The sequence below is a fragment of the Homalodisca vitripennis genome, chromosome 1, assembly GCF_021130785.1.
Source record: "Homalodisca vitripennis isolate AUS2020 chromosome 1, UT_GWSS_2.1, whole genome shotgun sequence".
NCBI lineage: Eukaryota > Metazoa > Arthropoda > Insecta > Hemiptera > Cicadellidae > Homalodisca > Homalodisca vitripennis.
Window position 1 is genome coordinate 102,150,372 of NC_060207.1, and position 262,616 is coordinate 102,412,987.

Genomic DNA, 262,616 nt, shown 5'->3' on the forward strand with positions numbered 1-262,616 from the left:
TGTATTAGCTATTTACTGTATTAAAACATGTCCATAATTTGTAAGAAAATGTTATAAATAATTAACAGTAATTTAGTTGACCACTTTGAGATTTAGTTCTAGCCTATGTAGTAGCCAAGAAATCTATTAGAGGGCAGCACACGTCAGTTATGTAGTTACTGCTGTATCCGGTAGATGGCGTTTGCTGCCAGTTCAAGTCCAGTGATGCCGTGCGGCGTGTAATAGTTTCATTCGTGGTGCTGTGTATTCAAGGTGCTACTGCAGCACCTCCAATCCTCAATTCTCATCCTGACTTCGGTTTACTTGTCTTCTGTCTCGAGCCCAGTGTCTGTGTTGATGTTTATCCTTTCAGCTGTTAGTTTAATCAAAGTATTGTTTCTAGTGTCAGGCGGCAAAACGCGACTCGGTCACAAGAAATTCAATTCGAATTAAAATTTGAAAACTAGAGAAATCAACAACTTTTACTTAAGACTAATTATTGAATCGCAATATTCGTATTTTGACTAGTTTATAAGTTCTCAGGTTCTCAGCGATTAGATAACGCGTGTTCTCGCGGTAAGGTGGCACACTAGATAATGTGTTTGGCTTATCTTCAAGTATACCGCTTATCTACGATAAGATAAAAGTGTGCCGCTACAGCGTCGTCAGTACCAGGCCTGCCCATGCCGACTCAGCATGCCGCTCTTCAGCAGTAAGAAGTTGCTGAAGGATAACCTCAGTAACGGCGGGGTACATCAGCAGCACGACCTGCCGCCTCCCAAGTCCTCCCCTCAGCAAGTCAATGGGGTTGTGAGGAGTCCAGGGGACGTGGCCATGGCTACCGAACATAAGCCGAAACTTGTCTTCCACTGCCAACAGGCCCAAGGCAGCCCCACGGGCCTCATCTCGGGATTCTCGAACGTGAAGGAACTCTACCAAAAGATTTCCGAGTGTTATGATTTTCCCGCCGAAGAGGTGAGTTGATTCTTTTTGTAATATACTTGACTTCCCAATGTTAAAGCAAGAAAATAAAACTCCATTGTTAGAATAATTATGTTTTTCTTTGTTTTTAAACATTTATAAATTGATAATTTTAAAAAATGTTATTTTATTCTCATATTCGACGACAAACAATATTATTTCTTAGTCGGTACTTTTCTTATGTTACACCATTTTATTTATTCATTTACTTGTTATCCATAACATAAATTAATAAGTATTTAGACAATTTAGACATTGCAAAATACTTAAAATTTAAGGCTTTCAACAATTTTGTTACATTAAAAAATACGAAATCTTTACATAGGCTATCTTTTGTAGAGAAGGAAAATATGAAAACCAACCAAGAAAATAATTAATCAACGATTTTTATATTGAGACAGTAAAAGTAAAAAAGAACTCCCCATATATGCAAGTACTCTTTACAGAGGTTATTATTATATATCCTATAGAGACTTAGAATTAGTTACAGTGAGAGAGAGATCTGTCAAACGTGCAAAAACATGGTTCTATTATTCGAAGTAATTGCCTTAAAACATGGAAAATCGATATATATATATATATATATATATATATATATATATATATATATATATATATATTTATATTGTGCAACTCCCATCTTATTAGCGTCAATCAACATTATTCTTTACTGTGTTCTAAGTATACTTAAACTCCTATGTTTGTGTTTGAGCCCTCTCAGTAAATTAGCATTATAATTCAATATACCTTGTACGTTTAGTTTACTTTTGTATTTGTAATTGTATTGTTACAATAAAGATATTATTATTACTTTTTGAATACATTTTTGCCGTTTATTTTGTTTTATCAAGCATGTAAGATGTAATTTGTGGATATGTTATAAATATGAAGTAATGATATCATATAATTATTTATTTTCAAACGTTCACGATAAATGTTTTTATAAGATTAGTAGCCCACGTTATTCAAAAACCTTCTGAAATTCCCTTTTAAGTAAAAAAAAGACCCACACGGTTTCATCACTAGCCATGTAACATTTCACTACCGGTACTCATTTATAAACAATGCTGCAATTGCAATAGGCAGAATCGAGTGGAGGCTGAATTTCACAATAATCCTATTATATCCGTCACCGATAAGAGGTTGCGATATCAAGCCTGGATGTCCGCCGCGTTTCAATATGTGACAGTTACATATCAATCTGAGATTTAATTAGTTTACTGATTATCTATCCATCTTAGAATGGTGCAATCACTATTTGATTGGGTAAATTCTTGCATTAATGTTAGTCTTTTAAGATAGGGTACCTTCCCTGGAGAAAAGGAAGATATAAATAATGTTTTTGGTCATTCTACGATACGCATTTAAATTAATAACTGGAGCTGTCTTGAAGTTTAGTTCACAAAAACCGTTGAATATAGGTTATGAAGTATTAAATTTGAAATCAATGGCAAATCATTCAAAAGAAAACTGAAACAATGTTTGTTGTCCACAGTATTCTACAGAGTGGATTCACGGAACATAACATTACAAACATAATTCAATTCAAAATTTAACATTAATATTTTACAAATTTTAAACATTTCTATTTAAAATCATTTGGATACCTCCAATATATTTAATGGTATTTATTTGTAATATTAAGATATAAGTAGGAAACACCTGTAAATTAAAAAAAAACTGTTATTACAAAACTGATATTGGTGAACAACTTAATATAAAATGTTTTTTTTTTTTTTTTTTTTTTTTTTTTTTTTTTTTTTTTTTTTAAATAGTTCTTATTTGGAAGACGACAGAAGGGGAATAGTAATTAAAATAATTGTATTATTAATAAAAGGTGTAACCATCATAAAGAAAAGCTGAAGTTGATGAGTGAGGATATTATAACCAATCAGCTATTGACTTCATTAGTTGATTAAGAACTCAGTAGACAACAGCCCGAACGCTTACTTTGCCCGTTATTAAATTATCTCTTGTTTAACAGCTAATAATATAGGGAGTAGTGATGTACTTGAAATCAACTGTTCTTATTAATTTAGTTGAGTTAACTATAAGACATTATAAATATCATTGATGTCGTTTTTGTGGAATATATTACTGCGCAAACCGGAGTAAACGCGTGAAAATTATTTATACGTTACATTGGAATTACGTTGCGATTAAAAGTTTATAAACCGTACCTAAAGTGTTTTCCCGGTCCTATACCAAATTTCCACACTCGGCATTGCCTCGTACAGACAACACGATCGCGTACCGGAAAATACCACTTTCAGTACTAGCGATTAAATACAAGACTGTTCACGTCCTCCATTTCATCTTCCGGGCTCTACATGTGCAAGGTTAGCTAGGAGGATACTGAATTTTTCGCAGGACGTCTTGGCAGTGTTTTAAACAATATGCTGATGACAGTTGTTTCATTCACATAAACAGTGGAAACTGCAGTTGTAACCACACCTATGTCTATGTCACTTTGTACGAACCCCATTACTCACCAAGAAACATTACCATTATGGTTTTTAAAAGTCTGCATAGTACGTAAGATTTGAGGTATTAGATAAATTATCTTATTTCGATCTACGTAGGTTCTGCTTCTGTCGTAAGACTTTATCTTTTCTTAGAGAATTCGTAGAAAATCTTAGTAATTGTAGCGTTTTAAAAGATTGCGAAAACCTTCACACTTTGTTTTATCATATAGGCTAATCAATCTTCTTTGTGTGGATTTCAAATAATTTCAACAAATTCTATAGGCTTGATAATTTGACAAGTGGTTTATATGAATGATGATGTAGTTCTGAACCATTTATTTATGTAAGTGCCGACTTTGTAAAAGTCTGAGTCGATGGATTATACGAATATACAAAAATAAATGATGTCCATAAATAAAAAAAATACTAATAATACTGACAGACTACATGTTAGTTCCATTCTGTCACAAATACTATAACTATTCTTGATAAAGTTAATATGCACGCACTCATAACTAAAATGGAATTTTAAATATCTTGATACCATTTTTAGTAAGAATCCATTGCTTTAACAGTTACTTATTATGAACTGATTAAACGTTATTTTGCGTACAGTACATATTTCAACTATAGCTGGCTCAAGTAAATTGTTATGAAATAATAGGTTGCCAAATGTTTAAAATATTGTTATTAACCTAGTAATTGTACTGTTTCATATTCATATACTAGCAGTTAGCCTACCTGCGGCGTCGAACGCAATTCCGTAGGTTTTGCACCTGTAGCCTACAGCATTTCTGGTTTGAGTCAATTATATTTCCGATGACAGTGTGTGCATTCTTCTCACGACCAAGAAAATATGGTAAAAAGTGAATATTTATCAATGTAGTTTACTCCGATGTTAATATTTTTTGTTCCATAGTTGATTTTGCCAAGATTGATTATATAATCTTTTCTGGAGGACAAAAAATGCGAAGAGTTATTTTTACATTAGAAGTACGAACTTTGTAACTAGTCAAAATAACAAATGGCTGAGTTCTGATGAATGTGAATTTTTACAGTATGTAACATATGAATAATGAAGATAGTCCGAGACTTAACTTATTATTATTACAAGTCTGTGAGGCAAATAGACTGTTATTTGCATCAGTATAGAATATTAGTTTCTTGCAATAAAACTATTATAAAAATAACTAATTGCGATCTCTTTACATTATTAATCAATAATAAAGCCAAACTACCAAGTTTGCAATGATGTGTCTTGTACTATTCAACTAAACAATATTTTAAGATAGAATTTTGATTGCTTCCGATGGACTTCAGAGTTATGTTGTATTCTTAGAATGCCAGGAAGCCCCGAGGTTAAATAAAATGTCTACTGCCTGAAACATTTCGTCATTAACAACAGATCGAAAGTAAAGTGAAGCAAGAACGGACTCCTTGAACGGAACCGCTTGTCGGATCTGACCACTACCTGCTTGACGTTGATGGTTCATCGACCGCCGCCGCCGCTTGTTTCTGTCTGCTTTCACAGCCACTGCCTCCGCAATCGCGCGGGAAAGCGGCCGGGGCAGGACAGTGTCCACTGTGCCTGTAAGCAAGCAGTGGACTGACGACTAAGAGTGAAAGTACCCACAGAGTCCCCACTGGTCACGGGTCCTGTATGTTTGTTTTTTTTTTATTTGGTATAAGAAAATTAGTTTACTAATTCACCTGAATTTTAAACTAGCCTATATGTTTCTTCAATTGTTTATTATTGTTTTGGAGGTGGAAAAAGTGAATTCTAAAATGTTTATTAATATAGAGTTTTACTAATTTAAACTACAACGCCTAGTTCAGAGCTTTTTGTACGTGTTAATTATGGTTTAAAATGTAATAAATACTATTTATGGCATTAAATAGAAAGTTTAAAGTATTTACTAAAACGTTAAGATATAATCAGTGGCGTATTTAGGGGGGGGACTATAGGGGCTGTATCGCAGGGCGGCAACATTTCGGGGGTGGCGAAGGTTTTAATAATATATGGAAACAATTCAATTTAGAATATTTTAAAATTAAGGGCGTGTATGTCAAGGCCGATGTACTGCACTGTAGTATACAAAATATTAGAGTTAGACTGTCAACGTTAGCCTGTACTGTATAGGGTGGCAGAAGTAGTGTAGTTTCCGTTGATACGCGGATAAAGAAACACAACTTCAATCTAAAAAGTCTATCAAACACACGTTGGTCAGCGAGAGATGACGCTATCAATACATTGAATGAAGATTGGAAAGAAGTAATGGAGGCACTCAAAAATATTTCCAATGGCGAAACAGAAAAGGTAACAACTCGAATTGAAGCTGGTAGCTAGCTACCTTTGCAAACTTCAAAGATTGGAAACTGCATTTTTATCAATTATGTGGGGAGATCTACTCAACAGATTTAATATTACTTGTAAAAAGCTGTCATCATCTGAGATCGACAACAGTAGCACAAATGTAAGGATCACTATCAGAATATATAAGTAGTATATTTTCTTATATTTAGGAAAGTGGAGCTCTGCCAAAGTCGAAAATTTGTATATAATGAAGATGAAGTCAAGAAAAAGAGGCCTCGAAAGCTCCAACCTGATGAGACTGGAGAAATGAGACCGGAGAAAGTGAGATAACACTTCTAAGCAGAGAGAACTTTAAAATAAACACTTTTTATGCAATATTAGACACCTTATCTAAATAAAGTGAAAATATAAAAGCTGTATACGATGAGCTGAGCTTGATTTTTCAATTTCACATTTTTTTAAAAAAAGAGGAAAAGAAGAAACGGACAGAGAGATACTAACTGACCACTATAAAAATTAGTGAAGCAAGAATGTCCAAAAAGTATTTTTATTGTCTAGCCTATAAACTGTTACCTGTTACGGAGTTCAAGACGTATATGTCTATGTTGATATGAAATTGAAACTTTTTTAAGGATCCTTGCATCAAACTGTTCAGCGGATAGATCATTTTCGGACATTTTACTTGCCAACTTGCAGATTTACGACTCAAATACATTAGTTAGTTTATAATTGTAAAATGTTCTTATTTATTGAAAACTAATCATATTACAGTATTGGTAAACTAAAATATATTACTATCATTTATAAAATGTTAACAAAGATAACAAGATTAAATTGTTTCAACTTATTATGTTGTTTATACCTCTACGTTGTAGTACATGAAACAAACAAGGAGTGGCAGATAGCTGCTAGCCCATGGGCGGCAAAAATTGAAATACGCCACTGGACGTAATATTTCTTCTCTTAATAGTAGCTACAAAAACTTAAATACTGTATAGTAGAACAGTATGATTGTAACATTGCAACATGATGTCGCTAGATGTTTTCAGATCAGGTAGTAGCCATCTCGTAGAGCCGGAACGGGAAACGAGGACATATTGTGCGACTAACAACAATAGACTATATTCCACTGCCATGGTGATTTGATTATTGTTCACTCGCTTCGCTGTCACTCCTCTACACTGCCATTTGAATAAACTGTGCACGAAATCGAGCAATTATACAAAATTAAAAACGAAGCATTTATCTTCTGATTCCTAAGAGGCATTTAGGATTAGTTTGTTATACTCATATTAGTGCAATGGTAGGCACGTTGCGCACCATTAATTTCAGCTAGCCTATTTTAAATAGTTAGTAGAACAGAAGTGAGAAGTTAATACATTCAGCTCTCTCTGGTATAATATTCAAATTTAGGATGCATACGAGAGTCTCGATTAGTTGTTCTGGTAGATAGACTACATTATTAGAGTTCTTCGTGTAGAAACAATATGATTTTGGTCGTTTGTTTATGATGTCAGATTGACTTTTGACTGTAGTATTGTGGCTAATTATTTACGTGTTTAAGAATCCATGTGAAATCAGATAAATGATATATAACTGTGTGACAAACCCAGTTTCTATGTGATATATGAGTCACGAGTATAGTGTAATAAAATTAGTTTTCTCCATACGTTTGGGGCCGACCCACTCCGAAAAAAGCATTTGAGAAGTAGACAGACCTTTTGACAACAATATGTTTGTACTAATTAATATGAACATAATCACATGTTCTGTTGCACGAGATATTTAAAAAAACTAGCTAACTAGTGTGATAACCACATATTCGTACCCAAACATCATGTTCAAGTTCCCTACACATGTTCAAAAACAGACTAGTTATTAAAAACATCTCTTAAAAATGTTTGTCGTGGGTGCATTTTAGGACGATTTGATTATATGGTGCATTATGTACAAAAATGAACTTCCTTTCCCTTTAACTTCCGCATTGGCTCTTACTTTGACTTACTACTTCTGAATTTTACAAGACTCCATGTAAAGTTGGCCAGAACAGCTGTGGTTGGCGTGAGGATTGGATAGATATTGAAAACCGTTTTGAAACAGCCTACCAATATCGTCAAGATCAGAATCTCCGTGGTTAAGAATCCATGTAACACACAGTAGGACTACCTTAGTTGCCATTACTGAGTAGTAGTAACCGAGCTGTTAAGCAGTGAAACTGGATAAACTCCATCTTGCCTAGAAACAAGACTAGACTTCTCTCACCTGTTACATAGTTTGTATTCGTCTTAAAAGACTTACACGCCATTACAACAAAATTATTAGTTGAACTACTATACAGCGCAATTATACGACCAGTTCTAGTTCAAACTACCATTGACCTCAGTTAAATGTCTTATGTCTGTTTGTTTTTGAATACTGTATGTGTTTAAGTTAGAATTTGTGATAGTTTCTATTCAGGATTATGGGTTACATATTTGCGCAAAGTTCGCATCCACTTCTTTCATTGAGCGCACTACTATATACTGTAGTATTGACCGAAATAACGTGATGTTTCACAGTATAGAGAAAGCACGTGTGTTATACGCTGTTCTACAATTTTCTTAGTAGCACCACAACATGAGTTAGTTGCTGGTTATATCGTGCTGTTAGATACAACTATTAATTCCAGCTACACAGTTTACGAGTGAAGGGATTTATGTGTATAACGGGATAAATTATCATTGAGCGTACTACTATATACTGTAGTATTGTCCGAAATAACGTGATGTTTCACAGTATAGAGAAAGCACGTGTGTTATACGCTGTTCTACAATTTTCTTAGTAGCACCACAACATGAGTTAGTTGCTGGTTATATCGTGCTGTTAGATACAACTATTAATTCCAGCTACACAGTTTACGAGTGAAGGGATTTATGTGTATAACGGGATAAATTATCATTGAGCGTACTACTATATACTGTAGTATTGTCCGAAATAACGTGATGTTTCACAGTATAGAGAAAGCACGTGTGTTATACGCTGTTCTACAATTTTCTCAGTAGCACCACAACATGAGTTAGTTGCTAGTTATATCGTGCTGTTAGATACAACTATTAATTCCAGCTACACAGTTTACGAGTGAAGGGATTTATGTGTATAACGGGATAAATTATCATTGAGCGTACTACTATATACTGTAGTATTGTCCGAAATAACGTGATGTTTCACAGTATAGAGAAAGCACGTGTGTTATACGCTGTTCTACAATTTTCTCAGTAGCACCACAACATGAGTTAGTTGCTAGTTATATCGTGCTGTTAGATACAACTATTAATTCCAGCTACACAGTTTACGAGTGAAGGGATTTATGTGTATAACGGGATAAATTATCATTGAGCGTACTACTATATACTGTAGTATTGTCCGAAATAACGTGATGTTTCACAGTATAGAGAAAGCACGTGTGTTATACGCTGTTCTACAATTTTCTCAGTAGCACCACAACATGAGTTAGTTGCTAGTTATATCGTGCTGTTAGATACAACTATTAATTCCAGCTACACAGTTTACGAGTGAAGGGATTTTAATAAATTATCATTGAGCGTACTACTACTGTAGTATTGTCCGAAATAACGTGATGTTTCACAGTATAGAGAAAGCACGTGTGTTATACGCTGTTCTACAATTTTCTTAGTAGCACCACTACATGAGTTAGTTGCTGGTTATATCGTGCTGTTAGATACAACTATTAATTCCAGCTACACAGTTTACGAGTGAAGGGATTTATGTGTATAACGGGATAAATTATCATTGAGCGTACTACTATATACTGTAGTATTGTCCGAAATAACGTGATGTTTCACAGTATAGAGAAAGCACGTGTGTTATACGCTGTTCTACAATTTTCTTAGTAGCACCACAACATGAGTTAGTTGCTAGTTATATCGTGCTGTTAGATACAACTATTAATTCCAGCTACACAGTTTACGAGTGAAGGGATTTATGTGTATAACGGGATAAATTATCATTGAGCGTACTACTATATACTGTAGTATTGTCCGAAATAACGTGATGTTTCACAGTATAGAGAAAGCACGTGTGTTATACGCTGTTCTACAATTTTCTTAGTAGCACCACTACATCAGTTAGTTGCTGGTTATATCGTGCTGTTAGATACAACTATTAATTCCAGCTACACAGTTTACGAGTGAAGGGATTTATGTGTATAACGGGATAAATTATCATTGAGCGTACTACTATATACTGTAGTATTGTCCGAAATAACGTGATGTTTCACAGTATAGAGAAAGCACGTGTGTTATACGCTGTTCTACAATTTTCTTAGTAGCACCACAACATGAGTTAGTTGCTGGTTATATCGTGCTGTTAGATACAACTATTAATTCCAGCTACACAGTTTACGAGTGAAGGGATTTATGTGTATAACGGGATAAATTAGCATTGAGGAGATATTTCTGTAATGTATGCTAATATATGTTCCTTGACGCACAGCCATTTCTAAGCGAATGGTAGAAAACTTGCTAGTAGAGTCGCCGCTATTATTTGATTGTCATGTTGTTTACATGCCGGTTTTGTGGTATTCAAATAAAGTTATGTTATATTTTAATTTCGAAAGTATTATATTGGGAATACATCAATAAACAATACTCGTTATAACAACATCTAAACAACAAATTAATGCACACTTTATATTTAAATTCAAGCAGTGCCAATCGAAAAATGACAAATAAGAAAAAATGTTTGTTATGTCCACTATCTTATAGCCTGGGAATATTGCATTTATATCAGAAGACAGGGTAGTTATTCAGAGGTCCAAATTAAAATAGATGTTAAGGGTTTAAACAACATATGTTGGAGTATTTCACACTAACAAAGCATTACTAAAATTTTAATTACAAATGTTGAGAATATGTTATTCTTGTTCAAAATCAAATTACTCTCATACCTTAATATCCATGAAATAAGCGACGAAAGCTTAAAGCCTTGATTTTAAAATTATACTAGATTCCAGAACACAATCACTTTTGCGTAAATAAGGAGAAAACGTTGATGAGGGACAGTGTCAATGCTCGTACTGTAACAGTTGAACGATGGTACTGTCCCCCAACACAATGAGTCTGTTTGCATAAGGAAGAAGGCAATGTTGATGTGGGACAGTGTAAATAATCGTAAAGTAACATTTGAAATATGGTACTACTCCAGAACACAAGTTTGCATAAGAAAGGGGGCAGTGTTGATGTGGGACAGTGTAAATAAACGTAAAGTAACATTTGAAAGATGGTACTACTCCAGAACACAAGTTTGCATAAGAAAGGAGGCAGTGTTGATGTGGGACAGTGTAAATAATCGTAAAGTAACATTTGAAAGATGGTACTACTCCAGAACACAAGTTTGCATAAGAAAGGAGGCAATGTTGATGTGGGTTAATACTCGTACAGTGACAGTTGGACGATGGTAATGCTGCAGATCAGAAAGACTGATTGCATAAGGAAAGAGGCAATGTTCACGTGGAACTGTGTCAATACTTGTTCAGTAACAGTGAACGATCGTAATGCTCCAGAACACAATGACTCTGATTGTATAAGGAACGAGGCAATGTTGACGTGGAGCTGTGTAACAGTGAAATAATCAATACGTTGTTCAGTAACAGTGAACGATGGCAATGCTCCAGAACACAATGACTCTGATTGTATAAGGAACGAGGCAATGTTCACGTGGAACTGTGTCAATACTTGTTCAGTAACAGTGAACGATCGTAATGCTCCAGAAAAGAATGACTGATTGTATAAGGAACGAGGCAATGTTGACGTGGAGCTGTGTAACAGTGAAATAATCAATACGTTGTTCAGTAACAGTGAACGATGGTAATGCTCCAGAACACAATGACTCTGATTGTATAAGGAACGAGGCAATGTTGACGTGGAGCTGTGTAACAGTGAAATAATCAATACGTTGTTCAGTAACAGTGAACGATTGTAATGCTCCAGAACACAATGACTCTGATTGTATAAGGAACGAGGCAATGTTCACGTGAAACTGTGTCAATACTGTCTTGATCAGTAGCAGTGAACGATCGTAATGCTCCAGAACACAATGACTCTGATTGTATAAGGAACGAGGCAATGTTGACGTGGAGCTGTGTAACAGTGAAATAATCAATACGTTGTTCAGTAACAGTGAACGATTGTAATGCTCCAGAACACAATGACTCTGATTGTATAAGGAACGAGGCAATGTTCACGTGAAACTGTGTCAATACTGTCTTGATCAGTAGCAGTGAACGATCGTAATGCTCCAGAACACAATGGCTCTGATTGTATAAGGAACGAGGCAATGTTGACGTGGAGCTGTGTAACAGTGAAATAATCAATACATTGTTCAGTAACAGTGAACGATGGTAATGCTCCAGAACACCATGATTCTGTTTGTATAAAGAAAGAGGCAATGTTGACATGGAGCTGCGTCAATACTGTTCATTAATAGTGAATGATGGTAATGCTCCAGAACACCATGATTCTGTTTGTATAAAGAAAGAGGCAATGTTGACATGGAGCTGCGTCAATACTGTTCATTAATAGTGAATGATGGTAATGCTCCAGAACACCATGATTCTGTTTGTATAAAGAAAGAGGCAATGTTGACATGGAGCTGCGTCAATACTGTTCATTAATAGTGAACGATGGTAATGCTCCAGAAAAGAATGACTGATTGTATAAGGAACGAGGCAATGTTGACGTGGAGCTGTGTAACAGTGAAATAATCAATACGTTGTTCAGTAACAGTGAACGATGGCAATGCTCCAGAACACAATGACTCTGATTGTATAAGGAACGAGGCAATGTTCACGTGGAACTGTGTCAATACTTGTTCAGTAACAGTGAACGATCGTAATGCTCCAGAAAAGAATGACTGATTGTATAAGGAACGAGGCAATGTTGACGTGGAGCTGTGTAACAGTGAAATAATCAATACGTTGTTCAGTAACAGTGAACGATGGCAATGCTCCAGAACACAATGACTTTGATTGTATAAGGAACGAGGCAATGTTCACGTGGAACTGTGTCAATACTTGTTCAGTAACAGTGAACGATCGTAATGCTCCAGAAAAGAATGACTGATTGTATAAGGAACGAGGCAATGTTGACGTGGAGCTGTGTAACAGTGAAATAATCAATACGTTGTTCAGTAACAATGAACGATGGTAATGCTCCAGAACACAATGACTCTGATTGTATAAGGAACGAGGCAATGTTGACGTGGAGCTGTGTAACAGTGAAATAATCAATACGTTGTTCAGTAACAGTGAACGATTGTAATGCTCCTGAACACAATGACTCTGATTGTATAAGGAACGAGGCAATGTTCACGTGAAACTGTGTCAATACTGTCTTGATCAGTAGCAGTGAACGATCGTAATGCTCCAGAACACAATGGCTCTGATTGTATAAGGAACGAGGCAATGTTGACGTGGAGCTGTGTAACAGTGAAATAATCAATACATTGTTCAGTAACAGTGAACGATGGTAATGCTCCAGAACACAATGACTCTGATTGTATAAGGAACGAGGCAATGTTCACGTGGAACTGTGTCAATACTTGTTCAGTAACAGTGAACGATGGTAATGCTCCAGAACAGAATGACTCTGATTGTATAAGGAACGAGGCAATATTCACGTGGAACAGTGTCAATACTGTCTTGTTCAGTAGCAGTGAACGATCGTAATGCTCTAGAACACAATGACTCTGATTGTATAAGGAACGAGGCAATGTTCACGTGGAGCTGTGTAACAGTGAAATAATCAATACGTTGTTCAGTAACAGTGAACGATGGTAATGCTCCAGAACACAATGACTCTGATTGTATAAGGAACGAGGCAATGTTGACGTGGAGCTGTGTCAGTACTTGTTCAGTAATTGCGAACGATGGTATACTCCAGTACTGCTCCAGAACACAAGCACTCTGCATAAGGAAGGAGGCAATGTTGATGTGGGGCAGTGTAAATAATCGTAAATTAACATTTGAACGATGGTACTGCTCCAGAACACAATGACTTTTGTTTGCATAAGAAAGGAGGCTATGTTGACGTGGAGCTGTATCATTACTGTTCATTAATAGTGAACGATGGTAATGCTCCAGAACACCATGATTCTGTTTGTATAAAGAAAGAGGCAATGTTGACATGGAGCTGCGTCAATACTGTTCATTAATAGTGAATGATGGTAATGCTCCAGAACACCATGATTCTGTTTGTATAAAGAAAGAGGCAATGTTGACATGGAGCTGCGTCAATACTGTTCATTAATAGTGAATGATGGTAATGCTCCAGAACACCATGATTCTGTTTGTATAAAGAAAGAGGCAATGTTGACATGGAGCTGCGTCAATACTGTTCATTAATAGTGAACGATGGTAATGCTCCAGAACCCAGTCACGCTGGTAATAGCTGTTATCACTGTGACAAACACTGATACGTTATCGATGTTCCAAGCCTATATAAGTGCAATAGCTCCTCTGTTTGTTGTGGCTGTTTCTCTAGTAAATTGCGATAGAAATTAGAATATAATTATTACGAGTATATTGTTCTTAGTTGTCGTAGATACAGCTAAATACAGTTCATCCTAAAATCTTAACATTAACGTAATATTCGAACTATCTTTTTCAAGTTTGATTACAGTTTCCTCTTTTTTGTGGCCAGTTAGTTTGGAATATTTTTTATATTTATTACTACATCGAGCTTCTAAACATATTAATAGTTGCGATTCTTCAATTATCACCATTGCCAAATATTTCCCCACTCAATTAATATTTATGGTAGGCCTACTGAATTAAAGCTGGCATGGTTAGCAAGCCACATGTTTAATACTAAAGAATCCACAATATAATTTAAGTAGACCCCATGCACAGTTCTGTAAGCTTGGTGGGCAACTGACTACTGACCAAAGCTATTTCTTTTAACGCTTTCTATTGATATATTCAATATTGCCCATCATCGTTAAAACAAAGAATCGGTTCATATAAAAACCAGTTTTTTTTATTTTAAAAGTATATTTATCGTTTCTAGCCGACCTTGTCAAAACTTTCTGAGTTCTCCAATTTATTGTTGCGCTCTGCGGTTAATAAAACAACTTAATTGGGACTTTCCTCTGTTGCAGGAAGTCATCATCTTCAATTAAAAGTTGTATTTCCCAGTCTTCAGTGAAATTGTGGATCGAAACTAGTTTCAGTGCTAGAAAGTCCTCGTTTAATATTCTTGTGTGGTTCTTGTTCAAGAGAAACTAGAATAATTTAGTTGCCATAGACTTTAAAGCTTAGCCTGCCTATGTTTATTTCGAAAGTTTCATCTCCGTTAGTTTAGAACGAGAGTTCCCGTATTTCATGTATGCCGTGAAACCTAAGAGGGCGGTGCCCTGGTTGAGATCGATGAAATTGTCAAACTAACACACACACATACACACACACACACACACACACACACACACACACACACACACACACACACACACACACACACACACACACGCGCGCGCACGCGCACACACGCACGCGCACGCACGCACGCACGCACGCACGCACGCACACACACACACACACACATTATTGCGACTCCCGTATAATTGTTTTTACTATTAACAAATTAAAAAATGTTTCAAAATCGAACTCAAGAAACTGTGCCTCGCACCGCAGTGGGTTAGGTTTTGACTGGAGGTATTTGGTTACTGAATAGATTCTGAGTGTCAACACTCTGCTAAATTAAAAAAAAATATAATTACTTAAACGTTTCAATGCGTGAGCAATTTATGCAGCTAGCTCAAATCTGTTTCATTTAAATAACTAAACATTGTTTAGTTTATTTTAGTATAATTGTCAGAAGTTTTCTTAAAACGTTCGCATTGTTAGAGATGTAGCAACATTGAAACATATTTTTATTTGCCACCAATAGACTGATGACGAGTGGTGGCCTACGTGCACTACTTAAACGCGCGTTCATGCAATAAAACGGCCATACATTTATACTGTATTTAATGCTCGAACACTTGTAAGTGAATCAGTTGTACCAAATAAATCTACCTGTATCTTATGACATGAAAACCTAACGCCAAGTTCACACTGTAGGGTCATTGGGAAGTACCGTATTAAGCTGGTAGCGATATAATATAACTACACAATATATGCATATATTTTTTTAATTGTCTATATGTTTCGATATTTAATAAAGAGTTTTATTTTAATGCCACAAATGTGCTTAACAAATATTCTGACGATTTCGTTTTCTTGGTTTTATATTTAAGTTGTATTATTACAGAACATAACAGGTTCAACTACAATACGAGCCAAGTTCAGAAGAGTTAATAGATTTCCACGAACTTCACAATTAATGGAATAATATACATTTTGACTATAACTGCGTGACTAAACAACATCTGAGAGTTAACCGGCGTCAGGTGGAACAATGAGATACGACTGAGTTTGTGTTCTCTATTCTAACTCCTTGATTTGATAGTTTCCTCGAGTGCCTGACCAAGTTGATGTAGGTCTCATACAGATACAAGTCATACCAGGACAAGATATCCGTGATTCGCTCAATTTCGGTTTAGAACCAACAACTGAGGAATACGCCCATTTACAGACTTCATCAAATCAGAAATTCAGGCTTAGTCAGACATTATTAAATTCTTAAAATAATAGTCTTGCACCATTTCGTATGTCAAATTGCTGCTTCTAATTTCCTTCCAGCGTTTCAACCTCTTCTGTCTACTTTATTCCTAAAATTGCACCCACTCTAAACTTAAGTATAACTATTTGATTCATTTAATTTAATGACCACTCTTTACATCTTTATATTTAAAGTTTCAGAATTCATCTCAAGCTTTCGTATTTAAAATTACATTGCAACTGGTAAAACGTATTATTAAGTAAATAATTAAAATTTAATTCAATATCATCAGATGATGTAAGAAAATATTAAATCTATTGTTATAATTTCAATGAATTATCCAATTACATTTGTGTTGATGTACTGGCTGATTTTACCTCTCTGAGTAAAATCAGAGTAAAATCCAATAGACGCTGGATACAATAAAATTTTGTTGTTTAATATCTGGGCAATTGCTGGGGAAATTGGTAGGCCTGGTTATCCAAAGGTAGCAATATTTATTATGATCGCTGGCACATTTCCAACTCTTTCAGAATGGCTAGAGCAACACGATGATGTTTTCAGAAGAGCTTTGTGTAGTTGAGCAGAGACACAGTTCGTCTGGGGCTGCTGCCACTTTGAACTGGATACTGCTGCGGGACAGTCTGGCTGGTGATTTGAAGGAACATCATGACTAGGATATTTATAATGAAGGACTGACTGACTGGATACTCCTGTGAAGCCTAGTTAGCAGTGTTAGATGTGTTATGGTAGCCTACACAAAGCTCCTATCAAATTATCCAGCAATGAAATCACCAAGAGCTTCTTATCTCGTTATTGTGAGGGACATTATGCCAATTTACAAGATCATTACACGTTTTATACACGTTTTTACTGTTTAACTAGGTTCATTAATATACCTACAGGTGGAAATTTGAGATTAGATGAACATACTAACGACTTCTTGTTGACTGCCAGGCGGCAGACCTAGTCGGTGGAGTGGTAACATTAGTTTGTTGTTAGTGCACGTGGCATATACACTTGTTCCAATCCAACATTTCCCATCACAAATGTTCCCATCCACCCAAGTTTTAAACTGCTAGGACTAAATTTCCTATCCATGGCTGTATAACATTCTACAAGTGACAGTGTTCAATACCTTTACTGGACCTCTTATACCATCGATCTAACTTCTACATTAGCTGACCAATAGTTTATAATTCTGATTATTCTAATTTCGGTGACCTTTCTTTGACTTGAACGGGGTCAGAGCATTGTATCTCACAATAGAGACTTTGTAGTTATCTTGTGAGCAGAAGTTTCTACTGAATTGTAGCCTACCTACGCCTTGGCGTGTTTAATGCCCTACATCATGTATAGGGCAGCACATTATGAAAGCGGATGCGGTTGCGGCGTGAGGAAGAGATTTGTGCGAGTAATGAAAAATACCGCAATCCAATATGTGCAGAGTTAAGTGAAAATTCCTTTATTTATAAGGAGGCGGCATTAGCACGAATTATCTTTAATGTGAGAGGTTCATTTTACTATGATGTGGGACTATACTTGAATGTGGAAACGTGCTGTGTTTCGCGGGCAAAATGAGTATAATGAAATAATGTTGTTAGCAATCAAAGCATAATTCTAAATATTGGCTTGCAGGCTTTAATAAGTTATATCAATGGCGTCAGAATATTATATTTTACAATATGTATTTAAATGTTATCAAGTGATTGTTGACAAGACAACTATGCTATTAGTATAGCACAACGTAATAACGTATAGAATAACATTAGTTATTTTATATGGTATTCTAATCTTGTTTTTCTTTGTTTTAAAAAGGGTCGAAATACGATTTTGAAATTTTAAAACGTAATTGGTTTGTAATCAGATGGTGCCAAAATAATGTAGCACAAACTTTATACTTGCAGACATTAGGCCTATAATTTGCCGATTCCCTCACCACAAGAGTCCAGTAAGGTCGTTGTATTGAATTTAACAAACGAAATTTGTAGTTGTTTAAAAGTAAAACTGCGTATGCATTGTTGTTGGCATGATCGTGGTTTTTCACAATGGCAGTGATAATGGCTTCACCTGGAGAAGAATCCCCCAAAGAGAAGCTCTTGCACAAGATTAGAAAACTACTCAACGACAACGACACACGAACGTGACAGTAAAAAAATCAATTAAGAACTTATTGAATTAAAGTTTAAGCATATTTAAACCCCTCAAGGCTAACAAGTGTTGTTAGCTATTATGATAAGATAATTACTGTTAGATTAGTACCAACGTACAGAGTTGCAGTTAAATATTATAAGGAGTGAGAGTAGACAACTATATCTTCCAATCGACATACCCGTCGAGGCTCTTCAATATTGTTCACCGATTGCATTAAGAAAACCTAACGTTTCAGTTTAAGATATAAATATAGTGATTATTCTCAAGGTCGTGTTTTTTTAAGATTAAACAGATACAATAACGTAAGCACAGGTGAAGACACATACAAAGTAAAAATCTCAATAGAACAGTAGGAGACACATGACAGTAAAATATCAACGTCCTTCTCAGCCTGACTTGGAGCCATCAATATCATTCATTATTAGTATGATGACAAACTAAAATTACCATAAATTAACAACCCGTACAAACAAATAAAGAACACAAATTAGGTGAGTCGACCACAAGAAGAAGAAATACAGATAAAATAGAAAATAAAGCTCCATTGGAAACTGATGAATATGGTTAATAGGAAGGGAGGAGCAGTCACGATAATGAATTGTACGCTAATTGATTGAGATGTCCAGGAAGGAACAAGATTTGTTTCTCAGAGGACCTATGGATTATAGACCTTCGCCGAACCGACACAATCGCTATCGCAGCACTTACAAATACAATTTGCGCCTATGGTCAAAATTTTAATTAATGTAAGTTTATGGATGTCCAAACTTTATATATAGCAAAGTGCGCCGATAGCAAGTTTCTGTCATTACAATAGGCCGAGGACAATCCCAATCCCGCCTGTTCCGCCCCGGCCGGTGTGGCGCTTCGGGGTTGATGTACTAACAGCTCTGAGCAATTACGATTATTATAGCTGCTTAGACCACGCATCGATGCTGTATGTTTCAGCTTTAAATGAATGCCTTGCCCTGTACAGTTCAAGGACTTTAGCTGCGCGCATGACCTTGAGTGTGTGTTGATAGGCGGGAGGGGTGGCGGGGTAGCATTATGCGCTGCGTCCCGAAAACATTTCCTGTGACTCATGGGTAAAACCCTCCTTTCAGGAATCGAATTGGCGCAAATAACTCATCACACTCGCTAAAATCAGTCCGTTTTGTGACATTGCTGATTGTGGTGGAATTAAATAATAGGAGAATACCAAATAATAGCAATAATAGGACTTATCCTTCTTTTTCAGTTGCTATAGTGTTGTTTAACGTGTTTTTGAAAATAACGTATTTGTCAATACTGATCGGCAAATTGAAATCGTGAGTTTAGAGTCGTTAAAGAGATTTTTGCGCCTTCATCTCAGCGGCTAGCACGTAAACGCAACCCGCCACACAGATAGCGTTTATTTGTTGAAAGGGTAGTATTTGGGCCCTACGAGCACAGCTAAATTCCTCCAACTGTAAACGCTAGTAAGTAAACGCTGTACCTCGAAAGAAGATGTTCACAATACGAACAAAACTCAAATCATATAAATCTGTTTAGATTATTACTTACTATATGTATATAATTTTGCTGTTGTAAAAATATAACTTCCTATTTCTGTTGGAACTGTGCTATTCCAGTCTCACCACAATGATTATTTATTTGTAGTTATTGTAGAAATAATACAATTCTATTACATTTAAACACCCATAAATTTATTTTGCGGGTTCTCGTACAGCAATCAATCTTATTAAGCTCAATACAAATAACAATATGTGAAACCAACATGACAAATTTAACAATTATTTTAAATTAGAAAAAACACATACATTACAGAGCTAGTTGATCGATATTACATAGTTAATAGTTGGGTATGATATCAGTTTCCCGACCCATGTATTTCTCGGGAGAAGCCGTGTGCAAGTTTGCAATAAATAAAAAGCTCAGATCAGTATAGTTTGAAATATGTTTTGATGTAAGTCAGGATTAACAAACAAACTTGCGTTTAAATTTACATCTTTTCATACTACTTTTGTCAACCATATAACATAATATAGTGTTTGGATAGATTACTACTCAACAATTACGTAAACTTGTGTTAACAATATGATGGGTTTTTTTATAATTTTGCTATTATATATATCAAATTGCACAACTATTTATTTTTAATTTTTCTTTTAAATCAATTGTGTTGAATAAATACTATTAGCAATGCATTCAAACTTATTATTTTAAATAGCAGTGAGTGTAAAACCCCTTAGGTAAAACCTAATGGTCAAATAGGATTAAGACATGAATATTGAGAGAAAGTCCATTAGTCGAAACTGATGAGACAGATTATATTTGGGTCTTTACGGAAAGGTTTGGGGGTCACAGAAAGGCTGATGAATATAAAAGTAGCCGCCGGAGCGCGCAGATTGACTTGAAACATGAACATCAGCGCAATTTATATGTCATTAGGTAAGAGACACACACCTAATTACACCTAGTGTCGGACTACCCTGTCAGTCATCGGGTGTGTCATATGTAATTAGGTAAGAGGCACACCTAATTACACCTAGTGTCGGATTACCCTGTCAGTCATCGGGTGTGTTATATGTAATTAAGTAAGAGACACACCTAATTACACCTAGTGTCGGACTACCCTGACAGTCATCGGGTGTGTTATATGTAATTAGGTAACGGACTCTGACCATCGCCGCACATTGACTACTCCCTACTCACCGTCCTAGTGTCGGACTACTCTGTCAACCATCGGGTGTGTTATATGTAATTAGGTAACGGACTCTGACCATCGCCGCACATTGACTACTCCCTACTCACCGTCCTAGTGTCGGACTACTCTGTCAACCATCGGGTGTGTTATATGTAATTAGGTAACGGACTCTGACCATCGCCGCACATTGACTACTCCCTACTCACCGTCCTAGTGTCGGACTACTCTGTCAACCATCGGGTGTGTTATATGTAATTAGGTAACGGACTTTGACCATCGCCGCACATTGACTACTCCCTACTCACCGTCCTAGTGTCGGACTACTCTGTCAACCATCGGGTGTGTTATATGTAATTAGGTAACGGACTCTGACCATCGCCGCACATTGACTACTCCCTACTCACCGTCCTAGTATCGGACTACTCTGTCAACCATCGGGTGTGTTATATGTAATTAGGTAACGGACTTTGACCATCGCCGCACATTGACTACTCCCTACTCACCGTCCTAGTATCGGACTACTCTGTCAACCATCGGGTGTTTTATATGTAATTAGGTAACGGACTTTGACCACCGCCGCACATTGACTACTCCCTACTCACCGTCCTAGTGTCGGACTATTCTGTCAAACATGGAATGTGTTGTCGGTTCGTAATGGTCCGTTTTGATAATTATTAGGTATTTAATTTGGTTACTGTCATCTTATTTTATATAATTAATTTTATTACATATGTCATTATCATAACACAATTAAGGACATGTAACGAAATATTATGAACTTATAAAATAGTAAAAGGGACATTGTACTGAATTTAGCAATATTAAAATCACCATTCTGTTACATTGACATATGACATGTATACGTTATTTATACTCATTGTCTTTATTTTATTCAAAGAGACTAATATTTAACAACATTTAATGATATATATATATATATATATATATATATATATATATATATATATATATATACTAGCGGACCCGGCGCGCTTCGCTGCGCATTTCAATAAGTTTCCCGCGGCTTCGCACGCAATTCCCCGTTGAAAACAGTACACTATATTCACTTATTCATTTTCTATCACATTCTAAACATTGCTGAGATAATTGATAGTCGTTCCTTCGTGAGCTTCTTGGGCGCATTATGAAGGTATGTACCACATTCCTGATACTTCTGTCAAAAAAAAACAACTAAGGTTGATTTTATAACATTCTTTATATTTGTAGCCAACGTAAGATAGTAATTATGATATCTGCATTGCTCTTCTGATCAAGCATGAGCATGGTTTATATTAAATAAATATTGCAGTTAAAGGTGAATTTTTACGTCAAATTTGAATTGTATTATCTGGATAGTAAAGTCTATGTTTAACAGTGATTGCAGAAACAGTTTAAACAAAATTTGTCGTTTCTCTTAAGCTTACTCTATGCTTTAAATCTATAAGTGTAAATATATTTTTTGTCGCATTATATATGTTTACAAAGAACAGCTGATTAAAAATTTGAAAAGACTCTTTCACTTAATAACATATGTTTGCTGCAATGCATTTCTTACGGGTATTTCTGTAACCAGTGGGGCGGAATCCTGAATCGGGAAAGGGATAAAAAGTATCCTATAACCTTCTACAGATCAAGACGAACAAATTAAAAAAAAAATTAGGCGAATCCGTCCAGCCGTTTGTGAGTGATGCTGTTACACACGAACAGTTTCATTTTTATATAATAGAAGATAACAACAAAAGTATAAAGTGGTGGCAGTACACAGGTAGGTGATACGGAGACATCCGTGTGTAATAGTAACATTCTTTATTTCTCCAGCGGCCACAGCTCGCCGGGCGGAGTAAAGTGAAAAAGGAAAATGTCAAGGTCAGGGACGAAATCAACTTACGAACCTCGGATAAATACAAATAGAAAGTGTTGTACAAGGCTCGGTACTTCTGTCGTGAGGCAAGTGAAGCAGAATCCGTCGTCTTGGTTAGTTAAATACGCGTCCTTTTTATATAATTTATTTTGTTTTCTATCGTGTATTATTACTTAACATGATTTTAATTATCAGTCTTGTAAGTATTTAATTGTTGCTGTATTTGATATTCCATGAAATAAAAAGAAAAAGCACAACTTTAGAAAGAAGCGACGCTAGAACTATGAAGTCTTCTGTCCCACTTAACTGTTTACTTGGCATAACATATTTCTATTTCGATCTGGTTCTGGAAGTGCTGGTATAAACCTTATTATTATGTACTTACAGCTTGAATCAATTCACTACAGTTTAATTTAATGGTTTAAAGTCTAGTTTAATGTATTGCTTCAAGCTGTAAGTACATAAATTAAGATTGGCAGTATACGGTGAGTAAGGTTTTTGTGGCGATAGGGAAAATGCTAATTCGCTGTCAGCGTATTCCACTGCTGAATGGGACACATCCCCCCCCCAGTGCACCACTTACAGTAGGCGCATGTAAGAGTATACACAGTCAGGATGATATATCTAACTTCATACATTCTGTGTTAATGGTTAACCTCAAAATGCAGGTTATGTATATCTAGATTCGACGCGATATCGTACATAGTTAACTCATATTGCTGTTTTTTGTAAATTGTTAGTTTTGTCATATTATTATGTTAATAGAAATTTTGTGCTGTGAATTTCTTCAGAACAATGAGAAAAATCGGCGGGAAGTGCGAATGCGTATCGAACCTTCTGGGTTCCATAATCCAGGGTACGAGTGGACTGTAGATCCCATACAGTACTGTACAGTATCCGTGCTGTAGATTGACCACGTGATTGTGTGCTCGCAGATCTCCGAGACAGACGGTGATACTGGCCTGCGCGTGCGTGTATCGTAAATGCATAATTTTTGTCTTGGTTTCATTTGGAATTAGAATTGCGATTTCGCTATCCGTTAAAGTAGTTGTATTACAGTATTAAAAATCTAAGAAATGGACAACTGTATTAAAACTATCCACTGAATCAGGAGAAGAGACCTGGATGCAGACCTGGGCGGCCCCACAAAGTGTATATTTATTCCTTGTGAGATTTCGTGCAATCCGGGAAGTAGCTGTATCTTGTTCACAAACAACTTCAGGTTCCAGAATACTTTTCCAAATATTTCAATAATTTTGGAAATCATTTCGGAACCTTATATCTCCCCAAAATTAAAATGTTGAGAGAAACATACTGCTATAGCTATCTAATTTACTCCATCCATCCAAACACTGCGGTTTACATCGGTGAACTTCATAATATCATTACCTTTCAAACTAAGTGATAACGTACTGGCGGGAGCAGGACAAACTAAGCCATGGCCCGTGTCGAATTTCATGGGAAGAAGTTAAATCCTCATTTCCAGTCTTGCTTAAGGACAAAACGGGTTCGCTTTGTTAGTAAATTGGTCTCGGTTTCGCTTGAGTAATATCAATCCATCCAAAAACAGCGGAGCTGATGAAAAACCAACAGAAAAAGAGTTGACCTCTATTCTCGCCGAGACTTTATTTGCACCACTGTCTCGATAACTCATCCTTAATCGCTCGCTTCAAAACTTATAGAACATTTATGATTTTAGTCCAACTATAAACTATTACGAAGTCATAAAATCTGTTCATTCTTCTTTTGGTACAATTTGGTTAACTGGAGCACCATCCTGGAGGTATTAGGACGAACAGATTTGGGACAGGCATCAATACTTGTTCGTGTTTCCTGCTTGGAGAAATTAATTGAGTTGTCATATTTTCATTCCCGAGAATATAAACCAAGAGGGCTGTTATTCTGAAAATTGGCGAAATTCAAGTGGAATCACAATTTGTTTCTAATATGTGTAATTATGAGTGAACACGTTACCCAATTTCTAGTATACGCTCGTATATGAAATAAAAAGATCGAATTGTGTATACATGCAGTAACAATATCTGTTTAAACAGCACAATTATTGAGATACGTATGCCGTCATTATTTATGGAAAATATGGCTTAAGGCATATCGAGAATAAATGTAAAGCTGTTTGGATCAGCTTCTCGCTTGGAGTAGAGTGAGGAAGCGAAATATAGTGTACTAATCCAAATTTGGAGTAAAATACAATAGGACAGCTAAACGTCAGACGGACTTAATTTGTCCAAGACATCCTGGAAAGAGAAAGTTAGAAATGATGGACTAAAATAGTGAATGCAGACAACGGAATGAACATAAAACAAGACTGAAGAGAGCATAAGATTCTCTGCTATGGTAGGTCCGTTACACCAAACTGGAGGCTGCGGTAATATCTGGAGACAGGGAGAGAGGAAAGGTCCACGAATCACGGACAAGGCGAGGTGAAAGGTCCGTGTTCCCGCCAGGGACGTGTAGTGAAGCAACTGTAGACACATTCCTTCCATTTTCTTCTCTTTGGCGTTACCATCTTGTGTTATTGTAATATAATCAGAACATCTGCCAGACGTTTTTGTTTTACTCAGTAAAAATGTAAGACGACCTCATTCTATAACCATTCTATAATTTATGGATAGCTGCCTTTGTCCCCCATACGATATATATATATATATATATATATATATATATATATATATATATATATATATATATATATATATATATATATTCTATAACCAAACTAAAAGTAGAGATCATGGATTTAGAAAAATATATATTTTGTCCTGTTTGTTATTATTTTAGAACATATAGAATAACCCGCCGACATTGGGAACTGTACAATAGTTTAATAAGGTATTATAAGAATTTGAATCTTTTCACTGGCTGAGTTTCAAACTGTATAAAACTTCGCTGAATTTGAAGTTAAATGAAACATAGTTTATTTTAAAATTAATAGTTAGTGTTACATGGGTCCTCTCTTACTCTTAATCTGATCTTATAAACTAATATTTGCATTAAATAGACATTACTGTAGAATTAACTGCGCTTAAAAAGCATGTAACATGTTTATATTAGTACATAACAACTTTGCTTAGCCTAGTTACAAATTCTTACTCACATCTGTAATTGGCACTTTAAGACCACGAAAGACGAAATCATTGTTTCTGAACAACTCTCGATTACTTTTTAAAATAAGAAAGAAGGTTTGCCGTTAGCGGTCTACATTTAGACCTCACGCTAGGGACTTCAACCCTCTGTCTGTTTTCGTGATGTGGGGGGGGGGGGATTTCGAACAGACGCACATAGGTCCACTATTATTGGCTTACTATACTTGTCTATTGTAGGCGAAACTTCCAAGGCTACGCATATATAAACCAAAGAATGACGAAATATGTTCTTTGGTTTATTGCATTAATGTAGAGACGTTTATTTTCGTAATACGCTCTCCTCGCGGCCGTTGTGATTGACTATCACACTCTTCGATATTGATGTTGCAGACTGGCAGGATGGTACTCGTGCGGTCCCGGTGCTCGGTGACAGACCGGACCGGACGGAGTTCCGCTTCCCTTGCCAGCTGCCGGAAGTGAAGAGTTGGACAATCACAGCCACGGCCACCGAATTGAGTCGCTAATGCCGTAATGCTAAAGAACTTACTACTACAAAAACATCTCACACTCTTTCAGTTGTGTCAAATTTGGCATAGCAGAAGAAAATGTCTTAACTAGATAACTACTACGAGTATGTCTCTTACGAATACGATATAAAACAGGACAATATTCTTTTGATAATAAATGTGTTTTATTGTTGCTTAGTATAAACATGTTAAAGTGGCAAGGGTACTTCGGCATTATACTTGAGGCCCTACGTGTGTATTATAAACAGAAAAAGTTAAAGTTAACTTTTACGAGCGCTCACGTGATCTGAGCCTGAAGTTAATATCTCGAGGGATGCTTTTCTTTTTTCGCCAGAATTGCCGGAAGACGCCACCGAAGTCCGCTCTGACGTTGGGCGATCTGGCGTTGTGCATCAGTGCGACCTTCGGCGCACCACACTTCTGCCTGACAAAGAAAAACACCCTTCGTGGTAGAACCCAAATTCAAACTCAGATCACGTGAGCGATCGTAAAGGCTAATTTTAACTTTGGTACTACTAGTACAACCTAATTTGAATCGTGGTCAGTAACAAAAGTACGATGTTTACTGACATACAATTAAACTGACTGATTTAAAAATCACTAAACCTTTCAATTTTCCCCGTTGTCGTGTTGAACTGCTGGCAAGTTTCTCAACCGAAGCAATTCTGTTTATGTTTTAAATGTTGTTAAAAAATTTAAGTATTGCTAATTCAAATGTATACAGTATTCATTTTTAAACAATACGTTTGAACCAATGAATTTGTACGAGTTGTACAGTTATTGAGATGTTTAATTCCTGAAAAAAAGCACAAAATTATTTTCTAATGTCTATTCGAAGGAAAACTGTAATGGTCTTTTCCCTAATGTTTTTATCTCAATGGTTCATGCAATGTTCGACTTTTTTTATCATGCTATTTACTCATTAATTTGCTGTTTCTTTTATGAAATGCCATTCTTTATTATATAAACAATCCTGTCTGTGCTTAAATTCATGGATTTATATTAACTTTTTATAGAATATAAAAGGAGGGAAGATGTCAGTCATAACTTTGCCATAACGTAGATCCAGTTTGACCTATAACATTGATAGATACATCATTTGATGTACTGACTATTTTATCATTTTGTATCTGTTATCGTTCCAAAACTCAGCAGGGAGAGTCGAACTTTTATCCCCTTGTACATAAATACTCAAGTACGCAGTAAGAAGTAAAGTGAACTGAAACTTAACTTGAACAATTGTAGAGCGGCTGGGAACTAGCACACAGCACGTGTCTGCCATGTGTTTCCAGGTAATTGTCTCGTGTTCGTTGGTGCGTGAAGTGAGCGTGCGTGACAGAACACACCTGGAATTTTGAATGTGCGAGCGTGGAGAGGGGCACGCTTGTGTATGTGTTGTACTTGTAAAAACATCTGGTGCTGCGTTGTGCGTTCGCCATGGCTGACAAAACAAACATATCTCATTGATTATTCAATAGTAAAGGGGAACAATTTTATATCCTCTATGATAGCGGTCCCTTAAATGCCTTTTATTGGTTTCGTTCCACTGCCATCACTACCGTGTTTAGAGTTTACGCAGTTTTCTTTTTCATTTGCGTACATATATCCGAATTCTATTTTCAATAGGTATAGTAAAAATTTATTGAAGTGACTACTTCTCTTGGCGGGCTATGGATTTATGTTTGTATGGATGTATATACACTCGGAAAAACTGTATGTATGTCGCGTCACAGATTGTCACGTTACGCTTGTTCGCTCTGTAGCCACTAGGGGTGGGACTATCGGGACCATTTTGATGATACTGTTGCTCCTTGTTGAAGTGACTATTTCTTTTGGTGGGCTATGGATGTACGTTTTGCACGGAGAAAATGGAAAGACAGTAGCGGGACTGATAGACAGAAATGACTACTTCCCTTGATTATGAGTCCTTCTGAAGAAGGATCCATAATCGAGGCTACACCTTATAACGGGCTGTGAATAAAATGAAACACAGATAAAATATATGGTAAAATACTGGTTTGAATAAATCTAAGAACTATCAATTATATTTATGTATATTATGCAATATTTATGTATCAATGAATCCGACGTAAGATTGATTAACTTACTGCATTATTTAATAGCAGTATTTAAAGCTCATCGGATTATAAACTAAATTTTAGCACGGTGAATATTATTTCCTATTCCAGTTCACTACTTGTTTCGTCCTAACGAAATCTAAAAAAGGAATAAAAAATAAATTGATTCCATCTTTTCTAGTTAACAAAGCCGTAGTGTAATTTAATGCTGGGAGAAAAATTAGTCTCTGTCAATTATAATTATAACCTTTATTCAATTACATTGTGCCTTACCTTAAACTTTGCTAACAAAAAATTACGTAACAACAGATTTTAATATAAATTAATCTGAAGAAACGTTAAAACCATTAATTTACTTTTTAAAAGATAAATGAAACTTAAAAATATCAAAGGAGAAAAACATAAGTACAACGATACATAGAACAACAATAGTATATTTAACAAGATTTAATTCCAGAATTGTTATATCTTGTTTCAGTTATTTTAAGCTCATGATACAAACCAAATTATAAAAACTAATACAAACGATAATAATCAAAATGTATAAATATCTATTTTTTAATATTAAGAAGCCAGTGTACTATATGATATGTAAAAAATATTATAAAAATTTGTTTAAAATTAATAGAAAATATAGAAATATTTTATTTTCAAGAATTGAGTGTTCCATATTATATAAACAAAAAACATTTAATACTCGTAATTACCAAACGCCCTTTTTCAAGATATATATTTACAGCCAGTTATAAGAAGTAGTCAGGCATTTCTGTCGGTTAGTCCCGGGACTTCTTTTCTATGTTTTTCTAGAAACGAAATGCTCATAGCAATGTTCTGTCTTCTGTCCAACGTTAACAACTATAATAAATTATAATTTAAAATAATATATGCTAATTAATGTTCAAAACCAATAACAATTAATTAAAATGAGAAAAATACAACAGTATTAGTCTGCGTTCTTATATTTATTATTACGACAGTTTCTTGTACAATTCAGTGCATTTAAAACGTCAGTATTAAACTTGTAAATTGAATACTTTAGTATTGTTAAGATTAGGCTTATTCCTGACGTTTCCACCGCTCGCAACTTCTAACGCGACTTCCATCCCCAATCACGTGGTATCATTAGATAATGAGCTTTCATAGTAAAATCCTATCGAGTCAAGGATATGCAATTACAGTTTATTCATAATTCAGATTAGTGTTACGAGTATAACTTTTTATATCCAGCTAATATGTCGTATTTGTGTTTATAATAGAATTCCAATCCTTGCAGTATTTGATCGTACAACTGAGTGTAGTAGTGTCGTGGTACCGGAGTAATCAGTAATGGGGTAATTCACGACGTCTTACGTAAGCGGAGACACGGCGTGTGGCGTGGTAGAGCGGGGGGGGGGGATTCTTGCGCAGGTCTTGCAGATTTGTCCACAATAATTAAAACATTGTTGTGTGTCTGGCGGGATGCGGGAAACAGAAAGGGGGATGCTTCAGTTGTCCAAGGTCGCCCATATGACCTGAGGAATAGTCACCAGCCACCACCTGCAGGACAACACACGATAAGTTCTGTATAATATACCCACTGGATTGGAAGAAAGACTGCATTTTACTAGGGAGGATTCTACTATTATCGAGTAGTCCTGTAATATGTATAAATTATTGTTTATAGTCAGGAATGAAATCAGCTGAACTAAATTTTAAAAACCATATATGGATGGACACAGATCGGCTGAATCTTTGAATGTATGACATTTTGTAATTCAACTAACAAGTGTTTTTGTATCGCCGATGTCATGTCAATTTTGACAAATTTGATGCTTGAATGGTCTACAAAAGTGTATTGTATGCATTAACAATATTGTAATGCATAAAATTAATAACTGTAAAATTACACATGGACATTTCAATACACTAAGTTAATGAGGAGAAATAGAGTATAAACTGGCTAATAAAAACATCATTATTGCTATATCTTTATGTACCATCAAAAATGTATAGCTTTTACTACCCAAATAATAGTGCCATGACTTCTTTCTTCTTCTTCGACAATGAGCGCTAGTTGAGTACTACTACACCGTAAGCAACGCAAGTATAAAGCTGTCAAAATGTTGGCTGTGAGAAATAAATTAACACGATTGTCATTATATACGTTCTGGTTGTGATTTAAATTGCATTATAAGTCATTGTAGATAATCCAAAATCGATTATAATGACTAAAATAAAATAGTTTTTGTATCCTACCGTCAAATTACACAACACAACAAGTATAAGTGAGTCATATGAATTTAATTTAATGACAAAGCCTTCCACCACCATGGCTACTAAGGTCCGACGATGAAAGTTAACCTTCGAAACACGTCAACATAAGAACACATGAACTTGGATTGGCTTGACGGCAGGATACAAAATCTATCTTACTTTAGCAGTTAACATTTATATTTACGTAATTTATTGACACTGCCATAATTATTCATATATTCATCTACTGTATTATAAACTATGTGTTTGGTTACTGCACAATTAGTTTGCCTTAGTTCTCTTATCTTATTGATAGCCTACTATTCATAGTATGCATGTTGTAGGCATTAAGTGAAAGTGCAACAATAAACATTGACTGTTTCTACCAAAAACTCTATAAACCAAAGACATCAGAATAATAATAATAAACTATGTGTTTGTGATAAAACAAGTGTAAACTAAAATTGGCGCCTTGTGTTATGACAGAAATTAGGATTGCCCGTTCGGTGAGCTAGGGAGGGTACCACAACGTGGAAGTGCACGATAACATATTTTGGTACTAACTTTTTCCATGGAATTTTATATTTTTTTATTCAATAAGTTGTTGATCGAAGCCAAGAGTAGGACGTAAGGAGGTTCTGTCTTGCCCTGGCATGGGCACTGACACCGAAGCCAAATGATCTGATCCGTTGGGCAACCCGGCTCACTGCGGCGTGACTCGGTCTCCGTTCATGGATATCTTGGAAATATTAACACTTGGAAATGTTAACTGTCACCATTACTACCATTTGTGCCTAAGGAAGGATGGATGATGAAGAAGAACAAAGTTGATAATTTCTTTATCTTTACCTCACCATTGATGTAATAAGGCTAGAAATAAATTAACGGATTCCAAAGTTATGAAATTATTTATGAAATTTACTGCTGAATTGGTGTAAAAGAAGTGAAATGGCAGTTCGATACACTTTTATCCAACTGGAATTTATCTCTGTTTCATTGATTATTGATAATGGAACACAAGCAGTTTTGTTAGTTGCCACCTGAACAACGTTGGTGGAACGTTCACTAAGTAAAAAGTACTTTTGGGAGTAGGCTAATCTATGTTATAGTAATTACAATAGCGTGCGTAACAGCACGGTGGGAGGAGTTCCCCTAATAGGGACTTGATTGCTCTGTGTTGCCACTGTCATTAATGCTTCCTTCAATGGACAAGGAAGGCAGTGGCGCGTAGCGAGGCCAGATGATCAAGTAGGCCGTGGCCGTGGGTCTCCGTGTCATTGGTCAGTGGTCATCGACTTGTAACAGTCCACGGCACGATCCTCGTCGGCGTCAGATCCGCAACTGTACTGTGACTTCCGTGTCCGCCAACGTTGTGCGCCTCACCTGTTCTTCGGATTTAGCACGGAGCGGTAGGCTACGTTTCCCATCGCCCGTAGCACTTGAGATCTACTAGTCCGTATTTCAGAATCGAGTTCATAGGTTATATAGCGATGTATGGTGAGCTGTGAGGGAGGTGTCCAGTAGTGTGACTAGAGAGTTACTATGATTCCAGGGTAATGAAGTTCATCAAACTGGAAGGTTTAATGGCGTCTTGGGGGTATAGTTAAATCTTCTGGTGACCTTGTAGGAGATTCTGGCTATTAAGAACCACGTCTCGTCTGCATCCTGACACCTGATGCCATTAAATCTATGGTGGAATGCAGTTCAAGCATTCATTACAGTCGTTATATTAAATCTCATTCTTGGCTATGATGAAGCCTCTATAATCTTCCACACCTGATACCAGTTTATACTAGATTGACTGCAGTAAAATTATTATATGAAGGGCTAAACGGAAAGAACAGGCTAAGTCCATTTTTGAGTAATTTTACAGGAGAGCGTTTTTTAATGTTTAAATGTTAAATAAAACCTTACCAATGGGTAATAACTACAATAATATAATAATTATGCCTAGTAAATGTTGTTTTACATTGCTTTAAATTAACAAAAGCGTCATTTATTGTATTGTTTATTCCCAAAACTCGTACTTAAAAGTCATAAGTACAAAACAGAACGGCAAAAAACAAGTTCAGTCCCATGGGCTTACCCAGTTTTTTTACCAAACCTGGTAAAATAAAAGCCACATATAAATAGAAATTTATGTTTTTATTCAAATGAAATAAAGATACAAGGTAAACTCTACTTAGGCAATCTTAGTTTGAATGTCCAGATTATTCATGAGGCAAACTTCCATAGTATTCTTGAGCTTGTGGGCCACAGAATTTTTTCAAGGCTTTGCAAATCTTGGTACTTGGCCAATGGAATCGGTAGAAGACCTAGAACAACAAAAAACATGTATTTTATGTCATTAACCTAAAACTATAAGTTATAACTGAATAAGGGAGGTTACGTCAGTGGAGATTAGTAGCTACACCACCAGGTGCTAAATGAGTATTACTTTAATTGACATTCAAATGTATTGAAAGTATAATAAACTAAGTTATACAACCTTATATAATAGTTAAAATTGTGTCTAGTGGAAATAATATTGCTTTACCTTCATATGAAAAGTTTGGTAGGTTGAATTCTCCCCTCATTTTTTCCATGTGGTGGCAGATCCATTGTGGTAATGGATGCAAGTTCAAAAAGCACCATTAAAAACTTGTTTCTGAACTTAACTTCCTTCTTGAGATTATTTCAAATACAATTTCTCTGACAGGGCGGGTAGCAAAGGGACACTTTTTCTTGTAAAAACGGTGCTAAGTGTGCAGTCCATTGACGAAATGTATCAATCGTGGCTTCGTGCACGATAAAAGGGTGACGGATTTGTCCGAGCTGTTTCAAATACCTCGATCCAGTCATGTGGAAGCTCAGTACGAGTTTTTTTTGGTTGATTAACCCTAAATTTTTGTCAGTCTCAAGGTAACTATGTCCTCTCACTGGAAAACTTGCTGTTATTAAGTCAAAGCGTCGCTCAGTATGAACTAAATTGTGGAAAAAAAACGTACCAATGTATAATTTATGTTCTGTCCTGAACATCCATCACAGAACACTTCCAGTTTCCTTACTCTTTCGTCCAATTCATCGTAAACAAATTTGTGAAGCATTGAACATACGTCATCGCTTCCTTTTTTTTCCTGAACATTCTGGGTAGATGAAAAAGACGCTTTTTTCTACTTGCTAATATATGAACGTTGAAGTTGTAAACAGACAATTGCCTTTTTATAGTACACATCGTTAGTAGGGATGTTGGGCAAAGAACAGGTTTTTGCCAAAATCAAAAGCAATAGCTTCATAATCTGCATGAGTCTTACTAAACTCTTTTAGCATCTTTTTTCTTGTTATAGAATGCGCTTGCTTTTCTTTATGGACTTGGTTTTCAACATGTAAACGTTCGATTTCTTTATTAATTTTTGTCAAACAATTTTTGTCAGTTATGTGTTTTTTTTTTTTCATTTTCTAATACCTTAACTTTGGCTGAAAATTCATCACAAGTACTGCACGTGTCTGTGCGAGGATATCCGAAAGATATGTTGAATTCACTTGAAAAGATTTCTCTGTAACACTGGTAAGAAACTTTAACTGATGGGTATGCTTCTTTAAATAAATTAATATAAATTATACATCTTTGTTGTATTCAGCTCTTCAGAAAGATAAGTTTTCTTTGAGTCTTTTAATCCATAGTGACTGCCTCGTCTGGGAAAAGATGCAATGTGGGCCTTGATGGAATTTCTAGTTACGTCCTGAAAGCCTCCAAGGCCTATTAATCGTGTTTTACCCCCCCGTTTATCTAAAGGGGATTGACCACTTGACCTCAAACTAGACACTAAATACTCAAACTTTGCCTTTAGTTATGCCATGAAAAGCAATGAAAGCTTTGCGACAAATTACAGTATCCTCAACAGTTCCATTAATATTCACCCTTACTCTATATTTGTAGGAGGCATTGTTTTGTCGGGCATTTTCTGCAATTTCTAGGCCGTCTACGTTGAATGGGCAAGACTGAAATTAGGCCACACAAGTAACTATTTTGCATGTCAACAGAGTTTAGTAAATTAAATTCCTTTAAAATACTATTTCTAGTCGCCTCTGGGACTTTCTCAAAGCACTTCAAGGTACATTGGCAATCTTCACCCATAGTATGTGAAGATAGGTTAAGTTTCTTTCTTACCTCTGACATCCTACCATACCTTTTCCTTTTCTTCGAAGTTTCAAGCTTCATTGGAGAACCATCAGAGGGAATGTCACCTTCCATAGTTATTAAAAAATAGCACGTAATATTAATAATAATTAGATACTAAACTCACTAAGCATTGAAAACCACCACTCTATAACACCATTATTTCACATTAAATTCAGTATTCAAGTGTAAAGAAGTCAGGTGGTGCGCGTAGTGGGCAGACACAAGCACTATGGACTGAGCCTGTTCTTTCCAATACTGGATGGACTGAGCTTATTCTTTCCCTTTGGTGTTTTTTTTTAATTGTTGTTTTTTCTCGGGATTGAGCTTGATATTTCCCAAACTAAGCACATGCTACATATGCCGCAACAGGAGTACCAACATATAAGCCAAAAAAATCAAAATTGAGAAAAATGGACTTAGCCTGTTCTTTCCGTTAGCCCTTCATATGCAATAATAAACACAGTTAGATGATATGGACACAAGCAGAAAAGGTTGAGTTAGTCTCAAAGAATTCACTGAAAAAATATTGAACTAGCTACTTGCAAGGTTTTAATAAGGGACTTAAATCTTTGGTACGTTATTTTGTAGAGTGTTGAACAACTTAAGACAATATTTGGATCTATTCATACTTTCGTGTCAATCCTGCAAAATTGAATAGTTGTTTCTTGTACCATGTGTAAGTGCCTGCATGTGCGCGTACATTTGACGTAACTGGCGCTAAAGTGACGATACCTAATATCATCAAGTAGCTCTCAGACAGTTGAGTTTTCAGCCTTTTGGGATGTTAAACCAACTAAATAGGTGCTTATGTTGATGTATATGTAATCCACGTCAGCATCTCAGTTATTCCTTTACTAAATAACCAATCAATTCTAGGAAAATTGTATTTGCTAAACGGCCAGATTCCGCTCGGTCACAGTTGTCGATATCTCAATGTACGTCTTTAGTTCAGCATCATGTGGAGACAACCATAATCAACTCAAGTTTTAAGTCTTATCTTAGAAGCGCAATTGTAATTATATCACCGTTATTACCACCGACTTTGATTCTATCTTTGAAGGCGTCTTCAGACATCACGTACAACTTTACCATGTTTTAGATGAATTGGGAATTCTAAATGGGTTCTGAGAGTATTATACAGGAGTGGAGTCCGATGTTTAAACGTTTTGCAAGAGATCTCCATTTTTCGTGTAGAACATATCGTAAAACGATTTCTGTTCTGTTGTGGATGTTGCTGAAAGGGTTGTGTCAGGTAGATAGTAGCGAGTGGATACATTCTCTGTCTTTAACTAATAGTGTTATCTTATTTATTCAGATATAGTGGGATCCTTGCAGTTATGGTGGAAGCAAGATGTACCAGGTCATGGATATGAGTTTGCCTTCGATCTAGTTAAGTGTAGAGTTTTGTCTTTCTCCCCAACCATCAAGATTAAGAAGACCTAGTACAGTGCTACATATATACAGTGCTAGATATACAGATACAATAACGATATTTAGCTTGAGCGCCTCCCAGATATTTCGGCGTACCTTCCGTAAATTGTGTTACCTTCAATCGGGACCAAAGATGGATGGAGACATTAATTTTTATATACAATAAATAGTAATAACACTCTTTTAAAACTCCAGTACTTCAGAAATTCTTAAGCCTTTTCCAAATGCTCCTTTACCCTAGCTTTGTGCTAAAGTAATGTAGTAAAATGTTATGTTATTGGATCAGTATATTTCTATTTCGGTACTTATGGTATGTTGTTGTAGATGGTTGCGGCTTTCTAGTTAGGCCTACAGGCATTTACTTCGCTAACATGTGACGGGTGAACAAGGCTTCACATCTCTAAGTTTTACCATTAATAGTTTAATGTTTGAAAAGATATAAGTATCTGTAGAGAAATGGTAGCCCAGAACAGAACAGTTTTACAGACAGAATTTCTGACAGATCACAAATACACTAATAATTACCACTTCAACAACATGGAAAGACTGCTTTCTTTGGAATCCTGGGTTTGGGTAATTACTCGAACACAGATAAACTGAATTATCTGTGTTCGATCCATTTATATATCTCAAACAGTACTAAAGTTATTACAGAACACGTGTTGCTTGTATTGTATAAGCACCATAACATTATATGAGATATGGTAGCTGCTGTGACATGAAACTGGACTTGCTATACAGTACTGAGGGATACTGAGTGTCCGATACATTCTAATAAAGAAGCGATAGTATGCTTGTTATATGGATAATCAAGTGAAGTTTAATGGAGACCAGCATAAAAACGTCACGGAAGTGGCCATTATTCAGGATAACCATTTATTGAGACGAGTTCTGTATCAGAAATGCAGTTTTGAGGTTGATCATATCGGCTTTGTTTATAGTTTTTTTTGTTATAATTTCGTCGAACTCGTGATATGAATCTGTTCTTATCACGGTGAATAGTAATTGTTAATATTGGACCTGACTTCTCGGCTCACTCCGAGGCAGCCTTATGAGGCTATGTGGAGAATAGTTACAAAGGCTACATGAACTGTGAGGGATCGGTAATCTATAGATCCATTGTACGTGTAGGCAGTTGGTAAACTTTTAAAGGTCTGTAATTTTGATACAAACACTCTTCCCGTCCATTTAAATCTTTCATTCCTTGTCTATTTCCGTTTGGATAAGAGTAACCAAGATTGAGAATTGTGGGTTTTGGGGAGGGTGGTGGTTCCAGATTAACAGGGGAATGAAATACCAACGTGGAAAGAAGGGGTTTCGGGAGTGATTCCCCCGAAAACGTTAAAATATCTTAGCGCTTTCTAAACACCGTTTTAATGGTTTAAAGTGATTTGGTTTACTATATAATAAAATTAAATGTTAGCCTCCGTGATTGTCTCTGTGTTAAATTTTGATGTCTCTTGACATAGATTTTATTGACTTTCAACTTATTTAGTTTTGAAGAAATACAAATTACTGACTTCCTCGAAAATTTTGGATTTGTAAGTGCCTTACAACGTTGTATTAGGCAATTTTAAACTAATATGTATACGAGAAAATACAACTAACATTTTTGTGAATGTTGGCCCATAAAATTATACTTTTAGCAACTTATATACTGTATGGTCTGGGTAAACAAATGCAAATAATACGTAATGACTAAAAATAATAACGTTTTAGCAAATATAAGACTATGTGAGGCGTATAAAATAGTGTTTATAGGTTGTATTCTTACTCCCTAAATATATAAATACCGCATAAATAATAACTTCGCAATAAAGTTTGGAAAACACAGCATAAAATGTCTTTAAAAAACTATATAGTTTCTTATTATGAAAACACGTATATTTCAAAAATTACAATGGGGGTGGGTCTGAATTCCCTGCCCCACAGCTATGCATGTGGTCATTTGTATTAGGTAGTGAAAGTTTAATTTTAAAATACTCATATCAGTATTTCTTTACTTTAGCCTTTTGAATAAACTTTTCAGGTGACATGTCTTCTAGGCACCCAGTTAACTGGTTCGGTAAAGAAAGTTCTTTTCATTTTAGAGGACTAGTTCCTATTGCCAAAACCGAAGACCATGCTTTCAATTACACATAAAACTGTTGAACTTCCAATATTAGTTATTTTTAACAGTCCTTTTATAAAGTAACACTATTATGAACAAATATATTCTACTGGCAAGTCAATATAAATAAGTTTAAAAATAAAAGTTTTAGATTGTTCTGTTAATTTTAAAATTCTTTCTTATAGGTAATTCTTCCTTTAATACGCTAATTCATATATTACTTTTATATAATAATAAATACTTTTAATTAATATTGTTACTATGACAATTTATTATATTATGTAATTACTTAAAATTATTATGAATATTAAACTTCTTAAGATACGGGAAGTACCTCTGAATAGACTACACCTAGGAGTACTATATACTCTCAGAATGAAATGTTAGCTCTACAATCTACCAAGGTTTATATAATATACGACTTCTAGTATGATTTATTTATATTTAAGATTTCTTGAATTATGTAAGATCAGACTTGATACTTAAACTGGCTTGTTTATAGTTTGAAAGGCATTCTATAAACTACAGATTGAAGTGTTGTTTGAAGTGTTGCAGTATTGAAAAAAAGTGATGTAAAGGGGAATGTGTACTATGTTTATTCGTATGTTATTCTGTATCTGTACAATGGTGTAATACATTATTTTCTAGAAATAAATTACATTATTTAATAAGGAAAATAAAAGAGTATAGTGTGTAGACGAATTTGTCATGAAATGTATGTTAAGTGTTAATTTGTTTTATTAACATACAATTAATATTATTATTCAAATACGGATTATTATCCAACATTTTCGTATTAATTTACGGAAGAATGGGAACATATCTGAACCCTATTTTCTTTGTAGTGTTTGACCAGTCAGTGCCGCTGTAGTAGAAATGCAAAGGGGATACATAGTTTACTTTATACAGAAGGTAATGAGATTAGCACTTGTCAGTTTTCTTCTCACTTCGTGTTTCGACGCCATCCTGTCCTCTAAATGAAATGTAGGCTACGTTTTACTTTCACTCCACAATCTTGACTGAATACATATTACCTAAATGAAATATCTGACAATGTCAATTCCTACGTTTCAGAATTTCTTTTCTGTTTGGTACATTGAAATGTATTAAAGTGTATTACAAAATAATGTAACAAAATTAATGAATGACATAAAATTTTATTAATTCAATATTCCTGTTTATTTCTTTCAACTAAAAATAATTTATAATTCAACCACAAACATAAAAAAGAACTACTGAAATACTTGAAAGTACGTAAGTTTCTCAAACTAATCGAACATACTTACAAATATATTTTAAAACGTAAATATATAAGCTTTTGAACTATAGAAATACACATATAAACAACGTTTATACAGTTAAAATGCTTTTAAAACATTTAACACCTAATTGTTAAGGAAGAATATATTGTAAAAACAAAAATAATATCAAAAGTAATATTTTCTACTAATTGGAACAGGTGGATTTAAATTAGACTTGAAAGGTTCCAAGTTACGTTTGGGATGTAATTTGGCATTACAAATTGGGTTCAATAGAGTTCAATAACTTAGTTGAGACTGATTTGGATTCTATAGAAAACAAACGAATAGTGATGGAGACTTCAATGAATTAATGATGCTTTTAAGAAACTAATAATTTTAGCCAGTTAAACTCATAATTTATTCAATTTTTTACTATACATAAAAGTGCAGTTGATTAGATCTGTTTCCCAATTTGGTGAGCTATAAATAGGGAAATATTACAGTCAGTTTATTATGTTCTAGATCCTGTTCTGCACACTCAACACCCACAAGATAGACATGACTAAGCTGCTGGGCGGCCAGATAGGGTTAGATGACTTCATATTTGTACACAGGAAAGGTCAGTCGATCAGATACTTTCATTTTTTGGCAATATTTTATTCTTTGGTACATTGTTAATAACTTTGGCTCAACCATATGATATGTCTTGAACATAATTAGTTTTTTGTGTATTTTGTGTTATTGTTGTAATGAAAACTCTCCAATGTAAAACTAACAACTCTGTACAGGTCGGCCAAAAGAAATAGAGTTGAGGAAGACAGAGGAAGCTTTGGGTCTGACTATCACAGACAATGGAGCTGGCTATGCATTCATCAAAAGGATAAAGGAGAACAGTGTCATTGATGGAATTGAGTACATTCAGGTACATTTTAACCCTTACAGCAGAAGGCTATAAATACAGTTTATGTATTGTATTTATGGTCTCTGCTTCCAGGGTGAATATATATATATATATATATATATATATATATATATATATATATATATAATATATAATGAATTATTGAGAACTGTTACAGCTAATTACTACCATCACACATGACACTCAAAGAGTTATCTAAGAGAATAAAAGTAACAGATTTTCATCCTAACATTACTTTTTGCGTTTTTATATTCTTGGTGATAGGTATTAGCAGCCACAAAAAGCTACAAAAGAACTATTAGATTATATGTTTGTAATGAACTACAAGATCTTCAAAACTTTCAGAACCAAATTTTACCTAATTCAATCAAAATATAAAAGAAATATTACATAATGTGTAATGTTATCTTTCTTAGTTCTCCATTTGCCCTGTCTATATGTTTGTAATCACTATTATAAAAAGCGTACGTTATATTGTGGTACAATTTGGCAGATTTGGTAAACAAATAATATTATTTACAAAATGACAGCTGCCTTAAAGACAATAAATAAGAGGAAATACATTTTTACTGCTCTTGTGCAACACTTTTAAGGATAGTTTACATTTATTTCTAGAATAAAAATAAGTTTTCTCAGAGATTGTTGTGTACTAAATGAGGAACTAAAGTTTTATCATGAATTACTAAAGTTTTATGAATTACTTTGTTATGTCTCTCCATAACATTTCTCTTACATTGGTTCTGAAATGTTTTTATTTTTTTAATTAGTATTTTAACTTCAGCAGTAAGTAAGGTTAAGTTAAAATAACCCATACTACATTGTAACACCACAACTGTTATCATTTTAGAATTATGAATGAAGCTTTTCTGAATTATGAAAAAACTCATTGGCACACTGACATAAAACTATATTTAGGTTGCAATCATAGTGGAGGATCATACAAGTTTCAGTTTTGAATGCAAAGATAAAAAGCACATGTAGCACGTGTAGATTTGGTGTAGTTCATAAGAGATATGGACTACAGGCACTGAATCACCTCGACATAGCCTAGAAAGCCTCTTATTTAAGCATCACTTACACGTCTCTGGACTATGTCCAAACATCTATATGTCACTGATCCATACAGGCTACAGCCCACTTGCTTCTAGGACCACTTAAGTTTGTAGTTCTTTACTAGCAACCAGTCTTCAAGAACACTATTCATCCAGTCTCTGAGAATTACTAATCTAAATGTTTTCTGGTTTTTGGGCAAACAAGACTGAAATTTCTGGGTCTGGCTCCACCAGACTTCTGGACTTCTTTATAATCTCTGTCCTTTGGTCATCTAAACCTCTAGAAGTCTTTTTAACCATTTAGCATTACCTATATTCTGGGAAAAAATTATGGTTTATGACAATGTTTGTAAGAGCTTCCAGCTTCTGGACCGTCTGAAATTTGGGAGTCCCCTTAGCCATGTAGTCAATTCCGGTTTAAAGTTCAATTTTTCATAATCTTCAGTTATTGTAACCCCCTGGCCTTTGACCTTCCTCATCCCTAATACAATAACAAAAAAAATGTCTGATTTATGATACTGTCTGGCTAGAGCTGTCTCTATCTGCTTTGACCTGCCTTCTTTGATAACTGTTTGTTCTGGGACAGACTAACCTTTTAGAGTCCCAAGCCTCTGGCTTTTCCAAATTGGTCTTGGGTGAGTGAATTCACCACAAATCCTTCAAAATGGAATGTTTCATTCTTTTTAGCCTTTTATTTTTCAAACAATCTGGTGTCTGGGATCGCTGGGAACTCTCAGCTTCTGTAATTTTATTGTGTGAGGAGCTCCCCCGGCTAGTGGGGATTATGGTTTTGGCTAAATTGATAGACTGCTGAAATCCATATTCAAAAGTCACATTCCATTGCCTCTGCAGTTATGTACAAATAAAGACATTATTCATTCATTCCACCTCTTCATTGGATTGGACTGCTTTACAAGGGATCAAAAGGGCTATCAAATCAGTCAAAAAGTGTTATGTACAAAAAGAAAATGTTATTCCAATACAACTTAATCTGAAACCATTCTTATCTGAATTCTAAGTAGCTTTATTACAGTACGGTTCCTCAGTTTTAGTCAGAATAAGAAGATCCCAACATTTTATGTCGCTCAGGCTCCTTGCACATTACACGATTCTGCACGTACGGGAAAAAGCCGTAAGGTTCTAAATTGTGGTCTATTGATTTTCACACTGCATGGTTCCACCCAGACGAGGAAAAAGACAGTCGAACAAATTGAAAACAATAGTTCAGTTCTGTTGAATGTGCGATCTTGTTAATATGGTTGGTGAGCAAGTCATTGCATTATGGCTAATGTGTCGTCGGTGGAAAAGAAAAAGGTGCAATCGACTCTGGCTTCATCCAATTAATTATTGATGTGAGGAAGTCGGACCTTCTATGTAGCCTCTTCAGTTGCCTCTTTTTATTAATTGGATTTAAACTGAAGAAATTGTATACAACCTATTGAAATGTTCGCTATGACTTCATGAGGTAATTCTTGTTGCATTTCCATCTGTATAAATATGTAAAGCTTTGTCCCATAAGACTGATTCAATTAGTGATATCAAAATTTTAGCATAAATTCTATCCATGACTTTTAAATAAGTTACTGAAACACAAACTGAAGACACCACCAAAATGCAACCTAAAATCAAACTAAATCGAGCAAGGTACAGTGCTCGAACAACTACAATCGGCTAGTGTGAAAGTGTGTAATTGTTCACGTAGGTCACTGAGTCGGGAGGATGACATGGCTACTGTGTTGCTACAGTGGCACTGGACGGCTGCATCACGGGTACAGAACCATTTAATTGCAAGGGGCCTAAGTGAATCAGTTAGACCATTTAGCTATGGCTGTAATACAGCATCCACATACTAAAACCGGAAATGAAGGAACATTATTAGTTACTAAAATGATAATAATTATTACCTTGGAGGCCAGGTATGTAGAGTATTTGATTAGGATATTTTTACATTTTCTATATGGCATGTTTCCTAGCTTGATAATTGACTAGGGGTTATCAATTGGACCTTGTCCAGTCTGAGAACAGAGAGTTAGACAACAGCTTATTAGCTTCATCAGTCAACTAATACAATCAGATCAGTACCTATGTTTTTTAGAAATCCACATTAACACACGTGTCTTAGTTTTCCCAGACTCTAAACCATCAGTTAAGGATCTAGTTATCTTATGTAGTAACCAGACCATATAGGGCCTACACCCATTCTACGTATCATTCATCACATATTCTGATAACTTGGTGTCAGGCATCTTTTTATGGTGATTTCCATATTATTATTTCAGTGAACATAAGAACATTAACATCAATTTAAAGCCAGTAAATGATATCCATGTATACTGAAAAAATTGTGTTTACCTTACAATGCTTGTGGCAGGTGGGAGACCACATAGAGAGGATAAATTCAGAGAGCCTGGTCGGCAAGAGACACTTTGAGGTAGCCAAGATGCTCAAAGAGATCCCCAGAGACACTGTCTTCACCATTAGACTTGTTGAGCCTCTTAAGGCAGGCTTTTGTAAGTATGGAGGCTTAGGCTCTTACCATATCTATGTGAAGCAAGTCATTTATATATATATATATATATATATATATATATATATATATATATATATATATATTTAATTTGTTGAAAAAATTATATATATATATAAATGACACGTACAATTTATTGAAAAAAAAATATATATATATATATATATATATATATATAATTTCTTTTTCTAGAGATATTTGTTTTATTTAATAAAAGATGATAATTAACAAACTCAATAGTGGTTACTCTGTCAAAAATTCTATGGTACCCACTACGACTAATTATTTGTAAATAATTTATCTTATTTGGTGGTAATTTTAAAGTATTGCCAAGTGTAGCCGTCTTAAAAACTTTATAAACCTATAATTTACTGCAGATTTACCAAACTCAATAAATCAAATGAATTCATATATTCAAGTAGTTATATAGTACTAGCTGTTCCCCGTGGCTTCGCACGGTTTTTGTAAGCTTTGCTCGTGTATGAGCACTTCTGGTTCAAGTGAATTATATTGTCAACGCCGATGTAGAGTTTACCTTGTTGACACTATCAAGAAAATCTGCCTAAAGTGTATGTTTATAGCCATTGTACACGTACATGTACTTAATAATAAAGTGGTCTAACATTCAAGCTATAAGGCCAAACAGAAATTCATTTGAAAGACAAATATCCATAAAAACTTAGCGCCTTCACATAGTGTGTGGTTATTATACACAACTATCTCGTAATTGTAGTTTACAATGTGCAGGCGCTTTGATAACTTATATATTTTGCAGTGCCTCCTGGTGGTGAATTACATCAATGGGCATAGCATATAAACCTTCTATGTGGAAAAATACATCAAAATTTTCATAATGATCGGTCAAATAGTTTCTGAGTCTATAAAGGACAAACACACAAACATTCATTTATATATATATATATATATATATATATATATATATATATATATATATATATATATATATATATGAAAAAATGTTGTAGCATGTACAATGTATTTGAAAGATTTGTAGAAATATAAAAGTAAAAATAAGAAAGAATCAATGAAATTTAGTTCTTAAAGAAAGTAATAAACCTTTATTTTCTTATTTTTAAAAGCTTAATTAATATTATTTTATATTCCAACAAAACAAAATAATGTTTCTTTAGAAACAAGTTAGGAGTACGCCAGACCATCTATTATGTAATAGGCTTCACTAAGTTTTGAGGCTATGAGCATTATCTCAATGACATCCTGGTGGGATATAGTTCATTCCACAGTCCTAAAAACTGCCTTGACCTAAATACAACAGAAAAGTATTAAAAAGTACCTGTAATCATTCTAGAAGGAATGCTTCCCTCAAATCTCACACTGTCAGAAGTCAATGGGCATTTTCAGTTTCTCAATGATAGTCTTTCGTAATACTTACTTACTTGATACTTGGTGATATCCCACTAAAAGCACTTCTGTGCCATGGTCATCATATTGAAATGGACCTTTTCACGATTCTAAGTATTCTTCTACAGAGTAGTATGGCCGTTCCAGCAGATATTCTTTGAATTTAATCTTGAATTTTTCATAATTTTCAATTTTCTTGATTTCAGCTGGCACTTTGTTGTAAATTTTTTCCACTCATGAACCTAGGGCTCTCCTTTGCTAAGCTGGATTTAACTTGAGGAACATATATATTCTCTTTTTGTCTGGTAGCATATTTATGGATTTCTAAATTTTTTCGGAATATTTCAGGCTTCGGAATATTTTAATGCTCAGCCAATTAATAAAATACACAAAAGAAGCACAGTTGGGTATTCATAAAATAATGTCTAACAATATATTTGATAACAATTTTAATTGTTAAAATTTAATTGCTTTTGATTAAACTTTTGAATTAATTATAGCATCTGCTTTTAAATTATGTTCTCTTCACAGTTGTTTTGCCATAACTCTCTAACAAAAGAATATTAAAACATGGAAAAAAGTTTTTGATTGCCTAAACATATGTTTAACTGTTTATACCCCTAATTTTACAGTCAGAGGATTAAGATGTATATTTTTTTTATCATATATTTAGTTATTGTTGTTTCAGGAAATCTTGACTCACATAGCTACTGGTGCAAAGGCTAGAAAGCAGAGTGGGCTCAAACAAGGCAAATTTTGATTAAATGCGAATTGGATAGGCCATGTTCAACATTTAGTTCTTATCTTATTTCAGCAAATATTGATTCACGTGGCAACTCACGCAGAGGCAAGAAGCCAGGGTACGGCTCAGGCAAGGAGACTCTGCGGTTAAAGGCTGATGGGAAGGCCCATGTTCAACAAGTGGTAATTATTTATATTTTACTCTATGACAATGTATCTCTCCTGAAAATATTTGCATGGATGAGTGTACTTATCTATAACATGTTTACTACCAATGAGCATTGTATGGTGTGTGTAATTACTGATTGTGCATCACTTGATAGTCAGAGTATTAACATTGTATACAATAGCTATAGTAGTGTCCACATATAACACGTTCACTTCTATATTATGAGACACATCATTGCAAGCCTGGGAATTTTGCTTTATTATTTATTAATAATATAACACGTTCATGATCTTGTGTACACCATCGGGTACATGCGATCATTCACAACTATCATCGTGTATCCGATCGGGTACTGTAGTAACTAGGAAAGCTCATGTAGATGATTTGCAACATTTATTAATGGACTCTCATTAACATGGATAAAATGTGTGAGGTAGATCTGGGTACATGTAAAGTACATGTACCCAGATCTATAACTAAAAAAATTAATTTGCTAAAAGCTAAGATCTACTCCTTAACATGTTCACTGTGGACAGTAACATGTCCCTTGCCAAATGCAGAAAACTAACCGGACAGTTGTGCTACCAACGCTGCAGTGCTGTTATTTCACGTGTCAATTGTTCTATTGAAAGCATACTTACTGTTACCTCAGTTCGGCCTGCAAATACAGGACTACTGTCTAGTCAGTGTCAGTGAAAAACACACCCATACAGACTCTTACAAAGTTCATTGAAAGGGTGTATGTTATCTTTGTTATTAAAATTAATCTCACATCATTTGAAAAAAAAAAATACCACAATACTGTGGTGCTATGACTTTACACTATTATTTGCTATCTGCAGAACTACTGTCTGGGCAGTTATGTTAATTAGAAATAGAACCATGTGAAAATAAGTTCACCTGAAACATTCATGGTATAAAAAAAATGCTTTTGCCAAAAATTTGGGTTGTCTGAACGGCTCAAAGAAATTTCATAAACTTTAATAAAAGCTGATGGTACAAACAAGTATAACCGGATTTAATTCCAATGTGGATAGAAACAAGAACCTTTCTGTTTTTTAAACACTTTATAATTATAATGTGCAAGTTGAGGTTTGGACACTGTTGCAACACAAAATATAGGAGGAATCAACTGATCTGTATTTAATGAATGTATTGGGTATATTAAATAAACGTGAAAACAGGTTTAAAAAAATATTGAGTAAAAAATATTATAATTCTACGACATTTACTAATCCTTTTTCAAACACATCATATCATCATATTATCATATGTTCTCAATATCTTGAAATTTCTTAGTCACAGAAATAAAGATTTGTAATTACAAATATAAGATATTAGCAGTTTACCCGTGGCTTTGCACACAATTTACTTCTGAACAACTGAGACTCAAAGGAAATATCCTTTTTTTTAAATAACATACCAAACACTCAAGTTTAAAGACCAGTATTTTGAGGCCTGGGCAGTTTTTATAAATACCAATGAAGTAAGTCAAATTTCTCTGCAGTATTCCAATATTTGTGGTAGAATGGCTTCAATGATTTCAGTAAACTAGAAATATTTTAAGACTGATGTCCCTAGTCTTTTTATTGAAATTATGTATAGTTTTCATAGATTAGCTTATTTTTTAGTCATATTAGTTTTTTTTAAGTTATGAATAGCTGTAAACCTGATACAGTAGACTGTATGCCCTTGATTATGAATCTCTTTTTGCTAATTCCTTAATTGGTAGGCACTCTTCTAGATGAGTTACATGGATTGAGCTCAACCACAGCCAAAAACTTCTTGTGCCTTATCATACCTTACAGGCTTAGTGAGCTGTTTCCCTTTGTTGTGTTCCGGTTATACATTTCAAGTTTTTCATGGACACAACTAGCAAATTTTTGGAAAATCTTTCGCGAATGATGATAATAGTCCGTGTAACATGGAGCATACAGAACAACAGCAACTGTGTAGTTCTGTTAACATTACCAAACACCATCAACATTGAGAAAGTTTCCACATTATTGAATGGCATATTTGTCAGACAACAATAAATGTCTTCACTGACACGGCACAAAACTAACTAAAAGAAATAATACCTGATAAGACACGATTATTATCTCTTATCGTTTCTCCCTAACTTGTTCAAAAAGATACATTTTAGACGACACATGATGTGGAATTCTCCTACTTTGTATAAGATTAAAAAAAGTAAATATGTTGTTAGTTCACATTGTCCATGGTTGCATAGTAGAGAGTTTAAAACTTTCTCTTTGTAACACAATATTAAGTTGTGATGAACACATACATACAATGATTAAAAAAGCTGTTTTATTTCTATACAGTATCTTGGAAATACAATATCTTGGAAATACAATATCTTGGAAATACAATCTGTCTATTCATTGAAGTTTAGGTCCACGTTCTCTGAACATTCTACATATTTAATATATAATAATTTAAACAGTTAATAATCTTCCCCTTCTACATAAAATATGAAATAATTTGTTTAGTCTCAACTTAAATCGTGCTGTGTACCCGCATCTCCTGTCAACTCTCTCTCCATTATCCGTAAAAGATACTAGTACTAAAACTATGAGCAGCTGTCAGCAAGTTAGGATATGTGGTCATTACAGAGTGTGGATATTTATTACAAAAATGGTAAAATATATTCCAAAAATAACAAGTATGGAGGAATGATAAAAATAAAAGAGGTGTGATTGGGAGAACCGAAATCCGATATTGCACAAGTAAAGATTCTATCTTGTGCTGCCCCTGACTATCAGGTTTAGAAAACAGTATGTGAATTATGTTTAAATAGTGCCTTACTGTAAAACCTCTTGTAACACTTTAATACTATAAAATATGCTCACTATTTCTTAGAAACACCAGGTGTAAAAATGGGTTTTTAAACTTTTCTCTTAAGATGCATACTTTTCCAAATTTACTAATACAGTTTTAAAACATAAACACTGCTTGAATGTGATACAAATGAAAAACAAATCTTCAAATTTGTCAGCATTTATTGTGTTGCTGAAGGTGGAGGATTAAAACTGGAAATTCTTCCTGTCCTGACGTCATATACCGCTGCAAACCGTTATCGGCTTCATATATTTTGTGTCCAAATTGTACATTAATCCATCAATAATATACTAAAATTTGTAAAACATTTCAAAATCCCTTTGTTATAATTTTATTTTATATAGTTAACTTTTAAAGAATAATACACATGCCAAAACAAAAAATAATAAGAGTATTTTTGTTACTATTCCAGAGTACAGCCATGCAGCAAGGAATCGATAGTATCAACCAACTGCTTGAGGGCTTCATGGGCATTAACGACTCTGAATTAGGTATATCATAAAGTTTTTCAATGTATGTGTAACACATGTCTTGTATTACATTTTGAGTTACTGACATTTATATTATATTACAATACAAATATCTTAAATACTTTTTAAATAGGTCAATACAGAAAAGTGGAAATGATAATTTCCATACAAGATTTCTAAAACCAACTATAAATTTAGATCTTAATTTGAATCTGTTTAACACTTTCTAACACTGAAACTGGTTCACTAAAAAAATATTAATATTATTAAACTTTTATTAAATTTCTTCTGGTTCTCATTTCATTGATTAAATCATTCATTGTTAACGCAATTAATTTCTTCAAATTTTTCGGATTCACTATGGAAGCGATCTTATGAATAATATATTATTTCTTAGTGAAATATTTATGGAATTTATAGCTCACTGATGCCAGAGACCAATGATCATCAAATTAATTTCTTCAAATTTTTCGGATTCACTATGGAAGCGATCTTATGAATAATATATAATTTCTTAGTGAAATATTTATGGAATTTATAGCTCACTGATGCCAGAGACCAATGATCATCTGTTTAGTGTATTTATAGCATTGTAAAGTACAGACTAGTTTTTATGTATTGTATAGTTTTTCGTGGCAGATTATTTGTTAAGATGTGTATTGATGTTCTGGAACGTCATTACATGATTTGTTTATAAGAGTACGGATGTTGAATGCAAACACATCCAAAATAATGTGCAAAGCCTCAGGTATCCTAAGTGAGCTATCTGCACATTTAAGACATCAAGTTAGGATGTGGTCTAAGGTCTAAGACATGGGAGTTGCCCTTGGCGTTGCAGGTTCGATTCCTGTGTCTGACGTTATGGATTTTTGAGGTCTTGTATACACTTATGAGAGTCTGGGGTCTGTGGTAAAGCCGGTGGGAGGGTCCACCTTAAATTAAATGTGGTTGGAATGTGTGGAAGTTGACGGGATCAGTGATTTTCTTGTATAAGAGCACAAGACCTAAAACATCTGTTTAGAATTCTTTGTATTTACTATTAAAAAAAACCTTTCACTTGATTTATGAACAAGTTTCAGTGTTGGAGGGTGTTAAACAGATTCAAATTAAGATGTAAATTATGTTCTAAGAGGCATTTATTATTCAACCATGGCCATAATAATAAATTTTAAGAGTTAAAAAATAATTTAAACTACTATTGTAGTTATTATCTAAATTGTAATATGCGAAAGTCCGTACTCCTTAAAAGGTACTCCTAAAAGGTCCATACTCCTTAATAATGAATTACATAAATAAGTTACATAAAGTATAGGTATAATTATTTGTTGTAAGTAACTTTGTGGATTTTGTATTCACATGTTCAACTATACTTTAGCATGTTAGTCTGTAATTGTTAATGCTTGACGTTCAAATTATTTTTTATATGGCTTTAACTGTTTTCACAAGCATTAGCAGTTTTGTTATATATAATATTAGTTGGAAACAAATGAAATATATTATTAATTATAAACATGGGATGTCGGTTAACAATATTAGGTTTGTTAAAATGAAAAAGTCTCTTTTACTTCTAATAGAGTAATAGAGAAAAGTACTTTCAACAAAATGGTAAGTACAGTACAACCTCATTTATCTGAATTTTCGGTTTTTCTGGATAAGTTTTACACAGAGGTAAGAGTCAAATTTTTGAAGAATTAACACATTTTGTTGAATATCTGGTGTAATTTAACATATGTTTAGTGTTTAGAATAATGTGTACAATACAATAACAAATTAATATGTCCAAATCACTTTCTCTCCCTACTAATCTAGATAAACGAGGTTGTACTGTTATTTTAATGTTATTTATATTTTTCATATGGCAAGCTTTGAAGAATAATTTATTTGTGTTGAGAAAGATAAAATATATTTAATGAAATAAAATAATTTAGTAAAATAAAAGGTTTTACAAAATTTTTTGAGATTAAAAATATAGGATGTGGGCTGTACAAAAAACTGCCCTTCAATTATTTTTTAAAAAGAGAAAAAACCATGGATTTTTGAAAAAAAAAAAAAAAAAACTTAACACATAAGAAACTCAGGCAGTTGCAAATGTTTACCACAGAGGAGTAACATGAGTGATCTTTTAGGGAGCTTCATAAATCCTAGAATATTGCAGCAAAATAGTTTGTAAGATTGATATTGCAACTATACTCAAAAGTATCTTTCTCAATTTATGTTTTTAGAGTGTTTTAACTCAGCACCAATGTTTTATCAGAAAGCTTCATAAATCACGCCAGGCCCAGAATGCCTGAATATCTAAAAGAGGTGTTCCTGGACCATCTCATCTTGATGACAACCATCTCATGGTTGATGACAAGATGTGTCAAAACCTCACCAAGTTCAGTTTATAAACATTGGGAAAATAATACCTTTGCAATTGCCTTGATCACACCATTGGTAATCTAAAGCATGAAATTTCCTAAATTATTAATGAATAGATGTAGCGTGTCTTCCCTTCATGTACATGTTTTTTTTTCGTTTTTACGATAATATATAACTAAACAAGAGCCGCGATTATCCAGAATGCGATTATCCAAAGATCCGGCTTATACAAAATACATTACATAAGAATTAAACTAGTAAAGGCTGAAACAGAGAAAGCCTGCCCATCATCCCAAGTCACATGTAGAAGAGTGTCCACTATTGCTCATCATGGTGGCTGCTCCAAGAGATTTCTGAAAGAGGCAGCCCCAATCCACCATCCTGTCATTCTGAATATCCTATCACTCATGAAGCTGCTTAGATGTCTCAGAGGTTCTTCATAATATTATGGTGAACTTATATGACAATTCAAAATATAATATATATTTATGTATTCAATGTATTTTCTTGTGTCATAAATTAAGGAGGGCTGCTCTGCCATCATGATCACAGAGATATTACTAGTACAAGGTATATGTTTTAAAATATTTCATACCAAGAAACGCTTACAAGATTATTGAAAACATCTTAGAGCGACTGCTACTTTTAATGTAAGTTACATCAAGTGAATGTTTAAAATTGGAGCCAAGTGATAGGTTATGGCCAGAACACAGATGCTGCAAAATACAAAATCCCACTTTTACCTCAGGGTGCTGGATAAACAATGTTGATACAAACACCCTTAAATTCCACCTCATTCCAGTGTTCCTTGATTGTTCTCTTTATCACCATATTGAATTTGCTTTTCTAGCCATCAGTAACAAAACTAATATTCTCCAGTATTAACAACTTGACTGACAAAGACTTATGCATCTCCTGTTTATGTCTTAGCCACTCAGATCTGGGAATATGCTGAGAACAAGACCAACAGCTCAGATTTTGCTGATGCCATTGACAACTCAGACTTACAGGACTTTGGCTTCACAGACGACTTCATCATCGAGTTGTGGGGTGTCATCACAGACGCTCGCTCGGGCCGACTCAAGCCAGAGGTCTTCTGAGACCTTATGCATCATTGTTACCATTCTTGTTGTGAATAGACACTGCACATTATTCTTAAAATGGTTTACATCATACTATCGCTGTATGCTTATATATTTTCAGCCTTGTACATATTTTGTAAGTTTTTAACCATTTGAAAACCAGCCTTGCTGTGAAAATTGTGACATCTATTAAAGATTTTAAAGTTTGTTGTGTAATTTTTTTGTCAATTCTTAAATGCCTTCTTCTTCTGAATTGGTTCTATTGATTTTAATAGTGATGAAATGAGACCATGATACCAGTATTACACATAGAAAGTATATATATATATATATATATATATATATATATATATATATATATATATATATACCGGGTGTCCCAAAAGTCCCACCCTCCTTCTAACTTTTGAACGGAATTAAACAAATCAATATCCTTTGGGGGGTTGTTATATAATGACAAATGATGATTTTTGCGCTACATTTTTCTTAACTCATCTGTTCCAATTCCAATTTGACATTATATAACTACCCCCCAAAGGATATTGGTTTGTTTAATTCCGTTCAAAAGTTAGAAGGGGGGGGTGGGACTTTAGGGACACCCGATATATATGTATATATATATATATATATATGTTAAATAGTATAAATGGCAATAGCCTTATTTAATTTCAATAAACATTGAATCGCAAAAAGTACTTGCTCCGCCGGGAGTCGAACCCGGATCTCTCACTTGCCGGGTGAATGTGCTACCATTACACACATATATATATATATACAGTAATATATATATATATATATATATATATATATATATATATATATATATATATATATATATTACTGTATCATCATACATGTGTTATGTTAATAATAATGATATAACTCAGTACATGACAATTTAGTTAAGAGAAATAAAGTAAAATATAATACAATACACTATCAAACAGGATTAATAAATTATCAATTACGTTTCTAATCTATATATCAAAAGAATTTATCCAAATCTAATGGCAGTCTGTAGGGCAGTTCTATCAAACTGATTTTCTCCATTTTGGTTTTAAATGAAAGGTATTTGTTTACAGATCAGCCATCAAGTGTTAAAGTCACTTAGATTTTTTTATTCAGAAAACCTAGTGAAATGTGCGCTGTATTTTGAGCTACTGATCACTTAAATTGGTTGAGACTGAGGAGACTTAGACATGGACATTCGACCTAAATTTTAGTTTTTTTAAAAGGATTTTTTATGTTGTAAAGCCATTGTCAGCTGTACATTAGGCATCTCAATTCTCAATTCTTCTGCTGCATCAATTCTCTCAATTTTACAGATCTCACAGCTTAAACGAAAAACATCTATCCAGTCAAGAGATGAAGCAAGTAATAACTTCTCCATCCAAAATCAACTATGACATAATCGATCTAAAGTCTGGAAATATCTTACTGGGAAGAAACCCTGGCAAGCAATATGGCCATGGCTTTGATGGATCACGATTTGTTAAACTTGCATGTAAAAACTCAAAATATGTAGTTGATGCTAACATCAAACCAGCAAATGATATCTTGCTCGTCTCAGAGGAAATAGAGGTAATGAATCATCTATGACTCTACAACAGCGTCAAGGGTATCGGGAGCAGAGACACAGTGGGAACAAGGCTTAAGTTGGTCCAAGGAGTCCCCGGCTGCGGGAAAACTACCTTTATTATCAACAACCATAGGGAGGGTGACCTTGTAATGTTCCCAACACGAGATGCAGCAGTTGACTTCCGCAAGCAGCTAAAATTAAAACGAGAAGAAACATCTGCTATAGAGATAAAGGACTCCTGTCGAACAGTACATTCCTTCATCATAAACTCCACAGACCACCTGAAAAATGGAGGAAAATATAAGAGAGTAATTGTGGATGAAGCATTAATGCTACACGCAGGGGAAATTCTGTTTGCTTGCGCTCTTGCTGGAGTTTCAGAGGCTCTGCTGATTGGGGACAAAAACCAAATACCTTACATAAACAGAACCCCCCATGATCTAAAGTACTTTAACATCCTGGAAACAGCAGAATTGACTCAAGTGCTCAGTCACTCATACCGATGTACAAGTAGTGTTGCAGATCTTCTCTCAACTTTCTACGTACAAGGCATGACAACCAGCAACCCAGAAAGCAATGACTCAATGCAGATCTGCCCTAACGGGATTACCAACCTGCAGATAAATTCTGGTCAATACAAAATCCTGGTCTTCAAACAATCTGAAAAGCTTGAATTAAGCAAGATGGGGTATAACATTTCAACCATCCATGAATACCAAGGGAGACAGGCGGAGAACATCATAGTAATACGAACAGCCAAGTATAAAGATGAAATATATGACTCACTGCCCCACTGCTTAGTTGCCATAACCAGACATACAGGATCTTTTAAATACATTACACCAACAGCAGATGATCTCTTGAGCAAGTGGATAAGAAAAATAAATGGAAGGAACCAAGAAGTTCAGCAGTCTACTCCCGAAACTCACCAAATCTCTGCAATAGTTCACCCTAAGAAAATCTCACCACCAACAGGTTCAAATTTCAGCAGCAACCTTCAGTCTACTGTGTTCCCAGACATTCATCGCTATGAGGATGGCTCATATGTAGAACTACCTGCCTACCTCAAGAGACCAAGACCTATAATCTCAACCAAAAAACCTTATTCTGTTGAAGAAGAGAATGAGATAATAAGTATTGGTGAAACTGTAAGTACCTTAAACACAGACATTCTATCAATTGGAACCAAGATCAATGCTGAAAATCAGGGCAACAATACAGACCAGAAGAACAAAGTTGATCAGAGAGTAGATCTTGTACAAAAGGCACCAAACTCTTCACATTTTTTAGCACAGGCAAAAAGGAAAAAAGTGAAGCTCAAACAGACTCAGCTTTTCCCGACCAGAACATTCATAAACTCAAAATTAACAAAACGCAATCCAGACAAGATAAATTGATAAGTCCCACACTCCACCAACAACCAACAGATTTGTCTGCCCAAATTAGAAAAGCAGATGGAAAAAATTCACCTGAGAAAACCAAAATTCCTATGACATAGCTAGGCTTGATCTACCACCAACAAGAATCACCAACACATCCATCTCATCCATAGACGTTGTGTGCACTAATCTGAACAATACCATGATAGATGTAGATATTGTTGACACTGGCATATCCGACCATACAGGGCAGTTATGCACTATCAAGTTTCCTTGTAGATCTAAAAAGAACCCAACATCTTGCAACAGAACCTTCACCTCTCGTAACGTGGCACTTTTTAAAAACCTAGTGTCTAACCAATCTTGGGAGAAAATCTACAAGGCATCAGAAGCAGACATGGCATATGATAACTTTATCAACATTTTGACAACCGTGTTAGACATAACTTGTCCTTACAGAAATTCAAAACGTAATAGTCAACGATCTAAGCTAACCATCTCCAGCCCAGAAGCAGATAATCTAAGAAGATTATATATTGCTGCTAATAACAGGTACATTCTCACAGGTCAGGAAGAAGACAAAATAGCAGCCTCGAGAACAAAAAAGGAATATGACTTAAAATTAAGATCTATCAGGTGAAAGGCTAATTAAAAGTTGATTACTGACTCTGAAAATAAAAGTAGAATGATTTGGAGCATGATTAATTGTGAGAGGGCTTCGAGAATGAGTGCTGAACGAGAAAAATGGAAGCCAAGCATCGCAGGAGAGCAAACTGAGGAACCCTTAAAGATAGCAGAACATTTTAACAAGTTCTTTACAACAGTGGCAGAAAAGACTTTAAAAGCCAATAACCCCCCAAGAACTGTTGGTACAGGTGTTTTTAAGCACAACTCGAGGAGCAAACTTGTTGCTTTCAAACCTACAACGAGTGAAGAAGTTAGGATTATCATCCAAGGAATGAAATCTTCAATGTCAGCTGGTGTAGATGATATCTCCTCAAGACTTCTGAAGCTCTGCAAAGAAGAGTTGTGTGTTCCCTTGAAGGATATCATAAACAAATCGCTTTCACAAGGAGTCTTTCCAAATAAACTAAAAACTGCCAAAGTAATTCCTCTGCATAAACAAGGTCAAAGAGATGAAATAACCAATTTTAGACCCATATCACTTATCCCAACGGTATCTAGTCATCGAAAAAGTTGTGCTAATAAGACTAATTGAACATCTTGAGTTTAACAAGCTCCTACCAGAGAGACAACACGGCTTCATCTCTGGAAAATCCACTACAACTGGGCTAGTTGACCTAATTGAGTTTGTTATCGATAGCTTTGAGTCTGGAAACTCTGTTGTTAGTACCTTTCTAGACTTAAGCAAGGCTTTCGATTGTCTTGACCACAGCCTAATACTGAAGAAGCTTGATTCTCTGGGAATATGGGGAACACCTCTCAAATAGTTCACAAGCTATTTGTGTAACAGAAGACAGATTGTTGAAATCAAACATGTTATTGAAGGGTCAGTGAAGAGAGTGGCTTCAGAACCTAGGGGTGTATCACGGGGCGTGCCCCAGGGATCCGTCCTGGGACCCGTTCTATTCATGTTATTTGTTTCAGACTTGCCAAAGTACTTATAAGCTTACTGCTATCCCATCATGTATGCTGATGACACGGCCTTACTCACTACCAGCAGGTCTGCAGAAGAACTGGAAATAAATGCATACATATCTCTAAGTATGGCACAAGACTATTGTGAAAAGAACGACCTTGTGTTCAATGAAACAAAAACAAAGCAGATGAACCTGGGACGACTAAAAGATAGGGTATTAGGACCTCCTAATATAATAATGACTGACTCACTAAAACACCTGGGAATGATTCTGGATAGCTGTCTTTCATGGACTCTGCACGTTGACTACTTGTGTCAAAAACTAAGCACGGCAACATTTGTTCTGAAAAGGGTAGAGGCCACCAGTACAGATGAAGCTATGACCACCGCTTACCATGCTCTGTTTGAGAGTAACCTACGATATGGTGTGGTACTGTGGGGCAGTACATCTAGTACAAATATTCAAAAAGTTCTTGTCCTGCAAAAGCGTGCCCTAAGGACTATGGTGGGTCTATTGCCGCATGAAAGCTGCAGACAGGTGTTCAAGGATTGTGGAATCCTCACAGTAACGGCTATCTATATTCTGGAGGTAATTCTTCACGCCACAAAGAAAAACTTGAAGAAGCTTGGAGACTTTTGAGGGCTTGCAACTAGAAATGCACAAGATTACATCCTCCCACTACACAGGATGGAACTCTTTACGAAGAAACCATCATATGCTGGCGCAAAGCTCTTCAACTTGCTTCCTTTTGAAATCCAGAGATGAGACAACAACACTCTGAAAACACACTGCGAAACTGGCTGCTTGAAGAAACCATCTATACCCTTAATGAATTCATTGACCAGGAACTACACGACCACCTAGGAAGAACTGCACACAATTAATAAATAAACCAATTTTTTACTTATTGTTAAATCCTTTAACTTTATTTGTAAACATGATTGTAAATTCTGTGACTCTATTACATTTCTTGAAGAAATTGTTAATCAAGATTTTTGACTTGACTTGACTTGACGCAAGAGAGGTTTGATTACATTCAGTGTCAGCTGTAGGTTTGTTTACATTCGGATTATTTTTACCTGTTCATGTAAGTTTAATGTAGCTGTTGGTCTCGCCACTTTATACATTTCTTTAGTTGCTTTATAAGTTTTGTAAGTCTTATTACTTTTAATTATGGGTTTTGGAAGGAAAAGAAAAAGGCACTCGCAGGAATAGTAAAAAACGGAAATTGTAGAGTGAAGGAACTAATTTAATTACATGTGTTCCTTTAATCACAAGAAAAAGACAAGTCCCTGATGATGCTGATTTGACTACATCTTCCTCTCAAAGAAGAAGACTGGTACTTCCACCAGCTAATCCTAATTTAATGACGTGTGGTTATTCAACCATCAACAATTTTTAAGTGATTCCCATTAAGGGTGATGGTAACTGTTTATTTTTGGCAATCTCTCATTGTTTATTTGGAACTGAAAATAGACATCATGAGGTCTGTTTGACTGCTCTTGACCACATTGCTAAGAAATGGCGTGCATTTAAAAATTGTATTGTTGGGGATGAGTAAAGTGTTAAAAATGATAAACGTTTGCCAATGACCAGTATGCAGGACATGGTAAACTTCAGAGTGTGAGCAAGCTATTTCCAAATAGTTTCTTTAGAGTTTATCAGGAAAATGGTGACATAATTGCTAATTATGGTTCTGGAAGGACTATTCATGACTTGCTATTATATGGAAACTGAGATAATGGGCATTATAGTGTCTGAAGGATAGTTCTAGAACACAAGAGGGAAACACTTGATATAAGTTCTATAGTTGTTGATCAAGACATTAAGAGGACTAAAGGCAAGGCCACTCTGACTGGCCAGCTTGAGGCAAAGGCCAAAGCACAAAAAGAGCGAGAGAGCAGACTATTTAGGGGTAGATAGAAGTTTAAATTTACTTCAAGTTGGTCTTGAGGGAGTTTGTCAGTATTGCTCAGCATTGTATTTCAAACCTGAGAAGTATGCATCTGGTTTCACTCTCTGTTGCTATGATGGAAAAATTAAACTTCCTTGAACTTCTTACACTTGAAGAAATGAAAGAGTTGTTCTCTGGTAATAATGAGAAATCTAAAAATTTTTTAGACAATATTCGCCAATATAATAATGCAATGTCATTTGTTTCATTTGGTGTAAAAGTTGATCTACCACCTGACTGTGGTACTTATTCCTTTGGAAACCATGGCATGGTTTATCACAGAATTTCTCCACTATATCCTGATGATTCCCAAAGTACTTCATATGGTCAGTTATATGTTCTTGATTTTGCCAAAGCCTATAAAATGAGAATGTCACATGATGCTAATAGTAGGGGAGCCCGGGATGCTAAATTTGCAGTGACTAAAGCATCATGGGGGCCTATAGGATTGTGAAGATTAAGTCTTAAAAAGAAAAAAAGTTTATGTTAAGTTTTTTTTATTTCAGTGTGGACAAAAGCGTGGATAAATTTTCAAAAATGTAAAAAAAACATTCACATGGAAATACTTGAGCGCGTCAGACATTCATAATGTATACGCGCTATGTCTTTCTGATAACCGAGCGATATTAATCTGACAAGTAATTAGTGGATGGTGGTCATAAAGAGGGATAGAAAAAAGAAAAAAAAGTTATTTGAGCGTGTCAGATATTCAGAGGGATTGTTAAGTAAACTCAAAAAAGTATCCTATTTAAATGACTGACGATTTGGACGTGATCAAAAGTCATGACAGATTTGTGAAAATGTAAAAAAAAATGCGGTCTTGAAATACTCGAGCGCGTCAGATATTTATACAGGCGGTTCAATTCGATGTCCTGACCATCCTAAATGATAATCTGACAATAATGTGGAGGAATATTGTTCATCTGACCATTTGAAAAAAATTTTTTTTGTTTTTTTCACATGTTTCTTTTCCACAAAATACACATTTCACACTTATATCACTCTTTATTGTAATGTATATAAAACTTATTGCATTAAACAATCAAACAAATAAACAAAAACGTTGTACTTCTACAAAAACACGTTGTTATTGTGATCAGCTGAGATGGCATTATGGCGGCAGATGGTAGTGTGCGGATGGTGCGAGAGAGTGAAAGACAGAGAAAGAGTGAGAAGGAAAGAGAGGTGCGGAGTGGGAAATATACAGTTCTCAGCTTCTGTACGCTCCACCCTTTATTTATGGTTTTAGCTACCTCACCCCATGAAAATCGTCAGATTATATTTTATCCTTAATCCTTAAAAGATTTCCTTCGAAATAAAAAAAAAGTTCAATCGTGCTTGAACGTTATTTCGAGGTAACGTATTTTTTTACACCTTGGTGACTTGCCTATTTCCTTATACCACGCTTAAATCATCAGATTATTGAAATCTACACTGTTCTACATGTACTTAACTTACCTTGTATTTATCTGACGCGCACGAGTTTTTCTGAGGATCGATTTTTTTACTAGTCTGACGGTCTGCCCTCAACGCAGATCCCTATATTAAAGATTCATATGTGCTAGGGGTACATTACAGGGTACGACATTTCTCCCCATATAATTTTCTGACACGCTCTAGTAACGCGAAAAATCCGTTCTGTACGTTAGCGAAGTTAGCGTACAGTGCTAACTTCGAACCGTTCTGTACTTCGAAGTTAGCGAAGTGCCTTCAGGGAGCTCAACTTGCTAACTCTACCCAGCTTGTATATTTTAGAGACTTCATTTTACTGTCGATTTCAGTGTATATTGACGCAGGGCAGTGATATACACAAATACGAGACAAGAGCTCGGGGGCGCTTTCGAGCCCGACAGCATAGAACAGCAGCATTTGAACGCCTCCCTTCTCAAGCTGGGATCAAATTCATTAACAATCTCCCTGAAACACTAAATTTAGAAACAAATCCAAAAAAATTTAAAACCCAATTAAAACACTACCTGGTGTCTTGTGCTTTTTACTCAGTTGGCGAGTTTATGGAGCACACTTGGGATTGATATTCGCGGGCAGTGTTGCAATCCTGGGGGTTGATCCCACGAATTATGAATTTTGTTTTTTTGTATGTGTATGAATGTGTGCCTGCGTGCAACTGTATGGAAAGTCGAGTGAATGGATTTAGTTTTTAAGATAAATACCGTAAAAAATTGGTATTATTGACTATTGCAATACAATGTAATATATATTGTCAACGCAATAAAATATATTCTATTCTATTCTATTCTATCCCCGCTTGGGCTCCCCTACTATAACAAAGGTTTGGCCAAACAGACACCAACTTGAGTGATCTGTTTAGTAAATTCAATCCTTATGTCAGTTCATACAAAACCATGCATCAGACACTTGAAGAGGAAAGAGTCTTGCACTTAGAGAAAATCGTTCACCAATAAATTTTGTTATGTGATTCTACCTAGAACCATCTGCAGGTCAGCAGAGTTATAATAATCCTGATACTCATGAAATTGCTGCAGTGTTTGAAACAGCTGATGCAACACTTCCTTTTCATAGACATATAATTGTTTATGAAAGAGCAGGTACTTTACAGAAGATAGATTATGATAGTATGCATTGTGATCCTATGTGCTAAGCTTTGATTTAGCCATGGGGTGAAACTTGTTTGGCATATAGATATGCCAATTTAAGTTATGCATCAAACTAAAATACGAAAGACTGTTAGTACACGAGAAACTTTTTATATAGAATTGCAATACTATATAAAAATAGTCCTGCAGGTAACTTCAATCCAATAATAAATGCTGGAAAACTTACTCTGCAACTTTTTGTGGACTATTACTGCAGTATTGAAGCTTACATACATAGGCTTAACAGATGCTTTACATGTGAGGGCTGATCTTGAAAAGGTGAGAGTAGGTTGGATTGTAGTTCTGCCTTCATACTTTACTGGGAGTCCAAGAAATATGATGCAGAATTACCAAGATGCGAGGTAGATGCTGGGCATTAGTGAGAGTGTTTGGCAAGCCAGACATTTTCATAATATTTACTTGCAATCAAAGTCAAAGTCAAAGTCAAAGTGTTTATTTGTCAATTAACAATTAACATTGCATGACAATGGTCAATAATTTTACAATAATAATAAAAACAAAAGATAAAATAACTAAAACATCTTAATTTGTACATTAGATAATCTCTTACAGAGTAAAACTCTCCATCAATCAAAAAACACTTAAGTCTTTTTCTAAATTTGCTAACAACAGTTTTCTGCTTTTATTTCCAGTGGGAGACTATTAAATAATTTGATTGCTGAAAAAATATAACTGGTTTTCAAAAAATGAGGTACGGTGTTTTGGATACAGGTATACAGATGGAGTTTCTTAAGTTGTAATGAGTAGGAGAATCAGAGGTAAAAAATGTGCATATTTTTCTTAAAGAAGGTTTAAGGTTTTCGAGTATGTATAGGCTTGGGAATGTAAGAATTTGTTTGATCGGAAAAAACCCCTGCATGATTGACTTCTTGCCAGCCCTAATACAATCCTTAGAGATTTTCTTCTGCAAACGAAAGATGTATAGGGTCTTTGTGTTTTCAGAGCCCCATATTGGAAGTCCATAAGCAAGATGTGGGTAAATGCACCCATAATAGCCAGCCAGAAGAATTTCAGTACTAGAAAAACTGGAGAGTCTACGTAATAAAAATATGCCGCTGCATAATTTCCCACACACACCTTGTCCATGTGAAGGTGAAAGTTCAGGCCTTGAGTCCAAAATCACACCCAAGAAGTTTGTAAATTGTGACGAGTTAATAAACGGAATCGCCTAAAATAATGGATGAACTTCCACTATCACCATTCATGGGTGCTCTAATATTAAAAATCCAGGAATGTCGTCTTTGCAGTGTTCACAGTAAAGGTCATTTTCTTCCATCCATTGAAGAAGACAGCTGCCTTGTACAAAAATTATCATATTCCAGGTTTTCCCTATTTTTATGTGACATATTGAAAGACGTGTCGTCAGCAAATAAGCACAGATTTCCTCCGCCCACACTAGATGAGATGTCATTAACAAATAATAGGAATAAGACTGGGCCAAGGACAGAGCCTTGGGGTACCCCTGACTTCACTGTTTTCACAGAGGATACTCGATGACTCAAAGCAACCAGAGTGGTCAACAAAGGGAATTTCAACTACCTGGCTACGCCCCATCAAATATGAAGACACCCAGTCAAATGCGGTACCCCCTAATTCCAAGGTTTTGTAGTTTGCATAACAAGAGCCCATGATTGACAACATCGAACGCTTTTCGGAGATCCAAGAAAACACCAAACGAATGCTGACGTTCATCCAAGGCAATAGAAACATGATTGATGAAGTCAAAAACGGCATCAAGTGTCGAGAAGCCACGTCTGAAGCCAAATTGCTTTTCAAAAATGACATTATTATGCGATAAAAACGACAGTAAACGAACAAGATACAGCTTTTCCAAGACTTTTGAAAACGTTGATAGGATAGATATGGGCCTATAGTTTTCGTTGTCATATGGGCTTCCTTTTTCAGTAGTGGTTTAACTATTGCTTGCTTTAGAATACATGGAAATACACCACTTTCGAAGGTAGCATTCGCAATGTGGGCCAAAGGCCAAGCCAGCTGCTCAGCAACATCCTTCAGAAGGCTAGAAGACATCCCATCAGCCCCTGAGGTGTGGCCGGGCTTTTAAGGATTTTACTACTGCGATTACTTCCCGAACATCTGTTGGCCACAGGAAAAGTGAAGGTACAACTGTCCGCATCGCAATGACACACTCGTTGTGGGTCCGTCAACATTCCAAGAACCGCCTCCAAGGACGTTCGCGCCATCTGGGTGAAGAAAGAATTAAACTGACATGAGATAACAGTCGGATCGACCACTAAGGAACCACTTTCATTCTTAATGGAGTAACAGGTAAAATCCTTAGACTTTTTGTTGGGCTGAATGTCCTTAATGATGTTCCAAACGCCCTGTTTTTGTTCTTGGCCTTCGTGATGTGTTTATAAAACCAACCCCAGCCTTAGCAGAGCGAACTCTAGTCCGAAAACTGTTTCTTAAGATCACGGTAAGATTTTCGCAAGGGATGTCCAGAACCAAGGTGTTTCGTCAGAGAATACATAGTGATCACCTTCTCTTGGAGCTGAAGCAAATCTTTATTGAAAACCACCTTCGTAAAAGATTTGGTTTTCTGGTATTTTACCTTCTTTATAGGAGCAATTAAAATTAAAATAATATGAAAAAGTAGATAGGAAAAGTGAGAACTTGGAGTTCACATCTTGTGCACTAAGAACATTAGCCCACATTTCATTTGCCAACAAGTGTCCCTTAAAACATGGATGCTGTTATCTGAAATTTGACGTTTGAGTTTGAAACTTAGGAGTATTTATCATAGGAGACACATTAAACCTTGAGATCACCAACCTGAGCATGGTGGTCCGATACTACTGCCGTTATGACAACTTGAGTGACCAGCTCACTTGGATTGATGTTCGTAAAGATGTTGTCAATTAGTGACGTAGACCCATTAAACTCCCTGGTATACGATTTTACTGTATCTCTAAGCCCAAAAGAAGTAATGAGATGAGACAGTTGTCTGGCAGTTTTCATTATCAGAACACATGTCAATATTTAAAATCACCAGCAATAAGAACCCTTACGCCAGATTTCAAAATAGAACTAAGACAATCAGTTAAAGAATTAAAGAACAATTCAATGTTACTGAAATCTGAATGTGGAGGTCTGTAAACAGAGATAACTAAATATTGAGAACCGCTTAAATCCACTGAAACACTGGCCAGCTCACAAGAACCCTCCTTGCAAAATCTCGAAACGTCAACAGCATGACAATGCCTCAGACCCTCGTGAACCAAGATGCACACGCCACCTCGCCCCTTAACGGACCGACAATAACTGGACACGACCCTAAACCCAGACAAAACAAAAATATTCATCTCTGATTCTCTCAGAAAGTGTTCTGAGAAACATAGGATTTGAGGCGAGAGCAGATCCACCATAACCTCAATCTGGGCCAGTTTAGGCATAATACCCTGGACATTTTGATGTACCAGCCTAAGAGTGTCTAGGTGATCGCCTTCATCCCCCCGTACGACCCGTTTTCCCGAAGAAGAAGCTATTGAACGCACAGGAGAGGGCTCACGGGAAATCTCTGGTGAAGGATCACGGGGAAACCCAGTAGTAGTGGGCCCACAGGAAGGCACAAAAGGAATTTAGGAGCGACAGGGAAGGGCTGCAGGGCATTGCTAGAGAGGATGGGAGCCACCGAATCGGAAAGTGAGCGTTTAGAAGTAGATTTTAGTAACGTGGAGAGCATAATGTGGCCCAATTCAAAGTTTGCCACTCCTATTTAGGTGCCTTCCGTCTATTAGCAAGGTGGTGCCTACGAATACAATTGTACAGATCAATAAATTCAACATTAAAGTTGTTACACATCAAAAACAACTGCTCGTTAAGATAATCTAGAGCTATGTCATTGATATCCCGACGCCTTAAGATGCTATTTAAAATTATCTTAGCATTAGGAAAATTCAGTCTTACAAGTATACAGCAGCTCAGCCATCCTGTGCAAAAACCTCTTTCTTGCCACAACCACCATCATATCCAGCCCCACCATTATAACCCATAGCCCACATCATTTTGTGCCGACATGAATATAAATAACCGGTGGCTGGACTTGAACATAATCTTTAAGTTTTCTCTATTATGTTTAAAATTTTTGCACCAGGATTTACATCAACAGTAGCTCCCCTATATACACATTGTTTACTTGAAAATCTTAGTAACGAATCCCCAATAACCAGGCAACTTTTCAAGGTAGACGTATACATATTATTATTATTTACAACATTGGGACTACTCTTTTTATGTATAGAATCTCTATTACTATTTAAACTATTTACATTTTTTCTTAGCGCTAAGGTGGCTGTCCGTGAGTTCAGGGGTCCTTACTTGACTTACAATTACGACACCGTTGTCGTTTGCTACTATTAGATTCCCTAATGACAGACATCCGTTTCACGTCGCTCTCCACATTCCCTGACTTCTTACACCTCTTAGACTTAATACATTGAGTCATTGGCATCCTCTTGCTGGCTCGTCCTCCACACTCCAGAGACACTTTTTCACACGCCCCAGTGTCATGGACATCCTCCGACTCAAACGAACGCTAGTTCTCCGTATTTGTTCTTTGTCTCAACGATGGGGACGGCTGACACCCTGTTAAGTTTTATTTTTTTGCCTTCCTTGTCCGATTGTGTTTTACAATTGACCATTTATCGCTATCATCAATGGCTTGAGGAATTTCCTTAATGTTAGACTCGATCACAACCGGTTCAGTTGTTTCTTCTCCGATTGACAGATTACTTGTGTTCTCCGTAAACAGCTTGTACCACTCATGGAAACGAATGCCACCTGTCGTAGTTTTTTTGCAGAAGAAACCATCATTAATGAACTTTGTGTTTACTAGTACACTCAAGCCACACTCAAAAGAGTTATTTTGTTGACAGCAGTTCAACTCACACAAGTTACTCTCACTGAACCCAAGATTGCCTGTTACTAGTTTGCAATCCTACAGGGTCTGAAATAACTGATAGTATTTATTCTTGGAGACACAAAATAATAGACCAGATATTGTAGTATGAGTTTTTCATGCTAAAGTGGAAGGATTGATACGACTAATTTGTAAGGTACTTTGGAAATTTAAAAGCGTTTTTATACACTGTGAAATTCCAAAAACGTGGACTGCCCCACATTCACCTGCTTTTAACATTGGAAGATCATTTTAAGTGTAGGAATCCGGAGGACATAGAGAAAGTTGTATTTGCTGAATTTTCCAACCCTTCAAATAAAGAACTCTATGAATTAATAAAAACTCATATGGTACATGGACTCTGTGGTGATCACAATCCTTCCTGTGTTTGCATGCAAGAAGGAAAATGTAACAAATGTTTTCCAAAATCTTTCATTAAGAAAACAAAAGAAAATGTAAATGGCTATCCACTTTATAGGTGAAGAGTTGATGGCACAACCATAACTAAACGCATTAATGGAGAGTTTGTTGATGTTACTAATTAGTTCATTGTACCATGTAATCAATTTTTCTTGCTATATATTTCCGTGCTCATGTCAATGTGGAGATCTGATCGAGTGTTCATTCTATCAAGTATATCCACAAGTATGTCTTTATAGGTCATTATTGCTGTAACACAAAACACAAATATGGCTGTAGACAAAACACAAAATGGCTGACTGACTACAGTGAAAGTGAAATGGGTTGCCAGTTTGTGTTCTAAAGTGTGTATTTTTACAACAATTATTTACTCACTCATGCAGAAACTTACCTCGAGTTACTGTAAATCCATTCCACTGTAAAATATAGAAGAATATCTATTTATTTTATGAACTTGAGATCAAATGTCCAGTAGATATTTTGATCAATTTAAGATAGGAATCAAGAACAGTATATTTCATTGAATATAGTTTTATTACAACACAAAACTTTATTGTTACATAGTAAAGAGACTGAAACCAATATATTTTTCTACTTACTTACTCTTACTCCCAGGGCCATTTATATCGGAGGTGATATTTAGCCGCACCAACAAAGCTCCTCCATCTTGAACGGTCCTCTGCATCTTCCTCTGAAGCGCCCATCTTCTCCATATCAGCCTTCACCTGGTTCCACCATCTCACTTTTGGTCTCCCCCGGGGCCGTCTTCCTTCTGGGTTACCGTACATTACCCTCTTCAGTTTGCATTCCTCTTCTCTTCTCAAAACATGGCCTGCCCAACGGAGTCTTCTGTACTTTATTTCTCCTATTACATCCGTACTATTGTAAAGCTCCCTGATTTCTCTATTATGTTTTCTTCTCCATACCCCTTGTTCATATGATGGCCCATAAATTTTACGTAAAATTCTATTCTCGAAAACTAGAAGCTTTTTCTCATCCTTCTTATTTAGCCTCCACGTTTCGAGAGGCTAAATATTTTTCTACTACATGAACAAAAATGTTCCTTTAAGGACTAATTACTAAAAATTTCAAAATCTGGTGTGACATCATAGCCAACTCACTGCCATCAACTTCCAACACTTCACCAGGTGAATAACAGGTGGCAGACAAACGGCTAGAGCAGCTGTGTCAGGCAGCCGGGAGCACTAACCTACAGTGCTGAAAGTGCGTCTGCTGATAACTGATCTCAGACATCTGCTCAATATCCAGCTGCAGTGTTGTTTGTGACTGTGAATTTCCTTCCTCAACACAAATCCTTACTGTTAGAATGGACAAGTGCTTGTTACACTAACTATTTTCAAATTAAACTCTAAAATGTCCCCTAAGTATCCCTGTGGTACCTGCAATATTGGAGTAAAGTATTCAGGTGTAAAATGTACAGGCTTATGTGAACAATGGTACCATGCTGGATGCCAAAACATTACAAATAAGAGCTTGAACAAATTAACTTCTGGTATCCATGAATCTGAAAATTGGCGCTGTATAAAATGTACAGCAATAAACCAAACATGCCTAACTAACCAATAAATAGTTGACCATACAGCAGTTAACAGCTTAGACACAATTCAGGAACTTGAAAAGAGTATTATTAAAAATAATTTTCTAAAGAACCCCAACAGCCGAGAAGATGAACTATAAATTGTCGCCAAAACTGGATCAGCATTGGTGGTGGAGAATGAGCAATTGAAGATGGAGATTGAAGCTAAAACCACCAACTAATTAGCATGGTGGGGAAATTAGAAGAAATGGGTGTTGACAAAACTAAATACATGAGTAAGATAGAACATATATTGCAATTAAATGCAGACTTTTAAGCCCAACATAATAAAGGGAAGCACCTACGACTAGAAGCTCAGAGAACCTATGAGGTGCATGATCTAAAATTAGGCCAACTTGTACATGACTATGCAACAAGAATAAGAGAACTCGAGAAAACTATCTCAGGGCTGCAAAAGAAAATTAAAAGCCGGCAAAATTTAAAAAGACTCTGACTCACAGACTTGTTCCCCAGAGGAAGTTACCCCAGTAATTGAGAGAAATCACATCCTCTCCTACTGGGCATGTCTGAAATTAAAACAAAAGTAGATCACATAGGGTGCATTATTAAAACCTTAACTAATCAAAGACAAAGCAACGCCTTGACCATACCTATGACTGAACCAAACCAAACTACAATCCCAGGAGTCAGTCAAGCCTGCATTCAAAAACTGAACCATTCAATTACTACAACTTTAACAAAACAAAGCTCATCACTGACCTCAGGAAACAGATAAACCTGTAACAAAATACTGAACAACACCTCGACCATGCCAATGACAGTAATAGGCCAAACTATGACTTCAGAAGACAGTCAAACCTACATTAAAAAACTGAATCATAAATTGACAACTTTTATGGAGTTAAACTCTGTCTTGACATCAGAAACCAGACAACACTGCAACAAAAAACTGATCACACCTTCAGGGACAAAAAAAAACCAACCCCTAAAATTAATAAGCACTCTCTTCATTCTGATACATGCAAGAAGGCAAATAGAAATAAGTTCAGTGTCTCTCTTCAAGTTGTAAAAGCTATTAAAAATCAAATAACCCAGAACAACAACCTGCTAATGTAGCTAAAAACAGGGTAAAATTAATGCAAATACCTCCAATGAATACTAAAAAAAGAGCTGAGGATGAGGGTCTAAAAAAATTTTACAATACCACATACAGTTATATATTGAACACATGTCTAAAAACTATAGTAAACTCTTTCAACAGATAAATACAGGCTGTTGGATCTACCGGCAACAAATCAGTGCACCTCCAATAGCTAGTAAGTTGTAACATATACAGTACATAATGTAGCCTGTATTTATATAAATCGATATGTTGAATTAATTTATTACGTGTATATATATATTTTTTTTTTCATTTAATAATTAAGGGTATTATTAATTTCTATAATAAAGTATTAACTCTTTATTTAATCAGTTTTTGTTTTGTTTTATATTAAATATTGTTTATTTTGTTGTTTCTGGTTATAGAACTGAATATCTCATCAAATTTTATTTTTTATTTAATACTATTATAGTTCATATTGGCTATTTTTTTCTTTCTCAGAACATTTGCTTTTAATTTTATCATTAAAAGACATTTTGAATTGATTCTATTAACATTGTATTTATTAACTTTAAGGAGCCGAAATTGTCATGGCATGTGTTTAGTTAATGTATTAGGCCTACTGCGTAGAATTAGAGTATTGTATGTCTGTGCGCGTGTGTATAAGTCAGTCAGTGTCGTGGCCGCGGTCCGGAGCGGGCATGTCAAGGCACCATTGATTGTGGACCCGGGATAGTGGGTCCACTCACCACGCCGGTCGCCTCCCCGCCTTCACCAACTCCTCCTCGCCTCCATCCACAGCTGATGTCCTCTCTCTTTCCTTATCTCCCTATCCTAGACATTTGAAAGCCACTCATATCAATGAAAAATCGCTAAGGAGGCATGAGCTTAGAGAAATTTTTGGCCTTCAACAGTTTGATTTAATTGGAATTTCAGAATCCTGACTTAAGCCGAGTATTCAGTCAAGCGAAGTTTTTCTTCCTGGTTATGTTTTGCAACGGAACGATAGAACAGGAAAAAATGGTGGAGGTGTTGCAGTGTATATTAGGAAGGGCTTAAATTTTAAACCGCTTCTTTTTTCGCCTTCTGAGTACTCGGCTGGGCCAGAATTTATGTTTATTGAAATTGGCTTGTCTGGTTCAGATGTACTACTGGGAGTGTGTTATCGCCCACCCAGAGTTGGACATATGACAGATTTTGAAAATTCTCTCTTGCACCACATGCACAGAGCATTGTATATTGATCATGGGCGATTTCAACACTGATTTGATGAAAAATAATCAAGACTATAACTACAGACAGCTGACTTCCATGTTTGACTTGTGTAATCTGACAATACTGCCACTGGAGCCAACTCATCACACTGCCAAGTCTGACACACTTCTTGACCTCATGGTGGTTTCGGAACCACAAGATATCGTCCTTCATGGGTAGCTTCCAGTCCCTGCCATATCAAAGCATGACCTAATCTATTGTGTTTATTCAGTAAATATACCTAAGATTAAAGCTAGGTTTATCAAGTATAGAGACTTTTAAAACATGAATGAGGCTGAATTTATGTCCGATATTTTATTGATCCCATGGAATAACCTAGAGAATCTTGACTGTTGATGACATGGTGGATGGCTTTAATAAACAAATTTTATCTGTTTATGATAAACATGCTCCTTATATGACAAAACGAATAAATAAGAGGCACCCAGTGCCATGGATGAGAAAGGATATTCTTAGCCTGATGGCCCATCGTGATAGCTTATATCGAAGAGCGAGGCGCTCTAATGACCAGATACTTATGGATCAATACCGTTTAATTCGAAACAGGGTTAAACAACTTCTGCGTAATTCCAGGCTGAGATATACTCGAGGTCTTTTTGAGAATAGGAAACAGTTGTCATGCGACTTATGGCGTAATGTTAAAAGCCTTGAAATAAGAAAACAACATATTTCACAGCCAGCTCTTATACCTCTGAATGAGTTGAACCAATTTTTTACATCTTGTAGTCAAAGTTTCAGTCAGGACAAAGTGGAGGACTACTTAAAACATCTTCAAAACCTACCTCACCTTAGTTGTGGTTATTCTGAGTTTACTTTTAAACCTGTGATACAAGTTGACGTGTTGAAAGCTATACGCTGTATTCGCAGTAATGCTGTTGGGTACGATGGCATCCCAATACACCTCATAAAGAATATTCTATTTGCTGTCCTTCCAATAGTCACATTTATTTTCAACACGTCTCTTAGGAGTGGTATTTTTCCATCACAATGGAAGTCTGCTTTTGTCCGTCTTCTTAATAAGATTTTAGCACCAGCATCATGTTCAGATTATAGGCCGATAAATATTCTTCTTGCATTATCTAAAGGCCTAGAGAGAATTGTGTGCTGCCAACTCACTGAATATCTATCTTAAAGCAACATATTTAGTGACTATCAATCTGGTTTTTGGACTAACCACAGTACGGAAACTGCACTTTTAAAAGTGACGGATGACATTAGGCTTGCTATGGATCACAGACAGGGCACAATTCTCACTCTTTTCGATTTTTCAAAAGCTTTTGGCAGCGTAAACCATAAAGTATTGCTAGCTAAACTAAGGCTAATAGGGTTTTCTAGTCATGTATTAACTTGGCTGAGATCTTATCTGTCAGGGAGACGGCAGTGTGTAAAAGTGGATGACATGACTTCGGACTGGGAAATTGTTACTTGTGGGGTGCCACAGGGATCGATTCTTGGTCCTTTATTATTACTGTACATAAACGACATTCATTCTGTACTTAAACATAGCTCATATCACATGTATGCCGATGACCTGCAAATCTATTCACACTTTAAAATTGACTCCATTAATGAATGCATCACCAAAATCAATAGTGACATTAAATATATCGTTATGTGGTCCAAAAATCATGGCCTGAGGCCAAACCATACAAAAACGAAACCAATCATTATTTGTCACTCTCGTTTACAAAACTCAATAAACTTCAATACTATTGAAACGTTAACTGTAAATGGTAACACTCTGCCGTACTACGACAAGGTGAAGGATCTTGGTTTGACTATGAACTCGACTTTGACTTGGACTGATGCTGTTGCGGAGATTTGTAAATGGGTTTTCGCATCTATTCACTCACTCAAACGTTTACAACGATTTTTACCAGAACATATCAAGCTGCTCTTGACTAAATCACTCGTACTTCCACATTTCAATTACTGTAACTCCGTGATCAATGATATGACCAGTACTTAGTCAGAACCTGCAAAGAACTCAAAAATATTGTATACGTTATGTTTACGATGTGAGACGGGAGCAGCACATCACACCGTACTATATTCAGTCAAATATTCTAAAATTAAAAGATCAAAGATCAATCGAAAGTCTAAAACTTGTTCATTCAATATTGAAATGTGGTTTTCCAAGATATTTTTCTGAATATTTTAAATTTGTGTCTCATGTAGGTGTAAGAAGCACTCGCTCTAGCTCATACATTTTGAGAATACCTCAGCACAGGACTGCAATGTTTGATAAGTCATTCCATGTAATGGCTTGTAGGTTGTGGAATGCCCTTCCCCAAACAATTACTTCCATCGTTAGCCGTTCCCGGTTTGTGGCGAAACTGAAAGATATGAATCTTGAGCGATTAGCCGAGGCAGTTCCGGTCTGAGATGTTGTGGGCGTGACACTGGAAGAGATATTTTGCACTCCATAGATCCAGACATGTTATCGATTATTTTGTCACTCCAGCTCCATATGTAAAAGACTTTGTCAGGTATAGTTTGTGGATTCACTCAAAGAACATTATATCTGTGAAAATATTTGTTTTCGTTATATTCCTTAAGAAATTAAGAATTAAATGCTAATAAATCTTTTTGAAACATATGTAACGTAAAATTGTCTTGTCTTAATTTTCTATGTGTGTTAGTTATTAAAATTACACTAATTATATTTCAACTACTACTTTTTCTTTTATTTTGCCCTAAGATATTGCAAATATTTGAAATGGATCAAATGAACTTTAGAATTATGCAAACAAGCATAAGCTCTCCATAAACTACTCCTGCTTGATCCCTCCAAATGCTGAGCATCCATGAATGTTTTTCTTTACAGTTTATGTTGATAAATGGCCTGGTCTTCCCCATGGTTTTTGTTTTGTTTGGGATTATTGTAATGTATCCACTTTTCATCTCCAGTCAATATGTGATTCAAAAACCTTTCTTTCTTTGCCTTTGGAGCAGCTGTTCACAGGTGAAACTTGCCTTTCGACATCTCTTGGCTTCAACTTGAGTGGTACCCAATTTCCTAATTTCTGGATCATGCCCATGGCTTTTAGACATACCCTAATGATTTATTGCGTTACTTCCAATGCTGCAGCAAGTTCTTCTTGTTTTACAAGAATTACTTAAGAAATGTTCTCCAATTCTTCATCTTTAAAAGTTACTGGCCTTCCTTGACATTCTATATCCTCCATGTCAAAATTGCCATCCTTAAACCGTGTAAACCAAAACTTGCCCATACCACTCTTGTTTACCTCGCCCTTGTGTACCCAGCACGGGCCTGATCAGAAATACCATTGTTTAGAACCTGAACTCTTATGTTTTTTGTTATCAAGTTAGTACTTTCAATAGCACTTTTACTAGATGCTTCAGAAGAAATTAAGAAGTTAACATAAGCAGTCACTTTACTACCACTCCAAAGAAGCCTAGAGATGCCCATGTTGTACGAGTAACATTTTGGCATGAATCTCTGTTTAAAATGGTTTTAGAGTGTGTGCCCCTTGGGATGGAGAAGACAATGGGAGAGAAGGACACTCCAGAATGCCATTAATTATCTTGTGGAGAAACAAAAGGTTAAAATTGTTAATTATCAATGTGAGGTGTTGTAAATTGAACAAGTTCTTCACAGCAGTAACATAAGTTCCAAAGTATGTGAAACCATGTCTTGTGCTAAGGATTCTCACAAAACATGTCTGGACTCTATCTAGATGAGCAAAAGTTCAATTTAAAAAGGTGATCATATCACAGAGTTATACTCAAGTACGGGCTGTACAATGAATTTGTAAAGGATCATGAGTCAGTGAAGATGTGAAAGCCTCTGGTATATCTTATTATAAAACCCAGAAGTACATAGGCTTTTCCTGTTATGTAGTTGATGTGATCGTTAGTAGGAAGAGAAGAACTGACCATAATGCCAAGGTTCCAGATCTTATTTACTCTATTCAAAGTGATACCATTAATAAGTGATACCATAAAGTAGTCCAAATGTCTGTTGCTCTTCACACGAGAAAAGGTGATAACCTGTCACTAAGCAATATTCAATTCCATGGCATTCCTGATGCACCATTCACTGATGTTATCAAATGAAAGTTGGAGTGTAGTGTGATCTTGTTGATCCAAACATGGAGTGGACACTGGATGTCATCGACAAACGTACAATAATTGCAAATGATTTGTAAACTGATGTCATTGACAAAATGGTTGATGAGAAAAGGACCTAGAAAAGATCCCTGTGGTACTTCTGACAGAACTGGAAATGATGAGGATGAGCTACCATCATACTCGACAATGAATATTTTATTGGATATGTAGCTCCATAACCACGTTAACAAGGACCTGGAGGTGCCGTATCACTTGAATTTTGCAAGTAGAAGGTGGTGATTTACCATATAAAAGGATTTGGAGAAGTCGATAGGCATAATGAACTTAAGAGCATCAGTGAAAAAGTTAGTATTGTACTGGACATTTTGGTAGAGAATTCTGATCACCTCACTGTGTGTTGTATGTATTTTTTTGCTTCTTGTTTTTTTATATAGTTTTCATCTTGAACTTCTGTGTTGAGCCAGTTTCTAAAATTGAGATATTTATTTTTTTGCCATAGAAGGAAATTTCGTGCTTGGTAAAGATACTTTTAAGCACTGAGATGTTGTTTTTCATTTTTGTAATTGATTATTTTTTTAAAAACTTCATTGTCTGTAATTTCCAAGGTGTGTTCTTTGTGTCTTAACTGTTTTGACTATATTCATTCTCTTTTCAATCTCATTATGGCAGGTTTTGAAAATCTCTAGCTCATTAAATACAATTTGCAGTTTTATTTTAGTGTTTGCATGTACGTATTTCATTTTATTGTTGGTACTTTATAATTATTGGATACAGGCCCGTGCGCATGGGGGGGGGGGTTTTGGGGGTTCAAACCCCCCCCCTTGAAGATTGGGATATATCATATTGTTTCCATATATCAGTTTAATTGTGTGGATCACTAAAACATATGTGTAGATCACATATGTTTTTATTTGAAAAAGTTTTTACTTTGTTTAAAGAATGAGTTACAAATGTATTAAAAGTATGTAGTTTTACAATTTTATAATAAACTCATTTTCCATATGTATTAATTTTTAATCTATTACTTATTTAAGTTTCTTCTTTTTTATTTCATAAAATAAGTATAGACCCCCCCTAAATAAAATTCTGCGCACGGCCCTGATTGGATATATTTTGAGTGTTATTTATACCTTTGATATAGGTAATGTTTTTGTAATATATTTGTACATCCATTTTTAAGTTATCTAGGTCAATGAGTAGTGTATTTACTATATCCTCCAAACTCATATCTTCATAGTGTAACTTTTCAATATAATCCAACTAAACTTTTATCATCCTTAAACAAATGTATTATTTAAATTGATTGATTTTTCTGAAACTTGTCAATGTTACTCGCATCTTTCTTTCCACTTTAGAATTGTGTTTTTATTATGGGCTTACAAGTACTCAGTAATAAATAGTTGCTTTGAAAAGCTTTTCCCATTTGGATTCATTACTGAAATATTTGTAGGGAAAAATTATGTAATACCATCAACCCTTTCTACTTACTTCTTCCTGAATATCTGGATATCAGTGACTTTGGCAGACATTATTCAAGTTTCAGTGATTAATGTAACTTTGTACATATTATTGGTACATACATAATTCTTTGTTTAAATTTATTATAAATGATATATTATTGAAAAGGATACCAGATGTCGACAAAACAGTTGTTGTTATTGTAATGTTTTATGTATATCATTTGCCTTTCTTCTGACTTTAGTGCTGGATCCAAGGTATGTTTGTTTTGAAGTATGACTTTTTCATTTTCAACATGATTTTTGAATGTTCATCACCATGTTTTTTTATTTTTCTCTAAACTTTATCGGATGTTTAATCTTACGTTTTAGGGTTAAAACACAAGACACCTTAGAAAGAGAACATTAAATTGAAATATTTATACGTATTGAATATATGTGCATATATTGAATACGTATTTCAATACATATCAATGGCAAAAGCATTAATGCTGTTTTAAATACCTAATATTGTAGATTAAAACTTGCAAATAAATTTAGTAAGTAATAAAAACATTAAGCAAGTAATAAGTAATATAACATTTATTCAAAGCAATAAATGTAAGCATAATAAAGTAATAATAAGCATAATTTAAGCATTTATTTTAAGTAATATTTTAGTCTGTTATACTAAATACTGCTATCATGATAAAGTTAGATGATGTTGGTTTTTAATATTGATCAGAAATAACACCATACTAAATGACTTTGTGTATTTTTTGAGATTGTTTGAATTTAAATTCGCTAAAAGAGCCAAGTAGATAGTGGAAGTTCTGCAACACTTTAGAAGAGTTGAAAATATGAATTCTATTAATACTGTACTTTCACAAACTTTTAAGTTTCCTCGACCAATATTGAGCAATAAGATAAAGCCTCTGAGATTGAACAAACCTTTCCAAGGGTGTAAACCTATACTTTTTACAAGATCAAGAAACAAACAAATAGCTAATTATGTTGTGACACTGGTGGAAATTTTCCACGGAATCTATGGTTTGAACTTCAAGTTTCCTACACATAATGTAACTATGATGGAAAGTGTTGATTTAATGTGAATGCTGAGTTAAGCTACAGCTCATCTTCCTCTTGGTGTAGCGTCTGAAACCTGATGCTGTCAGAGACTTGACTCCTGGAAAATGGAGCCATGTTCATCTGAAGTAATAAAAAAAGTCTATAACAAAGAAGCTCAAAATGAACTCTATATAGTTTTGACATCAGAGATACCTAGAATAAAAATACAGTGTAATCTAGTGAAGAGTTATTCTCATTTTCTCATCAGGTGCACAACTCTACACACACTACACTAACAGCAAATTAACATGTTGACTGCGGCAGATGTCTTAAGGCACAAAGCCAGATTAAGAGTAGCTGGTCTCACTCAGTGCACACTAATAGTGAAAATGTAAATTACACGTAATATAGCTAGACAGTTATCGTATTATAGCTAGACAGTTATCGTAAAATAGTTAATTACGTTAACCGAGGCAGATGCTTATAGTGCACAGCCAGATTATGAGTAACCGGTTGCACTCAGTGAACACTAGTAGTGAAGGTGTTTATATATAAATTCTTCATCTCTGTCTTTTTGCAGCCTGTGACTTCTATCACCACCCATCAATTTTTATACTTTTTCTTCTTTGGCAAGGAACTCCTTTTTTGTATCAGAAGTCTTGGAAGCACTTAACAACAACATATTAAGAAGGGTGCTGGTCCCAACAATAAGACATCATCCTTCCTTCGACACTGTAGTGACATCCTGCCCAGCCTCTGACGACTCTTTTCAACTTATCCATTTTCTACATGGAATATTTCCTGAGATCCTCAAAATGGATTGTTTTGTTTCTATACTGAAGTATAACTCATTGAAGGTTGAGATCTACCACCCCATAACTATCCTCTCAATTGTGGAGAAGGTATGTGAAATGCTTGTACTGTATCAACATAGGTTTTTTTAAGCCTCTAGTTTTCTTAAGTTGACATGGTTTAAAAACCATGTCAGTTAACATTAAAATAACTGACATCAACATTCAAAACAACATTAAAAACTTACTGTTATTTGAAGAAATCAGTCTCCAGGGCAGGAAAAGGAAAATAGCTGGATATCGCCTTTGTTGACTTTGTCAAGGCCTTTGACAAAGTAGACCACTCCCTTCTTATACCTATGTAAACTGGAGACTTATGGGATCCAAAAGCCTATACTCTCTTATTGAATTAAACACCAATTTAAATTTGTTATTTATTAATAATAGAGTTATCAATTTTATATTTATGCATGAACGCAGCAGAAGTGCGAAAATACACTGAAATAAGATTAAGAAAATATAAACATTAAATTTTTATTTTATTTTTATTATAACTACAGTATTTTGTTAATTTTCTTTTTCATTAACATAATACGAGAAAACACTGTATTAGTGATTAATTTGTTTACTACTGATCAGCTACAGAATACACATATTCAAGTCAGTTGTTATCATAAAATAATACCATTTCCTTACTTTTGGTCACCTACCTACAGTTTTCATCAAGTATGTTAAGCTAATATGTTATGGAATAAATTTTAACCAATTATTAGGAAAATTATACCAAGATTATACAAGTGGTTAATAGATAAAAGCAAAGTAAGATCAGAAGTCTGCTGAGAACAAGGACGTAGCCAATGGAGGGGTTCAGGGGTCCGGACCCCCCAAATTTTCAAATTTTTCAATTACTTTTTTAGTAAACGATTAATACTTTAAAAAATTCAGTATTACTGACATGAACTGCTGAAAAATCGTTCTCAACAAAGAAATGGGTCAAGAACTTTTTAAGGAACAAAAGGGGCGTTACTCTCTGCCCACTGCGGAGAAATATCAGTTGTCTGGACCCTCCCAAATTTGTTTCCTGGCGTTCTTAGTCGAGAAGGGTTAATATACAATACTGAGTTTTTACTGTTTCATTTAAGAGACAAATAATTTTTACACAGTTCTACTTGCTTTCTACAGTTTTTTAAAAAACCTCAACAAAAGTGTCAATTATGTTCTTGATCTGTTGAATCCCTAACTTGTCAGATTGTTGAAAAGGACTATTACCGATGTAAAATGAAGAAAATGTTCAACAAATTTCACTGTGATCGATATAGTTGGAGTATGGTAGGTAGAGAAAGCAACATGTGACTAAAGAGGTTAAGAAAATACACAAAATGTACAATTTGAATATATACTAACTTTATTAGAAGACAAATAATGTGTAACGTTAGAAGAGTTTTATTTTCCCCTGAATGGTTTTAGTTTCTCTGAATTAATCACAAACTAAATAAGACTATTGGTTTTCTTATAATTTATCGACATTTTTATATATATGTTAAATTTTTATAATCCAAAGGTCATATAGCGGAAAAGCGTTTTGGGTTCGAGACAAGAACTACCTTGAATTGATCCTGTGAACCTTTGTTTTTGTATTGAATCGGAATGGCCGCCATCTTTAGGTTAGCTGTTCGTTTTGTTACCGATGTTATTATTTTTGTATTTAAGGCTAAATATAATTTCTCGGTTTTAAAAATCGTTGTTAAAAGTTAGGGAATTAGTAGACAGTAACAGTAATGATATAATATAGTTGGTGTTTCTATAGTGACATAAAATACAAATGTTGTTCCATTTGTTTGAAACCCCAGTTTCGTCTGCTGACATTTCCAGGTAAGAAAATTGTTTATTTACTAAAACTAGAATGTTTATTTTAAGAGTAAATGATTAATTTTCATATTGTTTGCGTGAAATTAATGGCTGCAGGTTACCTTAACAAGTATTATAATACTTTTATGAATTTGGCGCTTTTTTGTCTTAGCCTAAAAATTCCAGCCAAGACTGGTTGATTACCATTTTGAATTTGAATATATACAATATCTTTCTTTACCTTTGTCATTTGACATTTTCTTTATCGTTGACAATTGACTTTTCTTATTTTATACACTTTTTCAATTAATTAGTATGACATTACACGTCTTCATGTTTCTGCTAGATCTGTATACACCATTTTAAGGCTAAACAAAGGATGTCATCAACTTATACTTATTCATTAGGCACTTGAAAGTTAATCTTTATTACACCAAACATTGTGTTTCCAATAGGAATTGTAATAACATTTGTATGTTACATTTTGGCTTGGTTGTAACATACATTGTAATCAATATGCCTTCTATTTGATTCAAATTTTATTTCAGTTAGGCTAGTAGATATATTTCCTCACTGTGTAAGGCTTAGAGGATCAGATAGTCTAACTGTATTGTAGCAAGGTTCAGATAGTAGGAACAGTATTGAGAATTTGGTTCAGTGTGAATGTAAGGTGAGAGCTTTATATTTTAAACACTTCAAACTAAAGTTGTATACCGTATGGAGCAACTTGCTCTTACTGAAAATGGCCAAGTAAACTTTTTAAAATTACTCTGCAGTTCTGTATTGGGACACAAAAAAATAGTTTAGAATGTTTGACTTAAGTCCTACTAAAATAATACAGTGTATTCAAATAATAATAGTGTTAAATGTATTATTTACATTTAACACTATATTATTTGAATACATTGTATTATTTTAGTAGGACTTAAGTCAAACACTCTAAACTATATTTTTGTTTCTTTCTAAACTATATATATATATATATAAAACAGAAAGTACTGTTATTATCAGGAACACAAACTCCTTACAACTTTAAGAAATTGAACTTTGTTTTATAACTTTACTTCCTTTCTATAGAAATATTCAGCTAGTAGGTCTAGTCTGGGGGAGACTTTAATAAGCGACCTAACTCGTTGTTCGATTTGTGTTATCGAACAATTTGATATATTATCTAACTTTGATGTGTAAAACAACAAAATAACTTTGGGATATCAAAGAAACCTTACAATATTTATAACTTGCCCAGCGTGATATCAATGAGTAACAACTTTTATGATATGGAGGAAAGAATTCTTCCTATGTGTCCTACCAGGAGCCAAACCCACATGTTGCCACTTAAACAAATCTAGTCACTTGTGAGAAATATTCAACATTTTCCTTATATTCCTCATCATTTTAAAGTCTTATAATATTAGTTACTTCTTGTTGTTTATTGTTTACATTAAAATTACTATAACTAATAAGTTAAAATCATATGCTAAGTTAAATAAATTGTAATATTGAATTATTCCTTTGAATAAAAGCAATCAAACCATTTGATAATAACAAGTGTAGGCTGCTTATTAAAGTCTACCCCTAGTCTGTTAATTTAGAATAGAGTTTACTCCTTTCTGAGTGAAATAGTGGATTTATTTATTTTCTTGTCTCTAAAGATCACCTTTTTTCATCGTTTACACTTACCTTTAGCGTATGTCCTTCTTACATACATCGCAATTGGCCACTTTTGGAACCAAATCTTGCTCCTGGAACAAAAACATGTAGTTGAACTTTTAGAAAGATGTTCACCAGTAAATCATTTAATTAAGTTATTGTTTTCAACTTCAATTTTTAATAGTTTTGTTCGAGCTAAGTAAAAAGTAAACAAATGCAATATTGAATTTGGCTGCTTTGATATACAGTATGATCAAATTTTATGGTAGGCTATTTTATGTTTTAATTTTGATGGTAGATATGAAAATTTTTACTTTTATTTAATATTGTCAGACTGTTTTGGTGACCTGATACAGAACTGCAGCTATTTCCTTACTTGTAACCTGTATTGGACCACAAAAACAATCAAATAGAATGTCAAACCATAATTATTGATATATCAAACTTAAAATAGAATCAGCAAAACATCTAAATTGAATGTAAAACTAAAATTAATAATAGGCAAATATTAAACTAATGAAACAAGTAGAGTTGATCCATTTCATTCAGATCACCAATGTTACAGTTTATGGGTAGGGTACGATAAGCGGACCCGGTTTCTTATATTGTAATTGACAACCGATATTAGATATTACTTAATCATAACCATCGATATAATCAATCGATACTGGTTAATTATTTTGAACAATTAACTTAAATAATCTATATCAACAGCTGTAAACACTTTCAAATAATACACGTAAAGTAATATTTCAATTTTAGATAAGTAACATTTTTGATTATTAAAAATGGCAGTCAATTTAAGAAAACCACACAAAGTTGCTTTGAAAGATATACATGTGTTTCGTGGCTTCAACATGTTGGACTCGTACTGAAAACCCCATTATGTGAAATTTGTGGGAAGGAAACAACTGTAACTGTGAGAGGAGCAAATATGGTCGTCTTCAGTTTTCCTAACTTTGGTTATAATAATTTGTTCGATCACTGTAAATATTAAATTCATATTTTAATTTAAAACATATGATTGCTATTGAGGACCATATATACTTTTATATCGATTGAAAGTCTAGGATTTGAGTATGCGTATATTAGGTATCAATGATTACATTCTTCGATATAAATAACCGGGTCTGCTTATCGTACTCTACCCCAGTTTATAGTTATGGATCCATATCAAAGAATATGTTTATATTTATGTATTTGTAGTTTATGTATTAGTTATAGTTTCTGATAGATTTTGTTTACAAGAATTTAAAAGTATGGCATCTATAGTCATTATTAGAGGTTACTTGACCTTGAAGAAGTCTGTTAAAACCCCAATTTTTTACTTACCAAACCAAGTATTGGGCTACAGTGTATTGTAATAAGCATTGAACACACGAGTGATCGATGATATTGAATCATCAATTAGAACCATTTAAATGCTCTAAGAAATGTTTACCCTGTTATGTAACTGTAAGTACTATACTGCTCCAACATAGTATAAACAAAGTTGTATTATTTTCTATAATCTAAAAGGCATATATTTCTTTGACATATTAAAATATAGTTTCACTATAATACAATCTTAAAAGTCTCTATAATAATTCAGTTCAACATTATTGTTCCAAAGTAATTGAAACAAAGTTAAATCGTGTGAATGGTATTTGAGTAATTGCTGCTAGAGACTGGAAGTACTGTTGTTTGTCAAATTAAAATAACATGTTGAGGTAGTACTTCCAGTTACCTGTTACTGTGATAGCGTGTTAGTATATAAAAATTTAACTAACTCACTTCAATGTAATAGAGAATGATAAACTAATAAACGGGGTAATTCAAATTTAACTGTTCAGCACAATTAATGGATACTACGTAGTCCTTATCTACTATTTATTATAAGGTTATAAACTACATATGTACGTAATATAAATATAAAAAGTTAAAGATAACCTTAACAGGCTCACATGATCAGAGTTTGAATTTGTGTGCTATCTTTAGGGATGTTTTTCTTATTTCCCCAGAAGTGTGTGATGGTACCGAAGCCTGCTCTGATGTTTAGAGGCCTTTCTGATCAGTAATTTCCTGAACTCAGATCGTCAACCTCTCCAACGTCCGATCACGTTGTATGGTTGAGGTTACAATTGGGATCAAGTACCGATTGGAAATGCTTCTGGCCATCAGTGTGGGTTTTGGTGAAAGTCTTCACCCTGCAGTGCTGGAAAAAAAAATATCCCTTGAGATAGTACCCAAATTCAAGCTCAGATCACGTAAACACTTAGGTTATGTTTCTCTATGGTACTACTAGTAACATATTTACATATAATTACAATTACATATAACCTAGAAGCTAAACCTCCTTATATCATAATAACATTGCTTAATGTGATATTTCCATTCCTAACCTCAATGCTTGTACGAAATGGCCTCGGCTGCATATCTTTCAGCCCACCTGTTACAGAAATAACAGTTTCCTCATAATAGGTTACCACTGAATTACCTGTTACTGACACTAATGCTGCAGATCTGTAATGGGAGCAAGTGCAGTGGTTATGCACATGTTTTATTGTATTAGACACGTTTATCCTTAAAACAAGTAAAACATAAGTCAATGTTATACTATTTTTTGTTGTTGTTATATTTTATAGATACTTATATCCTATATTTTTTTCACTTTTTATACTGTAATTTGAAGTAGGCTCTTCAATATAATTAAAATATAATTTAATTTGGTTTAAGTAGTTGTGAGGTTACTTTACTTATGAATTATCTATGATTCGATAATATCGATCACTCAAAGAGTTGAACACTTACTGCAGTAAAGTATTGAAGTAAAACAGAAACGAAAATAATATGCATGAGACACAAAGAGTTTTATGTTCCTAACATGTTCAAGCTAAAATTGAATGATATAACTTCAAATATTTATTGGAGGTATGGATCAAGGCTGCATTATTGTAAGCTACTACCACCATAATAAAATCAGGGTACCAAACTATCGATTAGAAATACCTAAACTATTGGATATAAAATCATTATAATCATGTTTTTATACAGTTAGTTATTGCCAATAATATTTTACCAAATTAATTCAAACAAAGTACAATAATTTTATGGTAATGGCCGCGAGTACAATGACGATGTAAATTACAAGTGTTATTTGTGTTAAAAGCTATCAGACACATTTTCTTTCCTTTACAATAGCAAAAATGAAATGTTGCACATTTTGTTACACGATATAAATACACAAAAGTTCACCGTCTAGATAGTTTGTTAGTGTCATTAAATTATTAGCATTTTAGATATAAAAACAGTCAAACTATTGAAATAACTTAGCTATAATTAATATAATTCAGTTTGACATTTTGGTTTCTGTATTGTACATAATCATGAATATCGATAATTCAATTGTCGTGGTGGTCGCTTATTATTCTGCTGTCTGGATTAAAACTAAACCAAAGTTAAATTTTGAAATACATATTACCATTGTTTTATTTATATAATTTTAGACGTATTATATAGTTTTTATCATTAATAATAAAAACTGTTGATTTAAGTAAATTAGGCTTAATTTTATTACAACAAATTAAACAAATTGAAATTTCTATTGTTTTTGGGACACACACTTTAAATATAATACCCAAATAAATTGATTTCATCTGATAACTGTTCTATTATTCAGCTAGTTAGTCTGCCAATTTGGATATTACCTCTGTTTTGAGTGAAATTATAGTTTCTTTTTGTTTTTTTTTTTATACATCCTTAACCCTTAAATGAGCGCGCGGGGGCCTCAACGGACCCCACGAGTAGATATATCGCTCTATTTTTCGAAGTAGGTTAGCTAGACTGATGTGACGCTAGATACCTTCCGGGTAGACGATGAGTAATCGCGCCCTACAGTCAGTTTGGCTGTAACCGTCGCGGGTGAATCGTACAGTCCGTTCCAAACAAACATTACACGTTTGGGTCGTCTAGACCCCCGCGCGCGCACTCACGTTACCTACTAGTGTTGCAATTACGGGTCATTTTTACCCCCCCGCGCGAGTACTTGTGTTATTTGATATGTGCATTGAAAGTGAATATTTTTATATGTGATACAGAAGGAGAATTTTGTATGTATATACATTGCTAACGGATTTTGAATATAGATTGTGTCTAAATACTGTTTTAGTGTTGGACAATATTTATTTATTCCGAGAATGGGTTCTGAAGATTTCCAAGTGGCTAGAATTATTACTATAGATGAGCAATTGGTAGCCTGCAGAGGAAAATGTGGCTTCAAACAATTTATGAAAAGTAAACCAGTAAAGTAATGGTATTAAAATATTCACAGCATCTGATTCCAAAATGTTTTATGTACACAAGATGGAGATTTTACCCTGGTACCCAACCACAGAACAAGCCCATTTGAACATTCAAATAGACCTAAGGACGTTGTTTTAAGCCTTATAAGCAATCTTGAAAATTCCGGCAGGAACATCACAGCAGACAACTGGTTCTCAAGTGTGCCATTGGTGAGAGAACTAATAGAAAGAGGCATTACTTACGTAGGAACACTACGCAAGAACAAAAGAGAACTACCACCAGAACTTCTTTCTAAGAAACGAATTGCCCATTCGAGTATCTTTGCTTTTTCGTGATGACATGACTGTAGTTTCATACGCACCAAAAAGAAACCGCTGTGTTGTTCTCGTATCATCAATGCATTTTGATGCTGCTATCGACCCCTGACACACTAGACAAGTCTAAACCAGACATAATTACTTTCTACAACTCTACCAAGTCTGGGGTTGATGTTTGTAGATGAAAAAATGTGGTACTTTATTCCACTTCTAGGAGATGCCAAAGGTGGTCCCTTGTTTTATTGTACCGCTTCCTTAACATCGCCAGACATCAATGGGCAAGTTATTTTCTTGAGCAAACTGTCAAGAAGAAAAAGTAATGAAAAGAAGGAAGTTTCTGAGGGAAGTCGGGATTAGAGATGATAAAGCCTCATATAGCGAAAAGGGCAACTATTTCTTCGCTTCCAAAGACGCTGCGATCATCGATCCTCAAGGTTGCTAATGTGCAAGAGATTCCTCATAGAGAATCATCAGTCAATCGGCCAGCGGGTTGGAGAGTAAGATGTGTTGTTTGCCCCCGCACAAAGGACACTAAAACAACACAAAAATGTTGTAAGTGCCAACGACCTATGTGTTTATCGCACATGGAGACCTTCTGTAATCTCTGCCAAAACATGAATAACGGTGCAATTACTGATTCAGAGACTAAGTTTCTGTAGAAGACATTTTTTCACGTGTTTAATTGTGAGGTATATTTCACATATAATTGAGTTTTCTATACTGCATATCTACTGTCATCTGAGGTGTGTTCAATATTTAATAAATAATTTTTTCTTTATCAGTGATTTTTTCCCCCCGTTTACTAGTCCTACTTTTATCTCCCCAAAACAAAGTCTTGATAAGTTCAACAAACACTATATAGTATTTATATTTATATAATACTTTAAAAACAAAGATTACTTATTTTATAAAATAAAAATAAATAAAAAATATTGAATTGTATTTTTATTTTTAGTATTAAATTTTTACTACAAGATCGTGGAATTGCAGTTTTACATTTTATTTAAATCGAATAATTCAGTATGTATATAGTTATTCTTATAATAATAATTGTATATATCATAGTATAGTATAGCATAGTGGAGTATAGCATAGTATAGTGGAATTACAGTTTTACATTTTATTTAAATCGAATAATTCAGTATGTTATATAGTTATTCTTATAATAGTAATTGTATATCATAGTATAGTATAGCATATATATATATATATATATATATATATATATATATATATATATATATATATATATGGTGATCTATGCAATAACAATTTTTTTTCTTAAAACTATAATTTTATACTTTTAACGTAAAATGAATAAAAAATATTAAAATCATAATAAACTATAGTTATCTTTAATTAAATAGGTATTAGACATACGCAATAATGTAAGTAACTATAGTTAATAACACAAAGAAGGTAAGAATGCATTCATATTTATTATTTTCTTTAATGGGGGTCTAGAAGACCCCACGCGAGCACTCACGTAACTTAAGGGAGGCGCGCTCACTTAAGGGTTAACTCATATCTTTATCTCTTCCATACATATATTACTTTTGCTATTTTTAGGACCAAATCTTGGTCTGAAACAATGAAAATGTAATGGAAATTTTAGTCATATATTCACAACAAATAAAACATTACTCAAATAATTGTTTTCAATGTACATTTTCAATAGTCGATTGTATTAGACTTACAAATACAATATTAAAATCAACTGTATTGATATTAAGAGTATGATAACATTGATGTTACTTGTGTTTTAGTTTTGATGGTAGATATTGACAGGTCCAGATTTATTTCAGTTCAATGTTCTGTTCAATGTTATTGGTGGTTCAATATGGAACTGCAGCCCAACTGGTACTTACATTTAATAAATAATCATTATATTAATAAAAGCAATTTTTACTGTCATAATCCGTATTCAATACATAGTGTTTAAGAAAGGTTTTGTTTACAATTTTCAATGCTCAAATATATTTGGAAAGCTTGGAATAAACAATAACAGATTATTTTGTGTAATTTTCTTTGAACACTGCTAGATACCACATTTGGTTTTGTTATATTATAAGTAAAATTACATTAATTCACAAGTTAGTGTTCGGATAAGTAGTTTTAGACTGGGCTCTTTTAGCTTTGTTTGCTTTATAAACAGTAAATATTTACTTTAGTCCCTGGAAATATGAAAATTAAAAACAAATGCATCAGGATACATATACTCATTGGGAATTTCTAACAAATCAAGATTTATGATTAAATTATTTTTGTTAGGAAAAACACTAGAATTAAACTTAAAACTTTAAAAATAATTGGAAGATGCTTGATTATATATCTTGCATCACAATTTGGTTTGAAACTTCATCTAGTTAATCACAGTACATAAGGAAAAAATCATGATTTTATAAATCAAGTTTGACTTTAACCCTTTAACCCATTGCGGATCACTGATGAGCTGGGCTCGTCACGCAGCGCCTGGGCCTAACGGCACAATGACGAGCTCAGGTCGCAAAAGCGATCTGCTTTTAAGTTTCCCTCCAAATAGTTCTATTAGTGTCTGATAGATCGGGCAATCGTCTTCACTTGTCAACTAAGAGTGTTTAATAACGGTCTTCGTTTAGAGTTTTCAAAAGTTTTATAAATATCCTACAGATCGCAGTTGTGTGTCGAAGTTGAAAAATCATTCATATGAATTTACTTTCTGCTTTGTGGCCCTTCTGATTGAGTGTTTTCCTTAGTTGTTATTATAATACTTTTGAGGTTAGTGACACAACTAATCGATGCAGACGTACCTCGATGCTAGACAATGGCCGGGATGTTGTAATCGCTTCGCCCGAGTTGCTTTATTTAGACTATGATTCAGACATCATCCCTGCCACCCCGGAACCTTGCTCGCGTGTTATTGTTCCTACATCATGGGTACCCCAGCAGGCCCATGTTCCATCTGAACGAATATCTTCACAGCTGAATTTTCTAGTATACAATAGCGAGCGCTACGATGTGGCGCACCATTGCTGTTCGTGTGGCCGTTGTCGTAAATTAATTCGTACCCGCTGGTGCCGGCGCGCCAAAACACATTTACGTACTATCTCTGAGGGATATTTTGCTTTTGTTGCCAGAATAGAAGAGTGGCTCCACTGGTGGCCAGAGGTATATATGCTTATAAAAATTATCTTTAATTTTGGTACTACTATCATCTGACAATGTAGTAATCGAAGCCAGGAATCAATAATTATTACCAATAACACAACTACTGTTAGAATGTGAAAGTGGCAGATTGAGTCATACACAGCATCCACAGAAACTTAACGTTTGGGCAGGTATTATAGGAAATCAAATTATGGGCCCATTATTTATCAATGGTAATTTAAATGGTGACTCGTATTTAGCAATGCTCCAAAATGAGATAATTCCTACACTACAAGCTGCTCTTGGTCGACAATTTCAAAGAATTTATTTCCAACAAGATGGCGTGCTACCACACTTTGCTCTCCTTGTTAGAGAATACTTGGATACAATATTCCTTCACAGATGGATTGGAAGACGTGGTGCAGTAGAGTGGCCTGCTCGTTCCCCTGATTTATCTCCGCTGGATTTTTTTCTTTGGATATACCTCAAAGATAAAGTTTATCGTACTAAGCCTCGAGATTTGGCGCACCTAAGAAATGTCATAGTCCAAGAAGCTCAAGATATTCCTTGTGACTACCTTCAAAATGCAGTAGATGGCTTTTACAACCGCCTAGGACATTGCCAGACGATGGGAGGGGAACATTTTGAACACTTACTTTGATCACAGGTACTTAAAAATTGGTGTTTACTTGTAATACTTAATAATTTACATTGTTCAATTGTTTTAAAATTCAAATAGCTATAACTACTGAATGAATCCACCTTTTGAAGTCCGGTTTGCGGCATTGTACTCTGCTAAGTAAGACCTTTAATTTGATAACAAACTTGACCTATGCTGCTATTTAAGAATTTTGTCAGACTCCTTGTGGACCGTCCCCCAAAGGGATTATCCGGTCGGTAATTGGGCAGATATGTGCGTTACTATCACCAGTAAGCACGTGTGAACTTTGGTATTTCTTTCTATTGTGGTTCAAAAATTAAAAAAGGGGTTCCAGACTTAATTGTCACCCTGTATGTGATGGATCAATTATTTTTGAGAGTGTTTCATGTTATATTCGTGTGCTTCTTCTTCTTAATACTTCTTCCAGTGAAATGCAAAAATATAAATCAAAGAAATCTAATGTTTCCTATTTTCCAGTTTTATTTTTAAAGACACTTATCATTATCTATGGTTCAAGAGCTAGGTAAGTTCTTACAGCCCCTAGGTTTAGGCCATAATTAATTACATGAGACAAGGACTACCCCAAAGAGTTAGAAATAAAATGCATTTGCCATATAAGAGGTAGCCTATATTAATTATGATGTCTATATTGTATACTACTTGTATATAACATTTGTATACATTCATGTTCACAAAATGTTTAAATAAATTAATCAAACCTTTTTATACACATTAGTCAACTTGTTTATTAATGAGTTCTTATACATGTGGTTTATAAAACCAAATTATTGTACAGTTTTACTACGTACACACAACCTAATGTTGATGTTTAACCCTTTAAGTGCCAAGGATCTCGCTACGAGACTATGTAAAAACACGTTTGAGTGGCGAGAGTCTCGCTCCGAGACGAGATGTCCCTACACGAAGATTGCCGGAGTCTCGGAACAAGACGATTTCTATTTCATTTGTAGTACCTCTATTGTTTATCCAGTACTGGCTGATATCATACCAAAGGCCAATACATTAACTACACTAACATTTTCAACTATTATTTCAACATTTTAATGCTGTTAGGTGATGTAAAAAACGAACTAAAATACAACGCTTTCTCAGTTGGACCGCGTTTGTGAATGCGGTGTCGTGACGAGAGCAGAGCGTTTTTTAGGTTATATAATAAATTGTTCGTTTTTATTAATTTAAAATGTTTCTAAGTTATATTAGATATTAAAATTAATAAAAAAAGTGATGACAATCACTTCCGAGTGTCTATGGAGACAGCGTTGTAGAGTTTGTTTGAAAATTGCCTGAATAAGGTTATGTTTATGTTTTGAGTTTCGTTTTAGTAATTATTGTTATATTACACATGATTTTGCATTGTTTTAAATGGCTTTTATCATTTAAGTATTGAAATTCAGAAAGAATTAAAAAAGCTTTTTATGGTGAAAAATAAACTTCAACTGAGTTTCCATTGAAATGTTGCTGTTTAAAGAGATTTTTTAATTTTATAAATTATATAAAAATTTAAATGTCAAAAAATTTCTGATATGTAATTCATTTATCTTTAAAAATAAGTAAAAAGGATCTTTTTATGATCAAAAATAAATTTCATGTACATTTTTTCTAGAACCTTGCGTTTTTGTCCAAAATCCTCTGGCACTTTTCGCATAGTCACACAAAAAAATAACTCTGCACTTTTCAACATGGATTTGATTTTATCTCTGGCACTGAAAGGGTTAAAATCATATTCCACAATTAAGAATATTTAACTGAAGACAAATTAATAAATCTTTATTAACACAAACGTTTTATAATATAGCTCAGCTATTAAACAGATGATATTGTCACATATAAGCTACACTACTCTTCTACGGGTAAGTAACATATCCAAACAACCAAACATACACAAAACAACAATAAAACAGGGTAGCAATCGATTTATAGGAAAGTAATTACGTTGAAACTTTTAGACCTTAAAAATTAAAAAATCTACATTAACCAACAGTAATACCATACTTAAAATTTAAAAGAACTTCATTTCAAAACTCACATTAACCCTTTGAGTGCTGGAGCGTCGCTTTAACGATCCTGCATTATATGCAAGAAAAGCCAGAATCGCTATTTGCGACTTCTGCGGTAACGCTTATATTTGATGTAATATTTAACTAAATTGGCTCAATGACTATACATACGCATTCCAAAGGCTTCAACGTAACTTTTGATGAAGGTTTTGTTGCATTCTGGTTAGATTCTGATTTTTACAGCGGTTGTAAAGAGCTACCGCGCGTCAGTCGAGTTTAGAATTGACAGCTACACGGACAAGCTGTCACATGTTTTGTTTGCGCTGGTGTTTACTTCACAAATTATTATGAATATTGAATGTTTTTAAGTGTAAATGGGTTTTAGTGATAGTATATTCATATTATTTCGTTTGTGTATGTTGTTCTAGTCTGTGTGTAAGTAGAACAATGACTTGACCGTGAGTTACGGTGATCGTAAGCAGCTAAGACTTTACTAAATACATTTGTATAGTTTTTGTGTTTGTTCAGTTATATTTATAAACAATGAGTCATAAAAACATTGCTGACAATGAAGACCTAGTAATGTAGGCATTAGTTTTAAGCATTAGCAGTGTAGACAATACACAGAGTGTTAGGTTAGGTTAGAACATTTCTAGTTGTGTAGCGGTTCACATTATCATATTTATTTTCCAAACTTTATTCATAAGTATAAAAAACGTTTTTATATGTATTTTTATAAAGAATTAAATGGAGTATAAGATAGAATAACTGAAAGTGAAAAAATAAAATATTTCAATAATACTTAGTTGTGTTTAAATAAAAAACACAATGTTTTTGCTCATAAAGTTTTAGTTAATGTTTTTTTATTGGTATGAAAACGTAAAATAAGTAATCAATGTATTATATTTATAAAGAAAATATATTTAGGTACTTTGGGATTATACCGACCACACCCAGACATGAATCGTTATTTCACATTTCGTTTCTACTGATTACTAGATTAGCGTAGAACAATATTTCGTCAATATAAAACAGGAATTGTCTTATCGCAAACACCTCCCCATCCTCAGACAGAGGTCAAAGTTGAGCGTCTAGTAGATAACGTGATTGCAGAGTCTCGCCGCCCGTTCAGCTGGTGCATCGCTTTGTTGTACTTCCGTGTTTTACCTCTACATTTCTCCAAACACAAAAATTCAACAAAAACAAACATTTACCAAACTAAACTTTTTATTAAAAAAACACTCAAAACTTGTTTTTATTCTTGATCACATTCCGCCGCCCAAAATGCGAGTGCCTCCGGCCATCAGCGCGGGCTTCGACAGCACCTTCGGTGCTGCTGCCCCGCGCTGATGTCGACGAAAGAAAAACATCCCTCGAGATAGTACCTATCAGTAAAATATCAAATTCTAGAGGGGCTAATCAGAAATATAAATTGAATTGTAATGGAAAGGCAATGATGTACCGTGCAAATCACGTGATGCCGCGCGGCCTGCCGTAATCAGGATTCTCGAGAAAGATAAGATAACAGCGACAACAATACCGATCACAATACCTGGAAATGCTTGTAAGTTTGTAATTTTGTAATTGAAGAGTTGTTTTTTCGTTCTATCATGTTTGTTTCTATAAATTTCTATTTTTGTGTTCTTCATACTGGTGTGGTCGGTATAATCCCAAAGTACCTATATTTATCTACAAAACAATAAAAACCCAGGACATTATACGAATTAATAATTTTTTATGAATTTTTAACCAGACTCTTGCAATATCAGGCATTTTGTGCATACCATATAGCAAAACGCTGTGGCACTCAAAGGGTTAATATTATCTCTGAATGTACCTGAATACATTAATTCCTTAAAATTTAAAGGTTAAAAGTTTTTTTCCTATGTAGGATGGGGGTCTTTCCCACCTCTTTCGTATAATGTCAGGGATATTGAAAATTAGCTTTATACCTAGTATTATGATCGTGTTTATGGTTCTCATTATAGAGGTTCTCATAGACTGCATTGCTATTGGGGTTTTAAAAATTATTAGGCTTGGTACAGTAAATATTTTATGAAAAATATAGATGAAAATGTTATTATTCTTAACAATATCTTCTGAATTTTCAAAATTTTGTCTATATCTGTTGGAAAACTCCCATAACTCAATTCCGTGCTAAAAAATGTAATAAAATTAAACATAATATATGATTAAACAATGTCCCAAAATAAGCATTTGATGAAAGCAATGTAGAGTTTAAATTTTCTAAAAATACTTTCAATGCACTTAGTCCAATTTAAATTCTACTCTAGTTTTAGGCTCAAAAACTTATTGTTTTTACTAATAGAAAATCTCTTATATCCAAATTCTAATTCACTAAAATAATAATTTCTTGATTAAGGAGTAAACAGTTCTACAATTATTTTTTTCTTGGTTTGGTTTCAGTCCATTTTACAATTTATTAACAGCTGCAGTCGTATCATCTGCATAAGGTATTAGACTGTTTGATTTGTTTGAAGGGAGATCATTTATGTACAAAAGAAGTCCTATACTTGAATCTTGTGGAACCCCAACTATTTTGTTTAGATTTAACATATTTTCTTCATATGACTGTCCTTTGATAATGATTTGATAGATAAGATTTGATCCAAGGATATGGAACTCTTAGAAAATTTTCAAGCATTCAACTTTCAAACAGTATATGATGATCAACGATATAGTGAATGTAAATGAAGTAACAAAATTTTCTGGCAGTAAAAAGGGTTAAGGGAGAGGAAGAAATTGTAAAATTTTGAAGCTATACACTGAAAATTCTGCTGAATAAAATCTTATGGTGAATATTTTTAACTTTGATAAATCCTGTTACATAATTAGTAGAACAGATAGTTCAAAGAGCGGGTAAAATTTGAGCCACATTTAACTCTTAAAAAATTTTTAACAATAAAACAAATAATAAAGATGAAGAAATAGATAAGAACTCTAGCAATGGCAATACAAAACCTAATTGAGTACTTAGAATATTTTGTAGGAACTAAAATTTTGAAACAGACAACTTAAATGATGTTTTAATATTCACATTCAAAACATCTTTGACTAGTATGAAAATTAAAAAACCTCATTAAAACACTGAATAAAATTTTGTAATTTGAGATCAAAGTAATTTCCCTGAGGTTTACATTGTTTTAAGGCGGTTTTATCCCGGTAACTATTACATGTGAGGACCGAGGGCTTAGGAAACTTTCTTTAGTGAAAAATTGTTAAGGGTCAATAGAAACTAAAAATCTTACTTTGCATTCAATTGAACAGAATAAGCATGTACTCTATGTACAAAAGAATTTTAGTATAGAATTGACTACATAGGTAGCATTTATAGAAAAATTTGCTGAAGCAAAAGATAGGAAATAAAAATACCACTGGATGTTGTGTATAAATTAGAAAATGCCAAGCAACATAGTCTTATAAAACTTACTACACTAGAAAACTAGGCGATGGTCAGAGATTTGTGATTAATGGATAGTAGAACTTTTAAGTAGAGGTGCTTCCTTGGCTTATTCAGAAATACTTAAAAAAAATTACATTATAGCAAAATCTAAGACAATGTTGACTTACAAAAGTTGTTTATAAAACATGTGTAAAAAAAATTTAAATTGTAAAATTTATTTAAACTATATCTATAATTATGAAAGAATATGTAACGCTGTATGTTAGTTACAAAAACAGTTTTATAGCTTTCACAAAGTCACTGCAATTTTAACATAATATTAAATTGTATTATTATTCATAAAAATAACAAACTCCCGGTACATAAATTATAGGGTCAAATTAGTTTGTGACAGCTAACAATAATTAAACAAGTGTTTTTGCTAGTATTTGTAAACACATGTTGAGAATAAACAAAATACACTTGTTATTTATTTGACACAACAGTACCAAAAAATTTTACTTGGATTTAAAATCTAATTTGTTAAATGTTTTTACGCAGTAAGTTTATAGAAATGTTATATTTTGTTTTCATCACAGTTAAAAGTTTACATACAACAAGAAAATAGGTAATTTATTATTTTTACTTCATTTTTCACAACACATTGATTCAGAAGTAAATGATAGGTAAATGCACTCACTATTAGTTTTGTTTTCCAAGATTGTATTTTGTAGTCTTGTTGTTAAGATTGTATTGGCTGTTTTCCAATATTTCCTTTTAAACATTATTGTACAATATTAGTGGTTTGGATCAGAGGACTGTTGAAAAGTCAATGGCTTGTTTATAAAATCTGATTATCCATTATTCATAGTTTAACTCATTATTCAGTACAAGTCAATGGATACTCCTCACTTCCTGTTTTGGCAACATTCTCTTGATGGGCTACATGAATTTAGTTTCTTCAGTCTCTTCTTATTTTTAATGTTACATTTTTTACCCTGATAAAAATGTGTGCACCATTTCATTAAATTAATAAAATATCCTAAACGTTTTAAACATATCATCAAATGTTTTGTTTTATATACATTTTTACTCTCAATTTTATTAATATAACCACCTCGAATTATAAAATAATGTTTCTAAAATTCACAATTTTGTGTTTTGAAATATTATGACTTCTTAAAATTACTGGCTAAAACTTAGTTTGATATAAAAGCTCTTTTTCACTAATTATTTTTAATAATGTTACCTATGCATTGTAGAATGTAAGTAGCAATACTAGAACTCGCATTCTGATAAAGAGAATATCTCATGTTGCTTTATCAGTTAGCTCAATTAGTTGTTGTTTTTTCTTGGATTGTTTGGGATTGATATTTTATTCTGAACAACTTAAACTGATTTATAATTCATTCCTCTATTTTCTCTCGTTGTTATATACTCAGTATTAACAATTTCGAGACCAGTTAGAGTGTCTGAAATGTTGGATACTTCTGATGGCTCTGTAAGAACTTACTATGTGTACATATTGAGTTATTATGAGATTGCATTGTAATGAGTGGCCACCGCCACAATCGAATCATTGATATTGATGATTATCTAAAGTACCGGTAACGAAACCAAAATGTCAAAACCGAATTACATTAAAGGTATTTTAAATTACTGTATAGTTCAGCTGTTTTTATATTTTAAAAAGTGATAATTTAATGATGAATAAAAATTATTTAGGCTATATGTATTTATAAAATGTAAGAAGCAAAACAGTGTAACATTTAGTTACTTTTATTATTTTGAAGAATAAACATGTCTGACAGCTTGTGCAATTAACAGCATGCAATTAACACTTATACATCAGCATTGTACTTGTGGTTATTACTCAAATACCATACAAATGATTTTAGTTTGTTCGAATTAATTTGGAAAAATTTTGTTATTCAATACATTAAAAAGATCTGGCAGTAATTAATTGTGAATAATTATAATTAAAATGTTTTTGTATTCGATAGTTCAGATGTTTGTAATTGATAACTTTATACCCTGATTTGATTGTGGTGGTGGTCGTTTACTATACTGCAGCCATATTATAATACATTATGATCTTATACTTTCTTTATGGAATTAAATTAAATTTTTTAACATTTATTCATGTTTCAAATTAGAGACATTATTCATTGAAAGGCCAGTCTTTATTTGATTTATCATCCTCATTACTAAATTATACAATTTAAAAATAGATCTACAGCAGTATTTTCTTAATTGCTGGTCCTAAAAGTAAAAAAAAACACTAGTGTCCTTGCTCTTTAGTATGAAGTTTTTATAATCAGTATATATCTTTTCTAAAAGTCGCAGATTTTTCTATCGCAGCTGTCAAGTCAAGAAAAAAAGTAAAAGCCATAAATTGTGTAAGATTATATAATAATATTTTAAATAATAAGTGTTAACAAATTTGTCTTGATCCTTACATTACAACTTTATGTGCAAACAAAATAAAGCCATATATGGTGGCAGTGACTCTTGGTTGTTCGACAAATTATCTGGTTGCTTGTATATAATATTTACTGAGAAGTCACTAGTAAGTTTGCTGTTTCTATTTCCATCATCTTCCTGTTCATTATTGTTAATTAGGTACAATATTCATTATTAGAGAATATATTCTGTAATTATCTATTAGTTATTTTAAAATATAAAAACATTACATCTAAATTAAGTGATTCGTTTGAAATATGATAATTTAAGCACCAGTTTACTTTTGAGAAATATTAATCTGTAGTATAGTCTATTCTTCAATTTAACGGGAAGAAAACCATCTTTAAAGTTATATCTTTGTAATTAAATTATACTGTCGTTAATACACACAAACATGTTGTAAAACATACATTTGTGAGCAACTAAATAGACCTGAATATATTATAGTGTTAAGAATGTAATTGGAACATTGGAATGTAAGTAAACCAGGTAAATTGATGAAAAAAGTAAAACCTTTAAAACTGGATTTGATTAAACAACATTTGTCTGTCTCTTTATTTCTGGTAGATATTGACAAAATGACCTGCACAGGACCTACACACACACACACACTGTGAACACAAGTGGAGTTTATTGAACTTTGCATACTGTCTCTTGACCTTGTTTTATACTATTGATGTTATGCGGGGATATGGGAGGGGGAAGACTTACTCTAGGCACCAAATAGGCAAAAATATACAAATAAATAAAATAATGGTCAAAATATAAAACAAAGAAGGTTTATGAGTAATATACGATGGTAGGTTTACGATAAGTAATCTCATAAGACATCAAGCAAACTAGCTGGTCTATCACAGTCAATATTCTAAACTACTGTACAATAAATGTCTAGCTATAATACATGTAGGTAGAATTTTAACTGCTGGTATAAACTGAGTGATGTTCATCTGGTCTATCACAGTCAATATTCTAAACTACTGTACAATAAATGTCTAGCTATAATACATGTAGGTAGAATTTTAACTGCTGGTATAAACTGAGTGATGTTCATCTGGTCTATCACAGTCAATATTCTAAACTACTGTACAATAAATGTCTAGCTATAATACATGTAGGTAGAATTTTAACTGCTGGTATAAACTGAGTGATGTTCATCTGGTCTATCACAGTCAATATTCTAAACTACTGTACAATAAATGTCTAGCTATAATACAGGTAGGTAGAATTTTAACTGCTTGTATAAACTGAGTGATGTTCATCTGGTCTATCACAGTCAATATTCTAAACTACTGTACAATAAATGTCTAGCTATAATACATGTAGGTAGAATTTTAACTGCTTGTATAAACTGAGTGATGTTCATGAGACGTCAAGCACAGTCTATGAATATGTATTTGTCTTACCAAATGTTAGGAACAACCAATCCCCTCGACCATCAATACACTTTTTGAAGTTGGATTTTACAATCAACCATTCAATTTTTTTGAAATGGATACAAAATATTTAATCTCATAATCAGTTTTTGTTTCTGAAGAAAAAACAAGTATAATTCATGAGTTTAGTTATAATTCATTTGAAGGCTGTCAGTTTCCCTCTCTACTAAAAATTAGAAAAGTATACCCGAAACTGCAAGATTTCAAGAAGTAATGACCAATCAATCTCCCTTATCTCAACTTAATTTCAAATTAACAGAAAAATTGCTCTTGTTAGACTAATAAAACACAACAGCTTACTAATCTACAAGCAACGTGGCTTTCTGGAAAAAAAAAAAAAAAAAAAAAAAAAAAAAAAAAAAAAAAAAAAAAAATGGACTACCACATTATTTGACTTGATTAAATTCATCATTAATGAAATTCACAATGAGCTGTATTCCTTCACTATAAGAAAGCTTTTGAATGTCTGGAGCTTGAATTACTATGCAATAAACTAGAACATCTAAGAGTGAGATTTTGGCCAAAAACATTTGTTCAGAGCTACCTCAACGACCGCTCACAAATTGTCAAATTACAACAAACAACACAAGTTCATGTCTCTAACTATCAATCAAAACCACAACAGTAGTACAATATGAATATACCAAAACTCTGTCCTGGGACCAATACTCTTCATTTTAGTAACTAATTACCTCACCATAGTAATGCAAAACCAAAACACAATTACGGTTTACGTTCATGACACTACAGTTTTAATTCATAGCAACACATCAGAGGAGTAATTCTATCACATTAAAAAAAGCCTTAAACACATCAATACAATCGTGAAAAATGAAGGCCCAGCTAGTCATCCACCAAGACAACTCAAATCAACTTCTCTGCAAAAAAGACCAAGTCTCCAATATTACAGAAGGAAGTCAAACAAAACAGATTGTATATGCAAAAAATCAGTCTAAGCATATTTGTTGCAAAAAAAAAAAAAAATTGTAGGACTTGCAGCAACTAAAATAACATATTTTGCATTAGTAGCACATCTGTTATTCTCTACTAGTCTCGGGAGGAACCTCAGCACACAATGTCAATAGATTCTTCAAGAAGAAAACCTCTGTCACAGATCTTGCTTCCAACAAGGATTTCAAGACTCATAACAAGAGATCATAACAGTTGTATTTTTGTACATACAAGAAAATATTTTTGTTAAAAAAAAATTTAAGACATAAAAAAAACAGGAGTTTTCAGTTGTACAATACTCATTATTGCTCTACGTTATACTTGCCAGTCCATCCAGTTAATCGCACCACTCTTTCAGAGAATAAAACATCATCTTATGCTGGGTACAAGCTTTTTAAACTCTTCTAGGACTTCATTGCAGGAAAGCTTTGTACGCCTGTAAAAACTGATAAGAAGACTATACTACAGCCTAAGCGAATTCCTCAAAAACACAGAACTTATAGTCTAGGAGCTGAGAGCCAGTTTGCACTGTGTGAGTTGAGTCTGAGTGGTTGAAATAGGAAAGTATCCAAAAGCTTAAAAATGTAATGCAAATTCATACAATATACATAAATAATTTCTCTTTGCATATTTAGACTTCAAAAGCAAACCGTCAAACATCTAAGAACATTTTGTCAAACATCTAAGAACATTTTAATTCAGCTTCAACTACAGGCAATTATTATTATATTAAGGAAAAGCCAATCTCCTAAACAAAATAAAATAAGCACAGTATGTGTTTTGGATTTGTATGCTGATGCTGTTTAACTGCATAAAATATTGTTGTTACTATTTTACCATTGGATGTCATAGGCTGTTTGTACACTTCTTATTTTTCAAAAGCTATATTTTTATGTTTTTGATCCACAAGAACAACTATAACTCCTTGAAAATCCCCCTCCCCTCCTTTAAAAAGACCTTATTTTTTCCTAATTGAAAAATGAATGTGTAGAAAAAACTGTAGTTCATAGAAAAAAGAAAAAAGCATTAATTTTTTCATTTCTAAAAATTAGAAAGCAAGTTTAAAAATAAAATTGAATATGTGTATAAAATATTATTTGCAATATTTATATATTTGTATTGCAGGTTACATATAAAATATCTATTTTGTGATTTTAAAATGGGGTAGTCCTTCATCTCCAGTGGTTACTAAATTCCTATTATTCCCATAAACATTGTAAATTAATTCAATATTATTCACAAAACTCCAAACAGTAAACAATTCAATGTATAGTTGTTTAGTGCCTCCTTAAAGTAAATACTGTGTAATACTTGTACATAAAAACTAATTTATTTTAAAAAGATGTCTGACTATAATGGAAAAGTTAAGTGTGAGATATTATTAATCAGTTTTAGGATTACAGCTCACAGAGAAAGGTTATCAAAGGGGGAGGATAGAGTGCATAAAAACAAACAGTTTAGGGTCACAACTTGTCACTTTCTGATTTAACATTTAAAATTATTATTGTTTTGTTTCTGCTATTATAGATGTATATTTACATATTTTCAATATAAAACGTTTTCTCCATTGTAGAATTAAGTTTTAGGTTGGATAGTCAATACTGTGTCATATGTGAACAATTGATTAAAAAACTGTACACAAATCTCGCAATCTATCGTTTTTCAGAAGAAAGTGTTTTTATACACAAAGTCAGATTTATAAATGAACTGTTATGTGTGTTCATGTTATTATAGTTTAACCATTCCATCCTTTAAGATGTCAAAAAAGAGAAGTCTTTGAAAAGCTACGAAAGATATTCATTCATTCGGTATCGATTGTAGCGGTGTCCATCTTGAAGTGATATTGACCTCGCAACCCCCTCCCATCCTTGTGGGGATCGATAACATTACGTCACAAGGGGGTGGTAGGCTGCCGGCCCGGTTGCCGAGCAACGCCTTACAAGCCCCACTCGCTCTTCACACAGATTTGAGCGAGAAACATGGCGCCCGCATTGACACGGCTTGACTGTATTAAATGGGTCACACGATTTTGGAACGTGTATACAAAGGTAACTTGAAATTATACACTTTGGAAGATGACTTTCTCTTCTCTCTTGGTATTTACTGTACAGACATGCCTACAGTAGTTGGTCCATACAATCAATAAGTACGCAAAAAGTAAAATAATTTATGAAGTATATCTTACATCTTTTTAATAAGTTGGTAAGTAAGAAAGCGTTAAAAATGTATGTTACTGACATAAAACGAGAATTTAAGTGGCATCAATTGGCAGGAAGAGACTCCTCTCTGTTGTCTGATAGGACGAGTCCATTCGTCAGATTAGGCAGTCAGCGGGACCACATATAGTCGTTTTAAAGAAATATTGAGACACGTCGGTTTTTGGTACACTAATTGTGGAGAGTTCGACTTCTGTTCGCCAATGTAAAGGCCGCAATCGCATGTTACACTCCAAAATTATATTTCTTTTACTTCTACTCGAGTGCATGAACGTTTGCAATTATTTTGTATTACTTGGTGCACTGAACATTACTAGTTAATCACAGTTTTAGTGTAAAACTATTCCAATGTTCCTCGGTGTGGAGGTCAGGTATAAACGATCGGTCAGGAATGTACTTCAGTAGTGCAGTCAGTGTTATGTATTTCCTCGCCGCAGCTGTAAGTGTATAGTGGCCTTGGCAGCGTCGTCACGTCAAATTCCGGCTGTATTTCGCTCTATCGTTCTCTGGTTGGCACCACTGTCTTAACAGTTGCGGTAGTGGTACGCCTGCCGACCCGACCCGATGTGCCGCCTCTTCCCCACTGTTTCGACATTCCCAATGCGGGCAGTCTGCCAGTGTTTTTATTTACATCAGACGATCGTTCCTGTACTAATGTTATTATTTTTAACCGTGGGCTATGTTGTGTACAGACCAGCATGCCACGCGCCTATAGCGAACCTGTTTTTATATGTATGAAAATCTACATTTTTATGACAAAAGGTTCATAGCTTGTATGACTGCGCTAATTTTATCTTGACCGATTTTTTTCTAGTTAGCACAGTCTTCTGACAGTTAAGCATCCTGATCTCTCGATGGAAGTTATTTTGCTCAATTAAATCGAACTCAGTACAAAAATAATCCTAAATCAACCTAAGGTCCTATGTAAATCCTATATCAATCAAGTCCTATATATGCGTTTTGGAGTACGTCTTTTGATACAGTAATACATTTCAAGGAAACGTCAGAAAGAATGCGCCCCCAATTTCAGGGCCTCGCATCTATAAAAACATTGATGAGTCACTTACGACGGTTATAATTGCCAAACGACTGCTGCAGTGGCCTTAATATTGTTGCTTGTTCTTACTAGCTGGTTACCAGTTTTAATGAATTACCAGTCTTTTATTGTCATCGAAAAGTCGTTGGACGAGTACTTTCGCGACTTCTACTAGTTCGAGTGCATGACAAACATTGAAATGGATGCAAACACTCGCGACTCGTGTATAATGGCGAGGTCGAGCAGGGCAGAGCCGGTGGACTGCGTTCGCTCGCGATAATTGCAGCGCGGACATTAGTTTAACCTTCAGCGAGTTGTTGTGATGGAAGTGGTTGTAGTTTACTGTTAGAGACGATAGTCGCGCGTCACTCCTGCTGATTCTTTTCATTGATGGTTTCGTCGCATCAGATTTGTATATTTTGTGGTCACTTTAAAAAGAGTTAAGCTTTATTTTGTGACTACAAGAATTACTTTCAAAGGATTTTGTGTTTATTTCATTTCACCTATTGAGCTGTTGGTACTAATAAACAAAATAAAAATTATAAATATCGATTCTGCTAGGTTTACTACTTTAAGTGAAAGGTTGTAAAAAACGTGATAACTGAAAAATATGATCTATATAATACGAAATTAATAATTTAAATATTGGCTACCGGTATTTAAATTGTGTAAATGTGTTGTTAGATTGATGTAACAATGCACATTGTTTATTTGTTAGATTGATTAAAGTAGAACTCAATTCTCCTAAAAAGCTACTCTATTTAGTCACCTTCAAAGAAAGATTCATAATGTGTATTGCTTTTATTTAATAATAAAATTATATAAATCTTAGGAGGTATTGCGATAGAAAGGAAAGGAACACATTTTTAAATAGTGAATCTCATTTTATATTTTAGGTGGGACAAGACGAATCGTAGCTAATGCAGTAGTGTGGGAGTCAGATTCGGCAATTACAATGAAACTAACCTCACACGTCCAGGATAATGGAAAGGTTCCTATTTTAAATTAAATGTACTGTATTACATTTTTAGCATCAATAAATTCTGCACATACGAAAAGGGCAATTGTGGCAACTTTGGTTGTTCAGTGACACGAGCGAACAACGAACGATCCGCAGTACAGAACGGTAAACGGCACAGAAACTTCCTGTGAGTAGTTCCAACGGTGACCTAGTGTTTGTTGGGCGCTGCAGTCGCCGTCAACGCCATGTTGTTTTCGTCATGTTCGGTACCCTAATTGGCGGCCATATCTGTCCCAACCATTTTCTCCTCTGCTGGCAGGCCAACCCGATACAACTGATGTGCTCTGTTGCATCTTTTACTTTGTCGCGGGTTTTTTATGTTGTAAATTAAACATAAATATATTAAAATTGTTATCGAATGGCAGTGTACAATATTTTATTTTAATGATGTAATACTTGGTTTTATTGTCATTTGTTCATAATAAAGTTTTTCGAGTACGCTTATCATAATTTGATTCCTTGTAAAGTTGGCCCTAAAAAATTGTATACCACCTACAACAACAGTTTGTTTACACTTTTGTAGATGTGTAATTGTAGTTGTATTAATGCGGGAACGACTGGTGCGGCGGGGAAGTTAACCGCTCTCATGTTTACTCGGGCACTTTGTTTACCAGCGGCTAGACACCGCACATCACCACGCAACGGCTAGGCTATGCTAGGGCCCGATTGGCGATTACGGCTAGAATCGATGGTATAACTTGCCGGGACCCTAGTGCGCCTGCGCGTCCGCTACTCGCACCCACCGCGGCCCCTCGCTCTCACTACCGCCGTCCCACTTCCGCGGTATCATTGCCCTTCTGTCTGCAGATTTTTGTTGTCAAATTTTGATTAAAACTTTGCGAACTACTGAGTAGATTTTATATTTCGAGCTTTATGCAAAGTTAAAATATTACCACAGTTGGTAGAAAATAGCTTAAAATTTGACATACTAAAAAAATTGATTTAAGGCAAGAAATACATTTAAGTCATGCTTGTAAAGATACTTTTTATAGGACTACTTATTCTATACTAATTATATAATAATTAATAATGATTTAACTAAATTCAGTCTTATTCATATCCAAATTATAATATGGTAAATGGTTTAACATATCAGAACTAATGCAATAGAAAAATTTTGAGAATACCATCCTTCCAGTACTTTTTGAGTAGAGGAATGTTTTGAAGTTATTTCATAATGTAACACATGTCAAATAATTGTTTGTTAAATAAAGTTTACTTCTTTTACACAGGTTATGTGATATATCACCTTTATCTAGCTTTATTCTTCCCTCCTTCCTACATTAATCCTCCCGGGGCGGGATCAGATTATTACTAGAAAGCACTTAGCTATAAACACTATTTTGCTATATTGTCTAATGTTGCATACCACTTTGCCAATAGTACAGTGGCTCATACTAATCAATCTTACCCTCCACTGGTCTGTAACTTCTATTTGTTAATCAGTCTTATATGCTTCCGCCGTGACAAGCAAGTCTAATGGTAGAAGTCGTAAAAGAACTTAAAATGCAGATTTAGGGCTGCTTCTGAAAGTTCCTGTTATTAAAAAGCGAAGTTGTTAATAACAGCTTTAAAAGATGGTAAGCTTGTTTTGACCGTGTCTTTCTCTGCCAGTGTCGACCAACATGGTTTTTTCGGGTTCTATGAACGCACAATGTAGCTAACAAGTCACATGCTGTTTTATGCCCAATGTAATAAGGGCCCATCTAGCCTTGTGAAGGCAGTTGTTCCATCTCAGCTTGCAATCTATATTTGACCATCTCTGAGACAACAAGCTGGGTGATATTCAGCTTCAATCGGGGAAAATACTCAAGATTCTTTCTTATGGTGAAGGGAGCTAGTACTGTCTTTGCGGGATTGACTTCCAAATACCTCCATTAGCTACCACATGTATGCACAACAAAGACCAGTATTCATGAGGTTGACAACAACATTGCATTATTTTCCTTGCAAAGATCTGGGCCGCTTGTGTCAGGTCTTCTCAAGAGACCATCGACCACAAGATTTAATACAAACAAATATGAAATAGTTATTATTAAACTATATGTACTGTTATATTAAAACTCAAAATTCAGTGAATTTGTGTTGTTAAAAGTGCTGCAAGTATTAATTATTATTTTATAAACTAATTTTCCTTTTATCGTTGTTGGGAGTAGTTCAGTTTTAATTAATTGCTACACTTTCAGTGCAAGCATTTCATAAACGTTGCTATTGAATGAGGATCTGGTGACAATGTTGGCTTGTTACAATCATATTGGACAAAACACAGTTGTATTTGCTAAGTGCAATGCACAGCTGTTCCACTCAATATCTCATATCAGATGTTATGAATGATTTTACTGATTAACAACTGAGTGTATATAGCCTTCTGTGTGTATCAGTACTGTTAGAATTAAAATTACTTTCAATAGTAGTTTTAAATATTTCCTGAGATCTGTGTACCAGTGGTTCAATCTCTCAATAAAATGTTGGATTTTGTGGATGAAATTTATTTCCTACTGTTAAATCCTTTAGTTTAATCCTTCCTTAACTCTCCGACTGCCCTTAGTATTTTCCTTAAACACCAAGCCGTTTTTTTCCAGTTTTGAAAGCTTTCTTCTAAAATCTGTAAAAAATAGTTTTTTTTACTGCAAACCTAACTGTATTTAATATAATTTTGTCCACAAAAAACTGTATAATACAATAATAATAAGTAACTAGGATAAATATTTCCATTTGAATTTTTTACGGTGAGGGAAAAATTTGTTTTGTTTTATGCATGTAACAGTCAGAGGAGTGTGCCTGAAACATATTGTTAATATATAGTTTCAAATTACAAATATATAGGTAATATATAGGTTACAAATTTGGTCTAGTTTCAGAAAATGGTTAGTTTTGTTGAAGTCATTAGGTAAATAAATTAGTTTAAGCCTAAAAACTGAAAGTAGTACAAGAAACTTGGGTTTCGTGATCAAAAACACATAAATTTATAAAAATTTTAATAAATTGTTATAAACTGTAAAGTTAACTCTATTAGATATAGTTTTATTTACAATAAACTAGAGAATACTGTAATAATACATTCTGTGAAAAAACCTAAGGTTTTTTTATGGTTAGTAGAAACTAAAATTGTTATAATAAAAACAGTTGTTCTAATAATGTTTTAAGGTTTTGTAACATTTTTTAACAACCTAAAGGTCATAAATTAAGTATAGTTATATATTTATTCTGCAAAGACGAAAACAGAAACGTCATTCTAAAACTACTCTGTTGTCATAGAACAATAAAAATACCATTTCTGTGTTCTGCAACACTTTACCTTTCCAATGGTATGAATTGTTTACGTATTATAACAAAATAGATTAAGCAGGTGGGCGAAAATAACGGATATCCGTTGAATGGAATGCTGTTGTGCATAATTTTGATTTATGGAAAGCCAAAACAAAATTCAGGTTTTTGTGGCATGGGAATGAGTTGTCTAACAACTAAAGTTATATTTATGGTTAGGATATCACATAAATCAAGAGGTAATATGTCAAGGAAAGTATACATAATGAAGGAAAAGTCAACTTAGTATTGAGATTAGACAAGCCACATACTCATTAAAAATGTATAAAATTAAACAATTGAAGAGTGGGTAAGATAGGTTCAATATAAAGAAAATTAGTACAACAGTTATGTATAGTAGCCAAATAAATTAAAAAGCAAAATGCTGATCATTTGAATTTTTATTATTTTTTGTACAGTTATCAAGTAATTAAATTAAGAAATAAAATATTCACATTAAAATTTAGTTGTTAAACATAAGTGGGTAAATTATGTACCACCATGAATTGATAGCCATACTTTTACATCTCTTATTAATGGCTTGGTTTTATTATATTATTGTAAAATGCATTCTCGATGAAGTTTATTTTATGACATCTAACATTCTGATGTACTTTAAAGTTAATTATAAAATAAATAAAAATTAGAAAATAATACCTATTTTTACACAAAATTTATTATTGGTAAACAAGATTTTGTGTAAAACTTTGTAAAAAATGAATGGAATGAGATAAAAATTGACTGAAGGGTATGAATTAATGTGTATTCATAACATATAATTTGATATGCAATTTCTCATGCTCTGTGTGCATTAAAGGATTACAGTCTCATAAAGCATTAGATTAAAAAAAAAAATTATGGTTGCCTGTAAAGTCGGTTTTACGGGCGAAGATTTTACGTGACAACGTCTTTTTCTCGGTAGAATATTTATTGATATGAATATTATTAAATTGCACAATAGGAACAAGGAATTGAATGAAAATAAGAATTGCACAAATTTTAACTATAGAAATATATTTTGTTTACTAAAACATTGTACATAATTTGAAATTAATTAAAATTTGTTATTGTAAATGGTAAAGTTGAATAAAACATTTACTAAAATTGGAATTTGAAATTCTTGCTAAACACAGTTAAATTCTAACTCTGCGCGTGGTGATTGGTCGGTTTAGTTCGTTTGTTTGGTTGCACTGTTATGACAGGTTAGAGGTTATAATTTGTTATTTTAAATGTTTGACTAGCAATACGCGCTGTTTCTTCTCAATCGACTGAATTACGATTGATTGCAGAGTGATTTAAACTAATAATTTACTTAACACTATCAACATTTGTCAATAGTATGACATAACCTATAAACTCAGTTTCTCAACTTTTGTGTCAATCTAACAATTAATCAATCAATCATAGTTTACGATAATGAAATATCAGTGTACAATTATTTACCTTTATTGTTGTAGTTGTTGTAAATGACGAATCTAAGCACTCCACATTTTCACGAATAAACATAGTTATCTGCTTTATCCCGTGCGGCGCACCCACAGTTATCTGCTTTATCCCGTGCGGATCCCGTGCGGCGGACCCACTGGACGGGCATCGTAACGTTACCGGGCGTTACACTTTTTCATGAGTGACTCCGAGCCACAACCTAATTTAAGACGTTGTCACGTCAATAGATCATATTTGTCCATTGTAATCCACATTTATAGCATATACAATAAGCTATAAAATACTTATAAACTACTGTTGTAATAAACTACTGTTGTAGATAGCATCAAACTATAACAGGCATTTCATTTATTCTAGTTGTAGAGATTTGGATGTCTTCCAAATGTTACCTCCTGTTCAACGAACTCCATTGTTCAAACTCCTATTTAAAAAAAGCTATGGCAACATTTTAAATTCAAATGCTGCATATCTTTATCCCTGGTATTGTTCATTAGAAATTTTTAGTGTACACAAGTATTATACAATTTTTGCAGGATTTTTCTGTAAAATTCATGATTAGTGTTATTTATTTATGTGTGCATATTAAATCAATAAAACTGCATTGGTTTGAACCAAAAACAGTGTTTGTTTCATAGTAATTTCTGAAAATTTAACTTTAAAAATATGTAATTGTTAAATAAAACATTAAAAACAAATAACATGTTAAGATCAAAGTAACTTGCCCTTTGTGTCGTACTTTTAATTGAAAAGCACAATTTAACATTTAGTTGATGGATTTACTGTCAAATTAGAGGTGTCATATTTAACATATTTGGAAGTAATATAATGTGTTCCTTATAATTATAAGCATAGTTTACATATTTTGTGATAATACGAAAAACATTTATTTTAATGGTTAATAAACAAATAACTTATTTAATATAATGTAATGTACTGGATATAACGGCTAGTGGTGAGAGAATGGTGGAGAGGGCATGGCTCTGCAGCATCTAAGTAGGCTAAGTAGTCTGCTGCAAGTTGTCCAGCTACAAACTGGTTTCCTTCTCAGTCTTTCCCCCACCATTTGAGGAATGGCCTATAGTTTCGAGTCTGCAAACTATGCCCTGATTCTTATTTTGGCTCTAGCCCAGTGCTAAACACAGTTAGTTTTTCATTAAAAATTTCTTGTTTCTGTAATTTAATTTATTTATTAAATTATTTACTGTTTTTATTAGCATTTTTGTATCATTTGAGATATTTTTATTTTCATAGTACACTTTTCTTAATCTTAATTCTTAAAGAAAGGATAAGCTCAAATGACTTTCTGTACAAGTTTATTTTAAACAGCTAGATGGCACGACCTTCGTTTATTAGACACTCAAGTTGATCTACTTTCCATTTTAGGTATTTACATGTGTAGAAATTTTTTTATTTTAAACATAGTAATAAAAAAATACACTCATTCGTTTTTAAGCTTATTTAATGATATAAAACAAAAATAGACTTGGGGAACCAGAACTCATGATGCCTTAAAAATTGAATTTAAGATAAAACCAATAGACTTGACCTCTTATCTAAAAACACCTGAGGCATGTGTGTTTGTTGACAAACAAAGCTTGGTTGAATTAATGTTCCCCTAAGACCTATTCTGTGGCTTAAACTTTGCAAATTTATGGCTTTGTAGTAACAATATTGCTCCTTTGGGCACTGGACTGCATAAAGCTTTTTGAGGTGTTATTTTTAAATTGTTTTATATATATATATATATATATATATATATATATATACATACATATAATATATACACACACACACACACACACACACACACACATATATATATATATATATTATTCATCTGTCTTCTCTTGGAAATGTCTAGTATATAGAAGAAATATAGAGAATGTTGTTTCAGTATAAACAGTACTTCTGATTTTGTTTCTTGTTCTGATTTTGACATCGCGTTCAGGCCAGGCCTTAGGCATACGAGGTGTGTTCAAAAAGTATCGTGAATTTTGAATTTTCGCGGGTTACGTATATTCAAATTTCGATTTTTTGTGGCGTTATGTTGGTACATATGTCTCTCACTTATGTTGACAATTTCGGCCATTTTGAATGTTCAGTTAATTGTTGACAGCTGCTTTGCTTGCACGTGTTTTGGTTCGTCTTCAATTTTTAACTATTCAAAAAAATGGAACAAAGAACCTGTATCAAATTTTGTGTGAAAAACAAAATTAAGTGCGTGGATGCATTCCGAATATTGACTGTGGCATACGGAGAAGCTACTTTGGACATAAGCAACGTTTATCGGTGGTACAAAATGTTTTCAGAAGGCCGTGACGATGTGAATGACGAAGAGCGTGCCGGACGCCCGAGCACTTCAACAACAGACGAAAAAATTGATTAAGTGAAGAAAATGGTATTGGCCAATCGTCGAATCACCGTTAGAGAAATTGCTGAGGACCTAGGCATATTGATTGGCTCGTGCCATTCGATTTTAATCGATAATTTGGGCGTGAGACAGGTCGTCCCAAAATTCGTACCAAAATTGCTCAATTTCGATCAAAAACAGCATCGCATGAACATTGCTAATGAGATGTGGGAATCTGTCCGCGACGACCTGAATTTGCTCCAGAGGGTCATAACTGGTGACATATCGTGGGTTTATGGTAATGACGTGGAAACCAAAGCTCAATCATCGCAATGGAAGCTGCCGCACGAACCAAGACTGAAAAAAGCACGCCAAGTTTGGTTGAATGAGAAAGTTTTGCTAACAGTTTTCTTCGATTGCAGGGGCGTGGTGCATCATGAGTTCTTGCCACAAGGTAGAACGGTGAATAAGGAATATTACCTGCAAGTTATGCGCAATTTGCATGAAGCAATCCGCCAGAAACGCCCAAATTTGTGGAAAATTGGCTTTTGCACCACGATAATGCCCCTGCTCACACATCGCTGCTTGTATGTGACTTCTTGGCCAAATGTATCATGTGCATGGTGTCACCAAGGCGTTGCCAGGTCTAAATGTGTTAAATATTAAAAAATTTAAGTTTGGTTAGCTTTTATAATTACATTATCCTTTTCCCAATGGTGTTACACTAATATACTAGCCCTTGGTTTGTTCCATAACGGTTTACTTATTTACCTTTCAACTAGCTCTATTTCTCCTTATTGTTCGTTTTTCTGTGTTTTCCTCAGTAATGTTCCTTTTTTTTCCACGTCACAGATGAATCTATTTTCAGATCCTTAGATCCTCTTTCCGCTCCCTATGTTCCCAGCATTCCACTTCCTACCAACCACATTTTACTCATGTGGACATGGTGTTTCAGAGTGAACTGGCTGAGGACTGGTCCCTAGCTGGTGATTTAAGTTTGCTGTGTACACGTCACCACGTCGGTCCCATCAGTGATCAAGTTAGCAGGGGCGGGAGCAGGTGGTGGTGGGGGGGGCTCGGACGGCGGCCCCCCACACCAATCCTGCATGGTCCCCCCCTGCCTCAGGGCTTCTTCTGCCACTATCATTCCCTGTGGTGGAAACGCTCCCTCCAATCCGCTCTCTATTCCTGTCAGCAGTAATAAAACATCTGATGAAGGCATGAGCCTCATCGTTCAGCTAGGAACCACTAGTGTTGGGTAAGCGAATTCACTCGCTTTGCATGGAATGGTCTCTCTCTCTCTCTCTCTCTCTCTCTCTCTCTCTCGTCTTAAGTCTTTTGTACGTGTTCTTTATAAATATTCTTTTTATAAATACAAAATGTATAAGTGAAAATCTTTTATAAAATGCTTAAAACCTTTATCAAATATATGTAATTTTCACATTATAAGTTTGAATATTTTGTAAAGACAAAATATTAGGTAGAATAGCTTTTTTATTACATAATTAAGAGTTCTTTGTTTATTAGGCTTCAATAAACATTGTTTGTGCATTGAACTTTTAAATTTGTTACAAACTTCCAATTAAGTAGTCCTTTTTCTTCAGGTATACTCCGACATTGACTACAGCGGTGGTAAGCTCAGGACCTGCAAATCGCTCTGTTAACTACCGGCCGCAACCAACCACCGGGCAACCACCCACAGGTGTGGCCAAGCACAGATTGCCCATGCAGATTAATCGGCAGCCCCAGGCAAACAGGGCACTTCTCCAGCAACATGCGGCACTACCCGCTCGGAACATTGCAGCTCTCGCACGACCCATTGTACAGGCTATTGCATCCACAACTGTTTCCAAGCCTGTACCTGTACAGTGTGCGCCCTCCCCCACAATCGCTGGTCGTGTACTAGCCAGTCCAGTCAAGGATTCAATGTTAGACGATGATCTTCTTGAGGGAGTCGTTGAGAAGAGGCCAAAGTATCATAAACATTTACCTCTTAACTATCAGGTATGTGTATTTATTAAGAAATTGTACAGTCATAAGTAGTCATAAAATTAATCATTACTTAATCCTCTAATAGCTAACACCGGTATTCAGCCATAAAGGTCACATATCTACTTACACTAACAAATAGTGAGTGTAAAGCAGATAGAAAATTATGTTATTTATTTGTAAATTAAAATTATTAACAATGATCTAAATGTCGAATAACATGTATTTACTATCAGTTCTTTATTATGTTCCTCTTTATTAGCATATAAGAAACCAAAATCTTTTTCATGTTTGGGATTTCTTTAAAACCTTGACACCCTGTAATTGCTTTAAGGTTTTAGAAATAACAGACTCCCAACTTCAGGGGTTAAGTTTAGTTTAAAGTTTCATAACCCTAATTAATTTTTTCATTAGGTTTTTATTACTATTATTAAAGAAAATAAATAAGTAAATAAGTTATTTAATAAATTAAGACTGAGCATGTAGTTCTTAAAAGTATCTTTTTTATTCTGAAATAATCGTTTACTCTCTACTCTCGAGTTTGCATTGATTTTGAGTGAAAACACACGGCTTTTAATATAATATCTCATGAACTTATTTCTACTACATATATGTTTTGATTTTAGGTTCTTGTTTGGCATTATATTTAGCACTAGTTACAAGGTTAAAAACTACAAGTAAAAATGTGTATAAGTGTTTATTAAACGTAAACAAAAAATATTTTTTTTTAATATCAAACATGCAATTTTGAAAATGTTCAGCTGATTAATAAAAATTAATTGCAGAATGTGTTGCTAACCTTGAAAATGGCTGGCCCACTAATTCTTTTTGTAAAATATTCGTTGCAGTCTGAGTAAGGTTTATAAGAAGAGAAAGATATGAATACCTAAAATATTTGGAATTTTGAAAAAATGGTAATATTTATGTTTCATAATCCGAATTTAACTGACATTAAACAGCTGTTGACACTTTCTGATGAAGTTCAACTAGTAGGCTGAAACATTTGTTTACATTTAAATTTTATAAAATATGAAATGTCCAGTACTTAATCAACAGTGTAATGCAGATAGCAAATACAAAGTTAACCCTATGCACTCGAAGACAGTATTTATAATTTGTCCTTAAAAGCTCTACTGACCACTGCCATTTTGTTGGAAGCTATCAGCTAATCAGCAGTGAAACACAAACTATTTAACATTTTTTAACATGTGTCTACCTCAATTGATTAATAAATAAAGCTGTGAACATTTTCATTTATGGTACTTGAAACTGTTGGGCTTCCTTGACATTATAATATGGCATTTTAACAGTGGCTTAAAGAAAAATACAGAAATTAACACTGACATGCCTCAATGAACAATTCTTTCCCAGACTACAGTCCAAAAACCAAGACTTCACAATACAAAACCTTATAAACGGTTATTTTTCATGAACCTATACAAATTTCCCTCTTATACCAGAGAAGTAGATCAGATTATCCCCTAGACTGGAATAGGCTTACCTATGTATTTATAGTTTTTTTTTTTATGGGACAACAAGGTAAACTCAACTATGGCACTGGAACTACGTTAGATTTAAATTAGATTACAAGAGCCGGAAGTAGTTGCTCTTTGACCAAAATTGACTTCCGAGAGCTACATATGTATTAAGTTTTTTGTTTGAGGCAATAAAGCAAACTAAACTGTGGGACAATAAGGCAAACTCAACTGTGGGACAGTAAGTTATTTTATATGGTTGGAGGTAGACACCTTTTAACCTAAGTAGGCATCTCAGACCTATGTATGTACATATTTTTTTTTTTGTCGGGACAACACGGTAGAAAGTAGGTCCCAGAACAGTAAGTTCCTTATTTTAAAAAATAACTTGCTTTTAAAGAAAAAAATTCACTGTTGAAATACAAGTTTTTATGTTGTAGGCACTTATAATTTCATTAAATGACTAACAAGTGCATTAATCCAAAACAAAAATTGAGAAAACTTAATTCTGAGAAAATTGATGTTAATAAAGTCAATAGCAAACAAATTCTAAATTAATTAAGTGAAATTTAATGTAGCTTGTATTACTCTCCAAAAAAGTAATGATATTTTTGTCGTGCTCCATTGGCAAGCCTGTTCAGTCTTGAAAGAGTGACTCATCTACACAACGATATTCTTTATTTTCCTGCCACCAACCATCAGTTCAGCTATGGTTGTTGATGTGGAATGGTACTCTGACTACAATCTTGTACTGTTTGTGTTTTCCCCAATTTTTAACTACGGATTGTTAAGTGCTCTAGTGTGAGGTTGCATGTGCTACAATAGCAACTCAAGAACGTAAGTGTTTGTGTTTCTCTGCCATAAAAACCTGAAGTGTTGCAACAATTGGACCATGGTGAGTCTGTTATTAAGCAAGCTTCTGAGTTGGGTGTAGTGGTGACTACAGTAAAGAACTGGAAGAAAAGCCATATAGATCTGGAAGCTTACTCAACAACAGTCGAGACAGATGATGCATTAAAAAGCAGAAAAACACTGAAAAAACCAAAACTGGAACTTGTTGATGAATCCTTATTATGGATTTAGTTTTGTCAATGAAGCCTTATGGATTTAGTTTTGTCAGGAAAGGCACAAAGGAACACCACTGTCAAGCCTCATTGTAAAGGAAAAAGCCAAAAAATTGCACGACAAGTTGGGAGGTGATCTACATAGGTTTAGCACTAGTGTAGGGTGGCTATGTAAATAGAAATTATGACATAGCAATACAACATGTTATAAGAGCAGGGGGGAAACTCTAAGCTCTGGTTATAATGGTGCTAAAGAATTTATAGACAAATTTGAGAAGTTAGTCATTGAACAGAAACTTGTACCTGAACAAGTCAAAAAATGTAGATGAAACAGGCCTAAATTACAAAATGCCTCCAAAAACCACTTCTGCTGCTAAAAATTAACTGTGTTAGGAACAAAGCTTGCTAAAGACAGATTCACAATTACTACTTGTAACAATGCCGCAGGAATCCACAAAATGCCGTTGTTCGTCATAGGGAAATCTAAGAAGCCAAGAGCCTTTAAAAAGCTAAACATGGCAATACTTCCAGTTTTCTATTGTAATCAATCATCTGCTTGGATGGATAGTCATTTGTTTAAGGAGTAGTTTTTTTGTTGAGTTTGTCCTCTCAGTAAAAAAACATTTGAAGTCTAAAAACTTGCCTGCTCGTGCTGTTTTGCTATTAGATAATGCTCCCAGTCACCCCTCTGAATCTGAACTAAAAAAAGGAAATATCTAGGCTTCATTTTTACCATGCCACATTACAACTTTAATACAGCCTATGTGTCAGGGCGTCATTGAGTGGCTAAAGAGAAGATACAGAAGAAAATATGTCGGCTCTCTCATGGAAACAATAGAAGAACGATGTAACCTTTTTGAGGCAATTAAAAGTTTAAATATAACAGATGCCATTTATATCGTTGCTGCAGCTTAGGATGAAATTAAACAAACCAACCTTTCAGAAGGCTTGGAAAAAAGATTTGGCGAACATTGAAACAAGATGAACCTGAGACTGATCATGAGCTAACTTCGATAGAAGCAGATGTTGTGACAGACAAAACAGATACATTACAAAATTTACAAGTGTTTCAGCATGATCTCCAGATGACAGATGTAGAAGAGTTACTTGTTGAGGGTGATGTTTCAGAAGTTACAGCCAATGAAGATCTCATTGATGACCTAATCTTTACTATTGTGCAGAACGAAACCGAGGATGAAGAAATTGACTTGGATGAAGAGGAAACCACAAGTGACATCGTAATGAGTCATTCTGCTGCTAAAGACCCCTATGACATTGCACTGAAATACATTGAGCTACATCCAAATGATGTATTGCGGGCAAAAAAATGGAGGGGTTACTTCCACAAGCTCAAGATCATGGTGGCCTCCCAACCGTGGAAACCGGAAATAAGCTGGGAATTTAACGGACTGGGAATAAGCCGGGAATTTTTCTGAGAACCGGGAAAATTAAAAAAACAAATTTTTCGTCTCCAAGAACTTATAAAATCAAGACATAATTAGATAGCTTCTTGAATCAAGAATTTATTAATCTCGAAACATTGTATTATATGCATCTTCTGAGAGTTGCCTACACTAGTGTAGTGGAGTTTATCTTGATTAGTTCTACTCCTGTGCCGCGGTAATCCTCTTCCCTCCCCCCCCCCCCAAAAAAAAACCATGTAACAATGCATTGGACAGTTTAAAATCGACCGACCGTTCCGAACTTTGCCACTAAACAGCTATACGCATTAAGCGGTAAAGCGCAGAGGTAGTGACCGTGATACGAAAGGGTTTTATGTATTTATGTATTATTCAGTCGTCGAAGTGGGACTATTAACAGGCATAATAGTTCAGTTTGTTGAATAATATATGTTTGACATACTCGGTGTTTTATACACCAGAATTTCAGTTGGATTTTTACCAGGCCTGGTAAGACACTTTTTGGAGAAGAAAATAATGGGTAAGCAATAACAAATAATGCCAAGAAAGGCACGTTTGTGTGCAGCATGTTGCACAGCAATGACAATGAGCTGAGGGCTGAGCGGCAGGAGAAACACTTATTGTCCAGAATCTGCAGATAAACGGCATCGTGTGGTACCGCCCTGACTCTTAACGTTTGTCATCAGTGTTCCCCATATGTACAATACAAACATTAAATTTTATAAGTTGCCGCTCGAACCAGGGCTCACTGCCCACCGCTTACAACTCGTATCGCGGCCGAGACCTCGGTTGGTTTATGAATGATTGCTCCTCGCACACGATCTGATTAGTCATCAGATTATATAGGTTAAAACAAAGAAAGTGGTGTTATGTTTTGATATCACGGTCACATCTAAAACTCGATTGAACTGTGTTTACACTGGCAAAAAAATTAAGTATTGTGTCCGACTGTAAAAATTGTGTCTCAACAAGTGCAAGAGCTGTTGCGAGCACTGCTGCAACAAGTGTCGGACAGTTGTTTGCAATTACTGGAGATCAGTCTCGACTATTAAAATTTCAATTATAAAATTACCGAGACATCACTGCCATATGTTAACAGACTTTATATTGACTCCCGAAACAACCAGCGATACAACTGTAACAGTGAGTAAGTGAGTAAAATTGATTATCTTGTTTACATTATGCAACAGTAGTTGTGCAAATTCCCTCGTAACTTTACTTACCAGTGTAAACGCGGTTATGTTATCACCAGTCTACTGACCGCAGACAACCAGCCGACCGAATCAAACACGCACGTCAGTGTCGTCGTCAGAGCGGGATTGGTTGGACGACGGCTGGAAATTCCGTAAGTTTTCCGATTAACGATTTACCTGAACAACTTCCACGCACATGTGACGATCGGTTGGACGATCCGAACTGTTCAAATCAATAGTCCAACATGTATAAAGAGCCTTGTCATGTTCTTTCGTAGTCTATTACTATAATCTAACGAACATGAGACAAACCACAGCCTTTTGTGCGTTTATTTACTTTGTAGTTGTGTTGTCGTGATGGGGTGATTCTATTTTGCATTATATTGCAGGCTAACACAAAATGTCTAGGAGCCAGTAATTGATAACATGAATTGTGCTTGTACTCTGGGTGCAACGGTACTGTTCTGTAATGGTGTATATGTACTCATTCTACTGATCGCGAACTAACCGCACTTCGGTAACTTCCGTAGCAGATAATGTAGCGGTCCCAGTTTGCTCAGTCTAGGGGGTGGGAAGGGTAGGTGTGGTTTTCACAAGTTAACGGCGTAGTAGAGTTAACTGTTAACGGTATTATCCGAGGGCGCCACCTTGTTTCCAGTAGTAGTGTGGTAGGAGAACGGAGTCAGAACAAGGAAAAGACCCGTTACTGAATGATGTTGTAAAATTAATGACCTTATATTATAACCAACCAAAGTAAGAGTGAGTTAAATACAAGGTAAATTTAAGAAAAGGAAATACATGTAAGAAAGCTAAACTCATTCAATGTAATCATTAAGTTTAGAAAAATTCTAAGAGCCTTTTTTTTGCACAAGAAACATTTATCAAATGAAATATTTATTAAAATTATGTAATTTTACATTTCATATCAAGGAAAAAGGTTTGATTACCATTTCTGTATTTGGATCTCAACAGTCTGAGGGTACAGGTAACCCTTAGATTTATCAATACAATATACCCTAAAACACCAGTAATTATACACTAAACAACATTACCTTGGCCGGCCACTAGTACTCTGGTATTTTACCCATAGGTATCAATCAAACAATACTTACATAAACTAGACACATATTTACACAAAGCACATTAAACATCAATATGTATCCAATAAAGAAAGATATTTATAAGTAATTATTCAACTACGTAGATCACAACCATACGCCTCCGTAAGGGCTCACGGTCAGGGAGGGAGGTACAGTAGCAGGTATGGCACGGGCACTGGGTAGGTAGTGGTACGCAGACCTATGTGGAGGCACACAAACCGCTCCCGAACAAATCCCTTGGCAACAATCCAGTAATGGGCCAGGAAGGGAGCAATGTAGGTAAAGACAATATAGATAACCTCGTGGAGACTCAATTTCCAACTGAACAATCTTCAAACTATCGCCATGAGAGAGAGAGGATAAGCCTCGTGAAGCCTGACAGTCAGTAACAAAGTCCAACAGGAAGTAGGAGTCAATTGTTGTTTGGCCAGCTGGAGCTGCAGCTGTTTAATAGCCAGCTGATATGGATTTTCCAGGTTGATCAGGCCTGTCTGCCAAAGTTAATAAAATCTAACTCTTACTCTCTGTTGTAAAATTTAAGGTTCACAAAAAAAAATGTTACAATAAATTTCTGATGCATTCTTCATGTATTGGTCAGTGGGATATATATTTAGAGCCATGATACTTTCGCAGGACTCTAACCAGGGCAAGTGACAACGATGAGAATCTGGAAAAGCGTGCATTACGTTTGAATTTTGGATTCCGGGAAACATTCGTGAATTTTTATAGTGTCCCTGGAATTTTTTGTAGGGATGGATCGTTTCCGATACTTGATATCGGGGCTCTTTCTACTCAATTCCGATACCAACAGAAGTGCTTAAATACGCTTGAAAAATCACGATTTCACAGTATACTAGTTATATGGGGAAGTTGAATCTTTAATCCAAGAATTTCTATTCCCGGATGATTACTGATCGGCAGTACACAAATGACTGATTCTTTCTAAGTTCTTCCATCGCAGATCTCTGTTTTGGTATTTGTAATCTTTGTTTATTCCGTATTGGATATATGTATTTTCCTAACATCAGAAAGGAAAGTTATTAGGTATATACGATGACTCGGCGACACAGCAAGAGACACAAAGATAAAAACTATGGAGCTTGAAATAGGTAATAGCGATAAATCGTCACAGAATTTCTCGCATATCGTTAGCGACAAAATGCTAGAGCACGCAGCTTTGTGGCATTTCTTGCAAATACAGCTGGTGATGATTTAACACCACCGTTGAACTCGGCGTAAGGGTTAAATACAGTGTTACAGTTGTTTATTTGGTTTTAAAATAGACTAGAGAATCGGAAATTTTCAACCGGAAAAAAAAACTGAGATTTTGAAAAGAGGTTTTGAGTGGCCACCCTGAAAATTTACAAAATTGAAACAAAAATACATTACTGAATCCTTTTAATAAGGTACTGTACATAAGCTTACATTTTATTTACGTTTTCATTTAATTTAAAAACATGTAAATGTTTGAAATGTATTCAGCAACAAACAAATGTTGGTATTTACAAATATAATACAGTTGTTCACTTATTGTAGTACACCGCATACATGTTATCTTTTTTACCTGGGAAAAGTGTGTTTTATTCCTTCCGATATCCGATCTTTTGGCCGTTCTGAACATGGCTCTGTCCCGTCATGGTCGGATATGCGAAGTTCTACGCAATTAATGTATTTCTTGTATTAACTATCACTGTGTAAACTTCACTTTTCTTCCAACCCTATGTGCAATACTCCAATGGAGTTCAGGAGACCTTGGCAGCTAGTTAATAACTCCTCCAGCACCAATCAGTTTGCCAGCAATGTGTTCATTTTAAAATTCTTTTACTCTATGAGCTGTATGCGGAGGAGCACAATTATGTTGAAATACATATTTATTTGTGTTAAAAGGGGTGTTTTTTCCAGAGAAGTGAACGATTCATTACGTAACAATTCCATGTATGTTTCTGTTACAAGTCGGTTCTCGGTTCTCTAATATGAAAGGGCCAATTAATTCATCATCTAAAATATTACACCATACATTGACTGAAAATCTGCACTAAAACTTGTCTATTTTAGCATGAGGATTCTCATCTGACCACTGATGGGATTACTTGGTATTGTTTACACCATCACGAGTAAATGTGGCTTCTTCAGTAATAAGTATCCTTGAAACAACACCTCAAACTAAAAAACAAGTTTTTTTACATTACATTTTTTAAGCAAGTTATGTTACAAACTAATGGATTTACAGTTCTGGTACCTAGTTCATTCAATTTTTAAGGTCAAAATTATATAAAATGATCATTTTTCATTATTGCTGCTCTAATGATTTCTCCGGTTTCATTGAATCCTTGGAGGGGAAATCTGGTTGAAATCTTTTGATAGCCTTATCTTGCTAACAAAGCATGTGTTGTGTATATATATATATATATATATATATATATATATATATATATATATATATCTTGCTTCTAGACATATATTTATATGAACTTTTTGTCTGGTTTTTAGGACTACAATAATCTGTTAAAATGTTTTCCTTTCCTCTCGGACCACCCTGTATTGATTATTCTGAGATCTGATATAATTTTCAGTTAAAATACCCACCATAGTTCAGTGAAACAATAAATCAGTAACACTATGTTTCGAGTAGTAGGTTGTTGGCACTACATCAGTCGTAGGTTGTTGGCAGACGAATGCAGACGTATTATGACCTGTATTCTGCAGTTCAGTTTTAATGATTAGTGTTGTGTATAGTTTTTTGTTTAGTGCATGTTTTTAGAGTTAATGAAGTTGACAAACAACATGGTAGTTGTGACTCCTGACTTAAGCGTGCCACAACGCTTTGGTATGATTTGTTTATTTTAACCTAGTTTGTAATTATTATGTATTAGGTTAGTTATTACCTGAAGAAGAGATCAGATTGCAGATCTCGAAACGTAGTGTTACTGATTTATTGTTTCACTGAACGATTGCAAATGTCCGGAAAAATCCTCTTCCTTCACAATCCCTCCATCGTCAAAAATAACCTTCAAACAAAGGATCTGCCATAGCCTATCAAATAATAGTAGTGCCGGATTTATAAGTAGTACTATTTGGGTATTAAACCAAATTATAGAGAAAAAAATATAAAACCTTTATGAATGTTTTAAAAAATATGCAACTTTTCTCAGTCAGAAATAAGTATACATTCTTGCCTGTTTTTCAAATATCAAGGTTGAAACAGCTTTTGCAAAGTGACGACTTCAAATAAAAAGAATAAATATTATTTTATTGGAATTCAGTGTGCAAAAAAAATAAGTAAGCAAGTAATCTGGTTGTATGTTATAGTACGTACTACAAGATCACAACTATGGAGCGCCACCACCCCCCACGCCTGCCTCCCCTCCTAAGCCTCTGGTTAATGGTGTCTCAACTGCAAACGGCCTTGCTCGTGGTCAATCACCTGCCTCACAGCCACCCAACTATGGCAATAACACATTCGGAGCTAACCGTGTTTCCAAGAGTGTTCAGCCTCCCACAACCCCCACAATATTTAATAGTAGTGAGTATTATATCATATAGTAAATCTTAACATCTGTTTATTATGACAAATTTTAATTCTTAAATCTTGAATTTTGAATTCAAATTTAGTATCAGTTTTAAATATGGGCATTTCCAGTGTAAATTTTTTTCGATGTATATTCTGCTGGGATTTATCTATCCAAAGTTCCATTTTCTTTTATTTAGTTCTTTACTCTTTTTAATTATTTTATTAGAGATTTTATTAATTTTTACTAAAAAGCGAATGAGTTTTGTCAAGTGAATTATTAGTATTGTGTTTAATACCTAATAAAACATTAGTCTAACTAATAAATACAAACATACTTATTTTCTTAGTATTAAATTTTTATGCTCATGTTCTTGGTGATTTTGTTAACTACTTTAATGTTTTATGACCGTTTTCAGACACAACACTAATAGTTCACATGAAAATAACAATATTTCCTTTCCTTTATTGTGAGCAAAGTCATTTTTAACTTGTTCTTAATTTTAAAAATGGTGGCAACATTTTGACATTCTGAATTTGTATTTTTAATACACATTAAAGAATAGGTGATGTCCCCCAATTAAAACTTTCCTGCAAATTTTGTGTGTGTCTAAGTTAAGATGGATACCCTTTATATAAATAAATAAATAAATATATATATATATATATATATATATATATATATATATACACACACAAACTGGTTACTATGTTATACTACATTCTGCAAGGACTATGGAATTAATAACCAACTAATGGGTACACCCTCTCTTCCGATTTAGCATTGAATGATTGGAAGGATATGGGGACTAATTGAAGGTAATTGAGTAGGAAAACATAGTTGCAAAAAAACATTAGTTTTATAATGTTGTGAAAAAAATTTATAAGGTCATTTTTGTTTGGTTCTAGTATATTACACACAATATTTGATTGAATGCACTAAAACTCTTGTTAGTTAGTTTCATACTGTTATGTCTGTGACTGTTCCAGCAACGATGTCGAATGTGTTTGGTATCGGGACACGATTACAGACTACGGTGGCTCCAGCTGAGGAGAGCGATGTGGAGAGTTCTGACAATGAGCGGGAGCCAGATCCCCAGGGCGAGGAGACTGAAACGGCTAATGAGGGTGAGGAGAATGAGGATGACAGTATCACCAGGTGTATTTGGTAAATGTTTTCTTTAATTACTGTAGTACAACACTTTTTAAATTTAATCCTTTTCAGTCCTTTTTTATGTTGATTCCTAGTGTGTGCTTTGTACAATGTTATTGCTTATACAATCTAGTGGTAACTTTATTAGATATGCTAATAACAGTATAAGTGATTTTTCATAAATCGTTTGAGAAAAATAATTGAAACCATCTAAGATCTATCAGTATTATTTTTTGTCATTGCATAATTGATCAATGAAAAAATGTTTTTTTAACCCATTTGGAAAGACATACGAGTTGGTTATGTGCTGAATGGTCAGGGATGAATGCTGAGCTACGAGTTGGTTAATTAGTCTATGTTGTTATTCCTTACTAGTATGGGCTGTTCTGGTTCTGAAAATATCTGCTAGTTATCGTTGTTATAGTCTTTACTGGTTATTTTACTAAGAGGAAAATGGATTTTATTTTGTTTTGTTACTGGCAGCACTGAATTGATGACCTGTTTGTTCAAGTGCTTTGTCATTGTATTTGATTGTTAGCTTGAAATGGAATGTAAAAACTTGTGATTCTAAAGTTGTTTTATTATTAGACAGTGATTACAAATACAATTCTAATGTCAGTAATTTCAGCTCTCTAGCAATTGTTGACTCGTCTGAAAAAAACAATTTGAGTGTGCCAATTAGGATCTAGCTCATGAAACTCAATGATACGAGAATGAAATTCCACTCTCCTGTCCGGATCATCTTCAAGAAGATTATGGACTAGGTGACTTTTGTAAAATTTAATTTTGTTTTTCTTAATTATTCTCTGTACTGAAGACTTGTACCATTTTAAATTTAGGCAAGATATTCATACCCTCAATACAAGGAATAACTACTTACTTAATCAAGTTTCAGAAAGGTTGGAAAAATCAAAAATTAGCCACATCTTCATGAAGATTAAATTATTTAATAAACTACATCAGAGAGCGTTTAGTGTAGAAATGAATAGATTTAAGTTAGTGTTAAGTAAATGGTTAAAAATTAATGCTTTCTACTCTGTTGACAAATATTTAACATGTGATATTAATACCCTGATTTTTAAATTTTTAAATTATTTTTATTTATAATTTTTATTTACTATTTATAATTAGTTTGTATGTGTCATGTTTATTTATTAAGTTTTAGTTACGAATTTTAATGAATTATTTATTTATGCTTTTAAATATACTATTGTTTTAGGGTAAATGGTTAAATATTGCTGCTATGACTTTGTCTATTGCATGTAAATTGCTTAATGACAATAAAATATCTTGAATCTTGATTTTGGAACACCAGTTTCAAGTTCAATCTTCCTTAGTGATTTGGTTTACCTGGAGAGCGGATCATTGATGCTGTTGTTTTACTGTTTTAAAAATGTAGTTTTTCCAAATGCCACCATTTTGTTTCAACAATGGCTTGAGAGCTGAAATTTTCACAGAATATTTTTAAAACCTACTTTATTAATTGTGAAGAGTTTGAAAATGTTCGGTGCATAAATGGACAAGTAATATAAAATCAAATGTTTAATCCTCTTTGTGGGGCATTCTGTATATTAGAAAATACTAATTAGATCAATTGTGTCAATTTTTTTTTATTTCCTGTGAAAACAAGAGGAGGAGAAACATTATTGGTATCTGTCAAGAGATATTATTATCTTGATCTTCTGCATGCACTTTATCGATGACTAAAAGGACGTTCGGGTCAGTAGCTAAAGCAATGTTCTCAGCATTTTCAACACAGTCTGCTAGATACCTTAATCGTTTCTATTATGACTATTGCTGTCATTAAAGTTATCAGAATTTGGTTGGTATTCACTGGCTCCATCTGATGAAAAAAATGAACTCAAAGACTGTACATCATCATTGCTAGACCTGTCCAAATCCCATTCTATTTCACTATTTGTAAACCACTAGTCCATTGTTTATATCATCACCCACTTTTCTTTTTTTATTATTGTCCATTTTCAACCACTCACAGTAACGTTCAGTGTAAAATCACCACTCAAAAACTCAAAAAAATAAAGTTTCACTATAAAAGAAAGCACAACTTAACCTTTCCAACAATCCTCTAGCTCTGCTCTTTGACTAATGATGTTGTTTTGCCGCACAGTGTTGCAGTTGATGCGATGCTAACTGGGTGAAAAGCAAAGCAGGTTAGCCAACTGCACTAGGGAAGAAATTGTGAACATAATGAGGAACCAAGCGGCACAAATATATGTGCCAGATATGCTTGTAGACTGATTGATAGAATAGACTGACCTTTACCACAGCCTTTTATTTAATAAGACTACACTAGCACAAATATGAGCCCTCGGTTTATGAGAATGAATTTGCCGGCCAGTCCATATAATGAACTATTTTTTACATTTCGGTAGCGAATATATTAAATAAAAAATAAATAAAATAGAGTAAAAATACAATTTTTTTCACTGCTAGTTTACTAATAAGAATAAGAATATAATTTCACTGCCAGAAACAAAATATTTCAGTTTTTTTTTTACTTTATTCTATATAAGAGTAGAAATTTTGGAAAATAAAGATAAAAAACACAATTTCAAAAAATACACAACACAACACTTGTATGACAATACAACTGGGGTGATGTGATACGGCAGCTGTTTCACCATGTAAAAAAATGTAGATGACATACTACACGACCTCATAAATATTTGTAGAAAAATCAAAGTTTTGTTGGTTATAAGTTCAACTATAAAATAATTTAAACATTTTGGTTCACAAAAAGCGGTATACCTGGTTTTATATCTTTACTAACAGTTGTTTAAACATAAGTGTGCACTAAAAATCCTCTTATTTATATTAATTTTAAATATTTAATTTCTGTTACAGCGATTTTCAACATGACGATGGTTACATGATTTGCTGTGACAAGTGCTCGTAAGTTTGAAATCGTATTTAATGTATAAGTGCCATTCCTTTCCAACCTGATCAGGTTTGCAGAACTAGTCATGCTTAACATGTTTGCATCGATTGTGAGTCCTTACATTAGGTGACCCAGTTGGTGTCGATCACGAAACTTCCAAAGTGCAATTGGTACTGAAAGTGTTGATTCAGGGTCCCCACCCGACCGTGAAAACCGTGAAACCGGGAATAAGCCGTGAATTTCGTTCACCGTGAAAAAACCTTAAATAAGCCGTGAATTTTGTTTACATACCGTGAAAATCTCTACAACTTTTGAATAAATAAAATCAACACGGGTCGTCGTCAGACGATCATATGGGAAAGTTGACCTTCGCTATTGCAAAGTAAAAAGTAGCACGCAATGTAGGGGATAGACCACGAAGTTTGACAGGTGCTGCTATCTGAGCGATTGTACTGATAATATGGTTTATAAACAAATGAGGAAAAGGAAGGGCCGGTGGGAGATGACGCTTCCGGCTCAAATCACGTGAGGCCTGTCTTTGTCTGTCGCCAGATTCCGGGCCTTGGCTACGCTACGCGGCTGTAAACAAGGCATTCTCTGATTGAACGCGAGATTAATAACACAATTTAATTACTTGATAGATTGTCGTTTAATGTAAACACTTTTCGTATTGGAGTTTTATTGTATCAGATATAGTCTATTATTGTTTTCATAAAATAAAAAAAGTATACAAATCCTTAATCTAATGTAAGGAATTTAAATTACATTTTAACTTAATTTCATTCTATTAAATCCCTTATTTTATTTAAATATTAATGAGAAAAATGCTATTCAGTACGATATCTATATCGTTGTGTGTAATGACTGTTAACACAATGTAATAATTATAAAAAATTTTAATTTATGGTGGACAATAAATTGAATTAATTTAGGGTCTTGCGTAAATAAATAGTATAATAATGTGACGGAGCAGAACCTACACGACACATATCAATTAACGCAGCGAGACCATAACTTTATAGGCCTATATAACTGTTTTAATTACCAGTAAGGTCGTTTGAGAAAACAATTTTATTTTTCATCTCTTTAGATATTAAACGGTAGTGATATGCGTTTTCCTTATCAATAATATTTTTTATGATTCTTAAGCTGCATGGATATTACGAGTGTACACGGTTTAAATCTTTTATGGTGAATGTGTGTTTAAATTGTATAATGTATTAGTAAAATATTACAAATGAAACGTCATGTTATAAAAACGTTAGAAAAAAACCATTGCATTTTTTCTAACCAGGAAACAACAAACGTCAAGTAACTTTGTAGTGTTAAGCTTTATTACTACAAAACTACAAATCGAGGAAGTCGTCCAAGTATAATTTTGTCGGGTTCCATACGACTACGTTAACGCTATTAATCATTTCATGCAGATGAAAAATATATCGTACAAGGTTCATTTATTGTAATGTGGTGCAGCGATGTTATGGTAAAAATAACCTTTGTTGTCTACTGTCAATGAGAGTGGAAGGGGAGGGGTATATCGTGTACTCCACTCCCCCATCCTCGGACAACAGCTGTTTTCATGTCTCAACATGAAAGATTTGTTTCCCCAGCTCGACACTCCAATCTTATTCTTATTGTGAGAATTGATATAAAGATTTAAAGCTTTTCATTCAACTCATTCTGACACTTTCTTACGGAAATTCTTCTGTTGAAAGAGGCTTCTCTGTCAACAAACAGTGTATAGTTGAAAACTTGAAGGAGGAGAGTTTAGTCGCGTTGAGAAAAGTTTGTGACGGCGTATCAGCAGCAGGAGGATTGGAGGCAATGGAAATCACTAATGAATTAGTTCATGCTGCCAAAAATTCCCACGCCCACTACTCGGAGCACTTGGCAAAACAACGAGAAGAAATGAAAGACAAAATTAATTCTGAGAAAGAGAGGAAGCAAGCTGCAATAGAAAAAAAAGAATTGGAAGCACAAAAATTCCAGGTTTTGTCCGACGCCAGGAAAAGGGCAGCTGAGTTAGACGATAAGATACAGGAACTTAGCAAAAAGTGCAAATCGTAATTCACTTTTATTCTAGACATTTTTATCAATTTCTTTATTTATGTGTACAAATATAATTTTTTTTGTATAAACTGGTACCAAATAACTTTTCTTATAACAAGTTGTATATAATTTTTATACATTTAACGTTTATATGTTATTTTAATTTCAATAAAATTGCCTTTTCATATGTACTAATTAAAATGTGAACCTGTGATTATGTGAAAATTTTCCTGTGGAAGAAATTGATCGAAATAATAATAATAATGTGTTAAACAAGAAAATAATTTAATAATCACGCAAGTGTACTTCATGGACTCAAACGAGTTAGCCTTAGCCAACGTACGAATCCTGTCACCCTGCATCTTGTCTAACCTGTGTCAACAAAGTTCTCTTCAGATTTCAACAAACTTGTAAGTTAAAGAAAATTATGAGCTATGTGCATGCTAATTATATTGAAATTTGTCTTTGTCATTGCTTTGATGACTGTTATGATGATGTTTTGTAAAAATAATATGCCTTGTTATATTCATTATGTAGCAAATCGCACATAAAATCGGGCGCTCGCCGCTCATTGCTTGCGTCGTAACCGAAGCCTATTGTTATTTCGTTCTTTTAGACGTTTCCGTCAATTCCTGCACGACCAATGACATCGTTAGTCAAATGGGAAGAAGTTTTATATTGTATTTTACCGCTCTGCCGCGTCTGTAGTGTTTACGTCTCAACTTCACCCCTCTCCAACACGATTTTGTTTGTACCGGTAACGTTGTTTATGAAAACTTTCCGACCTTGAATTTTAATTTTTTTAACCGTGAAAACCGTGAATTAGCCGTGAATTTGAGTATTTAGATTGAGTGGGAACCCTGTGATTCCTATTTTTAGGTAAAAGCATTATTACCGGTCAAAGACCTCAAAATTATACATCAATCGAAAGCCCATGTGTTTTTTAATGTTTAGTGGCCTTTGATTGTATTTTATCCTGTTTCTAGCTAACAATCTTTGGGGTTTTCCCAGATGTGATTTTGTTGTTAATATCTGTGCAGTGGAGATTGTTGTTTGTAAACAAATAATGTTGCTCTTTGTTAGGAAGTTTTTATATTTGGGAGATATAAGAGAAATTTCCAATAAAAGCTTTAAAATGCTCTAAGTTCAAATTTTAAATTGTTCTCTTACGGCTAAAATCAAAATGGCCACCAATACAGCCAGCTCTTAACAATAAATGAATGAATTATTCCAGCAAAACAATACTTACTTTAAGCTGAGAACTGTTAGAACTGAGATGTTTTATTGCCTAAGTGTATGTGAAACCACCTACTCTGGAACTGAAAAAATTTCCTGTTGTCTCTCCACATAATATCTTGAGTACAAATTGAAATATGGATTTGAAATTTTGCATGAAGCTCATTTTATATTTGTATGATAGCATAAAGTTTTATGATTGTGCATATCCCTCAGTGAAATTGGGATAAGCGCTAGTGAAACTTAACTGCCACAGGATATTTTGAGAATAAATTGCTGTAAATTAAAAGCTTTGCATAGTTTAGACTCGGTAGACTGGCAAAATACTTCTGCCTGCCCGTCTTCTGCAGTGCATCTCGAGATAATTTTAGACCTTAGACTTTTTTGCATAGACTAGTTTTTCATGGAAATTAATTTCTAATTAGACAATATAGAGTTTAATAATTTTTCATGCACCTCCATGGGATAGGAGCCTTTTGTATGATATGTGGTTTGAGTATTCTTACTTTGAATAAAGATGTTATAAATAGAGAGAATGGAAATGTGTGGACATTAGTAATAGTCTGATCAGGTTGGCAGCTTTGTTAGTTAGTACATCTATAAGTCTTTAATACTGTTATTATTGTACTTTAACTTTAGTAATTGAATGATAAGTTAAGTAAGTAATGTAATTTTCTCAAGTTCCTGTTCCTCTCTGGTGAAATCCAAAAGCATTTTGTGGAATACATCAGTCTTTGTTAACCCTTTGATAAAAGATATAAAATCTTGATTGATCAGTCTTAAGTATGTCATTATTTGTGTGTCATGTAAAAATACTATAGTTAAATTTAAAAAAGAAATTCTTGTTTTAAGTTAAAACTCAATCAACACATTACTGTTATTGTATATAAATTATAATTATTATTTTGTTTTTCTGAATTATCACTACAATATGTTTATAGAGTTGAAAGGAATAGATAGCAAAAAAAAACAACTACCAACTTTAGACTCTGTGATGCTTTTGATGCAAATTGTATTGGGAAGAAGATTGACAGTTTAAAAGAAAAGGGTTAACCAGAAATGTAATAAATAATTAATCAAATTTATTTTGCTTCAATCAATTTGGCTTACTGGTACTTGTAATTTGCAATGTATTATCTGAAATTTGCTTCTTAACTGTAAAATATTTTCAAACCGTTTCAACTATTAAAAACATAACCTCTTTTAAAATTGCTTTTTATTGTTTTCTATGTGGTGAGATTGAAATGATTGGTCTGTATCTGTAGAGTATGGCAACATGTGGACTGTATGGGCATTGACCGTACTAACATCCCTGATGAGTATCAGTGTGAAAAGTGTCAGCCACGGCGCATCGACAAACAGAAGGCTATTGCACTGCAGATGCGCAAGAAGAAAGAGTTGTTGGACACCTCTGACTCTTCTAGCGACACTTCATCCAGCTCTGATACCAGTGAGTATTCTTCACTGAGAAATAAGGGATTATAGTTAACTTACCAAAATTAAAACAATTTTATTTTTGAAATTTGTCTAAAGTAAGCTTAAACAATATGAGAGCTTGAATTTAGAAGCTATTAAATCCCAATACTTACCTCTCCAAATCCTAATATGAAAGTTTTTCTAAATTGCCAAAAAGAAAGATGTTTCAGAAAATAAATGACAGACTGTTGTTTTTTTTAAACCTTTATAAATACAGTATATTACAAAGATCTTCAGAACTCTAATGAGCATGCATGCTTTATGATGTTTTGTCTATGAACTATATGAATATACTGAGCTATTCTCGGATCAGAAACAATAAATACACCCACAAACTAACCAGTAGAGCAACAAATAACGGAAATTATGTTAATATTTAGCTTGTTTCTTTCTGGTTTGGACACATAAAGAAATTAATTTACAAACAACAACTTCCAGTTGTCAATAACAATGAAAAAGGTGAAAAAGAGTACCAGTTTCAAACAAATGGCAAGTTTGAAAATTCATAACTCATAAACTTGTGATCTGATTAACGTGACCAATACCTTAGTAAAGTACATAAGTTAAGATAGTCATTTAGTAAAATATTTATTTAATATAATTCTAAAATTGTATACTGACACACTGTACATTTGTACCTATCTTATATAAATAGCTAGTCTTAATTGGATAACAAGTTTCCGAGTTATTTAATTTCCAATTTGAAATTTTATGGAAACATGCAAAACCATACAAATTATGTTTTGTATGTCTACATGCAGAAATAAACGAGTAAACTTTTAATTTAACTTATGTGTGGTAGTTCTGCTGGGATGGACTATGATTAACTTTCAAAATTGGGTCACATCTAAAATTTGTTATCTGAGAGTAGGTGCTTAGAGAAATTTACAATTATATAATACTAGCTGTTTCCCGCGGCTTCGCACGCGTCTCTTAAGCTTTGCCCGTATATTTCTTTGCCTTCAAATAGTGTGTGGCTATTTAATATACGTAACTGTGTCGTAATTGCAGTTTATAATGTGCAGGCGCTTTGATAACTTTTATATATTGCAGTACAGCCTGGTGGTGAGTTACATCAATGGGCATTGCATATAAACCTTCTACATAGAAAAATACAAATAAATACAAATTTTCATAGTGATCGGTCCAATAGTTTCTGAGTCTATAAGGACAAACACACAAACATTCATTTTTATATATACCCGCGGCTTCGCACGCAATCTTTAGAACCGAAGTCCTTATATTACTTAGTAAAAGCAATTGTGATGTAATATGATGGGAGTCCTATAACGATTTTAAAACGTACGTAGGCATACATCAGGTAGATATTAATTAAGTTCATAGTAAATAGTATCAGAGTTTAACTTAATTATTATATCATGTTTGGCACGTGTAGGAGCATTTCTGGTTCTAATTAATTATATACATAAAGTCACAGCTGAATCTTCCTTGTCATCCCGGCCTTTCAGGACCGAGATGCCTATGCCTACTTCGGTTAAAAAGTGCCTAGTTAAGACCGTTTCAAATTCACTTACCTACTATATCACAGTTTAGCTTGCCATATCGCCTCGATCAAAATACTATATACGTTCGATTATCTAGTTCTCGGAAGTCTATTTTGGTCAAAATCGTGTTGAAATAGTTGAGTTTGCCTTGTCCTGATGAAGAAAATTTACACACATAAGTAGGACCAAGAAGCCTATTACGGCATAGGGGGAAGTCCTTCCTACTTCCTATGTACTTTCGGTAAGAGGAAAATCCGCATTAAGGTTGTGCAACGTTCCAAAATAATCATTATTAAAGTTTTGTGTCACATAAGTCTTGTTTTTTTGACTGAGTTAGGAAAGAATGAATTATTGAGGCATGTTATTATTCATTTATCTATTTTTTCATAAGCCACTTTTAACCCTTTTAGGACGACAAAAATTTTGGTTATTTTTTAGGTACGCATTTTTTGACGTGACCATATTTCATAGCGAACATACCAAAGAAGACGACGGTGAAATTGGGCAAAATGTAGTAGTTTGATAAATATATTATAAGTCCATTATTTTAAATTGTCCTTACACCATTTTTTATCCACATGTACATAATTAAATTGTCTACAATATGGTAGCATTTATTACTATTTACAATAACCAGAAAAATTAAAAATTAAATAAAATTTTAGAATTTTTATTTTATTTTTTTATTTTATTAGTTTGGCTTCAGTTTACTATGATAAAAAAAAAATTTTTTTACTGTGGGAACTAATATTACTATGTTTCTTACATAGTTTTCAGTTTAAATACAAAATTTTATTAACATTGGTTGAGAAATAATTGTTTTACAACAAAAAAACTTACATTACTACAAAGTACCAAATTATATAAAACGGACTAAAATAAAAGTCAAACAATTAAAGTGGTTTTACTTACCATATAATGTGGTTAACAGGTCAAATTTATCCACAGGTATTGAAATATGTAGTATTGCTAAGAAACACTATAAAACACTCACAAAAATATATACACTATATACAACAATGGTCTAATTAGTTAGCACATGTATGTTTTGGAAAGCAAATCGGGTGACACCCTTCCTTGCAAATTGAACAAATATAGGAGGCTCGTTTCAATGTCAAAACACATTTCACTATAAATCTATAAACACTAAGTTTATAACTGATCTGAAACAATCAACTATAGTCAACGCGACCGCACTGTGACTGACTGAATGTAAACAAACTAGACGGAATTGGCGCGCTCCGCCGACTGGCACTACAATAGGCGCTCACGTGCAGCTGTTCTAAAAATAGACATATGTTGTATTGTTTGGCCAAGATAAGTTCCGAAATACTCCATTTCCTGTCTCAGGATGTGCCTCTACAAGGAAAACTAATTTTGTTCATCGTATTTTCGATATTACGTGAGTATTATGCAAACGTAAACCGGCGGGCACATAAAAGTCCGCTCGTCTTCTTCGGTAAAACTAGTGCGGACTATTGAAAGCCCGCATCGTCTTCTTCGGCAAAACTAGTGCGGACTATTAATAGTCCGCTCGTCCTAAAAGGGTTAAAATTCAACATCACAATGTCAAGGAAGCCCACCAGTTTAAAGTACCCTATGTGAAAACATTCATGACTTTGTTCATTAAAGTTGGTTACATAACAGTGTTTAAATAATATTTAAAATGCATTAGATGATTTAAATTCGTCACTGGAGCAATCTGGAGTAAAATTTATATTTTAATATTTTTATATACTATCTGCATTACACTACTGATCAAGCACTATTAAATTTACTTAATATTTGATCAAATTTAAATGTAAACATATGTTTCAGCCAATTTGTCGAAATAAAACTGAAGGTATGAACAGCTGTTTAGTCCCAGTTTAATTTGTGTTATGAAACGTAAAAACAACATTTATTCTGAATTTCAAAATGTTCCAGATAACTTTTCTTATATTTTGCTTCGTAAAAACCTTCCTCGGATTTCAATGAACATTTTACAAAAAGAATTAACCGAATCCGTCCACCCGTTATCGAGTTTAGCGCTTACCAACACATTTTGACATTCATTTTTATTTATAAGAAGATTACACTAAAGCACATAACAAAAATTGTAAACACAAACAAGCACCACTTTTGTGTAAGAATATGTCCCAAGGAGCATTGAAAATTCAGTCTACTAGACAAGAGAGATTGCGTCACACTTAGCTCACAAATTATCAAAGGCGAGATGGGATTGCTAGACTCCTACATACAATTAATGTGTTAAATGGTCTGCCACGTATGTGTTTGACTGCTGTACAATAACTGTCTAGCTAATACATATAGTTAACACTATATTTAGTGATCTCAGTTACTCTCATGAGCAAACATGCCGTCTGCTCCATTCATTGTACTAAACTACTGTACAATAACTGCCTTGCTAGTACATGTATTTAACACCTTCTCTGGGGCTCTTATATTTAGTGATCTCAATTACTCTACGAGCGAATGTGCTGTCTGCTCTATTTATTGTGTTAAGATACTGTACAATAACTGCCTTGCTATAGTACATGTATTTAACACCTTGTCTGAGGCTCTATATTTAGTGATCTAAGTTACTCTAATGAGTGAACATGCCGTGTGCTCCATAATTTTGTTTACTCTTTTTGGGACATGTTAAATGGGAAGTGTAAAACTCTGTATATAACAAATTGCTATAAAATGGACAACATCCACTTTTCTCCTCCATTTCCTATATACAATCAATAAATAGTAAGTACCGTACCTTGTTTGGTGTCTCTTCTAATCTTCACACGATTGTCAGATGTACCAGTACGTAAGCCAAATTTGCCAGTGAACAACAGAAGACGTAGTGAGCCTGCACAGCGTAAGAATAGCACTTCTGGCAATAAGCAAAGACGCGAGTCAGCCAAAGAAGTACATTCTTCTGCTCGCAACAACCGCCAGACTTTCAGAAAAAAACAGGCTGAGAAAAAGCCTCCTGTCAGAAGAAAGGTGAGTCATATATGTATGTATATATATATATATATATATATATATATATATATATATATATATCTTTTTGGCTGTATTCAAATAGTATGTTTTAGTATTGAAAGTTCTATGGTTTTTAAATTTAACTCCTTACTTTTAAAATGATTGTTATATAATTGTTGTTTTAATATATAAACAAGATGTAGATTGAATGATTACTACTAAAGTGTACAAAAATAGATAATAAACTAAATTTTAATGGGTGATTTTTGTAGGTACAGACATACACACATAGACTGTGACCTACATTTTGTAAAATATTTCTTGAACCAAATCTTTCCCTTCATGCTTCCTTCTAGACTTTAGCTTTTCATGGTTTGCTTTATTTTGTAAAAATGTCAGGAGATAGGCAAATGTATATGTTTTCTAGTTAATTTCTAACTCTGGAGTTACCTTTCATACAATAATTAAATTTGAATAGTTTTAATTTGGATACAGAATAATCTAAAATTGTACAAAGTTGTTATACATTCCAAGAATTTCCTTCCAAGAATTCTTAATTTTTCAAACAATTTCAGATATTATTATAAAAAAATGTAATAATTGATCAAATTTGACAAATATTAATTATTATTATATACAGGCAGTTAACCCGCTCGAGGCTTTGCATGTGATTATGGAGACATTATGGGTATACTTATGGCCATTGTAATTTACTCTAGTTTTATTATATTTCTTTTCCTACAGATGATTTTGCCTTGTTTCCCCGATCAAGACATATATATGTATACATATATATTACACATACATACATACATGCACAGGTCTGAGAGGTCTACTTCTGTCAAAAGACAACTAAGTTGAGTGTTATAACAGTCTAAATTTTAGTGAAAGTTAAATAGTAACATTGTCTGTAATATATTCACTCCTGTAACCGATGTAGATATTCTGAATATTATTAAATCTTTTAAAAATAAAAGTTCTTCGGGCTTTGATGAAGTACCTGTGAGTCTGATAAAAGAGACAAAAGATTATTTATTAAAACCATTAACACATATCATCAACTCATCTTTAATTTCCGGAATATTTCCAAATCAACTAAAAATTGCTAAAGTGGTTCCAATCTTTAAAAAGGGTAAAATGGAGGAAATAGGAAGCTACAGACCGGTATCTATATTACCAGTCTTCTCAAAAATATATGAAAAAGTGGTGCACAATCAGTTAGTTCATTATCTGGAGGAAAATATGCTGCTGGACAACCAGCAGCATGGTTTCAGAACAGGTAGGTCAACAGTGACGGCGGGAGTTAATTTCGTAGAAACAATTATCAATGCAATAGACAAAAAAGAAAATGTTATTGGCGTATTTCTGGATATATCTAAAGCCTTTGATAGTATTTCACATGAACGATTATTCAAAATTCTAACTAGACTTGGTATTGAAGGTAAAGAGTTAAAATGGTTCCAGTCATATTTACAAGACCGCTATCAGTATGTTGAAATAAACCATCAACACACAAACTACATTGAAAGCTATAGGTCATCACTAAACAAAATTATGTGTGGCGTCCCACAAGGTTCCATTTTGGGTCCTCTACTGTTTGTGTGTTATTTGACGGGTCTCCCTTCTATATGTGAGGAAAATGCCATTGGTATGATTCTCTATGCAGATGATGCTAATGTTATCTTTTCAGGAAGAAATAAACAGGATATTGAACACAAAGCAGAAACGGAAATGGCAAAAATAAAACAATTTTTAAATTCAGCTCATTTATTATTAAATACCAGTAAAACCAACTTTATTTCTTTTCACACCAAACAAAATAGACAAACAATAAATCCATTGATAACAATAGAAGATTATTCAGTAGAACAATTAACTAGTACAAAGTTTCTTGGCTTAGTTATAGATAATAATTTAAGTTGGGATGATCATGTAAGCTTTGTGTCAAAAAAGTTATCATCTACTATTTATGCATTAGGCAGAATGAAACAATACTGTAACCTCACTTCACTTAAAACTATATATTTTTCTTTGTTTGATTCCCATATGTCTTATGGACTAGCAATCTATGGCGGAACTTCAAAAAATAATTTAAATTACTTATTAATATTACAGAAAAAAGCAATTAGAATAATGTTAGGCTTGGCTGGTAAAGAGTCAGTAAAAATGCATTTCCGAGAACTAGGAATTTTAACGGTATTTGATAGGTATATTTTAGAAACAGTTAAATATTGTAAACAAATTAATATTCCCACTATATCACAAAGTCACACATATAATACAAGGCATCATTTTATTAGTGATAGACATAATTTGGAACTCTATAAAAAAAAAAAACAACTTTTGCAGGACTAAAATTTATGCAGTACTTACCTCAAAACATTACCAATGAACAGAATATGACAATATTTATCAGAAAACTAAAGACATTTCTTACCACCATATCTTGCTACTCTTTAGAAGAGTTTTATAATCATAGAAATAGTTAGTACTTGGGTCAACAAATTTATAAAATATCTACTGAAAAAGTGTATGTTAGTTAATCTTGATTAGGTCTAAGTTAGTTATCAAGGGTGATTGGCGTACTTTTATATCAATATTTTCATTGGCACAATAATATAAGTATTTATAATATTTACATAATAATTTGACACTATTCTGGTACTACATGTGTATACAAATGAATAAAGAATATTTTGAATTTGAATTTGAATCTGCATGGTACATTATGCTACCTAGCACTGTATAATTAATATTTGCTAAAACGTACAGTTAATAAAAGTATACTTTTCTAAAAACATAGTTTTCTTATTTGGTTAATAAACTCTTTGTTCTACAGCGATTCCAGAACAAATAGAAATAAGAAGTGTTGTTACTATCAAATGTACTCTTCGATCTTTGAAGACTAAAAATGTAAATAAATTTATAATATCAGTTAAATTAATTAACCATGTGGTTGTGCTGTCATAAAACAATGTTTACACAAAGCAGTGGATTACATTTAACAGGCTCTTTCAATTAATAACATTTGTTTGAGGGTATTTTTCACATTTTTAGAGACAAGTGAGACATAGCCTGAAGAGATGTTTAGAATATGAATAACAGGGTGTCCCACAAGTAACTGCAAAACTTCTCAGGTGGTTTCCTCTCATCAAAATATTGAAAAAAGTTCATATAAACATATGTCTGGAAACGCTTTGTTAACAAGCTATGGCTAGCGAAAGATTTCACCCGATTTTCTAGAAAAGGACGGAAATAAAGCGAAACTTGTTTTTATTGCGTAAAAATAGTTTTCAAATTTATTGGATTTTATGTAAAATGAACTGAAAAATTGAATAAAATACGTACCAGACCTCTAAGACCACCCATTTCTGAGATATCAGAGAAAATATGTAAAATTCAGTCTCAAAAACATGCTTTGTTTAGATTTCAAGTACATTAACTTCATTTAATGGGTAGTAAACACGCAAACTTTTTAATCAAAAGTTTAAGAGAATTTAAATTTTTAAGAGAATAATATAAAATGGGCTAATAATAAACACACACAAAGTTTACAGAATTAATGTTTAATTAAATAATCACATCCAAAAAATAAGACAGTAAATGCAATATCAAACAAAACATTAAATGCTTTTTTTTTATGAGTGAACTAAGTAGTTACAAAACATATCAGTATAAAACATTGTAGGTTGAAAATGAAGAGATGGCAACACTGCTACAACAATACCTGAATTCAAATTTTTATTGTACAGCTGTCTAACAATTCAGCTGTTGCAGTAACTCATGTATCATCTTTGGTTTGTGCTGTGTATGTGTATTATTTGTATTTTTTAATGATACGATGCCATTTACATTTTCAAATCTAGAGTATGCAAATATTGTTTTAGTCTATGGTTTTGCCAATGGAAATAGTCGTGCAGCTATCTGTGAATTTGAAAGACGATTTCCGAACAAAAGAACATCTACTCACGTAACATTTGCATCGGTTTTCAATAACTTACGAACAAATGGACTTTTCCAACCGTTGATTCTTCGAGAGAACGTCCTGTAATACAGTCTGTTTGCGAACAAGATAATTGACATGATACAACGCAGTACAAAATTATACTTTCTCTAAATCCAACAAAATCAGCTGGTTGGGATGAAATTTCTCCATTGTTATTTAAAAAATGTGTCAACACTTAAAACCTCTTACAGCTCTTACAAACTTATCTCTTAACGAAGGAATTTTTTCCAAACCTATTGTAGTGCTCCGTAGTCAATCCTATTCCTAAAAAGCCTAACAAAAACAGTTTATATAACTTTAGACCAGTATCTCTTTTACTAGCCTTTTCTAAAGTATTTGAGAGATCAGTGTGCTCTAGACTGTATGATTTCTTGGTAGAAAACATTATTTTAAGTTTTTGTCAGTTTGGTTTTCGCAAAGGAAGAAGTACCTGTGATGCGAATGTTTGAGTTCTTGGAGCATGTGTCGGGTGCAGTGGACGGGTCGCGATACACCATTGGTGTTTTTTGCGATTTGTCTAAGACGTTCGATTGTGTCAACCTTGATATTCTGGTTGGGTAGCTTAAGTGCTACGGCATTGGGGGAGTGGCCTTGAGGTGGTTTAAATCTTATCTTTTTAATCGCGAGTAGTGCGTAGTATTAAATTCTGAGACGAGAAGTGGGTTCTGGAAAGTGACTGCTGGTGTGCCACAAGGCTCGATACTTGGTCCACCTTCTTTTTAATCTATTGTAATGATCTGCCTGATGTTATCAAATAAAAATGGTCCTATACGCTGATGATACATCAGTAGTTGCCTCAAATAAAAACAAAGATCAATTGGTTGAGACATTGGTGGAGAACTTGAATTTAATGAATGGTTTTCAAAAAATGGGTTAAAGCTTAATCCAGAAAAACACAATTTTACCATTTCCATATTAACTACTGAAATTCTTCCCGTGGTGATTCCTCTTTTACCCCAACAGATTTCAACTTAGTACCAGCAACAAAATTTCTAGCAATAAAAATAGACTCATATCTAACGTGGGACCACCACATTAATGAGTTACTGACAAAACTTAGTGAAGCGTTCTTTGCCTTCCTCACTCTTTCACATGTTGTTGACAAACACACTCTCAAACAGGTTTATTATGCCTATTTATCTATGCTCATTTTCATCTATCATATGGAACGATCTTCTGGAGAAATTCCTCTACGTCTGAAAAAGTGTTTTTTATCCAAAAGAAAATGGTACGACTAATCAACTCGGCTCCTTTTCGTGACCCATGCAGGACGCACTTTAGAGATTTGCAAATACTTCCTCTACCTTTTCTTTTCATTCTTCAGAGTCTTCTTTACGTCAAAGCAAACCAAGAAAAGTTTTTTAATAACAATCAACATCACACTCATTTCACAAGAAACTCAATTGCTTGTATCCTATTCACAATACAAGCTTTCTGGAAAGGTCACCGCTTTATACATGTATAAAAATTTACAATCATATGCCACGTTCAATAAAGAAAGAAAAAAATTGCTTCCAAGATTCAAAATACTATCTACTTTTTCACTGTTTCTACAGTGTAGTGAGCTCTTTGCTTCTCTGTCAAGACTTTGAGGCATTCGACTTGCTATAAGAAAAAAAATAATTGTACAATTTGTTGTGTATTGGTGTACTAGAAGTTTAATTAGTTTAGTATACAATTTGTAATAATTGACGAGTTTTTGCCAAAGCATTGTGCTTGTAAGGCGTCTGTGACAATTGTGTAAATAATTAAATAAAAATAAATAGATGGATTGGTCGAGGTGGACCAATTAATTTGCCTCCTAGGTCCCTTGATTTAAATCCCTTGGATTACTACCTTTGGGGTAATTTAAAACAATGTTTATACACAGAACCAGTCAATTCCAAAGAAGAATTATTTAACCGAATTTTATACGCTTTTCAACTACTTAAGAACACTGAGATGCTATCAGTATAGCTGCACATGATTTTGTTAAATGCACTAGATTGTGCATAAATTATCAAGGAAATCATTTTTAACACCATTTGTAAGGTATAGAAATTGGAATAAAAGATTAGCAAAGATCAGCGATTAAAATGTTTTGTTTTTACGAAGAACGTTCATTTAATAAACAGATATTGCATTTTCTGTCTTATTTTTCGTATGTGTTGATTTAATTAAACATTAATTTTTTTAACTTCGTGTTTGTTTATTATTCGCCTATTTTACATTAATTCTCTTGAGAATTAAATTCTCTAAGAGTTTTGGTTAAAAAGTGTTCATGTGCGTGTTAATTACCCATTTAATGAAGTTAATGTACTTCAAATCTAAACAAAGCATGTTTTTCAAGACCAAATTTTGCATATTTGGTCTAATGTCTGGGACATATTGTATTACATTTTTCTGTTCATTTTACATAAAATCCAACAAATTTAACAACTGTCTTTACGCCATAAAAACACAAGTTTCACTTTTGTTTCCGTCCTTTGCTAAAAATCTGTTGAAATCTTTCGCTAGCCGTAGCTTGTTAACAAAGCATTTTGGGACATATGTTTATATGAACTTTTTTCATTATTTTGATGAGAGGAAACCACCTGAAAAGTGTCAGGGTTACTCGTGGACACCCTGACACCAGGGACCTTAGAATGTCCATGTAAAATGTTAGTACAATCGGTCCAATAGTTTTTATGTGATTGAGTAACACATCATATTTATTTACTAGAGTTTAAACTTGTTAATAATACTATTGGTTGTCAGAAGTTCTATAAGTTTATTGGAAAAATAGGTAATTGAGCTGAATGCATAATGATTAAAGGAATGAAAGTATTAGTCATGTATGGTTATGAATGATTTACATTAGTCAAATATAACACTAGGAATTTGTTAGGACCACTTTTAAAGTGTATGTTTTAAATCTTTATTTTTTATTGTCTTTTCTTAAATACATTATATTTGTTCTCTTAACCCCCTGAGTGCCGGGGCATTGCTATTTGCGATCCTGCATTATATGCAAGAAATGCCAGATTCGCTATTTGCAACTTCTGCAGTAACGCTTATATTTTATTTAGTATTTATCTAATTTGGCTCAATGACTATACATACGCATTCCAAAGGCATCAACGTAACTTTTGATGTAGGTTTTGTTGCATTTTGGATAGATTCTGATTTTTACGGCGGTTGTAAAGAGATCAAAATTTAGTTGAGTTTAGAATTGACAGCGACACGGACGAGCCGTCACATGTTTTGGTTGTGCTGGTGTTTATTTAAAAAAATTATTGTAAATATTGAAAGTTTTAAAGTGTAAATGGGTTTGTAGTGTTAGTATCTTCATATTATTTTGTTTGTGTATGTTGTTCTAGTTTGTGTGTAAGTAGAACAATGACTTGACCATGAGTTACGATGATGATAAGCAGATAATACTTTACTAAATACATTTGTATAGTTTTTGTGTTTGTTCAGTGATATTTGTAAACAATGAGTCGTAAAACATTGCTAACAATAAAGACCTAGTATTGCAGGCATTAGATTCAAGCATTAGCAGTGTAGACAAGACACAGAGTGTCAGGTTAGGTTAGAAACTTTCTAGTTTTGTAGCGGTTCATATTTTCATATTTATTTTCCAAACTTTATTTATAAGTATAAAATAAGTTTTTATATGTCTTTTTGTAAAGAATTAAATGGAGTATAAAATAGCATAACTGAAAATAAAAAAATAAATATTTCAATAACACTACGTTGTGTTAAATTAAAAAAAAACAAAATGTTTTTTCTCATGAAGTTTTTGTTAATGTTTTTTTTTTTATTAGTATAAAAACGTTAAATTACTAATGAATGTATTATGTTTATAAAGAAAATATATTTATCTACAAAACAAACAAAAACCTAGGACCTTATACTAATAAATAATTTTTTTATGAATTTTTAACCAAACCCTTGCTAAATCAGGCATTTTGGCTCGGCATTTCATGCATACCATGTAGCAAAACGCCACGGCACTCAAAGGGTTAAGTATGTTTTTTACAAAATATAGGTCTAAGTATTAGATTTTTAAATAACAAGACATTAAGATTCAAGATTAAGAATGTTTTGAACAAGGCACTAGTTTTATTTCTAAACAGTGCATTAGTTTTGTATTTTTTAAGTATGAGAAATAACAAATACTTAATTATAATAATTATAAAGATTCAGCATTATAGTCATAACAGCAGTTTTTATATATGTAAATATGTATTTAAACTGTCATATTTTGTTAACTAATTTCATTCAGTATAAAAATATTGCTTACTTCATTTGTATACAATTTATTAAAGAGAATAAAACTTAAAACTTTTAACTCTCTATCAAATTTTATAGTCTAATTGCTTGCTCTTTCTTCAAATTAGTAAATAGTTTCTTGTTATTGTCAAGTTTTAACAATATAGCACTGCCACATGTTACAACTTGTTAATTAGTTATATAAGACTGGAAAGTTTTGTGGCCACTTTGTTTGGATAATGAACTTTACCCCAGACCAAGACAGGCTTGGTTGTGTCACAGTGTTGTTCAGGGCATCTTGCAGCCTAGTATATGTTTATATAACAAATTTCTTCTAACATGTGGAAGGAAGTACACATACACTTTAACTGCACAAGTAATCAAGAATTTATTCAAGTAAGTCTAAAACAACCAGAATAAAATAAAATAATTTTCTCTGTATTAAATGATAATATAATTCTAAACAATGTGTTGCTAAACAGTAATCATTCTTAAACAAAATTCATTTGTTTGTTTTTGTAATATGGCAATACATTTTTCTTGTATAATTAATAAAAGTATATATTACCCATTATCGATAACCATACAAACAAAATTTTCTAGAAACAACAACTGGAGAAATATTAATTTTATATACCAATAAAATTGGCCTTTACTAAGGACCCCATTGGGTTAGAGTGATCAAATTGGAGAATTTATTTGAAGCCTGGCAGCCACTGGTAGACTATTAATGTTTTTGCAAAAATTTCTCCAGGTTCTTCTTTTATTTTTTCTAATTTCTTTTTTATATTCATTTAGGGCATGAAGATAAGAGATCCAGTCCTCTGTCCTTTTTGCCCATTTTAATAATTTCCGAGTTTTGTTTCTAAGTGTTTCTAACCTCCCAGTTCACCAAGACACATCTTTCTTTAGCCTGTTTTTTCTGAGAGGACAGTTTTTCTCGTAGGCCTTTATGATAGCTTGTTCAGCTAGTTGAGCAGACTTTTCTTAACGAAGTTCATTTTTCTGGTAGTTTTCTATTTTGCTCCAACTCTTCGGCTAGGGACACTTGGTATTCTCTCAAGTTGGTAGATTTAGGAACTCTGTGGCTCACGTTCAGCTCACCTTCCACCTCTATGTCGAACCTAATGGGGCAGTGGTCCGAAAGTGAGGCCTCCTGTGAAACGTTCCACCTTACTATGTTTATATTTTTGAGTCCTTTAGATAAGGTTATATCCAGAACTTCTTCTCTAGTTCTCGTAATAAAAGTGGGACTAGACCCTCTATTTTCTAGAACTAAATAATTACAGAATATAAACTGCAAGAGTTCCTCATGTCTTGGGTTTATATTTGTGCTTCCCCAAAAGGTGTCATAATCATTGCAGTCACAGCCAAGAATGAGGGCTACACCTCTCTCTGCAGTGCTGCAGAAGCCTTTCTACTTCCACTGGTGGGCAGTTTTTTGAAGGGTTGGGGAAGTAGGCTGAGGCTATAATTACCTCTTTTAGCTCCATGCTTTGAAGCTACTTTCATAGTCACCGCCACCATGTCCCTTGAGATCAAATCTATAACAGGAAAAGCTGTTGTATGTTTTGAAATTGAACACATGCTCTTGGATTTTCAATTGAACGATCATTTATATGACATTACCAACCTGAGTCGTCTGTAACCTCTGTTGACCCATGGACCCTCTTTTTCAAGTTTGCTTGCTGTGCAGTCGACTGCCAGGGTAAGCAGCACTGACTTTCCCTCGTCACTTCTACGCAGGACATTCCATTCACCAACCGATAGCTATTTATTTTGTGCCTTTAAGAACTTCATTATCTTATCAGTGAATTCATTAGTGCTAATTGGAAAATAGGCAATCGTGATGCTTGCACGAGGAATATCTCCCTCTGTTACAGTCTTTAGACTGCCCCCTTCCCAAGACTTACGGGAATCTTGCTTTCCTTTCAACCATTCTGCTGTGTTGTTATTTTCACAAGTGAAGATCAGAACTCCTTGTCTCCTGTTGATCCCGTATAAGCTTGGAGAGTTGGGACCCTCCTGTTCCTCCATGATCGCTTCCAGGATGAAGTTCTGGATATCTTCCATCTGTTTCGATGAGAGTAGAGTTTCGGGAAAATCAGAGTGTACATTCCCACCCTTATGCTCTCTGAAGCTTGTTTGTAAGAAGATTTTTGGGGAAGTCCAGATGGCTCCTTTTGTAACCCCTGTCTCGCTTCATTCTTTGTTTTCTTTCTCTGATGAACTTCCGGAGTGGAATAACAGACCAAAGTTAATTAGTTTTGTTTTTATGGAGCAAATAATTTTTCAGTACTTAAATGAATAATTTCCATGGTGTATATCTATGTCAAAAATTCGCTATGAAACACACTGTTATATTTTTCTGTTTGTTGTAAAAACTCATTTAGAGAAAAATATTTATTTGTAGTAAATTACCATTTTATACTAATATCATTGATAATGTTGTAAATGCAGTTTACAAACGTGGCAATAATCATATATGTGAGTTTAGAATTCTCCAAAGCACAATATCATTGTCCCTCTCCAATATAGTTTTGTTCAGTAAATAGATTATCATCATAATAAAATTTGTATCACTTGGTTTGAAGGGACAATACATGAATCATATGCTCCATGAAAATATTTTGGTCACATCGTACTGCAGTATACTGACCGATTTAGTTAGTAACAACAAAAATAGGCTTCTGCCAACCTTGTACAAAATAACTCACAATTGATGTTAAAACAGTGTTACCACCTCACAGATTGAATTTGTAATACAATAATAAACAAAATACCTAGCAACTTTCTGATTGCTATACTGTATTATGTTAGAGTGTTTCAATGTATATATTCTTACATACTTGTAAGTAGAAAATTGTTTAATGCTAGAGCTATTCGGAAAGTTGATTACGTTTTGCGCTGTGGCCGCTAGGGGCGTAACAACATTATCACTGAAGGTGGAGTGCGACAATGGATCATTAAGATTACAAATGGCCGAACAAATGTTCATGACGAAGAGCGAAGTGGAAGACCCAGCATAGTGACTGACGAACTTGTTGAGAAAGTTGACGCAAAGGTCCGAGAAAATCGACGGTTAACCATAACGGAACTCTCGCTTAGTTTCCCTCAAATTTCACTAACTTTGTTATACGAAATCGTCACTGATAAGCTTGGCTTCCACAAGTTTTGTGGAAGATGGGTACAGAAAATCCTGATCGATGTCCGATGTCCACAAAAATCAGCGCATGGCTGCAGACTTAACAATTTTGGATGCTTACGACAAAGAGGGTGGTTCACTACTCAATCGCATCGTAACTGGCGATGAAACATGGGTGAAACATGTTAACTGCGAGACCAAATTGTAGTCAATGGAGTGGGGACACACAAGTTCCCCTCACAAACCAAGAAAATTTTTGCAAACGATGTCGGCAAAAAAGGTTATGGCGACCGTTTTTTGGGACAAGAAAGGTTTAATTCTTGTTGATTTCTTGGAACGAGGCACTACAATCAACTCAGAGAGGTATTGCCAAACGTTAAACAACCTCAGAAGAGCGATCTAAAACAAGCGTAGGGGAAAGTTGAGCTCGAAAATTCTGTTGATTCACGATAACGCTCAACCTCACACAGTAAATTGCACACGTGAAGTTCTCGATCATTCCAGTGGGAGTTGTTTCCTCATCCACCATACAGCCCGGATCTTGCATCAAGTGACTACCACTTGTTCCCAACAATGAAGGAGTGGCTGGCAACGCAGCGCTTTGACGACGACGCAGAGCTGCAGCAAGAAGTGACAAACTGGTTGAAGACACAGGCGGCAGAAATTTATGAGGACGGCATTGTCAAGCTCATCCATCAATATGATAAGTGCCTAAATTTGAATGGCGACTATGTTGAAAAGTAGTATTTAAGTGTGGCTTTCAAATGTATATACAGTAGAACCTCGATAGTTTCGACACTTTGTGGACTAACGGGGTGTCGAACTATCAAGATGTCGAACTATAGGGAGTATATAGATTTTAACACAAGGAATATTAAAAAGGCGAGTTTTATGTTAAGATGGACTGTAATTTAATTAACAATGTACAACTAAACAAATATTAAACTGATGAAACAAAATGTATCAACTTACATTGTTTTACAGTGCTGTACTTCTTCCTCTTAAAATAGTTAATGATTAAATGAATAAATGTAAAAATAAACAAACTCAATTCATAATATAGGCTAGATAAAAAACAAAATGTATATACAAAAATAAATTAATATGGGACAACTATAACTTGTAACATGGTTACATCATGTTTTACTTTTTTACAACGCAAAATAGTTTGTGATTTTTAATTGTTTTTCACTTTGGTTTCTTCGCCGAGCCGCCTCGTCACGTAATCGTCGAAGAAACAAAATGGTCCATTCCAGTCGTCCCTTGTTCCTGTAAATACTGGATCGCTCCCTCGAAGAATTTTACACCTTCGCTGTGTGTCAGTTTTGATTTTTGAGTGGTTTATCTTCGTCGTCTTCTGACTCTTCTTCACTATCCTCTCTTGATTTTAATAGCATCAACTATTTCTTCCTCTGAAGTTGGTCCGCTTTCTTCATCTTGTTCACATCCACTCGAAAACATCTGTAGGTGAAGCTTCTTCACAACCTGGGATTTTTTCCATTAAAGTGGCTAGCTCGTCATCTTTAATTTCTTCGTTGAACTCATTTCCCTGGTGTCCAAGAGCTTCCTCCAAGAAACGCACGAGCGTTAGGGATTGAGTTCATCCCATGCCTGGGAAATCCAGCCAACAACATCCAGCATATCAAATTTTTTTTAACTTATCCACTAATTCGACTCCTTCATCTAGGCTTGAATGAGACATGAAAGGAGTTTCTTCCTATACAACTTCTTAAGCGTTACCAAAACTCCTTGGTCCATAGGCTGGCAAAGGGAGGTTACGTTAGGGGGCAAGAACATAGCTTTAATTTCTCCGTCTTGAATGACATCTACAGCCGGGTGCGTTGTTGCGTTGTCGAGGATCAAGAGTGCTTTCATTGGAAGGTTCTGGGACTTTAGATGCTTCTTAATTTCGGGCACAAACTGTTTGTGAAACCATTCGTTAAAAATGCTCTCTGACATCCAAGCATTTGATTGGTGTCTGTAAAAAAACGGGAGGTCAAAATGGTCACCATTCATTTTAATATTTTTGAAGGCTCTAGGTTTCCTGGCCTTTCCTATCAGAGCCAATTTTAATTTATGAGTTCCTGTTGCGTTACTGCAAGCCAACACAGTAACTCTGTCCTTACTTTTTTTATATCCTGCTGCAGCTTTCTCTTGTTTGAGAGCCAAACTTTATGTTGGGAGCATTCTAAAATTCAGACCAGTTTTCATCACAGTTATAGATTTGCTCTCCACTAAGGCCTAATTCTTCAATCAAAGCTTGAAATTTCATTTTAAAAAATCATGTGAACTATCGAGATTTGCTGACAGTTTTTTCTCCACAAATGCTCAATTGTTTAATACCATAACTCTCTTTCCATCTGTCCAGCCATCCAGAGCTTGCTGTGAATTCAGGCTCTCCCTCTTCTTTAAAGTTTTGATAAAATTTCAAGGCCTTTTCCTGTAAAATCGGTCCTGAGATCGGTGTCCCTTTCTCCCTCTGAATCCTAAACCACTGGAAAAGAGCTTCACTTACTTGTTTCATACTCAGACCTCTTCATACTCCTCCTCTTGTCTAACGATTCTGAACACACTCTTTTCACACACCAAGACTCAATTTCATTTCTAGACTTCCTCCATCCAATCACTGTTGACCGACCAACGTTCAAATCACTCGCCACTTTCTGTACACTTTTCCACCTTTGTCAATCCTTTTTAGAGCATCTAATTTCATTTCCATCGTAACAAAGCACCTTTTACGTTTTTTTATCTGACATTTTAAAAAACACACAAATTACAAAGCAGTTCAGTAACACCAACTACGTATGTCTAACGATCGTTAAAAACAGTAACGTATCACGAAAGGAACAAAAACGCGTCTTAACTCCGCAGCGTCACGAGCGAACTGAGTTGACGACTAAGAATAGCGGGTGAGTCAGAGGGGGAGGGGGAGGAGGATGCGCTATACAAAGGGCAGTGGCGCGCGTTCACGGCAACAATGGCGGGCCCGTCAAGGACACCACTTGTCCCTGCTGTCACGTTATGTTGGTCACGGCTTGGTGTCGAATGATACGGACTGTCGAACTATCGAGTGTCGAATTAACGAGGTTCTACTGTAATAAAATTTTTTTCCTACACTTTGTTAATTCAATTCAATTCAATTCAATTCAATTCAAAATATAAATTTTTAATTCCAAAACGTAATCTACTTTCCGAATAGCCCTCGTATACATATATTCTTTAAATATTTACATTAAGCTGCGTCCACACTGGCCGAACAATGTCCGCTGAACATTTTTTGTGTGGCGGCGAACGTTTGCTGTTTGGTTGGTGTGGACGCCTCGACAAACGTTCTTGGAGCGATGGTGGGGGTAGCGTGCCGCCATTTTTGTTCAGCGAACTTTTGTTTAGTCCGGAGCTAGAAATCTTGCGCATCGCAACCCTTGCAGCTAGTTTCTTGTGTTTTACTGTGTGTGTAGAGAATTGTGTCATGAGTTGTCAACAGTTGTGGGACCGTGAAAAGATTCTTACTTTGATAAAGCTATATGAACAGCACAGTTTACTGTGGAATCCTCGGGAAGAGAGCTACAAAACGAAAAACAAAAGAAACTATAGTCTAAAAGTAATTGCTACAGAAATTAAAGTTCGACATCCGAGTAAAGTTGGAGAAGAGGCAGCCATCTGTCAAGTCCGCTCTCAAGTCTTGACTGCTATATTCGTATCGTCTTCTCAATAACTGTCTCTGCCACCATCGACGCCGACGTTAATAGCTGATAATATAATATGCAGCAGATATAACAGAACATGCAAGTAAATGCCGACGGGTACGCGCATCCATCTTCACTGAGAGTATAACAATGAATTCAGAGCGAACATCAATTTTGTTCGACAGACTACTACAATAAATGTTCAGCGGACAAATCTTTCTAGTTCGATGAATAATATTTGTTCTGCGAACGTTCGACGAACATGTTCGTCTCGAACGTTTTCCTAGTGTGGACGCACCTTTACAATGGACAATGTAGTCCAACATGTGTGTGCATGCATGCATATGTATATATCCAATGCTCTGAAATGGTTACCGTATATATTGAGATTTAAAAATTTCAATACTAATTAAAATTTAAACAAATTTTTTTATGTGATCATAACTATTTTTTTTTATTTGAGATTTGATTTATATCAGTAATTTTTTTTAATCAGTTGCTGGGTTTAGTTATTTTCATTATTCCCTCCTCTTAAAAGAATAATAATCCTAAATGTAAGGAGTGTCTTATGAAATCATTGACTTTTCACATCATTTTATTTATATTAGGACAGGGAAATGACATTTTTTTAATAACTGTGCAACATGTTAATATGAAGTAGTCTAGACATTCATCTCTTGGGGTAATGGTGTTGCAGAGCACGCAGCCACCACCACTGAGCAGTCCCCCGCTAACATTAGAGAAGAGCTCTCCAGTGGACAAGAAGCCAGTGATGACTGGAGTGGAACAGTTGCGTCAATGGATAGACAGCTACGAGGAGGCAGTGACCAACCATTACAGTCCTGAGTTGCGTGCCCGCATTGCCAGCATCAAGGTGAACGGGATACATTCGGACTTGAAGTTGCCCTCCAATTTGTCTACAACACCCAAGGTTCGGGTCTCTCTGCTCCCATCTGGCGTCAAGGTATTTATGTTCAGCATAAGTTATGTTTAAAAATAAAAGCTATATCGATAATCATTGGAATTGAACAAAATAAAGTATATTTATCAAAATATCTTAGATTATTACGTGAGTTTTAAAATACGGTGTTAGAGTGCATTGATTTTAAATGTTAAAAGTTATTGTTTGACGTGAATACAAAGCCCTTCAAATTACATTTTTTTAGTATTATAAAATTGTTTATTCTGTTCACCTGGAAACTATTGTGACTAGTATGCATTTAAGTAAATAATAAAAATAGATTGGTTTGTAAAAAGGCTCTTTACTCTTAAAACAACATACGGAATACATTGAATTTGACAGAGCTATATAATTGTAAAATAATTGAAAACGTCCATTAAATGTCAATAGCAACACTTATAGAAAATGTTAAGTCTAGCATTAATTATTTACACCAAATGATATGTTGTATAGATTAATATTTACCTATATGATCAGCTGATTGTAAAACAAGCAAGCTTTAAAAAATTACAAATTTTCTCCTTTACAGGAAGGCCCTTTCATGCAATTTGTGTTGGTATGGCAAAGATTCTATCTTACCAGCTGTTTGTATAATGAAGAAGAGGGCATACTTTGGTATAGTTTGCCAAATAATCTGCCATGATAGACATTGTTGTGTTGCATGCTGCTTATATTCACTCCCAGGTAGAACATGCAGAGCATATATAAGCTAGGTGAAGTGAATCACAACGTAGTGTGCAATTTAATGAGAAATTGAAAATTACTTAGAAAATTTACTTGTTTCTATTGAGTGTTACTGAACATACAGAGTACATTAAAATGCACACAAAGATGAAAGTAGTGAGCCTACTGTGTTTGTCAAAACTCGTCAAGGGTTAACATTTTAAATTAATAACTTCAAATTTGGGTTAATTGTGAGTTTACTATCATTCTGATTTCATAAATTCTTTTTTAATACTTCCAGAGAACAATTTTAAGAGACGTGATTTTTGTTTTGAGGGTAAAAGTATTTTTTCTTGATTTTTCATTTTTAATATGGTATGAATGATTTTCAAACTATGGGAAGAATGAGTGTCTAAATATGGGAATGGCTCTTTCAGTGTTTATACTTTTAAAGTTACAACCATTCTCAATCCTATAATCACTGGCCATTGTTGCTACATTTTATGCTAACTTTAGGGTCTTTACAATATTTTTTAACAGTTAAAAACCGTGCTTAGTGTTTAGAGCAGGAATTAATGGTGTGTGATATAGTTCTTAAGTTGATTTTTTACAGATCCTGCTGGCAACAGTGTCCATGTCAAGCAACCAGCCGTTAGTGGAGCTGCGAGGCAAGTACATGTTGTGTGGATCAGGACCATCGAATAGGCCTCCACGTCCTGCAGTGCCTCCCCCTGGACCCTACATCTTCCACTATAAGCTTCCTCGTGACAACACAGAGGTCTGCGTGGATGCCAGGACCTATGGCAATGATGCCAGATTTGTCAGGCGTTCTTGCAAACCTAATGCTGAAGTGAGTCTTTGGAACACTATTCACAGTCTTTACAATACATTTTTTTATGTGATGTGGTCCGTGAAATTATGAATGGTGATCAAAATATTCTTTATTTGCGAGCCCCATTTGACACTGGTTGATCTAAAGTTGCATTAGTGTAGTGGAGTTTATCTAGGTTAGTTCAATCCTCTGTGTCACGGCAAGTCCCCAAACATGTAATTAAAGTCTGCCAATGATTGTCTCAGACCTTGGCCACTACACAAGCGGTGAAGTGGCAGAGCAGTAGTGGCTGTAATACAAGCGGTGTTTTTGTGTTTGTTTTATTCAGTCACCAAAATGGGGTCTCCAGACTAAGTTGTCCAACTCTTATCCCGGAGTGAAAATACATGTATTAGATTGTACAGGCCTAAAAAGTACAGTGCTCACACCCAATAAACAAGTTTAAAGTTTGTTCGGTGTATATTATCACCTGTTTGACGCTTTAATAAGAATTGCAACTTTATGTTTGTAATATATCAGAATGTCAGTTGCATTTTTACTAGACCAGATAAAAGACAAGTTTTGGAGAAGTAAATAGTGGATTTACAACAAAGGTGTATATGAGAAGATTTAAAAGAAACATTTAATGTATTATAATACATATAATAATGAGCATTGTTTATAATTAATAGTATATTTTGTTATTGACTTGGCAATATACTGAATTTTGACTTTGTTAAAGATTGTAAAATCTAAACAACAAATAAACATTTTACTATTATTTTAAACAGTGTTGAGAGTTGAATTCATGGTACTGTTTATAAAACCACAACAGCAAGAGGGGTAGTCTATTTGCGGAAAGTGGAGGACGTGATATTCTCACCATGGTGCACTTTTTACTAAATGATTCGGTTTATTTATATAGAGAACATGTTATAAGGGGAACTCAATTTATTGGTTATTGTCAATTGGATTAGCTTCTATAGATGAGCTAGTATTGGCAATATGTTATGCAGACAAACGCTAAGTGATTTGTAATTTTAATAATATTCAGCTTATAACTAAGCTTTATTTGATGTAATTTAACGTGTTGTAGATCTGAGGCATTAACCCATTGCGGATCACTGACGAGCTGGGCTCGTCACGCAGCGGCCGGGCCTAACGGCACGGTGACGAGCTCAGGTCGCAAAAGCGGTCTGCTTTTAAATTTCCCTCCAAATAGTTCTGTTAATGTCTGATAGATCAGGCGATCGTCTTCACTTGTCAAATAAGAGTGTTTAACAACGGTCTACGTTTAGAGTTTTCAAAAGTTTTATAAATATCGACATACAGATCGCAGTTGTATGTCGAAGTTGAAAAATCATTCATATGAGTTTACTCTCTGCTTTTTAGCGCCTCTGATTGGGTGTTTTCCTCAGTTGTTATTATAAAACTTTTGAGGTTAGTGACACAACTAAACGACGCAGACGTACATGTTGGTGGGTTTAGTCTAGACAATGGCCCGGATGTTGCAATCGATTCGCCCGAGCCGCTTTATTTAGACTATGATTCAGACATCATTCCTGCCACGCCGTAACCTTGCTCACGTGTGATAGTTCCTACATCACGGATATCCCAGCAGGCCCATGTTCCATCTGAATGAATACCTTCGCAGCTGAATTTTCTAGTATACAATAGTGAGCGATACGATGTGGCGCACCATTGCTGTTCGTGCGGCCGCTGACCGTGAATTAATTCGCGCCCGCTGGTGCCCGTGCGCCAAAACAATACGATCCGCAATGGGTTAAGCCAGAGAGCAGTAGCATATACATTGTACATAGAGGAGACGTTTTATAACATGGACTCGTTATTTTGGCTATAGTCAATTGGATTAGTTTCTTTAAATTTTCTTGATAAATACATGATACTAGTGTTAGCAGTATGTTATGCAGGTAACCACTAAATATAACCATGTTGGCACTAGAGATTGCATATCGTTTTGGCTCTCACTGGATAACATAATATGACATGCTTGTCTTCTAAAGAAAGCATCTAGTCTAGATATATACTATAGTTTTCTGATAGAGTGAAGAAATTGCTGTATAGTGTTAATCTATCTACAGTGTCCGTAAAACCGTGAATTTTGTCCATCCTTTAAAAAGCCATGGTTTAATTTATAAACTGTAAAAATCTCCACATTTTGCAAATAAATATATCAACATGCGTTGACGCTGCTTCTTTGTCTAACACAGTCATAGTTGTTGATCACACCCGGCTGCAGCGAGCAGATGCGACAATCGCAAACAACTGTCACCACTACTAGATGGCAGCTATCGGCTACGATCCCGGTGATATATTGTATGTGGGAGCATTTGTCAGTTCATTTGGCATAGAGTGTTAATTTCTTACACCCCAAGTACGAATTTTAGGACATTTTAGTAGATTCTTTAAATGGAAATATTAATCAGATTAATATTTACAGTACTTAATACAATCTTTTATTTATTTTTACATGTTAAGCACTGAATAAAGCAAGAAGGTTATATCAGTAATATGTTTTTTTTTTTACAGGAAATGGAAAAAAATGTATCTCTCTGAATTAGGTACTGAAATTTAAGCCTATGATTTGACAGACTGCCCTATAGTAAAATAACTAATTCATTATTAGCTCAAGTTTACAAAGAGGAAAATATCTGTAGAATCCGCTGTATTAAAGATAAAGAAGTGTAATTTGTGTCAAAAAATTTCATTTTTCATGGGCTATAAGACAGTATTATAACAGTAATCAATTTAGCAAATGTCTAAGGACTAGATCCTATATATTAGTATTTTACTAGTATACTTATACTTTTGACAGGCACTGTACTATAATTTTATTAATTATAATCTTACAGCATATTATGTGTTAAATATGCAACAAAATAAAATGATAAATTTAAAACTACCCTCTAGCCATGATAAAAATGTTAAGATATAAATATAATATATTTTATAGAGAAATATTTATATAACCACAATAATTACGAAGTAAATGAAAATCAACGATTGTCTGTTGATGTCCCATTGAGCAGCAGATGATGTCCGTTTATAGATGTAGCGCATGCGTGGCTTTGGACAAACATAAACATATAAAATACTATTGTAAAATATTGACTAAAGCACAATAATTTGTTAACTTAATTATTTGTTTACAATTTTTCATACACAAAACACAGCAAAACCCTGTTTTATTTATCAGTAATTTGTACTTGTGGTGATACATGTACATAAATACAGAAATGTAATCAAAATATTATTTTCAACACTAGGATAGATTAAATCCATAGATTCTATGTCAAATCCTTTTGGTGGATTGGTGATTAGGCTTTGACACATCACTAGATATACTACTCCGCCATGTGTAGGCTAGCAACAGCTTTTTAACATTAAAGGAATTTCCACCTATTTTAACATTTATCTTCCATGATAAACTAAATTTATCAACCAATCCATTTTATCTCAATGTCTCAACATTTGTTTTTATTGATGTGACACTCCTAAACATCCATTAGTTTGCCATATTTGTAAAACTTTGGTTATTTCGGCACCAAGTATAGGTTTAACTGGAAAGTATAAATGAACCCCCTAGGTGAACAGGTGGATAACTAACCTAACTAGAATATAGGTTAAAATAAACAAGGTAAAACTAGAGCTTTTTTTACACATAAGTAAAAAATCAATGGATGTGTTCTACATGTGTGTATGTTGTGACGTTATCTGACATTTGTATCATAACGTACTGGTACGATTTATTTTAACTAAGGAAGAGCTCAGATTGCAGATCTTGAAACGTAGTGTTACTGATTTTCTTATATGATAGTGTCAAACAACAATAATGATAAAATGTCTTTTTAACAAAGGAAATTGATAGTGACTTAATTTATAATATGGTATTGTTCCAGATGAGGCATTGTATTGAGAAAGGAGCTCTACATTTGTACCTGGTGACAACTAAAGCAATAGATAAAAATGGAGAGATCATGATAGGCCTGACTCCAGGTCTGGGTTGTGGGTTCTGCGGTGAGAAATGTAGTACTGTCTCCACACCAGTCTCCCCCTCTGACCTGACAAACCATAAGAGTGTCAACGGCCTCATTTCTCCCAACAGTACCAACAACAATAACAATAACAACAATACTCAGTAAGCTGCTATATATAGTCTAAGTAACCTTAGTTCATTAGTAGTATATGTAGATCAGTAGCAATAAACAACAAAATTTAAATACATATATTTTAATGTTTGGTAAAAATAGAACCTTACAGTACTGTAGAAAACAAAATTATGATGTTGGTCTATAAGCTATCAATAACAATAGATGAAGAGTGGAAATAAAACTGGACTTAGTGTCAAAGAAGGAAAATAAAATAAGGTTTAAATATTAGCCACAAGAAAGCAGAACCCTGCTAAGTGTTTATGTTCATGTGTTTAGAGATTATATGTTGTATTGCATTGTATTGTATGTTTTATGTAAAAAAAACTCAAAAATATTAACCACAAGTAATTTTCATTGTTTACACAAATACAGTTATTGTGCTACACACTAAGTATCTTTTCAATTTAAGTTTTCAGCAGAAGGATATTGACAGTAACAATACAAAAACATTGCACATCTTCACTTAGGCTAATGGTAGCAAACAAAACTCTTATACTGTTAAATCAAACTTCAATTCTTCTAGATTCAAAATATATTAGTTTGTCCTAAAAAATATATCTAATTAGTTTTTATTTGTCAAAACAAAAACAATTAGATTTGAGTCAATTACTATTAAAGTAAAACATGTTTGCAGTTTCGAGGCAAAGAATTCCTAAAGAAAAGTCTAAAGAAAACATACTGACTTTTAATAAAAAGAACATGTTTAGAAAAACACTGTCCCTCTCAGTGATGAAAGTTTTATTGTCAAAAAGAGTGAATTCCCTTCTGTATGATACTTAAAAATATGGGTATCCTTCTCGCAGCTTTGCGTCTGGTGCTAACTGTGTGACTACTTTGTAATTTGCTAAAGTCAAGTGATGAGTGTTTGTCGGAAATTCCTTTTAGGTCATTAGGAATATATAAATATAATTTTTGTGTGGGTTAAAGCCTTGTTTTATGGTTTAATACGTCATAGAAGCAGAGACAACACCTGAAAACGAGTCAGTGATCAGAAGAAAGGTTAAAGAGCTCTAACCAGTACCTTAAAATTATAAAGATACACTGAAGAAGCATTTTCCTTAACTAAACCAAAAAGAGGCATAAGTGGAACATGTGATTACTGAAATACTGAACGAATTTAGAAGAGGAGAACACAAAAAATCCCTTGATTTACACCACTGAAAGGCGGACAAGCTCGTTGTGAAATGAATTGAGACATGGAAAATTTCCAAAATCTAATTAGTAAAATGTGTACTATTTCAGTTGATATTTCAAAAGATTTTTTGTATCCAACATTAAGATACTTACAAACATACTATTTACACCAACTCTCATGTTGCAATTTGGGTTGCAATTGGTACCCTGCATGTTGGAGAGTACATGTTCGTATGACATTAAGGCTCGAGTGGGACAGGTGATGATGAGATTGCTACCTGTTTATTAAAACGATTATCATCTAGATTAACATCTAAGGAAATTCTTGTATTTGGGACAGATAACAGTTCAGGATAAAACAAAAATAAAAGCTGTGTAATCTGGAGTTTTTTGCATGAGTAATTTTGATGAGATAAACAAGTATTCTGTTAAGTAACAACTTGTGGCTAACATTAAATAAATATTATTTATTGCTCAATTTCTATGAAAGTTACATTTGTGTTGAATTATATGAAGATCTAGGCATTATATGAAGGAAGAAAAAATTAGATAAAAATAAAAACCTGTGTAAATGTTACATATGTAAAGTGTACTAATAAAACTTATGGTTCATATGAGTTCAATATATTTTGAATAGATTAAACATACTACATTTTTATTTTTAGGATCTCTGACAAGCGCCGTAGGGGACGAAGACGGACAATGTCTGAAAACTTATCTCCACCTAAGGCCTCCCCAAAACCTGCTCCAAAGCAACCTCCAAAGTCTCAAGCACCCATCAAGATCTCTCCTATTCCAAAACCAACTCCCAAGGTTGTTCCGTCTGTTAGAGTGCCTACCCCACCTCCCAGAGTGCCGACACCTCCCCCCCCGGAACCAGTAGTGGAGCGGGTCCCTACACCTCCACCACCACCCCCTCCACCAGCCCCACCGTCCCCTCCACCACCAGCCCCTACCACACGCAGTGCTGCATCTAATGCGGCTCGCAAGCCACCACCTACCCTGCCTAAAAAGGAATCATCACCTGAACATATTGCAAGTACCAGACAGCTGAAGAAGGAAGCTGCAGATAAAAAAAATAAAATGGTAAAAAAAGTTTACCTGGTTATTGAGTTAAGAATAGATATGTTAACAAAAATATGAGAATAATGCTGTACGTATTTATGTTTCTTTTGTTTTAAAATATCATGATTGTTCGTATGACTCATCAGTGATATTAATATTATTAGTTTCCTCCTCTATCCAACAAAATTTCCGTGTTTGGAAGAAAAATTCATTTTATATAAGCATATTTATCAAAAAATCTGTTTATTACATAAGGTTTATAAACATCAATTTGAGCATAATTGTCACTATACAAAATCAAAAAGTTGTTAGTTAGCTGGAGTCTTCCCTCAAATTGTATTTTTTGCGAGCCTTTTGGATATCTCTTCATTTTCAAGTGATTTAAAAATATATAGTTTGTAGGATAGGACCATTAAGTTGACCATTATCTTACAAGACCTCAATCTGACTTTGATTGTTTTACTTGTCTCTTCTGCATTGGAGATAGTTAGTAGCTAGAGATAGCAATGTTTCGTAAACAAGGCCCCTGTAGTGTTTTAAAATTCCAGATTTTATCTATATTCTATTTTATTAATTCTTTAAACATCCTCATTTTCGCTATAATTTTGATCTTGTAACTTAGTCTTGTTAATCTTGGTTGTTACAATATCTTGCATTACAAAGTTCTTATACATGTATGCCATGTCATAGAGCCCAAAGAAAAAAATCAATTATCTACCATCATTTAACAATCTGATTTAAAAAAAATCATACAGGTCAAAAATATCTTCACATATAACGGGATTTACTTTAAGTTTAGATCTCAGGTTTGTGCGTATGAATTAGCTCACTTGCATTAGTATAGCCAGGAAATGGTCAGATATTCTATCTTGGTTGATAAGTTTTGGGAATCCTGAAGCGTTTTTGGGAAATCCAGAGCCTTAAGATACATGTCCTTTCAGCTTCCATTTACAGTCAACAATTAATTCATTCCCACTGAGTTTATTTATGAATCGCTTTATTATTCTTCTTCTAACTGTATTTTGAGTAGATTTGGCAATTTCATGGCTGTCAATAAATCTGTTAAAATAACAAAAACAAACACACAACTTTCAACAGTGCAGCAGATCTTCTGTATGTTTGCATCTACAAATTTAATTGTTTCTCTCTTAGGACAAAAAACTGAAAAACCTTTTATAGATTAGAGGTGTAGCACCTACTCCCTACCTACCAAGGGGGTCTTCTTGTCAGGAGGTCAGTCATATCACCTTGGAAGAAAGGAGGCTGCTCTGTTCAAGTCTCTTCAGACAAAGTGGGTTGGGGACAGCACTCTATCATGTCCATTAGGAGGCTCAACCCACTTAAACAGTTATCTAGATATAACATATCAGTTTGTACTTGCTGTACCCAGTGTAGGTTCAGTTGGAAGGTATAAACAAGCCAGAAGCGAACCTTTCTCTTGGATTCAGGATTTTACCTGTATATTTTGCATTGCAGTAACTTCAAATCTCCATTAGTAGACTGTCATCAGAAATATGAAAAATCGTAACAATAAAATACTGCTTATGCTGGAGGATGTTAATGTAGATAATCAAGTTTAAAGAGGTGACAAAAATACAGAAAAGATAAGGATATTTCACAGTTTTGATTGAATTAATACCTAGTATATTGCACACACAATTACAAATGGCGAGGGAAAGTCATTACAAAGGAGTTTGCATAATTTTATGGTTAAGAGGTTTCATTTCTGGCTGGTTTATATATTTCAATTGAACCTATACTGTGTACAGCAAAATCCTTATTCACGTACATCTGAGATATTAGGTTAAAAGGGCTCATGACAGGTCTAATTAACTGTGGAGGAAATGTTAGAGTGGATGGATCATGCCTATGGAAGTTGTACAGTGTTCGAGCTTAAACATTAGGGAATACTGATCCTGACTCGAATGGGTGGGATCAGAGACAGCCTCTCCTTCCTCCAAGTTGACAAATGAGATATTAGTGCCTGTTATTCCTCCTCATAGGATATCAACAAGAGGTGGCTCCTACTCTTCACCTTACCCATCTTGTATCCTGTAGTGTACAACAAATTGTGGTCATTGTTCAAGATGTAACAACATTTGTCTTGCTAGACCATCTGGTAGTTGTTATTTTAAACACTTCTTGGGTCTGTTAGTCTTTCTTTGGTGGACATTTTTTTTCAACAAGAACATAATGTTGTTTGTTGTCTGAACTGATTGGTTTGTGGGTACCAAGTAATAAAGAGAAAATAATCTTTGACCAAACGTATAGTGCAGTCTTACACTCAATTTCTACTAAAACATTAAACCCCAAGAGTGATTCACATATTTGAAGCTTCCATACTCTGACCAATTTGTCTTAAAGCTATCCATGATCATTGATTTAATAATAGTCTTAGTTGTGGTAGCAGAGCTGAAAACCTTAACTTCTACTGGTTTTGTTCTCTCTTATACTTGTTCAAAAAAATGCAAGATTAATGTTATTTTTTCCTACTTACATCTTGAGTTAAACCTACTAGGATTGAAATGCTTAATTTAGGTTAACACAAATTCCATGCTATCTCCTAAGCTGTTGCTAATCCTCTATCTTTGATAGCCTTTAGTTCATTTTCAAACTGTACATTGGTGAGGAAGAGCAAATAAAAAACACTGTATCAGTGAGCAGATATTCCAGTTTGAAGAGAATTTTCCGTTATTAACAGCAGGAAACTCATAATCCGTTTCATCATTTTGTTTTTCTAGCTTTAATCTAATAGCTGTTTTGGTTATAATCATATTACACTTAGATTTGCAAGATCATAAATATTTCTTCATCAAATTAGGTTTCTACTCAGATTTTGGTTAGAGAGGATCTAAATTTGCTTTAGATTCACAATCTTGCTCTTCAGATATAGACAAAGGACTTTCTTCCATAGTCATAAGAATTATGCCGGGTGCACTCCAAAAAATAAACTGTAATTATTATTAAACTGGTTAATGAAAATAAATTTTGTTGGAGAGATTACATATTGTTTGTCAAAGACATAAAATACAAGAGGTTGTGTATTATTAAGAGGATTTTTTGTAGTTGTCGAAGTCTTTTTATCAGGAAAGGAGCAGTACTTTCATGGTGAGCTACTGATCATCTCATTTATAAGAAATGAAATCATCATAATTTATTACAGTTTTAGGTAATGCTAAAAAATTTAATTAGTTATGTTGATCTTTCGTTTCATTAAAAAGTGCTCAATAATAATAATACTCGTAATCTTGCCTTATGAGGGTGTATATAAAAGTAACGGTACTGACTTTTCAAATATGAGCACTCCGTTATTTTGGAGTTCTTGTAATTAAACTCTTGCTACGAATATCCAGTAACCATACAATTTACATTTATTTAATTAAATTTGTTTATTTAGATTTTTTATTATGTTTTCTTCTACTATAAAATTGAAATGACATTTTTTTAAGTTATAGAAGTGTCATATAACTGTTTAATTAGCATGTTTGACTTGAAAAAAATCTTATTTGAGTACAACTATTTTGATTTTCTAACATAAAATAAAGATCATATACTTTCATGCTATGGTTCTTCTCAATTCATCATAAAAACATAATTATGTACAACACTTCAACATTCTGTTGTATACATATTTATGAAAGGCATATATATATAAAAAATAAGTAACATTGTACCCTTTCATAGCTTAGTTTATATGTTATAGTAACAATATTTAGACACTTCTTTTGCAGTCTTCTTTTCCCTTTTATTGCAGTTCGATGTTAAGATAATGCTTACAATACAATTTGGTTTATGACTTTTGTCACCAAACTGAGCAAAAAAGTTTTACAGTAGTATTTTAGTAAGTATTTTAAATGAGAGTCTGTCCTCAAGAAGATTGCTCAGTTTTTATCCTCATGTGGCAGTTGATTTCTCTCAGTTAGCCAGGAGCCCATCTATAATTTTCTCTTAATTTCTCTTTCACAAGATCTTTTACTACTCTGGTCCTTCAACTACATCTCTGTTATATCCTTACCAGTGTGTAATTTGAATATCACCATAAATCCATTAGATGAATCACGAAGTGACCATACATTTATCCCTACTTTGTTGAGGGTTTGCTGAGAAGTTATTGTTTGAACAGAAGTCTACCTTTATATTTCTACATGCTCTTATCAATAGAAAGAGCTTCCTTGGGCTCATAGTTTTCAACATATTTTACCTTAATAAGGGGACTAACTTTAAATAAAGGGTCATAGTCTGGGTTACTTTTTGGTATTTGGTATTTCATTGTTGTCAAAATGTAAAGCTGTTTGGTAAGTTGGTACTTATCTGTAGGAAACATACCTGTAAAAACTGGCATTTTTGTCAAACAAAAACTGCCTTGAAAATTAAGACTTTTGTTCACAAGCCCCATTGTAATTTGTGTTGCAGTAATTCTTTTAAATCATTTTCAGTAATGTCTTGCCAGCTACAGGTATGTAGCCCAGACCTGTTTTGGGATATCTGTGGTAGTATTAAAGCTCTGTCATGTATATGAATTTGTTTGTTCTGCTACTAAAGTATCTCTGCAAGGAAAACTTTTCAAATGTTATAACTGGTGTAAGTATTATATCAAAGTTTACACATGGTTTGTTCTGATTTCTAAATTGTTGAATGTTTGTCAAATTTATTATTATTTCAGAGCTTCAAATAAATGTGAGTAAAATGTTTTGGTTTCTCTTTTTATTAGTTCAGATTTATTTTTGTAAGAAAAGTACAAGCAATTTATAAAAATATGTTTTAGAATAGCAATTAGTGCAATAAAGAACTGACGCGAGAAACATGTGTACGCGCGCGGATTGTCTGCTGCCGCCTCACTGTCCGCCACTGCAAATACCTCCGGTCAACAGGTGTCAAGCACCGAGATTTTTCGTCGCCCACAATGGGTTAAGTATTAGAAACTCAAACACTTGAGGTTTTATTTTATAACAGACAGGTAGTATATATGAAAAAATAATTTAATATCTGAAATACACTGGTATTGTAGTATGTCAAAAAAAATCAAGTCAGTAAGTTTAAAATTGCAAATTAGAGTTTTATATAATGACACCGTAGATAGCACATAACGTAGCTATATGGTAGGAAGAGTTGACTCAACTGAATCCTGAGTCCAGCTCCAGTTCACCTTCTTTTTATTGCGGCTTCTGGTATCTGAGAGGGTTTTTCATAAGAATTTGCCACAAATTCAGGAAATGTTAGTAAACATTAAAACAAGCAAGATGATTAATGAACATATCCTATCTCCCTGTGTTTATAGAATGTATAGTCAAATTTCAAAAACGGTTAATTGCAAATATTTTTGTACTTGCAGTTATGGTAAGCTAATCAAAGAGATATTAACAAAAAATAAAGTAAACATTATCACTTTCTGTATAAAAATTATATCATTCAAAAGTTGTCAAAATAATATCTTAAAACTGTTATTCCTACTGACTTTTGTAAGAATAATTTTTTGTTGAAAATTTAATAACAAACCCAACATTATCCTGTTTGTTTTAAATTGAGGGTATTTATTTTCCCTATTTCAGATTCATTAGAGGTGTTCAGATCCTTAGTCTGGCAGGTCTAACAATATTATATTCTTTATATCTGCCTCAATGCCTTTTTCATTCTTGAAATTAACATCAATTTTATAAAAAGATACCAATGTTATATCAGTTATAAATTAAACAGAAGAAACTGTATTCCATTGTTTAAAAGAAAATCTAATATTTTATTCAACAAGAAAATAATTGATCTCAGGATGAAAGAAATGTCCTGTGTTTTCTCTGTGATCAATGTTTTTGTTTGACCACACCAGTGGATACCCTGAATCATTACAGACTGCTGTTTATTATTAAATTACATTATATAACTGATTTTAATACACAGTGAAATAAGTGTTAAGCAATACTTATGATACTTTCAATAAAATATTTATTGCTAGATAATTTTTGCCTTCTTACAATTAATTAGCGTAACATTAAAACAATATATTAATTAAATTAATTTTAATTTGAAAACACAGCACGCAGCCTGATAGCTAAAACATTTATTTTCCATAAATATAGTGCAGCTCTTTATTTCAGTGGCGTGACCTTAAGTTAAAGGTATCAAAGGTTAAATATTTTGTATTTAATAACCAATTACGGGTAGAAAACAATGTAAGCAGAATGACGACTGAAATCAGATGAAACTAAATTGAAAGTAGAACAATACAACAAGTAGAGCATCTGTCTACCCAATATTTACAATTCACAAAAACAAAGTTTCATAAATACAAATCCTTATTGAGACCACCTAATAATTTTTTACTTAGTTTTTTTCTATCAAAAATTGTTTTAATATGGTAGAGAATAATAACGTTGTGTTAAGGTTATAAAGTCGGGAGTTGTGTATTTAAATGTTTTTATTGTTAGGTTTATAATTTATATTAGTTTTGTACATACAAGATTCACTATTTTTGCCGAGAAATAACATTTTTGACAAAGAATTTAAATAACATTGTCTTATGTTCAACCTAAAGGTTCATGTATGAGTAATATTGAATCTTAAAATAGTTTAAGAGTAATATAGTTTAATTTCAAATAAAACTAGACCAATAACAAAATTGACTTTGGATAACAAATTACAAATGGACTGGATTGATATCTATCCTCTAGGATCTCAGCACTATACTGTATTAGAGTAATGACTTTTTAGAACTATTTGAGTAGAAAATACGTGTTTTTTAGAACTATTTGATTTTTAAAAACTAAATCTAAATAATTGAAATGTAATATATTTTGATTGCTGTTAAAATACAATCGTGTGATAATTTAAATTAAAAAATGTCAAGCCTTCTAGAGAAATTAGTTGTATACTAGTAACATATTTTGATCATAATTATTTGTGCACTTGTTCTGGAATCAACTTATCTTATGGTGCAACAAGAATCAATACCAATCTACCTTACATTTCATATATGCCTCAGAGTATTCAGTTATAACTAGTATTTCAAATACGACTTTGGAATGACAAAAACTACTTAAGGATGTAATCTTTAGACAGTTAGGCCTATTATGCGTAAATTTTTAAATTGGAATCAAGACTAAAATGTTTAATTAAAAAAAGTTTATTTGTTTTATTTTATGAAATCAGTTAAAATATAATTTTATAATCTGTTAGAAGATTGAACTGCATGATTCTCAGAGAATCATTGATTTATACTATTTATGGTAATTGTTGATCTAAAACCTTTACAGACTCGGGAGGAGAGAAAGATGGAAGCTATAATGAAAGCCTTTGAACGAATGGAGAAGGACCAGGCCAGGAAGCAGGAGGCTCAAGCCCGGCAGACCCAGAGGAAGGACTCTACAGAAACTGACTCAAAATCAATTCCTGTTGAATCCAAGGAGAAAGAAAAAGATAAGGATAAAACCAGTGATAAAGAGGAATCCCCAATCAACAACAAAAATTCACAAAGAAAGAGAAAGTAAGTTATCACATAGGCTAACACAATTCATTCATTAAAGCTAGTTTTAATAGTAACACAGTGCCATCTATTCACTATTAGAATGAAACTTTATAATGTATATAAAAATAAATTAAAAGATCCATAAGAGAAAAAAATTTTCTAAAGAAAATACAAAAGAAAGTGGGATAGTCACTAAAATTAGTTACCTTGTGCATTATTAGGCTAGTTAGAAAGTTAGTAAATGCTGCATAATTAATGATAGTTCATAACCTTATGTATACAAGAACACTTAGACCTTTACATAAATGAAAGCACCTGAAGTCCATCAATAAAGTTTCTTGAGTGAAGAGAGCATAACAGTTTTTAACCCTAGAAGTGGCAATCAGAATTTCCCTGTGTGGCAGGCAAATGCTTGCCTTTGTGAAAGTGTTCATTAAATTGTTTATACATTGCACATGATATGCTAAAACCCTAGAGTTTTATGTATTTTTTAAATATGTATATTCATATATTTAGGATGAGGCAGTTTAGAAAACTTTATGATAGTTACTGTTAAAACCAAATAAATAACTAGATTTTCAAATATCAAAATCAGATGACCATAAAAACATTAATCAATCACACACACATACACACACACTTCTAATTAATTACAAAATAGATAACAGTTTTAAAAATGTATTTTTTCTGTACAATAGTTCTTTTTTTAATGCTCATATTTACTATATTAGTATTAATTATGAAATGTTACAAAATTACCAGAAATGTCACTTTTATTTTAACCCTGGAACTGGCAGTCACTTTCTTAATTAAGTCAGCTTATTGCCAGTGGCTACTTCTCCATTTAAGAAGTGGTCACTTATTGTAACAAAGTGGTTTCTTTAAAATTTAATTTAAATCTATATAAACCTAATTTTTTTCTAACTTAATATTCTTATTTTACTTCTCTACCCAAACTAAAACAACCATATGAGTACTATTGAATTAATAATAATCTCCTCATATGGCAAATCATTTTGGGGTATTGTGTACCCATACTTTAAAAATTTTGTACAAAATATGTTTTTACTATAAAACTACATTTGTAATTCATAATTTTTCAAGAGAATGTGGAGATGATTATGGTATAAAAATATCATGCATAAACCGTAAAGCAAATATGAATACACTAAAAAAACTCATTCTTTAAGTGGTGGGACTGTTCCTGGTAAATTGTGATAGTATAATAAATATTGGAATCTGAGATAGCCAATTTACTCTCCATTTTATGAAGTTTGAGAAAACATATATTATGTTTTTCAGGTTTTCTTGAAGAAATAATAAATATATTGTAAATACCACAAATAGTACAAGAAAGGCTAAATTTATAACAATGGTACTATTATGTTAAAAAGTTACCAAAACTATAATTATAACAATAAATGTTTCCAAAGTATACTAAAATTTAGAGAATAATATACACTAAAAAACTATAAATAAACAATGACCAATTTCTACATTGTGATTATTGGTGGGACATACCTAAATTTGGTAATATGGGTACAATTATTTTCGAAAATTAAAAAAGTTAATTTTTATATGGAAATATTTCATTGATTATATAAATCTTACAATAAATAAATATTAATTTCAAATTTTTTCGGAAATATTAATGTAGTTTGGGGTTCCAACAACATAAAGGGAAAGCTAGGTGTCACTGTCTAGGCAAATTAATGACGTCACCATGACATCATTGTTGCTATAACAAAACAAATTTCACCATTGAAATAAGCGATTTGAAATGGTATATGAATAGTGAATAGTGATTGTAGTATGTACAATATGAACTGTCAAAACGGGTGTGTGTAAGATCAATATTATGTTGTTGAATGCTACTCCTGAATTGATTCAGATTTATATTATAATGTAGATTGCCAGTTCCAGAATTAAACTTCTGTATAAAATCTAGAATATTATGTATATTGCTTACAAACAACTTATTTGTAAGTAGGAGATTAAGAGGACAACAAGTTAATATGATTGTTTGAATTGTTATAAATATTAATGTTGGTTATAAACATAAAAATAGTGTGTAAAGTCATATTGTGTTTTCAGCTCCAAAAAAAGCTAATAATAATAAATCTTCATTGAAACGAATATTTGTAATCATTGTCATATGTCACAATACAGCCATAAATAAAGTCAAAACATAACATTAATTTACATTTAAATTACATTCTTATCTTTTAATTATAATCTCCAAACTACAAAATTTGTTGCAAACTAAAATTATATAATTGCTCTAATTATCCGTTTAGATTTTTAGGCCTAAAACAATTTTTATGATTCATTTAGATTATTAATCAACTAAAAATAAAAACTAACAAAGTATTAGGCTATTTCACAATCGCTTTTAGTCTATAATTCATAAATAAATTTTATAATAAATTATATTAATAATAATAATAATATTATTAATAAATTATAAATTTTAGTCAATCCTGGTATAAATAATACCATAATCAATATTATATTTGTGGTAAAAGTAAATATCTATTGAACAATATAATTTCACACTCAAATTACACGTTATAATAAAAGAAAGTGATATATTATGCCAACATGCATGCTAAACAATAAAGAACTAGGACTGACTCAGTAATTCTTGTGTTGGGTAATGCAAACACCAACAAAATGGTTTATTTAGAGACAGCTGTGCCATAATGACTGCTGACCGACAACTATTATAAAGATAGTCAAACGAGAGTATAGATCAGAGGCTTTCATGTAGTATAAATAATATTAAACTGTTTTATATCGGATGTACAAATAAAATAATATTCGTCTATGTATCCGACTGATGAAACTTCACTATTTGTGGACGAATAAAGAAAGTACAATTATGTTTTGTATATAAAAGTAAAGGTTCAGAATCTTGTCTTTTCATTGATATTATATTATATGTTTATATTGAATGTAGTTATGAACATTAAATCATGAGTTCAAGGAGAAAGTACATAACCGTCAGAAAACCGATGGCTACTACGTCGCAAACTATAAAAAATAGTCAGAAATCTGATGAATGCGGTTAACAAGAGAGTTTCGATGGATCTGGTTGTTTTGCAATACCTTTTCAAGTTTTCCTCATCTTCTCAACCAAGAGACATTGACCTCCCTGAGCACTAGATATACATTTGTAATGTTCAATTGGCTTAAATAAATGTTATTAGCCTAAAACTTATTTCTGAAGTTTATAAAGGAATTAATAAATAACAAATGAACTTTTAAAGAAATCTATATATTTGTAAGAAAATTAAACATACAAGTTTGCCATAAAAAAAAACTAGGTGGCTGTGTAAATTCTCTGTAGTGGCAGTGTATTTAAGGCCAACTGTTCATGTATTTTTCTAAAGCAATTACAATGTCAACCAATGCTCCAAATGTAACATATTATTGTTTTAACTAATAAAAAACGGAAAATATGTTGTACATAAACAAAATTAAATTTTCTTTTATAAATCATAAGTTTATGACACACCAAGATCAATGGAAAACATTTTTCTAATAACATTTCATCCTCAGATTCTGTTGTGTACTTCAAGCGCACAAAGAAACAATTCTAATATATACATTTTATCTCAAATGTATTATTGATTACAGATATATATATTTACAAATATGTACAAACACACTTATTTTTAATTTATTGGGAATAGAGAAAAAAACACCATTACATACATGTTCACATATAATGTATTTAATGGCCTAAAACAATTTTTATGATTCATTTAGATTATTAATCAACTAAAAATAAAATATAAGCAGCAGTGGTGCAATATATCTATGTTTACAGTATATACAAGTGTTCACACAGGTTTATCAACTTGCAATTCTCTCAAGTCACTTTTTTTATATATAAGGTTTTCGCCCATTTTATTACAAATTATTAACGAAAACATGTTTTATAAACTGTAATGTGGCTAATGATTAATATCTAGCTGAAATAAACTCCAAACTATGCACTTGGAACAACACAAGAAAATAAACAAATTTACTAACGATGTCAGTCACAGCTGCATGGGCGGACCAGATGTCTGCTGCATAACTGTTCCCTTATATCCATATTGGAATCTAAAAATTGTATAAAAACTTAATAAAACATGTTATTAACCTTTGACCGCTGTAGATTGTGCAGCCGGCTGAGCCAGTTGCGCTGAGTTTTTCTTAGCTGAACTTGCTTAGATGGTGTGGTCCCAGTCGTGGTGCCACGATCATTTCATTTGTCTTTGGTAACCATATATGTTGTATAAAACTATTTTGTTGTTTTTTTTTTTTTTGTTAATTGACAGTAGCGATGATGGTAAGTGTTCTGCTTGTGAGTATACTCGTCTACAGCTGTCAAATGGTTAATGTGAAGTATGATTCTTCTCCTTTATAATTATGAGATTTATCACAATCAATAATGTGCCACAACATAATCAGGGCGGATGTCCAGAGCTACCACTTTTCAATGGCTCACCACACCATATATCTGGTGCCTGCCATTTGTATTTTTGTCAACTTACATAATGTAAACCATATTAAGAGTAACTTATAGCACACAATTTAACATAGTAATAGAGCTTGTTTGCGGACCTAAAAATTGCACTATATTCTCCTTGCACGGAAAGAAGCCGGTTTAGCATACTGCAAAAAATGGTGTTCGGTTGTTATGCAACAAGTTTTGGATCAATAACAGGAGGCCAAGAAAAATAGATAGAGAGCAGCTGTTGTCTGTCATTAGGGGTACACTCCAACACATTTGATCAGCAGTTTTACACATTGTAGTTCAATAATGAAAATGTTGACTATGATATTTTCATCATGTGTGTTGAGTCAGACCAGTGGTGAACTGGTCTTTTATAAACTAGCAGTTATCCGTGGCTTCGCATGCAATTTCATACCATTTGTACATGTATGAGCACTTCAGCTTCGAATTATTTATATTTTGACACAAATGTTTGCTTTCGAAAATGAGCAGCTCAATTGGAATGGCCTCGGCCTCTGCGAGTATGACTGGTTCGGTGATAGTTCGTTAACCACCTGCAATCCAGAGTGCCCCTTTTCTCTGTACGGCCACCATCTTTTGTCTGTAGCACTTCTTGACGTAGAGGTCAGCAAATATTTTTTATCAGTTGGTTCAAAGAGGCGGTATAACTGCCACAAAAGTTATATGTGGGGTTCAAAAGGTGTATTCCAGCCATCAGAATGTGGGAGTGTTTCCCCATTTCACAACAAACAGATCAATCGGTGCTGCCATCTCCAGAATGCAGCTACCTCTAGTGTATGTCACTTGCATTCCCCATTCAACTGTTTTTGAATTAAAATCACTGCGACAAATCAAGTTTCCACCAAGGGTGTGAAGTACATCTTCCAGATTGTCTAGCTTGTCCTGGAAATTAACCACACTTTCATTGGGTACGAAATAGCAGCTGACGATTGACCTTATCTCTAATCACCAAAACAAATTCCTGGCAGGTACATTCATTCATATTAGTAAATTTCAGATTACTTGTAGAACAGATCTGTGTACTTAATCTTTTTTTCTGAGATGATGGATTTATATAGTTACTACGATTAGAGAAAACCGAATTTTCAAGGAATTTTGCAAACTCTAAAAATCAGAAAATTAAAAACTTATTGGATTTTCTAAATTTTGTTGTTTTAATTTCATTTATTCCCTTTTTTGAAAATGCCAAGTTTAAATGTGGAAAATCTGTTAGAACACTATACAACGAAGCATCAAAGCGTGAATCTGGAATACTCTACTACACTTGGGATTGATCATCAGCGGCGAGACTCGGAGGGGCACTAATCGAAGAATAATATTATATTTTGAGTTTATGATTCCAACTATAAATTAGGAACCTTCTCTTTCTTACCAAACTAGTAACCCAGTATGGCTTCGCACACGTCCAGTAAAATTAAATTACATTTTTATATTCAATCATAAACTTTTACCTTCAAGATTCTGATATTGATCAGAATCTTCCCATAAAATCCCAAAGTAATAAAAATGTGATAATCTGGCTAGTAATAACCAATCACCTTATCAATCTTATAAAATTAGATCTATTTATCTAACATTAGAGTATTACTACTAATTACTACAAAATATCTTCATACATAATGTTTTCAGCCGTTTTTTGTCATTGGACAAAACAAATAATTTATTCTTGGAAGATACCTGTGAAAGGACAACATAGTAGTCCATGTGTGAAAGAGCAACATGTAGTTGTGCATGTGAAAAACACTGAACGCTTAAATCTAATCCTGCAACATTGTATGGTATGATGCCTGCTCGGCCAAATAGAGCACAGGCACTGTTTTTTAATCATAAGTCACGCAACCAAAACATGGGTGTAATTCCTATCTACCAAAATATTTGATCAAAATTATTTGCTTAAACAGTAATATGACCTAATGAATTGATATGGATATTTTATTGATCTATTTAGATTCGGAATTGCCAATAAAAATATAAACTTCAAAAGAGAAAATTCTTATTCTGGGTTATTCTTTGAAGATAAATATATGCCACCATGGACTTTTTTGTAGACCTTTTTTAGATGTACAATTCAATAGTACATTATTTTGTTATAAGCCATGAGGTGTCCATATTAACAATGAAAGTGCTCAAAATATCAATTTTTGAATTGTACAAATTATTCTCTACTTTCTATGATTAAAATTTTGATGTATCATACCTAGGAACCTGCCCTAGTTTGTAATGAAGCCGACAGTATTAACAGTGCTGTAGATGGAGCTTATATTGGTTACTGTTAACTTACATTAAAACATAAAACCAATATTTAATACTTTTATTTTTTTTGTGAGGCCTTTCGATAGCGAGGCTATCTTCTTCAGACATATCTTTTGTGATGTTTCTGAAGAAGATAGCCTCGCTATCAAAAGGCCTCGCAAAAAAAATAAAAGTATTAAATATTGGTTTTATGTTTTAATGTAAGTATTAACAGTATCAAAATCTGTTGAGTAGTTAAGAAAAAGTCGATGCACAAACAGACCAACACAAAAAGCGACTTTAATTTATACTATGTATTGAAGTAATAAATACTCAAAGGTGGTTAATACATAGGCAGTGTTGGTGTAGCAAGCCATTTGATTTGAACTATAGCAATGTCAGATGTTGTAGTCTGGACATTAGGATGTTGGTGGTGTGAAGGCCCGACTGGTATTAATTAACATACTATTATTTTTAAATACGGAATAAATTATTAAAAGTATTATTGGCTAACAGAAAGCAACGAACTACATCATTGTTTAATAAAAGTATGATTATGAAGATAGTTAAACTGACTTAAGTGTTTCTTCAGTCTTATGAGAAGTGACAAACCTGTATGCATAAAAACAGGTAAGTAATTATTTCTTACTCAATGCTTGTTGTGTTTAGTATTGATAATCAATACCAATATTTTTATTTAAAGATCCTTAATCCTTTTATTTATTAAATATCAAGTCTCAGATATTTACAGCAGATCCATTATTGTGCTGTCATTTGTCCTTCCCAACAGAGTCATGGCCCATTCAACTTGACCGGGTCATTCTAGTAAACAAGCAACCCGGATCACATTATTCTAAATTTCAGTTAATTTTTTTCACCATTTCCCACCAAATGAATTTATTAGCTACTTTTTTTTATAAAATGTTTAATAATTATAAGAAAATTATTAAAATTGAAACATTAGGCAACTAACATATTAAAATATGCTTCTTAAATGTGGCTTTAATTAATGAATTTTCTTTAATTTTTAATTGTCTGAGTTACTAGATAATTAATTGATCACTGACTGATCCGTTAATTTCGTTCACAGGGATTCAATTACCAATCCGGTCTTTTTGTCATTCACAGGAAAATATGGTGACTGATTCGCAACACACACACAAACGGGAGGTTAATTTTAATAACGGGTCATTTGAAAGGTTGTGGCAGCTAATGAGACCGACTGAATTGGATCATTCATGTGATCCTAACATTACATCACTATTCCCCACATTTGTGGATCCGTAAGGCCAAAACAACAGCTGGGAATGGTTGAGTGGAGGAAATATATTTGGTTATTTATTTCATTTTATTCCACAGTAGTATATTCAGTGATTATTATTAGTAATCAGTTGTGTTGTGATTATCAGTAAGAAAGAGAGTATGTATGTATAGAGAGTATGATAATAAGTGTTAATAATGAAACTACGGGATTGGTTTTCTTGTATCATTAGCCCACCATCTATTGTCTTTTTTATATAACCTAACTTAGCTGCCTAGAATATATGCGAAGAATGTGGATGGATTGTATTTATTTAGCAATTGTTTGGCAAATCAATACTTGAGACATGTATGTTAGGTATGAAATAAAGTAGAATTCCTAAGGGCTATTCATATAACGTATTCAAAATGTTTCAGCTAGAAGATCTGATATCATAACTGCTTTCCGATCCAAAAGATGTCCAAAACAATTGTGTGCAATACTTTGGTTGGAAAACATTGATGTTGCTAAAAGAGCAATTGAAATCTTGAAGTGTCTCAAAAACTATGTGGTCACATTGAATGAAAAAATAAGCAAGTCAGGAATTTTCAAAATAAGGAAATCTGTTTAGAGGATAAAATGCTAATTTAAAAACTGCTTTTTCAAAATAGTAGCTGCAGGTATCTAGTACTTCCTAAAACAGTTTGGACAATAAACCTATGGCTCCTTTCCTACATGTTGATTCAACAATCATTATGCAAAGTCTGGTGACAACATTTGTAAAAGAGGATGTATTGATGTTTATTTAAAAATTACATCCAAAATTGACTTGGAGAGGTTTGATAATCTGATTTGTGGTAAAAATATCTGATTTGACCTGGGCTTGGATACAAGATAAGAATGGAAATTCAAGAGGTAGCTGCAACTCAAATTTAGATTTTGCAAACCCGTGATAGCATTGAAAGTATTGCACAGTAAAAGTAAAAACATCATTGCTGGCTTTGAAATTGACAAGGAATTGATTATTCTGTGTGATCCCTCTGTCTTAACCTTTGGATATACCCAAAGCACGCACTTTTTTTGTCTAGAAAACTTTCTTTTCAACAAGTGGATAACTGGTATACAAGCAGATAAAGTAGAAAGAGAACAAGTATATTTGTGAAAATTCATGTGCAGTAAGAAAACTGAAGGATTATAGGAGAAGGGAAAGGTTAGACATCTTATGGAATCAGAGACTCAGCATGGAGAGAAGAGCATTTTAATGAAATAAAAAAAATCTTTTTGTATCGTCTCATCGAAGTGTAGCTGTGGAAAGAGGCTTCTCAATTAATAAGGAATGTCTGGTGGACAACCTTATCCAGCATTCTTGTTTCTTAAAGACACACGTTTGAAGGAATTCATGAAGAAGGTATGTCTAGTAATAAATTAGTTACTAAGATAACATGTCAATTATCTGTAAATAGTCTTAACTGTCACTTATTATCCTCACAAACTGTTTAAACTATAGCCTAATATTAGTTAATTTGGCTGTTTTAGTAACCAGCTGTTCATTAAGAAATATTGGTCATTTAGTAGATATCTAAGTAAATTATCAGTAAAGTACATTAGCTTTTTTATTTTAGTGCTGAAATTGACTAAAGGAGAAAGTATCAGAAATTTTTGTAAACCATTTTTCAGGAAAAATTATTGTTTTTTTTAATTAGTAGGCATAGTATGTCAATACAAAGTTTAATTATCAAGAAATTTACTCTAAAGTGTTAATATTTTTCAGTAGAAATTTAAAAACTGTATGATTCTATTATAAAGTTCCATATTTTTAAGGTGGAGTTCGAAGTGTCTATTCGGATCACACCACAGATGATTCAGTACACTAGAAATGCTCGAACCAAACACCACGAGGAATTGGACAAAAAGAAAATCAAGAAGGGGAAAAGGGGAGAGCTGTTAGAAGAGAGCTGCTGATAGACTTAATGAATTATCAGTCAAAAAGATTACTTTAGGAAACAAATTTAAAAGTTGAAAGCACTAGAGTAGGACATTAATAATTAACTAAATAATTTACTATTTTGTACTAGTGGCTTTGTTTTTTATTCCTAGTTTACAAACATTGAACATTGTGTCAAATAAATATATAATTTTACTATTTTTGTAAGTACCACTTATTTGGTTTCATGTTTTCAGACACCTAAATATTCTCCAAGCTGAAAAATAATATTAGGCAAATAAACAGGATTCACTGAAAAAGATCGACTAGAAGAACATTTCTGTTTAATAGGTTTTCAGTCAGCAGCAAGAGGAAAGGGAGAGGCAGATCTCAGAGTACACCTCAACCTGTGCTGAGGCCCCGCCGCACCTTGCGACGTAGTCAACCTACTCGTGAGCGAACCCCAGAATCTGGAGAGTCCTCAGACGAGTCACCAGTACGTTCGCCCACCCCGCCACCTCCTAGTGCTCCCTCTTTACATGACCCTGCTGCAGCTGGTCTCCTCGTCGAGTTCTCAAAGGTGTGTCCATCATTGCCAGTTTTCATAAAGGCAATTAACATTTTCTCTAATTTTTTGTAATTAAATAATAGAGCAAAAGTATTAGTGATTTTAAGTGATGAAGCACGTTACATTTCCTCCAGACACATGTGAGTTTGGAAGTTTTGAAGTACAACAGTCTAAGTACAGTCACTATTTATAATTTTTTATGACAATTCAATTTAAATTAATGGTATTGGTTGATATTTTGTTACCAGATACTGTCAAATAATAGTAATGACAGGAAGAAGAATTAGAAAAATAAAAGTAATCATTTTATATATACAGTTAAAAATAGTATCTTGTTAACTGTCAATATTGGGGAGAAGCAACAGTATAAGTAAATTATGTAAATTTTGGTTTATTTATAACATTACCAAATCATTGAAATAATTTCTAGATTCAATATACGTTAAGAACATTTCTTTTATATATTGAACATTAAACAATTAATTTAAGAAACATTAAAAACTGCTTATTTTGTAGAGCTACGAGAGTCCACCGCACAATCAGATCAACACTAGCTCTAGCAGTGGCGAGACACCGCCCACTCCTATGTCCAAGACAGCCTTGCTGGTGGCAGCAGCAGTCGGACCTCTCGCCCCTGGCTTCAAGTTTCCAAAAACTAAGAAGGTAATAACATGAGCGACTTCCTCATAATTTTCTGTTGATTCTTTATTAGTTCTCTAAAACTTCAGTAGCTGAAATAAAGGTCCAATTTATTCCAAGACCAGTAATTATAAAAAATTCTCAAGTTAACTTGTATATTCTAATAAATGATTTCATTTTGCATTTAGTAAGTTTAAAAGTTGTTTGTAGTCTTTGATTGGGAATTCAGATATAAGTGTAGACGGGGCCTTTCTTCTCGAGGACATATCTTTTATATCACAATCGAAGAAAAGCCTATGATATTTATATATTGTCTGCGTGGGATTAAACAAATAGAATAGCAATATGTTTTAACCCTGGAGCTGACATGAATCGTATATTGCGAGCTCCGTCACCAGTAATAAAGCAAATGCCTTGCTTAGCAAGGTAGCTGCTCTATATCATTGCTGATTCTCAGCCGGCGCTGGAGATGACAATATTCTACTGTGGTGGTTACTTTATGGAGGTTATAATAATTTATTATTTATTATGACTGATCTATGTTGAAGTGAAATTAGAGATATTTTGTAAGTGAAACATTGCTGAAAGTGATTTGAACTAAGGAAACATGCCGTTAGAACGTTTGCACATAATTTCGTTTTATTTTATATAACTTTTTTATCTTTAAATTTAGTGAACTTATGCATATTAAACATTTTGTTCCTAATGAAACAGTGAACATTTTATACATAAATGTTTATATATAAATATACAAATATTCTTAGAATGTATATTATATAAGATATATTTGTGCAACTTCACAAATTATGAGATAAATAAGAATTGGCACCATGAGTAATCACAACAGACTCATGGTGATGCATGATCATAAATATTAACTATGAGCAAAATATTATTTAAAAAAATTCTGTACTTTTTTATCCATTGACTGAATGTTTTTCTGTATCGAAATTAAGACACTAACAAGCTTTGGCCTGCATTCTGGCTGATCACCTGTGTCCATGAATATACTTATTTGAAGATCCGGTGGATTGGAGATTCAGCTTAGACACATCACTAGACAAGATATTGTGAGATCATGACTTTTTAAGTAATTTGGGTGCCGTTTTTTTTAGTTATTAAAAGCTGTGATATTGATTGATAATCAATACCACTAGGAATTGAGGTATTGAGTATTGGAATCAACCCATTTCTAGTAAAAAGAATTGTTGGTTTTCAAACAATAAATTTAATAAAGTTCAATTAATGCGTTTTAAATTTCAATTTTCAAATTAGTACTTTTAGCTGTAAAATCAACATTTTGTTGATAATATAATACGCTTATATATATATATATATATATATATATATATATATATAAGTTATAAAAGTTAGTCAATATAGATAAGTACAAAAATTGCAGCAGATCAAATATTATTTATTAAACTTGTGCGTAATATATCAAAATCAGTGTTTCTTCATTTATGCTGTCACATCATACTATTGTACAGTACTTTTTTCAGTAAAAGTTAAAAATAATGAGACTTATATACAAATATTCAGCATGTATTTGTTTTGTATCGATAATAAAATGTATTTCAATGTTTTTTTACTTAGTGTGTGTGTCAGTAATACTCACTTAAAAGTTTTAAAAAAATACTTGACACAAGCAAAGAGTTCAAAACATGTTTGTAATGTTTAGGGGTTAATCAACTCATGGCTCAAATCTCCAGAGAGCTCCCCTACTGCTCAGCCAGAGGAGATGATGTTGCGGGGACAAGGTTTTGGAGCTACCAAAAAGCGTTGGCTGCGGCAGGCTATCAGTGAGGAGTGCGACTCTCCCAACAGTCGGCCTGGTGAATACTTAATAACAAAAATTGTCTGAGCAGGCAGATACATTTTCTCTGCACTTACTTTGTGTCTGTTGCATTGCCCTTTAGTTCTTGTATCACGTTAATGTCATGCACTTTGCACTTGCTTGTTTCTCAAATTGGTGTCACAGACTTTATGGTTCATTGAGTCATGTTATTGGCCGATCTCCATTTTTGTTCCTTCAGCTACTGTAAATATGTCGTACCACAATATCAAAGAATCCAGTTTCAATTACTTTACTTGCACTCAAATTGTTTTTATTCAATTGGGTTTTACCACAATGTTTAATTTAATAATATCCAGAATAAACTAAATGAATTTAACACCATCTATAGTAAAAATTAGAAAATCTATTATTGCTGTTTGTACTAGTCTACTATCTTACAGAACACTTGAAATTTTTGTTTTTGGAATAACAGTAAATATTAACAATTTTTAATAAGTTTACAGTAAATTTTCTTGAAATTACATTTCAAAGTATGTTTGAGTGCTATTTCAAAATAAGAAGATGTCTACATTTATTCGTATATATGAAAGCAATGCACATACAAATTTCATCTAAATATTTTATACTAGGTTTTCTGTGATTTACTATCAAACTCTCTTAAACATCTTCTCAAACTTATCATATTATTTGTAATTGGCTGAGCACCAGTGAAGCCTATAGGCCATGTCACACTGCCGTGGCATCGCGTCCGTCCATCTGTGGATGGATTTTTAAAATAATCGCTAACCGTGTTGTCAAATATGACAAGTCACACTGACATAACCGACGTGGCGCAACGTTTGTCGCGTCGGCCACCGTCTGCTGCGCTATGAGGCTGGAGCGATCCTTGGCCGACGTCGGCGATGCTACGAAGGCTCGCGCATGCGCATAAAGCACCTCCCCAACCCCCTCACCGGGGCACCGCGCGCTCTTGCCACTGCCTACTCCTTTTATTTTATATTTTTAATAATTTGTTTAAAAAAAACCCTTGCGCGAAGCTCTAAAACAGCCCGACACTATAGGATGAAATGACCGCCAGTTCTAGGGTTAATGAATACTCTGGTGTCATGTTTATATGCAATCATTTTATTTGTTATTTTTCATATTATGTTTGATCTATAACAAAATTAAATAGGCCTTATTTTAAAAACATAAAGACTTATTACAAAACTGAAAACACCAACACAAAAATTACAAAATAATCCTTTCAAGTGCATCTTATATATAAAAACCAATAGTTTTAAAGAGGTATATCAAAGTATTGAATGCCCTAATTACCAAGTTCATAATAGAAATAGTATTGCATGTAATAATGAGAATATAATTTTGATAATAATAATTATATTAATGAATACGCTCCAGAACAATAAATTAATTTTGTAGAGCTATAACAAACTATTAATTCCACTATCAGTGTATAACTAAACAAATTCAAAGTAGTTGAAATGCTTAAGCAACTCCTAGAAAGACGTGGCGTTGGCCGCGGACGCGTGTCTGGTAGTTTGACGGGATTCGAGACCGTCGCGGCATACGCGAACGTTCATACTATGGATGGACAGACGCAACGCCACGGCAGTGTGACATGGCCTTATCACTTAAGGGGCTGGTAAAAATTTGTAGTCTGACTGTCCAAATATAGTGAAAACAAACTCATCTATAGACTTTTTGTATGAAGCTTCATTTCTATATAGGCACCATAGAGTCAATGATTGTGTGTCAGTCCATGGTATTTGGCTGTGCTTTAGTGAATATTTTTACATTAGTATTATAGAAAAGTAATATCATTGACAAAATTTTATTTCAGCACACTCTTGCATTCTAGTACTTTTCCTAGTTCTCTGGAACTTTGATTATTTAACCACTAACTTGAAACCTATCTTAATTAACAAAAATGTAAATGTATCAATAGCAAGATATTTCAAGAAAGATTACGTCTGTAAACTATTTTGCATTAAACTTCATTTCTATGTAACAAGAATAAGTTCTATGATGGTGTATGTTGTTCAACCATGGAATTTGGCTAAGTGTAATTAAAGCCTATAAATTAATAGGCAAACTTAATTTCTCATTTTTTATTCAGTTACATATACAAATGTCTTTACTGTATGATAGTATGTGTATCTGACTGCAGGACATTTCAAGAATAAAATGAATAAAATTCACTTCAAATTTTGCATACAACCTCAGAAAAGCCAGTTACGTGCCACATGATGTGTGGCGTACTCCTACCGTGTATTAATAGGGTAAAAATCATTATTCTCCAACTACATCTTTATATTGAAATAGGTTTGAATTAATAGGGCTAAAAGCCGAAGATTATTACTAGTTTATAAGAAAATCAGCAAAATCACCTTCTAGGTTCCACTGATTTAAAAGAACACATAAAATTACAGATATTTTACACATATTAGAAGTTTTTGTTTCGCTCCCTTCGATATTTCTCAACTAGTAGAGAGCACTCTAGTTGTCTGTCCACTTCGGGATGCAGAGTCAATGTGGGAAGCATGATTGCCAAGACTGTGACCCAGGTAAACTGTTGATAATGTATTGAGTACTGTATTACACATCTATTGGAACTTAAAGCTTGCTGAAGAGAGTGATAGTTCCCATCTCCTTGTCTGAGAGGGATTGCAGTCTTTTGGTATTGTGGATTTTAAAAAGTTATTAAAGTCTGTAATGTTGTGGTTTGCAACATTTTTATCTTTCCAATTATGTGTAAAATATCTGTACATTTATCCGTTCTTTGAAACCAGTGGACCATAGCAGGTAGTTTTGAAGGTAAGCCTGCTGACTAGTGCCATAATAATTTTTTTGAAAAGAGGTAGATCTAAAGAGGAGTAATGAAAAATAATTTTAAAAAATCACCATAGCACAGGATGCAAGTTCTGAGCACGAGAAATAAAGCTCACAATCACATATCACACCAGCACAGGTGAAAGTGGGATACTAACGCGAAAATCAATGTCTGTACTTTCTTCGGCATCATGGTGTGTCATCTGAAACATGAGACAGTGATGGTCAGAAGGGAGAAGGGTAACTATGTTTTGGTCCTAGATTTTGGTATCATGGTGTATGTACAAATTTTGATGGTTAAGGTTTGTTTAGTTGTTAAAATCTTTTTAGGTTTTCTAGTTAGTTCTATTTTTAATATCTGTAACCAAAGTGGCCTAATCTCAACCGAAGGTTGACTTAGCTGTTGGTCTTCTAATTTTATGTATGAAGCCTCAGTAAGTTGGCGTTTAAAGAAATTCTCATGGTGTATTATGTTGCTTCACCACATTTCATGTGATGATTTTCAGACCAGCATTGTTTGTTTAGCAATTTTAAACTTTTCTACTAGTCCTTTTTTGTATTTTCTTTATTTTGGGAGGCCATACAAGTGTGGGACTTTGGGAATGATGAGGAGTTAATGTAGCCAATACCAATACTAAATAAAGGACTAACTATAAAACCTAAAAGATTTAAACAGTTAAACAAACCTCAACTATCAAAATTCATACACACACAATGATGACTAATACCAAAACATAGGGTTGAAAGCAGCTGCCTTTACCGTTTCCTCTCCTGACCATCACCTTCCTGTTCAATTGTTTCAGATGTCACGCTTTGATGCCAAAGAAAGTGCAGACATTGATTTTCTTGTATTCCACTTTCACCTGTGCTGGTGTGATGTGTGATTTTAAGATTTACTTCTCATGCTCGTGACATCCTCTGCAGTGACAGTGCAATTTGTTTATTTTAACCTAGATTGTAGTTATGTGTTAGGTTAGTTATTTACCTGAGGAAGAGGTCAGATTGCAGATCTCAAAATGTATGTTATACGTTTTGTAACATATAATGATCCAAAATTGTATTATTCTAAAGATGTGACAAATGAACTGACTATCTCTTGTGATTGTTACAGACATATCCAACTCTCCAACTGAGCATGCAGCCCCGCTAAAGAAACGTCGGCTGGCACGAGAATCAATCTCAGAGGACCACTCATTTACTCCTCCTACCACCCCCACCCACACAGCAGAGGCGCTCAGCCAGGTAAACTTGTATATGTCTTGTTGCTGTTATTATTTTTGTAGAGAAGACCTATTAAATAGATGTGACACTGTCGTGCAATTTAAATCTCTCAGGAAACTGATGATAGGTTGTTGGTAGTAACTCTAGCAGTCCACAGTCTTTAGTGGCTAAACATTCAGTTCAATAAAATAAATATTGGTATACTTCAATGTGTTGTGTTTCAAAATTGTGTCACCATAAAATCTAGACTAGAAATTTAATCCATGAGCGTTACCTATGAGTTGCACTTTCACTAACAATGGTGACTGTTGAATACTTTAAGAAATTTGCATTAGTTTTTGTTTGGGCAACAAGCAACAGTAAGGGAAGGACCACATGACTATAGTATTACTGTAAGTTGTTTAGGCTCCTTAACAAACATATTACGTTTTGATAAATATTGAAAATTATGTCTACTTGAACCAGCTCCATGGGTCCTGAATTTACTGATTATTTTTAATTGATCTTTTATAAATTATTTTTGAAATATTTATACACAATGAGGTAACTAGACCACCCGTCTGTGATATATAGTGCCTGAACTGAGAAACCTTCATTTTAACAACAACAAAAAAATATCCATATTTCTGCTACAAACAATTTGCAAAAATATTTTTTAATACCCAAAATTGCACTTTAAAAGGGGGAAGGGGTAATTAAAAACAAAATTGTTTAATGTAAAGGAAGGACGAACCTTACATCATTGCTGCATGTTGTAGGGTTTAAGTACTGTTTTATATATTAAATTTCTTGCACCTGATGTAGAGGGCAGATTTCAATCTTCAAAATGTAATGTTGTACATTTTATAGCTAATGTTGTAATGATGGCAAATTTCAAAAATCCTAATAATGATGCTGTAACATATTTTGACTCTGTCTGCTGTATAATCTGTGACTATGTCTAATAACAATAAAAACATCTTGGATTTGAAGCTGAACTGTATAAAGATTGTTACAACACTCTTTTACTAGATATATCTAATATTTTTAGTATGGAGAATAATTCTTAGATATTAAAATTCTATTGAGCTATTGCTAACACCAGCAGAACCAAAGTAGGGCATTCAGTATTTAGTTCGAATTTTACTCATAACTAATTGAGGAAATTGCATAAAATATATGCTGAAATGATGAGTTGATTAACTGGTGTATGTAGAGCTAACTTAACAAGTTGGTAGAAATATACATTAAAACTTCTACTCTGCATCCATTTAGCTCTAACTATATATTCAGTTCCACACCCTTACAATCTGTTGATTTAGGTAGATTTTTCATTTTAAAATCCAAAATCATAACAACTTATTGGCAATATATTGAAAAATCTACTTTTGGTCCAAGTGCACACTGTATATTCAGTAAGTTTTGCTGAGGATGATATAACGGCTAAGTAAAAAGACAGTGTTGTTTGACAGATGACAGATGAAGAGGACACTGTCTCTTCTCCGCAAGATAACTTAAAGCCAACTGAAGAATGTCCAGATGATGGGGTAGGTCCAAGCATGGAACTTGACCTCTTCTGTACTTCTAAAACTGTGTTTTCATTTTCTTTTTTCCCTCAAGCTGTCAGGGTTGTTATGTTTTGAAAACACTAAAATATACCCCCCACCAATACAAATTATATTTCAATAAGTTGTACAAAAATTCTTTGACACGAACATAATATATGAGATATTGGACAAAGCCATAGTTACAGAACCAAGGACATTTAAAATATTGGTGACAAACTCAAATTGTTGTTTCTGAACACTTAACTGCACTGATGTACCAGGTCGAACTGATTTATTTCTCTCATGAAATTGGCTCATTGTGGAAGTAAACTATTTGAACGTCAAGAGGTTTAAACTGGCTCTCCAATTATTAAATTACATTTGGCCGTTATCTAGGCAAGTAAAATGACCGTAAGAAAGATACTTAACCATCCATTCATCCAATTAAATTATGGGCCCATTTTATTTTGATGCATCTCTTATGCATAGACTTTTCCTAAACAATGTGTGGTGTAGAATCAAAGTAAGGGGTTGAGATGGAATAAAAAGAGAGACATAATATAGGTAAAGTTACACCACAGATTAAGGCCAATGTATCTAAAGATGTTAAGAGATATTAATCATCCAGAAGAGCAAAATACATGATAACTGAAAAGCTGCTCATAAATTCAAATTCCAACGTAATAGAACTTATGATAAGAGCCTGCAATAGACAGCAAAATTGGGATGGCTGGCTCATCATCTTACTGAGAACTATTTCTAATTATCCTTCATTTAGTGTTGTATTTCCATAGATTTGTATGGATTTTTGTAGATCTTATATTTGTAAGTATTGTCAGTTGAGTTATCTACCAGATTATATGTTATTCCTTTTGTTATGAAATACATTATAAGATGTTTTCTTCATCATCTATCGAAGCTTCTACATAACTATCACGTATAAGGTTATAATTCTTTACCTCCTAAAGATATAGCACTTTCTGTGAGGAAAGTGTCGGAGATTATAGAAAGCTTAATATAGGTATCTACAGTTATTCTGAACATCATATGCAGATTCTTTTTTAGACAATTATTACATATTCCAGAGAAGATACAAGCCTAGCTAAGGTGACATGCAGTCAACTAACAAAATACAAAACAATGGAAAAGCAGATTGCTGCTCACAGCATATTTGCATTAACAGCAACCCTGACTGCTCATATGACTGAAATAATTTTGTTACATTTTAATTTATTCATAGTGGTGTTGCTTTTTAATTTAAATTGTCAAAATGTTGTATCATTTAAATGATGCCTGGTTATTTATATGAAATAAATGAATAAGTTTTTTGAAAGTATAAAAGAATATTTCAAGAATTAAGTGTACTAAAAAGCCTAAATACTAAATAATTTGAAATTATAAATGTTTAGAATGTATTGGTCCTCTTTTCTGGTGGTGACAAAACTTCAAACATATTTTATCATGCAGAATATTCAAATAATAAGACTAGAAAAATATGGGGTTAAACATACAACAGAATCGTTGTTTATAAGACCAAATAACATGTTTTAGTTATTTTTACTTCACATAGGATGATGTTTGTAGCATTACTGTAGTAAATGTCCTTGGATCAGTTAGAGCTAGAAAATTAAACATAAACTGATAAAAACACATTTTGAGTTAATGTACATATACAAATAATATAATAATATACAAATAATTGTTCTAACTTCAGTTGAAAGTTTACTTTTAATTCTATACAACCTAATTTTAAAATCTGACAGAGAAACAAAATAGAGAATTTTTTACTGTAAAAAGTTTATATTCCTTCTGCAGTACTTTGTGACTAAAAGGAGACAGGTCTCCCATTCAGAGCACAAGGTGGTTTATTTTGGTTTTGGAAAACCTCAAAAATAAAAAGACTGTTAGGGACTAGTAGTAGAACAAGCTGACAGTAAAGCCATCAGAACGGGCGGCGGAAACACCTTCAGTAAGAACCCATTTAACCCTTCTGCAGATTAGTACACTTATATCCAAATGACACAATTTGATTTTGAAATTAGTAATTATGTGATTATTTCACCTAATATTTAACAATGCTTGTAGAAGAAAACAAATTGATTAGCTTTGAATGGCATTTTTAAATTACTTGAAAACCCAGAATTCCAGATAATCTACTGCCATTAAACCCATGGGTAAGCTAATTTTATTGGTGTTTTAGTGTCTAGGAATGTTTATTTTCATTATGGTTTGTCTAGTTTTACAAAGAAAAAACTAATAGTTTGAGTTCTGTAAGTAATATTGCTATGAAACCACCAAATTACACTTAGTTTTTTTTTTAAATGTGTTGTAAAAATATTTGGAATATGCATATATATATAATAAAGTATAGTGTGTCACCTTATAATGTTTCTAAGAAACATGTAATTTTACACCACCACGATGATGTTGCATTGTTATGCCAACTAGAAAACTTTACTAATACATGATAGATAAGATTACGAAGAGTTTACAGTTTGTTAAGTACTGCTATATTGCAGACAATACAACAATGTCAAAGTTTGTGGCGAGATCATCCCTTCACGGTGTAATATTGATACTGCTTTTCCTGGTTGTCAACACCTGTCATAGCATGCTAATAACTTTTTAGGTTAACCCTACAACTGGCGGTCATTTCACCTTGTAGAGTCAGGCTGTTCTAGAGCTTCATACACAAGGTTTTTTTCTTTAAATTAATAAAAATATAAATTAGGAGCTGTGTGTGTCCGTGTGTGTGCACATATGAATAATTGAACAAAGAATACTATTCACATTGAAAGTAGGCTATAAACATTACTTAAATGCACATTTAGAAAAAAAGACATTGTGAAATTTGGGGAGGACCATGCCTATCAAATCAAGTTATTGTCAGAAAAATGTAATTGTCCATTTTGTGTCAAATTTCATCTAGTTTCCATAAAACAAGAACTTTATATACATTCATGAAACCATAGTAAAAATAATATACAAAAAGCAGTTATGTGCATAAATTATGAAAATCAGGTGTATATTTTAGAGTTTGGTAATACAACTTTTGCAATTATATTACTGTACATGAAAATATGGTATATTGCATATTTTCTAACTCAGAATCAAATTACCTATATAGCAGCAAGGGAATAAAAAAATCCATAACTCAAGTTTTGAATAGTATACAGAAGTTACTTTTGTTATTGGAAAATTTTATGATAAATTTTCATATGGCAAAGTATTATATAGTTTTGAAAGTTTACATTATATGAAAATTTATAAATCTATCATTTATGAATGACAAGAAATTTTATGTAGTTTTAGAAAACATAAATTATATTTAAATATATAGAATAATATAAAATTTACAAAAGAAAATGTAATAATGCGCACCAGTTAGAAACCATTCAAACCCACAATAACATACAAAGTTTTACGAAATTAGCTAATCTTTATTTACATCGGCCTGAACATTGCTGATTTAGAATTAATAATAAGATAATTCATATATTAATCAGGTATTTCAATATAATATGATTTCACTAAGATATTGTCTAATATCTGACCCATCATTAGATTCCCTTTCTGAGATCTGTCCCACCAATTCTATCAATTCACTTGAGGTCAGAGCATGATCCATCACTTAGGCTTAGCCTACATTAATAACACCAATAGTTTAGAAAAAATCTGTCTTAATACTGAAATCTGATCAAGACTGTTTTTATTCCTCTACTAAACGGCTTACTCAAATAACTGTAAATATGTGACAATCAATGATCCAAACAGTTATCATATATAGACAAAGAAATTACAGTAAACATATATTTTGTAGTGAAAACTATCTATTTGCCTGGACTAAATTGTTACTTCAGAAGTTAAAGAGTGCCAGAAATGATGTTTAGTAAGTGAAAAACAATAAACTATGTGAAATGAATTTTAGCAGTGATTTTCCAATAGCCTACTCAGAGCCAATAATTTATTAAACAGATTTCAGCAAAAAGATATTTCTGTATTCTAAAATATGTTTATTTGCACTATTGGAATGTCCAACAACATACTACACATTTAATATGACACTAAAACACAAATACACAATTACTAAAACTTACTATACACAGCTCATCACAGAAGTAAACTAAACAACGTCGGGAAGATAATGTTCACAACAGATAGACGTTGTTTTCTTTTATGTTTGATTTAATCAACTTGCTAGTCCATAATTATAATAACAAAGAGAAATAAAACTTTGGTTTTCATTAGCATTTTTGTTCCTGGATCCAATCTAAAATCATGTTGATGGTTATGTTGAACTTCTTCAACAAACATTTTTAACCTGAATTGATGATCTTGGTGATAGAAAAGTCACAGATGTAAACATAACAATGTTTCAAATGTTTAGTTTAGAAATCACAGTATTTCAAGTAATTTAGTTTCATTATTGGAATGATTTTTAATTAAAATTAAAGAATAATCTTCACTTTTTCGATTTTGGTTCAGTAAAAAATTAAATTGACAAATTATAACCACTGTTTGGATTTATAATAGTATAATTAGTTCCATATTTCACATCTGTATTCACTACTAATAGTTTTATACACTATAAATAGTCAAACTTGTTTTAATTACAGTAAATATTAAACTGCAATCATTTGTTGTTTTCATCCTATGTTATACAACTTATTCTTTTTACATCAACATTCTTGTTTTAATTCTTCTGATTTAAATACATGACTTGCATCATACAATTGACTTATTCATTTTATAAACCATTTCCTAGAATAAATCATAAACATTTTTGTTCCATTTGGCGATTATGAGCAGAAAATGTAATTAAGAATTGAGAAATGATTAGTATTTTATGTTAGTAACTTAATAAATAATAATCCTTTCTAAATAAAATGAATGTTAAAATTTTTAATGTAGATTTATAATAAGCATTTTGTGGTGGTGTTTATGGTACCTTCCTTATCTGTTTTACTTCCTTTGTTACTCATTTGGTCCTGAGCTATGTCTGATTCCTTTAAAGTATTTTAACACTATCAGCCACAGTAAGTGTAAATAAAGTTACCATCAATCTTCACGTGGTGCTGAGAATGTCAAAGTCTACTAGCCTATTAGGAAAAAATATTCAAATGTTACGAAATTAAATTATGCACTGCTAAAATTAAATTCAAGATGCATGTTTCCGACTGGACATCTTCACATTCTCTGTCACTAGTTATTCATTAGGCAGCCCTAAGTGAACAGATGAATTGATTCCAGGCCTGATGCTTCTCTCTTGCCAATCGGATGTGTGAACCAGATCTATTTTGGAAATCGCGGTTTCATCATTATGCAGGTTGGGGGTTTTGTTTAGATTTTTTAAAATTATGTGTATATTGGCAGAAGCTTTGGCCAATAACCAGACAGTCAGAATTATCATTAGTCTATTACACAGAAAAGGGTATCTGCATGGAAAATATTAAAATTAAATTTATTCAAATCATTTAAGAATGTTTCTTAAAAATTAGTTTCCCAAAGAGTAATAAATCTTCAATACATAAACTAATTACTTGACAGTGAAATCTGTGTTATAAAATGACTAATAAATGTATTGTCCAGTAAACACTGTTTAAAGGTATCCACATTAAAAATGTAAACCTTATGTATACAGAATGGAGCTGAAATGTACAATCACGATAAGTTGTAAAAAATCAAATTAGATTGCTATTGAAAGATATTTTTATATAAGTTCCTGAAATGTATTCTAAATTAGACTTATTCTAGCAAACCAAATAAGTGTAACCATTGTTTATTTGAATTCCTAGTATGTAATCATAATTTGCTAATCATGTTGATTTAAACTGTATTGTGCTGTAGGAGGAATTAACTTTTAGTGATTTGTTTTTGTAACATACAAAACAGGTTCTTTCCTGTCTTTTTCATTTTTTCTATTGAATTCTGAATCTCACTGTTAATATGAGTTCTCACTGATCGTAGGTCTAATAATAAGAAGATTATCTGAAAGTTATACTAATTAGATTTTTAATTTGACAGTGTGGGAGCAGCCAGGATTCAGAAGGACCTGATTCCCCACTCGCCCCCTCTCTCAAAACCAAGGATGTAGAGATGAAAAATGAGATAGAGGAAGAGACTGAAGAATCTGAAGATGACGATATGCAAGTAAAACACAATATGGATCTAAAAGAAGATTCAAGTGCTGATTTAAAATCTTTTGATGGGAAAGAAGCAAATGTGAAGGAGGAAAATAAAGTGGAAGAAATGGAAACATTTAAAGATGATAAGGAGTTTGGTGTAGCACCTGAACCTGATAGTAATGAAGAGAAACAGCTAGCAAATGCAGCTGCCAGTGCTATCAAGCGGAAGGTAAATATCTAATATTTGATCAGTTGCAATTTAAATCGCTGAATCATATTTCTCTCAAAAAGTAAAATTCTAGAAATTTACATTTGCACAATATTACTATGACTATTTTATTTGAACAATATTTAGTTGTATTGTAATGTTTCTTTACAAATTTTAGGCATAAACAATTGACTGCTTGTGGATTCGCAAGATTGGTTAAGTTAGAGCCCTGGTATTAGAGTTGATACACTTATCAATGGTTGGCTTACTCCCCAATTTTTACGTCTTAGTAATCGTCAAGTTTATGCAATTACAACTAAATTGCTTGAATTTATGGTAGGTAGGCATGTAGCTGAATGTGTGGCTAAAGTTGTACAGTCATCTATTACGATGGTGCAATCGATTTTGGGTGAAGTAATTTTTTTTTTTAATTTAATAGTCATAATCCTTTAAGATATACCCTTCCTGAAAAGAGAAAAAGAACAAAACATGTCTTTAGGTCACTTCACGAAAAATTATAGACATTTAAAGTAGTAATTTTGTAATCATGCCCAATGAAAAACAGCTGGTGATAAGGATTTCAAATTTGTACAGTAATACAGTAAGTATGTGAAATATGATCGGATGTATTGACATATTTTTTGAATTTTGAAAACGGGTTTATTTTCTCACTATGTTTAAAATGTTGAGAACAAATATTAATGTTATATATTTTAGAATTTAAAATATGTTACTCCTCTGGGAGAATGATATCTAAAGTTTGGCGTTTTTAAATTGTAAAAAAAATTTCATATGGAATCTGTGTTAATTTTTAAAAAGACAGGCACCTTCGGATTTTCAGTCTGCTTTCTGCTATGCTGCTGGAATACATGAGCAGGTGCACTCAATTTTCCCCCACTGACAGTCCCCTAACCAGGCTTACCTCTCTAACCCCTCAATTAGTTCCTCTCTTCCTTCACTCTGGACTTGATGTCTCTTCTCGGCTCTATCATAACCAAACAAATAATTTTACAACAAGTCTAATTAATCTTATTGAGTCTTGCTTGTGTTGAGCTGAGCACACTTATTTCATTCTGAATGAAGATTTTTTATTTATATATATATATATATATATATATATATATATATATATATATAAATATATAAAACCTTAAAAAGAAACGAATATCATTCCTGGGGCATTTGTTAAGAACACCTGAAAATAGAATTAGCAGGAAAATAGTAGAAAAACTGTGGTATAGTAAAAGTGACATTAAATGGATCACAGAATTAAAGGAAGATATGAGAGAGTTACAAATTACAGTAGAGGATTTAAAACACAAGACAAACACATTGAAGATATTGAATGACAAACACTCTACACTACAGCTGAAAAGAAACAAACAACGAATAGGAAGAGTGGTTCCGGAGGAGGAAAGGAAATTACGCTCGGAAAGGATGAAGAAATATTGGGTGGATAAAAGAAGAAAGACTAGAAAATATAAAGTGACTAAAGTGGTCCAATGTAGGCCATAAAATTATAAATAAATAAAAAATAAATAAATATATATATATATATATATATATAAGTTAATCAGGGTGTCCAGCAGCCTTGAAAATCGGGAAGAGCGGGAATTATGCTTGAATTTTACCTGCCTTGAATAGGGCGGGAATTATGCTTGTATTTTGTAGAAAATCGGGAGTTTTTTAGACAACGTATTTTTATAAATATCTTGAGATAAAACAGTTTACTCCATTTGACCTTTGTTTCGTTTTCGTGCGATTCATGGCAATTCAATAGGCACAGATGTAGACGTGACTCAGTGACGAGAGAAAGTTAAGTCGTCATGGGCTATAGGGGAGGGTTGTTTGTCATGGGCTGTACGATTGAAATTATTGCGTTCGGAACGGTTGGAATGTTTAAATCGTTCGAACTCGAGGTTCGATATATCGAGTGAATTGCCATAGTCTGCCACTGCCGTTACTAATGCACGGCGCCCACTGCGACTGGCCCGGCCTTTTTGTAAAGTCGATATACACGCAATAACATGGATACCCGCCCAATGCGGCCGGCCCGGCACAGCCCGGACCGGTCTTTTATACTCTGTCAAAATGCATACGATCAAATGGACACCCGCGCAGTGCGAGCGGCCCGGCCCGGGTCGGGAAGGATCGGCCCAAATGGCACCCGAAGAGCCGATCGAGGCTGGGCCGGGCCGGTTGCAGTGGGCAATGCTAGCCGGAGTGAGCCTGGCCCGGCCTTTTTGTGAAGTCGAAATACACGCAATCAAATGGACTCTCGCCAACTGCGACCGGTCCATATTGACGACTTCTTAACGCGAATGAAGATATTGAAGCAACAGTTCGATTATGTTCACATCGATGTGAAATTGACAGAATACAAAGGAAATTTAGAAGTAACTCGCTCTCGTTGCAGTCGCCAAAAGTAGCGTCAGTGTAGTAGGTTTGACGAGAGATTGTATTTATATATGCTTGATGTTTAAGTAATAAATGTATAAGTAATTTTGTTTTCAGTGCCGGTCAGTTGTGGGTTAGTTAGTTATTGTGGACATTTTGTCATCAAGTTTTGAACAAGTGTAAAGTAAGTTATACATAATTTTACGTATTATAAAACTAATTTTATTCTTGCCTTTGGAAGTAAATGTTTATTAAAATTTTCTTCCGTTCTCAACCCAAGAGTGGCTAAATAACCTACGCGACTATATATTGTATTTATAATATTCGCCTGTTGAAGAGGTTGCCCAATTCTTTGAAACATAGTGATGAATATTAAATGTTTCAATTTAAGGTAATTGTTTACATTAACATGTCCATCGAAAAACGTGATCATGTGATCAATTATGGTGTACAATTGGATGCCTATAGGATTTATTTTAAATTTATTTGAGATATATAATTAATACAATACTTTTTTAGTAATCTAGGTGTTTATTTACCCTTGCTATACTATTAATGGTTATTATCATTTAACTTATTGTCAATAGCCTTCTTATTTGTTTAAATTAACTTGTGCAATGAGTAAAGGTGCAATACATCGTTAGTAAATCAAATGTTAGGGTTTTATGACTTTCACACGTTATCTAAAGAGAGTAGAACTTTTTCTGTGACAAATTTATTTTTTAACACAAAATAAATTGTAAAAAGAGTTCAACATTTGAATAGCCCATGTTTTTCGACTTCTTGAGTTTAATCCTTTTTTACAAAATGAATATTAATATATTTTTATTTATTTTAACAGTTATTTTCTTTTTATGAAACTTAATTCTCCTAAAACTAACCTAACCCTCAACTGGTTTAGAATAGTATTGGGTTTGATGTTGAAAGTGTAAGTAAAACTTCTTTAACTTGAAAGTAAAGCTGTTTCTTTACTATCCTGTGTTTTTGAGGGTTTGTTTTCAGACTTCAAATAAAAAATCTAAATAATTTACCTATTTGGATATTAAAATGTATTTGTAACAAACTGTTACAATATAAACATTAAATTGGGATTTGGTACTTTATCAAAATTTTTTATAGACCTACAACGTTATTTTACTTTTTTTTTTTAAATAGTAACATTATACTGAAATTCATTTTAAACTAAATTAAATGCCACATTAAGCATAGTATTGTTTAAATAATTAAATTAACATATTTTATAGGTACGATTAACAGTTCAAAGTTTTTGAACACAAGGAAGTTAAATTATAAGTTATAGGTTATGAAAAAAACCTCATTTACTGTAGACTTTTCAACAACGAATTATAAAATGTTGTTAATAATGTATAAGGACATTAATAATTTAAACAGAGGGCCTACTATCTTTGAGCATCGTCTAAAATAAACGTATTCTTTTAAGCAGTTATTTTAAAATATCACAATGTTATTAGGCCTTAAATATTTTAGAAATGTTTTTTTTTTACATGGAAAGTAAACATTATTTCGTGACTTGATTTTGGCTTGTAAAATTGTTAGTTACCGATAAAGAGCCAAAAGTAAACCGTGACTACATCCTTGAATTTTATAATTTTGAGCCTTGAAAACCTTGAAATGTACTTGAATTTTAGATTTGGTCATCACTGGACACCCTGTTAATAATTTTGGTATGTTCACAAAATACATAAACTTTAACATGTGTGTGTGTGCGTGCGTTATACTAATAAGTTTCGAATATCTAAACCATTCAAAGCATCATTAGATGTCAAAATTACAATGGATTGGATGAACTTAATGCTTGACAACAAGGGCACTATCCACTACCTAGGCTACATGCTTTAAAATTTTGCATTCTTTTTCCAATAACATAAGAATAAAAAAATGAAAAGTATTGTTTTCTCTGGTACATACAAGAATAAAAAGTTACACCACTAATAGAATCAAGAGTTTAACTCACATACTACAAAAATGTTTATTTTCAGCTGTTTGTATTTGAGCTTGGTTTACACAATTGCCTTCATTTTCTAATTAAAGGTCTATAATTCCTGTAAAGTGGTCGAAAACATGTTTTACTAGATTACTTCTCAAAGAGAGTTATGCATTGAAAAGTTAACCTGAGGTTGACAGCCTATCCTTGAGGTCTGTCACTAATTCTTGTCAGCCTGTCTGACCGAACACTATCTCAAAAACGAACTGACTTATAGACAAGAAGTTTTGCATAAACTTCAGTTTTATACAAGGAAAATCGAGTTCAGTGGTGGTGCATATCCAATCATGGAATTTGACTGAGTGTCATTGAAGCCATTGAAGCCATAAAACTGTGCCATTGAGTTGTCAATGGCACAGTTTTATCTTGTGTACTGAGGGCACTAAAACATTTTCTGTATTACTGTCTGACTGTCCGCAAGGTAAATCAAGAATGAAAAGAGCTATAGAAATAAAATTTTGATTGCAACCTTGGGAGTGCAAAATGTGTTGTGTTGGTTTGTTAACCTTGTTTGTATATAGGCAAGACACAGTGTAGTGATGGTTTCAATATGTGATTCTCAAAATAAAAACTAACCGAGGTTATGCAAACATAGCAACTTGGATGATACAGAAATTATAAGTTTAATGTTTACGTTAATTCTTAATTAAAGTTAAAGTTTATGAATTTTGTGAACATACTAAAAGTATTAACTTGAACTTAAATTTTACACAAAACGCCATTTAACCTTTCTCAATTTGGAAAACGGGTAAAAAATGTTTCTTACATTGGTACATATTAAAAAGTGTTGTCTCTGTATATTAAAATAGTTTTTTTTTTTTTAATAAAATGCTTTTATGTTGTCCTGTGTAAGCTAGTGTTGATAGAAGCCAACATAGGACTTTCAGTTCGGTAGCTAAATCGATATTATCATTCTTTAAAGGATTTGCAAGTGTTTCAAACCCACATATAAACCTTAAACGAAATCGGACAGTTATAACGTAGTTGACCTCTAAGCCCCCAATAAAAAAATGTTAAAAATGATGCATAATAACTATATCTGTTAAATTCTGTGTATATTACATTTCCAGATTTTTATAACAGTTTGTTCAGTGAAGACAAAACCAAACTTACACCTTAAATATGATGGTTATCTTGTGGTTACCACATGCACAAGTATTTACGAGGGAGTAAACCCACAAATCTTATCTAAACAAAAAATAATTAAAACGACAAAAAATAATATGATTTATCTACCAGTAAGAACAAACTTCCCACTTTATTTGATCTTTATTGTTATGTCCGGCCATTCAAAAATTTTACTATATATTTAAAACTAATTTATCCTGTCTTTGGAATACGAGGGCTGTTTTTTAAGTAAGGGCCGTTTTTTTTTTTTTTGTAAATAAACAACAATTATTTTTTTCAAAATACATTTATTTTCAGAATCTGCATACTTTTCTTTATTTTTCTACATAGTTGCCTTGTTTGTTAAGGCACTTATCATATCTTAAAACTAAGTTTTGAAATCCCTCTTCAAAGAAATCTGCCGCCTGCTCTGACAACCAGGAGTTCACGGCCGTCTTGACTTCTTCGTCGTCATTGTAGCGCTTCCCGCCAAGATGATTTTTCAAGTAACGAAAAAGGTGGAAATCCCTCGGAGCAAGGTCGGGGCTGTACGGCGGATGATTCAAAACTTCCCAGCCAAAAGAGTCGATCATTTCCTGTGTCCGAGCAGCGGTGTGAGGCCTTGCATTGTCGTGGAGGAGCAGAATTCCCTTTGTCAGCATGCCACGTCTTTTGTTCTGAATGGCGCGTCGGAGACTGGCCAGGGTTGCGCAGTAGGCTTCTGAGTTAATCGTCATTCCTCGCGGCATAAAGTCCACTAGCAAAACACCGCGCCTGTCCCAGAACACAGTTGCCATAACTTTGCGCCGCGACAGCGTTTGCTTGGCTTTGACTTTGACTGGAGATGTTGTGTGCCGCCATTCCATGGACTGTTGCTTTGATTCAGGAGTGATATGGGATACCCATGTTTCATCTCCTGTGACAATTCGACTCAACATGTCGTCTCCTTCCTCGTCGTAGCGGGTCAAGAAAGTCAAAGAACTGCTTAATCTCTTTTTTTTGTGATCCTCAGTGAGGAGTTTGGGTACCCATCTTGAGCACAATTTTTTAAAGTTTAGGTTTTCTGACACAATTTTGTACAGTACTGACCTGGACACTTGAGGAAATTCCATAGAGAGAGTGGTTATTGTGAACCGTCGGTCCTCATGAATTTTTGCGTCAACTGCAGTAATCAAATCTCCCGTGATCACAGATGGCCGGCCTGAGCGATCTTCATCGTGGACATTTTCGCGGCCATCTTTAAATTCTCGGACCCATTTCCGCACTTTACCTTCACTCATTGCCTTGGCACCATACACCTCACAAAGCTGACGGTGAATGTCAGCAGCCGACATGTTTCTTGCAGTCAAAAATCGTATCACTGACCGAATCTCACACGCGGCGGGTGATTCGATAATCTTAAACATTTTAAAGATCCACAGTAATGCATACAGGTTAGCTACAGAGCTGCAACTGGCATGAAGTTGTTCGCTAAGAATGCCGGGAGGCGGGGCGCACGCTCGTTACGGCAGGAACGCGAACTACTACCGTGTACGGGAGAACGGTCCTTACTTAAAAAACAGCCCTCGTATTTATCAGGCAAATTATATTTCTATCCGTTACTGTTATAATATATAATCAAAACCAGGACCTCCCATGCTATAATTATTTGGATTTTGTCTTTACTACATAAAAAAGCGACACCCTACAGGTATAACATCTATATTACAAGTATGATATACTTAAAATATATGCGGTTTAGGAATAAATATTCCTGCTAGTTTAATAAAAAACATAGATTTCACTGAGGGAGAATCTACCATCTCGAAATGTCAAACTAAATATGCATTTTTTAGTTTAGACGGTTAACACTTTCACTGTTGCCTCCTAATTTTGAAAACTTTCTTACATTGCCGCCCATTTTAATGGTTGTTAAATAAATAGAATCTTTTAACCAATTATTAAAAAACCGTTTTTTTAAAGCTGAGTTTTTGTGAAAAATAAAAAAGTTTACCAAAAAACATCACTATGTACTAGTCTATAACATAAATATATTTCTCATTATTATTTGATGTATTCAGCATTGTCATTACTGTAGAGCTATAGCTCCACATACTTATAATTGAAATCCGCTTAAATTTAAATAGTTGTTTTAGTGTTGAAAGTCTTCGAAACTAGTTCTTTGCATATGGCAATTTTGCACTCGCTACACTGTTAGGAAGTGTCTCTTCTTGAAGCATTTATAAAACACAAAAATAACTGTTTTTATTACTATTTTGCTTATATTTGTTATTTGAGTAAAAAAACAATGTCAATAAACTTACTTGCATCGCCAAGAAGTCCATCAGTAGTAAAATCGTGGGGTCATTACCTATGTCATCTTGGATTAAATCATCACTTTCACTGTCACTTAAAAATCTGAGTAACTCTTCTAGCTCAGATACAATATTGTAATCATTGTAAACTATAGTAATAGCAAGCAAAAAAATAATAATGCAGAGCGACAACAAATGGCTGACAAGACACAATGACAAGTTCGTAAACAAACCACTTTTTTCCAATATTCCAGATAACTGCCAACATTTCATATAATCCATAGAGTAATAAATAAAAAACAGGGTGTCCAGCAGCCTTGAAAATCGGGAAGAGCGGGAATTATGCTTGAATTTTACCTACCTTGAATAGGGCGGGAATTATGCTTGTATTTTGTAGAAAATCGGGAGTTTTGATTTTTTTAACGCCGCTGCCGTTACTAATACAAGGCGCCCCTGCGGGCGGCCCGGCCCGGCCTTTTTGTGGAAAGTCGAAATACACGCAATCAAAGGGACACCCGCCAACTGCGACCGTCCCGGCCTTTTTGTAGAAATACACGCGATCAAATGGACACCCGTACACTGCGGGCGGCCCGGCCTTTTTGTGAAGTTGAAATACACGCAATCAAAGGACACCCGCCCACTGCGGCCGGCCTGGCCCGGCTTTTTTGTGAAGTCGAAATACACGCAATCAAATCGACACCCACCAACTACGGGCGGCCCGGCCCGGCCTTTTTGTGAAGTCGAAATACACGCAATCAAAGGGACACCCGCCAACTGCGACCGTCCCGGCCTTTTTGTAGAAATACACGCAATCAAATGGACACCCGCCAACTGCGACCGTCCCGGCCTTTTGTAGAAATACACGCAATCAAATGGACACCCGTACACTACGGGCGGCCCGGCCCGGCCTTTTTATGAAGTCGAAATACACGCAATCAAATCGACACCCACCAATTGCGGGCGGCCCGGCCCGGCCTTTTCGTGAAGTCGAAATACACGCAATCAAATGGACACCCGCCCACTGCGGGCCGCCTGGCCCGGCTTTTTTGTGAAGTCGAAATACACGCAATCAAATCGACACCCACCAACTACGGGCGGCCCGGCCCGGCCTTTTTGTGAAGTCGAAATACACGCAATCAAATCGACACCCACCAATTGCGGGCGGCCCGGCCCTGCCTTTTTGTGAAGTCGAAATACACGCAATCAAAGGGACACCCGCCCACTGCGGCCGGCCCGCACAGCCCGGGAAAACTCGGCCCACACGGCACCCGAAGAGCCGACCGAGGCCGGGCCGGTCGCAGTTGGTGGGTGTCCATTTGATTGCGTGTATTTCGACTTCACAAAAAGGCCGGGCCGGCCGCAGTGGGTGGTGCTAGGCTGGAGTGAACCCGGCCCGGCCGCAGTCGGCGGTGCTAGGCCGGAGTGAACCCGGCCCGGCCTTTTTGTGAAGTCGAAATACACGCAATCAAATGAAAACCCACCAACTGCAACCGCCCGGTCCAGCCCAGCCCAGACCGGTCGCAGTTGGCGGTTTTCATTTGATCGTATGCATTTTGACAGAGTATAAAAGTCCTGGGCTGGGCTGGACCGGGCCGGGTCGCAGTGGACGCCGTTATGTTCACATCGATGTGAAATTGACATAATACAAAGGAAATTTGGAAGTAACTCGCTCTCGTTGCAGTCGCCAAAAATGGCGTTTGTAGTAGGTTTGATGTGAGATGGCATTTATATATGCTTGATATTAAAGTAATTTGAAGAGTGGCTAAATAACCTACGCGACTATATATTGTATTTATAATATTCGCATGTTGAAGAGGTTGCCAATTTTTTGAAAACATAGTGATGAATATTAAATGTTTCAATTTAAGGTAATCGAAAAACGTAATCATGTGATCAATTATGGTGTACAATTGGATGCCTATATATAGGATTTATTTTCAATTTTTTTTTTTAGATATATAATTAATACAACACTTTTTTAGTAATCTAGGTGATTATTTACCCTTGCTATACTATTAATGGTTGTTATCATTTAACTTATTTGTCAATAGCCTTATTTGCATTAATTTTTGCTATGAGTAAAGGTGCAATACATCGTTAGTAATTCAATTGTTAAAGTTTTATAACTTTCACACATGGTTTCTAAAGAGAGTAAAACTTTTTCTGTGACAAATTTATTTTTTAACACAAAAATAAATTGTAAAAAAGGGTTTAACATTTGAATAGCCCATGTTTTGGACGTTTTGAGTTTAATCCTTTTTTACAAAATGAATATTAATATATTTTTATTTATTTTAACAGTTACTTTGATTTTATGAAACTTAATTCACCTAAAACTAACACCCTCAACTGGTTTAGAATAGTATTGGGTTTGATGTTGAAAGTGTAAGTAAAACTTCTTTAACTTTAAAGTAAAACTATTTCTTTACTATCCTGTGTTTTCGAGGGTTTGTTTTCAGACTTCAAATAAAAAATCGAAAACTGTTACAATATAAACATTAAATTAGGCTTTGATACTTTATCATAATTTTTTATAGGCCTACAACTTTTTTTACAATTTTTTTTAAATAGTAAAGTTACACTGAAATTTGTTTTAAACTAAATTAAATGCCAAATTAAACATAGTATTGTTTAAATAATTAAATTAACATATTTTATAGGTACGATTACAGTTCAAAGTTTTTGAACACAAGGAAGTTCAATTATAAGTTATAGGTTATGAAAAAAAAACCTCATTTACTGTAGATTTTTCAAAAACGAATTTTAAGATGTTGTTAATAATGTATAAGGACATTAGTAATTTAAACAGAGGGCCTACTATCTTTGAGCATTGTCTAAAATAAAGGTATCTATTCTTTTAAGCAGTTATTTTAAAATATCACAATGCTGTTATTAGTCCTTAAATATTTGAGAAATCTTTATTGTTACATGGAAAGTAAACACTATTTTGTGACTTGATTTTAGCTTGTAAATTTGTTAGTTACCGATAAAGAGCCAAAAGTAAACCGCGACTATAGCCTTGAATTTTATAATTTTTGAGCCTTTAAAACCTTGAAATGTGCTTGAATTTTAGATTTGGTCATTACTGGACACCCTGAAAAACATGGAAATAGCAAATGGCTATCAATGCTGAAGTTCAATCATATTTAAATTAATTTTTATTACTGTAAAAGTCAGTGCCATCAAAAGACGTCGCAGTCAATAGAATTTCATGTGCTATGTCAAATGACATTGTCGGTAGTGAAAATGTTAATTTGTACAAAATTGACTGTACAATGACTATGAACCTTACTATGAAGGTTGGCATGATTCTCACACTTCCAAATATTTAAAAACTTATCGATTTTGAACCCTTAGAAACAAAAGTTTAGACACATTTCTTTGTAAAAACATAAAATTTATTTAGTTACAATTAACAGAAATTATGTTTTTAACACATTTATAATTATCAAATATATACTTTGTATACTTCCAAAGGAATGATTATATTTCAGTTTATTTCATCATAAAGAAAAACAGTTGTGTTTTTAAAAATCTCAGGTCATTCACAACGTTAGTTACGTGTTTTATTCTGTCGTAAAATTTTTTCAAATAACGATGGTACAAACATTTGAATAATGTACAGTATCAATGTGGGAGTAATGGTGAGCACATGATTGCCATAATTTATAGCCAATTGTAGCTGAAGTTATACAATGTCTGGATAAGTTCTTTGGCTAGTATCAACTAATAACAAGTTTCGGGATGGCGGCCATTTGCAATTGTACAAAATTTTGGTCTGGGATATTTTACAACATAAATTTTAATTGAGACAAAATTTTTAAGCGATGTAAAGCTACTGTATTAATATTTTTTCCATAAAAGCGGTCGTTCCAAAGATTGTGAAATATATCTTTCTTCTAACTTAGCTAGAAGGGCAATTTGATCTCTTGATGTAGTTTCAGAAGTTGTGTTATGGCTGTCGTTATGACAATTCTCCATATATATTGGATTAATCTGGTAAAATAATTTATAGCTATTTCTTAATCCTCTTGAAACATACAAGATACAAAGATTGAGCATATCAATAATTGTTTGTTTTATATTGATGATTAACTATTGTCGATGTAAGATTTGAAAGGATAACAGACTTTCGATGCTTTTAACTAGTCATTTGTCCAGATACTAATTTTATAGAATGCATGTTCATAAAATTGCATTATTTCATGATTTTGTACAATGTAATATTTCATGATTTTGTACAATGTAAATAGTAACCATTTTGAAACTATTGGTTGAGAGATTTATTGGTAGAGGACTTATCCGAGTAATGTGCAAGTATAGTCTTGGTACCAATTTTAGTTTGAATTGGCTAGAAATCATGACATTTCGTTAGTATTTCCACAATACAATTGTATATTATTCAACACGGCACCGTTTGAATTTAATTATTTACCAATACCGACATAATATTAAAGATTTTTATGACACTTACTTTTTTTCAACAACTCTTAAGCTTTAAAGTTAATGGCCAATTCCAATTTAAGAAAAGAATGGTTATACCTAAGTTTAATTCATCATTTATTTTTAAAGTTGTAAAAACAAATTTTAACTAAATTTTTTTGCTATCTCACATTGTTTTGCCAAACTTGAAGTTTTTGTTTACAAATGTTACATTTGTATGTTCAACTTCATAAAATTAATACGTAACAATACAAGTTTATGTTTTGGTACATGCAACCAATACTAACAAACCAACTAAACAATCGCCAATAAATAAACTTCAGAATTTTCAGTCATTTGTTTACTGTTTTGTTATTTAAGACTTGTACGTTTGATATTATGATATATTTTTGATTTTGTTATATAAGTATTACAAAAATGTTTAAGAAATGATCAATACCATGGAAGCAATACTTACACATTGGTATAAATGGTACAAAATTAAGATAAACTGTTATTTTCTCTTAAACAATTGTAATTTTGTATCAAATCAGTTTATATTACATTTACTTAATCTTTATAATAAAGTATACTTTTTAATATTACTGTTTATTATGAAGTCTTACCAACACATAATTATAGGTGTTTTCAAATCTTTTATCTTTGCTTTTTCTAAGTGTGTGTGTGTGTGTATATTAGTGGTGTGTCGAAGCCTAATCGCAAATCTAAAATCCACTGAATCTTATACAAAAATTTTGATTTCAGAATCAATCTGCTGGATTTAACAATTGAATCTGTGACGATCCGGTGTGTTATTGGTAGTCAGCAGTACACAAATTACTGATCGTTTTAAACATGTTTTCCCTTGTGTGTGTGTGTGTGTGTGTGTGTGTGCGTGCGCGCGCACGTGCGTGCGTGCGTGTGTGTGTGTGTGTTCAAGTTCAAGTTCAAAAGATCTTTATTCAGAGAATTACAAAAGTTGAATACATGCAAAACATTAACAGTACATGCAGTTTAAATATCTATCATTACATGCATTTTTAACCGTACATTCCCAATGCCCCTATAATGGCGCGTGCGGGAATTAAAGTTGGCTTACTAAATTACATTGCTTATTTTTTGACAGTCATTCCTTTACTTTTAATAGTTATTTAAGATCTTCTCCATGCACAAGTCATTTACCATTATTCCAACTAAGCACTACATTCAAAAATTGATATTTGATACAAATGCTTTTTTCCAGTATATTAATATGTTTAAATATAAATGCTTAAATTGTACTATAGTAAATTTATTATGACACAAATTAATTGATTGAGCCCACCATGTTCTCCAATTTGCTACTGCTAACAACTAACACGCATGAATACATACTTATATTCTTCAATAACAATGTTTGTATATATGCATGTAAATCTACATACATATAGGCCACACACCTACTTACACACATCTGTATATAAATAACTATAAGCAATTAACAAGGTATAAACATAGAAACAAATCAACAAATAACAACAATAAATTAACATAACAACAATAACAGTACATATAATTTTATAAATAAATAATTAATATTAAATAAATAATAAATATTAAATAAACAATAAATATATCAACAACAAAGACAGAAAACGGGTTAAATTCCAGACTTACTCCTGATATGAACTTTATACATTTTCCATTATAAATTTTAAACATTTCATCTTAAATTTAGGCTTTCGTTCAAAATATATACCATTGCCATATCTCTCAACCAATTTATTAAACATCTTTGGGCCAACATAGGAAAACTGATGTCTGGCAATTTCTTTAAAATAATTTGGTACATCGAGAAGTGTTAATTGAGCAGCTCTTGTTTCCCTGTACGTCATTTTAATGGGATAATCCTGCAAGTGTTTATAAACATACATCAATACGTTAGACTCATACACTTGTTTGAAAGTTAGGATATGGTTATCAGTGAACAAGTAACTAGCTCTGTCCGTATGCCGAAGTCCAAATACCGTTCGCAAAGCATGCCTCTGACTCATTACCACAGGCTGCAACACCGTGCTAAAGGTACCACCATAGTGTACGATCCCATATCTCATTGTGCTCTCGAACCATGACATGTATAACTGTATTAATAATTCGCTAGTCAAAAACTGTTTCATGTGGTACAACGCATAATTGATTTTCCTCAGTTTCTTTGTCAGGTACGTTACGTGGAATCCCCACTTTAACTGAGAGTCAACGTACATTCCTAAATATTTTACATTATCGACTATTTCTATATTTGAACACGTACAGCCGTACAAGCACTGGTGGCCATGGCAGAACAAATCAAACATATTCTGCAGGTCAGACTTAGGCTTGTTACTATCAAAGAATAGAATACATTTAGTCTTCGATACATTAATTAACAACCTGTTGGCAATCAACCATTCCGACACCCTTACCAAGTCCCTGTCAATCTTTGTCCTGAGAGAGGCTCTGCTGCCAGATGAACACACCAAAGCCGTGTCATCAGCATATGCAAATATAGAGGAGTGAAAGTCAATATCTAGAAGATCATTAATATAAATTAAAAACATAAGAGGGCCCAACACTCCCCCCTGAGCTGTTCCATATTGCAATTCTAGAACCTCACTCAGTACATTATTTATCTTTACTACTTGTCTTCGATGTTTGCAAAAAGATATCAACCAAGTCAAAGCCATGCCCCCAATACCATATTTTCTAAATTTTTGTATCAATATATCTATATCTAAAACCTCAAATGCTTTCCTGAGATCCAAATAAATAGCCAATGTAAATTTATGAGCGTTAACTGAATTTGTTATATGACTTATATGCTTTTCCAAAGACAAGTCGGTTCCCCTACCAGGTAAAAATCCATATTGATTGGTGGAAAATATATTAAATTCTTGAAAGTACTTTAATAATCTTTCTTTAATTAGTGTCTCAAATATCTTAGCCGCGGTGTTTATGAGAGATATTGGACGATATGATGACACCTCCTGGTCATCACCTGACTTGTATACAGGTACCACTACAGCCACCTTAAAATCGTCCGGAACTACGCCCTGTGCAAGAGACTTTTCATAAATGCTGTACAACAATGGTACAAATATATCTATATTATTTTTAACAACTATGCTGCTAATGCCATCTATCCCAGAACTACTCTTATTTTTCATTCCACGTACTACTTTATATATATCCATTACTTCCATATCAAACCTATTCAACAAGACATCAGTTACAGGTTGTTGTTCCTGTAGAAACATGTCACACCCGAATGTATTCATTTTAAGGTTCGGTACAGCACTAACATAATACCTGTTGAATACATTAGCAATGAGAGACTCATTTCCCATTACTTTAACTGGGCAGTCGCTTACTTTTATGCTGCTTATACCTTTATTTTTTCTATTCAATATTTCCCTAACTATACCCCAGTACTTCCTACTATCACCATTACAATTATTTATTAACTTAGAATAATAATTTAACTTTTCGTGCTTTATACATCTATTTACAAATCTAGCCAAATTACTGTACTCCTCCTTTAGTTTCACATTAAGTTTATTTTTACAATAATTTTTATATAAGACGTTTTTCCAGTTTATAAGATTTATTAAGTTATTAGATATCCATTCCTTACGCTTTTTGTTCCTACTATTTATTTTTTTCAATGTACAAGATGATTCATAACATATATTGTAGGTTTTATAAAATTCATACAAAGCACTATTTACATCTTGGCTATTTTGAACAGAGCTCCAGTTTGCCACAGCCAGCTGTCTACTCAGCTTGGTATAATCAACATTTTTTACAAATATAGTATTCACTTTACTAACAATAGTGTCCAAGACAATTACATTTAATCCATAATGGTCTGTGATTCCCAGCTCCACAATACCGTGATTAATTTGTAAATTCTTTGAATTTCGTACTAAAACGTGATCAATGCAAGAAAAACAATTATTCATTACTCTAGTGGGCGTATCAATAAAATTCTCATAACCATAGGCTGATATCAAATTTAAATAATCAGTGGCAGAACCCTTATTTTTATCTTTCAATACACAGACATTTACATCCCCTAAAATAATTGTTGGATCATTAGAATTTTTCAAAATATTTTCAAAGTCATTTTCAAACTGTTTATAAGTAAACTTACACTGTCTATAAATACCATATAAGGATAAACTAGTTTTTACATTATTTATATTTATACTTAAGATAACGTTGATAAGCTCCGCAGTCGGCAGTAAGTAAGATAAGGCGGTGAATGTAAGATAAGGCGGTGAATGTAGATAAGGGATGCTTCAACGTAGATAGTGAGATAGTGACTCCACCGGCTTGATTATCTGGCCTGTCCTGCAGAAGCATGTCCGTCCATCTGGTACCTGTTCTCCTCCCCTCGCTTGATCCATACTTCAGTTAAGATGATAACATTGAACTTTTCTGAAAGGCTGGACAGGTAAACAATCAGTTCATCATAATGCTTTCTCAAGCTTCTTATATTCAAACAAAATACACGCAATGCTTCAAGCTTTGTAAACTGTGTCATTCACAAGCACAGTCAGTTGAATTTAACCCAAAACACCTCACAGTCCACCACCGCCCTCTAGCCTGAGACGTCAACGCCCAGCTTCTTTAGGTCCTGAGTAGAAGATATCCGTATTCTATCCCCATTGTCCTCTTTTCTGACAAATATCTTTCCCTCCCAGGTCCATACATACTTGAATCCAAGTTGTTTAAGCTTTTTAGCATGGAAAAGCAGATTCTTAGTGTACGGAGTCAGATGGTCGTTGACATATACATTAGTTTCTTGTACATCACTGCAGAAGTTTTTAGAGTTAAGTTTGGTTTTCTTACTTTTTTTCACTACTGAGTCTCGTTTCTTCCTATCAGAAAATTGCACTATAATGGGACGTGGGCCTCTGTTCCTTTTAACTGGAATTCTATGAGCCGCCTGTATATCTGTTTGATATTCAATTGGCTCATGTATAAAATCGGACAAATTTTGAATTATTTCCAACATATATATGTGTGTGTGTGTGTGTGTGTGTGTGTGTGTGTGTGTGTGTGTGTGTGTGTGTGTGTAGTTTGAAAAAGAATAAATATATATATGCACACTTCAATAAAGAATATATATATATATATATATATATATATATATATATATATATATATATATATATATATATATATATGTATATAAGTAAACAGAAAGGAAGTAATTATACGATTAACATAATATAGTGCATAGTTTAAAAGTTACACACATAAAATTGTCTTTCTTTATGGACAAAAGAACAAACAGTTTTTTGTGAGCAAATCTGCATTAAAATTCCATCAACTTATAAATTTTTGTTTAAATTTTGAACTCAAAACTATATACTTTACCTGGTGTTAATTTTTATTTTCAATCTGATTAAGTTTAATTTTAATATTGCAGTTGTCCATTTCTGAGTATCGGCAGCGCAAGCAGCAAGTGGGTGGGTCGGTCGGTGGGAGCACTCCTGGGAAACCGGATGGCCCCTCTTCCCCTACCACATCTGCCACTTCCTCGCTCAGCTCGTCTTCTTCAGAAGATGAGGATGAGGCACCTGCTGTTATTGCCAAGTCCCTCATGCTAGAGGCAGCACTGGACACCAGCCTTTCCAAGAAGCCAACAGCAGCAGCAACTCACCTCTTTGACTCTGCACCAACTCTGGTGGAACGTCAGCGGGAGAACCTCACTCAGAGGCTTAAACGGGAGTTTGGATTGTTCCTCAGTGATGATGAGGAGCAAGAGAAAGCCAGAAAACAAGGTAGGGTCTTGATTTTGTGATACATAGATCACTGCTATCGTTGTTAACATGTTAGTTTTACAGTTAAAAGATATGGTTCATGTTTTGTGAATTCTGCAATACAGTGGAAATATCTAGTGCATAAAACTTTGTTGTATGATTTAACCCTCTGACTGATAATAAGAAACTCCCAGAATGATACTCTGGTTTTTGTATATATTTTTTTACACTGGGCAGTATATTTTTCTGATATTTAAAAAAAATATCTGCTAAATGATAAGTAATAAATGTTATATATCTTTTTTTGTTAGAAACCATAGAATTTTTTAAAATAGTATTTACATGCACTTAATAGAGTTCAGTTTTTTTTATATGCACATAGATTGAAAAATGTGTATTTTAAATTTGTTGTTTTCTAAGTTTCACTTCATGTAACTTTCACATAACGAGGTAGTAAGATGCTGTAAATGTACAAAACATACACAGTTGTGTATTGAACAACAAGATTATAACATATATGACCCTGTTTATATAACATATATACACTTATTTACAACACAACGAAAGTTTTTGATAGAAATGTAAAGTATGTACAACTTTTTTTGGCATTGCATATCCATATAGCAGTTTGATGATTTTTTTGGGCAAGAGGAATATCAGATAATGATGAATTGTTTTCACTGTGACTATCAGTTTTCACAACACAACTCACATTATACTGGTTTATAATCATCCAGACTACCTGACAACAAATCAGACAAAGAAATATCATTATGTACACTATTTTCCGATGTGTCTGTCACTTTCATCATCAGAACTAATATTTTCATCATCCAATAGTTCACGTATTTAATTTCAACAATGAGGATCACCCATTTCATAATATAACAATCAATTATAAACAACTAGCTTATATAATAACTTAGCAACAGTAGCAACAAAAGAACATCAAGGCTGTGCATTGCGTCACCAGCTACATAGTCCATCAGCTGTATATGCTGTGTGGCATTTGGATCGATATCAGCTGACGACAAATAATATTATGAATACAAACTGTATAAAATGAATTGGTATTTATGAGTAGAGGATTCAACTGGTGTAAGTTATGTCTTTATAGCTTTAACGGTTTTCGCATAATAATAGTGGAAAGTTATTACCGTCGGTCATCAGTTGGAGGGTTAATAAAAATGTACCATATGTATCCCATGTATACAGTATTTAACCTTTTTGGACAAACAATAAGATTGAAAAGAAATAAAGATTGATTAAGAAAATCATTAATTTATGCTACAAACAACTAGGAGCAAATGCTGTGCATATAAACAGTTGATTACACGTTAAGATAATAATAGGCTTTTGTATGCAAAACTAACCGGTATCATTTTTTTAGTTAAATGTGTTACATAACACAACAGATCTACTCTAATAATTTGTTTCTCTCCTTCATTTGTAGATTTTCAAACATCAGTTTCACAACATTGTATACCTATTTTGTTTATGTATTTGGATTCTTTTCAACTGACTGTTGCCACTGATTTGCAGCCAATGCTGATTCCCTGAGCAAGGAGAAGGAGAAGGAGTGTAGTAAGAGAGAGAAGAAGAGCCTGCCCCCTCCTCCTCCACCGGCCGAGCCACCCACGCCTCATTACCCGATCGTGTTCTTCCCTGGAGTTGGGCACCCGATTTACAACAACCGCTTCCCTACGCCACCTGCCCCTGTCGTCGAGCCAACCTTCTACAATCCTTCTCCCTCCTATTACAATCAGTTGCCTCATTAGGTCTGTTGTTGATTTTATTGTTTTTCAAATACATTTTTATATATACAGTAGCTATATATAATATTAAATTAGGTTATAATATTTATTTGCCGCTTTCCTATGTGTTGTTAAACTCAAGCAAATTTCCTTTATTTACAGCAGTTTGAAAATTATGAATACCCTTCTCTCTTTATATTCCTGCTTGCCACTCTACACATATAAGAGGTATGGATTCTTTTCTACTTTATATTCAAGTTATTTTTTGCATGTCTGTCCCATTTATTTTTTGTGTTTTTTCTGGTGCTATAACTCAGATTCAATTCACAGATTTTCAAAGATTTTGTAGCATATTTCTGAATTGTTAGGATTAACTTTTGTTAACATTAGTAACAGGATACATCTTTAGTTGTTAAATTTAAGTTATTCTTATTGAAGTACTTTTAGTTTGTTATTTTGTAAAAGTACAACTGAAAACCCTTCACAGGGTTTTCTTTTTTATATTATTCTGTGAGTGTGTGTTGTTGAAGATAATTTGTTTCCGTGCTTTTGATAATATGTTACCAATCAGCCTTATATTTTTGCTTTAGAACTATATGATTAACATCATTCATCTGCTTAGTTCTATGAATATATCATATGAGTGTAGAAAAGTTTTAAAAGACGTATTGAGTTTTGGAAAAGACTGATGTGATGATGTATTATATCTGGAAAACTGTAGATATCAGTTTGTGTAACCATTTGCAGGAGTGTGCGGCAGGTCCTGGCATTGTACTTAAAATTGGCAGATAGTGATGTGGCACTCACTGATGAGTTCAACCGATAGCTGTAGGAAACCGGCAAAGTCTAAATCTGGCTCAGGCAAAACTATCTTGTATAATAAAACTCAATTAATTGTAAATACATCACATATTATCCATCTTTTAACTCTGTACAGAAAGATGTAAAAATGATTTATTTATATTGTTCTTTATTTTTATAATTAAAAATAAAATTAAGGAAAAACAGAGGAATGAGTTTTTATTATGCATAAAGCAAATAAGTGTACATTGATACTATGTAGCTGAATATATCTTTGTACAATTTGTTTGTTTTAAACAGATTTGTAAATAAGGTAAAGCTTTATTATGTCATATGGAGCACTGGAGTCAAACTTTTTGGGAATATTAAGTTTCAATCTTGACCATTTTAGTGTAATAAAACTTTAAAAATCTGTTATGAGGAGTTTATTTTTGTATATCATACAAAAGTGGATTTTACTTGAACCTGATACAAATTAGGTGCTTTCTGCCTCCTGGTAATCTCATGTATGATTATGTTCTAGCAAAGTAGTACAAAATGTTTTTGTTTTCCAGCGATTTAAGGTTATTTTTTATTATGTATTTGTATGTTTAAGTATGGTAATTTAGTTTACTGCTAAGAGGTTAAATGTAAATTTACGTGTTGTTGAAGCCACATTATTTATAAGATGGACAAGAAATTAATTATTTTATAATATGTGAAACAAATAGTTAAGGCAAGTTCTGTGATTTAGTGTTCTTATGTAAACTTGTAATTTTATTTATTTTTTGTATTATTCAAACTAACAAATGTTCCAACTTCTTTTTTATTTCTTGGACACTAATACGTTATTAAGGTTTTGGTTTTTTTCAGTATTCTCACTTTGGTGGATACTTTGATTATTAGCATAATTTTTTATCAAAAAATACTCTGTAGACAGTGATATTATTAAAAATGTGCTCTAAACTTAACATGATTGAACGAAAGTAATTTTATTAGCTACACCAAATGTAAGTGCCATTAGTTATTTATATTATTTTTTTAGAGTCCACTTTTTGGTTGTTAGACACAATAAATTATATGATAGTCATTCCTTATGAGGTAATTTCAGTTACAATAAAACAATATCAGTACAAGCATGGAGAGGTTAACATCATATTTTACTGTATATATAGCATTTTTTATTTAAAATAATTGTGTAGAAAATAACTATTTGATCGAATAGTACGTAAAATTTTTGTTATGTACATAAAAGGTAGAATAAAATGAAATTGATGGAGATTTTGTTAAAAGGGAAATTCCTGTTTTGCAGTTGGTAGCAATACTGTTCAAGTACCAAATCCTTGCATGGTGGCAAATAAAAATTTGTGTGATGAGGATGTAGACATTCCAGACATTCCCCAGCCATTTAAAAAAAATGTAAAAAACTATATCAATTGTTAATCATAAATCTTTTTACATATCTAAGAGAAATGTAATTTTGTCAATTGTGACTATTGTAAATTACACCTTAAAATTTGGGTATATATAATAAAATAATGTTGTGGGTAATTGTAACATTTTTAGATTTCATCTTTTTAGTATTTTCATTAAAAATAAACTACAATAGACTGTCATTAGCCCAAGTTTATAGTATTATGAACTGAAGAGGGCTGTGCTAATTCATCTTTTCAAAATCATTAATGTGAATTGTTGTTATATCCATACAAAGAATTAGGATGCACCTTTCTAATATTGTAATGTGGTGGTGGGTAGACCATATATTGCATATTGAGAAAAGCCAGATGGTTGGTGGTATTGGTCAACTAAATAACTGCAAACATTGCTGTACAACACAATAGTATATCTATAACCGTGCATCTGTTTGCCACCACATGCATGTTAAGTTACTCCCAATCTTTCTGTGTAGTGTATATTAGAAGTTGTCAGCCCTCTTCTTCGAACATAAATTGTAGGGGGACGACTACAGTGATGTAGTCAATATGTGAGTAGAAAGTTAATCAGCTTTTGTTTAGTGAATGAAGTACATATAAGATGTTTTACAACTAACTAGTCTGTCACAGCTATTCTTATTTTTTTAATTTCTACAAAAACAAATTATGTCAGAATATCTTACCAATAAAAGAATGTCTATATAATAACACATGTCTACATTTTAATGTAATAATATACAATTTACTGCATGGTGAAACGTTTCACTTGGAACTAAAATATACAAAAATATGAAACCATTTGTATATTACACAGCAATTGTACTGTAGAAAATGTCCACCAGAGTGAGAGAATTATGTACAAATAGGATTTTTTTCATATTATTCAATTGAGTGTTGTTCTTAATAGTTTTAAGTTGTTATATGAGAAAACTCTTGAGTCCAATGGGATCGAAACAGGTGCAGCTAAAGTATAACATTCCCCACAGTTATTGGTCTGGCTAGAAAAACAAGTTCCATCTTGTAAATACTGGTTTACTCAAAACGAATTTTTCTCATTGTTCACTAAAATCTGTATAAAACAATGTTCAAATAATGTAGCTGGCAGTTTTTCTTGGTGTTGTGCATAGTGCTCCTTTAATCTTAGTAATAAAAAAGCTTAAGATAATTTTGACATGTTCACACGAGTTGGTCACTTTTAACAGCACGGTTCAAGTCACTCGTAGAAATGTTAAATGGACTTTGCTGTTAAGCCACAACGACGATTGAGTTTAGCTCAAGCAGCAAAAAGTCCTGCTTTGGCTTAAGATGTATATAATATTTTCAAATTAAAAACATGCAGATTATAATTATATTCTATTAAAAACCTAATGAAAGAATTTTGTCAAAGAGGATCTCACACAAGAAACCTTATCCCATTCAAGTGGTTTATAATAACTTTTATCCATGAAGTGTCTACATTAGATTCTATGTCCTTAACATTTTCTTTGATAAAAGAAGGAAATAGAGCCTTTACTAATTAAATCCAAGTGAATTTTAAATTGTGGTATAAGGAGGAATACGTTCAATATATTAAGTAAATTTCATATTTTTAATAGTAACGTAGTGTATATTGTAAATAAAAATGTTAAACAAGTAAGATGTTATATAGTACTAAAGAACATTGTTCTTGTTATTAATTCCCAAGAATTTCAATTCCAAATTTTATTTAGATTTTTGCGTTGTTTGTTACTAAGAAATAAGAATATAGCTTGATTATAAAGAAATGTATCACCATTTGTACTGCTAGGAATTGGCCAATACAAAAAAAAACTCAATTACAATACAAATACCAAATTTGGTTTCGAATCTGAGTTTGATACTGATTCCTGTATAAATAATAACTGAATAGTAACTTTAGATAAGATAGGAGTACCATGCTTACCCTTACTGGTAGTGATGGCAAACCCTAAATTTTTGAATCTTGAATGCGATTTCAAATTTTCTAAAATTTGTTCCTTATTCTCTGAATTTTGAATCCTAATAGCTTTTTTTAGCATAAGTATGCTTCAATCAAAATCATCACCAATCCAATTTCTGTTATTCTTAAAAGTTTGGAGACTGACCGATAATATAAAAAGTAATCTAAGAGTACCACTCAATTTTAAAGAGATTAAGGACAAAATAGATTTATTTTTAAAACCACGTTATATCCCCTACCTATAACTTTAATTTAATATATACACAGCAAACATGTGGCATTGCATGAACATAAATATATAAAATACATTTTGATATTGGAAATCAATACCACAAGCGATTGTACTGATCAGTGGTCCATGAATACACATGCCATGATAGTCATTTTAACATATTACCATTCATGTATTCTTATATAGAACATATTTATACATAAATTGTGAGATGAACAATAATTAGTAACCATGCAGAGAAAGCGGATGTCCATGGGTAGATGTAGCAGACTCTCGGTGATGCACAAACATAGATAGGCATAGAAAGTAGGAACTGCAAGCTAATATTTGCAAAAACCCAATAATTTGTTAACACTGCTCTGGTCACGACCACCTGACTCATGCTGGTAGTGGACGGGTGAGCATTACGTCACTAATGATGTTCTATTTGTTGGGGTTATTTAATGTGGAATTAATAAAACCTATTACTTTTATGTTTTATACATTTCTACAATCAATTGAACAGCTATAGTAACCCAACACATACAGCTTCATTATCTTAAAATGTATTAATGACATTGTAAAAAGTTAAAATGTACAATTTTGAAGTATCTTAAATAATTAAGTGATAAGGTTTACTGGTATTAACTTAACAGTAACATTGAAATATTATTTGGTTTAACTCAAAACACAAGAACTACAATCTAGTCTTAGACAGATCAATTTTCAGTGTTCTTGTTCCTGTTGCATTGGGCACAAAGTGTCCATGTGTTCACCACAAATTGGTGCTACATAGGTTGTACATCTCTTTGTCGTGTTTCTCACCTTGATCAACTTTAGCGGTATAGCTTCAATTACCCAACTGCTGTCAGAATCATCTTATTTGTCATGTCTTGAATAAATTGATTCCACATCTTGATTCCATCATCCACAGAAAAGTCACACTGCTGAATGCCTAACTCTGATCACTGCCATCATGCCATCAGCAGACAAATCTAAAACTAATAAATTATCCTTCTCATCATTACGTACCCGACTGAAGCATAATGAAAATAAAAAAAACTTAAATAGTGAACTTGGAACACAATAATGTTCTGTTTTTGGCCAATGTGTATCATCATACAGCTGTCTAGTGTCGGTAACAAAAGAACTGTTTGGAAACATGATAACACCAGCGTGGCAGTTGAGCTCAAAAGTGGATTGCCCATGTTAACCCTCTCCCGTACAAGAGGACTGAAGTGGCCTGCCACTCTTAACTATGCAATAAGTTACTTCATTGACAACTACTACACTCTAGAATAAAATAATTTTAAACAGTGTACTTTATAACATTGACTTACGTAGCAGCAATATCAACTTAAGTATTGTAATGTTACAACTCGAACTCACTATGAGGCAATAATACTAATTTATAACAACAAATAAGCATGTGCTAAAACGAAAATAAACAGTTGACTGCGTTTACAAAAGAGTTTTAAATAGTTCACAGTATAATATAATATCTGGTTATAAGTACATATGGTAGTTTTTAAATTATTACTTTGTTATTTTTTTTTACAATGTTAATATTAAAACTAAAATAATACCATTACTGTACATATGGATAGAAAGGAACTACAAATATTTTATTTATCACCTTAAAATTCTTAAGACACATTTTGGTACCTTATTTGGTATTAATTTGAAAGACCAGCTTCTAAGCTTTGAAACTGTACTAAAACATAATTTAACTTTAATTATAACTTTTTTATCATGTGAAAAACTTTTTGCTAAAGCAGCTCGATAAATAGGTCTTTGCTACAGGTGCTTCAGAATTACTTAGTGTGTACAGAAGAGGGTTAACACACTAGAATGGTAGTTAACCCCTTAACTGCCACGCCTGTGTTGACTCTAGCGATTGGGATGTGGACTCAATATATTAATCATAATCTGACGTAATGAATTGGGAGATTCTGATGACAGTTTGGTAAATAAAAATGTTGCGAAAGTTAATTGTGGTGACAAGAAACACGCTACATGTATGCTGACAGTGGAACTCTATGCGTGGCAAATAAGCCCAGCAGTACCGGGTGACAACAGTGTTGAAAACTGTATTTAAAGGGTTAAGGGGGTCTCTGAGGAACGCGTACTATGAAATTGGAGCCTTTACTCTACAATAAATCTTCGCCAGGGCTCAGGGATTACATGCTATCTGGCTTGCTAGATACAAGAGATTCATACTCATTGTTTTGAAATTTTTTTCGTATTCATTGTTTTTGAAGGGCAAATAACAAAAAAAATCATCTCTTTAATTTTAAACCTCCAATGCCATGATAGTTATTTTGTCATATTTCAAATTGGTATTACTTCCAATTCTTTTAACCTACACCTTATATTTAAAAAATTTAAAAACCCACTTAATTCCAATTTCAGCTATCAAATGAATTATTTATGAATTGAACATAAGGCTTTTTTCATATCAAGTCTAAAAAATATTGTATACGAATTTACATTTATAGTAATCCCTGCTTTCTACATTTTATTTCATTCTGAAGCAACTACTTTCTTTTATAGTCCAGACTTGCATTAGTTTAAATATATCTACTGCAAAGTGTATAGAGTATTCTTTGTATTCTAAGGAAAGACAACATTTTCTGATTTTAAAACAAATTTATTGATTGTTCGGATATTTGTAGCTCTGTTTAAACTAGATATATTAAATACAACACATTAAGTATGTTTCTTTAAAATTACTTAAAACATAAATATGATGTCAGCTCCACATCTGATGAATTCAAATGTACCAAAGAATTATAATGGGACACTGGTTTTTTTCAATTTAAGGTACATAAGTTGAAGCTATTACTTTTTTAAATGATTCTTCTACAATCAAGATGAAATTTACTAATTATTTATTGTTATGTTTTAAATTTACTCATTTTCTTCATTTATTTCAACACCTTTTTCTGATAAATTACTAATGTCTTGTTGCAGTTATTTCAAATTTGATAACGGCTTTTTTGACAACTCTAATCTGGATTAAAAAGCTGCTTGAATGGGTGAGGGCCATAGATGTTGTGTTTGAAGTAATGACAAGTGGTGTCTGTTTTTCTATAAGCTTTAATTCTACTAGTTGATGAGCATAAAATATGAAACCAGATGTGTTTGGTTATTTGTCAAAGTGTACTTTAAGTACAACCTAGATTAAAACAATTAGTGTAAAATTGTAATTAGTTATAAAATTAAGGACTATGTACAAATATAAATAAAAATGTTGATTAATTGTTTTATAAGAAAACTACTTAAGGTTACTATCCTCCATAAAATTGACTAGTTTGAACAGAATATGGTTATATAAATACAGGTTAAAGCTTTGTTTTGGAATATTTTATTGTATAATGTATGCAGTGTAGAAACAAATATATTTGAGCAAGATTTTATTTCGTTGAGTTACCTTAATTGTGATTATGTTATAAAAAATTAATATTTATGTTGTTTGAACTCATGCAGTTGTTTACGACTGACTGAGTAAAAACAGTGAGGAGCCTATTATTTGTTTGTGAATTAAAAAAAAAATATTTATAATCACTTCTCAGTGTATGATTTTGACAAAACGCATGGATATTTATTTATTATACTTTACGTAAATTAAACACTAAAAAGTACAACAGAGAAAAACTGAAGCCTGATGTAAATGTTGTAAATATTGACATTTTATGTTAATTTTCAATGAAACCTGTGGTAGGAGTCAAGTAGTTTGATGTTTGGATCCCAAAAACTTGTTTATATTCAATGTTTTAACAGAAATTAATATAACTTAAAAATATGATTATATTACTTTTGTGTAAATATTTCAACAAATATATTAAAAAGTACATTTTACATTAGACTGTGTTTTGTTGTCCTCCATCCTATTTTTAATCGTATGTTGTGTCATATAATCTATCATATAAAAGGGGATGTCCTTATTGACAGCAAAAACCATGAAAGAAACGTGAAATTGGTACATAAGTTTGTCTTGTGGCCTGGAAGTACACTAATGAAGGGGTTTTTATCCAATATCAGGGTTCTTACTCTAAAGTTGCATAAATTTCCATAAGATATATATGCATTGCAGCAAATACGTTATAATAAAAAAAACCTGTAAAATGTAATTAACTTCTGTGCTGGTGTTGTATTATAATGCGCAACCAAATATTTTAATTAATTTAACTACAATTTTAAATTTGTTTACATTTATGGTCTTGAAAACATAGAGTAAGCTCGATAGTAACAACACTTCTCATTTCAACCTTTTCTGCAACCACTGTTGAGCACAAAGTTTAACCAGATAAAAACGTTAAAAGTTTGAGTAAAAATATACTTTTAATGTATATTTTAGAAAATATTAAGTATGCAGACTTTGATCAGTACTGTAATGCAGGTATCAAAGAAATGTTATTAACTGATATTTTAATACAGATCTAAGAATTATAAAACCCACTTTAGTTTACATAAGTAAGCTTTTCAGACCTGCGTATGTATATATCTTTTTGATTAGGGCAACGAATATAGCGCTACCCCTCTTGTGCATCTAGGAGTCCACATGGAATCTCTTAGCCTGTACATTTTTGACATATTTTCTTAATCATTGCAACAAGGCAAAGTTAACATTGGTGTCAGAAATATAATTAATTCGAACCAAAAGTGTTCATGCATGCACAAAGCCACTAGAACTGTTTATAAAATGAATTGTATTATTTATCACTAACGTTATATATCAGTTGTACTTTATACTTAACTACCTGTTACTTAAAGCTTCGCACATGGTTTTCAAACCAAAGTCTGTAGCCTGCTTTGTCAAAGCCCCGTATGATGTAATATGGTTGTCCTCTTGGATATTTTTCAAACTTAGATAGGCAGGTTCATTAAATTTCGGTATTCATGGTCAGATGATTAGAGATTGAGGAACTAACTCTTACATCAAGTTTGGTGTGTGTAAGAAAGAGCGCACAATAATTCAAGTAAACGTTAAATAATGAAAATTAATTCATTATGTTCACTACTTCTCGTATTTATAAATTTAATTATGGACGATTTAAAATTTTTTATAGGCTGAGGTGTCCTGTGAATTGCAACAAAATTATAAAATGCACCGTAAGAATGTCTATATAATATTTCAGTGCAATCGGTCAAGTAGTTTACGTGTGAAAGCAAAACTACAAACAAAGGCACTTACATTTATAATACTGATAGGATTTGTGAATTAACGATGTGCCATCAGTTGTTTCTAATGAGTCTGCTCATTACTTGTCTTATAGTTTCAGTTTGTTGATATTTTGCAAATGAAAATGGACAGAAGTGATATCAAATGTGTTTTTTCATGTAGTCTTAACTTATTTTGAACAAACAGTACTATATTTTAATGGTTGCTAAGTGATAAGCAATTTTATCATCTTTTGGCTAACACTTTACTCAATAACAACATACAAGGTTGTATTTTACATAATAATAATGTTGTCTTTGTTTTCATCAAGCGTTTCTCAGTTGCATACAGAACAACTGCTTTTCAGAACAACTATCGTCAAGGAAACAGGATTTATCCGGACATTTGCCAACGTTCAGTGAAACAAGAAATCAGTAACACTACGTTTCAAGATCTGCAATCTGATCTCTTCTTCAGGTAAAGAACTAACCTAATACATAATTACAAACTAGGTTAAAATAAACAAATCTTACCAAAGCATTGTGGCACGCCTTAGTCAGGAACCACAACCTACATGTTTGTCATATTCACTAATTCTATAAACATGCACTTAATAAAAAACTATACAAAACACTAATCATTAAAACTGAACTACGGAATACAGGTCACAATACGTCTTCACTCGTCTACTAACCACCTACGACTGACCAGAGGGTCTAGCCAAAGGTGATCGTCACGGCTGGCTAAAACAAGATGGCGGAAATAAAAGGGAAGGTGGACAGGAATGGGCCCTTTCGTTATCATTGGTTCATGCGAGATGAACTTCTTAAAACCATATTGTGACTTGACTCCGCATTGGTTTATTGCAAATATCTGATCCGTTTGATACTTTTGGTTTTCTCTTTAGTTCATTTTTTAGAATTGGCAACCAAAGCGGCCTAATCTCGACTGATGGTTGACTGATTGGTTGGTCTGCCAATTTAATGTATGTTGCCTCAATTAATTTCCTTTTGAAGAAATGTGGTTCCCGATGTATTATGTTGGCTTCATCCCAATTCATATGATGGTTTTCGGATCAACAATGGTGTGCAATTTTTGACTTTTCTGTGAGACCCTTTCTCGTGTTTTCTTTGTGCTCTTTTATCCTTACGTTTAGTGGTCTTTTTGTCTCGCCTATGTATTCCCTATTGCAACTACATTTTATACTGTAAACACAGTTTTTGGAATCCTGTGTGCCATTTTTTGGTTTAGTTTTTACGAGACTTTGTCTAAGAGTGTTGTGTGTTTTAAACGCGGTTCTAATGTTGTACTTTCTACCTACTCTTCTAATTTTCTCCGATAATCCCGGCACATAAGGGATAAACGCAAATTTATCACAATTCTGTTTTTCTGACTCAGGAATGATTCTTCTGGTTCTTTTGCACTTATTTATTATTAATTGAGGGTATCCATTGCTTCTGAGATCCGATTCAATTTTCTTAAATTCTTCTTTTAGTCCATCTTTATCTGAGCACAAGCTCTTTGCTCTATCAAACAACGAGTAGGCTACTCCTTCTTTGACAGATTTTTGATGGTTGGATTGATAATTTAAATATTTTCCTGTGTGTGTTATCTTTTGAAAAACAGTTGTCTTAAGGACATCCCTATCTCTTAATACACACACATCCAAAAAGGGAAGCTTGTTTTGGACTTCCACTTCCATTGTGAGGCGGATGGAAGGAGAAATACTATTAATGTGAATCAAAAAATTATTTAATTCAATGTCTCCATGAGAAAAAATAACAAAGGTATCATCCACATACCTCCACCAAATCTTCGGTTTGAACTGAGCTGAAGCCAAAGCTTTTCGCTCAAATTCCTCCATAAAGATATTGGCGAAAATAGGAGACAGTGGAGAACCCATTGCCATCCCCTCATCTTGACGGTAAATTTTACCCTCTAACTCAAAATAATTGCATTGAGTGCATAGTTCTAAAAATAACCTTCAAACAAAGAACTATTGTCACATACAACATGTACATTGAAAATGAAATACAAATAAATAAAGAAAATCTATACATTAAGCAAATTCTGCCTCATCTTATTCTTAAATGTAGCTATTGAACATTGTTTCACATTTGGTGGGAGGTCGTTCTACAATTTCGGGCCGAAATAAGAGAAGCTCTTCCTTCCCAACTCCAGCCTAACTTTAGGAAAGTGAAGAAGATTCCCATGGCGGGTTCTGCGCTGAGAGACCTCATCCCGAAATGAGAGCTTCTCACTAAGGTACTGAGGCTCCTGATTAACAAGAGCCTTGTGGACCATGCAGCACGTCATGGCCCTGCAGATGGTCTCTACCGACATCATCCCAGCGGCATCTCTGTAAGGAGAGACATGCTCAAATCGTTTCAAATTAAAAATGAAACGGATTGCAGAGTTTTGCAACTTTTGAATGCGATGCATGTCTTCTCCAGAAATGCTATTCTTGTAGGCTGGGAAACAGTAGGCGAAAACGGACAGGACTAGTGACTGCATGATACGTAGTTTCGCAGACTCTGGCAGAAGATCTCTAAATCTGTAGAGTCCCCTCAGTCTATCGAGTGCTCGTTGACAGGCATGCGTGACATGGTCAGAGAACGTGAGGCCGCTGTCTAGCACAACGCCAAGAGTCCTCGCCCTATCAAATACAGCCAAACTCTGGCCATTGAGCCTCACCATCACTCCTCTTTCACTGAGGGACTGCACAATGTTGTGTGGCGCCGTATGCAACACAGTGCACTTGCCTATGTTTAGTTTCAGCCCATTCGCCATTGACCACCCCAATATTTTTTCAAGGTCGACATTGATCATATCAATGGCTGACACCATCTGCGATGGCTCATAAGACAAGTGCAGCTGCGAGTCGTCAGCATACAAATGAACTGTTCAATTTTGCACACAGCTTGGCATATCGGCTGTGTACATATTGAACAGAATAGGCCCTAGGCAACTACCTTGAGGAATGTCTCGATACTTCACAAGCGGGGTTGACGTTTCACTCCCTAAACGCGTCACCTGCAGCCTGGAGTCTAAGTATGACCTTATCCAATTGACTACGCTCAAGTCAAAGCCATAATAGCTCATCTTCGCTAAAAGCATCTCATGGTCCATTGAATCAAAGGCCTTAGAATAATCCAACATAACAATGGAGTTATATTTACCCATGTCTTTGGCGTCAATCATATCACTGAAACGATTTGTCAGGGTTGTACATGTACTATGATTGCGCCTGAAGCCCGATTGCAGCTTTGGTAAAATATCCGATGTTTTCATAAAACTGTCTATTTGTCGAATGGCAATCTTTTCCAGTATCTTAGACATGGCTGGGAGTATTGAAATTGGCCTTAGCTGGTCTACCTGATTGGCAGCTTGCCCTTTCGGTATTGGCCGAACAATACTTGTTTTCCATGACTTTGGAAACATGCTCCCAACCAGGGAAACATTTACCAGGTGTGTAATGGCTTTGACTGCGTAGGGGCTCACTGACTTGATCATGTCAATCGAAATTTCATCGCTGCCCACAGCTTTAGATTTTATTTCATTCATTGCCGAAATAACGTCTCTTTTACTGAAAGCATAAAACTTAAATTTATCTCTGATTTCTTCTCGGCCATTGGTTGCAAAAAATTCCCATACGCTTTTATCAATCTTCGGGCCAGCTCCCATGTTTATAAAGTATTCATTGATCTCATGCGCTTTAAGTTCAGGTGGAATGTTCGAGCAAACCCTTATTTCTACAATATCATTTTTCTTAAGGCATGTCCAGAACTCCTTTGGATTTTTTGAAGAGGAAAAGCTTATCAGAAAAAAAGCTCTTTTTTGCCATTCTGATCATATTATTCAGTCGGTTTCTTATTTCTTTGTACCTCTCCCAGTCATCTATATGCCTGTACTTCCAATATCTATTTCGCAACTTATTTTTAACCTTCATCATCTTTCAGATGTCATTGTTTCGCCATGGGGCTTTTTTCTTGGACACTTTCTTACATACTACAGGGGCATTTCATTTTTGTCATATACTTTCCTAACTTTACTTTATTTGTTATTCATGCCTCCACAATATCAACGTCTTGTTCGTTCAATATATCATCCCAGTCACAAGCCGCTATCTCGCTAACAACTTTTTCTGGGTCAAAGCTGCTAAAATCTCTATATTTAATAAATTTTTGTTCTTTGTAACCCCAACAATGCAATATGTTAACTTGTGATCTGTAATGCTTACACCCCTATAATCCTTAATACTCGAGACATCCACGACGCCGTTCCTCTTGACTTCAACCGACCTGTCCACAATGATGTGGTCTAACAATGTGGCTGAGGTTTTTGTCACTGGTGGGCTCATTGACAATCTGTGACGTATTGGATTCTTTCAAGTCAGCTGTAATATGTAGATACGCTGCTTGTGTTTGACATGAGATCAACATTCATATCTCCTAAACATATCACGCCCTTCACTTCGATCGCAAGATCGCTTCTATGCCAGGGTCAAGCTGATTCACGAAGGAGTGCTGTTCAAATTGAATGCCATCTTTTATGTAAATAGCTACACCACCGCCTCCTTCCTCCCCATCGGCATCATTTGCATTGGAGTTTCGGTCACAGCGCAACATCTGATAACCAGGCAGTGAATAGTTAACAGATGGAGTTGCTGGTTGCAGCCATGTTTCTGTCACTCCAAACACATCAAAATCAAAATCGCACACAGCTGAGCCCATCTCTGAAAACCCCGTATTCAGCGGTCTCATGTTTAGGTGCACGACTCTGAGTTCGCTGCTTTCCCCCCCCCACGTGCAAGTTTCCCGAGAGCCGCGACGTGTCCACGACACCAGGACGACCGAGGTCATCCGGGCAGCCGCCGACAGCCCTGGTCCCAGAACTCTCGCCGGTTTCAGGGGTTGGAGCGACAGATGTGGCTGTCTGAGGGGGAGAGGTCGGTGCTAATTGAGCCAGGTACTGCGAAACCACGTCCAACATCAGTGATCCAAGCCGTGAGGCACCTCCACGGTTCAGATGGGTACCGTCCCGGGCAAGGTCTCTCCCACCAACACAATTGTTAACCTCCACGAATTCAACCCCGAAGTTGTTGCACATCAGCTCCAACTGGGAGTTGAAGTCGCAGAGTGCTCTATTGCCAATATCTCTCCGAATTAGGATGCTGTTCAACACAATTTTTGAATTTTGAAAAATTGTTCTGGCAGTGTACAACAGATCCGCCATACTATGAAGAGCCTCTCTCTTTCCGTGCCCTCCATTGTAGCCTGGACCCCCCCTGTACCCTCTCCTAAGATTATTACAACCCACATGGATATACACTACACTTAAATCTAAGTTAACATAGTTCAATAGTCTGCTTTTAACATTTTCAGTTCTTGCACCTGGGCAACAATCCACGATCGCACCTCTTTCAACACATGGCCTGCTGGCATAGCGCAGGTGAGAGTCACCAATGAGCAGGACCTTTTTCAGATCCCCACCAAAGTTACCCCCCGGCTGAGTCTGAGGAGTGGCAGGGGCGGGGGTAGACGTTGGCAGCAAGGTGGGAGATGCCACAGCAGGGGCGGGGGTGGACGCCGGCAGCAAGGCGGAAGATGCCACGGCAGTGGTGGCTACAGTGCGCGGCTCGTCGCTATTCAGGGCAGCCAGGGACAGCTCTGTGTAGATGTCAGCCGCTGCCTGGCTCTGCCTCTCTCGCGCCGACATGCTCCCAACTTACAGCCGCAGGGTCTCCAGATCAGCTTCCAGCACCTCGATGGTCATCAGAAGACATCTGCGCTCAGCATGCAAAACAGTCACCTTCCCTTCATGCTCCAGCTTCAGCCACTCGATATCCATCTTTTCAGTTTACCTGTGAGATGCTTTCATTTGCCTATTTTCTTCCCTGATCTCATTCAGCTGTTGAGTAAGGCGAGATATCTTCTCACTGGCTTTGTCTTCTAGCTCATGCACATAAGGAATAAGCCTTTCAATCGAGTCTACACCAAATGTTGCCGAGGTGCTTTTCAAGTCACTATAAAACTTTGATGCCAATTCAACAACATCATCATCGATATAAAAAAATCCATCAATTATATTTAAAAGTTCGGAAGACCTAGTTACAGGCATTTTTCTATATATATTTAAAATACCCAAACAGTATGAACCCAAACCGTCTTGTACTTATAAATAGTCAAACAACAAATAAATAAATAATACAAGTGCAATAATAATACAAAAATAAATCACACAGTAATAAATAAAACATACGTATTTTAATAAAAATAGAAATAATTTACACAACAAATAGTCAACATGTACATAAAAACAGTAAGGCTGTGTCAATAACAATTAATATGCAGATAAATAATATTCCTGCAAGTCCAGAGCGATGAATGCAGTGGCGATCTGTTCTCAAATTGCCAGTGGAGAATTGAAGGCGCTTCAAGAATCGGGCCGCGACGAAGTCCACTAGCCAGTCCTCGAGCGGGTGGTGTTAGTGGGAAATTGAGAGCAGCGTGGTTGGTATCGCCAGCGACTCAGTTGTGATGAGCAGAGTGCCTGATAGCTGTTATCATGCGTCAGCCAGTTACTTGAGCCTCAGAGTTAGTGACATTGATTCCAACACAGAAATTACTTACAGCAAACGCATGCGTTGGTTTAACACAGTCTCGTCACTATAACCTTAATAATGTTCTGAGGCACTTTCTAATCTGTTCACTTTAATTAAAAGCAGTGAATTTACATAAAGTAGCAAGACGCTATGTTTCTACTGGCAACATAGACAAGCCAGGCTTGCCAACCTCGTTTCTACAATATAACTAAAAGTTGGTTATTTATGTTGGTTAACTCTAATTTCTCTGATATTATAGGAAAAAAAGTTTTGTTACATGTATGCATTCTTTTGAACAGCCACTTTATTTTTTCGATGTAAATATAAATGTATGCATTCTTACTCATAACATTTTGAACAAAACGGCTATTTCAAATGCAAAAATATTTGTGTTTTTGTGTGTGTATTTTTCCCTTTTTAGCCAGTTTCATTTTGAACAAAAAATACATAACTTGGTATATTTTACCCTATTTTTATGAATACAAGTTTGAAAATGTTAAAAACAGCATGACATTCCAGAGTGAAATGATGGGCAGTTAGTGGGTTAAACTTAAATCTAAAATGGATCTGGATATTGGAATATCTTTCACTGACTATGGCATCTCAGGAGTCTTTAGAATGTTATTTAGAAAGAATACTCCCAAGGTGGCCCTGAATTTCACATCCTTTTTTTAAGTCTTGGACACCAGGGGTATTTCTTTTTAAAAATTACTGATTTCAAGTGACCCCACAAAAGAAATCTAAGGGTGTTGAAGTTTGGAGACCTTGCCGGCCCCTCAATTGATCCTCTTCTACCGATCTAGTGATCCAGGTAGTGTGCATCTAGCCATTGTCGTACAGGAGCATAACGTGGAGGAGCTCCATCTTGTCAAAAATAAATTATATGTTTTTTTGTGGGGTCACTTGAAATCAGTAGTTTTTAAAACACATCCTACTGGTGTCCAAGACTTGAAAAACAGGATCACTGCTGAGTGCAGATTCTTAACCAGAAAAACTTTTAGAAAGGCTTGGCCGATTTCAATTTTTTTAAAACCAAAATACAGCATGTTTTATGTGCTTCAATTTGAGGTGTCACAAGGTATTAGTTGCCATTTCAAAATTTTGACTTTGGGTACGGGGGGCATGGAGATAAGCACCCCCATTTTGAAAATATTGTTTTTTGTTCCCCCAATTAGTACTGTACACTCTCATTTACAGAATTTTTATACTTGGGCTATAAGTGTTATAATACTAGTTTAAAGTTTTCAAATAAACACCCTGTATCTCATACATTTCTTGTGTGCATGTTTATGTCACTAAACTTCTAAACAGCTGGGCCGATTTTAATGAAAGTTTTTGTATGTCTTCAGGAGGATTCAAGAATGGTTTGGATTTACAAATTTAAGTAGTTAAAAATTACTTTAGAAGATTAAAGATCAAAGTTTTCAAAATCACCTGCACTTTATAAACTGCAATCACGAGACAGTTAAGTATAATTAATAGCCAAACACTATTTGAAGACACTAAGTTATGATATATATTTGTCTTTCAAATAAATTTCTGTACGAACTTAAAGCTTGAGTGTTAGACCACTTTATAATAAAGTACATGTGTTTGCAGCATGCATCTTTATAATTTTGTTGCAGTTCACAGGACACCTCAGCCTACCAAAAATTTAAAATCGTTCATAATTGAATTTATAAATATGAGTAGTAATGAACATCATGAAGTAATTTTCATTATTTAACGTTTACTTGAATTAGTGTGTGTTTGTAAAAGTAACTTGTTTTTTTGTAATACATTACATATTAGAACTGTCTTACAACATATGATTTTATTTTTGTTACAGTTACTCAAAACAAACCCTAATTCTAATAATATTATAAATCCGAAAGTGCATTCTTTTGTTTGTTTTGCTTTTATGGATAAACTATTCAACTAATTTTGCTCAAATTTGATATGGACATTCTTAGGTTCCCTGGGATGAATACAGGCTTATTCTTATGTAAAAAATGCTTCTGGGCTACAATCCTACCTTTTTCTCTAAAGTTGCGAAATATTAATTAAAAGAGTATCTAATGTAATAAACTGTTCTGTGTAAACATTGTTTATTATTTTCAATTTGTTCACAGTTATAGTGAGTATCAAATACATTAATGCCATTTTAGATTTCAATCAATTTAGATTTTGATCAGGTAAGTACTCATCTATCTTACAAAATGCCCCAAAAAATAAGATGGTCAGAATTTGACACCGAAGACTCCCTTGAAGCAATCGGCAAGAAGTATGCTAGATGAAAATTCACTGGACTGTGCTTTTGAACTCATGTACCAGTTCTAAATGTTCTAAAATATTACCAATATTTTTCAGTTTGTGAAGAAGCAAATGCGTAGTGTTATTGTTAATGTACTTTTAGATGTAAATTTTTATCGAATATTAAGTATTATTATATCTAAAAGACAATGTTTCTATCTAACAAAGTCAAATAGAATGGCCATAAATATAAACTTTTTGACGTATTTTCTTAATTGTGGCAACAAGGCAAACTCAACATTGGTGTCAGAAATATAATTAACACAAACCAGCAGTGCTGTAACAGGTGCAGCTTAGCATTCTAAATTGCGTACAAGGGAGTAGGTAACTGCTAGCAGTATAAATATAAGAGGCAATGTAGTCTGGCCTTTACTTTACATTTAAAGATTGTTATCAAACCTAAATTAGTTGTCTTTTGGCAAAAGTAGGGTTCTTAGAGTTGTGTATGTATATATATATTTTCTTGATCAGGAAAGAGGCAAAATCAGCAATGCAACAAAAAATACTAACATTGAAGTAAATTACAGTGACCATAAATATACACTTGTTAACATATCTTCTTGATTGGGGAAGAAGGCAAACTCTTTGGAAATATAATCCACTCAAACCAGAAGTGCTCATAGAGATGCAAAATGTACAAAATTGCGTGTGAAGCTGTGGGTAACTGTTGGTCTTATATATAAACTAGCAGTTGCCCATGGCTTCGCACGCAATTTCCTGTTGAAAAACAGCACACTACATTCACATATTCTTTTTCTATCACATCCTAAACACTCCTGAGATAATTGACAGTCGTTCCTTTGTGAGCCTCTTGAGCGCATTATGAAGGTATGTACCATATTTCCTGCCTCTATCTTTCGTGGTTTCTGCTAGGTGTTGATAAGTTATTCAAGTTACAGTTAATTTATATGGATGAATCTCGATAAACTAATTTTGTTAGAATCAAATTCGGTCTGTTAAAATTAATTTTCTGTTTAAGATATTTCCAGTATTATGGTAGAATTTGGCTTTGTGCTCCGATCAAGAAAATGTATCAACGAAAACCAATTTTGATCATAAAGCGTCTTCTTTTGGCTCTTTTCATTTACTCTCTATCTAACCAAATTTGATCACCTTATGTGCAAACATTCACTGCTTTGTACAATGAGGTGGTTTTTATAACAGTGTTTAATAGTATTTTCATTGCATTAGATAGTTTATTGATCATTGGTGCAATCTAAATATTAAATTAGGTAATAACTTCGTCTATGCAATCTGCATTACACTACAGATCAAGCACTTTACAATAATACTTTTCTAACTTTTAAATATAAACAAATGTTTCTGCCTCTTTGATGAACTTCAGCTGAAAGTATTAACAGCTGTTAAGTACTGTTGTGTTCAGCTGTGTGTGTGTTGTTCACTTTGTATTACGTGTCGTAACGCAGTCTGCCGAATCGAAGGTAAAACATTCCAAAATCAACAACAATTTATAAATAAAACCTTAATTAAATAAACAATTTAAATTGGACAGAGTTGTAAATCTAAACTATTCTCAAATCCCCTTCAACACACACAACAAAATTTCATCAAAATCGGTCCAGCCGTTTAGGAGGAATTCAGTCACATACACACGCACACAAGAAATATATATGCATATATAAAATGACTGGACTTTATATATATAATCTTATAAATAAAAATGAATCGCAAAATGTGTTGGTAAGCGCAAATCTCGAGAACGGCTGGACCAATTCGGTTAATTCTTTTTGTAAAATTTTCATTGAAATCCATGGAAGGTTTCTATGAAGCAAAATATAAGAAAAGTTACCTGAAATATTTTAGAATTTAGGAAAATTGTAGTTTTTACTTGTCATAATCCAAATTAAACTGGCACTATACAGCTGTTCACACCTTCAGTTTTATGTAGACAAATTGGCTGAAACATCTGTTTACATTTAAATTTGATCAAATATTAAGTAAACAGTGCTTGGTCAGTAGTGCAATGCAGGTAATAAATAAAAAGTTAATATCAAAATTTTACTCCAGATCATGCCAGTGACGAATTTAAATCATCTAATGCATTTTAAATATTATTTAAACACTGCTATGTAACCAACCTTAATGAACAAAGTTATGAATGTTTTCACATAAGTTACTTTAAACTGGTGGGCTTCCTTGACATTGTGATATGGCATTTTAACAGTGGCTTTTGTAAAAACATAGAAATGCCTCAACGATTAATTCTTTCCTTGGCTACAGTCCAAAAAACAAGTGTAATGCAAAACTTTAATAACGATTATTTTTGAATGTTGCATAACCTTAATAAGGATTTCCCCCTTATACCGAAAGTACATAGGAAGTAAATATTACTTCTCCTTGGCCGTAATGGGTCCTACGTATGTGTATATTTTCTTCATCAGAACAATAAAACAAAAAACTATGTCCCTGGAAATATTTTAAACTGAAAACAGATTAGAGAAGCCGATAGTATACGATTTGACCAAAGTATAGTTCCGAGAACTCCATATTTGAACATATCTAGAATTTGATCGAAGAAATATTGCAAGCTGAAATGTGACATAGTAAGTGAATTTAAACGATCTGAAGTAGGCACTTTTTAACCGAAGTAGGCTTCTCGGTCCTACGTAAGTATATACTTTTTCTTCGTCAGGACAAGGCAAACTCTACTATGGTACTGGAAATATCTTAGACCTGAAATATATGTGATAATGGCTAGAAATAGACGCTTTTTGACCAAAGTAGTTTTCTGAGACCTGTGTATTTGTATTTTATTGATCAGAATAATAATGCAGGCTCAGCTGTGATGTTGCAAATATAATTAATTAATTTGAACCAGAAATGCTCTTCCACGTGCAAAACATGATATATTAATTAAATTAAACTCTGATAATATTTACCATGAACTTAAATAATATCTACTTAATGTATGCCTACTTACATTTTAAAATTTTCATAGAACTCCATCATTTTACATCATAAGTACTTTTACTAAGGAATATAAGGACTTAGGTTCTAAAGATTGCGTATGAAGCCACGGGTAACAGCTAGTATATATATAAAGATATGAATAGCTAAATGTGTTGCTAAGTGCTTATCTCAAGAACATCTAGACCGATTCGGCAAATTCTTTTTGTTAAATATTCATTAAAATCTATGGAAGGTTTTTATATGACGAAAAAGATATGAAAAGTTACCTGAAATACTTTTTATTTGGAAAAAATTTTAATATTTACCTTTAATAATCCAAATTTATCTGATACTATACAGCTGTTGACACCTTCAGAGAGAGAACACCCTCAAAAAGACAGAAACATTCATTTACAATTTAAATTTTGGAACTGAGTTTTTTCAGTAATGATGCAGATAGCAAAGACAAATTTAATATCTAAGTTTTACTCCCAGATTGCGCCAATTACAAATTTAAAAGATCTAATACATTGTAAATACTAATTTAAACTGTGTTACAAAACCAACCTTAATCATTTATGCTTTAAATGTTTTCACTGTAAGTGTTTATATCTTTACTTGAAACTAGTGGGCTTCCTTGGCAGTGAGATATGGAATTTTAGCATTGGCTTAAGAAAAAACGGAGAAATGAACACTAACATGCCTCAATGGTACATACTTACCCAGACTACAGTCCGAAATTTTGCTTGATTTTAATAAGAATTCCCCCCTTATACTGGAAGTAGACAGGGTTTTCCCCTAAGCCATAATAGGCTTCTCAGTCCTCCATATGTATGTATATTTTCTTCATTGAAGTATATGACATGGGCTAGAAGTACCGAAGTATATTTCCAAGACTTGTGTATTTGTATTTTCTTAATTGGGGCACAAAGGTTTGACATTGCAAATACTATATAATTAATTTGAACCAGAAATGCTCCTTCAAGTGCAAAAATGATATAAGAGTCTGGTTAAACTCTTTTCCATGATTCATTTAACCATGAACACTCCCTTACTTTTAGAAAATTTTATAGAACTCTATCATATTACATGATAAGTGCTTTTACTAAGTAAAACCTTTGTTCTTGTTTTATTGTTGATAAACCCAACTACAAATCATGCAATAGACAAAGTCAACAAATTATATAGCATAGTATTTTTATAATGTAACACAAGCCATTAATGGAAGAATAGAAAAGATTAATAATATAAAGTAAACACTAGTACAAAAATAATAAAAAAAATATAAATTGTGTACGTAAAATTATACAATTATCTAAAAAATAAATTGAAACCGGTTTAAAAACTTGAAGTACTAATATTGCAGGCCATGTAGTTATTTTTAGAGTAAAAAGATCAGATTTTCTTAAAAATACATGACTGTTTTTAGTTTTATCTATTCTAATTGATGGTAGATCTAGCAAATAGTTCTTTCTTGTATAGTGTAAGTATATGTTTTGTCTAGTATTTGTAAAGCTATCTAAATTGTCATTAGCTTGGAGTAATTGACAATAAATATATAATCGAGGATAATTCATAATTTGAAGTTTTTAAATATTGGTAAGTAATAATTTTAGTAATCTTCACTCTCAAAGCCTTCTTCTGTCAAATAAAAACATTTTTAAACTTTCCCTATTCCTCAATAAGTAATACCATACCGTAAATGAGAATGGAAAAATGTGTAATATGCCGTTATCAACATTTCTTGACTAAAACAATTTTATGTAGATTAATTTAATTTACTTAAGAGATAAACAACTCCAGATAATTTTTTGCTTAGGCAACTAACTTGATTGTCTCAGCTTAATTAACTCTACATTTATTCCTAATATCGTAACAAACTCATACTGCTGTCTATAGATTTTTTTAAGAAAAACGTTATGGATTCTCTCTTACTATTATTTACAGTCAAACCGTTTGAATTAAACCATAATAAAACTAAGCTTATAAAATATTCTTTTTCTAATTTTAGACGTGTTATGTTTTTGTTGGAATTTAAAATAGTTGTATCATCTGCGTACAATACTCTCTGAACTACAAAGGACATTGAAATAAGATGACATCAATTTAAAATCTTTATTTCTTATACCATGACTGCAGAGCTTTTTTCAAATAATTCATGATTTATACAGTCAAATGGATTTCTTGAATCTATCTATATTCCAAATTATTTTGAAAATTGTGTGCTAAGCTGCAGGTAACAAACAGCTAGTATATAAATATACAGTATATTTACATTTCACAGTTTTTTGCCCACCATATTATAATGGAAATAGATAATTAAGTTTTTTTCACTAAAGTGTCCTTCTTATAAAGAAAGACCTTTATCAACACACAACATTCTCAGTAGGTTGATTTTGTGAAAAATAAAAATGTTGTGAAGAAAACTAATATTTACTATTCTAAAATATTATGATCTCTCAGTCGATTTGAGACTCCTTATATAATGGAATACTCTGTATACGTTTCAAATGTTATTACATTAAGTAGTATTTATAAAATATTCCAAATGACAGATCCTGAACCTTTTTGTAAGAACAAGTTAATGAACTACTGTAAACACGGTTCATTGTAAAACAAATCAAAAGATATTTGCAATGTGTACAAACAGATCAGAATAGCTTGTTTGAAGTGTGAAAATGAAGGAATAACTAAGTTTGTTTCAACAGCTTTTAGTGTTTCTTAGAAAACTCTGTGCATTAAATCACTAACTTTTGATCAATAATGGCTGAAGTTGTAGGCCTTGTCTGCCTGCAGTTATTTTAAGATATTAAGATTGTGTGATATCAGACAATTCTTAAATAAAGGTGACACATTGAAGTGGGTGAAACCCATTTGTTGTCACAAGCAATAGATAGTGTTATCTAGTTAACCAAACTAATTATAAGGAGCTGCTCTTGAAAAGTTGGTAAGTGTAAAATTAATTATTTAAAACCTACTAGAATTGTGTAATACTTCAGGTTACATCGAAATACAATTACAAAAATATTGATTGGGTTTTTCTTGTTTTTATTCATTGTCATTAATAATATGTGTATTTATTTTTATTCCAACTAAAAGGCAGGATTTTGGTGTTAAATTAGTGTATTTAGTAAATAATGATTTTTCTAATATTGATCCAATCAGGCATTTATTGCAGTTTTGGGCAATTTTAACTTTTGAAAATTATTCTGAAAATAGAAAATGTGTGGCCATGAAGGGTTTCTATAACCACACAGTGTTCATCTACATAATACTAGGTATATGTAAAAGAACTTATTCATTACTGTAATTTCAGAAGAAAATCTTTTATTAAATCCAAAATAAATGTATTTTGTATGTACCTTCACAAAAACATGTAATAAAATGTGATGTTATTCAGGTGTTTTAAACTTACTACACCTTGTTAAAGGTGAGTTAATCAATTCTTTAAACTATTTATCCAATCTCTGACTTTGATCTTTAATAAAGTATCAGATGTATTAAAGCACCTGCATCTAAAGGTGTCCCTTGAAAGTAAATTATATATATTTTTTCAGCATTTACCAAGTTTTAACCTTTCCCCAAAAATACCAAGAAAATAGCCTTGATGTGTCAGATTTGTTCCTTTTGGCTGATTGGCACACATGCCATTAGGCCGTCCCTACCTTTTGTGTAAAAAAAATTGCATAGTAATATTAAAAAATAAAAAATGAGACATTGTTCTCCTGGTACTATTGAAAACTTTAAATGTAAGCTGAATCAGGCAGACTGCGGGCTACTGCCTTTGTTTTTAAGTGATGGCGATGCTTTTACTTATTTTTTCATATACTGACAAGTGTTTTTTAGAAGAATGCTATGTTTTAAAGAATATCTAAATAAAATTTGGAAACAAGCTTGAGTTAAAGTAGTTTATATTTCAGAAGAAAAATTGAGAAATTTAGTTACATTTTAGTGTGATTGAATGAAACTAAATAAAAATACAGAAAGCGAAGTTAGAAAGAAAAAATGTATATGGATACAAAAAGAACGTATAAAAAATAAAATTAATGAAGGAAAATATAGCCACTGTTGAATATATTATGAATGCTAATAAGTGTAAAGAGGCTTAGAGTGTAATTAAAAAAGAAACAATTTATTAGGTTTATAGCTTAGATGAACCAATTATCAGTCCTTATGAACTTAATTAATATTTTATTAATACATAACTCCTGTAAATACTAATTCAGTGCAAAATAGTTTTGAACCTGCTATTAAGTTCTTAGATAATTATATATTAAACTGCCATGTTCCAAATAACATTCTCTTTTCCACAAACATAACTGAATCTGACATTTTAAAGAATTTTTCAATGCTTCCAAGGGGTTTCCAATATCATTACAAAGGAGATAATACACTATATTACACTATTGTTGTCTATTGTCAACTCTACAGTTAGAATTTTTAAGAATCCTCTACAGTTATAGTAAAAGAAATAAAAAACTTGTTGCCATATTATTGTTTTTTTTTTTTTATTTTAGGAAATAAATAGTTGTTAAAGAAGAAAACAGGTAAATTTTAAGAAAATGCGTTCTGGAGTTCTGCAAGGTTCTGTTCTGGGGCCTTTTTAGTTTATTTATGCAGCCAATGATTTTTCTTTCAATGTTCCTTGTAATACAGTATTGTATGCAGATGATACAACTCTCTTCAGTTCCAATTTAAACGTAACAATCTAAAATTATAAGAGTATTTTGTGAAGAGTATTGTATTACCTTTACTAGTTTAATGCAAACGGTTTAGCTGCGGGTTAATGCAATCCCATTAAGACTGAATCCATAACTTTTCTCTTTTAAAAAAATCTATAGGCAGCAGTATTGAGTTTGTTAAGTTATTATACCCTTTGTCCAAGAAGAGCTCAATAACTCTCCTTGGGTAAACTTTACTTCTTAATACGTTCATACCAATTTATTAAAATTGCATGGACTTATAAGATGATGATAATGTTTATATTGTAACTCTAAAAGCATTCAGGTAAAGAGATACAAGATAGGGTGCAAAAAGTATTTATAACCCTTGAGATCTCTCTCATTTTGCTCTTTTGTGTTTTCAGAACTATTCAGTTAAATAGATATGCACTGAAGTACTTCAATGATTGTCCTCTCTCTAAATTTCTATTCATTGATGTGTAGATTTGGTTTTCTTTAAAATTGTGTTTAGTCAAAGCATTCAAGGAGAACCATAAAATAGTTTCAGGACTTTTTATGTATGTGTTTTATAAATGATTTTGAAGAGTTCTCAAAGTCAGCTGTTGTAGAACATTGGAAGGATGAGTTTAAGCCATAATGAGGGCATTTAAGGGGGAGGTGTTCAGAGGGTTCAAGAACCCCCCTCCCCGAAATTCTAAGAGACAATTAATATTAAAATTGCACCCAGTAGTATTTTTTTAACTTAGAACACGTTTATGAAGTCTTAAAACTCATTAATTTTCCTAGGGAAGATTCCCAAGCCACTATTTTTGTATTTTACATCTCCTAAACTACCCAATGTAACAGCATCCCTCCCCGGATATAATCTCCAAGGCGCCACTGTAAACCATATAATTGTGATTATTATATAAGAGTTTACCTTTATTATATAAGATTAAAAACAAAATTAAATATGCTCCTATTAAAGTGCACTATTATTATAATTTCTGTATCAAGAAAATCAACTAAATATTTCCACTACATGGTTCTTAAAATTAATACTATTTATTCTTTTATAATCAAGCTGGTCCAACTTATTTTTACCAATGTATTATAACAAAATCATACATTATTATTGTACTTATATTGTTCTACTAGACAATTCTCATATCTGAAATTGCGTTTAACCAATAATTTAAGGTTACAACTCTTTGCCATCACAATTTGTTACATGATTATTTTTATTTCATACTCCAAAAAATGTGTTTCTATTTAACAAGCAAAATCATTATTTATGGGCTAAAACCAACAAAACTCGGATTTTCATAGTTTTTTACTTATACATGTCTGACACTTTTTATTGGATTGTTAATAAATGACTAGGCCCAAGAAGAAAGATACAGAAAAAATTATTTAAAATTACTAATAACAAGTGTTTTAGCCACTGGGTTGATGCTTTATTAAAAGGATCATTATTTGTCAGATTTAGGGTTAATGAGTAAAGATTAATGTTAATTGATTACATTTCTCACCTTAATGGTGATTTACAGAAATGCCTCAGAACAAGCGATATATTTATGTAAATGCCTTCGAAGGTTTGCCAAAATTGACAGACTTTGAGTTGATCACAGAGGATGTTCCTTCACTTCAGTCAAATGGTACGTACTTTCAAGTTATTATCATATAAATGCGATGACTATTGATGCTTTTTATCATATAAATGCGATGACTATTGGTGCTTTATAAAGTGTAAATAAACTTAAGAATTTAATAATCTAAAGCACATTATTCAGAGGAGATGGTATCTGTTTTTTAAATGTTTATTTCATATTTAGGAAATCTTAATTAAGAATTATTCATATACAAGGGTAATCTTTAGAGAAAACTACATTCCTTAAAAAAAGAAATACCAAAATATTGGATTTTCAGTAGAGCAATGTAAATAATAAACTATTGATGTTTGAATTATTGTCATTTCGTCCCTAGATTGTGCCACTGTAATGGGATTCAGCAATCACCAATTGCTTTAGTTTTGCCTGTGAATAAATTAATCAAACCTTGGTTACGTTTACCTAATAATTATTGTAAACTCAAGCCATCTTCGAACGGTTTCCATTTACGGCTTGGTTGTCCCTTTGAGATCAGGTTTGCAACATTTTACTCTACTAATAAAAAACTTAAATTTGATGTACACAACAACCTACGATACCACTAAAAATTTTCTTCTCACTCTTTGTGGGCCATACTCCTGAGGAAGCAGCAGGTCACTGGATATGTGTTAAATTAGATTTCTTTGTCCAGTAAGTGTGTACCAAGTTTTGTAGCTCTATCTTAAATCGTTTGAAAACATCTAACCATCCAGAGACTTGATGCACGCACTCCTTGTATACAATGTTATGTTCATATCCCAGTACTATTCTATATCCAGATTTAATTAAAACATGACTAAAGTCTAATGGTAATACATAACTGTTTTTATAACATTAATATTTCTAATTTAACAAGATATCATCAATTTTATTTTAGGAATAAGATTATTAAATATAAATTGTAATGTACCTTTTAACATTAATTAGTAGTGCAGTGTAATTAATAGCCTGTGATCTTTATATTACTCCAAACTGTTGTGTTATAATTCTTAAAAATTGTCTTTTGCCACTGAATATCTTTGCTTTTTATTGCCCTTTTATCACTTCAATGAGAACACAAAAATCTGTACAATTTGTTGTTAGTACAACTGACACCACACCAAAAACGGGAAATTGGTTTAAATTACAAAAACAGTTTTGCTTCAATCTTTATTTGAACAAATATTCAAATTGTTTATTTGAATTACAACAATATAAATTATTAAATATGAATATTTATTTATGTAATACTTCTAAAACTCTTAAATCTACCCAATATAAAATTTTGTTTGTTCGACATATTTTCTAAATAAATTTAAATTGATTTCTAACAGCTATATTCAAATAAATTAGATAGACATGACTTCTAATCTTATAGAACGTGGGTCACCAAATGGTGGCCTGCGATCCGAATCCGGACCGCCAACATATTGTGTGTGGCCCTTGTGTTACCAATCCAAAATATTTTACATACAGTATGTAATTTAAATTCGTTATTTGATTTTTCAGTGCTTTGTCTTTCCCACCGTCGATGATTTGCTAACGGATCGGCATGGAGCACAAGTCATTGCGGTGGGTAATTGGTGGTGCGTTGGTATTTTTTCATGCTGTCAAATCGTGTTTTATCAATAAACAGTTGTGTCAGTTAAAAGCTGGAATATAAAACAACATTATGAGACCAAACCCAAATCATTTGCCGACAATTTTCCACTTGGCACTAACCTGCTTAAATCTAAAATTGCGAGTTTATTGACAAGCTATGTATCTTCGACTCAAATCATGAGTCGTTCAGTGATTGATTCATACTTCTTGGACTCTTGCTAAGCATATGAAACCATTCAATGATGTTGTCCTAGTTGAGGAATGCATGCTCGAGGTAGGCAATTATTTTTTTTTTATAACAGAAAAGATGTTGTTGAAACTATTCAACGGAATCCTATATCTGCCACTACTCATTCGAGAAACACACTCATTTTGGTAGAAGAAAATCATTGTGATATGAAAGGGCAGTTAAATAATTCTGACTATTATGCCTTAGCTATGAATAAATCAAGTGACATTACTGATGAAGCACAATTGGTTATATTTGTACATTTCTTGGGTAAAATGAGAGAAACTGATGTTGAGGAGCTATTACGAGTTCGTAGTTATTTTGCCGTTAATAGAAAGAACCCGGGGAGAAGACGTGATCGAAGTGGTGATGGATTATTTCGTTAAATATGAGTTAGAATTTAGTTAAAAAGGACTAGTTCACATATTGAGAACCAATGAAAAATGTAGTGAACATTTTATTTGCTACCACTGTATCATTTGTCAATCTGTGCTTTGCTAAAAACCAAATCCAATCCTTGAGAAAATAATGCATGAAATAATGAAAATAATAAACTTTCTTTGTGCAAAATCAACACTGAAACATTGTGATTGTAAATATTTCTTGATGAAGTGGACGCTCAATATGACGATCTGTTGTTCAATAATAATGAGAGATGGCTAAACAAAGGCTGTGTTTTTCACCGATTCTTCGCCATTTTAGAAAACTTGAAGACATTTCTTTTCAATATTGATCAGACATCAACTAGCACCTACGTTTTCTTAGCGATAAAGAAAATGTAACTACCATTTCTTTCTTAGCAGGTATTTTTAAACACATCATATGTTTGTGAAGCAGCATTTTCTAAGATAAACTTGATTAAAAATTAATTCCAGAGCATTATTTGTTTATTATTTAATAAAATGGTGCATTTTTAAATTTATTTATTGATATTGTATCTATATATATTTAAATAGTACAGTTTATTATTTCAATTGTTAAGCCCATAGGGTGTATTTTCCTTCCGGACCGTGACGGTAATGTTATTTTTAAAAGGATCCCTAACGAAAGTAATTAGTGACCCCATTTATAGAACACTTAAGTTGTAATATTTATGAAACTTTGCATAAAATAACATAAAATATAAACAAAAGACATAAACAAATACAACTACTGTGTTGCATTTCACGTCCAAAACAAGGTAAAAATACAAAAGAAGTATGTACCAAACTCTTGAAATATAAAAAATGTAAGTAAATGACAGAATACTTTTAGCCTGGGAGTGCTCATTTCAAACATTTCTTTCCCGTTTCTACTCTACTTTTTATTTTACCCAAACAACTAATATATAGTTAAACCATTTTACCACCTAGTTACAACCAAAATGTCACACATTGTTTCTAAAATAGTTTAAAGTACATTCCCTGTATGTAATTTATAGGGAGTTGCATTTTCGTGTCCTGGTTGTTGTGTTGGTTGCTCTAATTGCTCTCCTCATATGTGTTTAGGACAACTTTATACATGTGCTATTGTATGTAAATCAATGAATCATTTGAGATTTTATATTTCCAAAGTTTTTAAATATAGGAGACAAAATAATAAAGGTCTTAATTCAAAAGTTAAATACATATAATATTTCATATTTGTACATCTAAACTGTATGATACATCAAGGACAGGGTCAGGGTTGTCTGGAGAGGAACTGCTCTTTTATCACATAGGTGAGAAGAACTTAATCCAGCTGCGATTTATTCGTCATGTGCTGGTCACTCTTTGAACATGTCCGATGTTAATGCAGTAAACAAATCATGTATACAACTCATTTTTCAACAGTGAGCTTTTTAACGGTAAATTGGTGTTTAATTTTTAATATCATATAATATTAGGTTATATTATGTAGTAGACGATATTTATTATTGTTCTATTTCTGACTATGTCATCTGTCTTACCAGCATAGCTGGATCTTGTAAGATGTTATATGACAATAAACGTTCGCTCATTCATTCATTCATAGAAAAATATAACATTGGTAATTTAAAAGAGGAAATAATATTATTTTTTATATTATTGTAGCTCTGAGCTGTGAATTGACTATTAACAATAGCAAATACCCTTGTCAAACAATTCAAACAGTAGTCAACGCTACTATAGTTTTGACTTCTAGTAAGTCATTTTCTGGTATGAATAAGTATTATAAGCGAGGATTGTTCATTTGGAGTCATCATAGTTTAAAATTCATGAAAACAGCACAAAACACAATGAATAAATAAATACATAACAGAACACAAAACATTTGATATTGGCACATTGACAGTAGATGTTACCACAAGTCACGGACCTTCAGAAAAGGTAACATTCATTCAACCTTATTATAAACATGGAGAATTAGCACAAACGCAGAAACACGATAGAGCTAAATATCGTGCAGACTCTGCCATGTCCGGCTGTCATCAGAGGTTCCTTATATCAAAGACCATTAATACATGTGTGTTTATATTAAATATGGTCTCCATCTTGCCACATAACTATAAATGACAACTTTACCTCACTGTATAATTTACTGTGCCACTGCTTCACCTGTTTCCTCCTACCGCTTTCTAATGGTATCATGACAACCAGTCTTTGAGATCAGCTCTATCTTAAAAGAATTATAAGAATAACATTTTTTATATCTGTGGTCGTCACAACCATTTGGCACGAAATATGATTACCTGAGAGCGCTAAGTTCCTCATATGTTCAGAATTCACATCTTGGCTGCATAGGGGAATTACCAGTAGGATTCTTCGAGACAGTGTTTAAACAAAATTACTTCTAGAGCTTAGGGAGTTTTGCAGTTTCAGATAGTCCAGCCAAGATGTTGATGTGAAGATTGTTGAATTAAAATGAGTCAGTATTGTGGGTACAAGCACTATTCCAATGATTCCTTTGATTATTTTTTAGTGCTGGGTGCACTCTGCCTTCCCAGCAAGGTAGTAGTTCGGAAGTCGTTGGTCCCCAGGTTGTGTCAGAGAGGGCTTCTTGTCCTAACTTCATCTGGTGAATTAAGACATTCTTTAATTTTTTATTTTTCTCTCTTAGTATTTACCACTTTACCACCTACACTGCTGACAATGCAAAAGAAAGATTAGTGCTACCTTGTAATAAAGTATATTTCAACTGCATTTAGAAATTCCTTACCTTTGATGTCTGTAACATGAGTGCCTTATGGCTAGTAACTTGTTACGAAGAGCTCTTCACTATGTAAGTGACCGTAATCAGCTTGAGGAGAGGCACAACACCAGAGGATGAGTTAAAACAACTTCATTTGTTTCAAGCATCAGTAGGATACATTCACACTTATCTTAAAATATTTGACAGTAGAATACTATTTAGGTAGATCCTGAATATGAGCAAAGTGTAATAAAACATAATTCTAATATTTTTTTCCCAATGATCAAAGACGATTTTAAATAACCATAATAGGTATATTGTCACAAAAATCACATTGTTTCTCCTGGCTATGTGTAGTAACTGTATTATTATATTTTACAATATTTATATGTTTCTCATATAAAATTCTGTACCTTTCAGAAGTCTTATGTGAAGCCCTATACTTTAGTGTGGATCCTTATATGAGGTAAGTTATTAGTTGTCTGGCTAGTATCATGTGATAGAGTTGAAGTCTGTTTGTCTGTCTGAAGCCAAAACTTCAGAGGTGGCCAGAGATACAAAGTTAACGTATTAAAGATCTTATTTTGGCGCCCCTCCTCCAAATTGACATCCCCTGACCCAAATTGATGGTATTCACTGAAGTTGCATACAAAATGTTATGTCTATAGATCATTTAATTCTCAGATATCATGTTGTAGGTTTTATTAACACGTGGCTATGAACAAACAAGATAGAAGTATGCCGCACCGCCTGTCATGTAATAGGCTTCGCTAAAAGTTGCATGCAAAATTTCAAGTCTAAAGCTCATTTCATTCTTCTGATGCCCTGCGGACAGGCAGACAATAGTACAAAAAATTGCATTCCACACTTTACAAGTTGTTAACATATCCTGTAGACAGACAGGGAGAAAAACAAATACATAAAAGAGAAATTTTGCCAGCTCCATATGTTTTGCTGATCAGTTTTATCCCTTGGAGATACATGAATCCTTATTAAACTCGATTTTGTCTATATAGAAATGAGGCTTCTTGCAGTATTTCATTATATACAAGTAGATTTTCTGCAAAACACATACTGTATGGAAAAACAGAAAGAAGACTTTTGCAAGCCCATTATACGTGGTACAGTAACAAAATTGTTAAAATCTCAACAATACGTTCTCGAGATATCCTGCAGACTGTTAGACTTCACAACGCTTAACAAAACCACATGGTAGGATTCGCATCATGGCCAAACTTGTTATTGCCTTCACAGGATTAATGCTTAAATAGTAGTCTGTAACTTATTTAGTTTTCGGTTTAATTTGTGGTATAATTTCCGGTTCTCCTCCCTGAATAATAGCCTTTGCTTACACTCAGCTAATCAATGACAGTCTGTTCTGAAATTCGGTTTCTAGCCCTAAGGAATTTACCAGGCTTAACACAACCAACAAGGTGATTAATGGCAGATTAAAATTTATGTCTAAATTTATATCAAAAGCTGTAGTCAAAAACATGTTTATAATGAAAGGGAATAAAGGAATAGGGTTATAATCGAATTGGTAAATATAAGAGTTCTACTAGTAATCACTGCTATCCAGGTTGAGCTTACAATTGCGAGCTCGGTTGCCATACCTCATCAGTATGGTTCAGTCTTAGGGTTGTTGGAAAGAAGGAATAGAAACTTACTTTTGAATACTTTAACAAAGATATTAATCATGATAAAACTATCATAAAATGTTCAATTTTACTAGTGCCAAAGTTATAAGTAGAATTATACCCTTGTCAAAGGATTAAATTATTAAAAACCCATCAGAACCTTCGTAAAATCATGTTGTTGTCTGTTCGTTTGAAATCCACCTATGCGATAACTCCTGATAAAAAGGTCCTAGGTATTTGCCAACTGGTACTAAGGAAAAACCCCATTGATTAAGGTGAAATGTTCAAAGGCTGGTCCATCCATCTGTATTCGCACTATGGCCAAACTTGTTATTGCCTTCACAGGATTAAAGCTTAAGTAGTAGTGTATAACTGTGACTGTCTGTCAAGTAGCACTGTCTTGGGGCTTTAGAAATTTCTTTTCTGTTCGATTACTTGTCTCACTGTTCGTCCACATGAAAGTTTGTGAATGAAATAAGCTATAGACTTCACCAAAGCTTATAAGTTACATGTAGTGTGGCGTACTCCTACTTCTACGAGTATATCATGGTACTTATCGATGAATGATAACTATTCTGCCATCGCTTTCCGAAGTTAACTGTTCATCGCCTGACCTTGTTCCATCATGGACATATGTCACATCTGTCCTTGCACTGGCCGCTTTATCTAAACAGCTGTTTGAGCAAAAAAACTATAAGCGAACTGGTGCGATTCTTTTCACTTTCTCTATAAGTATTGTAAAAAATTCTTTCCTACATCATACTTTTTGAATGAAGCCAAATTTTGAGATCACTTCCCATGCAGCTTTTAGAGAATCTTATCCATTTCTGAAACAGTAATCAGTTTGAAATGTATAGACAACAGCTATTTTGATGAAATACATACTGTTTTACTTATTTATATACCAACCCTGGGACGAGGCCCCAGTGCTACTAGTATTAATAACATGAGATAGTGAAGTGTTATCACTAATAGAATAAATTGTTTTATAGGTATAATGGCTATATTTAGATTGTTAGAAACCAGTGAAACTATTATGTTGGATTAAATAGTGTGTTTAATATGTTAACATGAACAAACCTATCAACCTTCTTTAACTACATCTAATTATATTCTACCTTGAGATGTTTAAACAAACATAAAATAGAATTATCTGGCTTTCATAAAAGAACATGTAATACAGCTATAGTTAAAGTTATAAGTCTATACTGAGAGCTTTGTATGAAAATAGTAATGTAGCTAAAATATTCCAGGGCCCATAGCAATTGGATGACAGAAGGACAGACTATGATTGGTACTCAGGTGGCAAAGTAAGTTATAACTCACCATATATCATAATATCATGATAAGAAATGTTGTGTGAATGCAACAAAAATTAGTATTATAAATATCTTGGACAAATTCATTGGCCAGCTTGGTACGCCACATCATTTTAATGGTGGTTGTTTTAACTTTAAAAATTCATAATTCCGTTATTTATGAACTTAGAGGAAAAAACAAAAAAGTGCTCTGGAATGCTTATAGCATTTCAAAAACATTTTGATTAGCATTTTATTTTTTAATCTCAGACGGTTATTGAGATTTTCACTACATATAAATCTCATAAGAATTTTTCTATAATCAAGAACTAGCAATAGGAATGCTCAAACAAGTTCAAACTTGGTACAAAAACTGATCTTACAAATATCTTGAGTAAGTTGGCTAGCTTGGTAAAGTCATTTCGTTTCAATATCACATCTTTAAAAAATCACATCTCCACTATTCATGAACATAGGCCAAAAAACAAAAAAGTGTTCTGGAATGCCTATAACATTTCCAAAACATTTTGTTATATATACAATTAATATATCTTGAACAATTTTCGAGATATTGAGTAAACCCCAAGAGAACAAATTAATAATTCAGTTGTCACCAAATATATCTACTTCTTTTGATTGAACCGGAAAGATTATTTAAAAATATATTTAACTTAAGTTTCTGACACATTTGTAGATTATTTCGGGTCATTTTAATATTAACCTATGGCTAATATAAATGATTGAGAAATTTATAAATATCTTAGTCATATAACTTGAGTTTTCATATTGAAAATAAACTAAAATGGTTATAATTATTTATAAATATTTTGTAATTATAATTATTCTGAACATTTTATTCCAGTCTCAAAATACCACTGTCTTTGAAATTAAATTTTTGTTTTAGTTGAATTTACTCGTATTTTCGTTAAACTGTTAGATATTGTCATTGTACATTTTTATATTCCACTCATTAACATGAAGTGAGTCAATTTGCTGAGTTCACATCTAATTGTCTCAAATACTTGGCCTATAGATATGCTACAGCAGTACAAAGTAATGTTGTGCAGGATTGTGGAGAGTGCCCATGACAAGTTCCCTGTGGGTTCTCTGCTGTTTGGTGACTTTGGCTGGCAGCTATACACAGTTTGTAACCCTGGTGTGACTCACAGTTGCTTCGACCGTCGCAGTCCTCAGCTGCTGAGTGATCTCAACCACTTCCCAGCCAGCCTCAGTCTCGGTGTCCTCGGCATGCCCGGGTTTGTGACAATGCTATTGCTTTCTTACAACATTATGGAGTGAAGGAGGCATTAAACATTATTAACATTGTTCATATAATTAGTTTAAGTACAACCTTCTTAAAGCGCACAAGATTATAAAATTATCCTTTTTTATATAATTTAAAGAGAAGACTTATAAAGACATCTACCTTCGTAGACAAGACTAGTTTTGGAAGGAGTTTTGAAGATGTATGGAGAGGAACATAAAAACCTCAATGTGGAAAAATATTCAAAGGTTATGTATGATAACTCACTGTTATGTTGAAAGGCTATTTTGGGAACAACTACAAACATTTTTAGCCACAGTAGTTTTGAGGACACAAATACCTAATTTCACATGGTACAAAGTTATTAAAACTTTTCAACAGAAATAACAAAACAAATAAAACACACACAACAAACAACACAACAGTTTATGAAATATTATGCTAAAATATAGAGTACCGTACTTAGTCACAGTAAATGTGTTAATGAATAAAATGTGTGTTTTACTACTTAATATAAATACTGCTTTTGAAATAAATTAAAAAGACATAAGTAATGTAAATTATAGGTTGTACAGAAATTTATTTTCTCAGTGGCTAGATAACATTTGTTTGTATGTCCAACCTTTGTTTTCATGTTCTTAGGCAATATATGCTCTATTAACAATATCTTCAATACGTGTTACAGAGTCAAACAGTTTTTATAAGTGGATTCTATTATTAAATAAGAGGTCTATTTAAGATTTATCATTTCATGAAAAGAACTCATCGAGTGTGTAATGTGCGTGGTTTTGCATCAACACCATAGGGTTCTCTTTATAGATCCTTGATTGTCTTTCAGATGATCTGGTAGCTTGTTAAACAGTTTCATTCAAGCATATGGTGGTTTTTTTCTTGAAAAATGTTGTTCTATGGACTGGTAGAGTGCAATCCCCTGCTTGTCTAGTATAATGGCAGTGTAGATCTCTTTGTTTTGGAGGATCCTTAGTTATACATTAAAGTATGGTTTCTAGGATGTAAATGGATGTTATTGTCAATATTTTCCAGATTTTAAAAATGTTTCTGCAGCTCTCTCTAGGTCCTATTCCAGCCATTAACCTTATTTTTTTTCTGCATCACCAAAACTCTGTGGAGATTACCACCTGAAGAAGCACCTCAGACTGCTACTCCATAACGCAGGTGGCTTTCGAATAACGTGTAATATGCTATTCTTGTGGCTTCATGATTACTAGTTGTCTTGGTTCTCTTTAATGCAAACAACGCTGAGTTAAGCTTCACGCAGAGGCATCTATATGGTATTTCCAGCACATATTCTCATCAACTATTATTTCAAGATGTTTAACTTCATCAGCTACTTGGATGTTGGGCAGTTCAGTTACAGCGCCTTTTTACTGCCAAGAGTCATTTGTTTTGTTTTTTCTCATTGAGAACAAGGTTGTTTGTATATTCTTGAGCCATGTTGAAAGCTATGTTAATTTCCAGTTGTTCATTATTTTTATTTGCTGCAAGCAGAACTGTGTCGTCTGCGTACATAATCATTTGACAATATTCTCTCAAATGTTCTGGAAAGTCATTTATAAATAAAATAAACAAAACTGGTCCAAGGACTGAAGTTGTAGAACTCCTCTTCCTGCTGGTAGGGGATGAGATTGCACTCATTATGTGAGTCCCTTGGTTGTTTCCTTTAGTTCCACTATTTGCTTTCGTCCTTTGAGATAGCTTTCAAACCAATTGAGTGCTGTTTGTCGGATACCAACATTTTGAAGTTTAGTCAATTTGAGTTCATATTCAAGGCAAAAGGCTTTGTTTTGAGGGTGACCTTATTTAAATTTCAGATAGATTTTGGCTATTTTTAATTTGGATAGGAAGTTGTCTTTCTGAATGGACAGATGTGTGATTTTTACAAGGGGTGTTATTTGTCCATAAGAACAACATTTAAGGATCTTTGTTGATATTTCATTTACTCCAGAAGAAGATGAGCTCCTTACAGACCTTAAAATTTTGTACATTCTATCAACTGTAGTTGGTTCCATAGTCGTTAGAGTTTCTCTTAGTACCGCTGGGACATGTGGAGTAGCTGGGGCTGAATCATTGTTTATGTTACTTATTTTAAGCATTTCTTCGGCTATGTTTACAAAATACTCGTTAAAACAATTAGTTATTCTTCCTGTATCTGTCAACAACTCTCCGTAATAATGTATTTCTGTTTTAATAGTTTCAGGGCCTATCTGCCTTTGCCTCTTGTTTTTTATAATGTTCTAGATAGCTTTGGATTTATTATCTGTTTTTGGTCATATGGTTTCTTGAGTTCGGTGACAGCCTGTTTGTCATCTTCATTTCCAGTTAGGAAAAATTTACCTTGAGTTTTCAGGAATGCTTCTTTAAGGAATGGCATTTCTCTGGTATAAGTAATCATTTTTCTCTTTTTTTTGTTAGCATGAGATCTCACCTTAGGGCATGTCCAGTTAAGTGCAAACTGGAGAGATGCGCCAAAGTAGAAGTATGCTTCGTCTACCTCATTTGAATTAATGACAGAGTCTCAAGTTTCCATAGCCAGTCGGTTCTATAATCTCCTTAGATTATTATGTGTAAGATTTCTCTGTGAAATCTTACACATAACAATACGTGTTTTAAAACCTGAAACTGGCAAGGTGGTAGTAATGAGTGGTGCGATTGGCAGCCTTTTGGGTCAAATTATATAGATCACCGATACAATGAGTCAACATTTATTTAACATTTGAGACATTTTACTGTGGGCTACTGAAGGTGTGCACATCTGAGACTGGGGAGGAGGTGGTGGTGAGACACCAGTAGGGGGTGCGATTGGCAGCATTTTTGGTCTAATCAATAGATTAAGGATGCAATGAGTCAACATTAATATTAACATTTGAGACATTTTACTGTGGGCTGCTGAAGGTGTGCACACCTGTGACTGGGGAGGAGATAGTTGTGAGTGGGGCAGGGAGTACGATTGGCAGCATTTTGGTTCAAATTACATAGATCAAGGATGCAATGAGTCAACATTTATTTAACATTTGAGACATTTTACAGTAACCTTGCATACTGTGGGCTGCTGGAGGTATGCAAACCTGAGACTGGCGAGGTGGTAGTAGTGAGTGGTGCAGGGGGTGCAATTGGCAGCATTGTTGGACAAATCGCAAAGATCAAAGGTACAGTTAGTTAACACTACAAGTTACACTTTGTATTGTAATGATTAATTTAGTATTCAATATATGGCAAAATTGTTTTTAATATTTAATCGAAAATTGTTGGATATATTTTTACCTTAAGGCTTTTCTTTTTACCTATGTCAGTAAAAGTGTCTTTGTCTCATATTTTTACTTTGTAAATAAAAATGAATTGCTAACCATGTTGATAAGCGTTAATATAGAGAATGGTTAATATTGAACCAATTCACCAAATTTTTATTTAAAATATTTATTAAAATCCGAGGATGGTTTTTACGAAGAGAAAATGCGGAAAAGGTTTCTGGAATATATTAGAATTTCGGAAAAGTAATGATGATATGAAAGAAACATAGTGTCAAGAAACAAAGTTTTAATAAATTTTTAGTGTCTAAATTTAACTGACACTAAAGATGTATTAAAACTTTTACCTGAAGTTTGTGCAAAGAGATAGAATTATTTATCTGTATTATATTATTAGAAAATACTAAATAGTGTTTAATAAGTAGTTTAATTCAGAGATTGCAAATACAAAGTTACTATTTTATTTTTATTGCAGATAAACCAGTTAAACCTGTTAAACCATGTAATTAATGGGAAATATTATTGTAACGCTGATATAAAACCCACTGTGCTTTGCTCACAGTACAAAGTAATGAATGTTTGAATTTAACGTACTTCAAACCGATGTGCTTCCCTAAGTTTTAATATGGGATATTTACTGTGGCTTAAAGAAAAACAAAGGATCCCAGAGCACAATTCTAAAAACAATATGACTTCTATCACGCAAAACTTTTGAAGCTTACGGGCATATATGTTTTTTTGTTAGGGGTAAAGAAAACAAAATTCATATTAGAACCTCAAATATCGTAGAGGGTTTCATCCATATTAGCACCTGGAAGTGGACGGTTTTAAATCTGAGATAGATTCTCAGACCTGTATATGTATATATTCTCTTTGTCGTGACATATAATATAAACTCAAGTGCAGAACTATAAATAAATTAAAGCGGAAGTGAACTTAAACGGGCCAGAATTTACACTGTTCATTACATTAGATTTTTAGTTCTCAGATATAAATTTTCTTCATCTTGGACAAAAATACAAACTCAACTATGGTATTTAAAATATCTAAGATGCTAGATTTATTACAGTGGGCCGGTAGTAAGACAATTTTTGGCTGAAGTAGGTCTTGAAAACTAACATATGTATATATTTTCTTGATCATGGCAACAAGGCAAACTCAACTGTGGCACCATAAATACATTAAACCGGAACTGAACAACCTGAAGTTGACGCTTTTTTACTGAAATAGGTTTCTGAAAATTTTATATGTATATATTTTTTATCGAAGCATCAGGGTAGCCAAACTCAACTGGAGTGTTGGAAATATAACTGATTTTGCATTAAGAAATACATGCTCCTACAGGTGCAAAACCTAAAAAATAAGAATTAGTCAAAATCTTATTTAACTTTTGAATCTCTTAACCATGGACACTGAAACAAGATGTACCTGATATATGCCTATTACTGTTTGAAAATATTATAGGACTCGATCATGTTACATCATAAATACTTTTACTAAGAACGCTCTGCCCTTTAAGTTTGAACATTGTGTGTGAAGTCGAGGGTAATTGCTAGCTGTTAATAAAAATTAATATTAATTTTATTTTAAATAAAAGACATTGGCATCCATTGTCATACTAAAGAAAAGTAATTTCTGCTTCTCATCCATATTTTACTATTTATATATTGTGTTTACAACAAACACATGATTTATCCCAATTTCTCTATTTGACTGAGGTTTCCTCCAGTATGATAAGTAGGGGAGCACAATTGATCTTTAACAACGAATATGAAAACCATAAAACACACGGAATTTGATAGAATGGTTACTAAGATAGGTGTGAAAGTTCTGGATCAGCTTAAAATTGTTTGAAATAAACCAGACTTCATTAGATGCTTAGCGTTTGGAACCTTAATCTCACTGTTAGCAAATACATAGTTAAAGAAGCTTTTATCATAATGAAAACATGATCAGATTTGATGATTTTAAAGGATATGTTTTCCTGACTGATGACAGGGTGCAAGGTGGTGGGTATCGTAGGGTCTGAGGAGAAGATGGCTTGGATCCAAGACGAACTGGGGTTCGACGCTGCCATCAACTACAAGACCTCTAATGTGGCAGAGGCTCTGCAAGAGGCGGTGCCAGAGGGAGTGGACTGTTACTTTGATAATGTGAGAACTGATATATATTAGAGGTATACTTATAAATACTGCGCTGAATTATTCATTCTGCACCTGAACTCTGAGTAACAAGTCATGTCAGATTCTGTACAGGTAGGAGGGGAAACAAGTTCTGCTGTTATTGCCCAGATGAACATGCACGGTCGTGTCGCCTGTTGCGGTGCTATTGCTATTTACAACGAAGACGGCAATCTTCCCTCCAAGGGTATGAAATTAAATTAAATGTTTCTTTTATTAATATAATAAAATTACAATAATGTGCCCACAGTTCTAAGACTAACTTGCACAAAAATTAATTAATTAGAAATAAATACTGTAAATACGTACATAGGATACATAATAATTTACCAAGGTACAGTTTAAGGTAGTATTAAGATTAACCTAATTGACAATATCACAAATATTTATTCTTATTTTCAATAACAATAATTGTACACAAAAAGTAAATTTCTTCACTAGGGCAGATCTCTAATTGGCAGTGAATAGAAAACACCATAAAGTTGGGACAAAAATAATACATATATATGTATATGTATAATATAGGTTATATAATGTGTACCACATTGTCAATTCATCAACACCATCTATTTTAAACTCATTTGTTTATATCCCGCATTTAAGTGTCTTAATGTAACAATGTCTTCCTTCTTAGATTTAGTTTTGTGTTTTATAGGGTGTAAATTTAAAATAACAATTTGAGATAGCATGTATTCTATGAGTATAAATGTTTGCTTTGAAAATAAAATTATGTCAAAATCTTTCTAAATACTTCTAAACACAGTAATAAAATGCAAAATAATTAGATATTTTGTGTTTTTGTTTTATAACATTGTTTTATTTAGAACAAACTTTGAGTATATATTATAATTAATAATACTATAGCACAATCAAAATTAACACTGTATGTAAAGTGTCTATGAAAACAACCCAGGCTCAAGAATGTTTAATAGAAAGAAAAGTATACAGTGAACTTTCTTAGTGACTAAAAAATTGACGGATGTATATTGTGATTAATAACATTTTAAATTATATACAACAATCTTTTCCCAAATTGCTTATGAGAAGAGAGTTTTATGATTGGTATTGATAGAAGTATGAGTAATAGTTGAAAAATTATGTGGAGAAAGTTAACATATTGAAAAATTATGTGGAAAAAGTTAATGTATTAATTATTTATTAACTTAGTTGCCATTACAGTGAGAATTTATACTGTTTGTAATAATGGTGACAAATAAACTAGCTAATAATAAGGATTACATATTATTAATCTCCTGTTTCCCTTACAGTAACACCCATCCAGCTTCCTATCATCGCCAAGGAGCTCAAGATAGAGGGAATCACAGGTCGCAGGTTTGCCAAGCGAGCTGACGAGTCATTTAAAGTGCTCACCAAGTGGCTTGTAGAGGTACAAACAAGTATTCCTAGTCAACTCAATATTTTTAACCTGTTTTGTATCCTTATTAAGGATCTGACAGGGCTTTCTAAAATCGTGTTTTTGTCAATTCGTATGACTGTCTGTCTGTGTAATAAAGATCCTATAAACTTGTAACTTGGTATACACCCTGCTTGGTCCAAGGTAGAACCTATTGATTTTTTAGTCAAAAGGTTGAGGGATAGATGTTCAACTGCCTGTTCATCTGTATTGCTGTACATAAATGTTCCTCATGGTATAAGGAAAACTCTACTAATTTTGGGGTCATAAGGAGTACACATAAAATATGTCATTTGGAGTTATCAATAAAAGTTCATTCAGTATGGGAACATTTAAGTCACAATCTAAACATTTACATTGTGTTTAAAAAAACCACTGTTTACTTATGAAAGTGGTGTAATGGCAATAAAAATAACCGTATATTTTAATGTAAAATAAAATAAAGTCAAATTTCTTTTTTGGGAAATATCTATTAATAAATTAACCCTACACATTTTAAAAATAAAATTATGTTTTAAGTATGCAATTTATTTTTTTACATGTTACTCACAATATACAAATTTTTAACAGAAAAAATTTAATCTTGTTTATTTTATTTCTATAATAGGCTTAGTAAGTAGAATGTTTACTTGTTAGTTATTGAGAGTTGTAGTTAGTTTGAAAAATAAAAACTTTTAAAAATATATCCACAGAGTCTTTTGTATTGTTTAGAAATGGGACTTTCCTAAGTCAAGTGTAGAGCATGTTTCTTAGTTTAACTTACAGTTCTTCCAAGTTCAGTAGAGTGCATTGTACTAAAGAAATTAGTTTTTAATTCTGTACAGTACAAAATACGAGTAACATACATTATAATTAAGCAACATTTGTAATATTTATAATATTTCAAGTAGTTTTATTGGAGATACATTCTGCAAATAAACATACATGATTAAAATCAAATAGATATGATTAATGTAAAAGGTTGATTTTAGTAAGCTATCGTTAGATAAATGAACTAAATTGATCATGACATATTTGTAACTTAGTATTAGTATTGACGCTATTCATATACATTTAATGTATTGTATATTTTATGGAATAAAGATGATTCTTTCTCTCTCATGTTGGAAACCGTTTGGAAATAAAATATGAATTATTTTAGATGAAAAACTTGTGCTTATATAATAAATATTTCAATACATTTTTTATTTCTAGTTTCTTTTGATTAAGCATTAAAATGTTTTATTCTTGTTTTAGCCAGAATTTGGTTTCTAACACAGTTAAAACTGCTGGTACCATAAAAGTGAGGTCTGAATGTTTTTACAGGGCAAACTGCACTACAAGGAGACAGTATATGGAGGCTTTGAGAAGCTGCCAGAGGCGTTAATCAGCATTCTGAAAGGAGAAAACCTAGGGAAAGCGATTGTCAGAGCATAGTACTCAAAATACTGGCCATACTGTATTTAAAAACTTTGATTTTGTGTTCATGATTGCTTATTTTCAATGTTAAACTATTATAAATAACTGAGACAAGATGATTAGTTTGAATTAAAATTAAGGTACCAATTAATTGTTATTATTGTTATGTATTCTGCAGTATCTTTTAAATATATTGCATGTATTTCAGTTCTGTTTCTTTATTTTAACACTTAGATACATTCCAACTTGAATACATTATGTTCTTTGTAATATTGGGCTGAACCAATAACATGCATTATGGAGAACCTGGGCAGCTGACACTTGTAGAGTGCTGAAAGAATTAATTTCCTTCGAGTTAGGAACAAATTTCATAATAAATAAGGTATTATACAGATACTATATCATGTGTAAATGGTGGTATATACTATGGAACAGACCATCTGAAAGATGATCAGGGAATACAAAGGCAAGCTAAACATTTATGTGATGAAATAAATCTACTCCTCAACAGAAAAAAATTTACTCGTTATTGAATCCACTTTAACAAGAGGGGAAAGGTACTGCTTGGAATAGCTACAGTTGACGCTATATATACAAGAAAAAGTACAAAAAATGAACTTCAACTTAGAAAGATCTCTGCTTCAAGCACAAATCAACTTCATCACTCTCTGGCAAACAGCCTGCTCCAAGCAGAACCACACAAGGCCACAAAAATCTGGATATCTATTAGGATCCTTACTACATGCTGTCTACGGTTGTTGCCTCATCTTCTATTACAACTTCAATTTGATATGAGCATCAAACTCTACTTCACTGTGTCCTTTGCTGACTTAGATTATTTCCACCTCCGATTCTGCCTATGAGAAAACTTATGAAAGAAACTTATGAAAGTTCATTGACATCAGCAGTTGCTTGTTCAATGAGCTCGCACTGGACAATCACAAGCGAACTTCTTCACTGATATGGACAGTACCATAAACAACTCTCATCTGACAATGGATTGTAAATTTTTATTGAGCTATATAAATTCAATACACTTTTAGTTATACTAAATAGAATATCTAACATGTTGAGTACTTCAAAATTGTACAAAATTATTTGTTGTCTTAAGTAGGTCAAATAAAAGTCTATCATATGTGGGAATTTTAATCTGGATTTTCTTAGTAACAACAAAAGTATTGCATAGTTTAAAAAATCTTTATAACAAATATTGATTCATCCATACAATAAATACCCATACTATGAACAATAAAATATAGATAATATAATTATTTCACACGGCTTGTCATACTTTGAAAGTGATATAATTAAGATCTGATGTAATTAATGCAAGAAATGAAAACTTTCAATTCACTGTAGAACATCATTCCCCTCCACTCTGCCCTTAAATGTCGCCAACATGTATGTTCAAATTAATAAATGTAATATATGGGTTTTAGAAATCTATTATTAAGGTCAAATTGGAAAACAATATTGACACACTAACCATAATTTTACAACCTTTACTGACATTCTCATGCGTGTTTACTGTTCCTAATTTCTCACAAAATCAACAAAGCAATAACAACAATTTTAAAAATAAAAAACTAACAGTATTCATTAATTTTCATTCAAAGATTAAAGGACTGATACTGGATTTAGCAGATCTACAATAAGGGATGTTACTTTGACTCTTATTTCTCGTGCAATGAATGTGACATTTCTGCAGAAAATGTGACTCTCTTCAGTACAATGAACGAGTCTTAGTAAAATGAAAATCTAAGCCAACAAAACTATACGATAGTTTATAATCTTTCAATAATAATGACACTGAAGATGCAAACAGAAATACCAAAGCGTTATATAGGTCTATGAGAGAAGCTAAAAGGAAATTTATTGATAACATCATAAATTTAATTAAGTAGCAACATTTCTTGTAGTAACTCTCGACAGAATATTTCATTAGAGTTCACTGTGAAGAACTGTGTAATTGCCTCAGCAAGAGCACCTGTGCTCTAGAGGTTATCCCTGGAAATGTCTGGAGTCTAAGGTCAGCTTATTTAAACATTTTTCACTCAATTGTGGCTTATGGTCTTCTTGTGTAAGGTAATTCTCCACACGCCAATTTAGTATTTACGTGTTCATTCAGAAGAAGGTTGTTTGTGTGAATGCAGGTACTGATATCAAAGCCCACTGTAAACCTTTGTTTCAATAATTAAATACAATGTATTTTCATTGTTCATTTATCTAAACCTGATATATTGTAAAAGAACTGAAAAGGGTCACGGATTGGTCACAAGGAGTGATGTACACATTCCTCATTGTAGACTTTCTAAATCCAGCAACACTCCTTTAATCTTTGCATGTAAATGATTGAATGTTACTGAATTATTTTATACTCTATGCTAATATACAAGTTGCAAATAGATATTAAAATTTAAGTAGTAATAAGTTCTGTTCTTCAGTGTACAAAACTTTTACTTTTAACTGGACAATACATACACCTTATCAATTTGACACGCTTATAAATTTTTGAATATGTTTGACCTGTAAATAAAATTTTGAATCATGGCCAGTGAAATGTTTATGAGAACCCACAGAGGAATATGTATGTATTTTACCAACTTGGGAGGTCACTACTTTTTAAGGGGAAACGTGGTCCTCAAAAACTTAGATCAAATAATTCTGTGGTAATGAGAAAACTGGTTATGCATTCTTATCTAAACTACTTAAATATATTATATGAAATTTGTTTATATTATATTATTTGAATAGCTGGCAACATTCGAATAAACTATTTTAGTATTTTCTTAATTTTCTCTGTTTTATGTCCAGTTTTCCACAAGAGTTCTTGAAATCACGTATATTAAACCTTCAACTTGATAAAATTGTAAGTTCTTACAAAAGACAAAATGAAAATTATTGTCTGTCCCAGATGTTAATGTGTCTTTTAATGATCTTCATGCATTTATTAATGTTACTTCTGTGAAATAATACAACAGCAACAGCACAGAGATGTTTTTCTAAACTAAATTTGATATAAACTGATTAAGAAGGATTAATCACCCACACACGTTTTAGTGATATGGTGATTCTGAGCATTGAACCAGAGGAAACGAAAAAATGGCATACATGTATAGGCCTGGTTCTCACATGAAGGATTAATATGTAAATAATTTAAAATGTATACAAAGTAAAGTTACTTAAAAGAGAAAGAGTATAATAAATTTGGCCTCGGCCAGAATAAACTGAACTATGCAGATATTTCAGTGTTGTAAAATGTTAAAAGACACTTTCATAAAATTGTGCCTGTAATAAAAAAAACACAGCTACTTCCTATACGTCAATGGGGAGTTTCAATGAGTAATTGTTATATTATTAATTTCTTAACTAGTTACAAAATGTAGTATGATGATGTTGATTCATTTTGTTCTTTTTTTATTTGTTTGAAACATAAATTTTATTAACTTCACAACGTTATTGTGCTTAATATTGAATGTTATTGAAATTGATATATCGTTAATACTTGAAGATACCCCCGTGCGGCTCCAGGTTAGTATAATAGACCGCAGTATTCCTGCTTGTCGTAAGAGACGAGAAGGGTGGAGTGCACTTGTCTGTTTTACACGTATCCTTTTCAAATTCCATATTCTGATTAATCGCAACAGCCCGGTTTTCCACAACAAATCATTCCGGTTGACTTGCGGGCGTAGCTCTGTGTTTTTCAATCTCCGTGATGTT

General features: G+C 33.5%; 3 protein-coding genes across 8 annotated transcripts; all 3 read left to right on the top strand.

The window, feature by feature from the left end:
• The first annotated feature begins 254 nt into the window (after nt 1–254).
• On the top strand, nt 255–53,744 carry LOC124367996 (PDZ domain-containing protein GIPC1). Its single transcript, XM_046825264.1, has 7 exons — nt 255–954; nt 40,503–40,599; nt 40,769–40,902; nt 44,326–44,464; nt 46,676–46,785; nt 50,028–50,106; nt 53,377–53,744. Exons 1-7 carry the CDS (start codon nt 676–678, stop codon nt 53,544–53,546), a joined length of 1,008 nt encoding a protein of 335 aa, XP_046681220.1. The 5' UTR covers nt 255–675; the 3' UTR covers nt 53,547–53,744.
• Nucleotides 53,745–80,990: 27,246 nt separating this feature from the next.
• Nucleotides 80,991–222,086, top strand: LOC124368006 (inactive histone-lysine N-methyltransferase 2E-like). 6 transcript variants are annotated; one of them, XM_046825277.1, is made up of 23 exons: nt 80,991–81,215; nt 113,825–114,127; nt 114,474–114,873; nt 124,421–124,634; nt 125,610–125,787; nt 128,638–128,685; nt 133,222–133,406; nt 137,729–137,919; nt 153,669–153,935; nt 155,209–155,445; nt 159,327–159,565; nt 161,378–161,798; nt 169,022–169,251; nt 179,509–179,737; nt 180,242–180,388; nt 182,046–182,199; nt 186,106–186,236; nt 187,667–187,741; nt 193,766–194,095; nt 211,752–212,106; nt 213,628–213,863; nt 214,002–214,067; nt 214,587–222,086. In XM_046825277.1, the coding sequence occupies exons 2-21, from the start codon at nt 113,976–113,978 to the stop codon at nt 213,861–213,863; spliced, it is 4,419 nt and encodes a 1,472-aa protein (XP_046681233.1). In that variant the 5' UTR covers nt 80,991–81,215; nt 113,825–113,975; the 3' UTR covers nt 214,002–214,067; nt 214,587–222,086. The 6 variants fall into 6 exon arrangements, with proteins under 6 accessions (XP_046681233.1, XP_046681241.1, XP_046681246.1 ...); XM_046825285.1 differs by having other exon boundaries at nt 221,194–222,086; XM_046825290.1 differs by lacking the exon at nt 214,002–214,067 and having other exon boundaries at nt 221,194–222,086.
• Nucleotides 222,087–238,004: 15,918 nt separating this feature from the next.
• Nucleotides 238,005–259,063, top strand: LOC124368043 (prostaglandin reductase 1-like). Its single transcript, XM_046825319.1, has 10 exons — nt 238,005–238,137; nt 241,402–241,509; nt 246,860–246,905; nt 249,330–249,386; nt 250,442–250,630; nt 253,687–253,805; nt 255,903–256,057; nt 256,160–256,271; nt 257,353–257,471; nt 258,804–259,063. The coding sequence occupies exons 2-10, from the start codon at nt 241,404–241,406 to the stop codon at nt 258,912–258,914; spliced, it is 1,014 nt and encodes a 337-aa protein (XP_046681275.1). The 5' UTR covers nt 238,005–238,137; nt 241,402–241,403; the 3' UTR covers nt 258,915–259,063.
• Nucleotides 259,064–262,616: the final 3,553 nt, after the last annotated feature.

Excerpts from the sequence above, each read along its gene's own strand:
- LOC124367996 (XM_046825264.1), top strand. The coding sequence starts at position 676 with ATGCCGCTCTTCAGCAGTAAGAAGTTGCTGAAGGATAACCTCAGTAAC. Across the intron at positions 955-40,502 it reads ATGATTTTCCCGCCGAAGAG|ATCCTGTTCTGCACACTCAA; the intron begins GTGAGTTGATTC and ends ATTATGTTCTAG. Across the intron at positions 50,107-53,376 it reads CATTAACGACTCTGAATTAG|CCACTCAGATCTGGGAATAT; the intron begins GTATATCATAAA and ends TTTATGTCTTAG.
- LOC124368006 (XM_046825277.1), top strand. The coding sequence starts at position 113,976 with ATGGTCCCCCCCTGCCTCAGGGCTTCTTCTGCCACTATCATTCCCTGT. Across the intron at positions 124,635-125,609 it reads CCCCACAATATTTAATAGTA|CAACGATGTCGAATGTGTTT; the intron begins GTGAGTATTATA and ends TGACTGTTCCAG. Across the intron at positions 180,389-182,045 it reads AGTTTCCAAAAACTAAGAAG|GGGTTAATCAACTCATGGCT; the intron begins GTAATAACATGA and ends TGTAATGTTTAG.
- LOC124368043 (XM_046825319.1), top strand. The coding sequence starts at position 241,404 with ATGCCTCAGAACAAGCGATATATTTATGTAAATGCCTTCGAAGGTTTG. Across the intron at positions 241,510-246,859 it reads TCCTTCACTTCAGTCAAATG|AAGTCTTATGTGAAGCCCTA; the intron begins GTACGTACTTTC and ends TGTACCTTTCAG. Across the intron at positions 249,387-250,441 it reads ATTGGTACTCAGGTGGCAAA|GATTGTGGAGAGTGCCCATG; the intron begins GTAAGTTATAAC and ends AATGTTGTGCAG.